The 246163-nt window shown below is 30.7% G+C and overlaps 10 protein-coding genes and 3 long non-coding RNA genes across 25 annotated transcripts; 8 read left to right on the top strand and 5 right to left on the bottom strand.

Annotated features, from left to right (window-relative positions):
* The first annotated feature begins 19758 nt into the window (after positions 1 to 19758).
* Positions 19759 to 20553, top strand: LOC121129742 (matrix metalloproteinase-9). Its single transcript, XM_040725461.2, has 4 exons — positions 19759 to 19919; positions 19976 to 20140; positions 20203 to 20226; positions 20283 to 20553. The coding sequence occupies exons 1-4, from the start codon at positions 19775 to 19777 to the stop codon at positions 20462 to 20464; spliced, it is 516 nt and encodes a 171-aa protein (XP_040581395.1). The 5' UTR covers positions 19759 to 19774; the 3' UTR covers positions 20465 to 20553.
* Positions 20554 to 27055: 6502 nt separating this feature from the next.
* LOC121129744 (epididymal sperm-binding protein 1-like) lies at positions 27056 to 27826 on the top strand. Its single transcript, XM_040725463.2, has 4 exons — positions 27056 to 27137; positions 27202 to 27372; positions 27432 to 27455; positions 27518 to 27826. Exons 1-4 carry the CDS (start codon positions 27083 to 27085, stop codon positions 27697 to 27699), a joined length of 432 nt encoding a protein of 143 aa, XP_040581397.1. The 5' UTR covers positions 27056 to 27082; the 3' UTR covers positions 27700 to 27826.
* Positions 27827 to 33625: 5799 nt separating this feature from the next.
* LOC121129743 (epididymal sperm-binding protein 1) lies at positions 33626 to 34349 on the bottom strand. Its single transcript, XM_040725462.2, has 4 exons — positions 34237 to 34349; positions 34014 to 34184; positions 33931 to 33954; positions 33626 to 33868 (listed from the first exon to the last, which is right to left on the bottom strand). The coding sequence occupies exons 1-4, from the start codon at positions 34340 to 34342 to the stop codon at positions 33687 to 33689; spliced, it is 483 nt and encodes a 160-aa protein (XP_040581396.1). The 5' UTR covers positions 34343 to 34349; the 3' UTR covers positions 33626 to 33686.
* A 5962-nt stretch (positions 34350 to 40311) lies between these two features.
* On the bottom strand, positions 40312 to 41153 carry LOC121129746 (epididymal sperm-binding protein 1-like). Its single transcript, XM_040725464.2, has 4 exons — positions 40996 to 41153; positions 40761 to 40931; positions 40678 to 40701; positions 40312 to 40615 (listed from the first exon to the last, which is right to left on the bottom strand). Exons 1-4 carry the CDS (start codon positions 41048 to 41050, stop codon positions 40434 to 40436), a joined length of 432 nt encoding a protein of 143 aa, XP_040581398.1. The 5' UTR covers positions 41051 to 41153; the 3' UTR covers positions 40312 to 40433.
* Positions 41154 to 48886: 7733 nt separating this feature from the next.
* Positions 48887 to 49663, top strand: LOC121129194 (epididymal sperm-binding protein 1). The gene is made up of 4 exons (XM_040724882.2): positions 48887 to 49043; positions 49108 to 49278; positions 49335 to 49358; positions 49421 to 49663. Exons 1-4 carry the CDS (start codon positions 48989 to 48991, stop codon positions 49600 to 49602), a joined length of 432 nt encoding a protein of 143 aa, XP_040580816.1. The 5' UTR covers positions 48887 to 48988; the 3' UTR covers positions 49603 to 49663.
* Positions 49664 to 56134: 6471 nt separating this feature from the next.
* LOC121129195 (epididymal sperm-binding protein 1-like) lies at positions 56135 to 56908 on the top strand. Its single transcript, XM_040724883.2, has 4 exons — positions 56135 to 56287; positions 56352 to 56522; positions 56580 to 56603; positions 56666 to 56908. Exons 1-4 carry the CDS (start codon positions 56233 to 56235, stop codon positions 56845 to 56847), a joined length of 432 nt encoding a protein of 143 aa, XP_040580817.1. The 5' UTR covers positions 56135 to 56232; the 3' UTR covers positions 56848 to 56908.
* A 3685-nt stretch (positions 56909 to 60593) lies between these two features.
* On the bottom strand, positions 60594 to 63202 carry LOC121129807 (uncharacterized). Its single transcript, XR_005868519.2, has 2 exons — positions 60961 to 63202; positions 60594 to 60898 (listed from the first exon to the last, which is right to left on the bottom strand). It is a non-coding gene; the product is annotated as an uncharacterized lncRNA (long non-coding RNA).
* Positions 63203 to 70887: 7685 nt separating this feature from the next.
* On the bottom strand, positions 70888 to 87163 carry LOC121129761 (uncharacterized). 10 transcript variants are annotated; one of them, XM_071893482.1, is made up of 12 exons: positions 87023 to 87163; positions 81419 to 81662; positions 81114 to 81346; positions 73317 to 73505; positions 73171 to 73250; positions 72884 to 73111; positions 72708 to 72829; positions 72408 to 72651; positions 72137 to 72351; positions 71651 to 72071; positions 71467 to 71562; positions 70888 to 71397 (listed from the first exon to the last, which is right to left on the bottom strand). In XM_071893482.1, the coding sequence occupies exons 5-12, from the start codon at positions 73208 to 73210 to the stop codon at positions 71108 to 71110; spliced, it is 1656 nt and encodes a 551-aa protein (XP_071749583.1). In that variant the 5' UTR covers positions 73211 to 73250; positions 73317 to 73505; positions 81114 to 81346; positions 81419 to 81662; positions 87023 to 87163; the 3' UTR covers positions 70888 to 71107. The 10 variants fall into 10 exon arrangements, with proteins under 10 accessions (XP_071749583.1, XP_071749579.1, XP_040581421.1 ...); XM_071893478.1 differs by having other exon boundaries at positions 73171 to 73505; XM_040725487.2 differs by lacking the exons at positions 81114 to 81346; positions 81419 to 81662.
* Positions 87124 to 136279, top strand: LOC121129763 (uncharacterized). Of its 3 annotated transcripts, none has more exons than XM_040725490.2 (6): positions 87124 to 87264; positions 112040 to 112134; positions 134517 to 134547; positions 134686 to 134924; positions 135396 to 135598; positions 135812 to 136279. In XM_040725490.2, exons 2-6 carry the CDS (start codon positions 112050 to 112052, stop codon positions 136013 to 136015), a joined length of 762 nt encoding a protein of 253 aa, XP_040581424.1. In that variant the 5' UTR covers positions 87124 to 87264; positions 112040 to 112049; the 3' UTR covers positions 136016 to 136279. The 3 variants fall into 3 exon arrangements, with proteins under 3 accessions (XP_040581424.1, XP_040581422.1, XP_040581423.1); XM_040725488.2 differs by lacking the exon at positions 87124 to 87264 and adding an exon at positions 93547 to 93806; XM_040725489.2 differs by lacking the exon at positions 87124 to 87264 and adding an exon at positions 110820 to 110916.
* On the top strand, positions 117142 to 128996 carry LOC139907220 (uncharacterized). The gene is made up of 3 exons (XR_011783676.1): positions 117142 to 117253; positions 123779 to 123798; positions 128905 to 128996. It is a non-coding gene; the product is annotated as an uncharacterized lncRNA (long non-coding RNA).
* Positions 136280 to 136281: 2 nt separating the features above from the next.
* Positions 136282 to 149067, bottom strand: LOC121129760 (small G protein signaling modulator 3). Of its 2 annotated transcripts, none has more exons than XM_040725482.2 (8): positions 148699 to 149067; positions 140187 to 140553; positions 139863 to 140018; positions 138472 to 138754; positions 138020 to 138391; positions 137482 to 137958; positions 137112 to 137424; positions 136282 to 137050 (listed from the first exon to the last, which is right to left on the bottom strand). In XM_040725482.2, the coding sequence occupies exons 2-8, from the start codon at positions 140534 to 140536 to the stop codon at positions 136548 to 136550; spliced, it is 2454 nt and encodes an 817-aa protein (XP_040581416.1). In that variant the 5' UTR covers positions 140537 to 140553; positions 148699 to 149067; the 3' UTR covers positions 136282 to 136547. The 2 variants fall into 2 exon arrangements, with proteins under 2 accessions (XP_040581416.1, XP_071749578.1); XM_071893477.1 differs by lacking the exon at positions 148699 to 149067 and adding an exon at positions 144739 to 145012.
* A 121-nt stretch (positions 149068 to 149188) lies between these two features.
* BBS1 (Bardet-Biedl syndrome 1) lies at positions 149189 to 190851 on the top strand. The gene is made up of 10 exons (XM_040725549.2): positions 149189 to 149335; positions 163745 to 163831; positions 163906 to 164017; positions 166263 to 166589; positions 180005 to 180328; positions 181481 to 181710; positions 184706 to 184880; positions 188156 to 188356; positions 188967 to 189079; positions 190545 to 190851. Exons 2-10 carry the CDS (start codon positions 163752 to 163754, stop codon positions 190729 to 190731), a joined length of 1749 nt encoding a protein of 582 aa, XP_040581483.1. The 5' UTR covers positions 149189 to 149335; positions 163745 to 163751; the 3' UTR covers positions 190732 to 190851.
* Positions 190852 to 221949: 31098 nt separating this feature from the next.
* Positions 221950 to 222489, top strand: LOC121129830 (uncharacterized). The gene is made up of 3 exons (XR_005868530.2): positions 221950 to 222037; positions 222178 to 222270; positions 222329 to 222489. It is a non-coding gene; the product is annotated as an uncharacterized lncRNA (long non-coding RNA).
* The last annotated feature ends 23674 nt before the right edge of the window (positions 222490 to 246163 follow it).

Genomic DNA, 246163 nt, shown 5'->3' with positions numbered 1-246163 from the left:
GGAAGAGTGTGAGCCAATGCCGTTTTAAATTATTTTTAATATTAAACTATTCTAATGATTCTTTCTGATTATCCCTTCGATATATTTTATTATAATTTACATTTTCTTAAAATTTTATTTTACATATATATGTCTCAATTTTTAAAAAATTTATATGGAAATTTTAATATTTTTTACAAGAACAGAATATGCAAAGGGAACCAAAAAAAAAAAAAAAATTAAAAGAACAAGGCCCTTTCCCAAAAAGGACAAAAAAATTCCCCCTAGCAGGTGAGGGGTACCCCATTCCGAAAAGAACAGAGGGTCTTGTTTCTACAAGTCCTTCCTTATTTAAATATATTGGAAAATTCAAATCAAATAATCGTAAAATGCTTAATACTATAGCTTTTAACTCTTTAATAAAGGACTGGGATTTTATGTACTGCAAATTTTATAAATTTGCTTCCAATCTGTTTAAAAAAAAGATACTCGGAAATACTCCTGAAACGTTTTTTCAGAGTAAATGCATCTTTTGATTATTACAAACATTCGATTTCTATACGAGGTTTAATGAATTTGTCGTTTTTAATTTATTTTTTGATTTTCCTCAAGATAAATTTTCATAGAATAAATTCATTACTGATTGACTTTGTCGATATGACATTACATAACACTTATTTAGTCTTATGGTTTTTTCCATCTTCAATTAAATACATGTTGTATCTCCTACCTTCAACTGCTGAGCATTTAACTTATGGCTTCGGTTAGAGTAATTGTAGTGATAACTATGAGCTCTTATGAATGAAATATTCTTCCAATATACATAATATGTATGTATTTTACGTCTTTAATTTGTATGCAAAAACATATCAATCATTCAAATGAAGGAATAATAATAACAGCTATAGAAAAAAAAATAAAAACTATGACGTGATGAGCCAAAGGTACTTTAGGATTTAAAACACTACCTGGCTGAGCTGTAACTACACATACTTGTTGATAATTCTCATCTACTCGTAAAGCCCAATTAATTATTTTATATAGAGGGTGATGACTCAAAAATTAGAAAATTTTAAAAGCTGTGTTCACCTCTTCATATTTTTATATTGTGGCATTTTTATGCCAAACTTTTGCAGGAATAGGTAATTCAACAATTTCCTACACTTTTTATTCAATAGGTCCCCCTCAATTCTGAATGATGGCTTCAGTCAGGGTACGAACAGAAGCACAGCTGGCCTTGACGAATTCCGAGGACAAGTTGTTCAATTCCTCCGTAATCACAGACTTCAGGGCATGAAAATTTGGGTAAGAAGTCTTGTTTGCCTAGCCTTCCAATATGCTCCAAATAGTGAAGTCCAGGAGCTGGATGTTTGACCCTGAAGGTTCCCTCTACCTGAACTCATAATTCAGCCAAGAAGCGATCCTTTTTTCTGTTCAGAACAGCGTCTACTGTGAAGATATTCTTGTCTTGTGCACGAAGGAGATTCCACCCCCACTGCTGTTTTGATTTTTGCTCTGACATTTTTGATCGCACAAAAAAACAAACCCAACATCAAATTGTAGCTTTTTGCCGTTTCTTTCGAATGACGCCAAGAACAACATTGTCGACTTTTAGAACTGAGGCTAGATGGCCTCGAAAAGGATTCTAGTTTTTGATTCCTCACCCTGCACGCTCGATGCTGCATGCAAAACACCTACAAGATTTCATTGATATGATAGTATTGTAAGTTGTACGGATTTTTTAAGTGGTTTTCTTTTTTAGTATAAGTAATCTAAAGAATGATTTTTTTATTCCTAAACTGTTGTCATTATTATTATTACTTATGTTCCTACAATATTCAAAACCCGATTGGGCATTCGTGGGTGATCCTAAAAGACCGAGAGTAACATTAAGGATTTATCATTGTAAGTCCTTATTGGACTCAGAGTAGAATTAAGGATCTTCATTGGAATAATTCTCTCCAAAGTCCTTGTTTATTTCCTTCTCCTCCCTTGTCACAGCAATTTTTAGTTGATCTAATGAGATGTCATGACAACTCATCAGCTCTCCACCCAAACATTCTTCAAATGTTAGGGTTACTATGTTGAATTTTTTTTTTTTTTAACATGTCCAAAATTGACACGAATTTCATCACCAAAATTGTGTCTGTTTTCTTGGATAAAAAATATCTATAAAGATAAATAAACATCACTGAATACTCAAATTGTATTTCAATTTCTACTTCTTCTAAATTTTTATTTAATGTGTGTACTAGGATGTCCAATATTTAGGCTGACCTCCTAATTTGATCTTCTGTTGCTTTTTAATTAAAAGGTTAGGTTTTGTAAAGTTTCAGTCTTCAATGGGTGTGTTTTGACCTCTAGAGCCTTTTAAAAATGACTTTTTTTTAAACGACATCCTCTATTTGTAAAGATTATTTATAGTATAAATACCCAAGAGTGTACGTTCATTTGTGCACTCAGATAAATATTATTTTAGGATACACATGTATATATAAGGTGTAGAAAAATGACATGCATTGTTAATGTTTTCCATTAATGGGTAGTCAAAACAGTGATTACATGACGGTCGGACCCGACGATTTCCATTATTTTAACCATATTTTCGACAATTGGTGGTGCATCCTTGACATCAAAATTCCCGAAACGGAATGGACAAGAACAAAATTTTACAAAATTGGGTGTTACAGTATCAGAATTATAAGCACAATTCCCATTCTCAGCTGCCGGGCTTGCATATTAACCTTGTTCGAAGAAAAACTGTGCAATATGGCGTATTTTTCTTTGTTGGGTCAATCTTTGACTACCGCTCAAACAATGCTGAATCACAAAACTGTCACAACTACAAAATCTTATCTTTCTAACGCCATCTAGTGTAGACCTATTGCACTAATACTATTACAATAAGATACAATTAAATACCAATACAATACGATTAGAATTATCCTTTTATATAATAGAATAATTATTCAGTTAACGAAATCAACAAAATAGTTCTCGTTCTAATATGAAATTGAAATTTATTTATGTAAATATATTCATTTTAAAACTTTTTTTTAGTTTTGGTCTATTTTTTTCTTTCGTTTGCTGTCGCGACGTCAAAAATTTTCCTGCACTCTTTGGAATGGATCAATTGATTTCATATTTATTCTTCTACGCATGAAAGTCGTAGATTTATATTTTCCAAAATTTTTGAAAAAATTTAATTTAGTCATTATTTGCTTTTCTTTACGGCCCCATTCTAGATTTAAAAAAAAATATTCGGATCCCGTTCGTAATTTTTTTTTACATTTTCTTGAAATTAATCATTTTTAATTCAGAGATTTTAAATATATGAATATATATTGAGCTTTGCCTAGTAGGGTCATTTTCAAATCTCTTTTTTCTCACAGACTGATGTCTTCACAAATGAGATGATAATACACTTCTACTGACATACAAGATTCGCATGAAACAATAGTTACAGATGGTTTTACTTTTGTCCACAACCTTTTTCCCCCTTTTGGAAATTTGAATTTTTTTTTTTTTTTTTTTGGGGGGGGGGCAGTATTTATTTACATAATACATGTTTATACAATAAATATTTAGGGTCTGTGGGGCTTGCCCCACTGGCTCTCTATAAAACTCCACCTATTGCTTAGAGTTGCGTAGGACCCTTGAAGTTGTCAATTTCAGATTTTTGTAAATAACTAGATCAGAGATCAATATCAAGTCTTTGAGGAGTCGAAACCTAAACCTTAATAAATGGCATCTGGACCAACAAGATCCGCATTAGTGAGACCAGTTGTAAGCATATCTTTACGTATTTATTTATAAATTTCATAAAGATCTTCGTAGTGGATTAAAGAAAAAAGATATTTGTTATTTGCTGTTCAGATATGGCCAATTGAGAGATCACTGTCCAAAGTTATATGTCTATATAGTGTTAAAATTCGCTAAAAACTCTGTGTGAATTTATCATCGGCATTATGTTTTTTTTTTTCACTTTTAATTTATCCATACATAACATATCTCTTCACATGTCTCTTTTTACTCTTTTCTTTACGAAGTGAATATAAATTCCTTTATGCACAAGTTCCATTAGGGTGTAATTGCCATTACCCAAAAATACACATACATACATAAAATAAGCAAACCTCGACAAAATATTAGCCTCTATAAATATAACTGTGGAGTATGAAAAGAAAAACTCTATTGCTTTATTGATTTTCCGTGGAAATGATAAAATGCATAGCACTTTGAACTTGTACATAACATAGAGCACACACACATTTCTATAACACTTTTTTTACTCTGAAAAGTAATTTACAGTTCACATTGGTTGCATGATGATGTTGAGACATAACTATTAGTTATTACCAAGTTACATAACAGAATGAACAAATTTGTTTGTAATAACTTTTGTTTTGCAAGTCTTTATGTGGTCTAATGATAATTGTATCTTCAATTGTGGGTAATGCAATATTGAAAAATATGGGTTGGATTATGTCATTTGTGTTTGCCTCAAAGGAACTGTTTATGTCATGAGTAAGTAACCATATAGCGATACTAATGACTATTAAAGTTCATTTCCTCTTTCTTCAAATTGATTGTAACGTATGTAGCCAGATGCAGTATGATATAGTTTTTTTTTAGTTATAATAAAATATCCGACGTTTGTACAATTTTTATATATTTTATGGGGGACTTTTAGCAATTTAGGAAGTAAACAGCAAATAGCGAGACGTAATCATGGTTTTGAAACTATAATAAGAAAACAACATTGCATGATCTTTGGATATTTTATAATATCTCTCTTTCAGAAATATGGAGTTTTCTGACCATAAAATATGTTTCGTTATAGTAAGGCTGCAGAGTCGGTACATAAAATGTCCGACTTCAACTCCAACACACCTTATTATTTTTTAATAATACGATCTTTAGCCAATATAAGTACTATTGAGTCATTTCAGTCTATATACTTAAAATATAGATTTAATTTATAGGTAGATTTTAATTATATGCAGTAAATAATTGTGCTATGTATAAAGAAAATATTTGAAAAATATAAGATATTTAACTAGATGAACAAGAAAGGAAATGGATCAAAATCTATCTATTGCTAATACATCCATTTATAAGTTTTGGATAATACAAAATAAAAACAACATCTAACTGCAATGTTACATAGTTTCTCTGATGATATTGACTATTCACGAGTCTAATTAATTAACTAGCACAGCTAGTGGCTATGCTCTACCTAATATAATAATTTAGACTTTGGAAGGGCTGGGGAACTGTGATTGTTTGGACTATAAAGTACTTTGGAAATTTGTGAAGTAGATTTATAAATTAGTTAACTTAATAAGTTTCATAAAATAATTATACGAATACTCAAAGTAAGACTTGGATTATAAATAAGTTCCGTTTACATACATTATAATCATTTTTTTAGCCGGATTCGGTACAAATTTTCCGACTTCTGACTCTGACCCAACCAAAAATGGCACGACTCCGCAGCCCTGGTTGGAAGAAATTCCTCATTTTTTTATGGATTTTTTTCTTTAATTTTTATCTCAATGGCAATCAAAACAGTGCTTATATGACGGTTGGACTCGACAATTTTCAATTATTTTATGAATACTTTCAACTTTGCCCTTCCAGAGCGTGATGCATCTTTAATTTCAAAATTACCGGAACGAAATTGAAGAAACAAAAATTGTGCGTGATTGGCTGTAAGAGTATCAGGGCCATAAACACTATTCACATTCTCAGCCGTTTGGCTTTGCAGTTAGTTCTTTATACAAAAAAAACCCTCTAAAATATGACGTATTTTCTTCTGGTTGCTATCTATCTTTGACTCACGCTTAAAGAATCACAACACTGTCAAAAAAGGTTTTTAAGTGCGAACTCTTATCTTTCTAATGCTATCTAGCGTACAGCGTTTACACTTATACAACACAAGATATACATTACTAAAGCCATCTATTAGAAAAATAAGTTTATTTTTTTTAACATATCATTAGGTTTGGGAAAAAGTAATGTCGTATTTTTAACTTTATTTCAATGCTGTATAAGAAGATTTACAATCATCCGGTTTAAACTAAGTATAACCTGTTCTTCTTAATAACTTGTTCTGATCGAGAATCCAACTTGATAATTCCCTTTTCGTTGAAGCCCTAGTCCCTATTGGGAAAAAACTTGGACAACCAATTTTCACAGGCTTCTAATGAAGACAAATTTGTACTCCCAAGCGCGTGGACCATAGACATGAACCGGTGGTAGTCACTTGGTGCCAGGATCAGACTGTAGGGTGGATGCATAAGCACTTTCCATCCGAGCTCCCGAAGCTTCTGATGCGTTATCAAATATGTTTTCGGGCTGGTGTTGTCTTGATGAAATACGATTCATCTCCTTTTCGAGTTTCTTTTTGGATCCAGCCTTCTGCAAATGGTTTTATAATCGATGTTCAGCTCCTTGGCGATGTTACGACTGCTAATATGAAGGTTTATCTTAATATTTTCAATTATTTTTTCTAAATTTTCGACGACAGGCCTGCCAGTGCGTGGTGCATCATTCATAACAGCAAAACTAGATAGCTGGAATCACTGTTTTGCAATACGAACCTAAAGATTATCGGCCCTCTATACATCACAAATTTTCTTGGTTGCGTTCAACGTGTTTTCCTTTTCAGATAGAAAAAGTGTAAAATATGGCGAATTTCTTCGTTTAAGACCTCTATACTTGACCCACGATAATTAACAAGTGAACCGGCCAAACGCAATACCCCAAAGTGTTTGTAGTATTAACTCACACATTTACAATATCTTATCATATGCTCCGATATGACCAATAATGAACAAGATATACTCATTAAAAGCGAAATGCGAAAAATCTGAAATTACTTTTTAATTCCATGTTTAGATTATTGTGTGAAAAACACAATAAGGACTGAAATGCTTCCAAAAATGAACTTGTTCTGATATTTTTATCATCACAATAATATATAAATTTGAATAATTTATCCATAAAATCATTGAACTAAAATGGAAGACCGTTTAATAGGATCAGTAAAAATGTCCGTATTAAAAAAAAAAAAAGAATTATAACTTGTAAAAACTCAAATTATAAACATTTTCCATCATTATGGAATACACTACAATTTTTGAGTCACAGATGAAACATTGTAAAATGGTGGTAAATGACTGATTGTCAGCTGAAAAAAAAAAGGATAATCACTAAGTAGAGGAATGAATTGTTTGGATTTAATTAAGTGTCAAAAAACTTGAGGGTCCTTGAAATCATTTGGGAAATAATACGTACACGTGTAATTCCAATAGTTATTAAATTAGATATGTTCATGAAAAATTATATATCTGTATAAAAAAAAATAAACTGATACTAATTATATAGGTCTATGCACTTGGAGACAGATGATGCTCATTCAATTTAATGAAATTATTGGTTTCATATGATTTTAATTGTCCATTGTTGGTTACCATATGGTTAAAAAAATATTTATTAATTCATTCTAAATATACAAAAGATAATAATGAATAATAATAACTATCAACTTTATGTTAATAACTCACTCGTACAGATGACTACGACTAGTCAAAAATGCTCCAAGTACAGATTATGTTTTTTTATTGAACAAGACTATATATTTACGATTTGTTTAAATAGAGATCATATTAATAAATAAATAATTATTTTGATACACAAATTTGAATTAGCTTTCTGACCGTAGATTTGCTTTTTCATATAGACATTTTTCGTTCAACAGTTGAATATTAAGTTGCAATGTGCACAGTTTTACTAATTGTTTTGAAGCAAAAATATATTACATATCAATGGAATTTTAACCAGAGATGCTGTCATGTACTCTTACTTTGCAGTACACAGTAACTAACTGACCTTTGCATGTCATTTAGTAGCTCATAGCGGGTCTTTTGCAATGTTTTAATAATTTCTATCCATGTCACGGTTCGAATTCGGTACTTAGAATATTATACTAATTGATAAACATAGTAATATATTGAGGTCTTTTCTAAAATGAGTTGCTTTTCATTTTTTACTTCAAAAGCATGTAAATTTTGTTACTTCACTATTCGATTTAAAAAAATAAAATAAAATACTCTGAATATCCTCAAACTTTATATATTTATACATACATATGTGGGGTATAAAAAAGATGGGGAATCAACCTGCCTTACATAATCACCACATGAAATCGTGTCATCTTTAGTAGTTTTTTCATAGGTATGTTATTATAAAAATAGGACGTAGTTTATACGTAAATGCCTATTTGGGGTATTCGGTCCAACCCGTGATATACCATATTTAACATTTTTTTAATCGTGCCATGATAATTTTGTTTATTTCCGGAAATCCTTCAATATTTAATTGCCAATGAGGTTATTTTTTCAAACAACTTTTTATTCAATGTCTAAATTAATTCATAAAACGTAAATAGAATCCGTTAAATTTCAATATCTTCAATTCAAATTGATTTTTTATCTTTTATTTTTTTTACAATTACAAATGATTTTATTCCCATATACCCTGATCTGTCATGGAAACTTTCGAGTGATATAATACAAGAAAATAAATTAATGCCATATTATTATTGAACAAGTGTTACATATTCATTCAAGGTGAAAATGATGCTGAAGTATCTTTTTAAATACTAAAAAAATCGGTTACAAGTGTTACAAGTTAATGTACTTGTCCTATGGAAAAATGTAGAAAATCAATAGCAGACAAAAATCGCAGGAGTTGTTCATTAGGGTGCCAGTTAAATCACTTAGTGTGAAAAAGTAAAAAAAAAAAAAAAAAAAAAATGATTCAAATGGGTTCCTTTTGATAAAAAAAAAAAAATACAAAAATACATCCCCCATAAGTTTTGAAATTGAAATGTGTGATTTTGTTTTTTTATCATCCGTATACTACATATTACAGCTTGTTAGTAAAATTAACAAATTTAGTTAAGTTAAACTTCTATTAATTTTAAAAAAATGTTGTTGATAAATCTTTTTTAAGAGTCTAAACGAACATTAATAATATTTAAATGAAATGTAGACTTTGGGCCTATCTGTCAGTTTATCAGCGTATCACAGCCAATGAGTGGCAATTTATATTTTTAGACCAAAAAATAAATAAAAGAATGGGGAATTATTAACAATGTCAAGGGAATGTGTTTTGACACTACAAGTTCAAACACTAGTAGGAATACTGGAGCCAGTATAATGCTCAAAAAATTACAAGGAAAAAAACTCTTTTCATTTGCATGAAGGCACCATATTAGGGAATTAATTGTTGGGACTGTTTTCCAAGAGTGTTTGGGTGTCACATCTTCTACTGAAGTTCAATTTATTAGAATATTCAAAGAAAATTGGCAATCGATCAATAATACACAATATGAATAAGAAATTGTAGATAAAGAGGTGGCTAGGCTTTTTGAATACATACTACCACGCGCCATTGACTTTGCTAACGAACACCTTGAAAATAAATTCCAAGTGACAAAAATAGGGAATTCTTGGAGCTATTAAAATATTTCTTGGTGGTGGGCCTCAGCGAGGAGTTAAATTGATGATACCCCGTGCAATGTACCATGCCCGTTGGAAATCAGAGTATAATATAGTCTTAAAATCTGTATGTTTATGTCTGAATTTAAATTAACTCCCAGAGAAGAACAGGAATCGCGAGATATATGTGTTTTATAGTAAAAGTTTGGATCAATTCATATAAGGCCTCAGATGCTCCATACAACGACCATAATTTAATGAAGTCATTAATAATAAAAATTCTACTATAAATAGTCAAATTTCTAAATTAACATCATGCAAACTTTCTAGACATTTATGGTAATTGTCGGAGGAAATTGTAGGAGTTTTACTTTTTGTGTCGGATGCTGAGCCCTTTAAAAGTAAATAATAAGGAGTAACATGAGTTCTATGGAAAATTATGGAGCTTCCTTATGGATTTTTAAAAGCGGATCCTACATCATGGAATGATAGGAATGATTTCAAGCCGGCATAAGGAATCATTGGATCTTTTAATGTTATTTAATGATCTTGCCGAAAGGGAAGTTGCACCTCATATCAGAATATAGCATCTTGTTAACGATAAATGCCTCAATTTCTTCTACAAGTATTTGAAGATCATAGAAGATTGAATCATCACTCAAAAAAGAAAACTTTAATGTATATACATTAGTTTTTTATAATTATGAAATCATTATATATATATAAATATTCTATTACACGAAATAAACAACTTTAAGAATTACAAATGAATACTTTTGATTTTTTATTAAATCATTAAATTTAAGAGAATGTGCTACATTGCAATATTACTATTATCTTAAAAATGTAAACTTCTATGGTATTCTTGTTCTCGCCTCAAATGATCTTGGAGGTCATTTTTTTATATTAAAATTAGCTCTTATTAAATTTTCATTTCAACATTTTTTTATTAAACCCATTTTTTTGATTTATTTTATAAAACATGGTATGATTTAAGTAGATAAATTTGACATCTGAATGGGAATGAAATCAATAGATGTCACCATACTGTAGGTCGACCATCCATAAACTACAAAAGTCTTATTATAAGAATAAAAACCCTTGCTTTATATCCATTAAAGAAAATACTGATTCCTTTTTAATCCAGTGGAATCTCTGTTTTTGTCATCTATCTCTTTTGTGTAATAATTATATTATATACTTAAATGTATTAAAATTTAAAAAAAAACAACTACATATGCAATTTAATTAGTATCATTACTACCTATTAATTTAATTATATTCAAATATTTCTCTTTTTCTTTGGCATTAAGTCCCCTCATATACAACAACAAAAACAGTTGTTTTTTCACTTTAGTAAAGTTTTATTAAGATTTGTTGTAGAAATTTTTCAATTTTGTTAAATAAAAATATAGGTTTATAACATATTTCTTAATCAGGCCGAGGGCAACTGAAATTGAGGCCAAAAGAAATGAGTTATGATGAGATGTCCCGCATCGTTTTCTGCTCAAAGGGTCTCATTACCAAGATTAAACAGGTTAACCACGACAACAAGAGACTTGAGAGGAAGTCTAGAAGTCACAAGGGCAAAAAGCTAAAATGTTGTGTGAAGACAAATTGGCGAATTTATGATTCTTGTCAATATGGCATCTGTCTTATCCATACTGCAAACCTCGTGACTATGGGATCTACGAATCCATTTAGAGTAAGGCCTGCTCTCATGTGAATGAGGATGCCCTAAAGTCTGCCGTGGAGAAGGAGGGGGCTGACATGTCAGAAAAATATGTGAAAAGACCTGGAAGGCCTTCAGGTCTAGGATCAAGATCATGGTGGAGGCCAAGGATTGTCACTTTGAGATTTAATTGTTTATACACCAGGTGGTCCATTGAACTCTGAATACTTACAAATTCAATAATTAATGAAGGTTGAGTGATTTAATTTTATGCATATTTCGATATATTAAAGCAATTAGTTACAAAAAAAGCAAAAAACTTGAGCACTCTAGCTTACATACAAGTCGAGATAATGACACTTGAACGTGATAGACGAATTTCCAATCTTGCACTCCAGGACCAGCAAGTCTAAAACGTTGAAGAGGAAAAAGGGCTCTGTCAAACAGCCCGAACTGGACCCAGAGGAGTGCCATTATTGCCGCTAAGGGCGGCTACATTAATTATTAAGAGAGCTCAGACACACATCCATTTATAGTATTAATTTTGTTGAAATTATATTGTCAATTGATAAAGGATTTCTTCTTGAAGTTTAAAATTCAAAGTGTTCAGATGTTAATGGACCACTCGGTATAGTAAAATAAATATATAAAGTCTGATTGTCTTACTCCTTGAACTTTTTGAGAATACAATAAAGTTTTAATATAGAAATATTCAATAAAGATTCATAGGCACACAAATGTAGTTACATCAACATATATGCCTACAATAGGGTGTAGCTCTCATTATATTATTTAACCTGTGATATTGTAAAAACTGTAAGAGGAGTCAATTAGTTTTGCAATATTTGGGCAAAACTTTGTACCTGAGTTAGTAAATATGAACTCAGTTTTTTATGTACGCCTTAATAAGGTCCATCAATCAAACCATTGATACGCTAATTAAATATTCGACGTAGTTATTTCAAAATCCCTTAAATTTTCTTTATTAAAGCCTCAAGCAACATCATTTTATTTACTAAAATTTTATTAAGATCCTCTAGTATATGTATAATTATTTTTTGAACCCTTGAATATCTAATTATGATTTATGCTTTTTTATTATTTGGCTGAGGCAATTGCTAATGTATGAATATGGTTCTAACATGTGTTGATATAATATTTATAGCGAAACGTTGTTAAATTTCTTTCATAAAAAGATTAAATAACATAGTTTAAGTTTTATTTCAACAGAGGAAGTGGGTAATAATAATCAAACAATTATTGCTACCCTTCAAATAGACATACAATTAGTACGGACACTTGTAAAATTAACTTTAACTTTTGGTGCCCTCGCAATAGTTTGCCAGATTAGGTATCCTACTGCAGTCCGTCCTGAACTTTTTCTAGGGATGGTGCATTGTTCAGCCAGCCCCCGATATCAGAATTCATTAAGAAACTTGAGAGACTGGAGACGGAATGTCCTTGAAAAGGTCGAATCTTGTTTAAAAGCTGTATCCGCTCAATCATAAATTTAGGTCATTCATAAACCAGATGAAGTAGTTCATCATCTCTTAAACCACACCCAAGACATAGTGAGTTAACTTCATGGTGCATGAGGTGATAGTATCAACGTAGGAGACAATGCCCAATGATAAACTGAACCAAGGAGTTCAATTTTCCTTTCTAAAAATCCAAGAGATGCTTCCACGTCCCCAGTCTAACTCAACTCTCGGGAGCACCACACGCCTTTGACGGCAATACTCAAGGTTCGACCAAAGTGTCAATGTAATGGCAGATACTTTTTCCCTAAAAGATGACTGAGGGATTCCAACAATTCGGCAAGGAGGTTGAGAGCTCCAGCTTTGCCTAGTATATCAGCCACCTCATTTCCAGTGACATTACTGTAACCTCTTACCCAGCAGGGGAGAGAAGGACTTCACTAGGTAACGACTTCAAAAGAGTTTTCGTGTCTCAGACGATGGAACTTTTTGTCCCTATCGACCGCAATGCTCCAATTGCTGCTTGAGAGTCTGACCAGATACAAAATCTTCTAGGACCCCATTTCTCACGATTGTTTTAAATCCAAGAAAGATCCTTTTTTATGGAAAGCATCTCGGCTTGGAAAAGAGTGTTTCGAGGAGTGAGGGTTATGGAGGATTCCCCCACTACTTGATAACCTTTACTGATTACAAATCCCGAACCAACGCCTCTTTCGCTTTTCAATTCATTTGAGAATATATGAGTTTGGTCTTCAGTCTCCTTATCAAGAAAGTTGCATTTCCATATTTTTGTTCGATTGATTTCGTCCTTTTGGATGTTAGGAAACATATTAGAGATAATTGTGTCCTGAGCAAAACTAGATGGAACCCTCTTCATTTTGAGATGAGCCATTTATTAATGCTCTCATGGTAGGTATTGACGATCTGCAGACGAGCCATCGTTGTAAGACAATTTGCCTCTAAGAAAAGGGGGAGGGGAATTCCAAAGAATACCTCTAAAACCCGTGGGGGTGTCGAACGCATAGGATGACAGAGACCGAACAATCCTAGTCTCCGGATTTTTTTTTGGGTAATGTACAATTAAAGGAATCAATTGTCTATGATATGAAAATGGCGTAAATATTAATTAGAATATTACATAACAGATTAAATGGAAAGAAGTTACCTTTTAATGAGCACATATGTACTTCTATTGTTGATGCAAATAATAATAACTATAATGATAGGTATACACCCAATTTAATTCCTCAATTTTGCAATAATGATGATACAATTTTTTTTCTAAAATGTTAAAAATCATTTATATTAATAAGAAGAGGATGACGAGACAAATTTCCATTTCTACTGTTTGTCAAAACACGATTGAAACATGAATAACTTCAGGGTCGTCCGAAGGATTATATATATATATATATACATACATTTTTTTTTTTTTTTTTTGGCTTTGTTTTTTGAATTTTTTAGAAAAAAATAAATAATCAATATTTTCTGACCATATTAAGTTCAGGGGTGTCCACAGGGGTTGGGGTAGGGGGTACTGTAGCCCCTCCCAAACTATGGAGGAGTTTTTTTTCTATTAGAATAATTTATCCTTGGAATTTATTTTTTTCAATATTTTTTTTCCAAAAAAATTTATTTTTGGTTGATAGCTTTGGATTTTTGAAATTTAATATTCGAAATTTTTTTTTAGAAAAATATTTCACTAATCAAATTAAATTTCAAATATTTTCTAGTACAAAGCAAAAATTCCTTAATTTTTTTTGGAGCTCCCGCCCCTCCAGCTAACCCCCTGCAGACGCCCCTGAAATTGATATGGTCAAAACATTTAACCAACAAAATCCTTCAACAAATATTAAAAATAAATCCGTCAACGCTTTATAAAGCTCCTGATGAAGTTATGAACTGCATTTCATTTCTTTCAACATTGGTGCAATAATTACTGAATGGTTCTTTATGCAATGCTTAATGTTCTTACGGAAGATTATCTTATAACACCAATCCCTTATTCTTATGACTCTTCAAATCCTCATAATATATACAATAGTCTAATTAAGGGATGAGGATGACACTCCTTGTCATCGATAAATATCCAAAACATTGTAACTCTCATAATTAGGACATTTGAACTATAACTGAGAAAAAAAAATTAAGAATTTGGATTAGAAGCATCCCGGATTCATACATAGGTTAGGATTTTCATCGTCTGTACGAGGGTCGTTTGACAAGTCCGTGCAAAGTCTGAGAGATTGGACTACTTTTCCAAATCTGGTTAGTAGCATCTATTGGAAGAACATACACTAACTTTCAGCCAGATCAGTCCATTTCTTTCTGTTTGGCATTTGTTTGAATCGAGGAATCCACCGGAATGATTATGGCGACTGTCTTTTGGATTTGCAAGGAATAATGGTGAAACTATTACAGGTGCCTATTATTCATCATTATTGGACCGTTTCAAAACCGAGTTGAAAGAAAAAAAGCCCACAGTTGTCCCACAAAAAAGTTGTTTTCCATCACGACAATGCACCAGCATTTGTGGTAGCAAAATTAATGGATATAGGGTTCCAACTCGAGATGCCCACAACACTAGCAATCTCACTCACCTTCACTCTTCTATCATCCATCACAATATTATGGATTTTATTAATTATTTTTTGAGTATTAACCTCAACAGGGCGTTCAGAACGTTCACCGTCATTTGTGTCCATATGGTCTCTCCGAAAATTTTTAAACCACTTATTAACTGTTTAAACGAAAGTTCCCATAATGTTTAATAAGCTTCATTTTATTCACTTGAGGGGTTTTGCCTTTGCACAGACTTTTTCAACATCCCTCGTATTTGGCGGGTTGCAGATATGGGAGCATCGCTGGGAGATGTGTGTAGAGTTAGTAGTATGATGAAAAATAAATAAATATCACCCCTTATTAAATACTTCAAAAATTCGTAAAAAATAATGAAAACTTCATAGAAGTTTTTTATCCATAATTAAACTAAAACGTTTTAACTATAATAGCTACAAATTTAATCTTGATATTAAGATTAATTTAAAATAAATATTTAAAAAGCATTTTCATTGATTTTTCCGGTTATATATTAAATTAAATAGTTCAAAAAGTATTACAAATTTAAAAAAAGTAATTTTAAGTTTTTGTCGATTGTGTATCTTCTTTTTTTATTGATAAAAAATCTATAGTTATTCACAAAAAAAATTAAATTTTTTGTAAAAAAAATTTATAAAGTAAATTTTGGGTGTAAATATTTTAAAAATGAAGTTTTTTAGAAAACAATTTTAAAAATGAAGGAGGTTTTTTAGAAAAAAAATTTTAAATAATAAATTTTTTAGAAAAATATTTCAATAATACATACCAATTTAGAAAATAATTCCAACATTCCTTAGCTATTCAGACAAAAATTGTTTTTTGGAAAACATTTCAAAATTAAATTTCAAATTTTTTTGAAAAAAATATGCAAAACTAAATTCTCTGGATTTATTTTCGTAAATTTCGATATGGGGGTGGGGGTTATAGCCCCTCCAGTCCACCTTTTGCAAACGCCCCTGTATTACTATTGAAAAAAGAAAAGAATTGGCCAACAGTTAAGAATAATTGGTTGAACTGATTTTGGACCTGGAGTCCTTTACTTTTTGTTGGAGGAAAGACTGAGATATACCTACAATAAAGATCAAATCGTCTTGAATAGGGTGCCCGGTGATTTTGCCTTAAAATATTTTGCTTTACAACATTTTGCCGCAAGGATATTTCGCCATAATTTATAAATAAATTTTATACGTTGTTTTTGTTTATTTTTGGTTCAGATTGATGCTCCCTTTGAATCTTTTAAATCAAAATATGCAATATATATTACTATAAAATACGTAAAATGTTTCTTTTCTGTTGGAATAATGATGGAATTACGCACTTGCCTCATCTTATACTTGTTCGTCAATCCACAAGTATTCTCTGGTATGAATAATCCATCACGTCTAATGATAATTTGTAACGGAGAAGTGATAATCAATTCTGCTATTCGAATTGTTGCCGTGTTAATTATTATTTTTTCTTATTATACTAATTTTATTTGCTACTTTGTCTTTAGTTCGAATGCATTACATAGTGAGAGTTTGTTGGTGTATGCATTGAAATTTTGGGGCGAGATTCCATCACTTTTCTAACTGAAAACAATCATTTATATGCGTTTAATACTAATACGTATTACATATTTGTTATTAAAAAATTACAAAGGAACATCAGTTTTAACCAAATATTAAAATGATTATATCTGAATGTTATTTATTTATATATATTAAGGCAAAATATCCTTGAGGTAAAATGGCTTTAAGGCGAAATGGTTTATGTAAAATGTGCCGTAGGTAAAGTTGTTTGATGCAAAATTACCTAGCGCCCATAAAAAAAGAGATTACATGAAAAAGTTACTTGTATTTTTTTGACAGTTGTCAATTATTCTACATAGATTTGTTTTGGGGTATGTTCATCCAGAGAGAAACAACATCCAAAATAACTTTAAAAAAAAGTTTCATAAGCCCATTCAATAAGGGGGAGGACTCTGATAACCTTTATTTGACTAGTTAATATCAATTCAATCTTGAAGAATAAAAATATATTTTTTTTTTAAAGAATAAATGAGCCTCGCTTGAATAATAATAATACCTGATTACCTTACTTATACTTTTATAATAACTGAATTATACCTTCTTCTACATACATACAAGTACTCTTCAACGTGACTTAAGGTGTGTTTTGTAAAAAAAATTATTATCGGTATATATATATATATAGAATAGATTTGATTCTTACATAATATCAATACTAGTAGTATGAACATCCAAACAATCAAATGGTTTTTTAATCTTCTTTAATGAAAATTAAGTTAATGCTTCTGCGTGCTTATTATTTGTTATTTTTGATAAAAACTTTACTTTCAAGGATTTGCTCTGTATGATACGCAAAACAATTAGTTTTATTTGTATTATTTGCATTTTTGGGGAGGTTCTTTTTTTAAATTAAAGAACCTATTCGTCTTGAAGCTATGAGCCTTTGAATAAAATTCACCTATTTTCCACTTTAAACAAAGATAACTCGAGTTATAATTATGATGCAGACATTTTAAAAAAGGTTTTAGAAGTTTCTAACATTCGGCTTTAAAATATATATATATGTGTAATATATCCATAATTTATCCCTATCTTCAACACCGAGGGTTTAAAACAGCTTTGAGCCTTAAAAATAGCCAAAAAATATATGGCCTTTTTCTGAAGGTCACGATATTCTGAGAGAAAAGTAAGACCATATTTGAAATTAGGGATCCAAAAACAGTATATGAAACAGTATATGCTCTATTAAATAGAGCATATACTGTTTTTGTACCGTTTTTCTGTTGAACAGTGTCATAAGAGCACATGCATCAAACGTTTTCCTTTTTCAATTTTTAAAAGTAGTTTTTTCTTTACATAGATCCCTTTTTTAACTATATTATAAGTTGTTACATAGGTAAAACTTTTGATTACAGGAGAAAAACCTTATGAAATATGTATAATCTACAAGATTTGTTTTTGGTTATATTTTTTTGGCTTATTTTTCAAAAAGTTCCTTTGCATATAAAAATTATTAAAGCATTGAAAAGTCTCATAATACTAAGAAATACTAGATTTCTTTATTAAGAGCACAAAAAAGTATTCGCCGACGCTGTATAGTGCCTCTGATTTTCTCGTCTCATTCTGGAAATCTAAAGAAAGAAAATAGTTTGTATCATTAAACATTTAATTACATAATCAACACATAGATAGGAAAATCTTTTGAATCACGCATTGTATCATTCTTATTTAATTCATTATTGTTAAGATAAATAGATCTGTTAAAGGGTGTAAATCAAAGCCTTATTATCGTCTAAACCTTACTTTATATATTTATATACATATATAAATGTTGTTTATATGCTTTGATGTACTCACAGTGGCTCTCAGTGGCCCTGCTCTTGTGGCCAAGAGTTAATTCGTATATTTTAAAACTCCCTAGTATGGTTAAAAAAGGAATAAAGCCCATATCTATCAAGCTATTAATGATAAGAATCTCCGCTACATCTAGAATTTATAAAAAAAAAAAAATTTGAACACATACATAATTGGCGAGGTATTCAGATTTTCTAAATCCCTAAATCGCTTCCTCCCAGAATTACTACATTTATGAAACTAAATGCAGAATATACACAATGGAGAAGCAAAAATGGGCGGTCAGGGGAATGTTGAACTAAGTTAGTGTAATTCTTGATATTATCTTCAGAGTAGTCTGTCCAATCCTAGTCAATATCAGCTTTGAGGGAGTCCAAATTGGTTGGGGGTCGCATTGGTCTTCTTCTTGATGGTGTCCCACCGGATATAATCGAGGGGGTTGAGGTCTGGATAACTGAGCGGATTTTCTTGCACCTTTACTGTCTCTTCTGCTTTACCTTTTTGCTGAAGTGCTCCCTTGGACATAGGAATTGAGGTCTAAACCTTCATGGAAAGCCACCCTGATGGTCCTCAGGTTACCGCTGAGGTCTTTGGCTAGCCTTTTCATGCGGTCACCTACCTTGGTGTATAGGAGATTGATGAAGGCCTCATCTCAATTTTGTTGTAGCCACCACTTCAGAAGACCTCTCCGTGCCCAAACTGGCGTTTCTAGCGTGTTGGATACGGCGGACTGTACTAACATTTACACTGACAATCTTAGCGATGCCCTTTTTCAATACTTGGGTATCATTTGACGTTTGCCTTATGGTTTGTACATTTTCGTCATATTTGTATAATACACAAAATAAAAACTGTTTGAACGGAGATCAATTTTTACAAAAACAAAATTCTTAACTTGATGAATCGTTTGAACACAAGATTAAAAAAAAGAAAAACCGCTCATTTTTGAATATCCACTCTGTATATTTCCAGAATGGTTATCTTCCAGATTAAAAATCGTATCAGCGCTCCTATGGGAGATTCTACTCTGTAGGAACTAATTATTTAATAAAAAAAGTAAATTGTATACTGCAGAACAATTCTTTCGTTTTTCAAAGGAACAAGTGCAAAATTGTCATATCCATAACCTATAATTTTCAAAATTTCCCCAACTCTCTACGATTTGCTGCAAAGATGCAGAGTTCTCCACCTATCGAAAAAATATATAAATTTATCTCAGAAAGAGGATTCATCAATCAGTTTGATATTCAATCAATCAACATGAAGACATTCCTCATTGCTACTCTCTTAGTTGCTCAATACGCTAGCTCTGTCTTAGGTAAGACGTTCTTTCACTAGTATGGATTCAAGTACAATTTGAGATATTTATCTTAGGCTGTCAAACAACGACTGGAGAGAACTGCATTTTCCCCTTCACTTATAGAGAAATGACATTTTCTAAATGTTCAAAGGCTGACTATGACAAATACTGGTGTGCTACTTCTGTGAATTCTGACGGATCCTTCAAAACATTTGGAGATTGCAATTCCAACTGCCCAAGTAAGTTTAAACATACCTTGAATACTTATACATCCTTCATTCGTTTTATTATTCATTTGCAGTGGAAGTTCACAGCCCAACTAAAGGTAAGCTTGTTTTTAGTCCATCTTTTACAGACTATATATAAATGTCTTATTTATAGAATGTTTGACGGTTGGAGGTATTCCTTGCAAATTTCCCTTCAGCTACAATGGTAATACTTACAGCAAATGTACTTCTGCTGACAATAATGGAGTGAAATGGTGTCCAATCAACAAATATCCTGGATCTTCGGAAGCTTTCCATTATGAAGAGTGTAATATGACTTCCCAGTGCGAGGCATAATTTTTTTTAATGTTTCGTACTCTTACTGAATCTGTAATAAAGGCATGATTTTGATGAATTTAAAGCAAATAAATATGTATTAGCTGATATATCTTTAATTGAGTTTGGTTCTACATACTTTATGAGTAATATATATATGGATATATAACAACTTAGTACTTTTGAAGCATCCTTCAAGATCCTTCTGGGATTTTATATGACTCCATACAGTGGTGCAGCAACCAGAAGAGCCAAGGGCTCCCAAATATATGAAGTGCAGGGCCCCAAAATCTAATAGTAGGTTAGAGAAAAAGTAATTTTGTATTTTTCGCTTTATTTTAATACTTTATAAGAAGTGTTACAATCATCCGATTTAAGCCAAGTTTTATTTGATAACTTGTTACCAACGATAATTCAACTTCATAATCCCCTTTTCAATGTTCAATGCAGATATTTACATTGAACTTCTGGATTAGAAAGGGATACCTTTGGCCAAAGAAAAGTTCAGGGACAACTTTGTTTTCAATCAAGACGGAGCTCTGTGTCATCACGCAGATAAGACCCATTTCTTCCTGAGATCCAACTTTCCGGACTTTTGGGACCTCAACATGCCGGTTCCCTCCTTTCAAGATGCAAACTCATTGGAATCAGTGTTTCCTTCGTCCAGCCTGACGAGACGAAACCATTTCGTCAACGAAGCTTTTTTTCATGACGAAGACAAAAATCTGACAAAAATCATGACGAAGACGAAACTCTGACGAAGAAAAGACAAAAATCTGACGAAGACGAGACAAGACAAAGATGAAACAAAGACGAGAAGGAGACGAAATAAAAGATAACTACGACGAAACAATGTCGATGTCTGACGAAACTCTGACAAAAACTTATGACTTAAGATTACGAAGACAAAAAATATCAATGCTATTACTGATGGTTACAACATCCCCAAATGGTCTCATACACAAAACTTTTCTTAAAGTGTATACAATTTAATTACTAATTAATTGTCTGTGCGTATAATGTGTATGTATGTATTTTATCAGCACACAAGTCGTGTAATATGTCAGTATTCCCTTGAGTAGGTTTATAACCGAATTCCAAATCATTGTAACTGAAAGAGGAACCCCCTATTGTGCAATATACCAGCAGGGCATGTAGTGGGCTCATAATCCAACGCCAATTTACTGTTTTTTTATATGACCTCTAGACTATAAATAAATTTTTATTTATATATGATCTATTTGAATTCCTACTGGATTTGCAAAGGCGGTCAGCATCCAGAATGGGCGTCTCAGGTTTAAAAACGTTTAAGAGCCATAATTATAAATGGCAAAATAGCATTTATTGAAGTTAAAAAGTGAAATATTCAAAATCATTTAAATATTAGTCCCTCATGAACCATTCTTGAATCTGCAAGAAAAAATGTTGATTTTTTTACTGACATTGTTTAATCACTTGTCTATATTTTCGGCTACAACCCTACCTGATTGCTCTGCTCTGACCAGCTAATAACTGCATACTGCATATCAAAGGTATACACTATACATATATTCGTACAGTTGTAATATTTTTACTTTGTAACACTTGTCTATTGTTTTCTTTTTGTACATACTTCAATTTTATATTTTGCATTGGCTATGGATGTTACATTTTTTAATTATTCATTATATTATTATTAGAGGTATTTATATTTTCTCAGAATATAATAAATGTCTAAAGCAATTTATGTATTCAGCTTTGTGTAACAGTATCATATGAATATACATATTATTGGCTAATATTTTGTATAAGGCGGCAAATTGAATCGGATAGACCCCGTTCGATTGCATGGTTGATCTCAATACCATGTATATCAAATTTAAGTAGAAGAAGTGAGAGTAGGGAGAAGTGTCAAACGTCACCCATTCGCCTTTTATTTGATTTTTGAACTGGCTTTGCCTGAGGCCCACAAATGAGTAACTAAATCTTACTAACTTAAAGATGAAGCTATAAAATCGACTAGAATTATATACTCTAAGACTCGCAACTTCGAATAATAGTTAAAGATAAATGATTTTATATTGCAATAATAAATCCTCCACGGCTTGTTTGGCCTATTCATCAAGCTGTGTATGCTACCGGGCCTTAAAAACATGTCTCTCTCTAAGTTTATTAAATAATTACTGTTAAGCAACTTCCCAAATATACGGTGGTTTAATTTCATAGTGTTTTGGAGCTTCAGTAAAATAATTATCTTTGGTTTATCAACGAATTTGTCACGCTGAAAAGAAAAGGGGAGTGTTTATTTTATATTTGGGTGTAAAGCCTACGCATTGTTGTTGCCAACCAGAACATTATATTTTTATTTTCTCAAGCTATATTAATTTTTTAATTTTTGAGTAGAGAACATCTATGTATTAAGTAACTACATGGGGGTGTGCTCATGAAAAATGGAGAGTAAGACTCAGGATTTGTGGAGTAGTTATCTTTTCTATCAATAAAGCAAAGTTTGACTCTTCATCGACTCATAATAACTACAAGAAATACCAGCTACTGCCGCTAGTAGCTTTATAAGTAAATAAAAAATATCAAAGTAATTGCATACTCCTTATCCCAATCAAGCTAATAATGTTTAATAACAAATTTTGAGTGCATACACAGGTAGGAAGATGTTTGTTGTTTTGGCAGTTGGCGTCAGGTTAAAAAATGCCATCAATCAACAAAATATTTATTCCACAATCGTGGACAAAGGACAGACTGTCCTTGTTGTAATCCGCAAGAAGGAGACAATTTTGAGATTGCCAACTTCTTAAGCATGGGCAAGTCCTTTATCTAGAGATTCAGTAATGAAGGGAAGAGTCTGGAGGTGATTATGAATCAACAGCAAAGTTTGCTGATTACAAGATAAGCTCAGACTACCTGAGAGAACAGGGTTTCAGTACAAATTTACAAAAAAAATAAAAAAAAATCAGTGATTATGAGCAATCCTAATCGATGAAAGCTATTGCCAGGGATCTTAGCTCTTCTGAAAGCGTAATCAAGAAGTTGCAATACAAATCATACAAGATGCGAAGAGCTCAATTTCGGACAGAAAAGTCTGAACTGGCTGTCAATTATTTTTGTTACATTGTTGGACCCAGTGTTTGGCCTCCAAGCTCAAAGGACCTCAACTACATGGAATTCTTTGTGTGGGGCGCAGTCGAGCGACAGACCAACAAATCCTCCTGCAACACAAAATCCAAGGTGATGTCCAGGATCCATAGGAATTCCGGATTTGTTAAAAGATAATTTCATGAAGACCTCCTCCCGTTCCCAAGGTCAATTCGAGGCTGTTATTGACGCCAAAGACGATTATAATGAAAATTTTAATATTTTTGGAATTCAGCTTTCATTAAACATTAGTTTTTATTAAAATCGGAATATTATTTCTTGGAGAAATTCCATTTTTTTAAAAATCGGTTGTTTCATAGAGGTCACACGCCGTATGTAAGTGTTTATAGCCTAAAAAATATGACAACAGAAAAATGGACTTTTTTTTTAATTGGAACATGAATAAGATTTTCATGTTTTCCAAAACTGTTAACATTATTTTTCTTTTTTGAATTGAGTAAATACCAGTTTAAAGTACTTACTAGTACATGTAAGACAAAGACTAACACTTATGGATTTGTTGTATGATAATCAATGTTTTTTTTAATGAAATTTGATCCAATTTTTTTTATAGAAAATTTTGATGTTTTAATCATTATTATTAAAATATTTAGTGTCCAAAAAGGGATTGAGTCAACATCCTTCCTTTTGGAGTAAATATTTTCAAATTCAAAAAAGGGATGATTTGATATAATATAACATATATTTACATACAATATAAATTATAAAATAGTTTTAGATGGATCAAGGATGAAATTTTTTGTTGAAATTGATCGACAATTCCCAATCCGTGTAAATAAAAGATAACTATATTTTTTGTTTGATGATGTTAAAAATGAACAATAATTATTAAAACATTAATATTGATTCAACAATCAGCTTTAAATATATTGTTGCGCACTATACGGGGTACATCAGTCGTTAATATCTTTTTTTAGAATAGGTAGGACTTATTTTTGAGGCAAAAAATGAACATGTTTCTGATAGATAATATGTGATCCTACAAACATACTTTCAAAAAGTCAATTTGGCTTCTAAGCATTTTATCAAAAAATTACGTTTTGACCAAATTAACTAATTTTAATAAAAAAAAAGATATGCAAAAATCTTAATGAATTTTACATTTTTTAAAAATCTTTATTCATATAATATATGTAGATAGGTGTACAGATATATACAAAACATAAAATAATATAAAATGAATTGCGAGAAGGAATTGCGTTGTATTAACATAAATAAGGATTTTAGCTTAAAATTATTACTCTTAGCCTATACAATTTAAAATCCTCATCTTTAAGTGCCAGGGCCCTGGATGTAAATGATGTTTTGCAGATTTTGTAAGGGTGTAATGTATTTCGTATTTCCTTCCCCCTTGTTCTTCTTCTTCTCTTCTCTTAATTTCTTGTATATATTTATATATAATTATTAAAGTACAGTGTTCTATCTAGTATAATTAGTCTTGTATTTATTATAGTAGGGTTTTGTATTATAAAGAATAACCATTTTCCGTTAAATAACCTTTGTCTTATTACTCCACGCCTTTCCTTTTCCTCACTTCTCTTGGTCGTCCTGGATCTCTCCACCTATAAATAGTTTGTGTCTCCTCAGCCTTGTCAAGACACAACAAAGGGGAAACTGATATTTTCCATTATTTAACAAGGAGTTTGTGGTAATTTTAGTATAGGGAAGTCATCAAGGACTGAACTTTGTAAGTTTTTAGGACTGATATTCAAGACAGAATAACGAATGATACAACACAATATATCAGTAGTGTCTTTATCTATACAAAGAATATTTATCAGCAATAATATTTTTTTTAAATCGTATGAAAAGCTTTATAAAGTCTCATTTGATTGATGGACCATGAACAACGTGAATTTTTATATTATGTTGAATATATTTTATGATCAAATTTTTAGAACCTTTCTCGATCCAAAACAAGCAAATTATTTACTTATCTGAACACTCAAATTTTATGCCAAATACTTATGTAATGACGTATTTTATCGTTATTTTATGCGTTAAATCTGTTTGTAAAAATTGTTATCAAACTAAAAATTATTTTTGATGACAAAATTGATTAATAACTTGATAAATAGGTAAGTATACTATAACGAAATAAAAAAATGCAACAAATTTAAAGACAATCTAAGAAAAAAGTAGTGTATTGTATTTAACATTATGCTATAAATCGAAATTCTTCAGTTGTAGTTTTTAATTTTATATAGAGAAGAAAACTTTTTGAAATCATTATTAGATGCCGAACAGTATTTTTATTACAGTAGCATAGATGCCATTTCTAAAGTGGTTCAAATGGTAAAATTTGTAAAATATCAAGAGTCACTAAGTCTTAAATTTATATATTTGCACCCTCAAAAAGGTATTTTTAATGAGAGTTAACTGAATTTTTGCTGTGAACATGAGATTAACAAAAAAATATATAGACAATTTGAAACATTAATTATGAGTTTCTTAATTTTTTTTTTCGGTGACTTATATAAATTTATACCACTTCATAATACGACAACAACGACAAAATAGTAGAGTGCTTTATTTAAAAAAAAATCATTTTAGTTTACAAACAAGAATTATCCTAAAAAATGTTATTTTTCACCATAATAGGTTTTGTTATTTAAGTAGTCCACTTTAAAAAAACTGATAGTCCAATATTAACTCTGTGATTAGTGAAAAGTTAAGATTAGTAAATTTTGGGTTTCTTAAATTAGTAATTGTCCTTAAAATTATTCAAACCTCTAATAATTTTTGTGATGAAAATAATGCATTTTTGTCAAGTTTGTTTATTTATTATACGTACCAACAAGTGAAAGAAGGAACTTTTGATTTCATGGGTATTCTAGTGATGGATAACCAAAAAATGTGAGACATGCCCGTTTTTAACTATTTATTAACTTATTGCAACGGCTATATGAATAATGCTTGACCCTTTCAAGAGCTACTGAACCTCAAACATTTGAAAACCTCGTTTTTTTAATTTTTATTTTTTTGGTTACACTCTTATAACTATTTATCACCATTCCAGATAAAAATCCTTTAAATTATAATTTTTTCTATGCATATGTCTGTCACCTTACCCTTACAACGAATCAAAAAAAGTTCAAATACACAAAATTTGAGGTGATGGCTTTCATGTAAGATTTTGCTATGTAGACTGTACCATGTGTTATCTGCTGAAATGGATGAGAAAATTTTTGTTTAATGCTTATAAAACTTTATTTTCTTCTTAAACAATGGCAAAGCAAATAATGGAAAAATTACTCACATAGCTGTTAGAAAAAGAAAAATATTATCTACAACTGACAAACAGCTTTTTAAATTGATATTATTTTTTTAATTATTTTTATGATTTTACTAAAAGTTATTCAGCTATGAGAAACAGGTGTACTTTCCCTTCTTAGTTTGAAATAATGAAATAAATTACTTTTCAAGGGACTATATATAATCATTTGATGGATTTTAATTCCATATCAGTTCCAGCAGCTTGTTCCAATCATGAATACATTTACTTCCCTTCTCCTCATCGCTCAAGTCGCATCATTGGCCTATGGTAAGTTTCCATGACTTTATATACTATTTTTTAAGGTTTTATTTAATACAAAATTTCTAATAAGGACAAGGATGTCAAACAACATCTGGGCAAAACTGTGTTTTCCCCTCAAAGTTTAGGGAGATGACACTTACTAAGTGTGTAAAAGCTGATTATGATAAGTATTGGTGTGCTACCTCCAACAAAGCTGATGGATCCGTTGATACCTACGGAGATTGCAATGCTGATTGCCCAAGTAAGATTTTCCTATTCTAATTCGTTTTTCATAACTAAATATTTGTCTTTAATTTTCAGTGGAAGTTCATGACCCTACAAAAGGTGAGACTTAGCTTTTTATATTAAGAAAAACATACAAATTTACTCTTTACTCTTTGATATAGAATGTATCACCACTGGAAATTATCAATGCGTTTTCCCATTTGAATATAATGGTGCAACCTACAACAAGTGCACAGATGCTGATAACGAAGGTAAGAAATGGTGTGCCATTAACAAATATCCAAACACTGAACAAGCCTACCATTTCGAAGAATGTAATATGAACTCCCAATGTCAGCAATAAGTAAAAATTTCATTCTTTTTAACTATAGTAAAATACATCAAGAGTATTATTTCTAATTTGTATAATGATGAGTATATCTATTTAATTTATATTTATTATAATAAATGAATATTCAATCTGTATCAAAGATTCCATAGTTTCTTTCATTGCTGGTGTCAGAAGTGGTCTTTACACCCGCACGAGTCTCTTCCCACCTAATTTTTTGATATCTCTCTGAACAGTCTGTTGTGAAACCCTGAGATATATTGCCCTCTTGAAGTTAAGGTGCCTGGGCTGTTTTCTTTAATTCCTTCGGGTCCAGTTTGGGCTTTTTGACTGAGCCCTCCTTCCTTTGTAATGTTTTAGAATTGCTACCGGCGTAGACGGTGGTCCTGGAGATACCCAACAGCTTGGAGTGAGCGAATGGAGATTAGTAGATCACGTTGAAGTATCATTTTCTCAACTTGTACGTAAGCTAGAGAGTCCAGGCTTGTTTTGTTGTGTAACTAATGGTTTATCCTGTAATATATCGAAATATGATTAATTCCAATCACTTAATTAATTATTGAATTAGTAAGTGTCCAGATTTCAATGGACCACCCGGTATATCAATATCTTGTTAAGTGCAGAAACAGTAGATCCATCATTGCAATTCCTTTCAGAGTATAGGGAGAAAATATGAATTGATTTGATTATTGAAATTTTTAGAAACTCCTGATATTGTTATATTATCTGACACGATGTGCAGTTTAGAGAACCACTTTTGCATTACAGAATGCAACTCTTTTTATTTTCTGCATTTGATAGGTTCCTCTTACATCTATAAATTTAATATCGTTGTTCTGATGGAAATCTATTCAAGGTCCGATGTAGAGTATCAAACTCTCCGTTTGTTGTAATTGGGGTATACAGGCCAAATTTTGACGATCCTATTTGTTTTAAGGAATAACTATCAGCTGTTATCTCAGATGTACCAACTATAATGAGTGGATATTTTCATATAAAATTTGAATATGGTTGAGATTCTATTCAGCGTAGAAGGAATCATCATCTTCGAGCTACAGCGTCCCTCTCTTCTATTTCAAAAACCCACGGATTTTATGACTGTGCTGACTTAGTAAAAGATTATAGTTATACTCTTTTTCCTATGGATACATTTTCCAGACCTGTGTCCTCAAGAATATATCTTTTTCTCTTTAAAAGTTATCAAAAGGACACATTAAAGTTGTACAAAGTGATAGAAACTAAAATATCTGACGATCCTAGTTTATTTATTGAAATGAGCCCCATTTCAAGTTAAACAAGAATTAAATGTTTTTGGAAGCTTAATTCTTTACTACTGAAGGAGATTGATGTGAATGATGGAATAATTGATAAAATTGAAAATGCAAAATTTCACTGAATTCCAAAAAATGTTTATTCAAATAAAAGGTGGTAGTCGACAAGCATGTGCAAGACTTGCCGAGAAAAGAAGCAGACTATTGAATGAAATAGAAAATGTAAACAAAAAATTAATCGAACAATTGTGTTGTAAAAAAGTTGACATTGAAGGAACCAACAGATGGTATGGAGTTGAGAAGCATAATTATTGCACCTTATATTTAAAATAAAATTTTTATTTGTTGTTTAGATTTTTAGCGTACTTTTGTAACTAAAGAGGCCTTTGTCTTTGGGAACTAATTTTAAACTTTATTTCTATTTTTACTAAATGTAATTTCCCAATTAATTCTGATGTATTTTTTGTAATATATATTGTAAAATAAAGAAAAAAAGAATACGATTCTTACAACAGAGGAGATGGGTTTCTTTCATTGCAGGTGTCAAAAGTGGCCTCTCCACTCTTTCAAAGCTATTTTCACCCACTTTTTTGATAGCTCTCTAGAGATCTCTTATAGGGGCCCTCCTGGATTTTAAAAGATTGGTAGGGGCCGTTCTCTTTAACTCCTCCGAGTCCAGTTTGGATTTTTTGACAAAACCTTTCTTCCTTTCCAACGTTTTGTACTTACGAACGGCGTAAACAGAAAATTCTAGAGACGCTGAAATACTTGAAATGTGCGAATTGCAATTCGTCAATCTCATTCAAGTGTCCTTTTCTCGACTTGTACGTAAGCTAGAAAAATGAAAAAAATGTCATTCTATCTTTGGTAGTAATCCTAGTTTTTTAAATAATAATTCTTTGACTATAATTTTCAAAGATCTTCATTCTATGTAAAACTATTTACAAATTATTTTGAAGAGTGTGAGTTAGGTCTGGAGTCTACGAACTCGAGTTTGAAGTTGCCCTTTAATTAGATTCGAGTACAACTCGAGTTTCAGTCGTCTGAAAGTATTCCCAACTCTAAAACAGTCAGCTTCACTCATCAATAATAACTTGGGGACTATGCGGATCTATTAATTCATATTTGTCCTATGCAAAGTATTCTATATAGGAAAAATATTGTTATATGAGAGAAAAATTGACTGTAATTGTATTTCTATTAAATCCGAATTTCTTAAATTGGGATTTGACTTTATAAAAGTAGCAGGCAGAAATAGGTATATCTAGTAATGATTATTTTGATAAATGATTTTGAGTAATGATACATTTTATTTTACTTAACACTCAAGTTGGTACAAAAGTAGATAATATTTATAACAAATGCCTACTTAGAGCCTGATAGAGTGAAATTTAAATACAGCATACAATTTATCCTTGAAAAAAATTTGTTACAACTTCTTGATTTTTTTGGGGCGTGTAAAATATAATTCACACTCCAGTACTAAAGTACTCCCTGCGTTAATAATGAATAATTATACCATTTAAAAAAAAATTGGTTAGATGGGGTTGCACTGATATTAAGTATAAGTTAACATTGTAGCATGGGTCAGCCACCTATGGCACGCGTGCTACTGCTTTCACGCGGAGGCATATTCACTGGCACACGCAAATAAGAACATATTCCTGTAGTTTGTATGTGTTTTTTACAATTATTGTTGATAGTGGTAGACTCATTGATTATAATTGTTGAAGTTGGCACTCCATGTCTCAAGGTTGACTACCCCTGCATTATAGTTTTACATTTACTCCATCTAAACTAGGAATGTTTTGATGAAATCCATAAAGTTTTTCTCTAGGAATCACCTGAGCGCGAATGTACACACATTGAATTTCAAGAGAGTCACTTCTCCCGAGCGCGTTGTCCATGAGTTACGGAGATTCCTACAACATACAAGATTTTTTTGGGTTTTTTTCTCTCCAAATTAATAATTTTTTTGCTTTTAACTGGAATTTATTTTGGACAAAAAATGTAACACAGAAGTAGGGTTGAAATTTATTTCCAAAAAAAGTAATTTTTGAATTTTTTCGTGGATAGCTATAAAATTTTTTTTTAAATTATATATTGAAAACTTTTTCCAAAAAATTTAATTTTCTGTGAATAGCTATGAATTTTTGAATTTTTAATATTTGAAACTTTTTTCGAAATAGTTTAATTTTTAATTAAAAAAAAAAAAGGAATGATCCTCGCCCACCATGATTCCGCTTTGCCCTTGTTCCTCTCAACGGACGCATCGCCTATTGGGCTTGGAGCCATCTTGTCCAATTCGGTAAATGGAGAGGACCGTCCTACTGACTATGTATCCCGGAGCTGAGTAGTTCTTCTCGGCACTATTCATAAATCGATAGAGAAGCCACTGGAATTATATTCCGCCTTGAACACCTTGAGTGCTACCTCCTCGGCCCGAACTTTCTCCATAAAAATAAACCACAGGCCTCTCCAGTTTATTCTTAACCCTCAAAAAGACCTTCCTACTACCGCCAAGGCCTGTCTCTCCCGTTGTGCCCTTCGCCTTGCTATGTTCGATTATAACATCATTCATCTCAAAGGAATTCACAACTTACACTCAGGCACTCTTTCCAGGGGTCCTCTAGTCCACCCTGAACCAATTATAAATCCTGACGCTACTGATGAGTCAATGTGCCTGGCCATTTATTCTGCTAGTTCAAGCGACAATGAACTCCCAGCAGCTGTAAAGGAGGATGCATCTCTTCACCTTGTGATTGAAGCAGCAAGAACAGGTGACGGGTCCAAGGTAACAGAAGATTCTTACAAAAAAAAGTAATGCCTTCTCATTGAAAAATGGACTGCTATTTTGGGGAATACTCAGAACAGATAGCAAGTGTTCTATCTGTAATGAGTAAAAAAAAGTATCTATATTAACAATGTAACTGTATTTTAGTAGATGTAAGATTTGAATTAAAGATAAACTCTCGTGTTGGGTCAGTCTAAACTGAATGAACCGGACCGACTATCCACCGGTCTAAACTGAGTTAGTCGATAGGCCGCAGTCTGGACCGATAAAATTATAAAAAGAAAACTTAAAACGTCACACACCTTTTTTTTTTACATAATATGTATAAATTATGATAATTCATTTCGTTGCTATTTCCATTAGGACATTCCTATGTCTCTGTAGGCCTATTGAATAATTTTAAAAGCTTTTTTTTATAACGTGATCGACTTAGATCGATAATGGACTGACCCAACAATATAAACCTTGAATAGAATGAATTTTGTGAGGTTTTTATTATTAAACGCTCTGAAGTACTCATCTGTCATCACAACATTTTTTCTTCTCAAACTCTTATAATTATTCTTTTATTCTTGAGGACAAAACACGTCATATGATGCTTGATATTATACAGGATCCTAAATAGAAAACATGAAAAAGGCAGGAGAAGAAGGGATTTTAAATTGCAAACACAAGCTTTAACAAGGTACTTTCATTATTTGCACCAAGGGGATGTTAGTTTTCATCAGCTTATCCCCAGAAATTCGTAACACTGTTATATAATTACTTATATAAATAGGTTTATTTTATATATATACTAGTAGATGATGCCTGCGTTGCAGGCCTAACTGAGTAGGGGGAATAGAAACAAAGAATGAATGTAGAAGAATAGAGGACAGATGGAGAAGAGAAGAGAAAGAGAGAGACAGAGAATAGGAAAAATGAGGTTTTATTTTGGTAAACAAACCAGCGTTTTAATGACCTCGGCAGCCAATAAAATATCATAGGAACATGCTTGGTTATTTTATACGTCTATTTGGTCCATTTTAGACTGATCCGTTCGACCATTTTGACTCTAATGCACGAGCCAACCGATAAATCAATATCCTCTGCAACTTTCAACAGTTCAGCTGTTTATATATATAAATTTTTTAGAAAAAAAATTCCTAAGTTTTTAGTTCTGCTGCATAATTAGCCCGAATTACTATTTTGTAAGAAAATAAATGAAAAAAAGGAAAAAAATTCCTCTATTTATGCGTAAATTTTTTTAATCCTGACAAAAAAACAAAAAAAAAAAACTCCCTTTATTTGGAGACCATTTAAAGTCCTATATAAAATTTGTTATTCTTTAAACTCTTATTTTAATTTTTACTAGTATAATCACTGTACATGACATGAGGTCTTAAAAACATTATACTTTTATATTATTTTATATAATCAATAACACTGCTACCTTAGAATTTTGTTAATTTGACTTTACAATCAAATCTTTATTCCTCTCACATCATCTTTCATGATATTACATGGAACAAATGAGAATGAGATCCCTCTATTGAAATGTATATCTCGAAAAAATCGTTAGAATTGCCTTTTTAAACAATTGAGTTTTTTTTTATTACGTTAACTTTAATTGAATATAAATTCAATTTGAAATGGAGCCTTCTCAAAACTATATATATAGGGTAAAAAAGTTAATAATATTCCAATGTTGATAAAATTTGATACGAAAAAAATAATTACAGATTCGTAACCAACGCATCAAGTACTAAAAGGTTTGAATATGGAATTCAGAAGATTTGTTAGATACATAAATTTTGTAGACTTGTGATCCTATACTTTCAAAATAAAAATATAACAAAATCCTTTGTTATGGAAAAAAAAAAAAAATAGATAAGGATTAAACAATAATTGTTTCTATATTTAAGTCTCCATTTTATGTAAAATTATTAAATTTATATTTATGGTTGACATTGAGAGCTCATGTTGCATTCTTCGAAATGGTAGGCTTGTTCAGTGTTTGGATATTTGTTAATGGCACACCATTTCTTACCTTCGTTATCAGCATCTGTGCACTTGTTGTAGGTTGCACCATTATATTCAAATGGGAAAACGCATTGATAATTTCCAGTGGTGATACATTCTATATCAAAGAGTAAAGAGTAAATTTGTATGTTTTTCTTAATATAAAAAGCTAAGTCTCACCTTTTGTAGGGTCATGAACTTCCACTGAAAATTAAAGATAAATATTTAGTTTTGAAAAACGACTTAGAATAGGAAAATCTTACTTGGGCAATCAGCATTGCAATCTCCGTAGGTATCAACGGATCCATCAGCTTTGTTGGAGGTTGCACACCAATACTTATCATAATCAGCTTTTACACACTTAGTAAGTGCCATCTCTCTAAACTTTGAGGGGAAAACACAGTCTTGCCCGGATGTTGTTTGACATCCTTGTCCTTATTATAAATTTTGTATTAAATAAAACATTAAAGAGTTATGGAAACTTACCATAGGCCAATGAAGCGACTTGAGCGATGAGAAGAAGGGAGACAATTGTCTTCATGATTGGAACAAGTTGTTGAAACTGATATGATAAATAACTCAATTCAATCATTATATATACATCCGATTAGATGTTAATAGACGCTCAAATAATTCTTAAAATTAAATGAACACCTGTGTTTCATATTGTATCCGTCATAAATTTTTTCCAATATATTAAATTCGTAAAAATATAATAATTATAAAATATATATTTAGTTTATTTATTGGAGGCAATTACTTGCGAGTAAGATATTAATCTGTTTTTCAGTTTAGACATATTTACAAAGCTCAAGTAAAATTTAATTCATTGAACTAAGATTAAATGTATTTCATTTCATAATCAAACCATAAGTATTCATCATTCAATCCCTTATTAAGAAATATTTTAATAATTTATTATCAATCACAGTCTTAACACGTCGCCTGAAGACCATAAAGGAGTTGATGATAAGCCCCTCTGACAAGTTGTCCCATGCAGCCACTATGGAGGACTTCAGGGAGACCAAATTTGGGTCTGAGGTCCTGTTGGGTTCCCTTGCCAAAGTAACCCATTTTGAAAAGTCAAGAATCTGGTGAGGAAGGGGGGGGGGTCATATCTCTTTGGACCAGAATCCAGCCATGTTATCTTAGTAGAACTTTTTGCACTTGGAGGACGTATGAGAGGGGGTTCACACGTAGATACCCTCCGGGTAGTTTGTTTTCATCCATGGCAAGATTGTATACTTAAGCATATCATAGAAAACCTCCTGGCCAATATTCTGTGCAGCCTTGAAAAATAACAAAGACTTCTTCTTTCCATCAGAGGCAAAACGCTGAGGAACATTGTTTGGGCCAGATATTTGGCGTAGTAAACTCCTTGGGTCTCTTCTTGTGTTTCCGTAAGCTAGAGGTCGTTCCGGTACTTGTGGAATTGATCAACTGTGAAAATCTTATTGTCTGAGAACATTTTCACAATTGACCCATTTTTTTTTATCTTGGCCAACTTAAAAACCAGGCTCCTACAACACTTAACAATGTCCGTATTCTTCATCACATCAAATCTAGGATTTAGGAGATCTTAGATGCCTCTTTGCTTGTTGTTCGCTCATGACGATGAAATTACTAGATAATTAGTATAATTTATTTATGTAAAAAGGACAGGGGAAACAGGGTATCAAAAAATAATCACTAAACCTTTTCATAGTAATGGGAAAATAAACATTAATTAACAGTCCACATTTTGCTGTCCTATCCTGTATATTGGCCATCTTATTATTTCTATGAAGATATTTTGTCTATCATATAGAAACACAAGTGTAAAGCTACACTTTTAATATAATATTACGAGGTATCATTATAATACATTATTGAATAAAATACTATGTAGGATTTTAATGTTAGGAAATATATAAATTTAATTCATTTTATAAATTGTGGATAAATAATATGAAAACGATAGTTTCTTTAGGAGGAAAGTTTGCGTGATACAATAAAGATAATAACATGAAATATGTAGTAACTCGCATTCACTCCTAAATAGCAATAGGAGGGAAGTTTCATTGATTATGAGCACTATATATTTTTATCCAATTTACTCAATACTAATTGAAACATTTTCACTATTTGAAAAATATTGTTGAGGTCTAACTAGTGATGAAAATATTTTGTACTATAGGTATAGTAAAAAAAATGGAAAATCAACATGGTAACCCTGACAATTTGAAGAATGTTTTGGAGGAGTGAAAGATTAATGCACGTGTCGTTTTATTAGATCAGCTACAATCAGCTGTGACAAGGGAAGAAGGAAAAAATAATGATATAAACAACGACATTTACTAGAATTATTCCGTCGTCGATCCCCAATTATGTGCGTGTCTCATTTCCGTTTATCCCACTTGGAAAAACAATAATAAATTTTCAAAGATGGAGACAAATACAGACTTTCGCCATAAAATAAAAGTTGATCAGAATTATGAGTTATGAATGTATTCCTAGGCTCTGAAGGGCAAGTTTGTTTTTTCGTTAATAAGTTGATTTTTTAAAATAATATTCTTCTTCTCTATTGATACGTCATGGCTATTTCATAATTTTTTCCCCATAAAATACACGAAGTAATGTTATTCTTATAGTTGATAATATTGTAGAGAAAAACGCGTGCAAGGAGAAGGGGGAAAAAAGACATATGGTATCATTGTTTAAAATACTGATGTGATTATCATCTGCCTGCTTTATTATGATTTTTAAGGGTATAACGAATGTATTTATTAGCAAAATGTTTAATGAATATATACTACGTATAATTGACTTCGACGTTTTTTATCCGTTACAATAGATTTGAAAACGTCACACTCCATGAAATTGTAATTCATTATGAACCATATTCTCAGAATAATAGCTAATGAAACGACAAAGCAGAGTATGTGAAATATATTTGAAGCTCAAAGTTTAAAAAAGAAGGCTTTAATTAAATATAATCTACATACTAAAAAATAAACCATTAAACATTTAAGTTAAATATACAAAATTAAACAATTAAAATCATATAACTATTAATAATAATAAATTATAAATACAGAATATTGAAATAATAGATTGATCCAGATAATTTTTTCTTGTTCTAACATCGGAATTCAGTTAAATATGTCATAACTTTAGGTTGCAATACACAAGCGAGACGTGGAGTTTATTCAAAAAGATAATCACCCCTCTTCTTCATGTGGAAGTTGCTATATACAATTGTGCACATGATAGATATATCTCTACCGATGAGATCTAACTAATTATTAATAATAACGTAAATGTCGAAATCATAAGATTAGACAATAAATATACTAATAAAAAAATGTTATAAATAAATTCATCGTAAAGATTTAGAGCAAAAGCTAATTATGTAGTAATGTCCGGCGATATTACTCCCTATTAAGAGCATCAAAAAGATTTTCCCCCGTTATTTAGGTATGCTTATATAACAACATACTATTATCATGATGGATATACACAATTGTTAATTATAATGCAACACCCAATGTAACTACCCTCGTTGTTGTGACCATTTAAACAGTTGTTTTTGCCTTTTATGAGTTTTCTGAACACCATTTCTTGGAGCCCATCAACCATAGCTAAGCCTTTAGTGATAAAAAAGTAATATTTATTGACTATGTAATATTGGAAAACCTAATTATCATACCCAAGTCTTAAAGCGAAGTAAGTAGTCTCAGACAAACTAGTTGCAAACCATCCAAAGCTACTACCCCCCGTTGTTGTGACCATTTAAGCAGTTGGTTTTTGCCCTTTACTGAGTTGTGTATCATAATTCTTGATATGTTTAGCTAAAATAGAATCATATTTTATGGTTAGATTTAAAAAAAAATTTACTACTTACTGTGAGATAGTACAAAATTCAGAGTTCCATTTCGATATTCGTAAATACTTTTTACTGATAACTTGATCGTCATTTGGTGTGGAGGACTCAAAACATTTTTATGTGTATTTCTATATATGACATCAGTACCAACATCCTCCATTAATTTAATGATGGTTCCTCAGGATGGGATATGTTTACCCTTGCATTTCTCCATAAATTTTTTGAACGTAGATGATTAGCAATGGATAAGGTTATATTACATGCAATAAGCATCGTTGTGAGATCAAAGTTAAAGTCTGACTTGATGTATTCATCGTCAAATTGATTTTATAGATGAATATCCATACTCTTGTTATGAGATGAGGATAATTAGTGGCGTGTAATTCTAGACAGGGGACTAAAGGCACATTTATATCGACAAATCCGACAAACCATATGTTTCTCATCCGGTAAGTATTTTCCAAATTCCTGGGCCTCCATTTTCATAAATCCAGACAGAAGGCGACGTCATTTTGGGGATTTTATTCAGTTCTCTATCGACTATCACCATCTCATATTATATTAATATTGAATAATAAAGGCGAGAATCATAACGTTCATTATTGATAGAAGAAGATGTATATTTAATCAATGATGCCATAAGTAATTCTTCTTTTCTCCTCGCACGCTTTTCTATTCTTACCGAAATTATCCCCTTAGTTATTCTATACTTATGTGCCGTTTCCGAAAGAACAGGAATACAATTTCTTGTTGATCCCTTGTCGTTTATATAATATATATATTTGACATTTTATTATTTATACGAAGAAATTTTGGCTATTTATTGGCTTATAGTAGGTCTCCTGTCGATTTTCTGTCCAGCCTTGTAAAATAACAAAGGTATCTTCTTTCCATCAGAGGTTACAACGCTGAGGACCAGTGTCGTTCCAGTACTTATCACATTGATCAACTGTGAAAATCTTCATGTACGAGATATTAATTAACAGTTCATGCCACAACACCAAGGACCATTGTCTTGGGGAGGATATTTGGTGTGGTATACACCTTGTACCTCTTATTTTCATAAAATAAGCTGGTTGAAAGTTTTAATGGTCATTTTCGTATTCTACGGCTTGACTAACAATACTAATTCTACGTTTCAGCCTGTGGGATTCCAAGACCTTCCTTTTGTTGCGTAGTGTATTTCATTTAAAATTTATATTTAAATGTCTAAATAGATATTGCAATAAAAGAAAAAGTAAAAAGAGGAATCGATTACTTATATTTAGCTAGATGTTATACAGTAGACATATTATGGATACAAATGATCATTATATTTTTCTCACATATAAATGGTGGATTTAATTACTAAAAGGTCGTGAAATGATAAGACCGATCAAATCCTTCCCACACTATAAATTCCTGTAAGTAGACTTTTCATTGGATAATTAATCACAAATGACAATTTTTTTTTTTTTTTTTAACCTTTATTTAGACAGAAAATAATTTATAAAAATTAGAATTATCTAAAATTTTCTGGTGAAGATGCATTTACAAAAATATCATTAAACATTATAGTTTAAAATTTCTTCACCAGATTCAGGCCTTCAAACATAAAATATTCATATATCTAAATTAAAAAATTAGCATCTAAAATCAATAAAATACAAACATAAAATATTGATAGCAAATTTACTCTTAAACCAACAAGTAGCTCATCTTTTTTTTGCTCTTTCTAAAAAGTTTGAGTATCTTCTGCAAAGCCAAAAATGTCTTGATCCGTTTGATGAATGATATCAGAGGCCCAGTCCCAAGTACCCTCGATTGCCCTAGGTACCTTTAACTCGAACGCTCCATATTTTGCCACCGCATAAATAGCACGAATATCCTCCACAACCACGGGTTCTCCTAAAGTTATATTCTCAGCTAGGTAACTCTTTACATTTAATAAAGCATTCCCATCGACCTAGCTTTAGAAGTAATTTCTTTCTTTTTTGATGACATGCCGAATAGAATTATCGCCGTTATTATATTAACTTTATTGTCCTCCAGAACCTTCAGCTTTAAACTAATAAATGATCTCAGAATATGTAATTGTGGACATTCCGAAAAAGTGTGTCCAATAGTATTGAATAATTTACCACAATCTTGACATGGAGTGTTGAAAAACAAAATATCTGTGGCTATCTGAATTTGAGCAGAGAATTTTCTTCCATCAGTAATTCGGGAAGTCGAGTACATATTCCTATATATCCAATTATGAGATAGATTCAGTTCCCTAATCCATCCATCACATCTTGACGACGCAGGCACCTCTTTTGAATTAGAAAAAATCATTTTCAAATGCTAAGGGACGGGCACATTGTGTAGCTTGGCATGTCTAATGAGAGGAAATTTAAACTTCTCAGTAAAAAAAAAAGCAAAGTGAACACCAATATCATATATTGTTACCTGATTTTTTTGTACGTGCCTCCCATTCCAAAGACACATAAAAATTTATAATTTAACACTGAAATATATCTACAACTTTTTAAAGATTCCAAATAGAAAAAGAATTAAAAATATCATTTTAATGGAGTAAATGGAAAGCAATATTGATTTTTTGAACTCTAGCTATCAGTTAAATGAAGTACCATTTGAACTAACTATTATCAATTATGTACTAAATAGGATATTGACATCATATTTCACCATTAACGAAATAATATCCTCTATGATTCAGATTAAAATTCTTTTATTATCATAAATATAAAATTGAATAGATATAATCATAATTATTCAAATTAGAAATAATACTCTTGATGTATTTTACTATAGTTAGAAAGAATGAAATTTCTACTTATTGCTGACATTGGGAGTTCATATTACATTCTTCGAAATGGTAGGCTTGTTCAGTGTTTGGATATTTGTTAATGGCACACCATTTCTTACCTTCGTTATCAGCATCTGTGCACTTGTTGTAGGTTGCACCATTATATTCAAATGGGAAAACGCATTGATAATTTCCAGTGGTGATACATTCTATATCAAAGAGTAAAGAGTAAATTTGTATGTTTTTCTTAATATAAAAAGCTAAGTCTCACCTTTTGTAGGGTCATGAACTTCCACTGAAAATTAAAGATAAATATTTAGTTATGAAAAACAAATTAGAATAGGAAAATCTTACTTGGGCAATCAGCATTGCAATCTCCGTAGGTATCAACGGATCCATCAGCATTGTTGGAGGTAGCACACCAATATTTATCATAATCAGCTTTTACACACTTAGTAAGTGTCATCTCCCTAAACTTTGAGGGGAAAACACAGTTTTGCCCAGATGTTGTTTGACATCCTTGTCCTTATTAGAAATTTTGTATTAAATAAAACCTTAAAAAATAGTATATAAAGTCATGGAAACTTACCATAGGCCAATGATGCGATTTGAGCGATAAGGAGAAGGGAGGCAAATGTATTCATGATTGGAACAAGTTGTTGGAACTGATATGAAATAATAATCCAGTAAATGATTATATATAGTCCTTTGAAAAGTAATTGAATCCAGTATTTCAAACTATTAAGAAAAAATACACCTGTTTCTCATATCTGAATAACTATTAGTCAAAATTAAATCTTAAAATAATGATAAAAGTAACTTAAATAATATGAAGCAATAATGGTGAATATAATTTTGATTAATTAATTTAAGTTATAAATAGATATATTTAATTGATGTTCATAAGCAATCATAATAAACTATATGATTAAAATATATTTGGGAATCGTATTTATTTCATTAAAGTTTCCTAACGATTATGTATTAAATTCTCTTTTGTCTTAAAGTGCTTTTTAAGCAGAAATATGTCAGAAAAAAAATATTCGGTAGTTATGTTTGTATTTAATGAATAAATACATAGTGTCAGTGATTCAGATGAAAAAAAAAAATCTCTATATTCAAAGGAATTACACAGATTTTTTTTAGTTTAACCAATTTTTTGTTTCATAAGTTAATATATGAGTCTACTCTAGAAGCATATATGTACACTTGTCATCAAAATTATTCATCAAGGTTGTGCCCTTATCTATGTAGCAGTTCATACGGTTCCCGTACTTGAACCACTGGAAACGGAACCGACAAAGTCGAACCGAAAATTCAATCTATTGCTTATCGGTCTCGGTTCTTGTGCTTTTTTTTCTACATAAAATATATAAAAAAAAAATTAAATCAGCTTTAATCAACAAGTCCATTTTCTTAGTTTTTTGTGTGCAATTGCATAGTTTTCCAATGATATTTTACGTCGTCGGGATGATACAGTTCCAAATAGCTCAAAGCTTTTTATGGATCTGGAAAAGGGTGTTTTGGCACCCGACGGTGTAAAAAAAAGAGGGAAAGGTAGATTATGCATCCAGGTCCGCTACTAAACTTGTCAGGGCCCTGGTATATGATAACTATAATATTTCTTATACCAGAGTGTACCTATACTTTACCTTACCAAGGCCCTCCTACACTAATACATTTTCTACTGAGGCCGCCCCCTTTATACGAAACATGTGTACTATGTATGTAAAGACTGATGAAATCACTCATCAATCATCCATCTTCCTACACCCCCCTGCTAGCCTTCCATCACGCCCCCACTTTAAAAAACCATTGTCTTAAGTAACCTTAGCATTCGGGGCGATTGCCGGAACTTGAGCACTACTCACTCTACGTCTGAGGTAGCCCGAATTTTCTAGTGAAGGCCCATTTTTAAGTACATATTAACAAACTGAGCCTGCATAAAAAAGAATCAATATTGAAGACTAGAATCGATAAAGCTGAACTGAGACCAAAACCGTTGAAATGAAAGAATCGAGACCGATAGAACCACTGAACCTGAACCGGGGACAACCTTGTTATCCATACCCTTTTTAATTTTTGTGACTATATATTTTTGTGATAAACTAATGTATTTTTGTTAAGGTTTTTTATTAGTTATATATGACTAACAAATGAACTCCATGTTGTTGTTTTTTTGGTTAAAGTATTTTATTTATATTCTACAATACAAACAGTGTAAATCTTAAATACACATAAAGATAGAAATAAATTTAATAGATTATGTAAATAAAAAGCAACAGGACAATTATGTTTAAAAAAAAAAACATAAATGAAGATTATAGTTCACATTTAATGTCTTGAAGTAAAATAAACTGATGTGATATTTTAGAAAAAGTATAAACATCAGCTAAAGTGAAAAAAACGACGAATTCTTATTATCATTGAATTTATTGGATTAAAATATTGCAGAGACCTCGAATGAACAAATTTGATGATATTTCCGTCCTATGCCCATGTCGAAGTTGATGACAGAGATATTCTAATAGAAAGTGATGAATATCAAGCAGCTGCGCTTATCATTATAGCTCTTAATTCTTCAACATATAATGGAGAGTCAATTATTAATTTTTTTAGCAATGAATGATTTAATATAGCAAACTCCACGGCTTTGTGACCAGGATAAGTATTTTTATTTCTCTGATAAGCTCCAAATAATATATTTACCTTTATTAAGTTTGAATAAATATATTCTGTCACACAAACGTTGAAAGGATACAAAAATTAGACTACTCTCAAAACTGGGCAATCAACAAAAGAGTGCAAGGTAGAGTTGCGTATAAAACTGCAGTCTTTGCACGGATAATAAAATTGGATATTGTCAGTGGAAATTTGAAATTGTGCCTTAAATTTGGTTCAGTCTCAAATTTCAAAAATTGATCGGTGAATTGTTTGTTCCCATGAAGGAAGAAGGTGGAGTAGTACCGTAAATTTAACTAACATAGACTTCATCTCCACTGACAAATTTTAGTAAATATCATTTTAAAAAACATGACTTCGAAGGAGTAAAATATTCAAGAGATCTCTCTCGAGGAAAACGGAATCTCCCTGCCCAAAAGATAGATTCAGAGATTAAGTCATGATAACTAAAAATTTTATGATGGAGAGCAGTCTTCTCTAATAAAAAAGGATTCCGAAACTTATTGACATAAGACATTTTAGTCTTATTTTCGTGAATTAAATCAATTGTTGAAATTGAATGATAAGTAGGCCTTCCTTTCTATAAATTCTCTGAATAGACACTAGAAGTGGTGAAAAAACTTGCAAATCCAAACTAATTAAAGATGTTCCCATTCGGATCCATTTATAATGGTTAGCGGACGTGAAATTCATCCTCAAATATCTCAACGGCTATACAACTAAATCAATTCTTGAAGATCTACCCCCACAACTTTAGAAAATATTATCTCATGGACAGAACTTTTTCGTCAAATCTACTAAATTAAACTTTTTTATAATTTCCCATTATATTGCAGCATTTGAATAGGAGCTCGCTGGCTTATCCAGATCTAAATTGAAATCTCCAATTAAAAGTATTGGAGAATTTCTGTAGTTTGAAAATCAATAATAGACTGAAAAAAAGTAAACGAATTTAAATTTGGCCCATATTCATTACGCATTGATGACTGAAAAAGAACAGTCAGATGTGGTAACAGTTATTTTATGGCAATGACTGTCTATAGTATACTCTTTTGCAGATAATGTATTTGGAACTCTTTGGGAAACGAAATTTTGCACTCCTCTATTTCTTAAACCAGAAAATAAACAAACAATGAAATAAAGATGGGAGATACAGGGGACAATTTCACCAGCAGGACGAGGGCACCTGAATCCCAACATCTTGTCGAGTTAGGATGTCGGATTTGAAACTCAATAAATGTTTCATTAGACTATGTTTAACTCGTCTATCTCCTCCTCCCCTTATATTCAACGATAAACTAGTAGAGAGTCCCATATTGATCTTTTGGTCATTAGATATGTTCGGAGGGGGAAAGTTGTTATTTTGTGCTGGGGCTTATTGGTCAGATACATTATTGTACATTTCATCTCATCTTGAGTGTTAGGTGTTAAATTCGTACGGTTCCTAACAACTGCTAAGTTCCGGACTATAGAATTACAAAATATTCACGAATGTACGATACAATACGTTAATATTTAAAAGGAATGTAACAATAAATCTAAGAGATTTCATAGATATTCCTAATCAACTTGTCAATTAATTCCAACAAAATTGTTAAAGTCCTGGCTCTAGCTATTCTCTAACTAACTGGAGGATTTCATCGATACAGGGTATATGTCTTTGGAGATTTGATGTGATCATACCTAACCAAAATAACTTCATTCATTTATTATATGATTTGTTTTATACAAATCATCATGAAATACAATTTCAAAAGCCTTTGATAGGAACTCTCTTAAATTTACAACTTTTTTTAAAACTATCTTACTCCTATACATTGAGAGTTGAATAATATAAATAAACTGGAACCAATAAATTATTCTGAATCCTGCCCTAAGTAATATATTTTATGAAATTGTTAAAATTGATCGATTAATTTATAAGGATTCAATACGGTTTCTTTTAATAGAGAAGTAAAAGTTAAATACAACACAATTTATTTTAATATAAAATGGCAAGAGGTTTCTGACTGTTGTTCTATATATTGTACACTTTTCCATATACTCATTTCATGCGATTTGGAGGTCAGTACAGGGTTTATAGTCGATTGAGTATCCAAAATAGTTCATTGAGCAACAATTTGTATTTCCTCAAAATGGAAATTGACGATTTTATTCTTCTGTATCTCTTGAGGAAAGAAACCTTGATGTAAGATGATACTGTCCGACAAAAGTGTATAAATTTGTGCCCATTAGAGGTATCTCTAGTTCTAACATGCCGTGAAGAAGATTTTCTAGATGTCTTAGGAAGAGTAGCGGACTAATTGCACGATTTGTTTAAGTTCCTTAGAATTTAATAGTCGCCGATGTTCCATGTCCCATCCTAGGCAGGTAATCTCTGAGTTTGAAATAGACTCAAATAATAATGATAGTTAGTTTTATATGTATTAGTAAATATTCCATCTTTAAACCTCAAACTGTGAAGATCCTAATCCTATAAACTCTGCAGCTCAATGAGGCTCATGACTTACTATTTATCAACCACTAAAAAGATGCTTAATTTCGGAATGGTCTTAAAACTTTACTTTTATGCAGCATTTGACCCTAAGCATACCCCTAAAGCAATGAAGAAATGGTTCAAGGACAATGATATTAACGTACTAGAATGGTCTAGACTGAGTTATAACCTGAATCCAATCAAGAACGTGTAGCGAGACTTGAAGACCAGAGTGATTGCTAGGAAACCAACCAACTTGGCTCCGTTTGAGGCATTTTCCATTAAGATTGGACCAATATTCATATTCCACAGTAGACTTGTATGAAACTTGGGAACACGTACAATAATTGTCTAGAAAAAGTAATAAAAACAAAGGCTATTGACTATTTAAGAGTATGGTGATAGGGCATGAATAATTTTGAACAAATAATTTTTCGTTTATTCTTCAGTAAAATACTCATGGAATTAAGAGATTCTTGAATTGAGTCTAGACTTTATTCTTTAATTGTTTTAGAAATGTATTGATAAGACATATGGACATATATTTTTGATATGTAAAGATGAAGTACTCAAATTTTCGTTGTTGTCTTCTACCTTATAATTACTCTATCAATGCTTTCAATCGTCGTACAAACTCCAATTTGCTTGTTCTGAATATGGAGTAAGCCCACAACCTTCCCTCTTGCAAAAGATTCCCAAATTTTTGAAAATCTTGGAGTAACTTTTTGTCCCAATTTCAAAAATATTACTTGAAGATCAGAAAGGGTGTTGAAAGCTTTCATCATTTGGGGCTTAGCCCCAAAATTATCAATACCCCAATATAATTTTACAGTGTAAATATGTTTATTTTATGTATATATTTATATAATAGCAAAGGGTTCATGCATTTCAGGGCTGAATAGAGGAGAACAGAAACAAAGAATGAAGGTAGAAAAAAGGGACAGGTATGTAGAAAGGTACATGAGAAGAAGAGAAGAGGGAGAAGCAGAGAGAGAGGGGGGAGGGGGCGGTTAGAGAAAGAAAGAAGGAAAAGAAGGTATATAATGACTTCAGAGGTCCAAAATATCATATTAAAATGCTTGGTAATTTTATACCTGTACTTACTAAATTTTAGAGTGATCTGTTCGACTTCTTTGGATTCCATGTGTGAAAACACCACAAACAGACTTATCAATACAAATATATATTTATATATAAAGGGGGTCCCTGCATAATGCAGTTTCAAAAACCGTGGATTTCGCATAACACGGTGTGTGGAATTATTCTGACTCCCCGTATAGTGCCGTATATTCCCCTTATTTCGAGGTTTTTTATATTATAATTTCTTATCACCCGGATTTTTTTTGTTCCTAATATAAAATATTATTTAAAAAAATGTGGCTCAAGCCCATTCCCCCAAAAAAAAAAGTCTACTGTGGAGTATGAATATTGGCCCAATCTTAATGGAAAAGGCCTCAAACGGAGCCACGGTGGTTGGTTTCCTAGCAATCACTCTGGTCTTCAAGTCTCGCTACACGTTCTTGATTGGATTCAGGTTATAACTCAGTCTAGACCATTCTAGTATGTTAATATCATTGTCCTTGAACCATTTCTTCATTTCTTTAGGGGTATGCTTAGGATCAACTGCTGCATAAAAGTAAAGTTTTAAGACCATTCCAAAATTTTTATCCAGGAAAGCCTAAAGCGAATGCAGATGCATTGCATTTATACGGAATAGGAAAGGCATTGATGCAAGAAGAAGTGATTGGAAGGAGCTTATCCAATGTACGGAATCAAGATACCCCACTCATGAATTGCTATCGTATGGGGTGTTTAAAAGTCAGAAGTTTAATTTACCCAAATAGGGCTTGGAATTTCGAAGTCATTACGGATAATAAAACATTAATTTAAATAATTAATGATAAAGATATTCCTGCTATTGATAACCTTAAGTTACAGAGATTTATGGAAAAATTAAATCCTCTTTACAATTTAAAATGATTGGATCAAAGGCAAGTCTTATTGCATTGCTCATACACTTATTAAAAAATGAGGCGCCCACTTGATGCAGCATTGTTATTTCTTAGAAATGAGAATATCACATTATTTATGTAAAATTGAATTCAAAATTATGATTGAGAAAACAACGTTTTCTTTTTGATAAGACCTCACGTGTGGGAGACTTTGCATATACAATTTTTATTGTTTACATGTGCAAGAGGAGTATTATAAACTCAGATTTAAATAAGTCTCAGATGAAGCAATACATACTATCTGAGCAACATTTGACAAATTATCTTTAAATAAGGAAGATGTTTCCTATCAATCTAGGAGGACGTTATTTTTGAGCTTTTGAACTGAGTGTAACTCCAGAGATACCTGTGTTCCAAGTTTGCCATCCTAATCTTTTAAGTTTTCTACTCGTATTTGCAAAAAAATTAGTTTTGGTGTCTCATTAAAAATTATTTTTTCTCTTCAACTAGGTCTTTATTTATTCACCTAGAAGACCTTGAGGGCAGTATTATCCATAGACACGTGACAAATCATTTAGTGCAAATCTGAGAATACTAACATTAGAGAGATGAGAAGGAGCACAATTAGTTATTGAGTTTCAGATGGAACTTCAAAATTGTCTATATATAACAATCATCCATTGATCGAGTTATCACTTTATCACATATGTATAAAGATCCATCCCATAAATCACTTCATCCTCCGTAATACATGGAACTATGGAAACTTTAAAGTTTCCAAAAGCAGCAATGATGACTTTTTCTTTTTCTGAAAGAATTGACTGGTAAGTATGAATACCAAACAGAAAAAGAGCCTTTGCAAATTTTGTTTCAAAACCATTTATGAAATTAGGAGTTAAGGAATATAGAATCCCGAACAACAGACAACTATGTGCAATCAAAAAAGGCGTGTATAACGTTATTGAATATTCGACCATAGTATTTGCACAATAGTATGAATTTGATATTCCCGACAGATATTCTTTAATAGAAGATATTCACATAAAATGTTTTCTTAATTATTCCTTTTCTTTATGTTGAAAAATTGAGCAAAATATGCATATGTAGTAGATTCATTCTGTATATAATTCTAAAGGGCTTAAATCAGGAAATTACTTGCTTCTTTGCTTAGTTTAAATACCTGAGTACTTTGAAACTTACAAAATAATCTTGAAAATAAGACACAAACACTCAATAAACATTCAATCCAAAAACACAATATACTTTATTCACTTATAATTAGAAAACCTTGTGGGCAGTATTATCCATAGGCACGTGTCAAACTAATTAGTGCAAATCTGAGAATACTGACATTGCAGAGATGAGAAGGAGCGCAATTAATTATAGAGTTTCAGATGGAACTTCAAAATTGTCTATATATAACAATCCTCCATTGATCGAGTTATCACTTTAGTATTCAGAAATCATTAAAAATGAATACATTTGCGTGCCTTCTCCTCATCGCTCAAGTCGCATCATTGGCCTATGGTAAGTTTCCATGACTCTATATACTATCCTTTAATGTTTTATTTAATACAAAAATTCTAATAAGGACAAGGATGTCAAACAACATCCGGGCAAAACTGTGTTTTCCCCTCAAAGTTTAGAGAGATGGCACTTACTAAGTGTGTAAAAGCTGATTATGATAAGTATTGGTGCGCTACCTCCAACAAAGCTGATGGATCCGTTAATACATATGGAGATTGCAATGATAATTGCCCAAGTAAGGTTTTTTATTCTAACTCGTTTTTCATAACTAATATTTTAATTTATTTTCAGAGGAAGTTCATAACCCAGCAACAGGTGAGACTCAGCTTTTTATATTAAGAAAAACATACAATTTTATTCTTTACTCTTTGATATAGAATGTATCACCACTGGAAATTATCAATGCGTTTTCCCATTTGAATATAATGGTGCAACCTACAACAAGTGCACAGATGCTGATAACGAAGGTAAGAAATGGTGTGCCATTAACAAATATCCAAACACTGAACAAGCCTACCATTTCGAAGAATGCAACATGAGCTCTCAATGTCAACCATAAATATAAATTTAATAATTTTACATAAAATGGAGACTTAAATATAGAAACAATTATTGTTTAATCCTTGTCTTCATTTCTTAGTAAGGAAAAGTATGAAAAGATAAATGTCACAACTCTTAAAGTTTAAAAGGATTATCTTTTCACATATTTTTATAAAAATTTAGTTTAATATATAAATTTGTTTGTGAAGATAAATACTTGTTATTATACGTTCCTAATTAATTGGCATCTAATGAAGGCTAAAGTATAAATTAGTAAAAACTAAAAAGAAAAATTCATAATTATATTCAATCTTAACAACTTGTAGCTCAAGTATTCATTGATTCAATGTTGTTGTGGTTTTTTTTTTTTTCATTTTTGCCAATCTTTTGAAAAATACTCAAGTTTTGTGACCAAGAAAGAAAGAAAATAGTGAATTTATTTCATTTTTTTCTTAAATTTTGAAGCTATAAGCTACACCTGCATGCCAGACGAATTAAATCCAAATGAATATGGAAACTATGTCTTGATAAGTACAAGTAATTCCTGTTATCACGAAGCATATACGCGTTTTGGAAGTGTTTTTTTCTCTTCGTATGTGTATAAATGTCCATTACAGTATTTACAGCGGTAGACGTACCCAGTCCGTTGCAACGTTAGATGGTGAAAAAAACAAAGAAATAACATATGTAAAAATGGGATATCAGTTGGATTTCTTTTATATTTTGTGCAACAGACAAATTTAAATCAAAAATTTAGAATGTTTCATAACAGGGAAAAAATATTGTTTTTATAAAGAATCTTATCCAAATAAAAGAAGCGTCCACATAATTATTCTTTTTTGAGGGGAACTTGGTTTTTGGAATTTTTTTGATTAAAACTCTAAAAATCCATAACTACTTAGATAGAATTCATTTTTTTGAAAAAAATTAAAAAAATCTTTAGTTTTTCAGAGATACGAAATTTTTTGGATTTTTTTTTTTTGAAAATTAATATTTCTTGGAAATCAAAAATCAAAAATACACACAGTTATTTTACGATAATAACTTTTTTGTCTTGAAATAGGAATTGGCTTTCAAAAATAATTATCAGAATTATTTGACTAATAACTTGTAAGAAACATTCCAATTCTAATATTGTGTGGCCTATTTGAGGTGTTTCTTTTCAGCTAGTAACTAAGCATCATATCTCGAGAAGGATTTACATCAGAGCTGACCATAGTCTTAAGCTCCTTAGATGCATTTGGACAACGGAACATATACTTTTTAAAGTATGCCACAAGGATTTATATATATATATACAGACATTAGCTGGAGTAATTAGGCTCCGGCTAAAATAACCATTTTTCTTTAATAATATAGAAGATAACAAATCCTCATTGTTTCTTTCCATTTTACATGAGCGCTCTCCTACGTAACTACTCAATAACGATTTAATAAAGCTTGCATTGGTAAGTTTTGTTGTTGGATTACTCTCACTCGGAATATTCGCTTAGTATAATATTTGCCAGGCAAAAGATTCACCTTCCTTTATTTAATGTAAAATTTAATCCCACTTATTTAATGACTAATGAGTTCGAACCAGAGACAAAATACTATTAATTAATAGTAAATATAACACAAAAGAAAATAAAAAAACGTCAGCAATTCGAATGGAAAAAGTGCTTATCACTTAATTAGACGTGACCAAAGAAAACTATCAAGCTCAATAAAGTTGGAGTAACAATTGTCTTCAAGGTTATATTCCCCATATGCAATAAAAATCTTTGGGAACTAATAGAGATCAGGGGCGTAAACAGAATTATATTATAGGGGGAGCTTGGTTTTTGGATTTAAAAAAAAAAGTAAAATAAAAAAATATTCTTTTAGAAAATTTCAATCCATAGTTAATCACAAATAATGGAATTTTTTTCAAAAAAAATAAAAAAATCTACAGTAGCTCACAAAAAATAAAAATTTAAGTAAAAATTAAATTTTTGGTAAATAAATTCAAAAGTCTACCACTGTTAATAAAAAATTTGAAAAACTAAACTTTTTGGAAAAAAAAATCAAAAATTAAATTTTAAAAATTCAAAAAACCATAGCTATTCACTTGAAATTGAATTTTTTTTTTAAATTTAAAAAATTAACAGTGATTTACAAAAATAAAAAAATTTAGTGACTAGTAAATTGTTTTGGAAAAAAAATTCATACAGCCTTTCACAAAAATTTGAAAAACTAAATTTTTTGGAAAAAAATTTCAAAAATTATTTTTTTTGAAAAATAAATTATAAATCGACAGCTATTCACAAAAAAATGAGTTTTTTGGTAAAAAAATTGAAGAATTAAATTTATTGAAAATTGGGGGAGGCTACAGCCCCTCCAGCCTACTCCCTTGGACGCCCCTGGACATTTATAATAGAAGAAAAATTTGGGTAAAAAGTGACATATAATGTGACGATGCTATCAATACCAATGAAAAGAATGAATAAAAATTGTGATGAAAGATTCCAACGAGTAATATAATCCCGATAAAAGTAAAATATTTTAAATACATATCTTTGAACTTGCATTCATTTGAAATATTTGAATGTATATATGTAAAAAAATAATTAGAAAAAAAAAAAAGTTCTAACTAATAATTTGGATCAAATCTAATTTAAGCGTCTCTTCAATTAAATTAAATATTTACAAATGGTTATGTTATGTAACTTTACAGTTAGATATATTTTTAATATGATCAGGATTTGTGGGAATTTTTTCTAAAAAGTATTGCAGGCATAAAATTAGGACAATTTAAAGTACAATAACCTAAATAAATTATATACAGGGCTTATATATCTTTAAAAAAAACATAAAAAGCTGTAACGTGAATTGTTTTACGATACTTGATGAATAAGTAATTTTTTTTTGAAAAAATTAGCAATTTTCAAAACTTTGAACCCGTTGAACTAGCTCTAAATATTTTTCATTTTAGCTGAAACATTGCCGATGTTATTTTTTTTATCAATAGGAACGGATTTTAAAGCAGACATTTCAACAAAATGAAAAATAAGTGACAAAAGTATCATATTATTCCATGGAAATCGTTTGGCTATAACTAAGAATAAGAATTTAAGATCCAACATTACATGAAGTGTCCACAGCAGTTATTAAGGAATGACTAGAACAGTGGAGATGATTCGATTTCTTTCCTATTGGCCAGGATTCCAAAATGAGATCAAGCAGGATGCCCAAGCATGTGAACAGTGTCAAAAGTATAGTTTAAGTCAAACCCGAGAATCAATAATATAGAAAGATGAGTGTCATCGTCTATACGGATCATCTTCGTCAGATCTTTTTGAAAATGATAACAATTTCCTTCGTGAATACGTTGATAGATATAGTGGTTGGGCATCGCTTATACCAGTGGTTCACAAATGGGGGTACACGTATCCCTGGGGTTCTTGGAGGAACTCCAGGGTGTACTTGAGATTTAGAAATAATATTTTATTAGTGGTATATAACTCAGGAGTGTCCACAGGGGAATCAGATGAAGGGTCGGATCGTGAAGCTCATGAATTGAGGAGAAGTCAGCTCAAGGCTCAGAAGCTTCATCGTTTTAGGACTTACAGTCTCCAAAGGGGAGTATTCCGTACAATTACTGTTACATCATGAGATATTTATTTTAATGAAATCAGTGGGACTTCGAGAGTCTTATTCGCATATTGTCCCGTCTTACTGATTTAACAGTATAGAATAAGAGTTTAAATCTTTGCAACGATATCCAATATCCTCTATGAATTACCCTAGAAGGATATGGACCTCTCTGTTTATTAATGTATCACATATGAAATGGGTAGGTCTCCGGGGACACTGTTTTATCCCCAGTCCATCCCTCCAAGAAGCTACTTTAGAAATAACAATATCACTGGATTCAACAACGATCGTAATAACATACAGGGATGATAATAATGTATTGATACTTCTACATCTTTAAATATATATTTACTATGTGAAAAAATATCATTATGAATTCTATTAATGGATGGGAATAATGACATTTTTTTACTTCATAGTTGGTATTGGAATATGCCACAGATTCTAATGGATCTTTTTAAAAAAATTAATGGATGGTACAGCATCAGGTTTTAGGCTCTTTTTTAATGGTTTTTGTAAAGTCAATTTATTTCTTCAATTTGAATTAGTAAAATTATCGTAGGTAAAATGCTATTTATAAATTCTTGATGCTTTTGGTTCACAAAACTATTTAAATTCTCACAAATCAATCCAAGTCTGTCTAAGGTGATGATTGCATGAAAATAAACGGTAGGAAGTATCAATTATATTTTGACAATTAAGGACGGTACAAGATCTTGTTGAGTAGTAAAGTCTTTTCGTAAATTCATCAAATTTAGAATAATGAATTGGAACTTCGGTCTCCAGGATATATTTTGATAAATTTGAGGAGCACATTCTCACAGTGCATACTATATAACTAAGAGCAACTCTGTATAAGTATTTATTACGTTCGTATATTATCATAACGAAGGAATACAATTTGCCAAGAGAAAAAACCAAAAGTAAAGGTTATTGTTTATGTTTATAAGATTTAGATGTTTTATATATATGACGTCACAGAATCGGGTGTGTTTATCAATAAATTTTTATAAAAGTAGCTTCTCTTACCTACCTTGTCTCTAATATCTTGCTTATTACTAAATTAGAAAAGGGAAAAACAATTTTTAAATGAAAAAGTTTAAAATCCACAAGAGTAAGGAGTATTCAAGCAATAAACAACTCTCCGTTTTCCCCCGATTGGCAAAATTTGTCTTGCAGCACATCACTAAAATAAAAGGTAAACACCCTTTATGACGTACAGAGGGACTGATTTTACTTTCTATAAGGACTAGACTAGACTTGAAAAAGGTCATAAGTTATAAATTTGGACAGCCACAACACTTCAGATCACCAGAAAGATATTAGTGGTCCTGCTCAGTATTTCTTCCTATTTTGAAAGAAATGTATCTCAATGGTACTAGAGAGCAAGTAGCAATAGGGTTTTAAAATGACAAAGTGGTCAACACGAACATTTCTTTTCAATTTACAACCATGAGGATATGGACAATTCTCACATCCCCACATATACTTGATTTTCTATTCTTTTTTAATATGAGGCGCCCACTTGATGCAGCATTGATATTTCTTAGAAATGAGAATATCACATTATTTAGGTAAAATTGAATTCAAAATTATGATTGAGAAAACAACGTTTTCTTTTTGATAAGACCTCGCGTCTGGGAAACTTTGCATATACAATTTTTATTGTGTACATGGGCAAGAGGAGTATTATAAACTCAGATTTAAATAAGTCTCAGATGAAGCAATACATACTATCTGAGCAACATTTGACAAATTATCTTTAAATAAGGAAGATGTTTCCTATCAATCTAGGAGGTCGTTATTTTTGAGCTTTTGAACTGAGTGTAACTCCAGAGATACCTGTGTTCCAAGTTTACCATCCTAATCTTTTAAGTTTTCTATTCGTATTTGCAAAAAAATTAGTTTTGGTGTCTCATTAAAAATTATTTTTTCTCTTCAACTAGGTATTTATTTATTCACACGTGCACACACACACATACTAAAAAAAATATGTACGCATGTGCAACTATCAAAAAGAATTATCACAACCCAGAAAAAAGTTGATTCCGAACCCTCATCTACTGAAAAGTTAAGCTTAAAAAAATCCCCACTTGTCTGACTACGATATTCTTTTGTACAGATTGATGATATTTTTTCTAAATTATCTTCGAAGAAGATGGGTAGTATTCAATATGATTCGGAGAGTAATTCAAGGAACTACCATACTTCAAAGAAAGAAAGCTACTTATCTGGCTGCAGCATATATATATATATATATGTGAAAAAAAGCCCAAAGATCCATCCCATAAATCACTTAATCCTCCGTAATACATGGAACTATGGAAACTTTAAAGTTTCCAAAAGCAGCAATGATGGCTTTTTCTTTTTCTGAAAGAATTGACTGGTAAGTATGAATACCAAACAGAAAAAGAGCCTTTGCAAATTTTGTTTCAAAACCATTTATGAAATTAGGAGTTAAGGAATATAGAATCCCGAACAACAGACAACTATGTGCAATCAAAAAAGGCGTGTATAACGTTATTGAATATTCGACCATAGTATTTGCACAATAGTATGAATTTGATATTCCCGACAGATATTCTTTAATAGAAGATATTCACATAAAATGTTTTCTTAATTATTCCTTTTCTTTATGTTGAAAAATTGAGCAAAATATGCATATGCAGTAGATTCATTCTGTATATAATTCTAAAGGGCTTAAATCAGGAAATGACTTGCTTCTGTGCTTAGTTTAAATACCTGAGTACTTTGAAACTTACAAAATAATCTTGAAAATAAGACACAAACACTCAATAAACATTCAATCCAAAAACACAATATACTTTATTCACTTATAATTAGAAAACCTTGTGGGCAGTATTATCCATAGGCACGTGTCAAACTAATTAGTGCAAATCTGAGAATACTGACATTGCAGAGATGAGAAGGAGCGCAATTAATTATAGAGTTTCAGATGGAACTTCAAAATTGTCTATATATAACAATCCTCCATTGATTGAGTTATCACTTTAGTATTCAGAAATCATTAAAAATGAATACATTTGCGTGCCTTCTCCTCATCGCTCAAGTCGCATCATTGGCCTATGGTAAGTTTCCATGACTCTATATACTATTCTTTAATATTTAATTTGATACAAAATTTATAATAAGGACAAGGATGTCAAACAACATCTGGGCAAAACTGTGTTTTCCCCTCAAAGTTTAGAGAGATGGCACTTACTAAGTGTGTAAAAGCTGATTATGATAAGTATTGGTGTGCTACCTCCAACAAAGCTGATGGATCCGTTAATACATATGGAGATTGCAATGATAATTGCCCAAGTAAGGTTTTTTTATTCTAACTCGTTTTTCATAACTAATATTTTAATTTATTTTCAGAGGAAGTTCATAACCCAGCAACAGGTGAGACTTAGCTTTTTATATTAAGAAAAACATACTATTTTATTCTTTACTCTTTGATATAGAATGTATCACCACTGGAAATTATCAATGCGTTTTCCCATTTGAATATAATGGTGCAACCTACAACAAGTGCACAGATGCTGATAACGAAGGTAAGAAATGGTGTGCCATTAACAAATATCCAAACACTGAACAAGCCTACCATTTCGAAGAATGCAACATGAGCTCTCAATGTCAACCATAAATATAAATTTAATAATTTTACATAAAATGGAGACTTAAATATAGAAACAATTATTGTTTAATCCTTGTCTTCATTTCTTAGTAAGGAAAAGTGTGAAGAGATAAATGTCACAACTCTTAAAGTTTAAAAGGATTATCTTTTCCGATCAGAGCCGACCATAGTCCTAAGCTCCTTAAGTGCCTGTGGACAACGGAACATATACTTTTTAAAGTATGCACAAGGATTTATATATATATATACAGACATTAGCTGGAGTAGTTAGTCGCCGGCTAAAATAACTATTTTTCTTTATAATATGAAAGAGAACAAATCCTCATTGTTTTTTTCCATTTTTCATGAGCGCTCTCCTACGTAACTACTCAATATTGATTTAAGATAGCTCACCTTGGCAAGTTTTGTTGTTCGATTACTCTCACTCGGAAAATTCGCTTAGTATAATATTCGCCAGGCAAAAGATTCACCTTCCTCTATTTAATGTAAAATTTAATCCCACTTATTTAATGACTAATGAGTTCGAACCAGAGACAAAATACTATTAATTAATAGTAAATATAACACAAAAGAAAATAAAAAAACGTCAGCAATTCGAATGGAAAAAGTGCTTATCACTTAATTAGACGTGACCAAAGAAAACTATCAAGCTCAATAAAGTTGGAGTAACAATTGTCTTCAAGGTTATATTCCCCATATGCAATAAAAATCTTTGGGAACTAATAGAGATCAGGGGCGCAAACAGAATTATATTATAGGGGGAGCTTGGTTTTTGGATTTAAAAAAAAAAGTAAAAATAAAAAAATATTCTTTTAGAAAATTTCTATCCATAGTTAATCACAAATAATGGAATTTTTTTCAAAAAAATTAAAAAAATCTACAGTAGCTCACAAAAAATAAAAATTTAAGTAAAAATTAAATTTTTGGTAAATAAATTCAAAAGTCTACCACTGTTAATAAAAAATTGAAAAACATAATTTTTTGGAAAAAAAAATCAAAAATTTATTTTTTAGAAAACTTGAACTTGAATTTTCCTCGAGACACCCTGTTTGGGAAACACAACAAAAGCAGCAACAATCAGTTGTGACAAGAGAGGAAAGAGAAAAGGATATAAACTCAAGACTAGATTAAAAACCTTCAGAAACCTGTCTTCAAGCTCAAGCTAATTATCATCCAGTTAAGCCTGATAACTAGCTTGCTTACAAAAATAAAGATTTATCTTCTAACGTAATCTCCACACACGAAAGAGCTTATGGTGTCTCTGAGGTAACTGATGTCTGAGTATTCTTAAATTGGCCAGCTACATGAGAGGTAAACTCCTTAACCGAAAAAAGCAGATAGCCTATAACAGACAGTATAGAAAAAATATTCTAGCTTATCTTGAGACATAACGTCAACCTTCTTTTCCTATAATCTTTTAAATTATTCAATCAGTAACAATTTTTTTCTCACATGAGGTAGAAACGGAAAAAGTAATAGATAGTTATATTAATAATTATCAAGCGATTTTTTCGCTCTTCTAAATTGGCAAGTGCACTTCCGCTGTTATTCGGTAATCAAAATAATAAGTGCTCTCCTACTCTCGCTCAAAAATTTTGAACGAAGCTCGGAGTGGCGCTCAATTGAGTGCCGCTCACTAATGCTTTTATTAATTATTCATACTTGTTTATATTCTTATAGTTATATTATTTTTTATGTGGGTTATGCAGATATTGAATGTTAAGAGATAAGACTTGTGAATTTGTGGGGAACAGCGATGCAAGTTTGATACGTGGTGCAGCTTACCGCTTTTCCAACTTTGGCACAAATCAGCGAGACTGCTGGTGGCGTCAGCGACGTTCTCAAAAACAAAGTTAACATCAAAAGGCTGCAGGGCGAGTTTCAGCACTGTTCCCAGACTTTAAAAGCGACAACCCCATATTGGAGTTCACAAGTGATCACTTTAGCTTTCAAGTTGACAACTTCCCGAAGGAAGCAGAAAATATCAAAGTCCAGTTTCTTGACTTGGTGCATGACTCCACAGCCAAGGCTTTTTTCGTAGAGAAAAACCTGAATTCTTGGTTCGTACACTTGCATTTCTGTAACGTCACTCACACTACTAATTGCATTTCCCTCCACGAACCCGTGGAATTCAGCGTTTTTCATCATGGTTGAGATCTAAATCAAATCTCAAAACCGTCTGATTGATCTTGAATCTAATTTGCGCTGCACCATGTCAAAAGTGGACTCGAACATTGAGGCACTTGTCAAGGCAAAAATGCAAAAACCACATGAATCTGTTATCATCTATTAGTCCATTTTTTCTATGTTTTTTTTATGATCAAAATAAATTGAAAAATAGCGTAACCAATCTTTTCATATTTATTAAAAATCTATGTGATAACTGTTAGTAAAAAATGTAATCTTTGTATGCAATAATTAAGTGCGGTAAAATGGCTCAAAGAAGATAAGCGTATATTTACACACTAAATACTACACTCGTTAAAATCAAATTTGCAAAAACTTACACTTGGTGGGAAATGAAGAGTTGGCTCACTAAAAAGTATGTAACTGCAGAAAGAAGGTTAAGAATTCATGATATAGATTATAATTTAATTATTTATTATTTTAAAGATATGAAGTATTTTTAAAATAAATATTTATAGCTATATTAATAAGAGTCAAGCTTCAATAATATGAACTACTGCTATACGTAGAAGAATCTTCTACATTTAAAATAGCCTTAGTATAGGGAAAATATTGTACTTATATTTAAGTTTATATATATTAGTTTTATTATGCATTTTTAACCAATTTACACTAAAGATAGACGATAATTCTTCTTATCGAGGGAGATGTTAACACACCACTGTTAGTTAAATAATAAAAAAAAAGAAGGAGAAAGAGCACTCGCATCAATTGTTTTCTAAGGCAATTTATAAGATGAATTGTTGATTGTTGAAAACTGAATATTCAATAACTTATTACTAATTAGTAAAAACAGTCAACTAGGTCATATGAGTGTTCAAAGTCGTCAAAATAAGCCTTATTGTTACTGTTCCATCGTGGGATGTAATAATGCTAATAGAAAAGAGCTTGAAAATTTTAAAATTGTTTTGTTTTCCACTTCGTAATATGAGAAAAAGATAAATCTGGATTTAGGCTATTAAAAAGCTGAATGAGTATGGGACTAAATGGAAGCTTCATGATTGGATTTACAAGCATTTTATTACAAAGATAAGGCACTTATGAATAAACGTTAGACCGATGAGAGTAGTCACCAAAGTCTTACGTTTTTACAATTATAGACTTCTAAATATCTAGGTATGCAGTAAAAATCTAAGATTTTGTGGACTACTCTCATTCCTCTCTACCCTTAATTCCCAAAAATCAACAGTTCAGTGTATACAGTGTCTTAGAAAAGGATTTCCTATTCTGAAGCACTGATTGTATATTGCTATTTTTCACCACCAAGAGAATAAACAAACACACATTGAGAGTTCTAATATTGTCTATATAACTAAAAAGAACTAGCATTCCCTTGGCAAACCTAGGCAAAAACGTAACAAGGCGAAAACGTCAACAGGGTAAGGCGTTGCAATGTGAATACGTACAAGGCGGACATCTTCAAGGCAAAAATTAACAAAATTCAGATAGTTTTTTTCGAAAAAAAAATTCGATATAAAAATTATTAAAGATTCATAATCAATGCATCAAGTACTAAGGCATTAAATATGGAATTAAAAAGATTTTTTAGATAGTGACATTTTCTTGACTTTTGTTATTTTACTTTCAAATTTAATATATATTATAATTCTTTGTAATGGAAAAAAAACTAGATCAGGATTAAATAATAATTGTTTAAGTCTCCATTTTATGTAAAATTATTAAATTTATATTTATGGTTGACATTGAGAGCTCATGTTGCATTCTTGAAAATGGTAGGCTTCTTCAGTGTTTTGATATTTGTTAATGGCGCACCATTTCTAACCTTGGAAATCAGTATCTGTGTACTTGTTGTAGGTTACACCACTATATTCAAATGGGAAAACGCATAGGAAATTTCCAGTGGTAATACATTCTGTATCAAAGAGTAAAGAATAAAATAGTATGTTTTTATTAATATAAAAAGCTGAGTCTCACCTTTTGTTGGGTCATGAACTTCCTCTGAAAATTAAATTAAAATATTAGTTATGAAAAACGAGTTAGAATAACAACTCAGTTTGAGGGAATGTAAAAGTGTATAAATCATGCTGGAGAATACTTTGAAAAACAATTTAATCATTTTTGATGGTAAATATTCGCATTTTCATTACTAGGGCAGAAATATATATAGCAGCTTACGTATGAGCACATACCAATGTTCAAACAGGTTTTGAACATAATGGATCTATTTAGGAAAGGATGTTCACTTCACAGGAATAAAATAATAATGACGACTGCTAAGGAAAACAAAATTCCTTCTTTATATTACCAATAACAAATTGACGGGCCTACAAAAAATACACCGGATTTACATCATTGTTGATAGAACTAATACTCTTACACAAACCAATTTTTCTTTTTCTTTCATTCCTTCTATCAACTTTTTTCCAACAAAAGTCGCAGCTCTACTAATATTCTAAGAAGTGTTCCATCTAGCCCTGCTCTCCTTTAGTTTATTTATTATATTTTGAGATGCCTTAAACTTGATGAACCACTATTTATCAATTACTTCTTAATGCTCCAGTAAGTTATTAAGAATTATATCAGAGAATAAATAATCAATAACCTATTTTTTTAGGAACCTTTGATTATGCATGTATTGTGCAATGTACGTAGTTCAGTGGTTTCGTGAGAGTACATGTAGATTTTATTTATAAAATTAATTATTATAAAAAATACAAATATGATAAAAAAATGATTAGTTAACTTCGTTTTTACTAAAGTTTCCTTACATTAAGGAAAAATGAAGCCTGAAGATCACAAGTAAAAAATATGTCCACACACGAAAACCAATCAGCTTCTTAATTAAGTTCAATGACGAGGGGTGAGCGTGTACTACCTTCTAGAACAATAAAATCTTAAAAATAAAATTAACGGATAGATCTAACCATTGGTGCTCATGATATCAGTCAATTCAAAATTAGTTTAAAGTTGTTAATCTAATTCTGGATTTATTTTAGGTGTTGATCCGTGTTACCCTTCAAGTAGCATAAATAAATTTGACGGAGAATCTTCAAATATAGCAATTAGTGTTAGATCGGTTAAAACACCCAAAAGGATAGCAGTCCAATCAGTCCAGGCCTAATAAAATGTGTCAGTCCTAAGACCCGTTCTTATCAGTCTTTTATGGTAACTGCAACAGCTAAAATGACGTAATTAGTAACCAAGTTCTTACAGCTGTTCAACAATACCTCTTTCCTAGTTATAAGTGAAGAAAACCATAAAGAAAGGACTGAAATATCGATCAATAGGATTGTTGAATGGTTAAGAAGATCGCACCGCTAAAAAAAAGACTTAAAAGGAGGGGAGACTGATTATGAAATCAATCCTAGGACCAATCCCACATTAATAGTAATCCATATTATATCTCTCAAACTTTCTTCCCAAAATGATATGTTGGTTAGCTGATTAATTACTCAGTATTTATGAGGGATATTTTCACGCTTTAATAAAAAATAATTCAAACTCAACAAGTCAGCTTTCAGGGTACTACAAAAGAAGAATAGAAGGCAATTGAATAGCTAGCATACAAATAACCTACTAAATTTTGATGTTGATCAAAAAGTCAATTATTAGAATAACACAAATTAGAGTCAAGAGCAGAGAAATCAACAACTGACAAAAAAATAACCAAGAGTTTTTTGTTTTTTTTCAACTGCATTATTTTTGTATTCCTGAACTCAAAAGAGAACTCAGAGGCGTCTGCCTGGATTATATATAGATATATATATATTTTTTGGGGGTAGGGGTGGCTTGGTTCATATATGTTCGGAAATTAATTAATTTTTTTGGAACCGAATTTGAAAAATCTACTATTATTCACAAAGAATTAATTTTTGGGGGGAAAAATTGCAGAAAACTATAGTTGTTTTTAGCAAAAATGAAATATCTTTAATTGAGACAAGAGCCCCTTAAGTCTCCCCCTTGCGGACACTCCTGGATGGAAATAGGTACAATTCTCAGCATAGACCAATGCCAATTGAACAAAAAAGAGAATAGACAGACAAATCTTCATCCTCATATTTTATGAACTAATGGAGATTTACGTAACATAATTACTATTATATAGAACCTACATAAAAAATAATCATTAAACAACAACAACAGCTGTTGTTCATTCAAAAATCTTTGTAAATATAAACAGTTTAATTTAATATAATAGAACATTTATTACGGAGTGAAACTCTGAGGGTCACAATGACGGTAATTCAACCCTTTTCAAGGAAATTATATCTTTTCATTCAATATCTAAATATATTTTTATTATGGAAATTCAAATGTTTTTCAAAATATTCAAGTAAGAAGTTGGGATGTGAAACAATATAATGTAGACTATTGCTCCTATCTTATTTATAATTGAAGTTCCTAGGCTTTTTATTTCAAATATATATTTTTTTAATAACACATACTCTCCATCTCTTCCATAATAACTTACAGATTTGAAAACGGCTTAATCTTGTCTAAATGTCATACAGAATATGGTAAAATCTGCTCACAGATATAACTATAATCGTCCTTTTTGCTTGCAGAGCCCGTTTGAATGTTCAAACTAAAGACGGAATAGTTAATAAGAGCATATCTATTTTGTAGGTTACACAGTAACAACATACAACCATTTGCAATTTTGTTAGTCATTATTATCTGTGTTCTCAGGTTTCAGAAATATCTGATATTATAGTAGTTTGGGATTATTATCGTTCAAAATTATTTTTCATCATTTAGACCAGGGATGAGCAATTCGCGGTCCGCAAATAGATCAACAATATTTTATATCAATTAAAAAAACTTGTTATTAATCTGTCGAGCGATAGAGGGCGCCATAAACAAACAATAGCGGGGCTCAGGCTACTTTTCTCAAAAGAGAAGAAAAAAGGCAGTGGCAAAAAGAGAAAACTTTTTCGATAAAATATTCCTTTTCAGCCAAAATGGAAGAAAAGGAGCTCTTCATCAATTTCAAAGTTATGTTTTTATGCTGATGCAATTAACATACAGATATAAAATGTGTTCTTATTGAGAATCCTTTGTAGCGTGTGTCATATCCGGTTATTTGAAGGGCGTGGTTATATGGCCTTGCACTGATAGTGCCGAAAAATATTTGGTCCTCCTTATCATGGAAATTGCTCATCCCTGATTTAGATAATCCCCAAATTGAAATACGATGAATGAAACTGAATATAAAGGGTTTTTTAGGATAAAAGAAAAGTTTTAATTGATTCTGTATCTTCTTCAAAACTCGATATATTTCCATTTTTAGGCTGAAAAAAGACATTCTTCTTTAGAATCTTACAAATATCCATGTAAATTCGCTCTGTTTTTTAGCTGGCCCGTTAATTTGTAATTGATAGTATAAAGAACGAATTTATTTTCCTTGGCAGTTGTCATTATTATTTAATTCCTGAGTAGTGAACATCCTTTCCTAAATAGATTGAATTATATTCAAAAACCTGTTTGAACGTTCGTGTTTGCTCATAAAAGACGAAACGTAACCCTGAAGATTTGTTGAGGAGTTAGGATTGTTAGTCCTTGTAGGTGTCGTGTCTTGACGAGGGAGAGGAGACACAAACTTATTGATAGGTGGAGAGATCCAGGACGACCGAGTGACAAATGAGAAGAAGGAATGGCGTGGAGGAATAAGACTATACTTATTTAAAGGAACATCTGTATTCTTTATAATACAAAAAAATAAATTTTGTGTTCCCTAGTGTAATTGCAGCAACTGACGTAGCAGCTTAAAACTTGTGCTAAGAAATATAAAAAAAACAGTAGAATTCGAATATATGTATATGCAGAAATAGGCAGAGTATGTGGGAAGATTAAGGGTCATATTGCCCGTGAACTTAAATATTTGTTAAAGGAACATATATATTTAATGTACTTAGTATTTAAATTTATAAGAATTGGGCTTCAATTTTTTTTAAAGAATATCCTTCATCGGTTTTTTTTTACCGGGCCAAGCAGACTTGACTTAAGCAAGATAAATTTAATCTTATTCATCACAGGGCTGCAATATATTAATATGTATTGCTAGTAATGAAAATCTTTATGTATAATGGGCTTGGTAAAAGAAAGAAACCAAAAACTCAACATGGTACCCCTAACAATTTAAAGAATGTTTTATAGGAGATCAGTTACAACAAGAGAAGTGGGAAAGAAAGAAATAAACCAGGAAATTGGCAAGAATGACTCTGATGTCGATCATTAGTTATAATCCGAGTCCAACAAGGACTTACAATTATAACTCTGCATCAATGAAAGACGGAGAGTAACAATAAGGATTTTCTGGGGAGTTTTAGGGATAAGTTTTTGTTGAACTTCGAGTAGAATTAAGGGTCGACATCGAAGTTATTCCTGTCTATATCATGACTAGATAAGGAGTGGGGTTTTTATTTATTTCCTTACTCTCATGGTTGCTTCCAGATGATCTAATAAAACGTCATGACAGCTAAGCTGCTCTCCTTTATTACATTCTTCAAATTGTCAGGGTGACTAGGTTAATTTACGGTTTCTTTTATTTTGACATAGCGGAGGCACATATATTATGAGCAAAGTTGAAAATCCAGTGTGTAATGGGCATTTAAAAAAAAAAAAGAGATCGAAAATCAACATGGATTTCAAGAATATTTTGGAGGAGAGAAGGAATAGTGATCATGACGTTTCATTAGATCAGCTACAATCCGCCGTGATAAGAGATGATAGAGAAAAGGATATAAACTTTATTATAACTCTGCAAAAAATCTTCAAGGGTACTTCCTGTTTTTTATGAGTACACATGAATTTTATATCAGGTTTTGAATATAACTTAATCTATTTATGAAATTCCTTCTTTACAAATTAACAAGCCAGCTAAAAAACACATTGGATTTACATAAATAATTATGAATCACTGTATATACTAGGGGTAGTACTCTGCATGCCCCTGAATTATTAGGCGTCGACAACAGACATACCTTGTCTTAAAAAAATTAATTTGCTTTATTAATAGTGAAGATAACTACCCAAGTAATCTTCAGTGTTATTTTACGTTTTTCATGAGCACATTCATAGGTATTTAGTTACTCAATAATTCAGATGTTCCCTCCTCATAAATGAAAACATAATATTAACAGCTTGAGAAAATCAAAAACATTATTAAGGTAGCTAATAAACAAAAAACAACAAAAAAACACACACATTAAAAAATCCTTAAGATTTACAACCAAATACCTATATATATTTACTCCATTTTTCCTTTCTTTTTCAAATAAACAATGACTAGAAATGTTTTTTTTTGTAAAACCTTGTGGATAAGACGGGAGTGAGAAATATGGTATCCAAGAATGAAGACCTTTGCTATTATCAGCTGTCTGTTTTTTGATTCTGGAGGAGAAAAGGAATAACTTCTATAAAAAGGGGATCCTTCCCCATTTAAAGCAAAATTAGTGCAGGGAAAATAATACAATTATATTTTAATTCCTATATACCGTTGAGCCCAAAATCCTTCCAATATTTTGCAATATCTATTTCGGGAATTTTTAACAATTGTTTTTAATTTCCTTTTCAGTAATGTTTTTTGATAATAATTACTATTTATTGACTAAAAATATCAACTTCTTATAGAAATTATTTTTTTATGCTTCGAAAATAGTTTTTGCTTGTTTCAAAAGTATTCATAAAGGTAAAAATAACAAACACACTTTCTGGTTTTTTTTTACCATGCTGAAGTCTGGAAAGATTAAGAGACTTCTACGAAGAACTTGAGAGATCAAAAGTTTCCTTCAAGTATTTTCTGATGTATAAAAGTAGAATGAGTCAATTTCTTACTTCAGTCTTATTCAATATTTAACATGGCCAAGACCAAGGTGTACAGTGAGTTAATCCACCAGCTTGTAGTCAATTGCCATAATTAATATGACAGCTATCAAGATATTTCTATCAAGTGTTCGGTTCCAAAATCCTCTATCCAATGCATCATCACCAAATTCAAAGGAACTGGCCATGTAAAAAAATTTCCTCGAGATTGTAGGAAGTCCAAGCTGAACACAACACAAGTAAGATATACAGTCCGAGAGGTTGCCAAGAATCCAACAAAACTCTCCAATTCATCAAGCAGGATTGAGACCAACACGAAATTTGGTGGGACGATCAACTGTACATAGGAGTTTGCACAAGAATTGGTTCCGAGGATGTGTGCCAAGAACGATTCCACTCCTCTGAAATAGGCACATAAAGGCCAGGCTTAAGTATACCAATGACCACAGAGATGATGAATTCATCATCTGCCGCACTGTGCTGTAGTCAGATGAAACAAAGGTGGAGTTGTTTGACCACAACCAGCATCAGCACATTTGGCAACAAAAGGGCAAACCTTCAACCCAAAAAAAAAACAGTTCAAAAGTGAAACACGGTTGTGGGAGCATCATGATTTGGGTTTGTTTTGTTGCCAATAAAACTGGAGAACTTCACAAAATTGATGGCATCATGAAAAAAAGAAGACTACATCGATATTTTTGAAAGGCATCTACATCAATCAGCAAAGATGCTTAAGCTTGGAAGACATTGGTGGTTCCAGCAAGACAATGCCCCAAAGTACACATCTAAAAAAGTTCAACAATGGCTTAATAGGCATAATGTTAGGGTCATAGACTGGCCAGCACAAAATCCTGAACTTAATTCTATTGAGAATCCATGAACTACATTGAAAAAGCAGTGTGGAAAATACATCCAATAAATCTCAATGACCTTTGAAGATTATGTCAAGAAGAGTGGGCCTTATTAAGAACTTATCCCAAGTATATTCGATATTTGAAGAGAGCCGAAGGCCATGTCACAAAGTATTATGTCATTTTTCACTTTCGGAATGAATACTTATGAAACGCCAAAAATAATATTTTGTTAATTTACTCGGACAAATGAATAAATTGTAAATTTTTTTAATTAATATACCTTTTCTCTGTAAAATTAGCTACTTTTCTGGAAATTATTTTTTTTAATTAAAATACAATGAAGTCAAATGGACATTTTGAAAAAAATAAGTTTTATTAGAACTACACATAATCTGTAAGCAATATGTATTTGTTATCCCTTGTGAGTTGTACTATCCTATTAAAAAGGATAACAATAAGGATTTGTTGGTAACAATTTTTTTTGCCAATTCCGGTTCCGATACCATCTTTATGGACGATTTCAATACTGATTCTTGTGCCGATTCCTTATTTTATATAAAGGAATTTCATGAAAAAATAACTTTTTTATATTCGGATGATTTTTGGAATTTAATCTGAAAACTGTACAAATATCCTTTGTTTTTTTAATACAACTCATAAAGTTTTCTAAATATGAAGAGTAGCTAACTAAAACATCCATGTAATTTCAACTAAGTTTTGTTCAAAAGGAAGAATCGATCGAGTGTGCACTTTCTGTTTATGGATTTTTGATCAAAATTTGAATGTATAAATGTTTGCCATTCATAAGAGTTCTTGAATTGTACTATTTCTGATTGTGATTGGATCATTTATTAAATGTTTGAATGTCAATCATTTCATCATGATTGATTGATGGGGGCTTTGAAGAAACCTTTCCGACTTTTATTGCATTGATTGGATAACAGAGAAAGCTTTAATATTTACGATTCTTAATCATTTTCATTTAATAATGGTTTAAATACTATAAAAACACAAAATTAAGTTCAAACTACAAATTAATATAAATTTATTACTTAATATAATCTTAAAAATCGTTTCATATACATATATTTGTTTCGAATAAGGCTTGGCAAGTTTGATCACTGCGCTATAAAACTAACCTGAAAATTAGATTCCATGTTTGAAATTACCTTTAAATTTCAATTTCCATGGATATTGAAGTTAGATTCTGTTCATTTTTATAAAATTTTATTACCCTCATTAAAAAACTGTCGCTTACTACAGCAATACAACGATGTCTCATAAATTGTTAATTGTATGTTACTAACTATTTTTAACGTGCTAGAGGTTTGCTCACATCTGAAGAAAAATAACTACAATTTAATTATTAGAAGTGCTGCGCTGTTCCAATCTATTCTGATTAAGTACACCTAATCTTCGATCAATACAAAACTAATACTTTGTTATTATTGGACAATATCAAGAAATTCATGTATCGATACACACAGAAAATTACAACTCCCAAGTAAAAGAAAATTGTTACCAATTCTAAAAAAACGGGCCAGTTAAAAAATACACCGGATTTTCATCACTGATTATAGTGATCCCTGTCATCAGATTTTATAACATTTTTAAGGCGGGGTTTCTACGCACAACAGGATTCAAGCAATTTTAATAAATCTACAAATAGGATGTTCTAAAAGGAGCAACTGAGACTCTTATTGCATTTCGTCTCAACTCTGTGAGCTTATGTGGAGAGAATAATTCATATAATTTATTAATGTCATGGTATTCAATCGCTGTGACGGACGTATCCCGTTGGAGGATCGTCTTTCCCTTCTGTTAACCTGTAGTTACACAAATAGTTGAAAAAGTATGCTAATTCTCGGATTATTATCGCTGTTACCATAAAATTTTGATTCATGGTCCATTTTTGACCTTTTTTATAATGTAAGTTGTTCTTTTTAGAAAAAGGCTTCACGGGACAATCTTTTTGGATTCTTTCTCAAAACTTTGCATACTTACATCGATTTAAAAATAGTCAATATTCATTCATAATATATTTCTTTAATAGAAGTTAGAATTTAAAGTATAACAAAAATATATATTTTTTTACTTTTATCCAATGTAGAATCCTTTTCGTCAATGCTGAGTTTCTAGATTTTTTACTTGTTTGAGTATCTAATTTTATCCGAATATTAGGGTCTAAGATTTGTTTTCTTACACTTTTTTTTGTCTTTTTTTATTCTTGAGAATTTTTGACGCTTTTCTTGATGATGTTGATAATTTATTGTAATATATATATATAAGCACAAGAACCTAAACCGATAAGCAGTATCGGGTTGACTTTGCCGGTTCCGGTTCTAGCGGTTCAAGAACCGGAACCGTTAGACTGGGTATAAAAATAAATTATTCGGTTAAAGGATGAATACATTTTAGAACAGGTATGTATATAATTCGAGTAAGTTAAGATCTTGAGAGATTTTTATGAGTCGCATAAATCCTTCAATATATGTCTCAACTAACAAAACTTCTTACTAGGCTCAGTAATTTTTCGTTTTGGCAGTGTCGAAAAACAGCAAGTTGTTCTCTACTAAAAATAGACTGGCTCAAAAGAATGTCAAAAAATGTGAGATAAATAAAGTCTACCAATCAAAACTATGTTTCATTCTATGATTATACAGCATCATACTTGGATTAATCAAAACGATTTAAAATTAGTTATAATCAATTTCTTCCGTTTAGAGTTAGATCCCGAAACGCTTCCCTCTCCTATATGATGTACTTGCTTATTGTTCATTTACGTAGCTATTGTAGCTAAGCTGACCAGATGAAGTGGCATCATTGTTTCTATAAATACATAAATACAAGTGCTTTTATCCTCTTAATTGAATATGTGGTGTATACAAATATATTTAAGTATCCAAAGTATTAGATTTAATTGACGTCAGACTAATACGAAAGTATATTAATTAATCAGCTAGGATATATGAAATTGAATTTAAAATAACATGATATACACATATTACTAATGTTCTTTTGTATAGGTGAGCTAATGATTATCTATAGTATCGCTTTTCTCTAGTGCCAATCACCTTGATACAAATGGAACCTAATTGATGATTTTAATCAATCATTAATATTAAAGATGTTGATATTAATGATCTGAGCCCAAGTATATCCATAAACATCGTAGCCCTGTTACACAAGACTAAATGAGTGATGAAGAAAAACCCATATAAAATTACCTAGATATATATAACTTTAATACAATCAATATGTATATAAAAATAGAAAAATAAAAAAATATATCTACATCAAACTAATAGTGTAGGACATTAGATTGGAATGTAAATCAAAGAAACACTATGGTTAAAATAAACCAATCGTTGCAATACAAAACTATTGATTTTGTAACCCAAGAAGAAAACAAATTAATCAATTAATTATATCAAAAATAAAACTCAAATTCTAATTTCATTATCTTTGCTTTCAGAAGATGCGGAAGAATACGAAGTAACAATAATCTGTGTCGGAGGTTCAGAAACACGATTGCTTGTACTGAAAGAAGACGCCCTGCGTTGGCTAGTGCCATGAGTTGTACCATTGGAAAACAATTTTGAGAAAGGCTCAAGGCCAGATGAAGCCATGGTGGATAGTTTTTTCATACCAGTATGAATTGAATTTTGTGGAGAATTTGCTGACGAAACATTTGGATCGTTGTGAACACTATTTCTAGGACTTGAAATAGAATCTGAAACAAAAAATATGTATATAACATAATTTATTATCAAAAAACTTGTCCATGAATATTAAATCTTACTCGCAGCCACAAAGAATTCCTCTAATGTCGTATTTTTTAAGAATTCGGAGAAACTCATGTCAGTGATAGATGGTTTAAAATCTGAACCATAGGTGCCTACAAAACAATTAAAAATAATTGATTAATTATCAAATTAATATTTATACTACATAAATGTACTTAAAAAAGAAGAAAAATAAATTACTTCGTGGACGTGACCTTTCATCGACATATGATGAAATCCTACGTTTCTTTTGAATTGAAATATTAGAACCAGAATTAGATATCATATCGGGAGGATGCTGCATGGACACAGCTCTTCTTTCCTTTCTTAGATTAAGAGATGAAGTACTAGTATTCCTTAATTTAGGGGAAGGGTGATCCATATTAAATTTCTTGTTATTTTCAAAAAAGTGTTGAAGTGATTTGATTGTATCTCTATTATGTTCGAACGGATCTTCGTTATCCTCTTCTTTATCTTCTACCAATTTATTTTTGAATTCTAAATGAGCTTTATCATCATCTTCCATATCATTTACACTAAGATACAAATCATTTTCCATCACTAAATCCTTATCGTGGTCTTCAAGTGTTAGACCATCCATAGATCCATTTTTTTCATACTCCTTCATTAGAATAACATTTAATAAAAATTTTTTAGTTACATTTATAAGATGATAGTGATAAGTACCTTATTCCGTTTATTAACAACTTCCTCAATTATTCTTTTGAGAAATGATCTTTCAATTTTTTTGACAGCTCTTCGAACTGGTTTACGAATGCCGTCAGTGATAATAGTGATGATCATGAATATGTATCCGAGTCCAAACATGATCCAGATCAAAATAAATGATTCATAAATTAGAGACCAAGAATCTAAACTACGAAGGATATCGTTATTTCTCCCTAGAAAAAACTGATGAATGTACACAACTAGACGTTAGAATTTAGTAAAAGTGTACCTGCAGCGAAATCTCCGAACCCGATCGTAGTTAAAGTTATATAAGCGTAATATACAGAATCGAGATATGACCACCCTTCAATATAATGAAATATCAATGCAGGAATAAGAACAAACACTGCAACTCCTGGTATGAGATAAATAATGATATTAAACATAATTGAGCAGAATTTGAAGAGTTCCCCTTTCTTTTTTAATTCATCATCACTATCGGAGTCATCTCCACTATCTTGAAAGGCTTCCAACTAAAACATGAATTATAATGTTAGATTCACATTTCCTAATTTGAGAAAATAATTACCTTAGCAGCAAAATAGCTTCCTAAAGATCCAATGAGTATACCATTAATGGGTATACCAATCAAGGAGTAGAATATGCATAGCAATTTACCTTGCGCTGTAACCGGAGAAAGTTGCCCATAGCCTTTGAAATTCAAAATAACAAAATAACATGATATTATAAATTATGAACTCGTACCTATGGTAGTCGACGCAGTAAAAGTAAAAACAAAGGAATTATAGAAGTCCCATTTCTCACAGTCCAAGTCGATTTCAGGAGTATTCTCTCCATTGTAATTTTTTCTTTGTTCGGAAATGTATGAAGTGAGATTTGTATTACCAATAGGCAACTCCTTTGTTCCTTTAACTGAGGAGCGATTTATAAAGAAATTATAAATCACATTTGAGTCTTCTCTGGATATGTTGGCTAGTAAAAACAGTAAGATCAAATTAGGAGTTCAATGGCACACAATCATTTCTATGTACCTTCTGACAAATAGCCAACAAAGAAAGAGCGATGGTTCATACTCCGAAAGCATTCATGAGGAGATTCAAGGGCTTGAAAGCTAAATCCTCCAATAAGAAGATATAAAATATATAGAAAAAGAATGAGAAACCAATTTCTAACTGACATGATGATCTAAGGAGGAATTAATGCGTCTTCTACGTCGACGCAGATTCGAAAAATATCTTTGAACTCGAGATTGAATAAGTATATTCATGTTCCAATTGAAAACTCCATCATCTTATTCGTTATAGCTGCAAAACGTCCAGGGAACAGACAGTCTATTTTTTAACAGAGAGATACCGTTGTATTGTATCTACAAAAAATATGTAAGAAATAAAATATAAGACAGAACGTGATTAGTATACGATTAGGAGTTGATGAATATTTTATGATTTTATATTAATATAAATTTGCAATCCAACTATTTACGAATTTTATATTATAAAATTTTATTAAGAACTATATATTTAATAAAAAGAATCTTAAGAACTCTTACGTCTACCAGTTACAAATATATATCTTGTTTCAATAAAAATGCAAAGTTTAATCCACTGAACATCCTATTAAAAAATTGTCAAATCTTATCTACAGAATATATGTAGATAATTGTGTTTTGAATAAATATTAAATTGGATAACGTAGCTTTATATAAACATATATATGTGGTTGCGTGATATTTAAACAAACAACTATTCCGAAAATTTCACCTATAATGTATTATTATTTTTATGTAAGTATTATATGGACATAATTCATGACTTAGTATGTCTACGCGTTGTAAATGACCTACAAATTATTATCATTTTCTATGAGATGAGATACTAGGTGGCTAGTTTTTAATGTTTGTTCAAGATTTAAAAACCTATTTATTTGCTGGATGATTTATCAATTAATGAACTCTCTGTTATTTTATCGAAAACACATTTCACCTAAAATACTTTGATTATGACTTATGAGTTATGCTATATATTAATATTCTAAGTGACATATGAGTCTGTATGACGGCTTTCAATGGGGAAGGGGGGTGTAAATAGAGCATGGATTGAGTACAAGTATTATTTTATTTTCTTTTAGAAAAAGGTGATGTTATGTAGGAATGATTATTCTAATTTTTTGTTTATTGTGTAAAAGGGGAAAAGTTATAATGAGCAATGACATACAATTTGAAGATAGCTTTTATATATTTTTGGCTCTCTTTTTCAAAGACTGCAATTGAAATTTCTAATGGAACTTTTATTTCATACTTGTTGAAAAAATCTATGATTAAATAAAGTCCCTATTTTTTATAAGTCCGAGTCAAGTATCGATCTTTTAACTTGACTCCAAGTTAAGTGACATTTTTTTTGGCATCGAATCCGAGTTGGGTTTGAAGTTTAATGCCACTTATAAGCAGAGATGGGAAAAATTCTTTATACTGCAAGTCAAAGTCTTTTTTTCTAAGTTCAAATCAATTAGAAGTCCTTGAATATTTTCATCGATTCTAGTTTGAGTCCTCAAATTTGATTCGAGATCATTTTAAGTCTATAATTATTATCCAATGATAAGGATTTCTTTGATTTGAGTATACTTAGTTATAATACTTCATAAGTAAGTGTGGAAATTTAATTTAATAATTTATATTGCAAAAAATGTATATACCTAACCAGGCGCGTTGTGCAATTTCATAATGGGGGGGGACTTAGCTCCAAAAATTATCAATAGCTTATAATTACTTATATATTATAGTTTATATTATATATATAGGTTTTATTTTTATATATAACCGATATTTTTTTGAGAGGGCCCCCAAAAGAAGCTAGCGACGCCAATGTAGCAAATAATTATTGAGGAGGGGGAAGGCAATTTTTTTGTAGATTATATTGACTTTTGGTTATTTTTTTAAATTCTATATAATTGATATTCATAATATCTTTAATTAATAAATACTATTTATTCATTTAGATATATATGACTCTATTTCGCCGCATTTAAGGAGTTATCCGACATTCCTCTCGGAGATATTCACTATAACATCACGTACATACTCTATCAAAGATCGATCTTTAAATTCATTATTCAAAATAACCTATAAAACTCATTATTTTGCCTAAGGGTTTATGTAAAAATATTTATTGCATAGGACTTTTTTTGTCTGAATTTTTCACATTAAATTAAATGTTATAATTTTTTACCCAAACATGAGTTTTACCAAATTGATTTTTTTAAAGTTTTAAACTTTGACGAAATAGCATACCTTTCAATTTTGCTATTTCTATATTTATACTTAGGGGGAGGGAGGGCTAAAAAGTAGGCTAGGTAGAAAAAACCAGTATAAGTATCTATTTTTTAATTTAAAAATATTCTTATTTTATACGCCGTTATATTTATTGTGTGATGCAAACTTTTAAACAAAAAAAAAAAAAAAAGGCCAAAAATCAGTTAGTAGTTAGCCAATTCTTCATAACTAGCTGAAAAGAAAATACAGTGCATCTTTGTATATTTAAAGAAGCGAGCCGTGACAATAGAATTCATTTTCTATATTATTTGTGAATAAATGCATTTTTTCTCTAATTTCTATGTTCTATTAAACAATTAAATACAACTGGATTCAAATTTTATGAGTTTATATCTGATACAAATATTCTCTCTAAACATTTCTTGCAAAAAGAAGAAAAAATGAGGATCAAAATTAACTAGAAGTCAGCCAATTACATTCTTCTAAGGCCAAGTTCTTTATTTACTCCACTTTTTAACAAGAAATAATTAGATTTTAGAAGATCAACATTTTTTATACAATTACTTATTTACAATAAAGGGAATTTAAAGATCAGCTATTTGAAATTTAAAAAAAATTATTATGTGTATTATCCTTTCAGCTATTTTCATATAACTTCATAAATGGACTCCTGCATGATTTAAGGCAACTGTTCTACCTATTATGAATTCAAATAAAGTTTTACATAGGATTTGGATTATAATATTGATCTATATAAACCAAAAATACGTATCATTTCAACTTATTATTACTTGATTACTAATTAAAGTTATAGAATAATTAATATTCATTCTCTTATTAATACTTAAACGTTGACATCAAGAATAATACAGAAGGCCATATGTTTTTTGTTTTTTTAAATTTTTCATTTCTCTGTCGATAGTTGAGTTAGAGAAGGTAGATAAAAAAGCTAGTCGTAAGAGAATATATAGAGCGACAATGTTTTTTGTTTTATTTGGAGGAGGTTGACTTGAGATGACATCAGTTGTTGGTGTGTTATTTATGCTATAAGTAGAGATGGGATTTTTTAAGAACATGATGAAAAGGCGGGAGCGAGACATATGGTATTACTGAATTAAGACCCTTGTTAATATCAGCTGCCTGTTAAATGATTTTTCCGGGAGAAAATGAATTACTAATATAGAGAAGAAAACCTTCTACATGTAAATTATTATAATTATATTTAAATTAATATTAATTTATTTCATATTGCATTTTTAAATCAATTTAAACCAAAGGGAGGCGAGAATTCTTCTTTTGAAGGGAGATGTTTAACTAAAAAGGCTGTTGTCCTACCAGTCAAGTCCTATTACAATTTGTTAGTCCTAGGACCGATCCCTATCGGGATTTTATGGAAACTACTGTAGCTGAAGTTTAATTAAAATGCTTTGTTATTACCAGTCTATCCCTACCAGTTTATATGTGTGTATTCTTTGTAATTTGTTGGTTGCATGCATGCAAGGTCAATAGAAATACAAGGTTATACCATAATTCATGTACAACTGATCTTTGACTTCCACCACGCTTTTAATATTGACGTCATAGACTATGAGTGGTCGCGTGTTTTTTTTCAAAATCTGCCTGTCTTGCCCAGCAGTACGTACGATACATCAGATTGAAAATTTTAGCAATCCCGATTACATGATGGTCTAACCTTGTATTTCTATTAACCTTGGTTGCACGTTAATAAAGAAACTGAATAAGCCTTTATACTCACTCGGTACTACGCAGGAGTGTCCGAAGGGGTGAGTTTGTAGCCCCTTTTCATGAAATTAATATAAAAAAATGAACCATATTTTTTTTAAAGAAAAAAAGGATATTGGGGTTTTTTTCTTTCTTATAATAAAAGTAAATTCGTTATGGAAAAAAAAAATCAAGCACCCAATATCTTATCGAATCTAGTAGTCGATCCTGGTGCCTAGTCCGGTTATTTATTTACTCATCATATTAAAAGGTATCTATACATAACATTCCTCTTTCAATGAGTAAAGATACCTGAAGTTAAAACTAGGAAGTATGTGACGAGACCGTACTATTATACGTTCTAACAATCGTTAATTATTTTCTTTATTCTTATGAAATAAAAAAATGCTAGGACTGATACAACGTGGGGTAAAAAGATCGGAAAGGGGGGGGGGAATAGACTGAAGAGGAAATCAGTCCTAGGACAGATCCAACTCTGCTTGTTCGTCGTTACCTTTATTGTATCACGCAGCCTTCATCCGAAAAGAACCAGAAAAAAGGTTAGAAATCATCTGTGAGTTAGCCAAATAAGTCAATCATACCAAATGGTATTTGTCTCTTATGTACTCCCAGAAAATCACTGTCTATATCTTATATTATCTTAATAAGGAAATACATATATGGACATATATATATCGTAATTTTAAAATGTTACGTTTGAAATTTTTTCCCCAAAAAATTGGTTTTTCTATCAATAGCTTTTGATTTTTGAGGTTTTTTTTTTGAAAAATTTAATATTCGAAATTTTTTTCCAAAAATTAAATTTTTGCGAACAACTGTAGATTTTCATATTTTTTTCGCCAAAAATTTAATATTTTGTCAATAGCTGTAGATGTTTAATTTTTTTCCCAAAAAATTTAGTATTAGAAATTTAATTTTTGAAATATTTTGTAAACAGCTGTGAATTTTTTCGCCAAAAAGTTTAATATTTTAAATTATTTCGAAAAAATTTAATTTTTGTTAATGGCTGTGCCTGATTTATTTTTATTTTTAATTTAATTTTTTAAGTTTAAATTTTATTGCTAATATATTACTTCGTATAGTGATCAAGAAGAATAAATTATGAAATAACCATTATGTATCAAGTGAGACAAGGGAATCTAACTCTGACAACACTGTGCTAACTAGTTAGGTAATTCAGAAATTAAAAAAAACAAAAACCAATCCTTGAATCCCCGAGAATCTACATGGAAGCTATTTTGTAGCAAGCATCATTTTCTTGTGATATAATATTAACATTGAGTTTAGATTTATCACATTTAATTATGTTTCTAGTCTGATTCATTTTTTCAAATCCTATGAAGTTTTGACACAATGGGCGTTTTGAGGGGGTTGATCGTGAGTCATCATAAATAATGCCAGCATCCAAACCACTAATTATGATTTTAACCTATTGATAAAATTTTTAATTTTATAACAAGTGAAAATGTACAGTGTACAAATGATTTTTAGAAGCTGTCGTTATCAGTCTTTGGGGCCAGTCCATAGTACCGTTGGTCCATTAGAACCAGAGGCGTCCGCAGAGGGTGGGAATGGAGGGGCTGTATCCCCCTCCCCAAATAAAGGAATTTTTCCAAAAAATTTAACGCGAATTTTTTTTTTTTTAAAGATTTTTTTTTATAAAAATAAAGGTCATTCGGTCAAATTATGCAGCAGAGCAAAAAATATACAATTTGAAATTTTTTTCCGAAAAATTTAGTTTTTTGTTATAGATGTAATTTTTTTTACATTTTTTGTGAATAGCTATGCATTTTTGAAATGTTTTTAAATATATGTAATATTTGAAATTTTACGAGTTCGCAGGTTTTATTCCTGCATATTTATGGGATTTGACAGAAACATCATAATATATTTAAAATAAAATTAATTATGTGATGTTTTTAATAATCCTTTTTTTCCATCAAGATTTGTTTACCTTGTATCCACTTAGATATTTAGATTCAAAAGAAATAAATTATTAATTTTTCGCCAATGAACTTAAAGAAAAACAAAGTAAGACAAATATTATATTGATTTTACAAGTTACTTGTAAATTTATCTAAATGTTCTACTTAAAGCTATAGTGATTTAAGGTACTTTTTTTTAATGTGCATTTGGCAAATGTTTAATCCTATCATTAGATTATGTTCTGAAACTTCTATGTTTAATGTAGTATAAATAATGGAGATGACGATAACAGAGGTAAAATTGCATTTTGCTATTCAACAAGTTTCTATTATTTTAGGGATTAAAGTTCTTCCTGTAATGACGAAATTCTTTTCACAATGGTCCAAAGCAGCGTCACAATTTTAACAGGGGAGGCCAAGTGTACATTTTATGCCTCTAAGCTATAGAATTACTAAAGTATATTTAATATTTTAAGCTCATTGTCAAGGGAATATCGGATTTTGTATGTGTTTTACAAAATAAAATTTTAGATCTTTTTCGATTTGGCGATATATTTTTTGACTTTTCTTTCTTTCTTTCCATATTTTAAATTTGCACTATATGTTATTTTGAAAGAGTAATGAGATTAATGACTGAAGCACAACGGGGGCCAGATCCAGATTTAAACTTGAAACTTGACAATGTATTAGAACGGAGGTTATGTTTTAGCCCGTATTTGTGCGTTTATTTGTTAACCACCAAGATTAGGACAGAAGTCACAGATCGATTTTGATCAAACTTTGTACCAAATTATATATTGTCACAGTAAAAGGCCATTAAATTTTGAGATACATTACTCAATTTAATTTCGGGGAGAGGTTTTGCTTCTATTATTATTAATGAGTGAAGATATCAGAGTTGTGACTCGAGTTGCACTTTAGTCTAATTAATTGCAACTTCTAACTCAAGTACAAAGACTCCAGACCTAACTCAAAATCTTTAAAAAAAATTGTAAACAGTTTTACATCGAATTGAGATAATTGAAAATTATACGCAAAGTGTAGATTCAATCTAAAGAACTGGCATTACTTGCAAAGATAGAGTGACATACGATTGGTTTGTAAAAAATGAAATCGAGGAGAAGTTGATCAAAAGTCAAGTAAGCACTAATGTTGTAAATAGAAACATTGAGTAAAGTTATAGTGCCAAAAATCATTTTCAAAAGATTGAGAATATATATCAGGCCAACCATTATCTTAACACACAAAGTATTGGAGTCCATGTTAGGGTTCTGGGTCAGTTAGGAATCAAGTTTATTAACTACTAATTATTAATTGAAATCCAAAGAACATGTTTTAGTCAATATATCTCTCAGTATATACTCAATATATATACTCTCAGAATTGATGGTGAGCTTCGGGTGATGGTGGAACAAATCAAAATTCAAGTCATCAATGAATGAATACACAGCTTACTAGATGCTACTAGACGTATGATAATAATCTTGAATAGTGTTTCAATCCAGTACATTTATTTAGCTAATAAAAGAAATTTAGACATTTAATATTACTTCTATATACGCCAATTATAGTCTTGATGAAAATATCCTCATGTAATTTTGAATAAAAATGATTTTATTTGTAATAATATTTAATTACTAAAGTCCTGAACAATAAAGTAAATCTTAATTAATTAATTACAACTGTGATTTAAAAATTTATGTGGATCAAAGTTTGCTTTGCGTTCACAAATTGTGTACTAAAACAAATATAACTTGATAAAGACAAATACTTATAGAATACAAAAAAATAAAAATACATTTTAAGTTGAAAAGAATATGTCATTTAAAGAATTTAATTACATTACTGTATAATTTGACATTTTTATGATCCTTGACCAAAAAAAATATTTATATCACCGGATGGTCCATTGAAATATGAACACTTACTAATTCAATTATTAATGAAGGTTGAGTGATATAAATTAATTTATATTTCGAAAAATTGAAGCATATAAAATTAATTAGAAAACAAAATAAACCTGAGCTCTCTAGCTTACGTAAAAGTCGAGAAAATTACATTTGAACATAATCGACAAATTTCCATTCACGCACTCCAAGCAGTTGGGCGTCTCCAAGACCACCGTCTACGCCGTCAGTAAGTCCGAAAAGTTGGAGAGGCTCTGTCAAAAAGACCACACTGGACCGGAGGAGTTAAAGAAAATAGACAGGGCAATCCTAACAAGTCCATGAGGGTCCATGCAAGAGTTTTTGGTGTTTCACACCAGACTTTCTAGCAAAAAGTGGATGGAAAGAGCCTTATGAGAGTGGAGAGACCACTTTTGACACCAGAAATGAAAAATACCTATCTCTCCTATTGCAAGACTCTTCTGAACTCTTTTTTTGCCACCTTTTGCGTCCCTAAAGCCCTAATGCCAACCCCCTCGATTACAATTTTTGCGTTCATGTCGAGGGGAAGACTTGCAGTGTCCGTCATCCAAACACTGAGACACTTTAAATCACTGTCAGCCAGTAGTGGGAAACCATGACAGAGTACTACATCCCCAGTGGGTGGCAACCCTTCCACCACCGCCTGGAAGCCATCATTCCTGCTAAGGGAGGCTAGATTAATGATTAAGATAGCTCAAACACACATCTATTTATAGTATTAATTTTGTTGAAGCTCTATTTTTAACTAATAAATTATATCTTGTTGAATTTTAAATTCAAAGTATTCAGATTTTAATGCACGACTCGGTAGTAATTGAGACTATTAACAAGGCATTAAAAATAGGCTATGTAGGGTTGTATATCTACTCTCAAGGATAAAAACTTGTCTGAGTTTGGAATAAAAACACTTTTAAATTATATGTTATTTAATCTGAATTAAAATTGAACTTATGTTTAAAGCACTACAGAATAATTGATTAAAATAAATTATTATTAACAGTGAGGTAACACGGCAATTATAAAAGTAATGTAAGCCTGAATGTAAGCAAAAATCCCTCAGTGGTCAACTGAAACACTATTCAAATATCTATATTAATAAGAAAATGAAATAAATGAACACGGAAAATTAATTTATCTGAATGTCTTTCTCCTCATACCATTTCAATAAGAGAACAAGAGCTTTAACATGAAAATGAAGTCCAATCACGTTTTACATTATTGCGGCTTATTCTACATTTGTTTGTTCTACATCTAGCATGTTAAAGAAAAAACCTCGAAACATAATCCATTCAGTGAGTTAAATATAGAGATTTTATCTCTGGTTAAATGTCAGAGGGATAAAGATTACTTCTAATATGTACTATCTATTTTTAAGTGTTTTAAATAACTAGGAAACCAGGGCTGTGGAGTGGATAAATAAAATGCCGGACTCCGACTCTATTATTTTGAATGTCAGAGATACCTACTCCAACATTTGAGTGTAGAGACTATAAATATATATTTAATTTATAGCTATAGGTAGTTAGTAGTTATATGCAGTAAATAATTGTGCCAGGTATTAAGACAATATTTGAAATATAATATATTTTACAAGATGAACAGCAAATGGAAGGGATCAAAATCTATCTATTGCTAATACATTCATAAGCTTCTGAACATTATTTATAGAATTGTAACCGAAGAACAACAACACAAACAACCTCTCAAAGTCACTGAGACGTTAATATTTATTCTGATGAGATGGACTATTCGCAATACAATGTAATGCACTAGCATGGCTAATGGATATGCTCTGCCCAAAATAATAATTTAGACTTTAGAGATGTTCTGGAATTGTGATTCTTTAGACTATGGAGCACGTTTGAAATTTGTGAAGTAAACTTATAAAGAAGTTAACTTCCAAGTTTCATAAATTAATAGTACTTAATACCTATAATTTATAACGATTTAGGAAAAAACTTCACAAACACTCAATTTAAACCTTAGATTATAAATATGTTTAATTTACATAAATTATAATTATTTTTGTAGGCAAAGATGGAGTTGGCATAAAAGGACACAACTTGCTTATGAAACTTCTAGAAATCAGTTTTTTCATGTTTCAGATCTAATTTTCTTTCAACAAATCTCTACGGCAGAGGTCTCCAATCATAAGGTCGCGAAGATTATTTGAATTTCCATGTTTTTATTTATTAGCCGTCGAAATATCTTTTACTTAAAAATGACATTCCAATTCTTTAAATCAAGTTTTTCTATTATATTTTTATGTTCATATCTTATTAGCAAGGAATTTTGCTCTAAAATTGACAATTTTGTACACAGAGAAAGTGTTAATTATTCATATTGCGAGCTAAAGTTCATATTTTATTTTGATGTTTGCAATTAAGAGGCGTTGGTATGAGAGAAATGAAGGGGCGTTTTCAACTTTTCTAATAAGAATATATAACATAAGTTTCAAAAAATATATTATCAAGAAAAAACACGGAAGGTTTTGGCCTCCCTACAACTCCAACAAGCCTACCCCCTCCCCGATGTAGTTGGTTCTACATTAATTTGTAATAATGAGAATCGTTTTTACTTTGGTCATTCTAAAAAAAAAATAAGAAACCCAAATGAACGTGGTAATCCTGACAAATGAAGAATGTTTTGCAGGAGAGAAAAATAAAGCTCATGACGTTTCCTTAGATTAGCAACAATCAGCTGTGACAAGAGACGAAGGAGAGAAGGAAATGAATAAGTACATAGGCAAGAGATACTCTGATGTCGATCTTCAATTCTACTCTGAGTCGTTCAAAAGGGGTTTACAATTATTACTCTGCAACAAAGCCTCAAGGTTCCTCTCCGTCTTTTATGAGCACACCCAAAAGTTCAATCAGGTATTGAACAAAATTGAATTTAGTAGAAAAGGAAGTTAACTATTCAGGAGTTAAATAATAGTGACAACTGCTCAGGAAAAGAAAATTCATTCTTCTGATTACCAAAAAAATAGCCATCACTATGAATTAGACCAATATAAATTCGTGCTAATCCGCAATTTTTTTCTATAATGAAAGTGATACGTGACACAAAAAAGTCGGAAACCCTTACTCTAAAACACAAAATAATATGTACGAGTATGTTGAGTATTGAAGCTTCATATTCAAAGTTTTTGAGCAGGGTTCCTCTGAATTATCACATTCTTAACATGGTTACCACTTTTTAATTTTTTTGAGTAAGTATAAGTTAAATAATAAAAGTTAACAGATATTTATAGGGCCTGATTGTACTGACAAGTATCGCAATAAACTATAATCCTTCTTACTTGCTGAATTATCTACTAATATTTTGCAGGTTATCAACATATATTTGAAATAGAAGTAACGCTTGCAAAGATTTCAACACTTTTTACATCTCTAATTACGGAGTATCAGGGAAGAAACATAGCCCACTTCCTCACAGACACCCCTCCAGAATAAAAATGTTATTCTTAAAAAAATGAAAAAAATGGATCATCTCTGACAATAATATTCTACTCCATCAATGGTTACGCCTCTCTCTCTTGTTGCTTATGATTGCAACTCTTTGTTTTACATGTTGTCACTATCAAAACCTTATTGAAACCAATTGATTCTAATCTTCGGATATCCTTATTTGTAAGAATACTAAAGGAAACAATTATTCAAACTATCCTATCTACCATCATATTTCTCTTATTTGGTTTGACTAATATTCATTATATAAAAAAATATTCATTTTGTTATCGTTCAAATATGTCTTGTTGACCGACATTGATTTATAATATTTGATGGCTTATTACAAAATATTTATATTATAAACTATTGGTCGATAATGTCAAAAAAGTAATGAGAAGCACTTAAGGTTGAATAAACTACTCTTATATTTAATAGGGACAGCCCATAAAATATATATCCTTGGGCAAACCAATTATAGAAATACATAGGTAAGAATATACATACTTGTATGGTAAGGTTTGAGCCTTTCTAAAGTTCAAACTTTTTGGTTGAATAAAAACGAATATTTCCCTATTTCTCAAGTTAATATCAATTTGGAAAAAAATAAGCCTTTACCAATTGTAAATGGTAAGCATGCTTCAAGCATCATGCGAGGGAAATTATAAATGTTTTCAAAATTTGGAAAAATCTATTTTAATCATAACCTAGAAAAATAATTACTTATAAAAAATAGTGAATTTCAAAATTTGGAACAATCTAATTCAATCATATCATATAAAAATAATTACTTTCTTTTAAAATAGGAATTTTCAAAATGGAGGAAATAAATGACACTCACTTTCTTTATGAATGATTTAATTGACGATTCTATACCAAGTCTCTCGATTTGAATTAAGCAGCACGTTAATATATATATTTGCTGTCAACTAATCTAAATTAAAGAGTTAAATTCTTAACAATAATGAACCAGATATACTTAGTTTTAAAAAAAGCCCGGAAAATACGAAATTGCTTTTTCTACAACCTAATATTTAGTATGTATTTGACTATAATACTTAACTAGATGTAAAAATAGATACCTATGTATGTCTAATTATATTCCATTTCTAGATGAAAAACAAAATTTTGTTTTGATAATAATGATTTTTCCGGAATTCCAAGAAAACACTCAATTTTTTAGATATTAAGAACCAAGCTAAATTGACAATCCCTACTCAGAAGGTTTCAGTTTTAGTAACCTTGGCATAGATTACAGATATACATATATATGTATCGTCCTTGATAAATAATTTCTTAATTAATATGAGAATGGTCTTCGGGCTCTAATGATAAAATTGTATCGGAAATTATAGTATAGAAATTAGTAATTGCATTCAAACAAGATAAAACAACGAAATATTTATTTTCAAAATTTCTTATTCCAAAAATCATTTGATATTTAGTTAGTATTTGCTCACAGGAGACAATTTGTATTCAATCAATCAAAATTTAGGCCACTTGTAATAAGAGGAAAAGAAGTAAAAAAATGGACAGCTGAGAAAAATTATATTGTAAATATACATAGTATTTGCTATATGTTTTTGACTGAGGATGGTTTAATAAAGAGGGTCCAAGAGAATTGACGCCTGGAAATGGTTTAATAATTTTTTTATTTATTGTTAAAATATTGTAACCAAATAAATTTTATTGAAAAAAAATTATTTTTTATGTTATATCGATGTCACCTTGACAATAAATAAGGACTCAGCATTTGTTTTTTTGCCTTAAGACCTGCTCACAGGGAAACGAGTCCTTTTAGGAATATTTAATCTTTTGTTTTATCTATGGGAACTTTTATATTATGGATCAAAAAAGAATGATTCAAAACTTTAAGCAAAAAATAATCTGCAAAATATTGATTTGATTTTTAAATTCAGTTAAGTATCACAGAGCCTCATATTACTCATCAATATCTATATGAAAAGTGTAAAGAGTAACTTACTCTGTACGACTTTTGAAGCAATAAGAAGGCGTTGAATGATTTCTGACAAAACAAGCTTACATTTGTAATTAAAGGATCAACACTTGTAATTTACATCAATCCATGATAACTCAACAATCATACTTGTTCATTCATAAGCATGTTCAAGACTACATACATAGATATATTCCTCATGTATATAGCTAAATCAATATTGCTTCCTATGGGGGATTTGATTAAGGGATGGAGTGTCAAACATGTCGTTTTTGGGACTTAGAAATGAGTGAGTGAGAACATTTATCAGGACATTTTTTAGTGTGTAAATCAATGAATGACTCTTGTTGTTATTATTTGGCAATGCTATTCAAGGTCATTGGACAGGAATATCTTCCTATATGTTATATAAAATTGACTTTTCAATTTTATATGATATGTGTTAGCGTATGGTGATTGTGATTGCAATAAAGAATAATAAAAATAACCCCCTAGTAGTTATCTTATGCACCATATTGGCTCATATTATGTTTCTATCATGTTGTGCACATGCCCCACACCACGTAAATGATAAATATTATATTAATACGTACGTAAGAAGTTGAAAACTCACGTCTTACTACCACGGTCCTACGTCTGTGTTTTTTTCTTCTTCTTTACAGTCGAAGAAGAAGCCTCCGCGGAATTTGAAAGGAATAAAATATATGTAGAAAAGACAACAGTTTCAAAATAGTGGTTTAACCATTAGCTTCTGTGCAGTCTGTATTATTTTAAGGTAAAAACAAAATACAACTTTATCAACTCACATTGACACAGCCATTAGAAAAATAGCAACGAATCACAGTAAGAAAGAAGGTAAGAACAATTGTAAAATAATATATCCTTTCCGTCTGTTCTTATTACACTACTGTTTTACTTCTAAAAGATATTTTAATTTGTTTTTTCCTCTAATAAGACGAATTTGTAAGAAAAATTCAAACTTAATAATGTTTCTAAAGAAGCTATGAGGCGTGCGTGCGTGTATAGGTGATCATGTTACATATTTATGTAGTATGTGCTACGTTGTACATTAAACGATTACATATCTTACAGACTAAAAAAAATGAGAATAATTTCTTTAAGAGTTAATTTCATATAACGGATTAGCAGGATTTTTAAAAGATTGCAATCCATTCGTTAATGACACATAATAAAAATAAAGAAACTATGGAATTTAAGAATTCGTTGTTTTGCGTTTTTTAAGCAGGATTTCCCTAAATGTTAAGTGATATTTACTGATAAACTATTATAAGTAGTATCAAAATTTCCAGAGTGGTCATATAGGCCCAAGTGACGCTGAACGTTCTGGACGCCTTGTTGAAGTTCGTACTCCAGAAATCATTGATAAAATCCATGATATGGCGATGAATGACAGAAGAGTGAATGTGCAAGAGATTGCAAGTGCTGTGGTTATCTCGAGTTGGAAACCTATTTCTATTAATTTTGCGACCACAACTACTGAGGTGTGAGCTGATGCATTATCGTGATGGAAAATGACTTTTTTGTCGGCCAATTGTGGGCTTTTTTTCTCGTAGCTCGGGTTTCAAACGGTCCAATAAAATAACATACACCTGTAATAGTTTCACTATTTTCTAGAGTGTCAATGAGTGTTATTCCTTGCAAATCCAAAAGACAGTCACTATAATCTTTCTGGCCGATTCAAATGTATGCCAAATGGAAAGAAATAGACCGGTATCCCTGATAATTGGTGTGTGTTCTTCCAAGAGATGTTACTAACTAAATATAATCTCGATACTCTCCAGCAGTGCCATCTCTCGGACTTTTCAAACGACCTTCGCACCTTCATATTTTCAATAATAGGTGTTGTGACATCTTCGTATATACTTTTAAAAGTCTTATGAAAAAGAATCAATATTCCATTGCAAAAATCCATTTCTTCTTGTATCAAACTATCTTTATACATAGTATGTAAAATGGACATAAAACAAGGAAATATTTAAATTATGATTATAATCTTTATTCATAAAGAATCTTTAGTTACAAAGACAAATCAAGGACTCTTAAGGAGTTTGTATTGAAAATATAAATCAAATTTCATTTAATGATTACATCATTAACTAGTTTGTTTGTTTAGCTCCTGGATACACCCTACCTCAATGGAACTCAATCTTGTATCAGCCGGTGGAGGTTCATCTATGAGTTTCTAATTATAATTACATAACATATTAAAAATCCTCGAAAGTTGATCCTCTAATGATATTTTCTTTTCCACTGACTCAGTAGCTTTGTACGGCCACAGTCTTGAATAAGATGAAAGATATTTTCCTCATCTTGTTGACTGAGTCGACAGATCGGGCTCAGGGTTTTACCCATTTTAAAAGTATGTCTATTAAGTTGTATGCGGCCACTCGCCATAGCCACTATATTTGAGATTTGATGTCCTTTGTATTTGTAAAATTTGGTTCCACATTAACTATTTATAAATATAGATATATTATATTGGTTTTATATATTTTTATTATATTAGTCATTAGTCTTTGTATGACGTATTTTCCTTTCTAGAGGAGTTGCATTTTCTGTGCAAAATAATGTTATCCCAAAAACAGCAATGATTCCTATGTAACTACTCTCGCCCAACTTTAAACGGTTCTTTTGGTTTGTTTTGAGGCCTTTATGACAGGGCTGGGTAGCTTCCTTTTGACAATTGGTAGTTCTATATCAGATATTTTGAACTGTTTTGATTGAGAATGCGTGAGTAATGCAATGCGTGGCGTAAAAAAAGGAGATTGATTGATTGGAAAAGTATAATACTTGAGATCCCTGCATTAATACATAAATACTGTAGATTAACTTATTGATGGGATTTATTTATTTCTAATCTCTGAATATCCCTAACGTTATATATATATAATATTTGCGGGAGAATGGCGGATCTATAGGCTCACTACCAATTAACATCCGACTCATTCTTTTTTCTCTTTGTGAATGAGAGGATAAGTGATGTAATCAAGATAGCATTGTCATTGGAATATGAAGCTGATATATTGCTCAAGAGTCTATGCCACTATCATGTCGTGAACTTTATTGATTCATGCAGTTTCTTCATAAAAAACCCGGAAAAAGGACAAATATAAGTTGGTAGTTACACAATTCTGGGCCATTTTCCCCCTTATCAAAATAAGGTATTACTCAATAGTAATAATAATAATAATAAATGAGGTATTACTCAATAATTATTGAGAAATGCACACACCTTAACAAGTGTAGTTCAAACGGGCCCGGATCTTGAACCGCTAAAACCGGAGCCTACAAAGTCGAAGCGAGACTGCAATATATTGCGTATTGGTCTCGGTTCTAGTGCTTTTGTTCCTATATAGAATATATAAATAAGTCAATTTAATGAGTTTTTAATTGTGCAGCATTTTCCAATGATTTTTTTACGTCACCAGGGTGATACAGTTGTGTCTGAGTTGGCACCAGGCGGGGTAAGAAAAAAAAGGGAAGAGGTGGTGGGTATATTATGGATCCAGGTCTACTACTAAACTTGTCGGGTGGGTCCCTATAATATGATAACTATAATATTTCTTAAGCTAAGTTTCTCAAAATTTACTATGCTCAGGCCCCCCTACACTTAGGCTAGGGCTCCTCATTATAGGAAACATTTTTACTATGTATGTGTAGACTAAAAACTATCTTCAATTCACCATCTTCCTGCGCCCTCTTACTTTCAGTCCCCTCACGGCCCCCACTTCGAAAACCATTGGCTTAAGTAACCTTAGTTTTGGGGGACCCAACTGGACCTTGGGGTACTACGCACACTCTGTATCACCACACAGTTTGTATCTAATATCATTTTCTAGCGACGCCCCTTGTTTTAAGTGCCTTTCACCAAACTTAGTCTATATAAAAAAGAACCGAGACGAAAGACTGGAACCGATACAGACTAAGTTGAACCAAGATCAAGACCGTTAGAACTGCTGAACCTGAAGCGGGTACATCCTTGGTTAATAGTGATGACATCAGGGGCGTAATGTCGCAAGACACGATAAACTAGCTAGATTTTTTCAAATTGCCCTATTTAATTGGAATTTATGAGATTAAATGCGTGTGTAATTCTTTTATTATATACTTATTTAGTCACCATGCATCCCATAGAAACTGTTATCGCACTTCCTTGCGTATAATTAACAATATTTGCTCATTGATTCAATAAATCCTTCGTCCAAAGACGTTTACTTATTCATGCATGAATCATATTGGATTATAATTAAATAACAAAGAAATGTGTGTAGACCAAAAAAAGTACTAAAGGTAATAAAAAAGTAATGGATCTTTTGTAATTGTCAAATGGCCGTATCTACTATATGGCAAAATATATCTGAATAAAGTGTGTATACAAGGATGATTTGATAAGGAGTATCATTTGCTTGTATGAGTCATGATTCAGTCCTTATTCATTAGAAATACATTATAACTTATAATGTTCACATTATTGCACTATCTAGATCATAATGGGGATTTGATGCATTATTACATGGGTTTAAATATATTATTGATAGAAAAATGAACCAGTCTTTTTCTTTAATGAATTAAACTGGAAAAATTTGTCAAATGTATTAAGGATTTTTTATCCTTGAGATTCTTTGCTTTTATCATCCAAAAGAACGCAATAAAGTTTATAAAACGCTTATAGGTATGTGCAAATAATACTCATCATTCCCCCACCTCAAATCATGACTATGCCATTAAAATCATGCCTAATTCATTTGTTACAATTTGTTGTATCTCCCAATCTTTCCTTTTTTTAAAAAGATAAATTGATTAAGTCTCTGAATAATTATTAGTCATTAACCAATTCTTCCCATCTATTAAATTAGGATAGACCTAATTTAATAGTGGCAAGGCTATTAGAAATATAAGGTTAGACCACCATGTAATTGGACTTGCTAGAATTTTCAATTGATGTATCGTACCGACTGCTGGGTAAGATAGGCAGATTTTGACAAAACACGCAATAACTCATAGTCTATGAGGTCACTATTGCTAGAATTTTCAGTTTAATTTATTGTACCGACTATTGGGCTAGAAAAACAGATTTTGAGGAAAAACGCAACCACTAATACACTATGACGTCACTAATGAAAGCGTGGTGGAAGTCAAATATCAGTCGTTCACGCGTTATAGTATAACCTTGTATTTCTATTAACATTGATAGAGGGGAGTTGTTTTAGAATCTGGTAATATGAGTGGTTTCGGTACAGGCGGGTGACATCCTCGATAGATGCCAGCACGTCAAATAAAACTGAACGCGGATTTTTTTTTTTCTGTAAAGAAGCAGTAGAATCTTCGTTCCACCTATTTAATTTCTGTGATCGAGTGAGGCCTCTATTGTTGATGTTGGATAGTATAATGCCCGATAGGTTTAACATAACTCTAAAGGCGTCAGACTGGCTCGTTGCTTTTAAATTGAGAGAAAAGAATGATTTTGCAATAGTTGCAAAGACACTCACTATTATTTACGCTTGTAGAACAAAAAGGACTCCACTTCCTGCTGGTCTAAAAAACAAAAAAAACAATCCAAAATATAATGGAACTTATAAACCGAACAAATTTTATATTTTAGTTTATTAAGGGGATTGTTACCCCCATCCTTTTAATATCATTGGAAGCTTTGATGCTTTTTTGAATTACTTGAGATCAGTCTGTTTTTTATAATTTAAATTATTGATCTATAGTGGGAATTTGGTACAAGTGAAAGGATTATTCAAATAAAAAAAAATCGAGTGGAGTTGTTTAAACTTTAACAACAGCTCATTCAACTAAACAACGTTCAGAATAGAGGGTAGGACAACAACAACAATAACAAAAATTACAAAATCGTGATACATATGTATATTGACATATGTCTAATCATAATATTAATATAATCCACACTGAGCGACAATATATACATGTAGCAAATCTGTTTTCATTTGATTGAATATACATAAGTTACAACTTATCGATAAGTGAATAAAGGTGTTTTGATTCTTTGGAATGTATGTAGATAGTAGTTTAGTGATAATATGTACATAGTAGTGGTAGTATTTTCATTATTGATGAAAATTGAGTGTATTTTGAGCATGTAAAAAAAAAACAAAAAAAACCGAAGATATGCATGTTATCCCTATCGATTTGAAGAATGTTTTGGAGGAGAGCAGCTTAACTGTTATGACATTTCATCGGATCCGCGTCAATCAGCTGTGACGAGGGATAAGGGGGGGAGGAGGAGGAAATGAACAAGGACATTGACAAGAATTACTCCAATGCCGATCCTTAATTATACACTGAGCCAAACACGGACTTACAATTTAACAACAAATCCTCAAGAATATAATCTGTCTTTTATGAGAAACCACAAATGTTCACTCAGGTTTTAAAAATATAATGGAATGTAGTAGGAAAGGAAGTTCATTACTCCGGCGAGGAATAATCATGGAGTTTTTGAAAAACAAATTTAAAATTTTCAGACGTTCACAAAAAATTATATTCTAAAAATACATAGCTATTCAGAAAAAATTTCAAAAAATAACTTTTTTTTGAAAAAAAATTCAAAATTCCATTGCTATTCACAAAAAATTATTATTATTTTTTTTTTTTTGAAGCATTACATTTTTTTGATGTTTGGATATTTGGAGGGTCCCCCTCCAAGGCCACCCCCTTCGGACGCCTCTGCTACTCCATTTTTATAATTACCAGTCCCTCCCTGACCCTCAAAGATTTATTATATCCATGAACATGTGTATTTAATATACTTAGTATGTAAATAAATACTATTTGTAAACGTTAAAACTCCACCTATTGACTACTCCGAGATTGACTGAAAGATTATGACGACAAAAAATAATTTAAATGCAGTAGGCATCAAATTCTCTCATCCTTTCTATCTAGATACAATTGCAAAGTAAATCATTTTCACCATGTTGTAAGATAGTTCTTTCATACATATTTCAATGAACGTAAATAAATCAAAGACATAATGAGAGTTCAAAGCTATAAAAAGAGGGCTTTAGTCGTTTAGACCCTTCCACTCAGTATTTAAATACATGTGTACTTATCTAGTGTATGTACATCCGGACAATGATGTCACTATTAATAACAGTTCAAACATTGTGTCATTTTGTTGATGTGTGTGTCTGTGTGGAACTTAAACTCCTCCATTATTCGTTTTTTGGATTGAAGAGTACATAACTAAGTGAGCCTACGAAGAAATCAAATAACATAGTATAAGCAATAAAAGACTCAAAAATGCCCAATAATTTTCGTCACAGTTTTTTGGCTACATTTTGGAGTAATTCATCTACCAAGTATAGTCCAGATGATAAGAAGCCTACATCCTCACCATCCATTCGTAGAAGGTGAACACTAATTATTGCAAATAAAAACCTATATTTTGGCTAGAATTTTAACAATTAATATATAAATATCACAGTATTTCTTTTAAGTAGACATATTTTTGACTCATAGGACTACTTAAAGGGGTTTTTAATAGAGACGCTTCAATTTTATTTATCTGTTTGGGGCAAAACGACAATATATATACTTTTTATCATTGAGTGTGATATGCACTTGATCAGCGATGGTCAGTTATCCAAATTTATTATCAATATACGCGTAATAAAAAATTCTGTGATGAAGCTCATTTTTGGCTCAATGGCTTTGTTAATAAGCAAAATATGCGTTATTGGTCTAGGCAAAAATCCACAAGTGCTTCACGAGACATCATTACATCCTGAAAAAATACTGATGGGTGTGAAATTCATGCTGGAGGGATCGTTTGGCCATATTTTTTTGTTGATGATGATAATCGCCACGTTTCTGTAAATGGAAATCGCTATTGCTATTTTTTTCTTTCTTTTTGCACGGTATGGACTTGGTAAACATGTGGTTTCAACAAGACAGTGCCTCTGGTCACACAGTAAACGTTACAATCGATTTATTCCATAGCAAATTTGTTTTGCGCGTTCTTTTGAGAAATGGACCAGTTGATTGGCCGCCTCGATCATACGATTTAAAGTCTCTAGATTATTTCTTTGTGGTCATGTGAAGTAATTGATCTACATCAATAAGACGGCGACGTTAGACGAGCTCAGAGAAAATATCGAACTCCAAATTGCTGCAATGTCGGTCAATTTATTGGAAAAAGTAGGGAAAAATTGGGTTCAGTGATTGGACTTCTGTAAACGTGCTCATGGTGGTCACACTAGAGAAATCAATTTTTATACATAAATTTATATTTTTATAATTTGTACAAGAAAAAATAAATTTGGCAAAATTTTTAACAGTTTGTGTTTTATTTATTAAAAAAGTTGAAGCGCTCTTAATGAAAAACCCTTTTGTTGCCGGTATTTTGTATTTTTGCTTCGAATTTCTTGCTTTGACTATGTCCCTCCTATCAACAAGTGCACTTACATAAATAAATGTAATGATGCCCCAGTCCTTATTTAGTTAGTTCAGTTCTGCATATCATTCCTAAAACTTATAAAGGTCGTTCTTTGTTGACGTCAATCAACATTATTTCTTTTTTTAAATCAATTCTAGAACTGACAGTCTTAAGGACCTGTCCTATGACTTGAGTTACCCGAATAAATCAGGCCTTACACAACACTAAATAAATGTATAAATGTACTCCTAAATAAGACTGCAATTTTCTAACGTCAACGTCAATTAATTTAACATTTTCTTTGTTAATATACACAGAAAACAAAATTATAGATGAGGAAAAAAATTATTACCTAATAATAAATTATTATTGATCTATGAAATACGGCTTAGCTTTGGACTTTTTAAGAGCCTTCTTAATACACCACTGCGAACATCTTTCAGAATTAACTTGTCCGATTTCGTAAATTCCTTTATTTATATATGTTGGAACATCTTTATTGTCGCTATTTAACATAAAAGTTTGCATTAATTTATAGATATTGGTCTCCTGTGAGTGAATATGTGTATATTAGTGATGGAACGATTTAAAAAAAAAATCCCGGTGCTGGTTCTAATGCAATGTTAGTTCGGATGCAATTCTAGAAAAAAAAAATTCCAATGACGATTCTTTAATATTTATATAATAATAAAAAGATACTACTTTATTGTAAATTTCTAAGAATTACAATTGATAAACTAAATCGACTCTTGGTGAGCTTTTTACATGGTTAATTTTCTCAGGGCGAGTAATCCCGTTGCAAACATTCCCAAGCAAAATTTTCCAAACGCAAGCTTTCCTATGAGACAACCTGCATTACATTTACAATATTAATTCCCCTTAAATAACAATTGTTGCACCAACCGCATGTGTTAAGGACACGTTTATTCACGTTAAGTTTGTGTTCAATGTGTTTCTTCTCAGTTTTTGAGCATTTTTTATCATAAATTATTTTATTTCGATATTTTATAAAATTAGAAGACTCAAGTCATAAATGGTCGTTTTTTGTATCTTGACGGATATATTTCATTTTTTTTTTTTTTCATAAGAAAAGTAATAAATAATAATACAAAAGAATTTGAGTCCGAAATTGAACATCTAGAAAAAGCCCCCAATTAATCGTCCCATCACTAGTAATTATAATCATTAAAAATAAGCCATTGTTAGAAAATAAGCCCTTTTTAAATTAACTTTTGATACTTTGTGACGTAATGTATTCACTTACATTATTTTCAATTTAATATGACGCTATGTGCTCATTTTAAAACCTAGCGCGCAATATGTGTCTAACTAATCCCAACGCTGATAAATTTAAGCGAATATTTCGGCTTAAGGATCGTTTTCTACATTTCAATCAATTTAAAATATCATTACGTCCATGAATGAGCTTCTTCAAGGGCCCTCTTGATTATGTCGTCGTGATTGAGATTTGAAGATATACAAGGATAGAGTTGGACCCACATCTCTATTTCAATCCAACTTTCCCGACTCCCCCTAGTTCTGAACCCTCCAATTATCAAGTTCAAGTCTATCAAAAAATGACTCAAGTCCTGACTCGAGTACTAAAGCTCTGCTGGAAACACTCATGATCTGAGAAGGAACTTTGAATTTTATTTCTTGGGATTTGACTAGATTACTCTTTCTTGAATATGGTTCAATTATTTAGGTTTCCCTCTCTGGAGAATAAGAGATAACATAACTCTAATAATACAAGGAAAAGGATCTTCTTTCCATCTTCAATTTTGTCCATTGAAGGGCAGGACCTCCTTGCGCTCTATTTCGCCCTTGTGTCTTTATTTTCATGATATACCGAGTGGTCCATTAAAATCTGAACACTTTGAATTTAAACTTAAACAAAATATAATTTTCTTAATTAACCGTGTCAAGTTTGACCTTTTTGACGAAGCCCTTCTTCCTCTCCAACGTTTTAGACTTGCTGACGGGGTAAACGGTTGTCCTAAAGACACCCCACTGCTTAGAGCTCTCGAATGTATATTCTTCAATAATGTTCAAGTGTCATTTTCTCGACTTGTACGTCACCGAGAGAGCTCAAGTTTGGTTTGTTTTGACACTAATTCTGTATGCTTTAATATATCCAAATATGAATTAATTTCAATCACTCAACCTTTTTGAATGATTGAATTAGTAAGTGTTCAAACTTCAATGAATTAGATTTTGATTAAAAAAAAAAAAGGTATTCGTCCTGCTTATCAATGGATATACAATTTTAGTTATGTTAGCCTGACTCTTTGTATCTCATCATGTTCGTGGAATTTGGAATTATTGTCGTCTTTCATTTCCATTACTTTCATATGTACATATTTTGTTCCTGCATCCATGTTGATATTAATATGTACTGAATCCAATTTCATGCAATTTCCTTTCCAAACGAAATCTTTACATAACACACATATATTTTTTAACACATATTATGTACCTATTTGCGTATAGCTTTAAAATTATAAACATAATAACTGTTGAGGAAAAAGTTCATTTGAAGATTAATAAATTAATAAATTATATACAACTTTTCATCGTAAAATAAAATTTAACGTAGTGCATTCAACTTTATAAAGCTCTCAGGAGAGGTTGCATTCATAAGAATCAATGCAGATTTCACCTTTCCGCGCTACATTTTAGTTCATTCTTAAGCATTCAGTTTACTCAATTCTATACTTTGTTTGTATATTCAACCATTTCAATCTGACACCAAACTATTTCTATGCAAAGATCTTTACGAGTCTTCTACTTTGAACAATAGCAAGGATATTCTTGGGAAGTAAACTCTGGTGTTAATGCAATTATTGTGAATTTCATTACACATATAGTCTTTTTTTGCATTTAAATGTATGTTGATATGTCATTGGTATAGACATCCAAATCTTGCCGTCTTTTTTCTTTCCATGAAGTAATGATGAAAATGTTGAAAAAATTTTATAAAACTATTTTTGAGTAATTTGTATACAAACATTTAGTAATTTATAATTATCTTAATTGTTTAAAATTTAGAAAATCTTTAAATAATTACAAAAATATCCAATTTAATATTTTAAATGTCCTCATAGTTTCTCTATAGTTCTTTAATTTCTATTTCATCATCTAAGTTTTGAAATCCACCGTAGATTCCGTTTGCTTCAAGAAAAGTATTCTTTATTTTAAAAACGACACAAAATGGAATATTTCAACGTATTTTTTTACCAAATTGGTCATTAATAACTTAGTAAATTGACGATACAAAAAATATCTAATTGATATCAAAAAAGTTATTTTCAAGTACATGACGGAAATTTTAGGACCTGTCTTTAATTTTAATATTGGAAAGAGTCAACTTATTGTTACGATCAAATTTGATTATAAATATACAAAACTTAAAAGCCAAACTCGTTCATCAGGGCTGGACATATTCGTTTATCAGATTAAACTAAAATAATTTAAGCGATATTGGAAGTTTTGCCGTGAAAACACATATACAATTTTGTTTCAAGATACTTTGCAATATCTCTACCAACTGGGGCGTTGCTAGCTTGCATTATTAAGGGAGGGGGGCTTTGCCCAAAAAATTATCAACACTGTCATATTATTATTTATATAAATTGGTTTATTTTATTTTACATCTTGCGTACAATTTGTACAACTTACAACCAAAAAATAAGATGAATAATTCTAAATGAAGGATTAACAGTACTTGGGATAAGAATAATGCAATCAATAAATATTCCATGGATGATCGAAATGGTACAATGATGTATTTTTTTAGTATTTAATACAAATTACTCAAATTTAAGTATTCTGTAGCACATTATAAAGGGCAAATACCCAGAGTTATATTACTCTCATAAATACGCTAAGCTATGTAGTTTTAATAAATCAAAATGGAATGATAGTATCAATTAATAGTTAGAATTACCAATGTTGTAATTAAATAATGCAGCTTATAGAAGTTGTAACTCGTACAAACATTGTAAATTGTACACAACATATATTTAAAACAGCAATACTATTTATGTTTCATCCCTGTTGATTGAGTTGATTTATAGTGTGTAGGCCGGTGTTATTTATATCATGGAGGCTGAGAGTGGCCCAAAATACTTATCGAATCATTTTGCATTAAAGTATTAAGAGCGTGAGCAAATATATATTTCCGAGTAACATTGAGGATTTGTTGGTGGGTTATAAGTGAAAGTCCTTTTTGTCCTCATTGTATAATTTTAAGGATTGTCATTAGAGTAATTCTTGTATATTTCCTTGCTACATACGAAGTGGGATTTTGTTTAATTCTTTCATCTAATAGATACCTACAGCAGACCTTATGAAACTTTATTACAGTTAATTTTTGAAATTGTCGGGATTACCATGTACTTTTCCATTTTGTTAGCATACCGGCTGGTCAGATTTTCTACAAATATATATTCTACTACCAGAAAAATTATTGCCCCTCACCACTCCTGTGATTACGGCAGTATTAATCGTAAATCCGAACATTCAAACAAGAATTTTTAATGTTCGCTCTTACTTTTATAAAAAAAATAGAAACATTTTTTAAAAGTAAAGGACTTATGGATCTTTGGAGAAAATAAATTTGAATCAGCACATTTTTCCGTAATGAGACTTCAATTTGAATAAATATTTTCCTTTAAAAACAAATATCTCAGCAATTATCGTTTTGTAAAGAAGTATCAAGTTTAAACTCTTTTTGATAAAATCCTGTTTTATCATTACTTCATACCTAGTATAAGTATGAAGTCGTAGACGATTGAAATATGAGAAAAACATAAAATTACCTTTAGCAATGTATATACATAAATATTCAATGAAAGGAATTTTTTGTTAGGGGCTTCTTGGAAACTGATTACAATTGTTACTCCAGGGTATAACATCAAGGACATGATTTATTTACATATAATGAATACATGGCTATACTTTTAATGTGATGAGTATGTTAAAAAAGGTTTGTATATATATATACATATTTGGACTCCACACGGAAGTGTTTGACAATCTCCTTTTTGAGGTAGTCAAAATATAACACTTTTTAAGGGCCTTTCTTATATAAAGGTAAATAATATATTTATTCTGATTAAGCAAAGTTAATTACGTAATGAATGAGTGTATCATATGACTACTTAGATACTTGATGCATATAATTAAAGAAGGGATCTGTGTAAAGAAAAAAACTTATTTTAGCTATAAAAAAAGGAAAAAAACCGATTGATGGTTGTGCTCTTTCTTCTATTTTTTTTTCACTATTTAATTAACAGTGGTGTGCTAACATCTCCCGTGAGAAGAAGAATTCTCGTCTATCTTTGGTGTAAATTGGTTCAAAATGCATAATAATAATAAAAAAATATATATAAACTTAAATATAATTACAATATTTTCCCTGTACTAATGTTATTTTTAATATAGGAGGTTCTCCTCTTTATAACAGTAATCCATTTTCTTCCTCAAAAATAATAAAAAAAGCAGCTGATATTAACAAAGGTCTTAATTTAGTAATACCATATGTCTCAGTCCCGCCTTCTTCTCTCACTCATACACAAAAACCATTTCTACATACGAGGGTGAATGGAAAAGTCCGTGCAAAGTCCGAGAGATGGCACTGCTGGAGAGTATCGAGTTTATATTTAGGTAGTAGCATCTCTTGGAAGAACATACATCAACAGTTAGATTGATCTATTTCTTTCTGTTTGGCTTTCGTTTGAATCGAGGAAGTGGAGTGATTTAAAAAAAAATTGACAATTTTTTTTTTTTGGTGTGTTGATTAAACATTACCTTATGAATGACAAACCCTCGTAGCGACTAAAAAGAACTTGATAAACATTATGTGGACTCTGTACTTTTGATTTCAACAGTATATAAATGGTTTAAAATTTTTTGGAATGCATATGGGCACTAGATACTCTGAAAGTTCTGGACGGGGCGTTCTGACAGGTTGAGGTTACTACTCCAGAAATCATTGATAAAATCTATGATATGGTGATGGATGACAGAAAAGTGAGGATGCGTAAGATTCCTAGTGCTGTGGGTATCTCGAGTTGGAACCCTATTTCCATTAATTTTGCGAACCACAACTGCTGAGGTGTGAGCTGGTACATTGGCTTGATGGTAAATGACTTTCTTCGGGATAATCGAAGGTGTTTTCCTTGTAGCTTGGGTTTCAAACGGTACAAAACCAATAAATAATATGAACCTGCAATAGTTTTACCCTTTCAAAGATAGTCGATGACGATTATTCTTTGTGAATCTAAAAACCAGTCGCCAGAATCTTTCTGGCCGATTCAATCGAATGCCAAACAGAAAGAAATCTGACTGAAAGTTGATGTGTGTTCTTATGAGAGATGTTACTAGCTAAGATTAACCTCAATACGCGCCAGTAGTGCTATTTCTCGGACTTTGCACGGACTTTTCCATTCACCTTCGTATCATACTAGAAATACTGTAATTCAAAATTAATGTTAAGAATAAATACTCTTCTCTATACACGGTATATACTAAATTATAGAGTGCTTTACTGACGTAATCAATTGCATCATAATTGACACGCTGAGTTAGAGCTACACACGCTCCTTGTTAAAAGTGAGTTCTCCTCAGACAATCAATTCTATATTAAAAACTTTGATTTATTAATATAGAATAAACATTTTAAAATTTTAAGATCGTATTGGTTCTTGATATTGGATTTAATATCTGCCTTGTTCTGTTATTCGTCTTTGAAAAACGTCTTAAATTGTAAAACACTCAGTACAAGTTATTATGTTTACAAATATTATGATAAAGTACTTCAGTTTACTAAGTGAATTCGTTCATTAAAACTTGAGTATCTCGATGTAAGTTAATAATAATTTGTCATAATGTTAAATATGACTCCTTTAAAATATTTGTTATCCTTATTACATTGGATGTTTATACCTATAATAAAAGTAAATTGGTAAATATTACTACCTTGAAGGGCTTCTGAGTTAAAATCGGATGATTCATCAAGATTTAGGACTGGATACTAAACTTTTGGGACTGATACATCTATATCAAATATATTTGATAAAAATAAGAACTTTATTAGGCTTCATATTAGATCCACAAATGTGTATTTTATTCAACTTTGGTAGTCTGATTAAACTGTTTCACATAGGGGTGGGGGGGACCTAAATAGACAAGATTTTCCACCCCTTGAAATATTCAACAGGGGTGGGGGTACGGCACAATTTTTATTTCATAATAGGTACATTCAAAGCTTAAAAAGATTTCGACCGAGTTCAGTAGTATATTATTCATATTATACCAATCAACAGCTGTCAAACAAATAAATTGTTAGGTAGATATGATACTTGAAAATAATTGAAGTCCGTTGTTTGGACTTTATTTTTGTTTCGGCCGTCTATGGCATATCCAAGTTTCATCTACAAAAATTAACCAGCGCCAAAACTTGGATTTATTGCGCCTAAACTTTGCAAAAAGAGCAACACTCGATTTTGTCTATTTTCACAAAAACAGTCACATCAACTTACTCAAACAACTGTGCATCTAGAATGGATGAAACTTTAGTGAGTAAATATCAACAGATGCTAGATAGATGTTACTAGCTTTTATTTATGAGTGCTGCCGGCTGCTATCTTGACGTTGAGGCCGTAAACTTTTAAGACTATTCTCGTCCATACCTACAATATTGATACCCGCTTTTGAAGTCTACAGAGTCCTTCATGTACATAGAGGCAAACAATGAATAATTCCTTTGTCATTAACTTATAATCATACATTTACAGTATTTCATCTTATTTTTATTGCTTTACCAAGGTGCAAATAATATATAAGTATATTCATATATGAACAAGTGAATTTGCTTTGTATGAAGTAATCAAATCCAAGATTCGACACAGTGTTATCAAGGTTTTTATGACTTGAATGTAAATTGTAAGTCTTAAATATCATTTTCCCTTCAATTCCTTTGTTACCATGGAATCGTGCTACATCAAATGGATTCCCGGACCACACCCAAGGAAATAATTGTTGGATAATTTTTAGTTTGATGTAGCAGGACCATTCTGTTGGAGAAATGTATAAAGGTACGAGTATTTATTCTCATATGCAAACCTTAGGGCGGTTTGTTTTCAACTTTTTCCAAATTTCGATTACGACTAGTGCAAAAAAGTTGTGATAGCGTATCCTTTGAGGTGATGTTTAGGTCGCACATCTCGATCATATTATGATTATTTACTTAGAAATATAGATAGAAAGAAGACGTTTTTTGTTATTTTGCATAAAAAAGGTTTTGATAAACATTTTTCTAAGCTATAAAAAGTATTTACTAGATTGTTTGTTGTAAATTGCCATATGGAGCAAAAAAAGATAGAAAAATTTGACAATCTGCGTATAGCGCGCATCATCTTTTTACATTTTTATAAGTTAAAGATCAAAATTTCCTGATGTTATTCTCTCTTTTGGCTCCATAAGGTCGCTTTAGAAAAGAAACTTTATTAATATTGTTGACAGGTTAGAAGAATGTCTACCGTAATTAATTATTACACAATAATGATTAATATTGTATTTTAATTTGTATTCAAGAAATATATAGAACTTTTTTCTCCTTTCAAACTTTGAATTAGAATTGTAGGACAATAAAATATTGTATAAGTTATTTTCTTACCAATTGACAACTCTTTCAAAATAGCTGAAATCGAAATTCGAAAAAAAGTGGAAAATGAAACCGGCCTAATATACGAACCTCACACCTCAGAAATGGATTAATATATATTACTTATATTGGCATTAGGCCTTGCATGTGATTTTTTTATGAAAAATACCCACAAATGCTGTGTTGTATGTCACTCTCTACAAATAAAATGTAGGTATTGCATAATTTTAATAAACTGGATGAAATAAGATCCATGACTTTTCCACTCCTCTTTTTTAGTGATCAACCATGAAGAACAAGCATCTTCGTTACATAGATATATACATTTTAGAGCCGAATGCTCTTGATAATCTAATCTACCCTTTACAAAGAAACTATGCTGATTCGGTCATAGTTGATTTATAATTTTTTATAGATAGGCAAAACTGCTTTGATAATGATTTTAAAGCCATTAACTGGAATATAATGTTGACTAGACTTTGCATTTATATACATATGTATATACAGTCTAATGCAAATCTTTGAATTTGATAACATGAAACTTTACTTATCTTAAAGTCGAGGGACAATTCCATACAAATCTTGAAGGAGTTAAAAGAAACAAAAACAAACTTAATTGTAGTGATATAAGACTTGACTTAAATACAGTGCACGTGAGCAAAGATAGAGGCCTTTTCGTAAAGGTCTAAAAATAATTTCATAAAACGGTTTTAGTCCGGCTTAAAATTAGTTTTAGAGAAATATATTACTTTTAAGAGTTGTAGATAATTTAGTTGGCTAAATATTATAATTAATAAGTGAAGACATTCATGCCTTTTCTAATAAGATTCTTATGCTCCAAAAAAAAATGTAATTCGACAACCTAGATGTTTTGTCGGAATTTGCCACAAGAGCAAAGATACCCAAAAGTGTCTCGCAAAGAATCTCCAGGATTTCTGGCCAGCGTCATTGTGGCCTCCATCATCACCATATTGTTTACCAATGGAATATGGAATATTGGGCTTCGTGGAGTGTAAGACCCGTGCTACTCACAGGAATGTAAACTACCTCAAAGCTGTTTTGGAGTGATAGTGAACTCAAACTGTTTATTTATATAAGCCCTTCATGACTCGTGTTGGTGGAGTATCACATTTGGAATAGAAAAGTGAATAGTTTGCTTAATAAATTTAAAAAAAAAGTATTAAAGTTACCAAACTTATTTTTCTCAAATTATGTGCTTTTCCTGGTTTCTTTGGTCAAGTTTAATACTTTTTTTCGGCACAATGTACAGATCCTTTCACTTGAAATGTATTACAGGAATACTCCATTTCAATCATTCGGATTTGATTAGTCTGTGTTTTGCTATGGCACGGGTTTTCATTTCAAGACCTTTTAAAATTTAAAAAAATCCTAACTATTACTTATGTAATTCGTTGAGGAGGATTGATGTGCACCTTACTCAACTACTCTAGTGTAGTGTAAATGAAATATTTTTTTAAGGATTATGGACAAAGTTAATTGAAATTCTACAGACTGCACCATTTTGATTTGATATTCATTTATATTTTTGTATATGATTCATTATGAATTCCTTTTACTTCATACTACATACTGGACATAATTCTAATTATTTTGTTTTTTTTAAATACATAAAGTTTATCGTGCTAAGCTCTAATTTCACCTAAAAGTAATGTTCATATACAACAACTTTTGTTTTTATAATTAATCTGTTTAGTTTCACCATTGAGTAGTAAGAGGACAAACTCAAAGTAGTGGCGGAACTGCTTGAGGGTGGGAACGATGCTAATACAATAATAAAAGTCACAAAATATGTGAGGAGCACTGTCTATGAAGTCTGCTAGAGACAGAAGACGAGTAAGGGACTTTCCCATTCCTCAAGTGGTTCACAAAAAGCTTACTGGTACTTCCTGGCTGGGCTCAAGAGGTCCATCAAAGCAAATCCTGGCATCTCAATGGTATCTCACGCTAGTATGAAGTCCATTAGTTGGAGGATAGTGGTCAGAACTATCAAGGACGACCTTGGCTTGAAGTCCAACATCAGGGGAAGGCATCATTTTTTTACCAAGAACATGAAGGACATCAGTTTATAAAAACTCAGCCAAATTTGTAATTCAAATCCAGGCATCATAAAGCTATTCAACAAGGAGGTACCTTTATCGGTCTAGTGGTTCTAACGGTTCAATCGGTTCCGGTTCTTGAACTTCTATAAGTGGAACCAGAACTGCACTATATTGTTTATCAGTCTCGGTTCTTGTGCCTATTTTCGTTTGTTGTCATTTTTGGTATATTTATAATATCCTTATAATATATTCCATCTGCAAAATCTTATGTAAATGAAACTAGTTGTTCGTGACCTTTATTGTATCATGCAACCCTCCATCCAAAAAGAAACTGAAAAAAGGCCCAAAATCATCTGGTAGTTAGCCAAATAACTAAGTCAGCCATCTTCCTAAGATATTCTCCCCTTAGCCTCCTCTGATGATCCCACTTTGAAAACCATTGTCTTAAGCAACCTTAGTTTTTGGGCCCACTACTGGAGTCTGAGTCACTACGCACTCTGCATATAAGGTAGCTGCGGCCCTGTTTGTATCTAATATCATTTTCTGGGCTTGAATTTTCTCGTAATGTCTCTTGTTTTAAGTGCTTGTTACCAAACTGAACCTGAATAAAAAAGAACCGAGACCCAAGACTGGAACAGAGACCTATAAAGCTATACCGAGATGGAAATGTTCACATGAAAGAACTGAGACCGGAACCAATAGAACCGCTGAATCTGACCCAGACACACCTTTGTTATTCAGTGATGTATAAAGCCTCGCCTTGGAGCTGACTAAAACCAAACAATGACACCTGGCTGGTAGAGGACAGAGGTAATGTTCCTCCTGTGATGAAGAACAAGTTTTTGTCCAAGATAATGGTATTTGACTTGATCACCAGTGACGGGAATGCCTGCCGGCTCACATTTTTGACAACAGTCACAAGTTCACCACCTCAGTTTACTTGGACCTGCTAAAGAATGTTGTGATGTCATGGCCGGAAGCCAGCCACATATCCTTCAGATTCAAGGTTCATGTGGATTCAAGACTCAGCGCCTGTCATGTTTCCAAAACTTTTCTGCATTACCTCGACAGCCAGTTCCACGTTGTTATCAAAGTTGATGAGTGACATTCCAACAGCCCTGACCTTAATCCGTGTGATTTCTAGTGATGGTGAGAGCTGAGAAGGAAAGTAAACAAACATCCCCATAGCTCCTTGAGATCCCTGAAACTCTGTATGAAGAGGAACATGTCCTGCTTCAATAACAAAGATGTAATAAAGGCTTGTTGGTCTTTATTGCATGTTTACAGTTGGTTATCAATGCTGAGGGGGATCATACTAAATGATACAATAGCTAATTATTTAGTTTAAATTTCACATGTAATAAATTTTGTCTTGAAATACCATATACTATTATTTTACCTTACTTGAAAATATTGCCCAGATACTTGTGCCCACCCCTCTATACATATAGGGCTCTCTCAAATGGACACTGCCAATTAAATACCATTGGATTATGACTAATATAAAAAATCAAAACATTTGTTATAATGTACGTAAGAGATATTTTTGAAGAACATATTTAAATAATAATAGCATTTTACCTATAAAACAAAGACATTATAGCAAACCAGTTTTTTCTTTTTCCATGATTCCCTAATGTGACTTTTTTGTACATTTCGTGCATACATTTAAAGTATGGATGTACATGTTTATGATAAGATCGACCTTATCTGAATTAATTACTCACAAAAGATGAGTGTTTACCTACATATAGGTAAATAATTATCTTGAATAAGAATATACTCATGGTTTAAAGGCTTACCTATCCCTTTTTCAAGATTCATATACATATGAATAAAAAATAATGTTTTATGAATCATATTGGCTCTCTGACAAAATACTTTGACTTCCAATTTATCATTTCTTGTTAAGCATACGAAAAATCAAACAAAAGAATCATTTATCCTCAAAACAAGAGGCCAATGTTTTTAGTCATCATTTAAAACTAGTTACGGAGATTTCATTCACTGTTATGCAAGAATGACTTGAAATGAAGATACCCATAATTACTTAATTTCTTAAATGATATTTATTTTTAAATAATATTTTGGCGCCTTTGAATTGTTTTTGGGGCTCATTGAAAAGTACAGGGTGTTAAGATCAAATCGGCGCATTTGTCAAAAATCTTTCAATTGTCCCTAACATCAAATTTTTCAGGGAATTAACTTCCAAATTGGATGGGATCTTGCATCCATACAGCACGGCCTGGATCTATGCCTGGTAGGAGGAGTAGGCGTTGACAAGGTAGTTCATTGGCATGTTGGTCATTGTCATTTGATGGAGGCAATCACAGAGTACTTGATGGTATTAGATGTTCGATTTGTTTCAACGTAGCCCCAGACAAAATAGTCCCTCAAATCAAGATCCAGACTGTTTAAGTTCCATATATCCTTCCCAATGAAGTGATAACAGTGTTTTTTCAACTACTTCAGCGACCAGTCTGAGATTTAAGTCACCAGAAGAGTTTTAGGAATCTTTTGCACAGTCCAGATTTCGACCTTAGTTAAATTTGAGACCTCTGATTTGAAATCTCCGTATTGTTGATGACAAAAATCATCGTCACAGTGAAACGCCGTTTCTCTTCTGTAAATTAAATCTTCTTTATATCTGGAGCAGCGGTCACCATGATGCCCAAAACTTCACTAGAGTTTGTTGATATAAAAACGTTTCTGCCGGCAAAAAAAGGGACACCATCACAGAGCTTCATCATAATAAAACGCATTACATGCAGAGATCAAAAGGATCAAATGTTTTAACGCGTATAAAATTTCATAGAGCCATAAGAGGAGGATCATAAGTTGGGAAGCTATTTATACATAGTTGAATACCATATCCCCAAACTATGAACTTTTTCTAAGTACATTATTATGATGAAGCTGTCTGATGGCGTCCCTGTTTTTGCCTGCAGAAACGTTTATATATACTGCTTCAATTAGCTGTCAAACTATTAACATCATCACTACTACTTAGATCACCATCTTGGAAGTGAAAACAAAAGCCATGTTTTTGAGTGCCGCTTTCGATAAACTCTTTTTTTTTCCTCAATAGTTTCTACTTTTATGTCACCGGAAAGGGATCCGATAAACCGTCCAATCTTGCTGAAAAAGCGTTCATCTTTGCACCGAGTGGAAGGAAATAGAAAATTTCCGAAAGAGTGAGTGAATTCTTGGAAAATCCTATTTCATGCCCTCCATCGCCGAGGTTCTGGAGGGTACACTTACTCTAGACCACATGCTGATTTCTGTGTCAATTGGGTGACTGTTGTAATTTTGATTGTTTTTGCATTGCTCATTAAAGTTTCTACAAACGGCGAGGGCCCAGGAGTTGCTGTTTCACTAACTCCGTCTTTGATTTCCAATATAGAGACTTTGTGACGAAAATTTTCCATGCCATCTTTTTTTCTTAAAATAGTTGTATCTTTATCTTTTTCTATATTAAGTAAAAAATAGCTCAATCGTAGGAGAGAATAACCTATTTGGCCACTTTGATTTATTATATTTTTGAAGAAAAGGTTGAGAGATATAAGCAAGATAACTAAGTAAATGTGACACAGGTCACAGGTATTATTTTTATTTTTACTTTGTTTTTTGATAAAAAAAGTTTCGAGATACAACAAGTACTCGTATCTTTTGAAATCTTTCAATGAGTGTCTCAATCATTGCTATTGTTGGACCGTGTTTAACATTCAACAGTCCTAAGCATCGATTAGTCAGTACTTCCGTTCTACAGTCCTAGCCATCTTTTCATTTCTTCACTTATAGCTAGGATTAAAGTTAAATTACTTTCAAAGTCTAATTGATCATCGTTCGTTTGGTAATTTAAGTATCTATGAGAATATAGTTGAGTTAAAACTTAGACACACCTCTCTCAAAACTTCTTAAAACAAATTACGAACATAATGATGCTTCAAAACTCAAGAACTAAGACAATAATGAATGATGGCTAGAGCGTAATATACTTGAGAATTATAAGTTCTAGTCGCATATCTCCTATTTTAAACTTCATGTATGTTGTCCCTTTGAAAAAGGATATGATAAAAGTTTAAGAGCTGAAATGACGTAGTGAGTAATACCGTTATCTCTCCTGCTGTAATTACAATTTAAGACCAATAAAGACCGGTCCTAGAACTGACATATTTTATTAGGACCGGACTGATAGGACTATAGGTTTTTTAATTTTTTTTAGACCGATCGTACACTAATCATTTTTGTTTTAGTCTCAAATATTTTTTTACAAAACTGTAAAACTATTATGAAGAAGTGTATCTGATTGTTGAGCTGGTGAAAGATAGAAAGTTTAATTGTCATTTTAGCTCTTTTAATGGATGTACATTGTATTATGAACATTTAATGTATGCTTTTCAATAATGCCATTGAAAGGCTCATAGTAAAATGTGAAAAAAATTCGAACTTTTCCAGGAAAACAGAGCAGATACTCTTTCGCTACGTCTTGCACAACAGTGGTCCGATGGATTTTCCCCGCTCAATTCTGCCCTCTTCTCTGAACAACTCAACCATTTGAAGCTGGCGATCGAACAGAAATGGTCTGCATTGGTGACTAGGAGACTTAATACAACATCAAGGCAACACCAGGCCGCACACATCTTTGATGTCGCCGAAGAACCTATGAGAGATCGGATGTTAAACTCTTATACATCCACCCTAAAGTCCGAATCTGGCGACAAGTGACTACAACACGTTCCTGCCTATGACCAACGCGCTTGTGGTTACAAATTTACCCTCGTTAGATGCCTGTTGGTTTTTCAGAGTTTTTTGCCAATAGGGACATAGGGCTTCTACAAGAAGGACATTATGAAGTTGGATTCTTGTTTGGGAACAGAACTGGGAATACTTAAATCAAATGGGCATAACACTTCTTATAAAGCAAAAATACGAAAATATTTATTCCCCAAGCTATTATAAGAAATAAATCCCTGGAGTTGTTTGTAATTTGTTTTAAGAAGCTTCGAGAGAGCTGTCGCAAAGTTTTTACTTAAGTAATATATATCCACCTGAATAATTGAATTACCTAACGAATGATGATCAATTAGGGATTGATAGTAATTTTGAGAATACATTTACAGCGTGGTATGGGTTTATTCCTCTTGATTGCTCAGTGCTCACGTTGATGATGGGCAGATAAATTAGGTATTTGCAATAAGAGGAAGAAAAAAAAATACTTTTTACCAATGAGTAATAATAAGGCAAGTAAAAAAAAGTGCCTTTGTCTACGAAGCAGTAGTACATAGATTTAAACAGTTGTGTACAGTGTAAGTTCGAATTGTGCTCTTTTAAATGTTGAAAATCAACAATATAAGGTTAATACAATTATATTACTATGTGTTATTACGTATGATGTACATTTGTTACTGGTTAAGTATGTATCAGAGAGTAGGGGTTTGTGTCTCAAGTGTTTCATATATAATATATGCATATCATATATTTGGGGGTGGGGGCTTGGTTTTTGATTTCTTTGAAAACAAATCAAAAAATTTAATTTTTTTTGAATTTTTTTTTTTTGAAAAAAACAAAACAAAAATATATAGGTATTTACAAAAAGTTATATTTTTTTGAAATTTTTTTTGAAAATCTATAGCTATTCTCAAAAAGTTTCAAAAATCTACAATTCTTTACAAAAAATTTAACTTTATCAACAAAATTCAAAAATTGAATTTCCATTATTAAATTTTTTTGGAAAAAATTTCAAAATTCCTAAGTTAAACACAAAAAATATCAAATATTAACTTTTTTGGGAAAAAAATTTCAAAATTCATTGCTTTTCTCAAGAAATATAATTCTTCGAAAAAAAAAGAAAATCCAAAAATTGGAATTCAAATGTTAAATTTTTTGGGGAAAAAAATCAGTTATTCGTAAAAAATATCAAATTTTTTGAAAAAAAAATTCAAAAATTCATAGCTATTTATATAAATACAATTCTTTGAAAAAATAATCCAAAATCCATAATTGTTTATAAAAACTTCTAAAAATTAATTTTTTTGGAAAGAAACGGAAAAATTCGGAAAAATTCAAAAAATATCAAATATTTTTTTTTTTTTGCAAAAAAAACAAAATCAAAGAGTCATATTTTTTTTCAAAAAATTAAATCCTTTGTAAAAAAATATAAACAATCCACAACTGTTTATACAAAATTAAATTTTGGGAAATAAATCAAATATTAAATATCCTAGTAAAAATGCAAAAATCCTTAATTTGAGGGGCTACATACCCTCCAGCTAACCCCTTGCGGACGCTCCTGATATATGTATATGTATAAGCCATAAATGGAATGATTTTTTTCCTCTTTTATATATTTGTTCTTCATTCTTTATTTAACATTATTCAACGTCAATTAATTTATTATAATTAGATGAAAAGTGCATTTTGAAAATAAAAGTTTGTTTTCTTATTCATTATGACTCATGAATCCTTATCTTGTTTTAGAACAAAATGCATGAAGGTGGGAAGTCGATACAGCCTCCCTGTTGGACTCAGCTCCGTTACTCTAAAGTCATATTCCTCTAATACAGAAATGAATGGTAAGCAATGTTTAATTTCTTTATGGATTTAAAACGTTTTTGATAATCTTATTATGTTAAGGAAACTTATTAGTAATTATACGTTATCATATTGACATTCGCTCATTTTAGAGAAGACAGGGTTTATGCTCTTGCGTATATAATGTTTTAGTTTATTAATTCATTGTTCAAACCATTACATAAAGTTTCCAAAAGGTTTTTGTTGGAAATTTAAAAAGCGGTTTTTATATTTTTTGTTTGTTTGTGCTTTTAAATGTATTTTGTTCATACAAACAAATCCAAAGCTACCATTATAAGGACATTAGTGTTGAATTGGTGTTAGAACTAATGGCATAATCAGTCTTTTTTTAACGTTCCAATCTTTTTTACCATTCAACAGTCCTAAGGAATAATACATTGGCCTTTCAGTCCTAGATATTTTTATTGATATTCTTCACTCATAGCTAGGATTGAATCATATAAAAACGAAGAAAATAATAAATGATAGCTACAGGAATGATAGCTATAATAATAAGTTTTACCCATACATCTCCTACATTAAACTTTAGGTATCTTGTCCTTTGAAATAACTTAAGTTGAACAACTGAAACGACATAGTAAGTAACTACTTCATTTGAGCTGTTGTAGGTACCATAAAAGACCTATAAGGACCGCTCCTCAGACTGACAAATTTTATTATGACTGTACTGATAAAAATGCAGTTTTTTAGTTGTTTTTTTTTTAGACCGATTCATCAATAAAAAACATGTTTGAGACAAGGAAGATTTTTTTTAACGAAAAAAATACCGATTTGCACAAAGTTAACCTGGTAATATCAATATTCTATAAATTTTTTGTCTTTTTTGCTCTTAATTATAATGGATTATTATTGATTATAAATAGCCTATTGATTTTTTAAAATTTAATATAGATCTGTTGCAGCTGTAAACATATTCTGCTATATAAGGAATAGTTTTAACAGTTGAAGAGTTTGAATGCCTTGGTGAACAACTAGTAAGTTTCTGGGCATTTTCTCTTTCTTTTTTAAAAAGAAAAGATTGTTATTTTTATCTGCCAGAAACATTGATTACACAAGAGTAGGAAAGGAACAAGAAAAAATATATTTCGGGGGTCCTTACATTAGTCGTATAACGTTCCCATCTTTTTTCTAGCACATAATATACTTACACCATTGAATACTATAAATAATATGTTAATTGTGATGTGAGTGTATTACGCTCAGCCAGTTGATTAATGAATTATCGAGGGTCAAGTATGGAGGTCTCAATGGAAGGAACTCGACATATTTTTTTTTTTTTATTACCTGAAAAGGAAAAACGTGTCTAAAGCGACCAAGAAAATTTACAATGTATTCGGGGGTGATATTCTTTTGGTTTGAGTAGTACAACAGTGGTTCAAGGGATTTTTCCCCGCTCAATTCTGCCCTCTACTGTGAATATCTCGACCGCTTGAAGGTGGCGATCGAACAGAAGCGAATAGGAGACAACAAGACATCATCAAGACAACACCAGGCCGTACATATCTTTGACGACGCGCCAGAAGTCCCGGAAGCTCGGATGAGAAATTCTTATGCATCCACCCTACACTTTACTGTCCAGTCCTGGCACCAAGTGACTACCACCTGTTCTTGTATATTGTCAACGCGCTTAGGGCTACAAATTGGCTTCAATAGAGTCTTTTAAAAATTAGTTGTCCTATTTTTTTTGCAAATAGGGACAAGGTCTTCTTCGAGAAGGGGATTATGAAGTGGAATGATTGTTTACCAATAAGTTATCGAACAGAACGTGGCGTACTTGGCTTAAATAACATCATTGTAGCACTTCTTATAAAGCATTGAAATAAAGCGAAAAATACAAATATATTTTTTGCCCCGACCTAAGGAAAGTCCTAAGGACTGACAGTCTTAAGAACCAGGCCCAAGGATTGATAGGAGCCGTCTTAGGACTTTACTTTACTGGACCGAATAAATAAAGACTGGCACAACACTATTTGAACGTCATGAAAAAAGTTAAGGCGATTGCTCAATTCCTTTTTTGTGAGTTATTTTTATGAAGACATTCAGAAAAACCATATCCTCTGAAAATGAAATAAAAATTCAGATAATAATCAATCTTTATTTGCTGCTGCAAATTGAGTTTGAAGACTGAATAAATATACTCTCAAGGAAGGATGCAGATTTGGTAACAGTTTCTCGGATAAAAGAAGCGAACTTTGCTAGGAAATTGCTCTCTATATTCATAATTGGGTTTGTTGTGGAAAAGGGAGACCATGTTAAGCAAAGTAATATGTGGACAAACATTGTTAAGAAACATTTTCACAGCTGACAAAAGAAAAATGTCAAAATTGAATTGTGCATTGTACACATTTATTAGAATAGTAAATATATATAAGATAACTGTAATACTTTTTTTTTTCAATATTGGTATACATTTTTTTCTGTCATTTAAGTTCGTTTATCTGTTATAAATAGTTATTGACCTTATTATGGATCTCATTTACCGAAAAGCTTTCAAAATTCCCCATAATAATATTATTTATATAGTGTGCAATGTGCTTCGTATTATGATGACTAATGTAATTTTTTGGAAAAAATTTGAAAAAGCAAATGTTTTGAATTGAAATTGAATTTCGAATATTACACTTTTTCGAAAAAAAATTCAAAAATCCTCAGCGATTAAAAACATTTCAAAATTTATGTGTTCAGAAAAAATTAACGAAATTTTAAATATTAAATTTTTGGAGAAAGATTTCAAAATATATAACTTTCAACAGAATATAAAGTATTTGCAAAAAAAAAAAAATTATATATGTAATTTTTCGAAGAAAAATTTCAAAAAAATATAGGTATTCACAACAAATAAAATTTTTGGAAAAAAATTAAAAAAAACTAAATTTCAAATATTACATTTTTTTAAGAACCATTTCAAAAATATATAATTTTTAACGAAAAATTAAATCTTTGCAAAAAAAATTCAATCAATAATAATCAATAGCTATTCTCAAAAAATTAAATTTTTCGGAAGAAAATTTCAACTATAAAATTTTTTGAAAAAAAAAAAAAATCAAATATAATTAACTTCCTTGACAAGTTTTCCAATACATCCACTATGGAGGACTTAAGTGAGTCTATATAAAGGTGTTAGGTCCTGTTGGTTTCCCTCTCCAATATAGAAAAGTCCAGTGGGTTCAAATCTAGCGAGGAAGGGGTCATATCTCGTTGGATCAGAATTGAGCCATGATATCTGCACAGAACTTTCAGGATGTGTGAGAGGGAGCGCCTTAATGAGCCCACCCGGAGTTACTCTCCGAGTGGTTGGTCTTCAGCCATGGCAAGATGGTGTACCTAAGCATCTTATTGTAGGCCTCCTGACCAATTTTTTGTCCTTCTTCAGAAGGAACTGTGTCATCTTCTTTCCATCAGAGGACACCATTTTTTGGGCCGGATATTTGGTTTAATAAACCCCTTGGACCTCTTCTTTTGTTTCCGCAAGCCAGCAGTTGTTCGGATGGTTGAGGAATTGATAAACTGTGAAAATCTTCTTGTCCGAGAAAATTTTCACAATTGACCAATTTGCAATTGATCCGTGTGATAATTTAATTGTACCTTCTGAGCCTCCTGGCTTCCTTGCCCTCTGTCAGAAGGTGGTGTGGGGTCCTTGTGAAAGAAACAAATCCCAATTTGTGCTTTATAGCCTCCTGATGGTCCTACGAGCCATAGAGAAGTCGTTGGTGAGGCGATTCATCCACTTTGTGGGATTTTCTTTTATATTCTTCTGCAAACATAACAAGAACTTCGTATCTTTCTTTAAATTAGGCCCTCCACTTTGTGACCTCCTGGAGAAGTCTTCTCCATTTATTTTAATCTTGGCCAACTTAAAATCCAGACTCATACAACACTTAGAAATGTCCGTAATGTCAATCACATCAATTTCAGTCTGTACGAGATCTGAGATGCGCTGTTTTTTTGCTTGCTGCTTGCTCATGATGATGAAAAGACTAACTGATTAGTATAGTTTGTTTATGTAAAAAAGAACAACGGAAAGAGAATATTAAAAAAATCACTAAACCTTTTCACAGTAATGAGAAAATAAACAATAATCTAGTCAACATTTTGCTGCCCTACCCTGTATATGTACCTATACTCATAACATATTGTGTGTATATTTATGAAAATATTACCTCTTATCAAAAAATAAAATCATGACGTCCTACAAAGTTTTTTTTTTTTTTCAATGATACAAACCAAATTCTATTTTTAAGTGTATTTGTTCTCAACATATCCACTTATGCATTACGTAGGGGAGTGCAAAAATTTTAAACACGACCTTCAGACGACTGCATACATACAAAATAAAAAAAATAAAAAATCTTGCAATGTATCTACAAATATTCCTGAAAATTGTTTCTTCTAGGATCCTAAATTAAAGTTTGTTGTTATTTCACTAATAGATTTAATGATTTGTCTAATGTTTGTATCACACGGTCTATTACATTGAAAAAACACATTTCAAATTATAAACAATTTATTAGCTGATCTCTACTTAAATGATATTTAAAGGTTCTACGTTTAATTATATCAGTATTTGACACGCTAATAGCACATTTGCTATTAGCTTTTTGTTTGCATCAGTTTAGCAGTATCCATTTTTGTAATGATCATGTTTCTATTTTTTTATCGATTTAAAGTAGTTTTATGAAACTTTATCGAGGCACTTTAAATGTTAACCTTTTCCAATTATAACTTTAAGGCTAATTTTCAACATAATTATACGTTAAAATCATCAGAAAATTATAACATATAGAAGACTATAGTCAGGTCCATTTCAGTCATGGTACGGTACAGTTCAGTGCTGTATATTTATTTTAATCAGTTGTAGTACGGAAAATCCGAAGGACCGAACGTCTTAAGGCCGGGTCCCAAGAACTCATAGGACTGGTGCTAAAACTGGACTGGACAGAATAAATATGGACTTATGTATACGACACTACTCCTTAGTATATACATATGTTGTAAGGGCAATGTATAAAATACTCGCTAGAGCGGACAATGAGCCAAATCCCCGGGCAATCCATAAAATATCTAATAGAGTGGTCCTTGTACGTTGATTTATATTGTCAGGTAAAATTATTCTTTGTAATTTGATAAATATAGATTTGATTATGATACCATTTCATTGCAACCAATTTGATAATCGTGTGCACTTTCATTGAAATTCATATATTGTACTCCGACAATCAAACTATTTATGTTAAGAAATTGTCGAGAGCGAGTGCATTTTATTTTGCAGAATATACTTCGGCCAACAGGATGTGCAAGTGGACAGCTGGTCCCTAAGTTGGATCAAAACCTATTTCTATCCTGAGTATCGAGGGCCCCTTCCAATATCTATAAATATACCAGCCCACAGGTTATGCAAGTGAACCCTTTTTTCCCGCTAGGTGTGTCATTACCCTCCACCATTCCTTCCACGATCATTCAGAACCCATTATAATATTTTATTGGCTTGTGCAAGTGAAGTGCTGGTTCAAAAGTTGGGTCAACCCCCACTGCAGCCTTTTTTTTAGCATCAAGGACACCTTTAAAGATCCTATAGTACATTCAGGCCCACAGGCTGTGCAAGTGAGCTGCAAGTCTAAACGGTGGGTCATTACAAATTTGTTTTTTTGGAGATATGTAGAAATATATAACAAGAAATAACCGAATTGGGGGCATTGAGAGAAAACGGTATGGTGACAAGAACTTTCTATTTGATAGATTTTCCAAATTGCCCTTAATGTATACTCTGGGTGATTTAAAAAAAATATAATCACATTTTAATCGCCATAAGCTGGCTTTAATATCAACTTTAGATTTCAATAATGTATTAGATTAAATATAAGAGTCTATAACTTTTGTTTGTATATTTTTCGCAGTATAACATTTGTACTATTTAGAAAATACAAACGTGTTATCTGAAAAAAATATAAAAACTTAACTTCTGTAATTAGAAAACATAGTGCAGAAACATTTCAATACATTTGCAATTAGTAAAAAGTTCGATATTTTTTGTAAAAAAGGAATCTAGAAGGAAGTGCCGAAGTGGAAAACTAAAATCTCATAATTTCAAGGCTATTCGAAGACTTCAAGGAAGAGGTAAACCAAAAATTCAAAGATATAAATTAAAAAGTTGTCAATGAGCATAATGTGAGCAAAATCATAATGATTTAAATAATAAAATAGGGCATTGGGATCAAAACCTAAAACGACATAATACCTATAATTTCTATCTGAACCAACTAGAGAAAAGAGGAGAAAAAGAAACATATTACTGCTTCAGTAGGATACAATGCATAAAGATATCACCTTTCCCTACTATGATGGTATTATTTATTCCTCATTACCCATAAATTAATAATTCAGAATGATATAATCACGCAAATAGAAGAAATTTAATATATTTAAAGATAGACTACCAAAATGCTGAAATCAACGTTAATAGTGGTTTGGTTTGTAGTCATCTCAAACGCTAATAAAATAAAATAAGTTTTTAGGACTCCGTAGGTTGTCAAAATCAGAATTTTGCTCCTTGGACCGAAACACCATTTATATTAGAAGAAATATGCTTTACACTTGATTCTGCTCGAAATCGGAGAGACAAGATTTTTCAAAAGTGATGTTAAGAAAACATGCATTTTAGTATCTCAATATGATCTGAACAACATGTACAATACCATATAGAGAATAATAAAGAAGAAGTTCATTTTACTCCATGAAGAAGTTAATGAATATATTGACCACTCTGTATATAATAGTACGTGCCAGTAAAACGTTTTTGTACTAGATATTAAATGCCATAAAAAGAATTTGAGACGACCAAATTATATCTTTTTTTTCCCTCAATATTTTAGACTAGTTACTTAGGCGTATGTTAATTATGAATAAAATTAGCCAAATGATCATTAAAACATTGCTAAATTTCTAAAGACAAATTTAAAAAAGCTAAAACACACTTTCCTTCGATAAAAGGAAAAAGGGGTTCAAAATCAAAATCATTTAGCTGAGTTAAACAAATCTACATTTAGAACAATAATAAGAGATTTGAGTAGACTAATTGAGAGCTGACAATTTAATTTTAGTGGAATAACGCCGTGCCTTTTGTTTAACAAGGGGTGTATATAGAGGGGACATATCCCCTTCTCTAAAGGATTTCATTGGGGAAATTGGTAAATATAATTTTCCGTATAGACTTCATAGTTACCGGGTGTCCCGAATGTCTTGACCGGTACCTTCGATGGCTTTTTTTGAGGTTTCAGAGACTTTTTACGTAAATGTTGCGTAAATAAAAGTTAAAGACCGTTTTCAGATTAACAAGTTTTGTTTCGATAACATTTCGAAATTCATAATTGTAAAAGACATGAAGTAGCTGCTTTGCTTCGTGCAGGAATCAGCCACAAGGAGATCTCTGAGGCCACCAGCACCATTGGCAGGATCAAGAGGGCTTGGACAAGGGGTAAGACCTTGAAGACACGCCTAGAAGTAGGAGACCTGTCTTAAAGGCCACCAAGGCCACTAAGAAGAAATCAGGGCCCAGATCAAGATAAACTTTCTTCTGAGCATTAGAACAATTGCCAAGAAGAACAACATCGGTACGACTACTGCTGCCAACATTGTCAAGGACATTGGGGGCAAGTCCTTGGTCCGCACCACCCGTCCCATGTTGTCTATGGGCAATATGGAGGCCAGATATATCCGATGCAAGAAGATTTTGAACAACATGAAAAGCAATGGGGACAGAATTCTCATTTTTTTCCGATGAGAAAACTTTTACAGTGGATCCAGTCTTCAACCGCAAAAATGATCGCTACATTAGCCTTAATGGTTATGTGGGATCTGAGAAATATGTGTCCATGACCAAGCACCCAGCCAGCATCATGATGCTTGGAGTTGTTGGCTCAGATGGTAAAGCCATGCCTCCAGTCTTCTTCCGAGAGGGCTACAGGCTCACCTCGGAGGACTACATCAAGGTGCTCAAGATCAAGGTGGTCCCATGGATCAGGAAGGAATATCCTGGCAAGAGGGTGTGTTTCCAGCAGGATGGGGCACCCGCACACACAGCCAAGAACACCCAGAAGTGGTTGAAGGAGAATATGGAATTCTGGCCTAAGGACTTCTGGCCCCCTCCTCCTCCGACCTGAACCCCTTGGATTTCAGCATCTGGGCGTACATTGAGAGACAGGCTTGCAAAAAACGCCACAGCAGTACCAAAGCTCTCAAGGCCAGTATCACCAAGGCCTGGGCCAAGATGTGCCCCACCTACATGAAGAACACCTGATCCTCCTTCCGTCCCCGTGTTGTGGCTGTTATGGAAGCTAAAGGCCAAATGGTTAAAAACATATTATAGATTACAACCAAGCAAAGTTTTTTTATTAAAAACATTTCTCTGTATCTCTACTTTTAGTCCTTGTAGATCTTAATGACGTTGGAAGTTAGAAATCAGTCAGGACTTTCCGGACACCCGGTATATCGAGTAAAACCATATGAACAAATGTTTATTTATTAAATATAACCGTATTGCTACAATTTCATCAATTTAATTCACGTTTTATAACGTAAAGTGAAACATTTTCCTTCCAATTAAACCATTTTTCCAGCCAACCTGTTTTGAAAAGAGAAACTGGAGTTTTAGTTATATATTAGGCTTGAAAAGTAAGAACTTAACACATTTGTACATTCACAATCAGTGGAAATTAGATAAACACAACTGACAAAGGCCTTTCTCCTTTCAATTTTTGAAGAAAATGTTACGAGATAAAATAAAATAGCTTTGTCTATATCATCTGAATTATCCATAGGATACATTAACAAGGTATGGAACAACAAAAATAAACAAATACATTTGTCGTCATATCAAATATGCACTACATCAATCAATGCGCAATTGTAAGGTCGATAATGATTAATAACAACAGATAAACGAATATAAATGGCAGAAAAACTGGGTAAACAACTTGAATAGAAAATATTTTATTACTTCACATAAATATACTAAGTATTCTAATAAATATTACTAATACACCATTTAATTCGGTATATTTATTTAGTCAGTGGTTCATCAGAAAACTTTATCATTTATAACTCTACCGAACAAAATCCCTCTTTCCTTGAACAAAATGTATCATGAATACAAAGAATATTTTCTCAGCGATGATTCTTTCTTATGGAAACAACGACCAAATCTGCACTCTTCTTTGACATTATATTTAATAAGTTTCCCACCTCCAATTGCTGAATAATCAGTTGCAAAAACAAATTAAAATTGATTGTTTTTGAATTTATAACAAATTTTCGGAGAATGTGATTTTTCTAAATGTCTTCATAGAAATTGCTTAAAAATGAAACAAATATAACTAACATTTATGAGGGTGTAGAGCAAGGCTGATGGAAATACAAGGTTAGACTATCATGTTATCAGGTTTGCTATAATTTTCAATTTGATGTATCGTACTGATTGCTGGGCAAGACACATAGATTTTGACATGCAACCAATCAAAGTCTATGACATCACTATTGATATAATTTTAAATTCGATGCATACCTACGACTGGGCAAGATAGACAGATTTTGAAAAAACATGCAACCACTCATCCACTATGACGTCAATATCATAAAGCTTGGGGGAAGTCAAACATAAGTCGTACACACGTTATGGTATAAACTTGTATTTCTATTAACATTGGGTGTAGAGAGGCATTATATTACATATATACAAGAATTAAACATTATAGTTTTTTTGTATATAGATGATAATTCTAGAAGGCCCAACCTTTTTTGATGGTCTTCATTTATTTCTCTCTTCTTCCCATTCGCGGGGAACTTAGAAAATCATAATATATATTCTCAACTTTGTTATAATCCAAATGATTTATTTTACTTCCCGGGGGTAATACTCACAAACAATTAAAATTTAAAGTTAAATACAATTTAAGAGTGAAACAGTTTTTCAAATAATATCTTAACTTATCCATTTAAGACAACTTAATATCCACTTGAGATGGGATTTATGTAAGTGCAAGGAGAAGGGGAGAGCAGGACAGATGGTACACCTGAATTAAGGCCTATGTTAATGTCAACTTACTGTTATGTAATTATTATTATTTTTTTTTGGGGGGGGGGTAGGAAGAAAATGAATAACTGCTATAAAGTGGAGAGCCTTCTGCATTTAAAATAGCATTAGTTCATTAAAAACATCTATATATTAAATGTGAATATCTGTGTGTGTGTTTGTCCTTCAATCACGGCTAAACCAATGGATGGATTTTGGGATATTAAGAGGTGCAATTGTGCTCAGGGAAGGGGCGGCGGATAAATTTAATTTGACTCAGGCCCAGCAGTTCACCAGCACAACCCTTGGACTGGGGTATGTTATAGCATATGAGAATGGTTCTTAGTGTCTAGAAACACAGTGGTGGTACAGTTTAAACTCTATTTTGAACCAGAACTTCAGAGAGACGGGGTATTTTGGGATATTAGGAGGGTTCCTTGATGCTCAGGGAAGCGGCTGCAAGACTACTAGTTCATCTTCAGATCCAGAATAAAGCAACTACTTCTTCATCCTTTGAAAGAAGAGTGCCTATATAATGCCCTCATATTAGTATACTTATACTCATAAAACCAACATGAGAATCATTCTTAAAATTTTACGACCTTTATTTTTTATTTTATATTAAGCAGAAGAGTTCTTAATTAAATTTAAATTCTGAATGTCTCAGGCAAGAATATGCGGGAATTTTTCTTTTAGAAGTAGATGTTAACACACAACTACTTATTAAATAATGAAAAATAAAGAAGAACGAGCCCACACATCATTTGTATTTCCTTTTCTAATAGCAAAACTAAGTTTTTCCTTTTCACAGTTTAGTCGTTCTTCAGTTAGGACGACTTATGTATAGCACAAAGCAAAATGTTTGATCTTGTTACTATCCTTTTCTAGCGTAATACATGTTTATACGATCTGAATCCCGAATAGGTAACTATCTCCTTCTCTGAAATTCTCACTGGCCATTGAGTAAACCCAATTATACGTTTGTATATATAACATTGAAACACTCATTCCTGAGAGATCCCATGATGTTCTTATTTATTCCACCTTAAAGTATGAATTCATATATGGTAAAAAATATGTTTTCGTACCTACTATAACTGAAAATAGGTGTTTAAGCGTATTATTTCGTTGTTAGTATGTAGGTATATGTGTGATAATTTGTTCTCTTGAGTTGGTAAGGCGTGACTTTGTTTGGCAAGATATTCCACTAAAAAAGGATTACAATCTTTGTGTTTGTGTGTATGTAATGTACACTATAAAGGGCAATTAGGATCCCTCTTTTGATGACGTGTTTCTACACGTCATCACTATGTTGACATGAACATATATAACTCTTTTGGATATATTTTAAAAGTTAAAAAGAGTACTTACATGCACGAGTACGCTGTCTCTATACGAATTTAATGAGTTTTTAATACTTTTGAAATAGCAACAAAAGGATAGCATCTCATGCTATGGTTGATATTAAAATACATAATTGAATCTTTATCTTTGTCAAAACGCGGACTTGCATTAGATATTTTGTCACGAATCCAATTAAATTATATTTTTTATTATTATAGCACATTGGCAGGGCTTCGAAGTAAGTAATAAATGAAGATTTGTTGAAAGATGCATCACGCGTTTGATTACCAAGTGGTCCATTAAAATTTGAATTCTTTGAGTTTTAAACTTTAACAAGATATATTTTATTAATTAACAATAGAATTTAATCAAAATTAATACTATAAATAGATGTGTGTCTGAGATCTCTTAATAATTAATGTAGCTGTCCTTAGCGGCAATGATGGCTTCCAGGCTGTGAAAGACCTAGCACACGCTGCGGATGTAATCCTCTGTCATGGCGTCCCAGTGCTTGCTGATAGTGACTTTATGGGTTTTTGTGATTTGATGATAGACCTTCCCCTCGACATCCACCCAAAAGTTGTAGTCAAGGGGTTTGGCATCGAGGATGTAGGGGTCCAAAAGTGTCAAAAAAGAGTTCTAAAGACTCATTCAAACGAGTTTTGCAAAGGAGGAGATGGGTTAATTACATTGTTGCTGTCAAAAATAGTTTCTACACCCTCACAAGGCTCTTTCTACCCACTTTTTTGATATCTCTCTGTACTGTCTGATGTGAAACCCCGAGATCTCTTGCACTTGACATCATGGACTGTAGGGATTATCCTGGGCTGTTTTATTTAACTACTTCATATCCAGTTTGGCCTTTTTGATAGAGCCCTTTTTTTTCTCCAACGTTTCGGACTTGCTGACGGCGTAGACGGTGGTTTTGGGGACGCCCAACGGTTTGAAGTGCGCGAATGGAAATTTGTCTATCACGTTCAAGTGTCCTTTTCTCGACTTGCACGTAAGCTTGTGAGGTCAGATTTGTTTTGTTTTGTAACTAACTCTTTAGTCTTTAATATGTACATAGAAATATGAATTAATTTTAATTACTCAATTTTAATTAATTATTGAGTTAGTAAATGATCAGATTTCAATGGACTACTTGGTATATCAAACTTGACACTTATAGCTGAGAGCTACATCCGTAAATTATAATGTGTTGATATAGCTTTTCTTGACAATTGAATTTTTGTTGTTGTAATATTTACATATTTATTGGTACAACAAGTTATGTTTTTTAGAATAGAAAAATCAGACTCTCAATCTTAATCAATACTCTTTATTGTAAGATTTTGTTTTTAATTTTTGGAGATAGATACATTGAGGAAATGATTATTTAAAAAATAATAACTATCATTATTCTCTGCCCAAGGTCGTATTTGTCTATTATGGCTTGGTTCATATAAAGATATAAAATAATAATTGTAAGCTCTATCTATTCTATCTTTGCCATCAATCTTTAAAACATGAAAAACTCTTATATTTAACTCAATCACAACTTACTTAACAGACAATGATGTTCCCTCCTTGAAAATAAAGCATTCTTTTGTGTTGGATCACCAAGGTATTTATGACATCATTGTGATTTGAACGAAGTAATATATAAAGGTTAATCCATATTTACAATTTGCTAGGCATTTGATTTTCGAATGTTTTGAAGTTGTAACTTAAGTGATTGTTTTCAATCTGGATGATTAGTGATGGAGTTATGGATACCAACTTTGAAAGGTCTGAAACACTTTAAATTTTGATATTTTTCTTTTAAAATCTTGGTCTCAATTTCCCAAAGAATTGGTCTCAATTCCCCATATTCTTGTCCATGGTCTCAGTTAAGGTGCTTTAGTTCTAGGACAATTCGATGAGAACAATTTCGCCGAATTACAATTTGCTTTACAAGCATTTTGCTTAAGGTAGTGTTGGCTTATCCCTTATTTATTTGATCCAGTCAAGCCTTAGGACCGTTCCTTAGGATTTTCAGTCCATAGGACCGTCGGTCCTTGGGACCATTCCTTAAATATTGTTCCTTAGAATTTTTCATAAACATGTCCATGGTTTATTAAGACAAATAAGATATATTAAATATGCATTAAGATTATTGCATATATCTTGCAAAAAATATGATTTTTTTCATTATAATACGAACATATTCTATAGTTACATAGTTATATAAATAAATGTTTTATTATTCAATAGAATAATTAAAAAATGGAAAATCAGCATCATTGACGTTAGGAAGGATCGATTTTTTCTTCCGTAATGGCCAACAAATGGGACTGAACTGTACCACTGTCCTCGGTTCTAAAAAAGGACTGACACATCACTAGCCGAAGGAAAAATTGCCGAATGGACATTTCGTCAAAGGGGCATTTGGGACAGTTAGCCGAAAAATGATTTTTAATTAATTGATGTAACCGATTGTATATTTTAAATTAATTTGAAATGATTGTATGATAAATAGGTATTGTTTAAATGCTATATATATCATGAAGGTAAACTAATGAGTGTTCTTTTGTAGAAAAATACTTTTATACTCATTAATGATCATTATAAAAACACAATGAAGTGCTTCAAATATTTACCGTTGTAATAAATTACATAATAAACATCAGCAATTCCAAATGGAAGAAGTGCAAATAGCTTCTCTGTGATCAATTAATTATCATCCAGGGGCGACAAGATGATTATATATTTTTGGGGGCATGGACATAGTTTTTTGATTTTTTTTTTAAATCCATAGCAATTTACAGAAAATTATTTTTTTTGAAAAAAATTACAAAAATCCATAATTATTACCGAAAAATTTAATTTTTTTTGTAAATCCATCGTTATTCACAGAAAATTAAATTTTTCATGAAAAAAATTTGGAAAAATAAAATTCCTTACTTGGGGGAGGGGAGTTACAGTCCCTCCAGCCCACCCTTTTCATCGGAAATGATGGATTATTGTAAAATACTCCCGGATTAACGAACAACCCCAATATCTTGCTAGACCAATTGCCTTCTTATATAGTAGGCCATATTGTACTGCAATTAACCAAATTAGGTGATTACATACATGAAGTGTCTAATACATTTTTGTAGCTGTTTCTTTAGTCATAAAATATGCATATATATTTATTCAATAAATAAATTGATTGAAGGAATTAAACACTGACAAAGAAATTAAATGAATATTAGTTTAACAAAATTAATGAAGTTGTGCCCGGTTCTCATTTAAAATAGTATATTGGATATAATTTTATATAGAGAATGGTAATGTTTATATTCTTTGATAAATACCACTTAAAAAATTGATACAAACGAAATTACGTATTCAAATGTCATGGGGTCATATTAGAAAAATAAACTTAAAACTTAAATAATTTCAGCAAGAAAACACTGAGTACGAAGTATCTGTTTGACAAATTGCCCTTCGGCAAATTGTCTTTTGGCAAAAATGTTTTTAGCCAAATGTCCGCTCACGCTTTTATACAACACTACTAAAGAGTGACTAAATAATTTTAATTAGTTATAAAAATCCTGTTGATGATGGGCATGTTACAAATAAAAGAAAACCGAAAATCAACATGCCAACCCTAACAATTTCAAGAATATTTTGGAGGAGAGAAAGAATAATGCTCATGACGTTTCGTTAGATCAGCTACAATCAGCCGTGATAAGAGAGGAAAGAGAAAAGGATATAAGCTTTATTATAACTCTGCAAAAAATTCTCAAGGATATTTCCTGTCTTCTATGAACACAAACGAAAATTCAATCAGGTTTCGAATATAATTTAATATATTTAGGAATTAAATAATAATGACATCTACTAAAGAAAAGAAAATTCATTCTTCAGATTACATATTGAAAAAAAAAAAAAAAAAAAAGAGGGGCAATAAAAAAGTTTCAGGATTTACATCACTGATAATGATCATAAAATAATTGTCAATTTGCACTTTGAAAGTTTGCTTTTGTTATACGAGTATTTTTCACACAATCACGAATGTTTATTGTAATTCAAGGGTGTCTGTATAACCTAAGTAGATTCATAAAAAAGTAGACTAGCATTAGTTAAAAAGTAAAGCATTAAAAATGTTTTATTTTTTACCTGAGTATTTTTATAATACAGTTTTTTATTATGTTTTCCTTAATTCTAAAAATAAAGTCTTCAATCATAATTTGATTCGTTTTACTCAGAGTAAGAATCCAAAAACATATTCTTTCTTGGACTAATCATAGACCTTGAAATCTAAACACATACTTTCATTTATCCATAAAACTCTTTATTGGATCAAAATTGGTTGAATCTCAATCTAAAAATCAAATAATAAATCCTATGAAATTATATTTTTTCGTCAAATTAAATTTAATAATTAGCAAAATGAAAAAAAGAATATGTATTTGCCTCATTTTAGCATTCATGTATTTAAAATCATGACCTTCAACTTAATTACAGTCTTATATCATATTTTCCTATTTACTGAGGACACCTATAATGAAGTAGTTTTAAGTATATGGGCATATACCGGGTGCTCCATTTAAATCATAAAAGCATAAGTAATTATTTACAAAACAAAACAAATCTGAGCTCTCTAGCTTAAGTACAAATTGAGAAAATGGCACTTGGACGTGTATGTCGAGTTTCCATTCGTGCATTCCAAGCAGTTGGGTGTCTCCAGGACCTCTGTCGACACTTTCATCAAGTCTGAAACGTTGGAGGAGAAGAAGAGCTCTGTCAAGAAGGCCAAATTGTACCTGGAGAAGTTAAAGAAAAAACACCAGGTCAATCCCCTCAAGTCCATGAGAGCCCATGCAAGAGATCTTGGAGTTTCACACCAGAGTGTCCGGAGAGCTAACAAAAAAGTGTGTGGAAAGAGCCTTGTGAGGGTGGAGATGCCATTTTTTACACCAGCAATAAAAGAAACCTTTCTTTTCAGTTATAAAACTCTTTTGTGACACTTTTGGCCCCCTACAGCCCTGATGACAACCCCCTTTGACTACACCTTTTAGATACATGTCTAGGGCAAGCCCTGCCGTGTCCGTCATCCAAACTTCGACCACCTCAAAGCCACTTTCAGCGAGATTGAGTGTCAGGCCTTCCGCCGCCATCTGGAAGCCATCATTGCTACTAAGGGTGGCTACATTAATGATTAAGAGAGCAGTGACACACATCTATTTATCGTAAACATTTTGTTGAAATTCTATTGTTCATGAATAAATTATACCTTAAAATTCAAAGTGTTCAGATTTTAATGGACCACTCCTTACTAATGGAATAAATGTTACAGAAATGTGTAGTTTAAGTATCCATTTTGCTTTTTTAGATTTAAAAGTTAGGTTTGAATTAACTTTTATAAATTACGATGGGCCCATGGATTCAATTGATAAAGATAAGCAGTCAAAATTGCATAGAGAGGCATATTGATATAGGTAAGTATTTATATGATATAAGAATCAATCATAACTCATAAGTGTCAATTTGAAGCATAGATATATGATATAACACTTCATTTGTTGAACATGGTTGAAGGACTAGTGTCAAAACAAAATTTACATGAGTCTTAATCTTTTTAATTTATACTAGTAAGTTCATAAACAGAGTTTCCGAACTTTTGAATTTGGAGTTAGTATATTTTTGTTTGTATGGAAATATATTAATAGAGCTAATTCACACTTGTTTTCAATCTTAAAATATGAAAACAAGTCATTTTTCGATATGTATAAATGTCAATTTTATCTCTAAACCTTTCTTGAAAAATAAAAATAAATATTGATAGAAATTAATAGCTAATTACGTCATTTTTCCTAACCGTAAGGCCAGGTTTTTTATTTAGTCCACTCTTTAACAAGAAATAATCAGATTTCAGAAGATCAACATTTTATGGAGGTATATGCTTTATGAATATAAAACAGAGAGGTTATTGTATCAGGAGTAATTACTCGATCAGCTTTTAAAAATAAACAAAGATGCTGAGAGTATTCTCAGATTCAGCTGTTTTAAATAATGTTCATGAGTTAACTCTTGTATGATTTAGAGCATCTGACTTTAAGTATTATGAACTCAAAAAGAGTATAACATAGGATTAGAATTATCATATAAATTTATATAAATCAAGAATTCGGATAATTTCATACTTAGTCATTGATATGATTACCCATTCAATGTGTTTAATAGTAAATAACTATTCTCTAAATAATAATGAACAGTTGGCACCTTTAAATATACCAAAAACAGAGGGTTAGCTACTATCAAGGGTGTAGAAGGTGGGCTGGAAGGGCTGTAGCCCCCTCAAATTAAGGAATTTTAGCTGTTTACTAGAAAATTTAATATTTGAAATATTTTTCCAAAATATGTAATATTCTGTAAATATCTAAAGATTATTGAAATTTTTCTCCAAAAAATTAATATTTGATTTTTTTTTTAAATTTTTTTTTGTCAACAGCGTTGGATTTTTGAATTATTTTCCAAAAAAGTTTAATACTTAAAATTTAACTGACATTTTTTTACAAAATTATACATTTATTATGAATAGCTGTGGATTTTGGAATTTAGAAAAAAAAAAAAATTTTTTTGCGGATATTGGTGGATTTTGGAATTTTTTTCCACAAAAAATTAAATTTGAAGTGAACAGTTGAAAATTTTTGAAATTAAAAAAAAAAAGTTAAATTTTTCGACAATTCTCTATTAGAAATGGATAATTATAGTAGCACTTGATGTAAGTCATTTGTAGTAATTTCAATAATTGTAGGCTGTTGAGAATTGTTCACAGCTTCAAAATAGCTAATTCTAATTCAACAAATCAACGTTTCAGATGAGTCAATTCAAATTTAACCAATCAAAGCTGACTAATGTTTTTTATATATCTGACTTTAATATGATATTTATATTGTTAAAAAATCTCAAAAGATCCGTGGGAACCCGTTAGGAGCTGGTTAATTAATTAATATCTCCCCAGTATCAGTAGTATTTATATATAAGTACAAATATTTTATTTAGATCCATATTCTTTATTAAATTATCGGATTCAATCTTAAAAAAAACAAACATATTCATTCATTTTGTATTTAGAAGTATTAAAATTTAAAGAAAACATATCATAAATACAAGTATAATTTCTATTATTTTTGATAATTATATAAACAATGTGGATGCTGGCCAATATTGTGTCCTTCACAAGACACCTTCTCCTGGAAGTCATAATTTTTGTTTGAAAACACTTTCTAATCGAGCCAAACTCATAAGTGATGATGTGCCCCAGTAAATAATGTATACCTTCATTTTTTAAAATATAATATTTAGTAAAGTAATCCAGGTGATTTCGACCGTTTTGGGTTCCATATTGTATGACAACACGAAAAACATATTTTTCAGAAATACTTAATTATTATACTTTTATTTAACAGATACAACTTTTCTCAATATTTTTCTCTTAGGGAAGAGGGACACCTTAATGTCCCCCTTTTCCCCATTACAGATGAACATGTAGATTGAAAAATTCGTAATTATATGTAGTGATAAAATAATTAACCTATCATTTTAAATAATTTAATATATAAATTGTTGCATAAGAGGTTGCGTGTGTTTATATACGCAACTTTATCTTATTATTTGTCATATTTCCTATGTAGATGAAAATAATTTAAAAGAACTTATAATTTGTGTTTCACGTATTGTTCATATTAGTATTATTTATGCATCTTTTTTTTCCTTGGTTTGTTTGATGTTACTTATAACTATCCATGCTGCATACTCAATAACATTATATTATAGTCTTTTTAACGTAAATAATGTTTTGTCATATATGATTATAAATCAGATTAAAAAATATTAAATGCTTATTTATACATTCTTATTTGCATTTGTTTGTCCGATTAGTAACATGATTGAAATTATTATATAATCTCAGGTTCCAATTTTTTTTAAATAAGTACAATATAAATTTCTCAGTATCTCGGAAAAGTCATTGACTTGAAATCCTGGATGAGTTATTATCATTTATCTATCACATTTTAAATATTATAAATATAAATAGAAAAATGCAGTGCACACAAATATTCGCCCCCTATTAAAATAATAATAACAATATTAATTAATAATAAATTGCAAAAAAATCAAAAACCCATAGCTATTGACATAAAAAAAAAATTATGCATAAAAAATTAATATTTTCTGAAAAAAATTCAAAAATCCAGTTATTAACAAAAATTAATTTTTTATTAAAAAAAATTAAATTTCAAATATGAATTTTTTTTTGAATTTTTTTTTTCAAAAGTTCATTGGAACTTTCAATGAAAGTTAATTTTTTTTTTAAATTGAATAAATATTAATTGTTATGAAGAAAAAAATGCTAATATTTATTTTTTGGGAAAAAAATTCACATCCATCCACAAAAATTTAAGTTCTTTGGGATAAAAATTCTAAAATACAATTTCAAGTATTAAATTTTTTGAAAATAAAATTCAAATATTTTATTTTTAAAGAAATTTCAATTGCAATTCACAAAAAACTACTAAAATCTATAGCTATTTAAAAAAGAATGAGAAGAATTAATTTTTTATTTGAATTGGGATATTTAGGAGGGCTACAGTCTCTCTAGGCGACCCCCTGTGGACGCCCCTGTATTATAACAAGGTTATTCAGCAACGAGTTTTAGTTTTAAATGAAAATATACTAGCTTAACGGATTACGTTATTATAACCCCCAAATACAGGAATATAACGATAGAAAATAATTGAAACCCCTAAATATGGCATAGCATTAACACATAAAGAATCAATCGATAAGCAAATGGCTACATTTTTATTTATTATGTATTAAATTCACCCAAACAAATGTGCCCAATAATGCAACTATAAAGAGAGAGTTATTTAATAAATCTGCTCTAATAACATTGCTTTCATTGCATGCAAGATCTTATTTGAAAATATGTTATTCTGGGATTAATAAGCCATTATCAAATATGGGAATCTTAGAGAACCTCCGAGATACCTGGGATAACTAAAAAATGGTCTATAAAGCATAGGTGGAAATTTGTTCTTGGAGATGTCGCAATTTTTAAACATCTATATTCTAGTTATATACTGCATAAGACTGTAAATCCTAAGTCATTTTTAAAGTACGATTTTTGTTTGTTTGTTGGCAACCTGAACACTGATTTTATCTTTTTAAGCTATTACCATTATTGTTTTATTCCTGTAGAAATAATAAATATGTATTAAGTGTAACCACGAGTGTGTGTCCCCGTGAATGACGGAGAGTAACGCTGACAAGTTATAGTTCCCTGTTGAACTCAGATTAGAATTGAGGATCCATATGGAAGCAATTTCTGCTAATGTCCTTGCTTAATATGATGTGACACTTGTGTTTATTTTCTTCATCTCACAGCTACTAGCAGTGATTAAAAAAAAACGTATGCCAGCTAATGTTACTAGAACAATGTTAGGTAACAAGAAAATGGCAGGTCATACCTAGCAGATTTATTAAATAAATATCTCTCTTCTTCTATTTCTGATGAATTCATTGGAACTAGTCTTGGTTATGATTATCATAGAAGTGGTCACTCAACGTTTCTTAAGCGATATTTTACTAAATATTATGCCAAAAGTAAGTTTTTAAAGGTAATAATATATCAAACACTAAGAATTAAAATGATGAGCATAAATTCTGGCTTCATCAGTATTTAATTCGTTTTTTCTTCAACAAGCCAATATGCAAACCTTCCCTCCAGCAAGGTCTTTCAGGAATTGGTGGTATGAAACGCTTCTTGGGTTTTACAAATAACCACTGCACATACTCTTTTAGTTTTATTTACCTATTTAAATTAAATGTATGAAAAATCAAAAATATGAAAACATTATTTATTAACATGTTTATATCTTAATATTGTATGAAATTTAAAAACTTACTTTTGGCATTATATTTAGTAAAATATCACTTAATGACGTCACCAGAAATAGTGAGAGAAGGATTTATTTAATAAATCCTTGTCCTTGTCCAGCCATTTTCTTGTTGCCTAAACATGTTCTGGTAACATTGATGACAGCTACACTGCTCTTCTCTACAACCTTCCTTAAAGTGTCAGGGTTACCATATTAATTTCAGGATTTTTTTCTAATAGAAAATACTTAGGATTCAAGACCCTAATAATATATATACATGCTTATTTTATTCAATTTTGAAGGTCGGGGAGGACAACCTCTGTCTATTGAAATGGTTGTAATAAAAAACTACCTTTAAAAAGCAAAAAAAAAACAAAAAAACCGGTTGTTGCGTGTGTATAAAGTTATAAAGATAGATAAATAACGAATTTAAATATAATAATATTATTTTCCCTGCACTAATGCTATTTTAAATGTAGAAGAATCTCTTTTTTGTGTCGATCCCTCTATTTTTTCCTTACAAAGATGGCAACTCTACTTATAACTTATATATTCATAATCATGTGCTCCTCTTTTTGAACTAATAATTATATGTCTTAAAATATAACTGAACTTCTCATTAGTAGGATTTAAAAAATAAATGAATTGATGCTCTTTTTGTATTTTAAGTATTATCAGGTCAATTTTTTCTCTTAAAATTAAAACAAAATAATATCAATATTGTAAAAACATAGGAACCAGTTTTTCCTGAAAAAAAATTATTATTAACTTCATTAGAGTTATGATGCATTCTCCTGTTTTTCTTCCATCTTTTTTTTTTTTTTTTTTTTTGGCTTTGTTCTTCTGATTATTATGCAAATCTATCATTTTATTTGTTTGAAAATTACATACTAATTAAAATAGTGACTCTTAAAAAAAAACAAAAAAAAACTTCTCCCTGAAAATCATCACGATATACCTAAATCACTCATTCATGTAATGAATATTTTATACATATGATTACTCCTATAACTTTAAATAAACATATACTTTAATGCATTTATTTTTTTTATTTTAGATCCAAATGCAAAGACTCGGCCCTGGTACATGTGAGTATTTTCAACCGGCTTTTTGAAATATGTCTGTAGAACATAGTCTGTATTTAAACTAAAGTAGATACATATATATTTTAAAGTTCCAACTTTTCTTTTAAAAAAAGAGGTGTAAATAATGATTTTTTTTCATAGATTATGGAAGGGCCGAGCCATTATTTCCCCCAAAAAGGATAAGGAACCCTCACCACCAAGTAAAAAGGCCTCCACTACGAGTCTAAAGAAAAAAACACTAGAGCGACAAAAATCCAAGAAGGAAGAGACTGACAAAGCAGAGAATGAGGATGGAAAAAACTCCATAAAGAGAAAGGACACATTCCGACGGCGATTTTCACTTCGAATGAGGAAAACAGCTTTAAAGCACTCACTTTCATGTAAGTTCCAATCATTTTCTTTACTCATAGGTTGAGGAATAAAATATGACCATAATGGGTGTGATATTTTTTATAGTTGAACATTTGAATAATGTTTTCCATTTGAGCTGTTACCGTAATTGTTAATGATAATATCTAATATAAAGTAATCACTAGTGCGTGTACTCATAAAAGACGGAAAGTAAGACTGAGAATTTCAAGAGTAGTTCTACGTGCAAGTCCTCGTTGGACTCAGAGTAGAATTGAGGATAAAGTATAGGATTAGTCTTTATTCCCTTCCTCGCAATGTTCCTTGCAGCTGATATAATAAAACGTCATGAAAGCTAAGCTGCTCTCCACCCAAACATGATTTAAATGGTCAGAATAACCATGCCATTTTTGAGTTTCTTTCCTTTCAGCATATTTTATACAAATAATGATGAGGGACGACTCACTGTTTACTAATTTTTTTTTTTTTTTTTTCATATCTAGCTGCAACAACTTCAACTGCAACAAGCAGCGAATATCAATCCGATGATGGAGGAGAGTCTGATGACTATTCCGACGACGACGACGATGATGATGATGAGGACACTCTCGTAAATAGTATCAAACTCAGCTCACAGACTTTATCCCTTGGGGGAGCAGATGATCACTTTTCTGATAAGGATGGCTCAGCGCATCGACTCACAGAAGTATGTAAATCATAGGCGCAGATGGGACATGTTCCCCTCAAATTTTCTGTGACCCCATTTGATTTCCTTCAAATTTACTAAATATATTTCACCATAATCCTATATATTTTCAAAATAGTCTCCCTCCTTCTCAATTAAAAAAATATATTTGCGCCCCTGATATAACTCAATTATTTATATGTTCTAAAATCAAATAACTTTAATCCATTCCAGCTCTTCATCAACGACATCAATCTTATTGTGGATAAAACTCTTGCTCTTCCTAATGGCCCAGATAAAATTAAGATGATCCATTCTGTTTTAGAATCCATTAAACCCTTGTACAACATGGCGACACTCAATCTTCACTTTGTAATCTTGTCTAGTCATGTAACTGAGGAACCAAATAGTGCTCAAGACGCTTCAAAAGTGAACTAGTTGATTAAACGGAATATAAAGTCTTTCATTTCCAAAGGATGTGATACATTTGTGTTTGCACTGCTTTCGATATTTATTGATTTATCACTGAGTTGTAGCTTAGATTGCACCATAGTGATTTCATTAATCATATATAAAGTGATATTTCTTTTATTGTGAGGTTTTACTTTTTATTAAGAAATAATAATAATAGAGATATTTTTATGTAAAAATACATAATATATATTGTTTTTTAGAAGAATAAACATATAAGTTGCCAATGAATGTGAAGATAAATTTTTTATTTATATTTATTCATTGATTCGATAATATTGCATTAAAACAATTGTGTAGTATACAAACGTGTGATTAATTCATTGTTGTTCCAATTACTTTTGTAATTAATAACTCGAAAGCAAACGAAGGAACCAAATGATAGAAATACATCCAAAAATATTCATGAGAGATTATTAAATAATTGTCAATCAATGGTAGGTCAATACTTATAATACAACTGTATGAATCTCATCTCTGTATTTTTTTCCACTTCCCCTTACAAGTCCCAAGAAAACAAATGGTGCTTGACTAGCATGTCTCTTACTCCATCCTTGAGAGGTCTGGCATCCAAGGTTTTATTTTTGGGATCAGAAAGTTCCCAATCTGGGTTTAATGTGAAGGAAAACTGAGCCAATATCCGTAGTTCACATTTGACTTGTACCCATCCAGGTGAATTCATAAAACTCCGATCTTGATACCATTTTTTAACTATTTCTTCATTTGAGGCAAGCGCCTCTAGCCAAAGGTGTAGAACTTGTTCATTTAACCCTAAACAGACGAGACTCCTGAGTTTGACATCCATTTGTGCATGCATGGGATCATGTGTATAATTTATGAGCTCTACACAACGGAATAGAAGCTCCTCGGGACTCAAGACTTTGCCGTCTTCATTTAAACGAAATGTTTTGCAAAGAATCAAACGGCTATAAACAGAGTTAAAATCCTTTTCAACTTCTTTACTTGCTGCTTCTTGAATAAATAACCAAGGATGGCATGGACCTATGTTAAATATAAATAAATCATGTCTAGCTTAGATTTAAAGTTACTAATAAATATATACCCAGAAGTAAGGATGATTTTTTAAGGCCATGGTCAAGAATGTTTTTGAGTGCTGGGCAGAATATACCACGTACTAGATCTGTAATCATTTGATTGACGGAGTCATCACCTGCAAATGAATACTTTTTGGATCGTTCGTCTAGGACCTCAACAAATTTAGCTGGAAACCATCCAGTGTGTTCATTGACTTCCCCCATCCAACAATGTTCGTCTTTCTGATTGATGATGGTAATAATATCATTTTTTAGAAATCCTAGTTCGTCATCATCGTTGCGTTCGAAATCTACAATGGCTCTCGCTCTTTTTAATTTTGACTGAAACTCATAATTTTTGACATTTAATGTATTCATTATACGTGATATATACTCTACCTGTGAAATTGCCATGTACACTTCGATATCTTTTTTGTGTGCCTCTGCGGAATAATCTGTATTTAAATCGAAATCAACATTGGGCTCCGCAACCTCAAAATATCTTGCAATCCGTAGAATTGCTTCTCTCAAAAGAACTAAGCATTCAGTCTGACGTATGTTTTTATTCTTGCGATCCTCCCCATGTAGTAATAGAGAGCCATCATCATTACCAAATGGTAATAGATTCTCCACAAACGATTTTGAACGCTTAAACGATCTTCGATTTGGTGGTCCAACTGATGATGGCTCTATTCCTGTTTTCCAAGAGCCTTGTTCGCTTAAAATAACTGCTAAATGCCTACGTCGATGTGTTTCAATAATCACATCTGAAATACTTGATAAATCATCATTCACAATTCTGAGTAACTCATCGGCATCATCAATCGTGCTAGGGATCATTGACAAAATGTTGAATACATCTGCACAGTTCTCTGCCTATAAAATATAGGTAATAATAATATATTTCTTACATACAAAGGCATTTACTTATAAGTACCTTTAATAACTTATCCATGTTCATTTTGAGCATAGCAATACTCACTTGAAAGAGTATTTTAGATCCATCAAAAAGGAGGACATCCCAAATTCTTAAAATGATTTTAACATGAAGAACACTTGAAAATAGCGTTAAGAACCAATTCAATGTTATTAGTGCTAATTCAATATCATGGCGGCTTAATATTTCCTCTAGTTCAGGTAAGATACTCGCAATAAGCGTTCGAAGAACCAACTGATCTGCTTGTACTCCTATAAGAGATGGAGAGAAGTAAGAGGATGGAAGAAGATTCTCAATGACCGTCGTCATAATCCAAAATGTATCTTCTTCTTCCATTATGAGTAAAAACATGGCTACAATCATTCCCATACCCTAAAATGGAGAATATATTCTAGGTTGTTTCCCATTTCTCTAAAAGTAAGACCATCTCTACGATATCAAAATCGAGATACCTGACAGTAACCAATTTCTGGAAATAACCAAGCGAGACCTCGCAAAATTCTACGAAGTCTTGGAATACCAATCGACTTTGGATTAGAGAAACAGATGTTTGTTGGAATTGTTCGTAAAAGATCCTTTTCAATTTGCTTTGATGTCATTAAGTGATCGATTGAAGATGAGCGTACAATTTGTTTGTAGGAAATTTGAGATGTATTTTTTTTCTCCATGGAAGATGCGAGGCGTTTCCATACTTCAGCACGACAGGAATGAGGAATTCCTTCAAGGACCATATTTCTAAAAAAAAAAAAAATATATATATATATTTTTAACCAAAGGAATTTTCTGACTAGAATATTTCCACACGAACAATTTATTTTCATTACTTTAAAGGAAAAAAAAATCGTTTGATTTATGTCTGTTGACATAACCATGATTGTAATTGCATGCATCTTTTATAGTTAGTTTATAGCATAATTTGTCAAGTCATATACATAAATAATAGTGTTGAGACTCGTTCTAGCACGGATTTTTTTTTCGGTTCGGTTTTAAGTAATTTTTTCTAGATGGATTTGGACCGATTTTTTTTTCGGTCTCACTTTGTGGACCGATTTTTTTGGTTTAACTATTTTTTCAGTCTTACCCGATGGACCGATTTTTTTGGGTCATATATATTATGAGAGACCAAATTTCTTTTTTTTGTAAATCAACCATCATTGATTTTTTCAAAAAAATCTCAAAAATACAAGCTATTTTTTAGAACAAATACTGTATACATATAATATATATTTATATATTTGATTATTCAAGCAAATCAGGTGAGTTATCGCACATTACTTAGCTAATTTATTTTATTATTAAGTTGACTTCTATGTTAGAGGAAATCGAAAGAAGATACTTTTAACTTAATCATCCATTCCAAGAGATGCTCGAATTTCGAAATCCATATTCCATCGAACGACGGTATTAAAATTCATTTGAGCTGTCTCTGTTTAAACTTTGTATGACGTTATTGTAGTTGAAAATACATATGTTATAAACAATTTATCTATAAAATAGGTCTAGACCGATTATTTTTGTGACCAAACTAAACCAAATTTTTCCTTCGGACCGATCTAGACCGAACTTTTCCTTTAAACCGGCATAGACCGAATTTTTCATTTGCACCGATGTAGACCGAGTTTTTCTATGAGACCGGTCCAGAACCAGCTTTTTTGTTGGACCGAATTAGTTCGGTCCAACAAAAAATTTAACGGTCTTGGACTGGTCTAGAATTTCCAAACCAAAACCCAACACTAATAGATACCTACATCACATGTACCTAGTAGGTAACTTAAGACATACAAAATTAAAGTAAAAAATAATTTCTGACATAATCTACGTTATAAATCCAATCAACTATGACCTTAATGTTTCTGTTTTGTTAATATTTTGTACAACAGAGTCCCAGCAGAGGGAAGCGCCTGACTCTGGATCCGAACTGGAAAATTCTAAATGTGCAATCCATTTTAATCTTTGTTTTTCCTCATGATCGAAAAATACTTTGGAGGATCGGAGACGACTGAAAGGTAAAATGATGAATAGATATATAAAATGGTTTTAAAAATGTTTACCCCCCCCTCCCCCCATTATTTTTTTATCATCAAAAGTTATAAAAAGAGTGGGATATACGGAATTACTTTTTCCCCAAAATAATATGTTATATGAAACTATGAAAGCAAATACTTACTTGGATATATCCTCTGGTCCATCCTCTTCATCTATACGGAATCCAAACTCATCATAATCAATTTCCGTCTTGTCCTCCTCTCCATCACGACCTCCCTTAATCTCTTCATCCCTTTTTTTCTTCAAGAGACTCACAGGCCACATAGAAGGAGTGAGTGCGGAGAAAGGACCTCCGACTTCACCTCCTGTTGACCAACCCTCTGGATACTCATTTTCAACCTCTTCTCGACTCAAATAGCTTTTAAGCTCATCCTCATTCACATCAAATTCTGCATTCTTTTCCATGGAGCGGAGTGTTTGAGGGTCCATGTAGCCTTCATACTTACGTCGTGATTCGGATCCTAGTGGCATCTTGAATAATAATCAATCTAAAAAGAACATGATTGAAACTTTTTTAAAGGATACTTGAGTAGAATGTTCATTTTTTAAATATTTAACATTTTTTACAGCTTCTTAAGTAATATATAATATCTTAAGAATAAGAAGAAGGAATTTTCTTTGAATGACACAATGAATAACTTACATTTTTAAGTCCCTTAAATTAAAATAGCAAAAGTTGACACGTATTGAAAATGAATAATAGAATTTGTGTGTATACCCTTTATCGGTGCCCTTGATCTAGGAAGCCGAACTTTACATGAGTGCGTCTTATGACCCTAGTCAGGCTAATACTAGGGTATTTTCGGGGGTATTCTATCAAAAAAAAAAAAATTGGTGCTCAAGGAGACTAGATAGGGAGTTGAGTTATAAATCATAAAGTGAGTGGCGTCTCAAAAAATAACTAAACGAAAAATGACATTATCAAAGTCAAAAAAGTTATGGACAAAAAAAAAAGAAATCGGTGAAAATTGACTTTTTTTTTTAAGTACAATAAAAAGGGATTTCCAAGATAAAATAAAGTTTTCAAAAATTTGTGTGGAGATTCGTTTGTATACAAATTTGCCACATAAAATCTGATGTTTAACTGATATATGTACCTTTCTTTTTCCCAATAAATATTTTCTATCAACCGTTAATATTTTTGTCTTTAGTATAAATGCCACAAAACGATGCAGTTTGGACCTAAAATTATTAGCTTTAAAATTGATATAATATTTCCAATTTCCAAAACATTTTATTTCATAATTTTTGAAATACTTAATTATTGATGTATTTGTGTTCTTCTTTACAATGCCAATAAATGCTATTTTCTACTTTGTTTTGCAAAATTAGTGCTAAACATTTCTATGTGTTTTTTTTCATGAATTTAGATTTGTAAATTTTTACACAAAAATAAAAGATGGACTTCTAATCTAGACAGTTTTTTTTTAATCATTTATGTTGGTACAACAATTTGTATTTGAAGTTTATAGTTTAAAATCCTAATAATGCATACATTACATAATAATACATAATACATAGAGGCGGTTTATTATAGTGCTTGCCCTCACTGAAGGAGTATAAACATTAAGAAGAAATGACTTCGCTTCCTCCTTGGGCGAGCAACCCCGGGTGATAAATTGCTAGTTAGCTATATTTATAGATTGTGTATATATTACAAAGGTATTCATTCATCCACACGGTTTTATATTGAATTTGTCAACATTTTTTTTCAACAAGAGAAAGAAAATAGCCACAAAACTGTATAGGGGTTAGCCAACTACTTCTTTTCCTCCTGTTAAATTATTTTCATGATATAGTTGGAACAGACCCAGTACTTCAGAAAATTAAATTATAACAACAGGATCAGTAATACGAATCAACAGTTGAAAAAGGCACGAGTACTAGTTATTTCTTGAGCAAAGTAACCCACCAGAAAATGCTCAGAAATCTATTAATAATTGATGCAATAAAGTTTGCTCCTGTGCATACGTAATATTATAAACTGGAAATTTAGAATTTCATTATATGGCTAAATGTACTACACAGTGTAAAGTAATAAGAAAATCCAAATTTTTCTGTTTCTTTGTTCCTTTTTAATTTCATCATTCTTTATATTAGTAATCAAAAAGTGTGTGTTTTTGATTAAGCCTGAAACCTCTTTGAAGTTTTAGAAAATATAAAGAAATATTCTACAGCAAAACGCTAAAAGATTAATCATTTCTAATTTTAGGGGTAAATAATTTTAATGAGCTCAACTTTTTTAGGTTTACTTCAGCATTTATTTATAAAATATTTGGCTTAACAAATCACATAGTAACCTAAACTGTATCTCTAAACCTATTTTAAAAAAGAACACATATGTTGTGGTTACGTAGTCAATGGCTTTGTTCATCCCAAACTATTCTACTAATATACTTACAGCTTATTCACGAATAATTTGAGTTCTTCATATCAACATTCAGAACACGAAAATGAAAGTATAAAGCTCTACAGTCACCAAAATGAATAAGGAAATGTTAATGATGTGTCTTATGAACATCAAAGGATTCAGAGGCATCTGTCTACTCATTTGATTTCAAAAACCTTAAATATTATGTAGCTTAAAACATATTTTTGAAAAACAATCATATATTAGGAAATTTTTTAGTATATCTTCTCAGAGACGAAGCTTGTACGGAATAATGATGAAAATCCAGTATAGAATGGGCATTAAAAAAAAAACCCCGAAAATCAAAATGATAACCATTACTACTTGAAGAATAATGCTCATGACGTTTCATTAAATCAGCTACAATCGGCTGTGAGAAGGGAGGACGGAGAAAAGGATATAAACAAGGGTATTTGCTAAAATTAAAATAGTGTCGATTCCCAATTATACTCTGAGTCAAACAAGGACTTACAACTTTAATTCGGCAACAAACCCCCAGGGTTTTACTCTGTCTTTATGAGTGGACACGAATGTTCAATCAGGTTTTGAATATAATTGAATCTATCTAGTAAAGGATTATCACTACCCAGGAATAAAATAATAATGACAACTGCTAAAGAAGAGAAAATTTATTCTTCAGATTACCAATTCCAAAATAAACGGGTCAGCTAAAAAAACACCGGATTTTCATCATTAGGTAGTGATATATATATATATGTATATATATCTTCTATCTTAATATAAAAAAAACCACACATAATGCCATCAACAATTCTTCAATAAAATCTTTCGAGCCCTATTATAAAAGAGTCCGATACAGACCAAATTTTTCTTTGAGACAGGACCATACTTCTTTAAAGTATTGAATTAGTTTTAATCCACTAAAAATCATAATGATCTCAGAATAGTCTGGAATTTTTACAAAAAAAAATAATTTTCTTTGAGTAGCTGTAGCTTTTTGTAAATTTTTTTCATAAAATTTAATATTTCTATTTGTTTTTCTAAAAACATGAATTTTCTAGAGTAGCTAAGGTTTTTGGAATTTTTTGTGAATATGGTATGGATTTTGAAAAAAAAATTCAAAACCAAGTGCCTTCCCCCCAAAAAAAAATATAGGTATGTAATCCTGCGGACGCCTTTGCTTATTTTCATAAGTAATTTAAAAAAGGTGGTTGTTATATATATTTCGGATATAATCAACTTTTTATGTTAAAAATAGCAATTTCCTTTATCCGGATATGACTATATATAAAATAAAAATCATCAAATCATGATTATATCTATTAGTTATTTTTTGTATATAAAACTAAAGATTTAAAGGGATCATAAAAATTCCGTCATAGGGCGACACAAAAGACTTTGTTCTGTGTGCGGGTTCTCAATATTCTCTAAAGACTTGTTTTCGCTTATTTAATCGTAGTGTTGTAGATCTTAGTATCTATTTAAGTTGCATAATTTAAGTATTATTTATATTTTTATATATAAAATCTTCATTTCAAACTATAGGAGGTTTTGTGAGAACTTTAATATCCAAAAAATGTCAAGTTTCATATCCAATTACTTTATCATTAGCGTAGTAAATAATGATTTTTTTAAAATAAATATATCTTAGTTTTTGGAAATGGATCCGTTCATCAAAGTTCACATTTTTTATAGGGACTTTAAAAAAATTAATTTTTTATTCTTAGTGAATTAAAATTTAGTTAGCAAATTAGATATTTCATGTACGACAATTAAAGTCTGTATACTCATCAATCTCCTAATATACAATTTTTTTAAATGAAAACGTATTTATTTTATTTAAATAAAAATGAACACATATTTGTTTTCCTTGCAAAATATACAATCCAAAAACGAAAATTATAATTATAAATGAATTGTTTGAGTTTCTTTAGATATTAAATATACGAGGTTGCGTTTAATAACAAATTATTCCGAACAAATAAATACAGATGTATAAAGAAGGAAAATTATTTCATTGATATTTAAATCGGTAAACGGGGAAATCATTTTATATCCATTAGCAAGAGGACAATTCCCTTGCCAAAATATTTAATGGGAAAAACATACGAAGTATAATAAAAGTATAACAATAAGGAAAATGGTCGAAATCAAGAATAAAATAATCAATAATCCAAATGGCAAAATCTAAGTGAGTTTGTACAATTGTCTCTTTCTTTGTCAGTTCAAATCACAGACGACATGGATAATTAATAGTTAGACTTAGACTAAAATTGGATATCTAAATCGGAGTAATTCTTACCAATATCATTGTTTATTTCCTACTCCCCCTTCCTCCCTTATCACAGGTGATTATTGCTCATCTCCTCCAAAACATTTCTGAAATTGTCAGGGGTATCACGTTGATATATGTTCTTTTTTTAACATGTCGATTATAAACACGATTTTCATCATAATATGTAATGTTATATCTATGTAAAAAAAGCAACCCCAAGTTAGTGTATTATTTATGTAGTAGCCAACAGCTGAAAAACGAGGAGATCTTCCACGGTGTTATCTTGCCAACACAAGCGTACACTTATGTATTTGTTTTCAGCTGTCGATTCCCTATTCTCCCTTAATACTAAGCGGCTATTTCATAATTTATCATTTTCCATAAATACACAAAGTAATCAGTTATTCTATAATTATGCTACGTTTCCAAAAGAACAGGAATACATTTTATTGTTGATCCCTTGACGTTTACATTATATGTATATTATATATTTTATTAGTTTTATGAAGAAATTTTGGCTATTTTTTCATAGATATAATATAGTAACTAATACTAACTACTCTTTTAATCAAATATTATCAAGCAATATTATAACACACTATCGAATAAAATACTATGTAGATTTTAATAATATGTAATTCATTTTAAAAATGGTGAAGAAATAGTCTGCAAGTATATAAAATATAAATAGCGGAGGTATGATTGATTTATTTGACTAAATACCAGATGATTTTGGGCCTTTACCTGTTTCTTTTAGGAGAAAAGATTGTGTGATACTATAAAGATAACGATGTCTTATTTGTATTCAATAGGTTGTGCATCCAGTTCTTATATAGCTCGGTGATTTAAACCCAATGAACTTTTGTCATTTAGATTTTAAGCGGAAAAAATACATTTCTCCTTTAATGAGGTTAAGTGACTGAGCTTTGTTGCACTCCAAATATTAGTGGAAGTGATTAATTATGTCTACAGGTATGACATTATAAGCTTATGAATGGGGTAGGAACTTCACCCTAACATCATCTAAACTATTATTAATGTTACTTTGATGGGTGTGATATACAAATATATACTTATAATTATTGATTTGCACAATTAAATCCACATTTTCAAACTGTTTAAAAGAAGAAAAAAAACTCTGGCCTGCAAAAAACCTATCTTAAAAGTATATGCACAAAAAATTAAGTCAAATGTACACAGACCATGATTAATTTAGAGATTACATATTTAGATATATCTATATTTCTATTTACCAGACGTCAAAAACCCTTATCTTTTATCCTGTAGAAAAAATCACTCTAAATCACTCCCTTATACATATTCTGAACTTCCTCCTTTTGTTGAAATGAATTAAATTTGTTTCTTGTCATGTATAAAAAAATTATCTTTCATTTATAAAGGATTTCTACTTAGTTAAATGAGATATTTGTTATCATATTGAAGTACAATAAAACAAGCCGAGAGGGAGTAAAGCACTTATCTCAGCAACTTAAGTTCAAAAACTTTTTTTCTAGTATTACTTTGTTTTTGAAACTACGGAAACAAAGTACACAGATTTAATTAGAACTTTCTTTTAATGAAAGTGAGGACTGACGTCGACTTTTTTATCAAATCGCAACCTCGACTGAAAAAAAGGAAAGGAAACATTTGAAGAAAAAAACAACATATGGTAGCTAGCCTTCTGTATTTTTCTTACTCCGAATTATTAATAATTATGCGATGATTTATTATTTAGATATTGTCATAGAGATATAAATTTTATCATATCTATGGATATAATATATATATTTAATTGATAGCGTTGATTTATATAGATTAATATATAATCAAAATCCTAAATCCTTTTTGAGTTCATAATATGCAGAATTGAAAGGAAAATACATTGCAATCATATTTCATTTCAAAAAGGTGACGTGACTATAGAATATATCTATGTACATATATTGATTGTAAATTATCCCTTCGAATTTCTATTAAACTATCAGAAGAAATGAATACAAATTTTCAGGCTTTTCATCTCATACAAATATATTTTTAGGGAAAAAGTAATTTCATATTTCCCACCCTTTTTTAAAAAAAAAACTAAGTATATTTTGCTTGTTATTGGATACATCAGATTATACAATAAATCATTTTAAAGGTTGTAAACAATAGTAGAGCGTTTGGCGGGTTCAGTCGTGAATTATCATGCATCTATTACTATGCAGGTAGTATCTAATTCTCTGACAAATCATTAGAGACTAATGAAAGAAAATAAAATTATTCCCCTCAGTTAATTAAACTGCATAAATTGAAAACAGTGCAGTGACAAATACAATTTAAAGCTAATACAAATTTGAATCTAATGTATTAATTTATATCTCAGATAAAATATAGCCATCTCAGTGGGTGGGATGAAGGGAATGTAGCCCCCTCCCAGAATTAAAAAATAAGGTTACAAATTTTCTTAAAAAATGGTCGTTCGGTCAAATTATGCAGCAGAGTAAAAAATTGTTTTTTTTGTTAATAGCTATAGATTTTTAAATTTTATTCCAACAAATTTAAAATTTAATTTTTGAATTTTTTTCCCCAAAAAATTTAATTTTTTTACCAAGCAGAGCAAATTTTATATTTTTTGAAATTTTGTTTAAAAATATTTATTTGCTTTTTAATAACTATTGTTTTTTTGTTACCACTCATACGAGATGAGGAAGGGTCGGATCTTGGAAAAAAAGACAAATGAAAAGCGGTTAAAGCACTCCCAAAGACACCTCAAGAACCCATTTCATCGAGACATGTTCTGGTTTTTCTGTTTCGAGAAAAACTTTATCCTGAACCAGAAGCTCAACAACCACACCAACAGGTGGTTGGCCTTTTGCCCCAAGTATGTGCCCATTGTTATGTAGACAAAGTTCCCAGCCCACATTATGGTACTTGGGGTGGTTAGCTCCGTGACAACGTGATGGATCCTCATGTGTTTCCCTAAGGTCTCAAGGTCAACACTTATGTCTACCTTGACGTACTAGAGGCCAAGATGAAGGCCTGCACGCGCTTTTGGCCTCCTATAGAGACTGCCATTGAGGCTGGAGGTGATTTTATTGAATAAAATTAATTAGAATCTGTCAATCTTTCAGAATTGTGTTTTATTTTATGAATCTGACAACTAATTGAAGACAAAATTGAAAAAAACAAAACAAATTCTTTTCGCAGCACAGATAGCTTGCACACCCATATGCAGATATAACAATGTATCCCGCATACAACTATTATATAGTATAAATCAGTTTATACCTCTATAACATGTATACACATTTAAAGACACTTTCTGCTGAGGAAACTCAGAAGGAAACAAAAATAGACTTATGTATTTACATAACAATTATTCCAAGCTAAACATTTACATATATCAAAATGTCAATAGTACAATATTCAGGTCATGTTAGAGAATTAATGAATAACATACCTACACTTATTTCAATATTTAGGCTCATACCTTTGGTACTTTTTTGAAAGCATTATAATTGAATTGATACACAGAAAAAGTATATCGAAATAAAATGAAAATGTCAAATAAATATGACTTTTGATTGTGGGATGGAATATAATACCTCATTTATTCAAATAGAAACAGGACTAATTAGACGTATGTATAATTGCAAAGATAATTTCATAGCAGCTTAAAAACCTACCCTCATATTTAAAATCAATATTGATAAGGCAAAGGATTATTCTGAGTCCTACGTATAAAAATTATAACTGAATTTTTCTAAGTAGAAATAATGAGTAAAAATAATATAGAAATGAAAGTGAGTTTTTCAATATATTACCACCCACTTTAAAGGAAATATTAGGAATCTTAGCTAGAGAGTAGAAAAGCTGTATATTATGACGTCATGTATGAAAATATACGTCATAATGATCAATTTAATAGAGCATTCAATACTAAGTACAGATATAAAAAACACATCCTGGAGAAGAATGTATAATTTTAATATATTAAAAACTTACAAGACTTTTTTGTTGGGTAGTTTGAATATTCTGAAGACGTTTTGGAGGCTCTTTAATCCATCAATAATGTGTCTTCCTCCTCATTTTGACTGTTACACACTGGATCTACACACAGCAAGAAATGAAGTATAGCTTTAAGCTGTTTATTATATGTGAAAGAAGTGTGCTATTTATGATGAAAATGTAGGAGCTTCCTGAAGGATAAATGATAACGTGGACTTTTTTGTAACAGATGTTTTCATTTACAGATATATGTTTGTGTGGGAAGGGGAATAAAAAAGGAATCGAGGGATCGTGTGTACAGAATGTAATATTATTTACTTAGACGGAGAGTCCCTTTCTCTCTCTTTTTCCCTTTTTAATTTGACTAGCGACATCTAGGAAAACTTTCTTTCTTTATAATCTTCATTACGTTTTTTTTACCATATAAGTACATTTTATTTCCTTTCAATATGAATAATCAAGGAATATCGTACCTGCTTTTTACCTTGAGACCTTAAATAAAAATCAGATAATATTTACATTAAAAAGAGTCTTGAGTCCATTTATTATATTGTAAAAAATCCATTGAATTGTGAGTACGTTCATCTGGCTTTTGGCGAGTTCTCTACTCTTCGTGTATTACATCATCCATTGCGTAAGAACATATCTGTATAATTTCCAGCTTTTGTTGTTATTTTCATGATATTGTAGAAAATAGATAACAACAAATAAGGATTGGGGTTTCGTTTATTTGAATTATTAAAAAGCATAACAAGAAAGGTTACGTGATATATATTTAGATTGTTCAATAATATGCCGGTATCTATAGTAAGGGATCATCCTTCCCTATTTTTTAATTCTAAGATTATATATTCTGTCTATACCTTATACAGGGTGCGCAAGCTATCTGTGTCGTGAAAATGGTTCTTTTTTTCAAAACATTTTTATCTCGAACCATTTTGTCAAATTATAAAAATACAACCAGATTTTGAAACCTTTGATAAATTGGGATTGATTTTATAGAATAAAATCAATCCCAATAGGTGCTAGTTTGAACAAGCTATCTAACAAAAAAGCACCAGCCTTCTTGCCCATGTTTTCTCAAGAGAGCGCAACAAAACATAGAGTTTAATGATTTAGTAAGTCTCATGGAATTTAAAAATCAGTATAAAGACCGTATTTTATCTTTGCCATTTTCGTCGTTAAAAAAAACAGAGTGAGCATCAAAAATGAAATGTTTATATGTTATTAACCAATGGTCAACTCTACACTAATAAAAAATCTATAGACAAAGCAAATGTGCTTGATTACATCAAATTTAATGTACTCACTTCTTTAATAATCTTGTTGTCGAGTTATTATCTAATATAGGTGCAGACGCATGGCTTAGCCCTCTATGTTAGCCACAACATATGAAAATTTCTCGAAAGTATAATCTGTATGGAATTCAATGTAATTTGACTCTACTTTTTATTAAAAGAAAAAAGATAAAAGCGAACTTTTATTATGATATACAATCGTTTGTATTGTATCTTTAAATTTGCATTAAATCTAAATCTGCTCGTTAAAAGGTGTTAATTATTATTAATTTCAAAATTTTCTTTACCCATAATAGGGTGTCTGCAGGGAGTTGGCTGGAGGGGTAATAGATCCCCCCTCTACCAAATTAAGGTATTTTTGCTTTTTATTAGAATCTTTTTTGGTCAGGACGAAAAATATTTACACAAACATTGTGTGAATTTTTTTTTAATTTTGCTTTTTGAAAGAAAAGATCATTGAGGCAAATTATGCAGCAGAGCCGAAATAAATATTTTTGAAATTTATTTCTAAAAAAATTAATATTTGAAATTCAAATATGGATTTGTGAAATTTTTCCCAAAAAATTAGTTTTTTTGTAAAAAGGTATGGATTTTTGAAGTTTTTTTTTTCATAACATTTTTTTTTTTGTGAATAAGATTGGGTTATTGTAAAAAAAAAAAAATTCTATTTTTTTTTTCATGAAAAATGTCTAAGCCCAAAAATTCCAAATATTCTACGGACATCCCTGTATTAATTCAAATTTGGTTTGAGTAGAAGGATAAGCAACATGTTTTTAGTTTTTTTTTTCAAAATGCAAAAAAAAAAACAAATGGCTTTTCATATTTCCAGTCATTTGTTTACAAAAATAATGAAATAAATTTGTTGTTAGCTCTCGGAAGTCCTGTACATATCATATATGTTTTTCTAAATTATGATAATAGTTTGAGTGTGGAATGACGTAGTTCAATGTATAAGTTCGATACTTGGTCGTTCGTAGACACGGAACTATACTTATTATTGTTGTTTCCCAATTTTAATTATTCAATGCGATTGTGGAAAAATTATAAAAGAAAAAGAGGAAGAGTCACAAAGTGGAAAAAATGGCACAAATCATTTTAGCTGATAAATATATGTAGGTTATAAGGCTATTAATTGACACCGATATCAAACATTACGGGTTCATATTAAGATTCTTACCTATGATGTACATTTTTATTTTTTTGACCATAAATAAAACAAGGTAAGTTGGGAGATTTTGTTCATTTACATTATCAGTTACAGTTATCCTTTAATACCGGTAGTTTTTCGACAATACATCAGTTATCTCATCCACAGATAATTTCCCTGGAGAAAATTTAGAGTGGAAAATAGCGATGAAGATCATTCCCATCCAGAAAACTGCAATTTAGAAAATTTCCCCTCATTTACTAACAAATCAGAATAACTAGGTCCAAAACAACTTTTGTCTTATGGCAGGGCTACCAGTATTTGGAGGGTATTACATACTTTGTGATGTGTTTGGCCGTGGGTTTTAACCTGCTTGGTCTCCTTGCAGTAGTTTAAATCAACACATGGACGTTTATTTTGAGCATTTGGAATATGCTTTGTGAAGTGGGAGCAGTATTTTTTACCTGTATGGTGTTTCTGCCGTGTCTTGAACGATCCATGGGCTCGAGGTTCACTCGGAAGAATTCGGGGGGGGGTTAAATGCTTTGTGAAGTGGCATCAGTGGTTTTTAACTTGTTTGGTGGCCTTGCCATGACAAAACAAGTTTTGGGCCGCGGTTTTTTTTCCTTTTTTGATGTTCCTTTCATTGTTTAGATAGAGTTGCACTGATTAAGTATAAGTAAAATAAGACTTATATTACTTTTACTCCATCTAACCTACGAATGTTTTGGTATCACCTAGGCACGAACGTACACACATTGAATTCAAGAGAATAACTCCTCCAGAGTCCATGAGCTACAGGATTCCATTTGAGATATTCTGATTTAGTTATTAAATGAAGGGAAGTTTTCTAATCGGTAATTTTCCACATTTGGAATTGATCTAGGGCAATTATCCAAAATGGCAACTTTCTCAATGGCAATTTTATCCTGGGGAATTTTCCTAGAACCCAGGTATCTTGTAATGAATTAAAGCTCATATGATTATTTCTTGCCAGACTTAATATTTTTAATATCAATTTAAATTTACTATACAAAATTTCCGAAATTATTTTTTACTCTTTCAACTCACTTTGATCCATCCTGGACACATCTTATTTAAGAGATGACACAAGATAGTAGAACGGAGGCTGGTAACTTCATTACTGCTTTCTTTTCTAAAAAAAAAAAGAAGTATACTGAGGTCAAAATAAATCAACCACATCCGCTTTTGTTATTTTGTAGGATTTTCATAAGGTGTCGATAAAATATATTTTTTCTGATAACATGCGTCAGCTTAAAAGATTTGTACCATTTTTTCCAATTAGTCACTTGTCCTTTTTTTTTCATAGTCCTCTTTTTCCTGACACATAATATAATGATAATGTATTATCTAAATCATTATAAGGATTGATATTTAAAACAAAAGTTTAAATACAATAGGTGAAGTAAAAGTTCTGAGCGTTTTTTCACCATATTTTGACAATAATATTAATATAACTATGATTACCCGATTTAGATGGTTCTAAACGGATTTTTGGAAGCCAATTAATATTGGCGTCGAAAATGTTGAAAAATGAACGGAATTGTTGGAACCACTGATTTGCTGTTACATTCGATACTATATTAGGTCCATAAACAGCGCAATTTTTTTTTGGCCACCTGCTCAGCCTTTTCACCTTTGTCGTAGTGATACTGAAGAATATATCGAGTTTCCTTCATTTTTCAGTTCTTTTTTAGAACTGAAGTAACCCACAACTGACTTCACCAAACAAAAAACTGTATATGAACTTTTTTAAAAGGGTATACTTAACCTTTCAGCATAATTTTAGTTTTTTTTTTGTCACATGTATCAATCGTGAGATATAGCTCACTAAAGACATTTACCAAAAAAACACCACATCTCCTATGGGGTATAATGACGGCTTTGATAATTTTAAATCTTTTCTCTTCTTTGTTGTAATAAGTTGAGAAGATACAAATTCATTGTTCTCACATTTCTTCCCATATATCAATTTTCCCAAATGTATCAACCGGGTGGTCCATTGAAATCTAAACACTTACTAATTCGATAATTAATGAAGGTTGAGTGAATAAAATTAATTCATATTTCGATCTATTAAAGCTTAAACAATTATTTACAAAAATCAACAAACTTGAGCTCTCTAGCTTATGTACAAGTCGAGAAAATGACACTTGAACGTGATTGATGAATTTCCATCCGCGCAGTCGAAGCAGTTGGGCGTGACCAGTACCACCTTTTACGCCGTCAGCAAGTCCAAAACGTTGGAGAGAAAGAAGGGCTCTTTCATAAGTGTCAAACTGGACCAGGATAAGCTATAGAAAATAGCCCAGACCTATCCCCTTAATCCCGTGAGGCCCTTGCAAGAAATTTCAGAGTTTCACATTAGACTGTCTAGAGAGCTATCACAAAAGTGGGTGGAAAGACCACTTTTGACATCTGCAATGAAAGAAATCCATCTCTTCTGTTGCAAGAATCTTTTGAATGAGTCCTTTGAGTTCTTTTGGACTCTTTTTTTGACATTTTAGCCCCCTACAGCCCTGATACCAATCCCCTCGACTACAAATTTTGAATACATGTAGAGAATAAGGCCTGAAGTGTCCGTTATCCAAACACCGAGGCCTTTAATGCCACAGGAACGCCATGACAGAGGAATACATCTGAAGCAAGTACCAGGTTCACTGTCGCCTGGAAGCCATCATTGCCACTAAAGAAGGCTGTATTAATAATTAATAGAGCTATGACACACATCTATTGATATAGTACGGTTCAGCAAACCGTGTACAAATGACTGATTTAAACGTTTTATGTGAGGATTAGAAGGGATTTTTTTATTTATTAAATTAAGTATATAATTTTTTAAATTAAATTTCAAAAGGATCCTCATTGAATTAAACCATAGCCTACCCCCTTGGTCTTAATCTGGATCATACCCTGGCTCCATACTCCTTCGACTTGTTAGTCACACATCTTCAACCCGATGCCTTTAGAACTTCAACACTTGCATGATGAGTATGGCAAGCCTTTCTCTCCACATTGTACTAGATCCCATAGTCGAAAGTCGAACAATCTGGAGAAGAAGGCAGCTACATTGACCAAGCCCAAAAATCGTCTAAATTCATCTCACACCACTTTTGAGTTTTAGCAGCCGTGTGGGCTGGTGCTGAATATTGTCATAGGCTTGGTCCCGCCAACGCTTTACGACCTCGTTCATGACCTTCAGATACTCCTTTGTGTTGATTTTAAGACCGTTTGGGAACCAGTGTGGAGGCATTGCCTTGCCATCAGATGCCACCATACCCAGCATCATTACACCGGGCGGTTACTTTGCCCTATTGATAGGGGGAACCAGTTTAGGACTTGTAGCCAAATAATAATAGTTTTATGATTTTCTGGGTTGGTCAACAGTCCTGAAATTCTCATCACAGAAGATGCACACAATGTTATAATTTTTCTTTTTCAAGTTCACAAGTATTTTTCTTTTGGTCACTCTTATTGCCATGATGACCTCGGTAATGAGCTGCCGATGCCTTCTCTTGTAGCTTTTGAGTCCTAGGTCCCTTACCCCATCAATTGTAGTCATCTTGGACAGCCCTGTGGCCTTCCCTAGGTTGGCTATTGATATTTCAGGGTTATCATATATTATAGTCTTGATCTCGGCCAACTTAAGTTCTGTCCGCTTCTTATTGTGTCCACCACTACTTTTTTTCCTGTGAAGGTCTTTACTTTAAAAATAAAAGTTCTGGAGCTTTGAGATTGACAAATTGGGTCCTAGAAGGGCTACAACTCTTTCCCTCATTTTCTCCATATCTCTAGACTGAAACTAGATATCAATAAAATCATAAAAAAACAAAATCATAGAGGAGTACTTTTCATCCAAAAAGGCATAACTGACACAAAAAAAGTAGACTGTTAATGAGGAACTCCTGTCCAAAGTCAAAGCATTCCACTTAAGCTTCAAGATAATATTTTAAAGGCTACTTTTATTTTCAGTTAAAAACATATAAACGTTAAAATTGTAATTCTTGTGGTTCTTGCACATCCGTCAAGTATACATTTGTATACGATTTTCTCGACCGCGCTGTGACATTAATTTTGTTGAAATTCTATCTTTAATTAATAAATTATTTTTTGTTGAAGCTCAAAGTATTTAGATTTTAATGATATATCACGGCTTAAACCTGAATACTAACACACAAATTTACCCTGTTTTTTTCACCTGTCGAGGTATCTTTTTTTTTTCTTAATCATTTTTTTTTAACATTGTTTGATTAAATTAGAATTAGCTCCTGTTAAACTGTGAACAATTCTCAACGATTATTGAAAAATAGTTGGGAAGAATACCAACAGATTTTCTTCTTGTATGTGAGGTTGCGTGAAACAATAAAAATAACTATGAGATCCATGCACACATGAAATAATTCTATGTTATAACATTGCTATTATTTAGGCACTTGATTAATATTTACGAGTACAGTGGCCATCTATAAAATATGCAGATTTATATTCCATAATTTCCTACTTATAACAATCCTTATTCAAATTCCTAGTCAAATTTAAAGTAAAAATAAGTCAATTCCATGTATAGTTTCAAGTCTTTTGAAATTTGTGAAGATCAAATCTATAAGTCCTCATATTACAAACTAATCTTGCAGCCCATGTCATGAGACTTAAGTTTACAATTATTCAACCGAGGGATCAATTATGATAACCAGAAATGAATTGTCGAAAATTGAGAATTTAGATGCTGATATTTATAGTTGTTAAGGATATTACCTGTTAAGAAAAATAAACTAAAAATATTTGAAGAAGGTTCGGAAGGATAGCAGCTTAGCTGTCATGGCGTTTGATTAGATTTGCTGCAAGCAGCTTCGACAGAAAGCAAATAAGTACAAATTCAACTCGATATTGAGTCAAGCGTATGGTAGAAATGATTACTCTGACTCCAAACAAGGACTTACACTTATAATTCGACAACAAATCATCCGTGTTACTCTTGGTCCTTCATACGATTCATTGATTATTTTATACTAGTTTCTTATTTTCTCCTCAAGAATAGCATAATAATGATAATAGCTTTGGAAAATTAAAAATATTCTTCTTTTTGCAACTACAAAAATTATCATATATGTCCAATGTCATATTTTTAACAGCTATATTCATAATGATCCCTTTGTAATTCTCTTTAACATTAGCCCAAGATGAACAAATATGTATAGATGACTTATTGCTGTGACTATTTTATGTTTATATTGAGATGGGTCAAGGCTTAATCTCAGTCTTGTTCTTGCAGGGCTGACACAGCTCCCTTTTCACCTGCGGAAGCCTCAAATATGGACTTTTGCACACGTCGAGTTTATGAATATAAATAAAGTATCTTCTCTCTCTACTCTAAAATTATTTGTGGTAGCCCTGTCTTGTACTATCTCTTAACCCTTTATTTCTTGGTCTTCCTATAAATATATTGATTTTTTCTCAAAGTCTTGATTCCTTACAATGTGGGCCTCAAATAAAGTGGCCTTCAGTACAATACCAGCTGTGACCCAGAAAAATATTTTCAAGCTAATAAGCATAAGTGTAATTGAGACGTGAATAACAATATATTTGTCATATGTGTATTCAAATATAATCAAACACTGCCTTTAACAACTTAATAGCTTTTTTTATTGACTTAAAAATAAACATAAAATATGGAGCCTTGATAACATATATATGGATGACTATTGATTAATAGTTTTTCTCATAAATTGATTAGTTAGCAGATAAACTATTATTATCAATATATGTATTTGAAAAAATATAATGATATTACTTTCTTAAATTATAAATATAAATGAACAATAAAATAGACAAATCGAATATATATATATTTTCCACCATAATAAACTTTCTTTATTAATAAATTTTGATTAACAGTTTCTTCTCCTATATCGATATAATATATAAGATATCCGGTGATGATCCTTGGTATATTTCGTAAGCTTATATTCATATGTATAATGTGAAAAGAAATTAAAGAAACTTCACCCTTACATCAACTTTATTATTTGATACGCAATGCATTGTAATTATGTTTTAGCAAAAAATATAAATATAAATTCACTTATTGTATAGTTACAGACACGATTTATTTTTTACAAATAAAGATAAATAATTAGTAATACTTCAGATTATTAATTATTTTTGGCAAATAGTGGCAAAAGATTGACTTTTTATCTAGAAAAAAGAACGAAAATGTTTTAACTTTGAACTCTGCTCACAAAAGTGGGAAAGTTTCAGATGAACAAAAAAGGTTAACAGAATCAATTCAGTATTATAATGAAACTAAGTGTGGAGTTGATATTTCAGATCAAATTGCAAGACTTTATTCAACCATAATGTCTTGCAGCTTATGAACTTTACGAGTTTTTTTATAATAATTTGGGTTTTGCTGGTATAAATGCTGTTATCTTGTACAGAAAAGTGACTGGTAACATTTAACTTTAAATTTTAATGACCACTAACAGTAAAAAATAAATGGGTATCATTTTGGATACCCACCGTCATGTTTGGATGTTCGGGTATCATGTAGCGACTGTTCTGCTTATTCACAGTGGCATCAATTGTGAAAATCTTTTCATCATGAAAAGAGCAAATCTTTGCCCGAATTTTTTGTTGGTGTTGAGAAAATTTAGAATCTTCTTTTGTCTTTCCAACCATTTTAGCTTGCTCTTTTCTGAAATAAGATGTCATGTTGTCCGCCTCCGTGAATTCGCACCAATGTCATTTGGGATTGAAAATAATAAAAGGTGTACCACTACAAAAGATGCAAAGAGTACAGTTTTTAAAAATATCACAAATTGGATTGGAGTAATACTTTCTTCATTTAATAAAAGTAATCATAAAAGAGCGAGAAGGCATTTATTGTCTTCGATTATACGATTTCGACTTGATATAGTACGATGTCAGCATGATCTCCTTACACTATCTTCCGTTGGTGTTGTGATTTTTTGTTATATATTATTATTAAGATTATTTTTTATGCCTAATCGATATGTGGATGATATTTCTATTTATCAATAATATTTAGTTGTAAAGTAGGTACTTAAAAAGAAATAAAAAGAAAAAAAGATAAGGCCCTACTATTGTTTTTGTTATCTTGTTATAGCAAATATTTATTTGATGAAAAAAAAAAATAATAATAACCCTTATATGCTTTATTTATTTTTTGCTCAGTGAAAAACATGTCAAAGGAGTAATATAAAGTAGAAAAAAGGATTTTTGGAAAAAAATTATATAATAATTGAACAAAAATAAATGATATTGTAAATATGCAACAAATGGCATATTTCCTACTAAATATTTATTTATATAAAATATAAAAAAATACGACATTGATTCACTTATACCATAAAGTACAAACATAAACAAACAAAACTATATTTTACTATGCATGCACGCAAAGAAAACACCTTATTGTTCGTATAATATCAGAATATCACTGTAGAAACAGGTGTTTCACCAGTCAGAGATGAGAGCAACAATACAACATTATTATAATATTATTGTAAGCAAGATAGCTTGTAACCATTTCGGTAAAAAACCTTTTTTATGTCATTTTATATCTTTTAAGTTTTTAATTTGCAGTTTGCCAACCAATTAAGCCTAACCATGCCAAGTGAAAATATACTTTAGTTAGGAACCCACACTATACAATTCAATGAAGTAAAATTATTGTCAAAGTAAAATTTATATACAACATTTCTTGGAATCTTTCAAATCAACCGCACCACAATATTAGAGGATGCTCTTAAATCTCGTTCGTTGCCTTTTATTCCCAAAGGATTTCTTTCTTTCCAAGTATACACCTCGAAATTATTCGAATATCCTGAGGCAATACATAAGAGAAAAAGTTTTATGTCCCATTTGTGAGGTTTTGCTAGCATATGCTGTTTGAAGAATCATTTACATTTTCTGGCGCACATCTGCTTATCAATACTAACGCTCTCTTCAAATGGAGTCTGAGACTAAGTTTCTCTAAAATGTTCAACGACTTGGCAGATTTTATATTCTCTTTAATGATTCTTATCAAAAGGATAGGTGTAATTTTGATTTCTTTCGAAGTGAAGATAACGCCTTATTTTTATAAATGTATGTGGTTAACATGCTTACATGAATTTCTTTCATATTTGAAACAAAAAAGAGAATTGTTGCATTTGTGCAACAAATTTCAAGCTTACCAAAAATTCCTCTAATTGATTTTGTTGCACATTTGTTACAAAAAGGGCCTTTAAATATTACATATACATAGGCTGCTATATATATTTCTGGCCTAATAATGAAAATGCGAATAGTATCATCAAAAATAGTTTTATTGTTTTTCAAAGTATTCTCCAGCATGATTTATACACTTTTGTATGCGCTCAAACCAATTGTCGAAGCTTTTTTTCAACTCCGATTGAGACACCTCCAAAACAGGGTTTTTAAACGCTTCAACAGCATCTTCTAGCGACGAAAATCGTTGAATTACGCATTTTTTCTTGATTTGTGGGAATAAAAAGAAGTTATTGGGTGCCAAGTTAGGGCTATACGGCGGATGACACATCAATTTGACGTTTTGGCCGGTCAAAAAGGAGCTGGTTAGAGCCGATGTGTGAGAGCTCGCATTGTCATTTGAACAATGATTCGTCTTCTCTTGTTCGTATTTCGAATTTCTCCGAAGACTTCAGGCAAAAAAATTGTAATGTACTATAATAAATCATCTAAAAACTCTACTGTTAATATTTTTGGATGCCATTTTTTAAACTTTAATAGGAATAAGAATACATCATTACAAGCCAATAATTTATCGAAATTTATATTTTATTTATCTTTTCTTGCAGAATACACATATTTTATTTGTGTTTGTTGTATAGCTTCTCTCCTTTTTGTTGCGTTTAGTTTAGTTCATCATTTTTTTATTATAAATAAATAGCTCCATTTTAGTAATTATTTCGATGTCTTTAATAGAAAGATTGCATTTTCATTGATATCAACTTGGATGGATCAAGGATTACGAGATGGATGTATAAAATGAGCAGTGCTGCTCTTGCTTCATTTGATCAGCTAATTTCACCTCTAATCATGTTTCGAAATAATGCGAATGTTTACCTTATGACATAAAAGCCAAAGATATCTTTGACGTAGGGCTTTTTGGCTCACACTGTTTTCTTTAGTTGCATTCAAAACATAGTAGTGAAGTGAAGAAAATATTATTCTGTTTATGCGGTCATCAATTAATTATAATTATAACTAGCTAATCTGAATTGAAGACTCAGAAACGGGTTGTACTTAACTCTTATTAAATTGGTTCTTCAAGCTCTACATGGACTCGATTGGGACTTTAAAAAAACATTGGATTTGACTAGGACTTAATGTGGAAGACTCGTAACTTTCAAATTCGTCGTCAGATCGACAAAGGGTTAGATTTTGATAAGACTCAAGGCTTGAGCTCACTAACTCACGTACACAAAAGCTTGCGACTTTACTTGTACTAGTATTTGGAGATGTTGGACTTTAATTTTGAGACTTCATACAAGCTAATCTCTCAATAATTGAGATTCTACTAGTGGTCTTAAAAATTACTTGTGAACAGCTCTGTTTGCAAATATTTAGGTATAGATATACTCGTAATATTGAATTTGTATTTCATATATGTCGAAGGAATTATACTACAGAATTATCCTCATCGCATACAATTGATAATATGTAATGGAACTCTGTTTGTTGATGAATTTGACATCTTCGAATAATCCCATTGTTTCAATATCGGTCATAATTTCCATAATTTTTTTTACAGTGAAGACACAAGATAAATGAATTATACTAAAAGGTAAAACTAATCAACTTCTATTATAAAGGTTTTATGAGTTTTCTTTTAAATGGTTGAGCTTTATAAACTTGGCACATCATTGGATAAATAAAAAAAAGGGTATTAGTTTATAATATTCTTGGCATTTTGTGACTTTTATAATGGACCTTGCAATATATCCTGATATGTAAAAGACAACTCTTTAATAGTGTCATTGATCTCTATATTGGGAAGCGATTGATTTCCCTATTTGTGCAAATTCATAAGCATCTTTTTAAATGCACAATTACACATTTAGATATTATAAGATGGCCAAATTACAGTATGACAACCATAATTTAATTATCATACAATTTTATTAATACAACAGCTAACTATACTCCAAAAATTAAAAAAATATACACTTGTCGTAGATGAAGATATTAGACGTCGAAGATAATAATTTAAACATGCTATTATAATATTATGCTAATAGATTTATTTTGTGTAACTCTGAATAGATAAAATAAATATTATTAAGTAATAATCATATTTATACTAATTTACTTGATGTGTTTTGAAGTAACTGATACTACGAGTAGATTATCTAGCGCTTAATTTCTTGGAATTACTCCTTCAAATTTATTGTTCATTATTTGTCTATAGAAACCATCCTCAGAATGTTTTTAATATTTAGAAAATACTAACTAAAAATTTTACGACCATGAAATTAATCTTTAATTGATCCACACAAAATTGTGGTATAAAAACAGTGAATTTATAATGACGATAATTAATGAATAGAATAGATATACATTCAGTATTAAGTAATGTATATTATATATTAATTGTAATAGTAACTATTAATAAGAAAATAAATAGCACATAGTACTTGTAAAATACACATACTCATTTTTAGCATTCAAGTCATGTTGTAAAAGATGTCTTTGGTTAAAAGCGAATTGAAGAAAGTATTTTTTTTTTGTTTGAATCTCTTTGCCTACAATAAACCGTATCTGAATCATTTATTAATATTAATTATTAATATATTCTTCGTCTCACTATCCAGTTTAGTAAATTTAATTCAGCTAAATGTATTTAATAATGCTGCAGCATAACAAAGAATTTACACAGAAGAGAACTAATATACAGAATTTTTGTGTTAACGAGGTAACACCGAGAGATGCAAAAAAGATACGAAAATGATTGAGAAAAGGTATCAACTTACAAATCAGCTATAATATGACGTCACATATTCACGTCACGTTACATTAATTTTTGAACTAAAGAAATGATATTTATCTTCGATTGACTCTGATGATGTAATTATATGTTAAAAAAATTGTACACCTTTATACCTAGAGATAAAAAAGCATACCTTTATTACCTTTACATACGAGTTTAATTCGTTCCTTAAAAATGGATATGTTGTTGAACTCGAATCTCAATGTATTATTTCTATTTTTATTTATACCCTTTATCATATCTGACGTTCATTTTTGAAGATTGAAAACATAACCTAATACAACATTACTATAAGAACCAATCAAAATCCATTTGTCGTCCCTATGTGATTTTTTTCTTCTATGAGTGCTCTATTTAATATTATTTTTGCAAACGGAGATTTATGGGAACAGTAATAATATTTATATACATATGGTATTTTGAATTGTAATGTTTTTTGGCACGATATATATTATTAAATTATTGATATATCTTAGTGAGGTTGAAAGTCATATCGACTTCTTAGGTTTTTTTATTAAATAATACAATATATGTAATGCACAGAATTTGATATTTTATGAATTCTTCAATTTTGAAAACAATATTAAAATAAAACACAAATAAATCAATTAATCTGGAGTACAATATGTAGAAATTGCAGGCCAATGTTAAACTGAATCTTGCATAAAATAGCATTTACCGGATGGTCCATTGAAATCTGTACACTTACTAATTCAAGAATTAATGAAAGTTAAGGGATTTAAATTTTCATATTTCAAAATATTAAAGCATAAAAATGAGCTCTCCAGCTTATGTACAGCTCTACAATATGACACTTGAACGTAATAGACGAATTTCTATTCGCTACTTTAAGTAGTTAGGCGTCTCCAGGACCACCATTTACGTCACAAGCAAGTCCAAAACGTTGGAGAGGAAAAAGGGTACTGCCATAAAGGTCAAACTGGACCTGGAGCAGTTAAAGAAAATAGCCAAATCTAATCCCCTCAAGTCGATAAGGGGTTCACATCTGGTTTCACACCAGACTGTCCAGATAGCTATTAAAAAGTGGGTAGAAATTTTTGTGAGGGTGGAAAGACCACTTTTGAAAAGAGCAATGAAAGAAACACATTTTTTCCTTTGCAAGACAAGTTTTGAGTTTATTTTAACTATTTTTTGATACTTTTGCCCCCTTACAGTCCTAATGCTCACCCCTTCTACTACACATTTGGGATGCATGTCGAGGGGAAAATCTGTAGGGTCTACCATCCAAACCCCTACGCCCTCAAAGCCACTAAGGGTGGCTACTTTAATGATTCAGAGAGCTCAGACACAGATATATTTATAATATTAATTTTGTTGAAATTCTATTGTTCATTTATAAATTATATTTTGTTGAAGTTTTAAAATTCAAAGTGTTCAGATTTTAATGGACCACTCTGTATATGATGTCCTGTTTAGAATCTCACAACTTCAATAAATCTACAGATATATGTAATATGTTGGAAATGATGTATGTGTTACACATTTCTCAATAATTATTTTTACTTTCGGAACATTTTGCTTTAGGAACACGATGGATAATTTACAGACTGCTGCAAATAGATGGCTTACAGCTCATGACGACAATAAAGCAGGGATTTATACCTTTTCAAGGTAACACATACTTAAATAAATCTCATGAAATAAAATTATAATATAATTTTCATTTGTATTTGTGTTTCTTTTAGTTGTATCACATTGTCTGATATCACAGGGGATGGAGACACAAAGCTCATTGTTGCAGATCTTGGATCCGGAACATTTAATATGAAATTAAGGGTTTATAAAGGAACTCAATTGGTAAGTACCTTAATATACATGGTGCAGCAATTTAACTTCCTTTTTTTCTAAAGGCAATATAACAAGTTTTATCAAAAAAAAAAAAAGTTTTTTACAATTTCATAATGATAGCACACATTTATAGTTTTGCTGTACACAGTTTTGAAAATCATAACAGTTTGGTGACCCCCCATTCTTCATACACTGGACTTCGTAACCCGATTATGTTTTTTCTGTATAAGTTTTCATCAAGAGGTTTTAGAGACAAATTATGTTGTATTAAAGGATGCAAAGTTTAATTATTACAATATATTATGTTATAACTGTGGATGATTAGCTAATTGAATAAGGAGCAATAAGAAGTTCTGCAAAGGTATTATAAATAACATTTTTTTCCAAAACAAATCCGGATTTGAAATACCTTATTATAACAAATTCGCATGCATGTAAAATCATTGCATAACATCAAATATGGTCAAGGTTAACAGAAATACAAAGTTATATCATAACACTTTTCTGGCTTATGTTTGATTTCCATTAGACTTTTTAATAGAGACGTCACAAAGTATAACTGTTAGCAAAAGTAGTATATATTGCCTTTGACTATTACTGTTAGATCACCGTTGTTATATTCTAAGACGTCAAAATCTGTCTGTCTTCTTCACAGTCTGTACGATGCATCAAATGGAAAATTCTGACAAGTTCTATTACATGATGGTATGACCTTGTATATCTAATACTTTAAAATCCAATCTTTTTCTTCCTTTGTTGTAGTCATTAACCTAACTTTTTAATTTACTCTGTTTTCAATATACGTTCTCCTTTTTCCGATGGTACGAAAATTCGTTTTTGAATATTTAATTTTTTTTTCGAATCGACATCCCATACCTTAAAAAACTTTTAGACACGGATAATTGTCCTGGTTTAAAAAAAAATTAAATTATCAGCGAAAAAAAACTTTCCCTACAGAGCCCAGGAATCGGGTCCAATCAGAATTTAACATAGCCTTAGCTACGTAACTTAAAATTTTGACTTTTATTTTATGTCTAAAGTCTGTATCTGTCACTCTGATTGAAATAATTATCCTATGCGTTTTTATTAAGGAACAATTCATAGATACCCCATGTTCAAAAAAAAAAGTTAACACTTATAAATAATGACATACTTTTCCCCGGAACTATTTCATGATGTAAGAAATAATTATATTTATTTTTTTCCAATTATTTTACATGAGTGTAAAATAATTGGATTACTCGATATGACCACTCTCAGCATTAATGATGTCCTCCAACTTCCTTCTGAAACCTTGGGGCACCTGGATGATATATTCTTCCGGCATTGGCTGACATGATGGATACCTCCAGAGATGCTGGTGATCTGGGTGATTTGTTCCAGGCAACTCACTCAACTAAAACCAAAATGTAGTAGTCCATTGCGTTCAGGTCGTGGGAGGTGGGAGGTCACATGCCCTTGAACTAAAAAGGAGTAGTCCTGATCTCGTGAACCTTCTTGCTTTTGTTGAGTCATTGATAAGGTGCTTCTTTCTTCTTGCCTTTGACTTCATCATCAGATCCTCGTAAACGATCCTAAAGCATGATCTTTGCCATGCCACTATGGTTCGGATTGGATTTCTCTTGATCTTAAAACTTTTGCCTTTGTCTGAACTGACCTATTCCTTCTAGATCCTTTGTTCCTTTGGACAGTCCCACGCTCCTCAAATCGTTTTTTGATTGCATAGATTGCCTGTCGGACCATCCTCACAGCCTTACAGTTCTCAGTTACCGTCATTCCGTGCGAGGACATGTCGACCACAATTTGGAGTTCCATGTTCATATCGTCCATAATAATTTTTTCAAAGTGAAAAGTAAACAAATATGACCGATTCTGCATTATAAATCACTCAACCTTGTTAACACTGCCGTCATCATTTTTTATTTATTCCAAATCATTTATATAAGTGTTACTTTTTTTTTTAAAGAAATGGGGTACATCATTCAAGTATAATAGTATAATTTATTTTATTAATATATTATGTCAAACTATTTTCGACATCATATGTAAGTTCTTCTCTACCACAATGCATGATAGCAACTGACTGTATTTCCAAGAAAACTTAAGAATCCTACCTCTATAATGAAACTCCCCTATTCAGGCTATTACTTCTAGAACTTGATTGCCATGTATTATAAAAAAGGAAAATAAGTTATCGTACCCTGTATTTAGTTTTTACCTTGTGATATGGATAATAATATAATTATAATTTCAGCTGTCTGAAAACACAATGATTGATCTCCCTACCGGTGTTGTAGACTTTAACATGGACTCAACACAGCCTCGAATACCTGCTATAGCCGTTGCATCAGGACCCAATATATATGTATACAAAAACATGAGGCCTTATTTTAAGTTTACTCTTCCTTCCTTGGAAATTTGTCCCAGGGAAAAGGAGCTTTGGGATAAATATGGGGATAATAGAATTGAAATTAGTGAGCTTCGAGATGGACTTTTGGCTTTAAAGGATGAAATTGGAGAAGGCATGATGACACCACCTTCTCAAAAGCTCTTTACTTTAATGGATATGACTCAAATGAAGGTACCTACCCATTTTTAATTGACGTTAATATTTGTTTCAACTTATTCCATATTGGATTATATAAAAGGACAAATTTTTGAGTAATTATTAACCAAAATACATACGTACGAAAATGATGTGGAATTCACGGTTTGAAGGAGTTTACTCATAACATTAATAATTAATATCAATTTTTGTCTAAGATATACTTAATGATTTGCAGTTTCCAAATTCTAAAGCAGGATATTTTTTGTCCAAAAACTATTACTTGAACTAGAATTAAATGTTGGTGTATTATTTTTGATAAAACAGGAAAATTGGACAACTTAGGCACCTTAAAACAATGCATGAATTAAAATGGTCTGAGTGTTTTTCGCTTTACTTTGACTAAAATTTAAAAAAAAAAAATACAATAAATAAATAAAATTAAAAAGTCTGATTTTGGAGGCGCTATTTTTTTCGTAACTTAGAAAAGTAATAGATAATAAATAAGAATCGGAATCTTGAATAAAATATTATTTTCCTGATTTCGATCATAGTTCTAAAATATCAGGTCACAAAGTTATAATAGATGTGATTTTCTAGAAGAATTGATTATATAAAGAAATATTAAAATAAGAAAATTCGAATAAGAACAATATTATTTTAAAAATTGATAGGTTTAATTAATTATTGATTAAATAATCCATTTGTGGCATACATCAACTATTTTTTTTTTAAAAACTAGTTTGATTGTGGAAATTATAACCATATTAATTTCTTAATAGGTTTTCCTAATAAAATAATATTCTTACATCAAAATTCTTCGAAACAGATGTAGGTATGCAAGAAATCCCTTTAAGATGTCTCATAAAATATTTTCTTTGTTTTAAATTATATCATAATATGGCTGAAATAGTAATTATTTACATAATCCCAGCCACGAAACAGAATCTAATTTTTAGTTAAGACTTTTCATAAAAAAATAGACATACACACATTTATTTAAGCTCTTATATGTAGGGGTGAGAAACTGTTCCCATTAGCTAGTGTTACAATAAAAGAAATATATTAGGTATACGCTATAAATATGTATAATGCAATGGTAGCTTCATTCTATCTCATCATTTTCAGGGGTGTGTGCGGGATTATATTTTGGGAGGGCTAGTGTTTGGAATTTTTTTATTAATTAAATTTTTTGGAATTTTTATAAAAATCTACCGCTATTTACAAAAAAGGATTTTTTTTGTAACAAATTCAATTTTAAATATGTAATTTTTTTCAAAAAAATTTAAAAAATCCAAATCTATTTCTAAAAATTTATTAAATCAAATATAAAATTTACAAAAAAAATATTTAAAATATTAATTTTTGGAAAAAATTTTTATTAAATCAAAATATAAATTTTTTCCAAAAAATTCAATATTTGAAATCTTTTTTGGAAAAAATCCCTATTTATGCATGAAAAATTAATTTTTTAGACTGTTTTTTTCTAAAAAAACCATCTATCTATTCACAAAAAATTAAATTTTATGGAAAAAAATTTCAAAAATTATATTTCATAGGTAAAACTTTTCGAAACAAAATTTCATATATTAAATTTTTTGAAAAAAAAATTCAAAAATCTACAACTGTTTAGAAATAATTAAATTTTTTTACAAAAAATTTCACAGATTAAATTGTTTTACAAAAAAATTCACAAAATAAATTTTTTACAAAAAATGTATTTTATCAATTATTAAGTTTTAATTAACAGCTGGTCATAAATAGTTACAAAAATTGCGAATATTAAATTTTGTAGTAACAAGCAAAAATTCCCTAAATTTTCCAACCCACCCTCTGCAGACACCTTTGAACTTTCCTGGGAAAAGAAATGAAAAAAGAAGACCTAAATTAAGAGTTAGTTTGTCAATGAGTAGAAATAGATTTGTGTAAGAGCGTGAGGAAAAGGTGGGAGCGAGACGTATGATATTACTAAATTAAGAAGCTTGTTAATATCACAGCTTATATGATTTAGAAAGAAAATTTTCACTTTAAAAATGGTATTTAAATAATTTTTCAACTTAAATATCTCAAATATTTGAAGAAAACATATCGACAAAATGATTTTAAGCCTATTTAAGTGTAATATGTTCATTCTCATAAATGATCATTTTTAGTATTTTTTTTTTTTTTCCTTATATAATTTGGAATTTTCATAAATAAAAATAGTTTAGTTAAACTATTAATTTTGAATAAGAAATAAATTCTATCAATGACCTTTTTTAGCAAGGTTGTTAATTTAAATTAGATTTAAAATAATGGGGATTATTGAGTAACGATAACGTAGATACTTAGTACTCATCATAATTATAATTAATCAATAATTTAATATTTTAAACTCATGACTATTTCGATTAAGGAACTATCAGAAAATTCATTGCTGAGACTTTCATGATAAAATCATGTACGTACTCATCCAAAAATTGATCCTTGTGTAAATTATCCAAATAAAACTCATTATTTTGACAATTTATTCTAAGGAGATTAAGTAAAAAACTTTATTAAGGATGATATAATACGTATTTCAAATTACGGAGTGTTTGCTTCTACTACATGGAAAATTTAATATTTGAAAATTAATTTAATTTAATGAATTTTTCTAAATAAAAATGATATTTGATTTTTTTTTCAAACAATTTTACATTCGAAATTTAAAGCTTTTTTTGAAATCAGCTGGAGATTTTGGAAATTGTTATCAAAGAAAAATTAATTTTTGTGAGTGGTTCTGGACTTTTGACAACAATTTTAAACATCAAAATGTATGTTTGAAAAAAAAATGTTATACATAAAATATAATTTTTCAAATTTTTTTCCAAAAAATAAAATTAATTCACTGATTTTAATTCAAAAAATTACCAAAAACCATGCCCCCCCCCCTACAAAAATGTATATACATAAAAAGAAATATAATCGTGTGGATACCCCTGATAGCAAAATGTTATTTTTTAACATTCAGTTAAAGTCTTAAAAAATCGGCACAGGGAATTTTTACTAGAACTGCAATGGGATTTATTCATTCATTACTATTTAACTTCAAAAACAAACTCAAATTTTGTTAAAAGTCTAGCCTTCCTTTCTTTCTTTAAACATGAAGTATCTCTACTATTTAGTTTGGTTTTTCCATTTTAAATTCTTCCAGCTATATATGTACATATATAAATTGGACCTTGTATCGGATTTCTATGTAAGAAGATTGATGATAAAAAAAGATTCTTTTTAGATTTATGTACTCTTTATTGATAAGAGGCTACATATGTATTACCTTGATACACAATTAAATAAATATTTAGAGCTCTTTGATATAAATGTATTTCCTCTTGTTCCATATTTTGAAGGGTCTCTCAAATACTTTTTCCCTGTGTCACATGAGTACATTTTCTATTTAAAAAATACTTACACCGTCATTACTGAACATGGAGAGTCTGTTCCCCACATTTTACAACATTGCTTCAAATATGTATATTTAGAGTAGATTTGATCCCTGAAAATTTATAGTATGCGTTTGAAACATCCTTCAGAAATATGCAACTATTTTTTGTTGTAAAAATGTATTTTCTTTGAAATATTCGCAAGATTTGCAATTATTTATCAATTAGATTGAACGGTAAAAGTTTTTTTTTTCAATATAGTCAGTTTTAAAATGTTTTTTCTACAATGAAAATCAATCAATTTTTTGAATCTTTTGTTTTTAATTGGTACTGGTATTGTTTTAAAAATTGTTTTTAGAAAATTTCCATTTTAAGGCCGCCATGACTTTGAAGGCCATTTTTTTTTATCAGAACCATCTCTTGAGCCTTAAGAATCTACTTGAAAATTTTCAGGAAAGCCCATCTTTTGTTTTGGCTGTGATTCAAGGAAAAACATACATACACACACAGATATTTTTATTTATTTGTAGATAATTTATTCAAATCTGAAACTCATAAATGGACAATAAATTTGAGATATTGTACCGTTCGGTACAAAAAGTTCAGTTGCAAAAAAAGTTCATTCTTTGTTATTAATTTATAAATGTACGCTTTATTAAACTAAGTACTCGTATAACCAAATCTATTAATGAAGGGGTGAAACGAAGACAACGATATCAATATTCGTTCAAATATAGTTGATTACTCAAGAACATTTTTGTCCGCAAGGGGACACCGAGTATACTTGATTATTATTCCATAACTAGCGATACAATCTCCATAAATTCTCTTGTTTCGCGACATTATAAAGGTGAGTCCTACGAATGGATAGGAAGTGCATGGACGCTATTGGATTTTTGTTCCAAATCGTTGACAAATACGCAACAAAAGTACTTGGCATTTGATAAGGAGCTGCTTGAAATCAAGGAGGCCCATGGAACATTTCCTCTGGTTACTGGAACGTGTTAACTTCACAATATTCTCCGACCACAAGCCCTTGAGTTTGGCATTGGAATCGAAAGCCATCGTGGACAGCAAGATAGTTTGGATGTTTCTCCTTTATATCTAAGTTTCATTGTCAGACTAAACCGAGTCGGGGAAAGAGAACGTCGTGGCCGGCATCTTGTTGGAACTGATAGCTCCAGTCAGATCAGAAATGTTTCCCCTTCTTGACAAGGTTACCAGTCTTCAAACAACCCACGTGGCCGGGATTTTAAAGCAAGGAAATTAGTTATTAGGTTATAAGGAAGCTTGGAAGTGGTGTTCTGATCGGTTTTAGGACAGAAATACATTTCGGAGCTATAGTGTCATCAAAAAAGTTGCGAAAAAAAATATTTTATTTAGCTCACGGTCTTTCACACCCAGGCTTTAAAGCTACTATATGTGAGGTATCCAAGTCATTCATGTGGCCTAATTTGAGAAAACCTGTCAAAAAGATGGGCCCAGGAGTGCCTATCTTGTCAGAAAAACAAAGTGCTAACTCGCCCAAGGCAGACTGGTCCTACTCCGTTTTCTTCTGATCTTCCAAGATTTTGTAAACTTGATATAGGTATTGTTAGGCCCTTACCTCCGTAAAATGGTTTCAGGTATCTTTTAATAGTTTTGGATATGGCCACAAGATGACCTGAGGTTATTCCTATGAGTGATATTAAGGCTGAGACGTTTGTGGATTCTTTCTTTTCGGGGTGGATATCAAGATTCAGTGTGCCGGTTTCTGTTCACTCCAACAGAGGAGTTCCATTTACAGGATGACTTTGGTGGAGAAAGGAAACAGTGCTCGGGTCAAATAGTTTGTTCACTACGGCTTATCATCCCGAGTCGAATGGAATACTGACAAGATTTCACAGAACTCTTAAGGTAGCCTTGGCTGCAAGGAGGGACCAAGAGGGCAAGTTGTGGTTTAAGGCGCTTCCATTTGTGCTCATAGAGATTAAGGCATACATCCCATCTTTACCGGGAGTCTCATTTTCGCCAATGCACCATTTGTTTGGATCAGCTCCCCACTTACTGATGTCGTTGAAACATTTATCTGATGCTTCGAAGGAGAAGGACCTTTTCATTAAAGTGAGAAATATGAAGCATATTCAGCAGATAACTATTTCTCAGCCTTAAAGCCGAGGCCAGTCTTCTCTAGATGCGCTCATGTGTTTATTAAAAACAGGCCAATTAAGCAAGCTTTGTCTCCTACGTATCTTGATCCATTCAAAGTATTGTCTAAATCTGACAGGACTTTCAAAATAAGCCTGTATTGTACTGCCGTTTGAAGCGTGCTTTTGATGTTCAGGACGTTCTCCCTCCTTTTAAAAACTTATTTTAGATTCTCCAGCAAGGATTTTAGCATTCATTTTAAAAACAACTACTTCATTTTACGCTTTTATTTCAATTTTCTCATTTTACGTATTTATTCAAGTTTTCTAATTTTACATTTTAATTTGCATATTCTCATGTATTAATGTTTTTAATTGATTGGTTTTTATAAGCTTGGCGTAGAATCTACAGGGAGCAATGAAGGACCTCTTAGATCTCTTCTTGTGTATACAGTGATAATATGTGTCATAGAAGGGCTGTAATAAAGATTAGTTGAAGTAAGATAACCATCTTGTCTAAAATTCTTCAAATACACTTTTGCATACGTTTGAAGCATTTTTTTATATTCTGATTGAATTAACTCCAAAACATAGGTTTTAAATGCATTAATGGATTCGACACAGTCAAATTTTTATGTGATATCCTGTAGATGTTGGTCATACTGATCTCTAAAGATGACTCCATCTCTCAGAAAGTTACATGCCGATCTTTTTTTATTAGGTCATGCACAGCATCTGGCACAACAAACGATTTTGAAGACCTTCACAACATTCCACGTGAAGCGAACTTCAACTTCGTTAGAATTTGTAATACCAGTTTTTTGTATTGTAGGATGGCGCATGGTCGCCACATAAGGAATTAATTTCATTGATGCACTGTTGTCTTGATAACCTACGTCGAATATTATGAAAAATGATTGGACGAAAGTGTTCAAGAGTCAATTCCATATTTTTTACTTGAAATAATATTTCAAATCACTATTAAATAATCACTTTTAAATAACAAACGTTAGTATAAAGTTGATACCTGTAAATGCCAAGCTACCAACTGGATACACCAGATGTAGCTTGCAACACATAGTTTCTTTGAGGCTAAAGTTATAAGTAGTAACCTACGTATTGAGTGAATGATTGCTGCCACAGTTAGTTAGTTTTTTTGTTTTTTTTTGTATTATTTTCTGAACAAGTCCTTATAAATACGTTTTTAAAGTATTCCGAATTTATCTAATCGACTCTGTAATTTGAGAACTGCAAAATGAAATCCATTCAAAAAGTCCAAACTTATATAAAATTTTATTATATTTTCCTCCATTTCATAAAGGAGAAAAGATTAAAATAATGTTTATCTTGGTTAAAAAAATGTACGTATAATAAAGTTGAATTTTTAAAAATATTTGAGAAATATCTTATTTTTGTGCTATATAATAATTTTTTCACCTTGAGGTTTTAATTAAATCCTTTAGATACAATTGCAAAAGGACAGACTTATAACAAGCTGTTTGTGTCTTTTATGTATGAATTCTTTCAAAATAGGATTTTATTCTATTTAAAAAAGATTAAATCGAATATAAACCAACATAGTATATATTCAATGAAGGATATTTGTGCATAGTTTCACACAAATATACACCTGTATACTATATATCTTATGTATACATATTTAAGATAAGTGAAATTATTTTAAGTTTTTTCATTCAAATATGTAATGCAAATTAAAGAAATGAAAAGTGCATTTGAAAGAATTAATCTTTCTCTAAAGGAATGGGGGGAAATTAATTTTTGTAGGTATTTACCGCTTTATTTCAATTCTTTATAAGTAGTGTTTCAATTATGCGATTTAAGCCAGGTTTGATTTGTTTTATAGTAGTAAACAAAATATGTTTTGATTAAAAAATTCCAAGGGAAATGAATTTTAATCAAAAATGGACAAAAATAAAGTATAAATCTCATTAATTTTAAATTTAGTGGAAATATTCTTGATCCAAAATGTCCTGATACGAAATTTATGGCAAAATTAGTCAGTGCCATCTCGTACAATTGATTTCTATCCCCTTGATTCAAATTTGTCTTATACATATATTATTCAATAGTTGAGGATAATTACTTAATTGTCTAAGTTCTACTTGATTTGGGATCTTTATCTTTAGGGAGGAAAGGTTACGAGATGCAAGGAAGTTATATTTTTTAGTTACTTAAACAAATCATTTTCTTACTTATTTCATTACGTAAATTTAAATATATTATATCTACATAGTAGGATAATACCTAATAAGTTATTCCGAAATGATTGAGGCTATCTCTGTCCCAATAAGAAATAACATTCAAAAGTTCAAAAAAGTATTCAAACATGTCACATAGTGTCCTCGGGCTCGGATAACACCGCGACAATGGTTATCCAACTCCCAAAACTGCATGTAGAATGAATTTTCCTTTCCTCAGCTGTTTTAATTATATTTTAACTTCTGAGGAGTGAACTTCCTTTCCTAAATGGATTCAATTATATTCAAAACAAACCTGATTGAACACTCGTGTATGCTCTTAAAAGATGGCGAGTAACCTTGGGGATTTGTTGGGGAGTTATTATTATAAGTATAATTGAGGATAAACATCTGAGTAACTCTGTTGTAATACAGTTGATTGTAGTTGATGTAATGAAATGTCATGACAGTTCTCATCCAAAACATTATTCAAATTGTCTGGGTTACCATGTTGATTTTCGGTTTCTCTTGTTCAACTTGCCCAAAATTCACACTATTTTCATCACTAGCCAAGGCAATATTCCATAGGCGTCTCTATTTTTATAATCGCCAATTATGTAGGTGCTTTCATTATAAGATAACAAGTATACGCCTTTCAGAACATGCTATCACCCTAATTAAATACAATATTTAAAAAAAAAAAAAAAACAAACTTAAAAGAGAGTTAATTAATGCAGGCGTATGTGTTAATCCATTATAATCTTAATATCAATAGCATTATTATTAATATGGAAAATAGGATATGATCTATCTTTGCATGATTATCAGAAGATGAGGTTATTCCTATTATATTTATGTATATATATCCCTGATGTTACATATATATGAAGACAGATGAATAGTGTAAAATTAATTAATTTTCTCTCCAATGTACATTGTACACTTCGTCAGTCACATGCATAATAGTTTGGATTTTTTCATAATGATCTTTTTTATTCTCTTAGGTACGTATATATTTGACTTTTGACCATGATATACTATGCATACACCTAAGGACATGGTGTGCTACAAAATATATTGTGTAGGCATATGAATGTTATTCAGTTTGTGTTTTTGAAACATGATTGAATACATCTGTTGGATTAGTTATGCAACTCCATCAAAACGGGAATTGTAAAACTTTGAAGTGATTTTATTTTACTTTTTTGTGAGATTCATACAGATTAATGATGAATGAAATTATTTTTTGTCATCTCGGGAAATTTTACGAATTTATTAAGTGTTGAAATACACATTTAAGTCATTGTTCACTTGTAAATGGGTGAGTTATTTGGAGGGTAATATTTGTAGTAATAAAATCCTGTTGAATTTGGGCATGGTGAAGAAAAAGAAACTGAAAATCAACATCTTTAAGAATTGTTTTGTAATTACCCACTTCTAATTTATTAGTATCAATCTTCATTGTCCAACAAGCCACTGCCCGTTTTATCCTTGTGGTACCATATGGTACCACATAAACTGTCGATGATGAACAGTTAATAAGTATGAATCTACTTGTCGAAATTAGTTAAATTAGTTTTCTTACGGAAGACAAAAACTTTTTTGTGCGTACCAGTTCATAGGAAAAACGTCCAAAGACTTCAACTACTAATAGACAAATAAATGAGCAATTCACGTGAACCAAAAACTATACTAATGAAAATTCTAAAAAAAATTTATGTGCAATGCCTCTCATTTTCGAAATTTATCTCCTGTGAAATTTTTTGAATTGTTTTTTAGTAAATATATTCTCAAACATATGAAAATTGAAAATCCTCAAGATACGATGAAGACGGACGTAGTAGTTGAAATATCTCCACTTAAAGTTTCCATTGCTATGTTGATACTGAGCAGTTATAATCATCTTTCAAGATGATGTTCTGGCTTAAGTCTTTAGGTGTTTTTAATAAAGCTACTCCTTATGGGAGGAGCCGTGACAGATTTAATACTATAAAAAATCCATACCTTTCAAACAAAGTGATCTAGATATTTCTCACCGATACACCAAATTTCGACCTCTTATCTACCACCTACAAAAAAAGTCTATGGTTTATTTTGTACCAACAAATACTATTTCCCACGATGAAGTGATGGTGGATTATTTTGGTAAGCACGGATTGAAACAAACTAACAGGCCTCTTCGATTTGGTTATAAGGTTTTGCGCCAGAATACTTCTTACGGTTATTTATGTATTTTTGATTTTTATCAAGGCAAATTTTATCTACGAGCTACAGAATTGGAAAAAAACAAAAAAGCATCGAAAATGTCCTCTGGCTATCTTTCATTTATTGGCATTTTATTGTAATGAGAAGAGAGCTTTAGCTTTAATATTACAATTTATTTATGTGTCTGTAGAGTATATTAGGAAGAAATATTAATTTTTATATATGTATCTATATTATCCTGGTGGTACATATGGTAATATCTTATTTCTCAAGAAATGAATGAAAAATAACTTTTTTCTCCATAATTGCATTTATTACATACCAATTAATGTTATCAAATTTTAGTAACTTTTCTTTTCTCGTATAAAACGGATTAAGGGTAAACTATATAATAAATAATTTATGTGAATATATTAATTAAATTTTAGCGTACAGTTTTGCAAAATTTGGGGTCCTGATGAATATTATATTATTTAATTTTATAGTTTCATAAAAAAATGCTTTTATTAATATCAGCCCTAACCATTTCTTCTCCCTTGGCTCCTACTTAGGTGTAATCCATATAATATATGGAACTTCAAAAAACAAACATTATATAAATGTAGATTATTATTAATTACTATGCTCAGTGTTAGAGCAGAGGTTGCAAACTTTTCAGCCTTCAACCCCCAAAATAATGGTGCCAGATACTGGCGAACCCCAACGACACTAGAGGTGGTTTATAATGTTGTGTACATCCACAAACATGAACTATGTGTGCGTGTTTATGTGAGTGTCTGTTTTTCCAGACAGAAAGTGCACACACAGGCCAAGGGGCCCCGCTCACTCGACCAACATTCACTGTTAGATCAGAGCTTGTTCACATGAAGCAGCTGATAAGTGACTGACTGCTTCTTAACAGTTGAAACAGTGAAAACAGATAGATTCTATGGTCACAGCTGCTCAGAAATCAGTGCCGCAGTTTCTTGAAAAGATTAAAAGCTACTGGTGGTTTGTAGCGAGTTTCTGGGTCCGTCTACATTCCGACCTACTTTCATTATTTTGTTTTTAAATTTCGTCAACTAAAATATATCTTTTTAAGCTATTAGGATACAGCTATATAATATTATTTATTTCAAGATAGAGTACTTCTAGCTTGATAAATTTCATACATATATGGGGAAAACTCAAATTGGCACATAGTTCTGTTTTTAATTTATTTCAAAGTAGGCTTATACTTGCGCCTGTATTTTTTTCTCATCTTCAGACAAGTTTTGGGGTTTCCTTTGTAGTCACAGGTAAAAAATGCTACAAAAATGTCAGCAGTTTTATTTATTGTGATTCTATACTTTAATAAATGCAACAAACTATAGTTTTATAGTATAACAATAAATGAATCTTTATAATCTGTGTTATCAAATATTTTTTGCAACTCCAGACAAATTTAATTTGGAGTAAGAAGGAGTAAAATGGCTCTTTCGAAAGTAAAGGTTGCCTACCCCTGACCTATGCAAAACAGGATTAACACAACACAAAATAAAATAACAACAGCCTATTTCATTAGAGAGATGAAATTATTTTATAGTGATTTGAGAAATAAAATACAACCAGAATACAGATAACCTTTAAACAGCAGGGCTGAGTGAACATACATTATAAACAAGTGCGCAGGTAAGTCTTGTCTGACAAACACAGGGTATGTGCACTTACAACGTGCAAAAAACACCTTTTTGCTGCATTTTACCTTATTACTTACATATCTTAAACACGGTGTACGGTAACTTCGTATAAAACATATTCTTATAAGGACAATTCGTATAAAACCATTTCGTATAAATGTATGAGAAAACGGAGCGAAGAAATGTCATTTTCTAGCCCGAATGTAGGGGGTGTTTTGGGGTACCGCCGACACTTAAGTAACTACTAGGAGTCACTTACAAGCCCACAATTGTACCCAAAATGTTAGAGTGTTTTCGAGGTTTATGAGTTCTCAATTCTTATCGGTTTAAAATTATAATCTGCGTTAAGTTCCTCCTATATGTTCGGGGTATAATTGGGGGGTCGTGAGGGGGTCTTAGGAGTTATTTCAAGTATCTAAGGTGGGTTGCATCCCATTTTGATACCCAACGGTACCAGAAATCCCCCCAACATTCGAGGTACAATTGGGGGATGATAGAGGGCTCTTAGTAGTTTCTTCAAGTATAGGTGGTGGGTTGCATTCTGTTTTGGGACTGGAGGCTCCCGAAAACACACCTAACATTCGGGGTACCATTGGGGACTGACTGCCCTTCTCTTTGTATTATGAATGAATTTATTTCCCTTAACGTATCTGGACTACGGGATAAGTTAGAAACTCCTCTGTTATTAATCGGGGGCACATCAAATATAGCTAATACTCCAACAAAGGCACGTGTCTTGGAGTTCGTTCTCTCGAGTTGAAAAATTAGAATAAGTGGGATGTTAACTGAAGGAATTTTTTTCTATTGGGACCACTGCAAGGTATTCAACATTCACCATCAAAATCCCTGATGGTCTATTGTTGAAATAAGCGGGCTATTCGCTACTACCCTTCAAGTTCGTCACCTGATGCATACGCATCCATCGACAGTTTAAGAAGTTCTGCACCTCAAAAGTTCAATAGTTATCCTTTTTTTTATTGCCATGGAAAGTTTAGCTTTTCTTTCTCTTTTTTTATTGTTAATATTTTAATATGAATTCTTAAGATAATTTTAATGTTTATTTTAAAGCTATGGACATATTATATCAATATTTTAGAGAAAATGCATGTAATATACGTAATGTTTATTATCTTTTTACCATGTTTATAGTAATCATGTCTTTTTAATTTAGGGATTTAATTATAAACTATAATGTTTATTTATATATTTTTTGCGTTTGCAACTTTCCTAGACCAATAAAGAGTGAGAAAAAATCAATTGTATTTGTTTTTTGCAATACATTCGGGGCGGGGCGTCCAGGGACTGGATGAAAAAAGAGGTATATCCGGGGAATATTATTATTCTTCAAGATACCTCTCTATCACTAAAATATTCTAAAGTATTTTGTTGTCAGCTGTCGATTCCCTCATATTATACTAGAAACCTGTAAATGAAAGCTCAAGCACGCCCGCTACAAATGGGATAGTAGAACGGAGAAATTACAAAAATGACATAACATAAGTTCATATGACCATTTGTAGACCATTTGCATATTTTTTTGGAAAAAAGTATTTTTAGATTTATATAAAAAACATGTACCTATACTTAAAAAAATGGCCTTATAAAAGTTATGCTGTGAGATTGTTGTAATTTTTCAGTTCTTCTACCCAATTTGTAGTAAGTGCGTATGATCCATTGCTTACAAGTATCTAGTATTATATGAGTGAGACGAGGGAATCGGTAGCTGATAACAAATACATATGGTATTAGTTATGTAATTCCGTATTGGAGCATAATGAATCAGAAAATAGTTTCTTCTTATGTTTTTGTTTTTAAAATCTACTTTTATAAACAGTCTAATTAACTTCTTTTTTCTTTCAGAACTTCCTGGATATTCATAAAGGATTTCCACTCAAACGCTCCTCTGTCATCACTTGTATATCTGTTCTGAATAAATCCCATGCTGAAGAAGGATCTGTTAGCTGTTTAGTTCTTGGAACAGAAGCTAATCTTGTTTATATATTAGATCCAGAAGCATTTACAATCATGGAATCAATGACGCTACCTGCTGCACCAACTCAATTATCAGTCACTGGACTCTACGATGTAGACTATAGGATCGTGATATCGTGTCGTAATGGATCCTTGGTGTGTTTGAAAAGGGGATGGCAGAGAGCCAAGAGTATCGCCTTATTGGGAAATCAAGTAAAATTATCTTTTTTTCAAAAAGCTATCTTATTTAAATGTGAATATTTGTTTCTTTATTGGTGAGTCCGGGAATCACGCCCAAACCAATGAATGGATTTAGCTGAATTTTTTCATGTTGGTTTTTAAGGCTCACAAGGTAGTTTTAGTAATAATTTGTTTGGCCTTCAAGGCAATGGCGGTCTTCAAATAGCATTTTTCTAAAAAAGAACTTTTTGACAAGCAAAGGACTACTTCATATTTAAAAAAAAATAAAGACAGTAAATTTCTAAGTTTAGATGAGGTAAACAAAAAAGCTTACTTACTTTTAAATAAGGAACTTAGAACTTATGTTCGTGTGAAAAAATACTTATGTTCTATGTTTGTCCGAGTATTGAAGCTGTCATTCAGATTGGAGGGAGACATATTGAATAAAAAGTGTAGAAAAAATTTAAATTACCAAATTTTGCTTCAAAACCTTGCTATAAAAATGGTCCAAAATTAAAATGTAGAAGCTTTTAAGATTTTGTAATTCCACGAACTCCGCCTATGCTAAGCTGCTCCCGCACAAACTGACTCCGTAGGTAAATTAAAAAAATCCGTTGCCTCTTTAGTCTAGACATTATCTCTGTCCTTTTGCATACTCGTTCTAAAATTGATACAGTAAGTATTTTTACTAAGCCATCTGAAAGAGATGAAATGGAATGACGTAGCTCAATGTATAACGCGTTGAACTCAATAAAAGTAGGTTCGGTAATCGATTGTTCCTATAGAAGAAAATATACTTAATATAAATTGACTGCAAGGACACTTCCTAGGTCAGATGGAATAATTTTAATACAACAATGATGACTTAAACTTAAATAATGTGACTATATCCAACCAATTAAATCAACGTTAAAAATTAAGGGATCAATGTCAGATTATCTTGGTCTGTTGTTAATCAGTTCAGATTTTTTTGGCATAAGATTGAAACATACATAGAATGTATTTATGAACCTGAGATTAGGGAAAATTTATAACTGTAATTATATTGACATAAAAATAATCATAAATATATATTTTTTTAAATACATTAAGTTAAAAATCATAAGCTAATTACTTTTATTTTTCAATTTCTATAAGTGCATTGTACTCATTCACAAAATTATCTTATTTTAACCGCTTTCATAGTCCATAGGTGTTATTCACCGTGATAAAACCATACTTGTAGCAACCATGGATGACAAAATCAGCTCATATTCAAGTAAAGGAAGGCTTCATTGGAGTCAAAAGCTTCCCAGTTCTATTCTATGTATTTGTCCCGTAGAAATTACAGAAAAGTCCGTTTTCTATGTTGCTGTGGCACTCTCAAACAATCAAGTTCATATGTACCACAATAAACATTTGATTGATATCATGACGTAAGTTGTTAATTTTGTTTTTGAAATCTTATATTTGAAATGTACTTTGAAAATAATGTCACAATACTTTTTTAATCAAAAAACCTTTTTTTTTTTTTTAAAGCCTAAAGTTGTCTGAAGTGTTTTGTTCATATGTATGTTTCTATTAATTTCTTCATATCTCAAGATATTTGAACAATAAATATTGGATTTTTTAATAATTTCAAGTCTTTAAAATAGTCCTTACGATGATGATTCATAAAGAAGCTACAACAAATTCTCGATTTGAAAAAAAAAATTGATTATTTGAAATATATTTAGCATCTTAAGGATATTGAAAAACTAATAATTGACATAAATTTTAGGAATGTAAAATAATAATAATAAGACATTCATTAATATAAAAAGTTGAAATTCGTATAAGAAAAGAAACACAGTGTTGAAATCTCAATAATGGAACTTCATTCTTTCTAGATTAATGTTCAAATATTAAAAGTTCGACAATTTAGACTAGAAAACTTTAATTCAATCCTGTGGAATACTAAATTTAAGGTTGTACTAATTTCAAGTGAAGGCTAATTTTATATATATATTATGTATAAAAAGAGCTAATTCTACGAGCACAAACCAACTTCTGTAATAATGTCTAGGAATTCGTCTTTTACTGTGTTTTTTTATAAACTCACTTCATAGAGGAGGAGTTCTGCTAACACGTAGTTTGCGACTGAACATATTTTGAAAGTGTTCGGCGATCAATAAAAAAGTAAACTGGGATTTCCTACACCCCAAATTTGATTAAAATTGCTTCAAATTTGTAGTATGCTCCTGAAATAACATCAAGAAAAAGACTACTTTTTTTTATTGTAAAAATGTATTTTCTTAAAATTATTCGCAAATTTTGCATTTTTAATCAAAGTTTAGTGAATTTGAATAATTTGTTAGCTTTTAAGTAGTTCTTCTTCTTTTTCATTTTCCTTTTTTTCAATTTAAGTTATACTTGTTGTTATAATTGTAATACCAGGTGATATTCTGTACAGGGAAGCGCTGCAAACAGTGGGCTATTAATTAATTTATATTTACTATGAAAAGGTTTAGTGATTATTTTTTGATATTCTGTTCCCACCGTCTTTTTTACATAAAGAAGTTGTACTAATATCATTTAGTCATTTCATCCTCATAAGCGAGTAACAAGCCAAAGGGAGTGCATCTCAGATTTCCTTGATGCTGGAGTTGATGTGATGAAAATTACGGATGTTGTAAAGTGTTCTAGGAGCCTGGTTTTTTATGTTGGCTAATATGAAAACAAAACGAAGAAGATTTCTCCAGTATGTCAGGAAGTGAAGGGTATAATTTAAAGAGGAATACAAAGTTCTTCTTAAGTTTGGAGAATAATATTAATGATGATCCAACTATTTCGATGAATCGACTCGCCAACAACTTCTTTATGTCTCCTAGGCCATCATGAGGGCTATAAATCAAGACTTGGGATTAGATTCTTTTACATGGACCCCACACCACCTTCTGATAGAGAGAATGAAAGTCTGGAGGCTCGAGAGGTGCAAGAAAATCCTCACATGGATCAAAGTAAATGCTGAAAATTTTCTTGGACAAGAAGATTTTCACAGTTAATCAATTCCACAGCTGCCAGAACAACTTCTGGCTTGCAGAAACAAATATAAAGGTCCAAGGGGTTAACTATACCAAATATTCAGCCCAAACAATGGTCCTCGGCGTTGTGGCCTCTGATGGAAAGAAGATGCCTCTGTTCTTTTTCAAGGCTGACATAAAAATTGGGGAGGAGGCCTACTATAAGGTGCTTAGATACACCATCTTGCCATGGCTGAAGCCGAACTACACGTCTGCTAAGTTCCCAAAGTTCTGCACATATATAAAATGACTTTATCCTGGCCGTAAGAAATATGGTTCATCCCTCACCAGATTTGAACCTGCAGGACTTTTCTAAATAGGGCACTTTGGAGAGGGAAACCAACAGGACCTCACACCCAAATGTGGACTCACACATCATGACTGCATGGGACAACTTGTCAGAGGACCTTGTCATCAATTATTGTATGGCCTTCATGTGACGTGTAAAGGTTGTGATTGATAATGAATTTGGCTATGCAAAGTGAAAAAAGGTTTTTAAAAACCATGTCTATATGTTTTATTAACATAACTTTTTTGCCTATTATTGAAAATATAAAATTATTGATGAATTTCTAAATCGGTATTTCGGGTCCACGTTTTGTTACCCTACCCTGTATATATGACAATCAACCTCTTCAAAACTAATGAGTACATTTTTGGCTCTAAATATTTTTTTAAAGTTAATAATAATTCCTTGATGATTGTTTAAAAAATAAAATTATAATGTTGTTACAATAATAATAACGACAAATAATATCTTGTTGGAGCCGAAATCAAACTTTGTTAAGATTAATTAGCATTTTTTAATGTTTAACCACAGTTCATATACTATATCAAAAACTAATGTTCACCAACGGAGGTTTAAATACTTGGATGTTGTTTTCACAATCCTTGACAGACTCTGGAGCAATTCTTTGTTTACAAATACCAAAGTTTCAGAACGGATTCAAATACCAGCATTATGTTGGTGTTCCAATTCGAACTCTTAAGTTCAAGTGTGGAAAAGTTTGACTTTTGAGGGGTTAATTATTTAAATTCCTATGTAAATGTTTAAGTATAAAATCTAAAAAGAATATACACCTTTCTGAATCACATAAATGACCGAAATGTTTCCGAAATATTCTTTTGGGAAAGATCATTTATCTGACAGTTGATTTTTGTTCAAACAAAATTACCAACTTTTAACGAAATATGAATGTTGTATATTTAGTTTTTAAAATTTTGTCCACAAAAATCATTCAATAACTTACAACCCCACTCTTAAATAGGAGAAAAAGAACCTTGGAATTGAAAAATAACATTAATATTATGCAACCAAAGTAATAAAAGAGTTTTTATGAATAATTTTTGTTTTTGTTTTATAATCCAGATTTTCAGACTCAATATCTGCAATGAAATTTGGGCGCTTTGGTCGTGAGAATTCAGCACTTGTTTGTGTGACTTTATCAGGTGGAATCATCATTAAAATTTTGAAAAGAACTGCAATGTTTGATGCAAATGAAAGTCTTCAATCCACATCTACTTCAATAGTTTCTTCACAACCAGTAATTTATTTTATTTTTTACTCAATAAATCTCCTTATTTAGAAACCTAATAGGTATACGTCTCATTTTTTACCTTAGCCTTAATTGGAAGTATAATCAAATTTAAGTATTCTTTAAAAAATAACGAGTCTTTTGTACGTTTATTGTTATCAGTACATATAAATCAATATTTTAGTGGGTTCAACATAACAAATGGAAATTTATTTGACAAAGTTGTTTCCTCTGTGTATTTGTACAAAATTGATTTTTGTGTAAATCATGGAAACACCCAACTGCTTGGATCACACGAATGAAAATTCGTCGCTCACGTTCAAGTGTCATTTTCTCGACCCTTACGAAAGCTAGAGAGCTCATGTTTGCTCTGTTTTGTACTTAATTGTTTATGCTTTAATAAATAGAAATATGAACTAATTTTAATCATTCCACCTTCATTGATTATTAAATTAGTAAATAGTCAGATTTGAATGGATCAACCCATAATTTATTGACAATAAATTATCGAAAGTGATGAAATATTTTCCTTATTTTTATAATAAAAAAACAACACAAAATATGAGAGAAGATACAAATAGCCTCTTTGGTAAAGCTTGGGGTTTCAAAAGCTATTAATTTCCCAACTTTAGATCTCATCGAAATAAAAAATATGTCCAATATATTTTATTTGGAAAAAAATAAACAAATAATTTGGCTTATATTTTGGTGAATTATTTGGTAATTATTCTCAAATAATCAATTTCTTTTGATGAAGCTCTAATTTTAATCTTCACCATGTAATATTTCAATTGTCAACAAAAGGTGTTGAAATTTCATACACAATTCAACTAAATATTCCTGATAAGTTGATTCTGATCCTCAATTTCATTTCATTTAATATCTGGTGTGCCTATTTTCAAATTAAATATGGATTATATAGATTCTAATTTTATAATTTTGGAGATAGAAATCACATAACGTTAAGTGCTAAATTGAAAATTAGTCCTTGAAAGAGAAAAATTACCTTTTATAAATACAATGAGGTCTTTTTAACTTTATTTATAGAGTTAACAATGTATATAATATCTAGTTATTTACCATAAATATTGGAAATTTAGAGCATACCTTTCTCAAAGCGATTATATTTTCAATCAATTTGCCGTCATAACGTAGACCTTCAAGATGAAAGGTCTATTTATTTCCAATAAAGTAATAATAATATATTAAAAAGCCAAAATTTAAACGAAAAGAAACAGTTTTATTTTTTAAGGGCGGAACTTTTCATCTAATGTGTCATAATTGTTTTAAACAAATTCAATGATACTGACTTCCTGTATAGTGGGGTATATTCTCTGGTCCTGTTTTTTTATATTATTATAATAAATTATAAAAAAATTTATATTGAGGCAAACAAGAATTTTTGTAATTGTTCATGAGTTCGTTCCCATTATGTATGTCCAGATGTGCTTCTTTATTGGGGGTGGGGGTGAGGGAGACTGCTCTATAAGTATAAATTTGATACCTGGACTTAAACATTTAGCTTATTATTTATTACGCAAACTTGTAAGCAAAAAGGTTGCTGATGAAATATTGCTTATGCTCCGATTATTTTTATTGTACAGTAATGAATTAAACAGATTGAAAATCAAGTTAATACCCAATTGAGATTAAATTTTACAGGTATTTTATCTGGCATATATTATTTTAAATAATATATGATGAATAATAATTTTTTTTGTCCTAACCATACTAAAAAACTAAAGAAAAAATTAAAAAGTAGAGTTTGTAAAGTATTTTCTCCCATTTTATGGGCTTTATTACTAAAAAAGTCCTTGTTTATTAAAAGGTATGGAGAAAGAAAAAATATCTAAGTAGAAGATAGTATCTTAGCAAAAGTTACGCTTTAAAAATTTGTCATTAAAAAAAAGTTCAAATAAACATTTAGAAAGATTTTTCATTAAAAAAACCGTTTGAAAATTTAAGTTATAAATATATTAAATCAATGAAAAAATATAATTTTTTTTTTTTTTTTTTTTTTTTTTTTGTTTAACACATTTTATCATATTTGTAGGAGGTTATTGTAATAATCTGCCTTATTTTAGATGATTTGATGTGGAGTTACGTCAGTTTTTTCTAGTGGTTTTTGAATAATCTTTTTTTTTTTTTTTTTTTGAATTCCTGAGATTTGGAGTCTTTCATTTTTTTATATCTAAAAAATAAAAAGCCAATTTCAAACAACCATATCTTCTTAAATTTAGCGGAGATCGAAAGCCAGGATACAAATTTGTATTTAACATACCGTCTCTTTCTTGTCCTTTTGTTCATTATAGTGCAATGGGGAAAATTACAGAGTTGATCTTATCTTGTGGTAAACATTTTATTATTTTGAATTTTTCAGTTGTATAATTTCAACTATGTGTTTGGTTAGGACATTTATTTGACAAAATAATCTGAAATTAGTTTTAGGGACAGTTTTATTCAATATGTGAGTTCTCAGTTCTAATCATTGCATCAAACTGAGGCCTAAATCCTTTGCAGACCTTGACTATTTAGTCGAACTCGAGCTTGGTCCACTTCTTCTCGAGGGAACCCTCAAGATACTGGACACGACAGTAAGGAGTAGCACACAAGTTATTGTCCAGGCACGCCTACATAATTTAGTCTAAGAGGTTACCTCACATGTTGAGGTACCGAAAATGTAGAAAGTTGTCTTTGAGGAAGGCATGGATCATAGCGGCTCGATGATACAGAGCTCCGTCATGAGCGAAAAAAACTTTCCCCATAACTTTTCTCTGTCCCAAACTAGCACTTTCTTATCTATAAGTTAGATGTATGCATCCTTCCTCACCAAAAAAAATAGGATGGCCGACTTCCCCTTGCTGGTCACAGGATTTTTATTCTGAAGGCATGTCTCTCTGAAGCTGAGCCATGGTCTGGATGTTTGGTGGTGATGTAGTTGTTGTTCAGTTTATTCACAGTACATCAACGTTGAAACCATTTTCATCAGAAAAGAGGAAAACTCTGTCCAATTTTTTTTTGGACTTGAGGAAATTTAGAATCTTCTTTACTTTTCCAACCGTCTCAGCTTGTTCTGTTCAGATATACAATGTCTTCTGGTCATCCTTCTTGATTTTGCATCAATATCATTCTGGATTGAAAATAATAAAACGTGTAACACTAGATAAGATCAACTCTATAGATATTTGTTGAATAATTTTTGGACCCTTAAGGAAGAATTAATTTTGACATATTCACAAGGTGATTAAATTAAATTTACTTATATTTCCATATATTTATTTCAGCTAAACATACCCAAAAAAACTAAATTATTCGTCGATCAAACCGTACGTGAAAGGGAAAACTCAAAAGATATGCACGAAATCTTTCAACACGATATCTACAAACTCCGTCTAAGAACTGCTCGTGCCTATGTTAAATCCATGCAAATTAGTGACAATCCCATCTCTGTGGATCAAAATGAACCCATTAAACTATCAGCTCAAGTAAGGATATGTTTAAAAATTCTTTATTATAGTTAATCTTAATATAAAATGAATCAAAACCTATTGATGAAAGGGAAGAAGAAAATTTATATGGCATAAAATTTATGTAGCATATGAGTAATTAAGGACCATGACATAATAAACAATTGAAAAGGTATCGTATATCTATATTAATTGCCAAAGAGATGTATTTGTCTGTAATTTGTAGGAGTATCCTCCTAAATCATTTGAAAAATTTACGCTAAAAATACTAAAAAAAAATAAAATTGTAAGAATAGGGAAATTAATCATAAAAAAAGTAATCAATCAAATACTCGTGTTATAGGTTATTTAAGTAACTAAATAGCATGTAAAATAGTAAAATGCCCTAAATTAGAAGTTTATCTATTTGAACCATATATTCTTAAAAGTCTGTTTTGCAGATAAAATCAAATTTACTGCATTATTTAATAGTCTTTTGAGCACTTACAATATATATTATTAGTATTCTTTCTAAATTTAGAAACAAGCTAAATTTATATTTGTAAAGTCAACTTTTTCTAAGCCTTAATTGTATTCATTTTGTTTCTTTCATTACTAGGATGCTTTATGTTAATGAATTTACTTTCAGGTCCTTGGACTAGGTCCTACCTACAAAATCATAATTGGGCTTTCAAATACCTCTGTGGACAAGCTTTCAAAGAATTTAGAGCTAGTTTTTCATAACGATGACAGAGTTTATGTGTAAGTTTTTAAAAATTTGAGTCGCCCTCAAACATATTTTGAAATATTCTAGATTCATTTAATACGTAGGCTGCTATATATATTTTTTGGCCAGGCTAAACTAAGTGTTGCCAGGTGCAATTTGACATTTCCTTTGGTAAGTTTGATATTATTATAGCATAATCGTACTCAGAATGTTTTGACGGACGTCCATCATTTGTGTTGTTGGAAGTGACTTGAAAAAATTAATTTGGCAAAAAAATTGAATTAAGTCGTGAACATTTTCGTGCAATCATTTTTCACAACTTTTGACGTGGATTATCACGACAAGAGTGCATTGATGAACTTAAATCTTTGTATGGCGATGAAGCACCATCCTATACCACTGTGAGAAGCTGGTTTAATGAATTCAATCGTGGCCGGCGCTCGTTTAAAGTCGAATTCCGTGAAGGTCGTCCAAAAAGACCGTTGTGCCAGAGAATATTGATGCCGTGCGTGAAGTGATAATGCAAGATCGTCATATGACATAGCGTGAGATAGAGGTATCCTTGGGCATTTATTTCACAAGCATACCTTCGATATTGCATGTACATCTGGCCGAAAAAATAGTTTGTTCTCGTTGGATCCCGCACAATTTGACAATCTCTTAAAAGAAGGCTCGTGTCGATTGGTGCAAAGAAATGTTGAAAAAATACGCTCACGGTACTTCAAAAGACGCTTATAACGTATGCAAAAGTGTATAAATCATGTTGGAATACTTTGAAAAACATAAAACCATTTTTGACCATAAATATTTGCATTTTCATTATTAGGCCAGAAATATATATAGGAGCCTACGTATGAATGCCATTGACATTTTGATATATTTTACTAGAAGTAGTATATAAATGTTACTTTTATTAAATAGATTTTATACAAGATGCACAAAGATAAAAAATGGAAAAATGATTTGTTTTAGAAATTATTACAAAGTATCTGTATATAGTTAAAGTGCAACGAGAGCTCAAGGCGTCCGCAGTGGAAAGGGGGGGCTGAAAAGGCTGTAGCCCCCCCCCCCATTAAAGAATATTTGATTCTTCTAGAAAAATTTATATCTGAAATTTTTTTTCAAAAATTAAATTTTTGATCTTTATTGTAATTTCTAAAATTTTTACCAAAAAAATTTAATAAATCTGTGAATAACTTTAGATTTTCGTAAATTTTCTCCGAATACTTCTATATTTGAAATGACTTTTCAATAAATTTTATATTTAAAACCTAATGATATAAATTTTTTTACAAAAAATTCAATTTTTATACGAAAAAATTCAATTTTTTGAGAAGAGCTTTTTTTGAAATTTTTGATAAATTTTTTCAAAAAATTCCCCAAACCAAAAAAAAAGATATATATATACATAATCCTGCGGACACCCTTGCAGTTTTTATATTTTTACATTACAAATCTATTGTAATTACTTCATTAATTATAGCTTTCTTCATTTTTCAGTATGGAAAAGGATGTTATTGAAATACCGTTTCTTATTCCTGGTGTGGATTATACTTTTGCTACACTTGTTGAATGCGTTTCAGATCTTGGGATTGCGGATGTGATACGGGTATTTCTCCTTAAAGAGTCATCTCCGAAGCCTATACTCTCTGCTGTTATTAATATGCCAATAACAGAAATTATATAATTGAAAAAAAAAGGAGAAGTTTTTCTATGTAAATGTGATCGAAAATAAAAGTTAATTCAAGTTGATAAATATTTAATGTTAGATTCTATGAGTTTTTAATATAAGCATAAGATAAGTCTATCCAAAGCATTGTTTGATTGATTCTGCTTATATGTACCAAGGTTATTAGAAATATAAGTTTATACCATTACTCGTGTACGACTGATGTTTGACTTCCAACACGCTTTAAAAATAGACGTCATAGTGTAATAGTAATAGTGACGTCATTGACCATGAGTGGTTTCGTGTTTTGTCAAAATCTGCATATCTTGCCCAGCAGTCGGTACGATACATTAAATTGAAAATTCAACCAAGCCCGATTACATAATGGTCTAACATTGTATTTCTATTAACCCTGAAATGCACATTCAAGGTTGAGTAGAAAACGTCGACACTTGAACCTTCTTGCCTTTATGTGATCCATCAGAAGAAACGGTGTGGTCCTCGTGTATAAATACAATCCCAACTCACCCTTCATATCCTTTTTGATGGTTCAAAAGATGGTTGAACCAGAAAACAAAAAAAACAAAAAATAATCACTAAGCCTTCGTATATTAATGTGGTAATTAACATAGACAGTCTGTGTTTTAATGCAAACCAAGCGGGGATACGGTAAACATTTCCAATAATTTCTACTTGTCTTTCAACTATTTGGAGATGGTTGGACTTAAAGTAGCCAAGTTTAACATAGCATACCAACGTATGTCTCTTATAATTTTTCATTTTTTATTTATTCAACCTTTATTTGTACCTCCAATAATTTATAAAAAATTAAAATTTTTTGTTGAAGATCCATTTACAAAAATATAATTAAACGTTATAGTTTAAAATTTCTTGACCAGATTAAGGCTTACAGACATAAAATATTAATATATCCAATTTAAAAACATTAGCATCTAAAATCAATAAAATAAAAATATGTAACATTAAGAGAAAATTTGCTTTTAAACTATCAACTAGCTCATTTTTTTTATATCTAAAAATTTTGAGTATTTTCTGCAAAGTAGAAAAATGCTTTGATACATTGGTAGATTCTCATGCACCCTCCATTGCCATAGGGATCTTCATTTCGAACGCTCCGTATCTTGCAACCGCTGAAATTAAAATAGCACGAATATTCTCCGCAACTACGGTTTCTCTTATTGTTATATTCTTTGCTAGGTAAATCTTAACATTTAATAAAACATTTCTGACCTATCTTTAGGAGTAATTTCTTTATTTTTTGATGACATTCCGAAGAGAATTCTTGTTATAATTATATTAACGTTATTGTCCCCCACACCCCTCAGGTTTAAGCTAATAAATAACCTCAGAATATGTAGTGTATCTAATAGTTTTGAATAATTTACCACAATCTTTACATGAAGAAAAATTCCTGTTGCTATTTGGAATTGAGCTATGAATTATCTTCCATCAGCTTTTTGAGAAGTCGATGACATAATCCTATGCATCCAATTACTAGATAGATTTCATTCTCTAATCCATCCACCACATCTTGATAACACAGAGTTATGGTATAACCTTGTATTTTTATTTAGCTTTCCAGGTAGTAGCTTTTTTACAAATTGAATTGAGTTGATTACAACCAATCAAATGGGGAAAATGTATGTTTAGCCTGGGGCAGTAGTAACAGTAAGAAAATTAACTTTAAGTTAGAAAAGATGCAAAATAGGCTGAAGTATATTTTTTGACAAATAAATAACTAAGACTTTCAAGGTGTAGAATGATTAACTTTCAATGACCTATGGTCATTGTTGTGCCCAGTTCAGGATAGGTAGTTCTAAAAAAAAATATAGGAAACAAAAATACGCAAATAACCGAGACCAATATTGAATATATTGCTTTCTCAGTTCTGGTCTTGGTTCGCCCTTGTTGGTTCCAGTTCTATCGTTTTAAGAACCGGAACTACTAAAACTGTTTGACTCATAAGAGCACAACCTTGACTATTGCAGATTATGATCAAATAAGACTTTTATTATAAATCACATGTAAGTATTATAGGAAAAGTGATACATTCCCTTTTACATCTCTCGTGTAAACCCTATTGTTTTTAAAGCTATGTATGAACATAATAAAGCCTAATAAACAATACGAGGAAAGATACAACACTTGCTCTATTCATATTTGAAAAATCTATCATAAAATAAGGACGTTATAATTATGCTCCACACTTCACAAAGATAAGTAATGAGGTATGAGCAAACTAAATAAAAAATATTTTCACAAAGGAGTGGGAAAGTATGTAATTGGGAGCCAGAGGATAAATATAATTTTCTTGGGCCTAAATATATTTGAATCTGAGCTTACAATGTGAATATATTAAATAATTCAAGGAGTTGTGTTATTTTGCCGTACTTTTGATCGTTTTCTAAACAATATAATCTAATAAAACAATACCCTCCTCGCCCATTAAACACACATTAGTAGGATGTTTATATGTAAACAGCAATGAGTAAAAAGTGTACTCCTAATTATATTAATTATTTTTCACATATGTGGTCGTGTTAACATAGAAACAATATGAACAATGAAGAAAAGGAGAAAATCCCATTTAATATTGTACATTGACCTCAATAGTTTATAAAAACATTTGAAATAACTGTAGGGAGTGTATTCAAATTTGTGGGATAAGTTAAGATACTACAGAATTTTAGCTAATTATAGTATATAACTTTTATTTACTTTAGGAGACTTATATTAGCCTCCATAATAGCTTTTCAAATAAAATCTATCATATATCTTACTTTTGTTGTGCCAATCAATTTTGTCTACTTTAATTTAATTTGTAGCACACACAAAGGGTTAATAAAGATAACTTTACGATAAAAATTGACCATTTTTGGTCAAAAAATAAAAAAGTAATCCGTATTTAATTTTGAGAGAAATCTTGTGAATTTTTTCATATGTTGACAAGCTACAGATGTACAGGGTGAGGAATCAAAAATTGGAACATTTTAAAAGCCATTTTCGATTCTACATATTGTTATTTTGAGACATTTTAATTTCTCCCTGTAGAAACGCTGCATTTTTTGAATGTGTGTACCAGGCACTGTCTTGGGTAAATGCATAGTCGTCCCTGGGAACGTGCTCTACAAGACATGGTATCTGAGGACCTTATAGTAGACGTCCATGTTTACTTTTTCGTTGGCCTTGAAGAAGCAGGGACGCATATTGCTGCCGTCCGACGCCACCATGCCGAGTACCATGACCTGAGTGGAATGTTTGGTCCTGAAAGTTCCCTTGACCTGAGCTCTTTATTCAGCCAAGAAGCTATCATTTCTCCAGTTCAAAACAGCGTCCAATTTGAAGATATTTTTGTCGGAGATCGACTTGTGCGGGGAAGAGATAACACAGCCAATGCCATTTGCTTGTTACTCAAAACAAAACAAACACTAAATTGTAGCTTTTTAACAGCTCTTTCGAATGGTTTCAAGTAAAAAAATTTAAACTTTTAAAACTGAGGGTAGACGACTTAGAAAAGGAATCTAATTTCTAAATCCTCACCCTGTAGTAGTCAATTTTTAGTTCTCCTTTTTTTAAGAGAAATATTGACTTCAATTCTATTAACACGGTTATATATATTAAAAAAGACATACCTAACTGTTTTCCATTTCTAATTGCAAAATTACTTTACAAAAGTTTTTATTTATACTAACAAGTATCACCTAGTGATGTGAAAAAGCTCCAGCTATTAAAGAGCCAAACTTTATAAAAAATAGTTTATAATGGTAATCTGCAAGATTAGTATTTTTATAATAAAAACTATTACATTTTTTCATGATTGTGATCGGAACACAAAATTTAACGACGTTACATGGAATGTACGTTCAATGAATGAACGGAATTTCTTTTGAATACTGAACGTTGAAAACTTAGAAATAGATTTTAGCTTTCCGTTCCTATAAATTAAGTCATTCGTACAAAAACCTGTTATATAATACAGAGATATTTTTACAGAAATAAAATATGTATATTCCTTAAAATTATGGACAAGGACGGGAATGCCCCCTCCCTAAGGCTCTCACTGATTTCAAACGATCTGTTGTTAGGGGGGAGTGGGGGGGGGGAGTTGATGTTAAAATCAAATTCAATTTTAGCACAGATTATCCAGTTAGCATGTTACACTAAAAATTGAACACACTAGTACACACACTAAAATAAAATTTAGAAGAAGTTGACATTTTATGTAACCTTTAACCTTTTAAATGACTTTAAAACTCTACTTTATCGTCTTAAAATATTATGTAACTATTGCAATAAGCATAAAAAGGCTTTAATAATATTGAAATTCGCGAGTTTTTTATTATTACTGGGAAAATAGATTAAAAAATACGTATTCACGTTTGAAAAAGTCCTTTTGGGGGTAGGAGGAGAAGGTTTTGGGAGGATTTTTTTCTTCTCCAGAATTCTTTAAAGTTGGGCTAAAATTTTAATGCTCATTTTCATAAATTAAATCCCCCCCCCCCCTTCCTACTGATATAAGATTAAAAAACATTTTCGGGCTTCCAATTTTGAAGATTGCTTGTCACGTTTATCATACGTAAGCTAAAATTGCTTTAAAACTTAAATACATTCCAGACAAATTAACGTTGGTCAATAAAAATACTTTCTTTTGAAAGAACAGTATTGATGACTTCTTTTCGATGTCATTCAGTTTTTTTTTTAAACTAAGTCAGTTTCGTGATGTCGTCGATAAAACTTATAGTGCTTAATTTGCTCAAGCGGGAGTAATTTTATGTTTCAGGAGTTAATGACTTAAAAAATTTATCTCTATAAGACCTTTTAAAATTCATCCGCTTATAATTATACTAAATTATGGTGGAAATATTTTTGCTTCATGATATATTATCTCCTCCGGCCTCATTGCTCAGTCCACAGATAGACTTCAAGTCCTTCCTCCCGCCCGGAATACTTTATCAGAGACATCCTTCTCCATATAATAAGATCTTCCATTTACTTTCATGATCTTCCAAAGTCTTAATTGTCCAAACTTAGTGTCCATAGACACCTCAAAGAGAAACTCACATCTGAATATGCTGAGGGGTAATATATGACTGACTCTAAGATACAATTATAGAGAGTACAAAAAATAGAAAAGTAGAACAGATTAGAAACACAAGAAACAACCCTGACTGATATTAATATAATATACATATATTCCCGTCACTACCCAAGTACCTCGGAGAAGTGGAGATCCCTCTTCCAGTCCAATAATATATTCTTCACTTTGCGAAATTATTTCCTTATAGTTAAAAGGGTGCAATATTTTGAATTTCAACGATCTGCTGTCGCTGTATCTAACTTCCAGATAGAAAGAGAAAGTATGACTTGAGATCAAACTTATACAATGTACCCCTCTGTTTATTTGTTGACCTATAGACATGTAAAAAAGGTCAAAATCCCGGTAATATCTACTCACAAAAATTTGATTGTTTAAAATATACAGGTTTGTAAACTTACTACTATTACAAGTCGCGACTTTCACTTTGATAGTTTTAGGAAGGCCTCATTGGAGAGATAGGTTTTAAGATTTTTAACACAATACTCTGGTGAATATTAGCGTTTAAATGAGCTATTGACTTTATTGTATTGTTGAGATGGAGGCTAAAAGGGAAAGTAAAGGTAGTTTGATTCGTGCACAGCACATCAGCATACCAAGAAAAAATTAACCGTGGATCTGTCGAGAAACTCTAAGAACTACCGCTACCTAGTATTTACGGTCAATGAGGTTCTGTCAGTCGACTTGAATAAGTTCCAACCATCCACGATGATGCTGAGAATCGTGGCATCAGACGGGAAGAGGATGCCCCCGTATTGGTTCCCGAAAGGCCTGAAAGTCGAGACCAAGGAGTACTAGGACGTCTTTAAAGACGTAGTCTTTCCTGGGGTGAGGTCCAACTACACAAAGGGAAACTATGTGTTTCAGCAGGACTCTACCCTGGAGCACAAGACCAGGATTACGTAGTAATCGCTCGAGGAGATTTTTTTTATTTCTTTGATGACTCTCTCCCCGTCCGATATGAAACCTCTCGACTAGTGTATATGATGCTATGTCGTAATTAGGGCATGTGTCGCACCCCATCCCAGTGTCTACGTGCTAAAGACCTCAGCCGAGAGGCAGTAGGTGGCCATGTCTGAGAGTCACTACAAAATAGTTCTCCCAGGCGTTCGTCTTTACTTTATCAGCCCTTTAAATCATATGTAAAAAAGTAAAAATAATATAAGCTTTTATTTCTTGAATTTTTTGCATGTACTTTCCTTTTCTTATTGATGAATTGAATATCTATCTAACCATTGAACACGATTGTTGTAATATTTTCCATAAAAATATTTCATAAATGAAATAAACTGTAATTTATAGTATTCCTGACCTTCTATCAGAAAAAGTTTAGAATTGATTTGTTTCATGAAAGAATCACATTATCAAGTTGCTTAATTGACTACAGTAATCACATATTCATAAATAAACTATGTATGTAGTCAATCCTCGTTCTAATCTACTTATGTCTTTAAAAAAAATATAAGATTATTTGACATGAAAAAATTGTATTGATATACTTACGACGCAAAAGAAAGTATTGATATTATTAGGAGCTCACATATGATTTCAATATTGATATATTTTTATGATTTAGATTCTTTATTGCCATTCATAAATATACTATGATCCAATTGGATTGATATTATCGGTAAGATTAATGCTCAGCATAGTTGAAATAATATCAAATTAAAAATATTTTTACTTGAATAGAGTAAAATTTTTATTCTTATTAATTTTTTTTAGCATTGATTTCAAAAAGGTATTGTATAATTATGTATTGTGTAAAATGATAGTAAATTTCTGTAAATTCTATAATTTTGATTTCAAGTCATACTTTCTCTTTCAATCTCGAAATTGGGGATAAGGACTGCAAATTCGCAGTGTAAATCACTTTTGCCTAATATTTTCATTAATTGTAATTTATTAATAAAAACAAACAAGTTGCTAAACTGGTTTATAAATAACTTAATTCAATAACTTCTTGTCGTAATTTTACGTCTTTAGTCTCACAAAATATGTAAAATAATATCAAAGATGTATCATTGTGCTATTTGAATTAGTGTTAGAAAAACTATTTTTTTAATAAGAAATTGACGTAAGTGTAAAATCTTTCGAAAATATTAATAGGCTTTTTTTTTTTTCAAAAAATGGCTAAATATAAGAGAAAATAATATTAACACATAGAGTTTATAATTTTAGTACTGCAGTCCGCGTACCTGGACAATCTTGGTACTCAGATAATAAAACATGTAAAAAGTATTATTTAAAAATGGTTGTATTTTAGTTTAATGTATATTTCACCTCTCAATGTTTTTAGATAACAAGTACAAGAGTGAGCCCAACAAAAGTCTTAGAAGGATTTTAGAAAAGTTGACAACATATTCGGAAAGGATTAAAAGACTTTCAAAGGGTGTCGTTGATATCTTTTAAGAAGTCCTTAGGTGGGAAATTCCTACCAGAGGTTCTTTCAGTGATATGAAGATCTGGACAAGGGGAGTCGATCATGAAGGCGAAACAGCCAATTCAGATGAACAGATAAATAAAATAGCCTTCGAACAGTACAAGTTAGCTTTTCATGGTTATGTACCAGTTCCAAGACCTGCCGATACGTCTTTGATTTTTTTTTTTAGTACGTCAGATCTTAGAAAATCTAGTCAAACTCCGGCATGGGACCCTTTTGCTGAATACCTGGCAATTTATTAGCCTGTAAAGAAAAGCATAACCGTTATAAAAAATTACAACCTATCCTCATCAGAAAAATAGCTTCAGTATAGAATACTATCAGGTACCCTAGAAGTAAGAGCAAAGTTTTTTTACGGAGATATAAGAATAGGTGGTTTTTGTCGGACCAAGGACGAGACGAGCGACCATTTTCTATTTGAATGCAAGACGCTTCTTCCAATTTATAACACCATCGGCAAACTTTTAGAGGAATATTTTGATTTATATAATATGAAGAAGGATAATTTTTTACCCTTTTACTCCGGTAAAATGAAAAAGATTATTAATGGAACTATTACAAGGGGCCAGCATATCTTGTATGAAAAACGTGCATCCTCGAACTATGAAATATCCAGTGTTTTATCCGTTATGAAACTTCACCTTCGTGTTTAGAACGGATAGTCCTTTTATAAACAAACTCTACAGTTCAGTGTTTTCTTTTCAAGTTTTTGTCTTTATCTTTGCGTGATATGTTAATTTTTGTTTTTATTCTATGTCTTTGATAAAATTTTAGTGCCTTTTTGTTTTAGTAGGCGTGAGTATGTTTATGCATATCTATAATTTATTATTATAGATTGTCGGTTTTTTTAATAGTCCTACTATTAAATTGAATTATAGAAAAACCTTGTTTTCCAAGAGAGAGAGAGAAAAAAAAGTATTTTTTTGGCATTCAATGGTGTGTTTTATTTATACTTTTTGTCCAAAAACTATGCAAAATAATCAAAACCGGCATTTTGGAAAAAACTTTCAGGGCAATGAATCAGACAGGGTATAGGACATACTTAGATCTCTAAAAAAATGATTTACGAGCTACTCACATCTTAAAGAATGGGGGGGAAATACGAAAAAATATCAAAATTCAAAAAAGTATATTTTTGAATAGGTAACGTAAATGAAAGTGTTCTCGTTTGTCTACATTAAATCTAATTTAGCAGTCTCATTTGGAGTATCCGACTATTTTATACCTCAAAAACAATACAGCTTCATTTAAAGAGTGCGCTAGTGTATGTAAGTATACAATACAAGCCTGGTATATGATCGGAACGCCGCACGAAAAAAAAAAAATGAATGGAACGCTTACCAGCATGCTTATATGTGTATTCGGTATATTTTAACACAAAAAGGGGCAGTTTAGCTTTATTATTTCTTCCTTCCTTTCTTCTTTTCCTTTTTTATTTTATTTAAGGTAACTTTACAAAGCGTTACCTCGCTAACACAAAAATTCCCTATGTATTTTGTTGCAAGCTGTCATTTCCCTCCTCTCGCTTGATACGTCATGGCTATTTCATTATGAATTATTTTTGATAAATAAACAAAGTAATAAGTTATTCTACATATTATTATACTCCGTTTTCAAAAGAAAAACAATCTAATTTCTTGTTGATCCCTTATATATAAGAGGTGTTATTTTTGATATTCAAAGAAAAATGACATTTTTTGAGATAAATGATCGGATGTTTATTTCAATGTAAAGAGGAAGGTAGGCAATTAATAATATGAAGCCATATAAGGCAAATGACTCCCACAGCCACGCTTACAAACCGCATCCTTTTTATGACATTTACCATCACCAAATTAAAAAGTGGATATTGTATGCTCTCAATAAATTCACAGAATCCATCTTTGAGGTCTTGAATTGACGCTGGGCTGTTGGCGTAGCTCTTTCACGTGGCTCCAAAGGAAGAAGTTGCAAACTGTTAAATCACAAGATTTCGATGGCTAATTGGGATCAACTCTTTGAGAAATAACACGGTATGAAAACTTTTCCCCTAAAAGAGCGATGTTTTCGTTGCTTGTGTGGTACGTAGCGCCATCTTTTTTTGAAAGTATGGGTTGTCTAGATCAATACCATCCAATTTCCAATAAAAATCATTAATTATCTTTCAATATCGCAATAAAAGTTAACGGATTTAAAAGGATACGGTCCTGTAAGCGTAGCTGTGCAGTCATTTGGCTGATATTGGTTTCCATTATTAATGGCTTAACTTTCTCTTCACATTGAAATACACATCCGATTATTTATCACAAAAAATGTAAATTTTTTTTCAATATCAAAATAACACCTTTCATTGAAAAACCCAACATTATAACTAGATATATTGGCCATTTTTATTATTTATATGAATAAAATTTGGCTATTATATAGAAATAAAAATATATAGATAAGCTTTAAATAGAATATTACTAAGAAATATTATAATACAGTATCGAATAAGATACTATGCAAATTTTAATATTACGAAATATATATATGCAATTCGTTTTAAAAATGGTGAAGAAATAATATGATGGTGATGGTCTGGGAGTACATAAGATATATATAGAAGTTGGCCCGATTGACTTATTGGACTAATTACCAGAGGATTATGGCACTTTTTTTTTTTTTTTTTCTTTTCGGAGGAAAGGTTGCGTGATACTATAAAGGTAATAAATATTTGTAACTCTTTGCTTCTTAAAATTCTTGGATATTGTAAAGTACAATAAAAGACTATAAAAGGTCGGATCGATAGGAATTAAAAACACAAAAAGAAATATATTCTCATAATTCTGCAAGTACTAGTTTTTATTTACAACCCTTGTTCTATTTGGTACTACAATTGTATCTATGTGAACACTTTGATGGTTATAGAACAGTACTCTATTTATTTTTTTTCTACTTTTTACATAGTATAATCAAATTCAGCACTTCTCAAAGTGAATGCCTCCGAAAAAGTATGTGCTTTTATGTTAATTTAAAAAAAAAATGTCATTTCAATCATAGATATATATTATTTGAAAACAGGTGCATCCGAAGTGGCTGGGCTAGAGGTGGTGTAGCTCCCCAAAAAAAAAAAAAAATTATTGAATTTTTGTTTTTATAAATAGCTTTCCCTTATTGAATTTTTTATTTATAAAATTTATTATTTAAAATTTAATTTTTTTTCGAAGAAGTTTAATTTATCAAATTTTTTTTACACAAAATTTAATTTTCTTTCAATAACCAAGGATTTTTGAATTGTTTTTCGGAAAAAATTTAATATTTTTATTTTTGAAATTTTTTTCCCGAATTGTACAAATATAGGCAACGAACACGACCATATAACGGGGTATTTATGCTACTACAGCTGATTCTAAAACCTAGTTTACATTAAAAAAAATTCCAATAATATTTATTTATTTTTTTACATTTAGAAATTTTAAAATACGAATGTCTTCGTTTTCCTTATTCATGACTTGATATCTTTCATAAATAGGGCGATCCATTTATTGATGAGATGGTCTGTTTTTGCAATTCTTCCATGCAGACATTTTACATTGAGCTTATGTCCTTCCAATTGCTTATGTGGGCTAGAAAAGGTCCATGTCCAGTGTAGGCTTGTACAATGGGTCTCAATTTTTCTCTTCTGAGGTCGATACATTTCGACTTCGGCTTATTAAGCATAGTATGTGTATGTTTCATACTTTGATCTTTTCTATATCGGTCACACCAATATTAATTGAAGGGGGCCCAATAATTTTGAGGAATAACTATAAATTTTGTTATTTTTTTTTTTTTTTTTTTTTAAATCCATAAAATGTAATTTTTGTGAATATCTATGGATTTTAACTAAGAACTCACCAAAATATAATTCAGTGGACGCCCCTAAAAAACATAAATACATTCTATTTAATTGTGAAACAATAAAATTCCTTTTTGTTAAATAAATATGTAAAATGTACTGTTAAAATATGTTTCAAGTGATCTACTCTCAACCAAAATGGCACTCGGTAAAGAGCAAAGCCCTACCTATGGGGGTTTTCCCTTCATATGTTGCAAAGTTATGGTTGATTATGCATTTTTAATTAACGTTTTGTGTTATTTTGACCTCTCAAAATTTAATGGACTATTACTGTTTGATTAAAATCGATTTATAACTTTTGCCGTAATCCTGGTTACTAACAAAGAAACAAATAGAGGAAAATACATAATTTTCATACAAGTGCAAGTATGAGGTAATAAAATTTCATTTCATTAGCCCACTAGGGTCAGAAGGACTCCAAAGAGGATCATATGGTTTTATCATTTAACTGCAAAAATAATTTGATTTCTCAAGGAACAAGCAAATATATATAGAGACCGTTTTCTAAACAGAAAACACCGCAAAAACTGGGATGATTGACTGTAAAATATATCCTCAGCCTACTTCATGCTCTTAATTTGAGTTATCCTAGTCTTATTGGTGTGCTTAGGCTATCAAGCAAGATTCTGAAGCACTTTGTAAACGTGTACATTTAAAGGTTAAAGTTATTATTATTCAGAGTTCTTACTATGCTTTATTGATTACTGTTTCGTCTATATAACATTACATTTGTATCTAGCATATCCAGTGTCATCTTAAATCATATTTTCCATTGCTCTGCTCTAGGCCACACTGACAGTCAATTTAAAAAAAATATGATTGTACTCTTCTAATAATAAAAAAAAAACAAGATTAAAATTTTCAATTATGATCCCTTCATCCCATAGTCTTGGCCTCTTTTATGCCTTAATTTTAAAAGTTTTGTTACCAAATTATCAATCATTATTACAATTACATTAAGTATAAAATATAGATATATTGATCATTAAAAAAAAGTTAAGACAAAAAGATTAATTAAATTGTAATTTTATGTGAGGAAAATCAATTAAACTAGATTTAGAAATACATTTATTTATACAATCAAATATAATGTGTTATTTTTTTTTTTTTTTGTATTTTTACAACACCTTGTACGAGAATAAGTAGGGAAGCGTTTAAATCAAATACAATTTTAGCCATAATTTTTGGATGCAAGAACATATTTTCGACACTCTAGAAATAATAATTTATAATTTCTGGCCAAATTTCACCCTCCCCTACCATTTTGTCATATATGTTAATTTAATTAAATTTGACTTTGATTTTCTTTTTGCTTTTTCGACATATTTATCAAATATTTAAAGCGTCGATGATAAATTATATACATTCAATAATACAGGGCCCACCTCACCAGTATGGACATGGGGCGGGGGGGGGTATGCCCTCTCACTTCTTTGAAATTTATGTAGTAACGTCAATATTTTTGGAAATAGCTAATATTAGTACATAAATTATATTTTGGCTATGAACATAGACTCAAAAAAAAAAAAAAAATGACAACCGCCATGAGCCAACACTATAGCAGAAAAAAAACCACTTGAACTATGTAACGCCATTATTTTATTGTGGATTTGAACTATAAATCATGGAATCCGTTCATATAAGTTTGTACAGAATTTAGTGCAGGCGTTTACCCTAATACCGCAATTATGTATCAATTTTATGTTTATCTTAATATTTGATCATTTTACTCAAAATATTGGTGTGGTACAAAAAGTTTGATTGCATTGTTATTTAAGGAATCGATTTCATATATATTTATCTAATATTAGCACATGTATTGTTATATGTCCATTTATTATAATCTTTCCTAGATTAACAACATCCACAAATACATAATATTTAAAATGAAAGGAACTTTATTTTGATTTGAAAACAATAAATCCTTGAGATTTCATAGATATTCCCCAACCAGTTTTTCAAATTAATTCAGAAATATTTGTAAAAGTCATTATTGCTATTCTCAAAAAAGCTTAAAGATGATTTCATTAAAAGAGGATATATGTCTTTGGATTTGGAGACTTATGTCATCAAAAGATTTTGGTTTGACGGCCGATTTTAATATTTCTTTCACCTAAATACTACTAAGATATGTTTTCAAAGTTTTAAAAAGTTGGGGTAAAATATAATTTTCTATTTTTTTTTAACCCCCCCCCCCACACCTTGTATAAGAGACGTAATTTCAATAAGAGCCCAGGAGTCTAGTCTGATCAGAATTAAACATAGCTTTACGTATGTAACTCAAAATTCTTAATCATTTTCATTTATATTTATTGTTTTTGAAAGAAATGCATTCTTATCATTGCTTTCTAAACGGGACGTACATCACCCACACACACATTAATTGTTTTAATACCATGTAAGATTATCAATAACATTAATTGATATTTTTTTTTATTTTTTTTTGAATAAATACATATATTACATAAGTTAACAAATCAATATTTGCTACCTAGTTTTAGTTAAATTCGATGTATTAAGAAAGAATCTGCAAAAAAAAATTATTCCATGTGCAATTTGAGAAAAAAAAACATCATTAAAAGGTTAAAAGATTATTTACTATATAATTCAAAGTAAGTATGAGCGTAAAAACTATTTACTTAGTTATTGAAAAAGTAAATTCTCAAAAAACATCAATCTTATTCTCCATTTTTCATGAGCATACGTAAGTTACTTGCTCAATGCTTAGACGTTCTCCCTTTATGATGAGCCCAGGATTACTCTTGTCTAGATACTAAAATATTAAATTTTTTTATTTTTTTTCGAGTATGAGTTGATATGAACACCAACAAATATAATTCATTTCTACAACCCGTTTTTATTAAATTATATACATATACTCAAAGATGTATAAAATATATTTTAGAAAGTGGAAGGGGCTTTTTCGAGTTGCCAATCTCAAGAGGCTTTCTTATTTCCCAAAGCTGCTATCATAATCATCTAATTTTTGAAGACTGGGTATCTAGGTATAGTATGTTTTATGTAAGACGGAGAATAACAAGGAGGATTTGCTCAGAAGTGATAAGAACAAGTCCTCCTTGGACTCTGAGTAGAATTGAGGATCGACATTGGAATAATTCAAACCTATATATATATCCTTCCTTGATCAGCTACTTGTAAATCATCCAATAAAGCGTCTTGACATTTAAGCTGATCTTCTCCCAAACATTTCTCTATTGTTCAGATTACAAGGTTAATTTTCCTTTATTTTATTTTTAAATGTCGTCGTTTTATAATAATGCATCGAGTTTAAATGTTTCTAATGAAAAACTTATTAAAATAATAAAACCTTCTATTAAAATGTATAGCTATATCATTTTTTTAGTTGTTTTAAAAAAAAAATCAAATTTATCCATACAACTTACTATCAGAATATCTAAAAAATGTTAACTATTAACTATTTCAATGTAACAATAAAGGCGTCATACTTCGTAGAAAATGATTTTATTTAATATCACAATATAATACCGCGCTTTGTACCAATTCAAATAAAGTAATTAATAATTATAATTGAAGTTCCTTACGCATCGTGAATGGATCTATTCATTGTTGCAATCTTGGAATTTTTTCTTCTTTGCAAGGAAGAAGTTGAATCTGCTCTCTTATGAAGCCTAGTAGTTTTCTTCGGATGAATTTTCCTTCTTTCGTCCCGCGTGGAATAAGAAGTTCCGAATAAAAGACATCTCTTGAGATGGATGATGAATTTAAAAGTATCTGACTTCCATTTCCTCTACCTGGTTTTTGTTCTAACTGTTGGAGAACATATCTGAAGAGTTTTGCGGATTTTCCTAGTCATAAAAACTGACCCTGATTTTTGCAGTTGTATGTAAAGTTAAGTTGTATGGATTTAAGAATAAACTTAAACGTCATATTGTATATCCAAATATCGGTCCAGCAACGAGACCCATCCCTCATTCTGATGAAATTCGGTACCAACAATTAAAAGACTACTTTTTCAAATTGAGGATTAACATATTGCAATATGTTCATAATCTCCGATATATGGTGTTAGAAAAGTACAATAAAATGTCAAGAACAACTTCTTGAATTGTCTCAAATGGGGTTTCAGCTTAAAATGGTGGACAATGTGTTTGTGGACCATCACTTTCTTCGGTTATAGACTTGTGTATGCTCCATGGGTTGAAACATGTTGATTTTAAGATAAGTATAAGTTGTATTTAGTTAATTTAAAATTCTTTTTTAGTTTTACAAATAACTTACAATGATGATTCTACATGGATAAAAATGTCAAATTAAATTTTGTGTCTACCTATATAATTTACATTTGTGACTAATAATTTGTTGAATCCTTTTGTAATATTTAATATCAATAACTTCTCTATCGTACCGGGTGGTCCACTGAAACCTGGATAATTCAATAATTATTGAAGTTTGAGTGACTGAATTTGATTCATACATCGAGATAATAAAGGATTAACAATTAGTTACAAAACAGAACAAACCTGAGCTTACGTAAAAGTCGAGAAAATAACTCTTGAAAAATATCACCTAATTATCATTCGCGAGTTCCAAGTAGTTTGGCGTCTACAGGACCACCGTCTACGCTGTTAGGAAGTCTGAAATTTTGGAGAAGAATAAATGCTCTATCAAAAAGCCCAAACTAAACCCGGAGGAGTTAAAAAAAAACCAGCCCCGGTCAATCCCCTTAAGTCGATGAGGGCTTATCTAAGAGACTACGGGGCTCATAAATTCTGTTCTGAAATCTTAATATCACATTAAACCTTTTTGGGGACACTTGTAGATATTAAGGCTCAAAAATTTAAAGAAATGCAAGAAAAGATTTCGATAATCCCATTAATATATTAAGCTTGATAGACATAGGACTCAAATTTATCGTTGTCCCAGAAATGACCTTCAAAACTAAAGCTTGAACTTGCAATGATATAAAGGGAAGACTTAATTAAATTTTTACATTCAATCGAATAGCTAGTTGAATTCCATGCATATCGAACTATATATCAGATCACTGTCCCATCTTAGTCTTTTAAAAATCCTCTAATCCCACACAATGTTTATTGAAAGCTAAATATTTCTATGTAAACTCTGCCGTGGCATGTGGGGAGATATCCAATATAATCTATGCAGAGCTAAAGTGATCGATGCCAGTTTTTCTTTGCGAGATTATCTTTAACAGACTGAATCAAAAGCAAGAGAGGTTTTTTTAACGAGATTCTAAAGAAAAGGTCAAAATGTAGAAATAAATGAAAAAATAAAATTATGATGTTGAATAATGATTGAGTTAATTGGATATTATTGAATACGAGAGGAAGGAGCAATGCTTCTTTCTAAAATAAATTTGGTTTAGAAAATGTGAGGTGAAAATCCTCATGGAAATGCTTAGAGGCCATAACAAAATCTACAAAACTTTCAAATATACGTTTAGCAACAGGGGAAATAAGTGATAACACCCCTAAAATATACAAAGAAGTTATAAATGTGCCTTGGCAATACTCCCAAAAAGGTATGTGAATTTTGCTATCCTTGGCACCTCAATAATGACCAGTCTCGAGGAGATCAATGAGATTGAAGGACAATAAGTAAGTTTTGAATACCGAAGTTAAGATCTCTTAAAGAGTTGTACTCACAGATTTCGTAAAAATAAATTGTAAATTTCATTGGGGGTTATGACAAGAAGTAGAAAACCCCTGGTCCCTCAGAGCTTCCATTTGAAATTGATAAGGGACTCGACCCACAACTAACCCCTGTGATTGAGATGGTTTTTGAGCAAATATTCAAAATAGGTTTTTTGCTCCAGATTTTTGATAGGACGGTGATGATATCTTTAATACTAAAAAAATCAAAGTCTCAGTATTACAAATGAAATTATACTGGGAAGTTTACTGGGAGTTGAAGTTTCCACTTGTGCATCACATGCATTAAAAAGAAACAACTTGACAAAATTAAATATAAATTGAGAATCAAAAGGTACATTTTGTAAAACTACACCATAAATATCCTCCCTAAAACATTCCACTTGATCAAGGCTTGTTCCTTTCACAAATAGTGTTTGTGAACATATTTACAAAATAAAAGAAGACTGGATATGGGGCCAATCCCGCCTTTACGTTTTTTGGATCAGTATGGACTTATTAATTCGTAAATGGGCTCTCGGTGCACTAAGGATTGACACGGTGTGGAGATCTCTCAATTTTTCTTGGTTTAAAAGATTTAAGAATAAGTTCTGATTTCTTTGTTGAGATATTCAACCAGCTATTTTTAAAAGTAACCGGCTTCTCCTTCAATATGAGATTTTGTAGACCGTAGGAGGAACTAAAAGTTGTGAAAAGGCTGGGAAATACTGGAAGTGATGAGCTTGTTGTGGGAGTATATTATAAATGGAGTTCTCCGTCTTTTATAATTTACAAACCTTTTAGTTTTAATGGAAGAATCAATAGCAGTGATAAATTTTATACCAGCACAGTTCTGACCTAGCCTGGGCAGCTACTATCAAGAGAGGAAACAATATCAGATAATTTCATTAGATCAATAAGGACAACAACGTTGTTATGTACTTACAATAGGTCATTTTGTCATGGTCTTACCACATCATTCTTCATGATTTTTTCAAGTTATGAAATCAAAACGGCAATGATTATTTGCTCCAATGTTGAGGACCCATCACTTATAGTCAAGAAGAACATAAGAAGATAAAATCTGAACCACAGTGTTGAGTCCATTGGCCCATGAATTATTTTGAAAAACCATTTCACAGACTCTCACAAAAAATGGTTTTGTTAGAGAATGGTAACTTCCTCTTTGTTCACCAATAATACCACTGACGATTTTGAAGATAGACTGTGTTCTTGAAGAGAAGTTGAGACCTCCTTCTATCTATTTTATAATTTTCATTAAGTTACTCCAGTAAAAGAAATGGTACAGAGTTTAATAGAGAATATGGCCCAAAACTTACTCGCTTGGATTAGCTCATAACAACTTCCCCAAGATACGTAGAGTTGGGCAAGATTGAGGGCCTCATATTTGAAGAACAAGGGATCCTTGATGCTGCAAGTGTAAAACATAGTCCTGTTCTGTGTAGTCTACAAAAGTATGTTTCCGAGGTCTATCGAAACATACAATCCAATAAGCTGATGATGGGCCCAGCAGTGCATGAAAATGTGAAGTTGGATTGCATAATAGCAGATTCACTACCATCAATTTATCGGCATAAACAGAGTTGTAGTACTCCCACGCCTTCCTTAGTAAAAACATTGGAAAATTAGATTAACATTATGAGCGTTCTCTGACGCACATCGTTTGTCTTCTTTTATTGTCTGATTAATTATATATAGTTTTTTTATATTGCACCTAGGAGTCTTTGAAGTTTAAAATTTTGTATTGATGTATTGAATTATTATTGCTTGGTCCAAATCAAATTTTAAAAAATCCTCTCACAAATAATCAAAACGTGAGATGTATGATATTTATCGTCATAGTTTTCAATTTAAAAATAAATAAATAAATCGTTTCCTTGGAAATGAATAACATCTACCTAATTTGATATGGAATATGGTATCAAGACTAATCATTTCGAAAAGTAATAATTCATTGATTTATGCCATTAGTTTTAAAATGTCAATATTCAATTTATTTCTAAGGCTTAATAATTTTATTACGATATTAATGGAAGAGTTTAATAACTTATAGAGTATCAAATATTAAATAATAGATAAGTGATAAAGTAATTTCGTATTTTTCACTTTATTACAATGGTTTATAAGAAGAGTTACATACTTACAAGCATCCGATTGAAGCCAAGTATACCCCCTTCTCTTCGATAACTTGTTGCCAACGAGAATCCATGTTCATAATACATTCTTGTAGAAACCATTTTCCCGATGCCAAAAAAAAATGGAACAATACATTTTCACAGGCCTTTGTCGAGGCCAAATTTCTACCCCTAAACGCATAAGCCATAGACATGAGCAGTTGGAAGTCACTTGTTGCCATGTCTGGGCTATAGGATGGATGGATAAGAACTTCACATCCGAGCTCCTGGAACTTTTGACGCGTCATCAAAGATGTGTGCGGTCTGGAGTTGTCTTGATGATGCCTTGTTGTCTCCTATTCACCAATGTAAATCCCTTCTGTTTGATCGCCAGCTTTAAAGGGTCGAGTTATTTGTAGTAGAAGGCAGAATTAAGCAGGAGAAATAACTCGAATCACTGTTGAACAACACAAAACTAAAGAGTGTCGGTTCCATATACCTACATTGCAAGTTTTCTTGGTCACTTTCGACACGTTTTTCCCTTTCAGATAGTAAAAATGTAAAATATGGCAAATTTCTTCTTTTAAGACCTCCATACTTTACGCACGATAATTCACGACTGAACTGGTAGAGTGCAATATTATCCGTAAAGCGTTAGTATACATTCACATCTTTACAATGCCATATCGTTTGATTCGGTGTGACCAATAATGAACAAGAGTAAATAAATAAGGGCAGAAATGAAAAATTACTTTTCTCTCAGCCTAATATAATATTTCATCTGTCTTATTCCATTAAATACCTTCGTATTTAATTGTTTAACTAACAAATAAAGAAGAGTCTATTCTTTTGCAAATAAAAATAATTAAATTAATTATCTAAGAATATTGGAAAAACGCGGTAATAATAAGCTATTTCATTAATCACATCTATTTATTTCTATTAAATGTACATATTTTCTACTTACCCTATACAACCAGTAATAAAACTATATAAAACAAAAAAATGAATTCATCAGCAGATTACTTATGATAAAAGTTATGTATTATAGAAAAAGGCCACGAAAATGTACAAATCACTTATTCAATCCTTTCTGATAAAATCCCTTTTTCATTGATTTTGAGGAATGACGTATGCTTGAGCCATCAATACCAAAGATATTTATCTAGCAATTTTCATGAATATAGTTTAAAAATACATTATAAATATATATATATACTAATCCAATTCCTTCATTATCTTTATAAAAAAAGTACTCTAAATTATTCATCTTATTTTTATGTTCCACCTTGTTCACGACATAGCACATGGGATGAAAAGCCCGGGGCTTCACGCCTAAATGACATTTTTTTAAATTCCCCTCAATTTCAGTTCGTATTAATCTTAAAAGACAGATGTCGAAATTGAAGGAAAAAAGTATCGTTGAAACTAAGTAATGTTTTGAAAAGTGTTATGGGGGCTCTTCTCTATAAATCAAATATTGTCGAAGAATATAATTCAGTGGTTCGTTTGAACCTTTCTACCGAATCAATTCCTATAAAAAGGGTTAAGGGGGACCTTGAAGTGGAAATTTAGTAGCACGAGTCAAAGAAGTATTTTCACCTGATGATGTTTGGTTATGTTCTGTATAATATTGATTGACAGTTCGAAGACAGAGGTTATAGTTGTGTGGTCGATCAGGACCTAAGACAGTGATTATACCAACGATTGAACTTTCCCAAAAACCGATATTTTATACTAAAGCTTACCCAAGCCTTTTATTAATTGAAAAACTGTATTTGGCTCGAAAAATATTAAATGTGAGCCAATTGAGCTTTGGTACACGAATTTTTTTCTATTTAACATCTTCGTTTTCCATGAATCTTTTTAGCCATCTAAAGTTTAGATTCTTCCAAAAGGAAGGACTGAACCCAATTCTCAGCTGGTTAGTGAGGTAATAATATGGCTGTTGGAGATATATTGTCGTTTATCGTAAAAATTTCCCATTTAATTATCGAATAATAATAATTTCTTCAAAGAAATGGAACAATAAAATGAATACTATTAAATCATTTCTTACTTTTATATTTCCATTTATTTTTAATGTACATTGGTCATGATTTATGTGTTAGTCTTAATCTTATGCATTATAATACAAGTGTGTTCGTTTAAAACAAGAAACTAGGTTTTATGCTAGATAAAAGATAATAACTTCAAAAGACACTGCTATCTAATTTCTTTCTTTCAGTACATCTAATCTAAATTAACACAGACAACTCAATCAATCTGCTGTTGTTGGCAACAATCTGTGCCCCGTTGCCCTATAACTTTTTACGGCTGTTCTTGATGCTGGTCTTGTCCAAGTTGTCCCAAGTGTCAACCACGGTGGCCTTCAACCAGTCCTTGTTCCTGAATTGGATGACACTGAGAGTGCTCTTCAAATGTCCAAATATGGTGTAGTACACTGGTGCGGCATCAGGTGAGTGGGGAGGCAAACACTCCTTCAGAAGAAGCGGGGAGCTTTCTTCATCAACATCTCTTCCATAACTTTGGAGGTGTGACAGCTGGCCACATCCTGTTGCAGCCCCCAGTCCTCTACATAGGACTTCCTGGCCAGGTTAATATTTCCTTTCTCAAATCATTAATATAGGTTGCGGAATCCCAGCTCTCACAAGGTTCATTGATAGAATTTATGGTATTTTTGGTCTCATCTGGCTTTTCGGGACGTAGCCTAACTCTCTCAGGAGCCTTATCAGTTCTTATCAGTTATAAATATTTCCTAGATGTCAATGGACTCACCGGTTAGCTAATAAGAGCAAATCACAATACTTCATCGTTTTTAAGAGCAAATTTAAAAGTGTATCGTCCAAAGAGGATACACTTTTATCATATGGTACTCAAGGAACCCATGACATAATGTTTCCGTAATAGTATGATAAATAAATTTGAGACAGAGCTCTACTTTTATTTTTCAAACTACTCTATAAGAAATCAGAAAAAATTGGTTGTATAAATACATAGATAAAACAATACCTATAGTTTATATAAATATTAAACTTTTTTTGTCTTCCGAAATAAAGAGAAAATGGAAAGTAAAATAAGGATGAATATAAAAATTACAGTTTTTTTTTCCTATCAATAAAACTTCTATTTTATTTTCATTATGTTAATCCCAGTACTTGTGCATATGGTGAGCCTAGAGAAAGAGAATTATAGGAAATAAAGAATAAAAAGACAAAGACAAATAAGATGGATATCAAATTATTTCTTCAATAAATCTTTTAAATGTGAATAAATTTTTAATAACATTTTCAAAGTGTAAGGAAACAGAATACTTATAATGTAATTTATTCAATTCAATAATTGATTAGATAAAAATCGACAAGGTTAGGATTTTTATCTCCATAGTTATTTTTTTTTTCCTTGGACAACAAGGCTTATCATATTTCAATTTAAACAAAACAAAACAAACATTAAAATTTAATGAAAGAGATAAATTACACAACATTAAAGTATTATGCAAAAATAAAATAAGAACTTGTCGAAAATACTGAATGGTAGAGTTTGATTACGAAATGACTACCCGTTTCACAACAGATAAAACAGCAGATATATCATAGTCAAATAAAGGACGTTTTGCAACCAAAATAGGACTAGCCATTTTAATAGCCACCTTAATAATCTTGTTCTTTCTTCCAGAGTAAAAGGCGAAGAAATCATCAATCTTCAAGTTTTAAACAAAAAAATCCTCATTTTTCAAGTTTTAAACAAAAAAATCCTCATTCTTCAAGTTTTAAATAAAAAATCATCATCTAAAAGTTCGCTAACGGCATTATATATTGGACATAGCGTCTCGCAGCATTCAAAGATAAAATGCTTACTTAGTTCATTTTCTAATGAAGAAAGTAAGGAATTTTTTTAAAAACTCAAGCTCTTCCGTGCAGGATAATTTCATTCTCTTCTCTCTAGGTATTTAAAAACAGTGTATTTAGTTGGAATTTGATCAGATTTTCTAAGATGCTCAGTAAATATAATTTTAGACGTTTGGTAATGTAGGTATTAGAACTAATTTAATTTGGATGGTTGATGATCATTTTGTTTTCTGCTATTTATTAATCCTTTAACAGAGTGTTGCTCAAAGTATTAAAAGTATTAAGTCAAATAGCCTCACTCTTCATTGTAAAAAAATAATTACAAAAATTTGATTTTTTAGACGGATAATTTCAAACTTTTTGACTTTTAAATAAATTTTTTTGTTAATTTTTGGAATATACATTCTGGTTACTTTATCCAAGATCAAACCATAAATAAAGATTAAGATAACAAAATAATTTTAATCACAATGGCCATGACCTTCAAAAGTTTTTTAAAATCAATATTACTTTTATATTTTTGCAAATATTATAACTGAATATTTTTCTATATTTATAATGTTATTTAACTTATAAAGGTAATTTCCTACATTTCGAAACTATATAGAATTGTTTTATAACTTTAGCTTTATAAATTTGTATAGTGAGCAAGGATTTTATACAGCCCATAATATTTATATAAAGTGCCTATTACTCCTCAGAATCTACATTTTATCGTCAATAACTTTATTTATGCTTCTCAAACATTAAATTTTATTATGTGTAATTATTATTATTTATTTTTTTGTACCTTGGTACAACTATATTTTAGCTTATTATTTTATATAATCAATAGTTTCAATTTTTTAATATATTAAATACAATATTATTCAATAATACAGTGAAATCCTTAGGCAATGGTGTTCTTGTGCATCTAAATTTATATAGCAAAACTTGTACTTTTGCAGTTATGTAATTAATTTCCACTTGATATGGACCGGTTTAAAAATAAAAAAATCTTTATGTACAAGATGTAACTTAAAATTGAAAAAACAAACACTCAATCACTTGGTCCATTATATTAATTAAATACGTACTCTCGAATAAAAAATGTTGGGATATCTCCAGGGATTGCTTACAGAAGAAACATGTTCTGTTTTCCGATATTTTACCATATATGTAAACTACCCAAAGTTAGTAAGTTGGTAACTTCTCTATACTTCATCCAAAATAATGCAAAAGTCTGTCATCCTATTAAGGCCTGTGATTATCTCTCAGACCGAGGGATTAAAGGCAGCCCTATCTTTATTCTTCTTTATTTGATTTTGTCTTAATTATGTGCAATTATTTATTTTGATAATGCCTTATTTCTTATTTATTCGTACAATTTGCAATTTTTTAAACGAGGTTTAGTGAATTTAATCAACTATTTGGCTGGCATGTCATTCCTTTGTTTTTCGTTTGTTTCAATTTGAGGCTTGAGCATGGCGTTACGAACCCAACACAAAAATACCCAATGAATTGTGCTCAATTTTCCTCTCTTGACACGTAATTGTTATTTCATAATGTATTCTCTTTGATAAATAAACAAAGTAATACGCTATACTATATTTATGCTCCGTTTTTAAAATGACAGGAATACAATTTTTGTTGATCCTTCGTCGTTATACAGAGTGCGATAGAGAAATTTTCCACTTCTTTAAAATTATTTTTATAACTAAGGTTTCAAGTGGCATCTCAAGCAATGTTCCGATATATGCGCTGTTTTTTGCACATTGTTTTGATCAGATGAAAGGGTTTCGGATCTTTTCGACGCGTATGTTGATCCAAAAAGAATTTCAGAAATTGTCGGTGTGACCAAAAGGACAGCTTGGAACATCAGGATAGCGAAGGAGAATGTTAAAGGAGTCAAAAGGAAGGCAGGAAGTGCAGGAAATGGTTTGAAGTGAGATGAAACATTTTTCAAGTCCCTGGAGGCCAGATCAAGGAAGATCCAACAGCATCAATTCACCGCTTGGCTGACGAGTTCAACATGGATAATATCACCATCAGGAGGGCAGTTCATTTTGATCGCGTCTTAAGAGCTTTGTCCGGACTCCAAGATATATTTTCACCGCCAGGATGTACATCTTAAGGGTTTTAGAGATGCAAAAAAGTCATTAATTATTTGATAATCATCCGTATATTGTTAAAATATTTTCAGACCAGAAGATTTTTACAATCGACCAAGTTTTGAACCACTGAAACGATAGATTTATAGTAGCATTGCCTGTGGAAGTTCAGGTCACCTTCAGGACAAAACATCTGGCCCAAACAATGTGCTTGGGAGGCGTGGCCTATGATGAGAAGAAAATTGATTCTTTTTTCTTCAAGCCCAATGAGAAAATTGGGGCTGAGGCTCACCATAACGTACTGATGTGGAAAATCTTGCTCTGGCTGAAGGCTAACTATCCTTAGAACAACTTTGCCTGGCTCCATGACGGTACCCCTAGCTATACTCCCTTGATGACACAGAACTTCTGCAGGGAGAACTTTGCTGACTTCCAGGACAAGACCTTCTGGTCCTTTTCCAGTCCTGATCTCCATCCCTTCTACTTCAGTGTGTGGAGCGTCTTTTAGAGCAAGGTAGGGAAGACATTCGACAGAAATGGTCAGGAGCTCAAGGCCAGTATGAGGAAGCAATTAGCCATCATGTCCGCCGATCATATTTTTGCAACCTGTGCAAGTTCCAAACTCGCATGGAGGCTATAAAAAAGGCTGAAGGCGGCCATATTGAATCATTCTTACCAAGATTGATTGCTAAAAGTTTTTCAATATCATTTTTCATTTTACTTCTCTAATACAAAATTATTAAGGTTTTGGTTTTGCTTCGTGAACGTGGGAAATTTCACTGTCGTATTCTGTATATATATGTATATACGAGTGCATTGGTAATCTTATAATTTCTATGAAGAAATTTTGGTTATTGTATAAAAATACAAATGTATAGCTATGCTCATAATATAACATGACCAACTAATGAATAAAATACTATTTAAGATTTTAATATTATGAAATGTTTATATATTAGACTGTACTGAAATGACAAAAGTTGGGAATTTGGTATCGCCAGATATATTTATTTTGCATTTTATTCCTTTAAACAAGAAAATAGCCATGAAATGTCCAAAAAAAATGGGATTGATTGCTTGAATGCGTTTTGATTTGAAAATCTGTAAAATGTCGAAAAAAGAAAATTTTAGCGTCGTTTCATTAAATTTATCGATTTGAATCGAGTTACAGAATTTTTAGAGAATTAAGTATTATAGACAAAACATATATTTTGGAAAAATATTTTTACAAAGTTTCTCTTATTGGCCTCATGATATAAGTTTTTTAGTTCCAAACATGAATATGAATATTTATTCTCTTTTGGTACCGCGTATTACGCGCATGCATTTTGAATTATTTTTTTTTACTCCAATCTTATTTTTTGATACAATGTGTGTAACATGTTGTTATTAACTCCACTTTTGTTGTACATTATTTATGCTTAATAAGACAACCTATTTAACCAATTTATAATTTTGGACTACAACACTGTCAATTAAACTCTTAAAACTACAACCTTTTATTTATTATTCTTTACTTTCTAAGGTTGATTTGTTTTTATTTAAGCATACTTATACTTTTATATTCTAAAAGTTTATTTATTATGCATATTTAATTCCTTTATTCTTTCGATTACCTTTCAATAAAGAAACTATAGATCAATAATTGTTTCTAATTATTTTTTTATTTCATAAATATGGAAAATTAAACATAATCTTAATATTGCTTTGATATAGTCTCTAGTTCACAAATTTAAGTTGAATCATTGGTTACTTCTTTTACTGCATGTTCACAATGTGTGGCATGGTATTTTGAGAATTCGAAGCGGTGAAGAGACGAAACTAATCAATTGACGTTGAAGACTGACTTCTGTGATAAAAGGTCCAGAGGCGTTGTTCCAATCCGGAATATTAGTAATTGAAGTAGCATCCCAATTGAGGTTAGTTGAACAGTATGGCCGTACACTGATATCTACCAGATCACTTCCATCTCTTATTTTTGATATCCTGAATTCTTCTTGCTTAGAACTTGAGTGTAAATATAGTAGAACATGTTCAGAGTGAGTATCCCACACAATTTTCTCCACAAATATCATGGCTATACTTTTTACTTTTTTTGAAAGTGCATCTTTTTTTTTTCATATTATGAATTAATTGTATATGATGGACCGGTTAAAATATTTAAATCTACTTTAATTTCGAACTTTATATGGAAGTCAAATTCACAATGAACTCGACTCTAAGGCGCAACTTATTTTTTTGTCTCCAGCCAACCAATACTTTGGTATGAAGTGTCGCACGAAACGACTTCCCGATATCAGCCATTTTTAATGTGAAACAATATTGATTTTTATTTTAAGAAGTTATTCGTATGCAATTCCTAAGATAATCATTCTTGTAATGCCATAAGCATAACGTTGATCATTAGACAAATCATCAACCACACTTTCTGACTTTTCACGCAAGGGGAAACTTGTGCTTATTTTTCTGAATTTATAATAAAATTCGAAGTCGTGAACGTTACTACAAATAATTTCCCAAGTTTCTCTCATCATTCAAAATCGAAACAGTTATTGGCAAAACAAGTAATCTGTGTAAATTCAATTTCGTTTTTGTAAGGGGAAAAAAAAAAAAATTCTAACGAAATATTGAATTTCTTAATTATATAAAGTTTGTAGAAATTTGTCTGAAAATTCGTTTGCATATAAATTTGACAAATAAAAATGAATGTTTAATTGAAATATTTGTCATTTTCTGAATAATTTTCTCATTTTTTCATCAAATGTCAATTTTTATAGAAGAAATGTCACAAAGGATAAAATTTTATACTTTAATTCTACATTAGAGTATTTTCAATTTTTGAAACAATTTATTAAATAATTTTAGTAATATTTGCAAGTTATTTTTTCGAAAACTTTTTATTCTTTCTAATTTTTTGGCATGGAAGGTACGAAAAAATTTGTTTTTTTTCAATTTTCTTAACCAATTTCGATTTTGACAAAAATAAAAGATGAACTCGTTAAATTCTTTACATGAGCTTTTAAATTGGTATTAGTAGAACAGAACAGGCACAGTTTTTCTTCTTGCGTTCTTTCTCAATTTATCAAGGACGATGTTGCAATTCAGTACCAAAACAACCACTCCTTAAGATTTATGATGAAGTTTCTCATAATGGCATTGGGACTATTTGTGTGGAAGCTAGAACTTTTGATAGAATTTCTCGCTAAAATATTAGTAGATGATAATGTTGAAGTCTTGTCAACTCTATGAAATCATCTGTATAAAAGAGAGATTGTGTGTGTGTGTAGATGTCCTTCATACGTTCCCACACCATTGAACCTAGAAGGCTGAAATTTTGCATGGGACCCTCTTTTGAGCTTTGACAGGGTCAAACGGGGTTGTCGATTTTTGGGGAGGTCATATAAGGTTGTTTTTTTCCATACCCAAAACCCAAAAACCGTTTTTTGCAGCTCAAGCAGACTAGATACGGGGTTGAGTTATTTAGCAATAAGTGATTGGCGTTTCGAGTACAACAATATGAAAGATTAAGTTTTCTAAATTTAATCAAAATCAAAAAAGTAATCGGTAAAAATTGCGATTTCGTTTATTTCAAGTGCAAAAAAAAGAAAAAAAAAGAACTTGCAATGGAATATTGGATTAGTAAAATTAATAAAGTTTGTCGAAATTTGTCAGTAAATTGGTTTGTATTTAATAAGGTTGGGGTGATGGAGTTTCTATATACCTTACTTAATCCTATTGATATAGTGTGAAGAATACAAGAGAATTATAATTATCAGGATCTTTTTCGATAACAACGAAACATTCATATAATAATTATTAGTATATTTAGTACATAGAAGTATTTTCTGAATATTTTTTAATTTTCTCAATTAATTTGACCATTTTCAATTGATTTATCTCCTCTCTCCTTTGATAAGTATACATAAATCATAGTGTATATTTGTTTCTATAGGAGCAACCGTAAATCGAATCTACGCACATTGAGTTCAAGAGAATAATTACTCCCAAGAGCGTTATACCTTCAGCTACCTCTTCCATTATAAATTAATTAGGTAACACAGGGGTACCCAAACTTATTAAGATAGTTATTTTTGTGTTCTACAGCTTAAATAGCAATAATTAATGTGGGTTTCAGAACATGGATGAAAATGCTGTGACATAGTGTAATTAACTAATGTACAACATATCTAATTAAAACTAATTAGCACTTAAATACTAAAAAGATAAAGATCAAATGAATGATGACATTAATCATTTTTATTTGATACATCTGGCCAGTGAAGACAAAATAAACTTAGTATGATTTATCTTAATATTAAGTGTGGATTGTTTTTTTACATTCCTTTTGAGTGTGTCGCAAACGGCACTTAAAATTATTTATAAATAAAATTTTGATAAATTGACAGATTTTTATTTGAAAAGTCATATTGGAGTCAATATAAGGATATTTAATCAAACAAAGAGTTTCACTCGTCGTTTGTAAAATGGATATAATACAAACCAACATCTAGTAAAAAGCCTTTTAATCTACATTTTATCAACAATACTTCTCAGTGTGCTCCTAAAACATTAAATCTATTATTCATCTGTTTTGATAATGCTTTGTGTATGATTTATTAGGATATTTAACCAATTAAATGGAGGTTTAATGAATTTAATCGCAGATTCTGCCTTTAAAAGTTCATTCTTATTTATCTTTTCTATCAATTTTATATAACAAAATCCTTTATTCAATTATGTTTGTACAATTGATATAATAACATGTTATTTCTAAATTTAAGGACAAATGTATTCTCATTGAGCTCATCGAATAAATGAGAAAATAGAAACACAAATAAAACACAAAACGCAAATACTAAATGCACTCACACACATACCAACACATAAATATAATCAGAAATTAATATTATATGTCCTAACAAACCTTTATTTTTAATGCTTGAGGTGAAAACATATCATAATCATTAATCAGAATAAGTTAACTAAGTAAAGTATAACTACATATGTATTATTTTAATATGTTTTAAAATATTGTAAAGTTGTATTGTGATGAAGTTCGAGATAAAGTTTTGACTATTGATATTAAATCCTAGATCGCTGATCATAGTGGTAAAAGTTTGTGGAGTTATGAAGAGGATTTAAGGTTTTTTTTGTATGACGTCTTTATAATACTGAAACTATCGTCCTGAAGAAGTTCAAAGTAGAACAACACAGTAAAGTTTAAATTCATGAAAATAATTTGGTATTTTATAGAAGTTACATAATTCATTACACGATTACAAGTGTACATACAAAATGTAAAACACTTTTTTCCGATTTTAAAGGCAAAAGACTGACGGTTTTCATTATTGATGGAGCACCATATTGAATTAAATGAACGGAAAACCTAAAACAACATTATCCAATGTGAATTGGTAAGTTAATGGTATGAAAAGAATAGGAAAGTCTAGAGAATCTTTTTAACTCATTATATATTGACCTAAATTAAAGCTTAAAGAATACTCGTTTATAATAAACTTATGTACTCTTTAAAGAGCTATTATATAAATATACAATATTAACGAATTTTGAAATTAAAATAATATTAATTATTTTTACATGTATTTTATTCAAAATAAATCATACTTTCTTGTATAGAAAAATGACTCAAATTGGAGTTGTCAGTACAATGAGAAATGTCTTGGAATAAACACAAAAGAAAAAAAAAGAAGTGAATTATATAAAAACATTTAATTTTATTTTTACATAATTATAAACTATCACATTACATAAGATATATTCTTTACTAATACAGTAAACAATTTAATTTAAATATAATTATCAAACTCTGGTAAATATGTAACATGAAAATAAATTTAAATATCATGTTAAGAATTTTGTTGGTCTCAACGACACATTAACTAACATACAATAATTAATATACATTAATTATTGTTTTTTAACATACAACCGGGACATATAATATTCATCACTGAATATAATATATACACAAACACAACTGAGCAAACTTGATAATATAAAAACAATAAAATAGAAACCTTGGAAAAATAAAAATAAAAACAATAAAATAAAAACCTTGGAAAAATAAAAATAAAAACAAATAACAAGAAAATTATAGTTGACGTTCATAAAATTGAGATTACCAGTTGTTTGTATAATTTAAACTCCCTAAGAGCTACATTGACTATTTTAAGAGAAGGGTAATTATTCTTATATTGTACCTTGGAGATCAATGCTTGGAGTCGAATATTTTTTTAGAGGCCACTCAAAGTGTTTCCCGTTAAACCCGTATAGGAGTTTATGTGAATAGGGACTAATTACAATCTTCTCCTTTTTCCAGTTTTCGACGGGTTCCATGATTTTATTCCCTGGCTTGCAGTCTTGGAATACGTGTGGAAATATTTTGTTTTGTTGCATTCTGCACAAATAAAAGGTGAGTATTTAAAGTTTTTCCTTATAAAGAAGACTTTCGACGATAATTTATATTTTAGATTCATTTGACTTGGACTAAAAATAGGATCCCAGATGGTAACTCCTCATTCTCAAATTAGAAATACCTTTACATTTTTTGGACTGTTCTTTTCTTCAATTAAAAGAAATGTAATATTGCTGTAATTATTTTATATACATAATACATGCCACCTCATCATCACTGATATATCTTAATTTATTTTCCAAAATTTGCGTAAAGCTTGAATATTTAATAGTAATTTTTATCATATATTAAAATTTAAGTTTTTACTAAAAGAACAACATACTCATAATGTTAAGATTTTATTAGAATTAAATATAATTTTTCTGGATGTCTTATACTCATACAAATTATTTTTAGCATTATAATTGATATGTACGAGTGTACAATCGATGGAATATCTTTAAAAAATGATACAAAATTTAAATGAAGTAAATAATAGAATCGTTCAAATGTTGATTATGTACAAGGTGAGGATTTAAAATCTGGAAGAAGTCTAGAACTTAATATCTTGGCAGCCTTCATATCTTTGTTATGAAAGTATTCTCATCAGATTTACTTGACAAAGCTATATAAGAAAAAATATAAAATTCTTGTAATGTTCTCCGAATACAAACACTGTGCAGGTATTATTGTGTGCCTCAGCACCGGGTAAACGCCTAAGGATGCAAATATCCCCATAGATAATGAAGTTAGAAAGTTTAAATGGATGTTAACAGATGCAATAATTTTAAACTGGTACGGGTTTTCCAAATCAGGTAATTATATCAATTAAAACGATATCAGGGGCGTTTTGGAGAGAGAGTCCAATAAACATACAGACACTGTTGAGTTGTTCCGGGTTTATATTCTTAAATCAGTGGTCGACATGGACAAAGAGTTTATCATCAAGACTTATGCCAGGTTGAAGCGAGAGAGCGTTCTTTTAGTGATTATCTTAACGTTAAAGGGTCCCGTTATGTAAGAGAAAAATATTTGTAATGGCTGAATTAATTTTGGGATATAAATTTTAATATACATTATCCTTAACTTTTCCATATTTAAAATCCATACGCTATAATAAAATGCGTGTTTTTTTTGTGTACCCAATTCAGTAAACATCTTATAAAATGCATGTTTACCAACGGAGGGCTAGACTATAGCTAAAATTCTTATAAATTTTATCTTATCCCACAAATTCATATACTAAGCATTTAATTGAGTTCAATATGTCCATAAAATATAGTGTTATTTGTTCACATATGTAAATTATAAAAAAGTATTGGGATTTTCTCTTTTTTTTTATATTTTTTATATAAAAATTATAAGAGAAAGAGAGGTGACAAAGTATTCGTTGAATAATGATGTAAAAAATGACATGAGAAATAAGTAAAAGTGTAATATTTTTGTAATTGATTATTTTTCATGTACGTAAGATACATATGATATTATTGTTCTTTTTTTCCTATAAAAATATATTTCAAGAAAATTAACAACATGTTTATCTGAGCTCTCTGAATCATTAGTTTAAGCACTCTTAGTCGAAATGATGGATTCCAGGCGACTTCAAAGGGCTTGGCACCAGGTGTTGATGTAGTCATCTTTCATGGCATCCCAGTACTGTATGGCAATCTGTTTAAGGTCTTCAGTGTTTGGATGAGGGGCACAGCAGTTCAAAAGACTCATTCAAAAGATTATTGTATTGGAGGAGATGGGTTTCTTTCATTGATGTTGTCAAAAGTGGCCTTTCCACCCTCGCCAGGCTTTTTCCACACATTTTTTTGGTAGTTCTCTGTACAGTCTAGTATAAAACCCAGAGATCTATTACATCATGGACTTGATTGGATTGCCTGTGCTGTTTTCTTTAACTCCTCTGGGTCCAGTTTGTCTTTTGATAGAGCCCTTCTTCCTTTCTAACGTTTAGGACTTGCTGACGTTGTAGATGGTGGTCTTGGAGACGCCCAACTACTTGGAGTGCTTCAATGGAAATTTGTCGATTAATTTAAAATATCATTTTCTCAACATTTATGTAAGTTACAGCAATCAAATTTGTTTTGTTTTGTTTTCTAACTAATCCGTTATACTTTAATATATGGAAATATTAATTAATTTCAATCATTCAACTTGCATTTATTATTGAATTAGTAAGTGTTCAGATTTCAATGGACAAACTAGCAAATGTATCCTTAGTTTTTGTTTCCATTAAAACATTAATTAGTAGTTTAAAACGGAAGTAACTTTTTTTTGTAATACAATTTAAGACATTATGAAAAATTTTAGTCAGACGGGGGAGGGTTGTTCTACTGATGTTTTATTAATGTAATGACATAATGGAGGCATAGCTTAATGTAATGACATAATGGACATAGCTTAAGAACCGCAGAAAATTAAAATACCTATCCACCATTGTCTTAAATTAAATATATATATTAATGAAAACAGTTTATATATAAAACAAAGTTTCGGTAGTCTCGAATGCCTTATAGTGTCAATGCCAAATAGAATCATCAATAGAGCTTAATATTTCATACCTACAATAGAATGTGAATTACAAACTGTGACCACATCACACTCACTGAGCTGCAGGAGCTTCTCTTCGATTCATGTGACTCACAAGGATGTCCTAACTTCACTGTTGGTGAGCTTAAGGAGTGAGTGAGCAAACATTCTGGTTTGTCAATGGATCAGGAAAAGGTCGAACTAGCTTATCGAGCTATTGCGATAGTAAGAGATCAAGCTGGACAGGAAAAGGTCCAAATAAAGTCCTTACCTTTTAAATACGGGAACCTACAAGCCAAGTTCTACCTTTTAGTTAGCTGCCTGATAACAAACTAGAAGATAACTCACCATCTAGACTACAAGATCCTGTGAAAATTAGACGCACGAAATGGACGATGTAAAGCAACAAGCTAAGAGGTAGCGCATCTCAGATCTGCTAGATGCTGAAGTTGATGTGATGATGATTAAGGACATTATTAAGTGTTCTAGGAGCCTAGTTTTAAAGTTGGTTAACATGGAAAAAATAGAAAAGACCTTTCAGGATATCAGGAAGTGAAGGACATAATTTAAAGAGGGGCACAAAGTTCTTGTTAAGTTTGGAGAAGAAAATAAAGGAGGATCTCACTAAGTCGATAAATTGTCTCACCAACGTCTTCTCTGTGGCTCCAAGGTATTGTGGGCTCTGATGAAAGATGATGTTTCCGTTCTTTTTCAAGGCTGGACAGAAAATCAGCCAGATGGCCTACTCACGACCGCCAAATACCAAAAGTTATGCACAGATAACATTGCTCGATTTTTGTCCAAAGAGATATGGCCCCTTCCTCACCATATTTGAACCCATTGGACTTTTCTATATGAGGCGCTTATGAGAGGCTAACAAACAGGGCCTCACCCCCAAATTTGGATTCACTGAAGGCATCCATAGTGGCTGAATGGCACAACTTGTCAGAGGAGTTTTTCCTCAACTTTGTGTGGCCAACAGGCGATGTGTAAAGGCTGTGATTGATTATGAAGGTGGCCATATTGAGTGAAAAAAGTTTTGCAAAAACCGTGTCTACATGTTTTATTAACATTATTTTTTTATCTATGAATGAAAACATAAAATTATTGATGTATTTCTAAATCAATCTCTCGAGTCCACGTTTAGAAACAAAGGTCCTGCAGAATAAGAATAAAGTCCCGCAATACTATGGAAAAAATAGAAGAACATTCCTTGATGCAGTTCAGAAAATCTTTCATAAAGTCAGTTCTACTCACTATTTTCGGATGTAATTTTCTGGATATAATGCACAAGCCATTTATCTACATATTAAATAAAGTATCCTTAACCATTTTGGGATGTAGATTCCACAGCTAATAAAAATATATTGTATATATTGCGATGGATCATAAAACAATTTAAAGTTATTGTACAGATTGAAGATAAATATTGAATAAAAATTAATACTATGAAGATAGTCCCCATTGTCAATTGTTTGTGAAAATTTATTATTACTAGGAAATATTAATAAAATAATGAAACTAAATGTTCTTTTATATTTCGAACAAAATTGAATTCAATCGAGTGTGAAAAATAACAGACTTATCTGTTCAATTTGAATTATAATTATTTGTAAAAAAATAAAATCAGTTTGTTAACAAATGATTTTTGTCATGTATTACCGGATCTTTACTTTTTTGAACTTTTGTAGAATATTGAAACTACATATACATTTTATTATTCAAAATATCATATTAAATTTGTCAAAAAGTACTCAAAATATATTAATATATTTTTTTTTAAATAGTATAGATTTTGATATATATCTACATATGTTTTTATTAAAGTAATAATATATTTATAGATTACGATACCAGGGAGTTTCCTCGCTAGCACAAATATAATCCATGTATTTTGTTGTCAAATGTCAATTTTCTCCTCTAACTTTATATCTCATAGCTATTTCATAACGTATTCTTTTTGATATTTAAACAAAAACAGAGAATGGGATGTTGAAAAGAACAGAAATACCAATTCTTGTTGATCCCTCGTCGTTAATATAATCTATATATGGGCCATTGAATTACTTATTGGAATAATTTTTGGCTATCATACAAAATTAAAAAGAGATAGCTACACTTTTAATATTACAAAACATGTACTTCCTTTCAAAAATGGTGGATATATAGTATGAAGGTGAAGACTTGGCAGTACATAAGATATATATAGCAGTAGTATGATTAACGTATTTGGGTAACTACCAAATTATTTTAGACCTTTTTCAGTTTCTTTTTTGGAGGAAAGGTTGCATGATAAAATAAAGGTAACCACGTATTACATCCGAATAAATAATATAATTTTAAAATCATGTAAACTCTCTATTATAACCATTACTGTTTTGATTATATAAGTTTTATTTTATCAACAATAAGTTACAAATAAATATATAATCTGCATAGAGGTAATTATTCCTCCTGACATGAAATATGCTTTCCGCTTGTGTGGTTCTTGTTTCCATCCCGGAAAATCATCAGGTCAAAAGCTCAAAGATAAGAAATTAAGAACTTCTTCCCATAAATTTCCTCTTTCAAATAGAAATTCTTAATAAATAGAAATCAGCTATACTATTTTATTCGATATCTAGTAAAAATACTACATATATATATATATTTATTCTAGTAATATCTAATGAGTGTTTATATGTATATGTACAATTATTATTGTTTACATAGATGCTTAATCCGTTGATAGCTCTAAATAATTTGTTTGCTTTCTTAATTTTACACATAAAGATTTTGAAATAGAAACTAATTGTACAATTGGAGAACTAAAAAGACGGATCTCAAGAAAAAAGGCTATTACCTCTTTTGGATTAAAAACAGAAGCGACATTTAGACAAAGGACTATTATAATGTCAATGGTTATGGTTAGGTATAAATGAAAAGTAATGAAATTGAATTCATGCTGCAAATTTTTTTTGAGACAAAATGAGAGTTCAATTTCCTAAAAGCTCAAACAAAAGTAAAGGTTAAATTGTGTACCTACAAAAATAAGAATAGATCGGGTGGAAGATGAAGGTTGTATTAAGCCTCTGAATGCAGGATATTTGTGGGCAAATATCCTGCATTCAAAATATTATTAAATTATCCACGTACTCAACGCCTTTTTTGTAAGTCTCTTAACAGAGTTATTATGTCGAAAAATGTTTATTGAACCCGTAGGTCAAAGCATTAACTGAAATAAGTTTTTAATGCTCTATATCTGGCCAAATATTTTCAATGTCCTCAAAAATCAATTCATTTATTATTTTTTGTCTATAAATGGAAATAATTTTTTTCAATATCATGATTCAAAACTTAGTTTTAAATTTATTTCTATTAAATATGATCATTGACTACTCAATACTGATGTTGAGTAATCCATAATAGGATTATCAAATAAATAAAAATTCTAAAATTGGAAATAATTTATAAATTTATGCAAACTTGTTATTCAATAGGTAAATTAGTCTATAGTGAGTGATCATTGTAATTATTAGTAATTCCGTTTGTAGAAGATTTATTAGCAGTCATATATAAATATAATTTAATAGATAAATATCCGGAAGTAAAAGTTGAACTTGCTATCACCGACATTTTCCGACAAAATCTTTCACAGACGATCAACAATTCCAGGATCAATTACTTAGATCACAAATGAGGGCTTTCAATGGGCGATTGGTGAATCTATTTGTCTTCATGATTAATCACTTTTTAACAAGAATTATTAATTATTTTCGTTTACGATTGTTATTTAATTGAATAATTATTTATTCTATCGACTATCGAGGATGCTGCGTGGCTAGTATCTATCCAAATGTGCCATTATCTATGATTAAATATGTTTTTCAAGAAAGTCACTTATTGAAGTTATATAATATATTAGTAAGATCATTTTTCTAGAAAATATATAAAAGAATAAAAAATTACAATTAAAAGTATGATTTCTTCGAATAAAGTTTTCAAATAAGTTTTATTATCAAGATAGACATAAAAATATTAATTTTTAGTTTTTTCAAAATACAAAACGTGAAATGAAATATAAATTTATGATTTAGTACCTTTTTGTTAAATTCTAAGAGTTCACAAATCATACTTTTCCATACAAATAAAATGCTTATTTTATATAATCTAATTTACTATTGATGATTTAGTACTAACTAGGTTGTGTCTCTCTGGGATTTATTAAAAAATATGAGAGAAAACTTGCATTTCATTTTTTCAAAATATACGCTTCATTTAATCATATAATTCATTAAATTAAACGTTAAGTAAATAAATATAGTTTACATAATAATATTACGTAGTTTAATGATGCAGTATACATATGTATTAATAACAAATGGATATTGAAGTTTGTTACCGTTTATATTTGTAACAATCTATGACTGTCTTAAAAAAACAAATAAATCAAAAAGATATTGAAACCATTTTTGAATAAATTCAAATTCCCAAAAGACATCCAAATAAAATATATGTAGGTAGATAATTGTAAAGTCGTTAATATATTATCTTTAACTCTGGAATAAATGTTTAAATTTGAAAAACATGGTTTTATACTAAACATCATCAATTGATATTAATTATAATTTGATCAATAGTTTCAAACAGAGCTATTAAAAAAAAAGAGATTGCCCCATTTCTAAGAATGGAGATAAAAAGTAAAAGATAGTTTTAAAAATGAATAAAAATTACGTTCAAAATGTTAATATTTATAAACAAATGAGTCATTATTGTAATAAATATTATTTTAAGAGTACTATTGTGAAAATATATTGTTATAGAAGGGGAGTATTTAGATCGATTTGCACTATAGATGGTAAATGTACAACGTAAGCAAAGTTAGGGAATTTTCTAGGGGTATAATAGCATATATTAATGACAGATTATGTGTAGTTTGAAAAACTATTTTTTTCAAAAAGATCATTTCACTTTTCTTTTTTCTTTTTTTTGAAAAAAAAAATACAATTAACAAAAATTGATAATGATAAAATGTAAATTACATTATCTTAATATTGGAGGATTTCATATAAAATATAAACAATGATTAAAAACATAAAAACATTTTGCAAGGAATGAACGTATTTTTATGTGCGTTACTGATTTTTTTCTTAAACAAAGGTTGCCTCAAACTTTTGAAATGGGTAAAAAAAACTATTCTCCTGAACATCTTTTATCGAAATACAAAACTACAAAATAGCGTTGTGGTATAGGGAGGGATACTAGTACAGCGTGTCAAAACGGTCCTATCCTAAATTGGTATCAGAAACACTACACTCGTTACGCTATAGATTTATTGGTCTTCCGATGATGTAACAATAGTCAGAATATAATTGGTATTTTTTTAATTATATATATATGCTAAGTTCTGTTTAGCCACATGTCATATTTTTCTTTCTATCTTGAAATTGAAGACGACTTAATTGAAAGTTGAAATTCAATCATTGTAACCTTTTAATAATAAAGAGATAACTTTACTCATTGAAGCGAAGCAAAGAACATATTATTGGAGTAGAAGGAAGGGAATCTCAACTATTTTCAGACATTTGAAAAATCATCACATTGGATGATCTGGAAATACCGTATTGTTCTAAACAATTACTCATTCAAAAATAAATGAAGATTGAGTGATTGAAATTGATTAATATTGAAATATATTAAATCATAAACAATTAGTTATAAAACTAAACAAGCCTGAACTCTCTACCTTACATACATACAAGTCGAAAAAAGGACACTTGAACGTGATTCACGAATTTCCATTCCTGCATTCCTAGCAGTGTGGTGTCTCTAAGACCACTGTCTACGCTGTCAGCAACTCCAAAACGTTAGAGAATAAGTAGGGTTCCGTCAAAAAGGACAAACTGGACCTGGAAGAGTTAAAAAAACAGCCCAGACCAATCCCCTCAAGTCAAAAAGAGCCCATGCAAGAGATTTTGGGGTTTCGCATCAGGCTTTAGAGAGCTATCAAAAAAAGAGGTAGCTAACAGCCTCGAAGAGAGGCCACTTTTGACACTTGCAATGAAAAACCCCATCTCCACCATTACAAGACTCTTTTGAATTTTTTTTCACACTTTTGCCCCCCCTATAGCCCTGATGCTAACTCCCTTGACTACACCCTTTCAATGCATGTCAAGAAAAAGCCCTTCAGTGTCCGTCATCCAAACATCGAGGCCCTCAAAGTCACTGTCTGCCAGCACTACATCCGTAGTGGGTACAATGCCTTCAACCGTCACCTGGAAGCCTTCTTTGCAGCTAAGGACGGCTACATTAATTATTGATAGAGTTTAGAAACATAGTGTTATATATATTCTATTGCTAATTAATAAATTATATCTTGCTGATGTTTAAAGTTCAAAGTTTTCAGATCTTAATGGACCACTCGTTAGATGGAAGGGCTTACTACGTGGTTGCAATTGTGAGTTTGTCTTTTATGGAGAATTCAAGTGCACACTATTAAGTTTGTCCGTAGACTGAGTGGATCGCTTCTCATTAAATTGTACTACTAAATGTAATATTGTATCACGACTTTATTTTGTATCTATTACGAATCATGGTAATCCTGTACTGGAGGCATACTGAGAAAATCCATTTCTTTATTTTTATACTAGTATATTGATGAATTTTTTATATCTTAACGCTTAGTTTTAGTATATAATCATGTCCCTTGATCAATGCTAATTATTTTTTACTTAATACATTAAAAGAAGTATTAATATATTATAAATGTAATTAAGTATCACTTGATATGTATCTATTGATTTTATCGATCACAATTGCTCCAATAAATTTCTACGTAGGGTTAGACAATCATTGGAGTTTGTATTGTATATTTCTTTTCATGTATCTTAAAGTAATTGGAAGTTTAGAAGACCATACTTTAATTCAATATAGAGAAGCATCATTTAATTATATACACATTTTAATTAAATTAAAAGCATTGAGTTCAATTATCAATATATGTATATATATATATATAAATTTACTAACCAACGATTTTACCATTTACAAAAATGTTTAGGAAACAAATCTTTAACAAGTGAATCAACATGTAAAAATTTAAACAAAAAAACCAAACAACTTTAGAACTTATAAGAAACAATTGATATAATCACATATAGAGTAGTTTAAATTTTCAATTCACTTAATTTGTTAGGCTTCCCAAGGATAAGGTTTAATTTCAGAGATATACTTAGGTTGAACTGGCCGATTATGCAGGAAATATTTTAGAAATATATTTTCACATGTTCTATAATCTACATTATTATTAATTGACTGGATGAACGACGTAATATATATAGAACTTGAATGATATCAAATCCATTAATTCATAAAACAGAAAATGAAATACAGTGTGAAATAACTTAAAAAATTAAATACTTTTTAAAAAAGTACCTTCAATTGAATATTGATCCACAGAGTAATCAATAATTTTATAAAATTGACTTATATTCCTAACAAACTTTTTCCGCGAATAACCATTGAAAAGTGTCTCAAAAAAAAAAAAAGCCTCTAGGTGTTCATTACTCCTAGCTGTTTGAACAGGACAATCGTGTGAGTGTGAGCTCCAGTTATTGGATCCACAAAGTTACTCAGAAATAAAATATACAATATCTAACTCATTCTCTAGGTTACGATAGGCTGCTCAATCGTCAGAAATGAAAGTTGTTCCGGATAGAACATGCTCAAGACAATGTTACTTATGAAAGATCTTCCACTTCAACTTGGAAGCTTCCCACTGTTTCTATCGACACCTACAAAGAACCAATGGTACTACCTGGTACCTTTCTCTATTATATTTATATTTCCTAATTTGGATTTGTCTATTGCTATAAACTTACAAGGATCCCAATTTTTACGGATTTGCACAAGTTAGGATTCATGAGAGAAACAAGAAATAGCCAAGATATATTATATGATTAGTAAAAGTTAATGAGAAGCAATCCTTAGGGTTCTTCTCTCATTCCACGGCTCGACTCCACGTCTCTCGCCCCTCACAAATATTCTAGGAGATACATACAAACAATCTCCTCTTAATAATGAGACCTTCCTTCTGCTTTCAAAATCCTCTAAAGTGCTAATTGTCTGAATATCTCGAACAAGTTGAAATCCCATTCCTCCTACTTTAATGTTATATTCTTTGCTTTGTTTCAATTAGCGAAGTTATATTTTTATTATTAAAAGGTTGCACTAATTGAATTTCAACTTTCCACTAACGCTGTCTCCAATTTTGAGATAAAAAGTGAACAGTTGACGTGCCATACCCAATATATGTGATTTTTGGTGTTTGCAGTTTTGTACAAGTTGCAATCAAAAAAGGAAATGTATTTAAAGTGTCAAATTTACGGTATTCTTCATATTCATTATATATCTAGTATTAATTTTTATTATTTAGTAATGAAATTGATATATGATAAGTATTATCTTGCTCTGTATAAAATTTATGTACTCACGGTTCTCTCATTTATAAATAAGTAATACGTGAGTAATATTAATAGATCAAAATTGAATAAACGAAACCATCAATTATAGTTTGCTATTAAAAGAGCTATATTATAATTAAATAAGCCTTTTTGAAATAAACAAATTGTTTCTGGTCAATCTGTTTGTACATGTTTTAACGTGTACAAGAAGATGTACATATTTTGAATGGTATAAAATCTAATAATAATAAATATACTTTTTAAATTTTGGATTTAGTAAAATTATACAATTTAAGCATTATTTAGATTATACGTCAGCTATATACTGTTTGCCCAATAAGAACAATAACCCACAGTTATTTTTGGTAATTCGTATTGTCCTGATAAAACAAGAGTAGCGTTAAGCAGCACTATGTCACTAGCTTATAATCACAAAACATCTTAATAAATTAAGAGTTTATACTATAATAATAAATTTACAAAAAATATTTTTATCTATATTATTTAAAGCAAGTCAATGCTCTTAATTCCAATTATATCTATTTATATCATAAAAAAGATACTAAAGGATAAATATCCATGTTTTCTTAAAAAATATGTTCATATTTGTAACAAATAATTTTGGAGGAGCATTAAGAAAGTTTCATTAATTTCTCTACTTTCTATATAGATCTTTACAAACTGTCCTATTTTTGCTGAATTGATGAACAAAAACGTATAGCTTATATAAATATTTCATCATTTTCAGGCTTAAGGCATAAGCGTCTATTTCCTAAATAAACAGATTTGAGTTTTTTCTTTCTCAATGATATTTAATATGTCGATACAAGAAAGTATTTACTATAAATCTACTAATAACATTCTTATTTAAAAATATAGGGATCCAAAGAACTTTAGCCCTATATCTATAAAAGGAATACTCTATGTATAAATGGAACAATAATCAATTTTTTCTGCTTCTTTTTAGGACCCAATACGGCCATTTTTGCATTGATTCATATTAGTAAAATAGTATAAATACAATCGTATAAAGAATTTCTAAAGGAATTATAATATAAATTATATATTTCTTTTATTTACTTTTCGACCAGCAGTAATAATCCAAGCCTTTAAAGGTTGACATATATTTAGTGTATATAAAATAAATAAGTTATCATTTTCAGTAAAAGTAATGCATTTAAGATAAGAACAATTTTTTTTTTCTATATTTCATTCAATGTCCAGCTACAATGTAAAATTTAACAAATAAATAGAAAAAAACAATTATAAAAAAACAACAACAAAACAAGCAGCACTGACATAAATTGAGATGTTAACACTTCCTCGATTAGGATCACTAAAAAATACAATTGGTTCCCTACCACCAATCTTAATGGTGTCTATAGGTGTTCTCTAAAAGTTGATTTCTCAAAAGTTTCCAAAGTCCTGACGTCCTGATTCTCTACTACCATTAAATGTATAGTTAAAAGATATTTTAAGCTATCCATACTTCTAATAAATTTTTCCTTCCTGCAAATCAACCAATCAATGCAAAATGTAAATAATATACATCTAAATGAGTCACGCAAAAAAAGGATGAACTAAAAATTGCTTGAGATCAGCCTCACTTCCCAGATAAAGCATAATTACACAGACTAGCCTTTAAATAATAACAATTATATTTGACAATCTCTTTATATTTTGTTTTGGGAGGTAAATAGTGATGTCAACAGAGAGTCTCACATTCGTGAAAGCCTCTGTTTAGTATCCAGGGTAAGGAAGATAGGTTTATATTTTTACTTAAAATTAGGTGCAGCGTTATAGCACATTTACTAGGACGTCTATGATACAGAGTGATGAGGCCAAGTCTTTTGATTTTGCATTGATAGTTGTCGTTATCTCCTAATGAAGGAAGAAACGACACAAACCTAGCTTGCTCCTTTTTTTAAGGACTTCATCAAGTAGCTTCTGAGGGCATTTCAGATCTTAAATCTGTGCAATAAGATTGAGAGGACATAAAGTTTATAAAAATTTTACCATAAACGAAGGGTTACGAATTTGGAAACTTCTTTGAATAATTCCCAAGATTTGATGAACCTTCCTTATAATGAGTTGTATATACTTCTTTAATCTTATATTGCGAGAGATTCCTAAGTTTAAGTAATCATCTACCACCCTAAGACTTGCGAGTATGAACTCTTTTTTGGAGAAATGAAACAGGACACATTTATAAGTATTCCCCAGGTAATACTCCAGTTAAGAAATTTGATACAAATATTTTTGTAGCATCTACGTATAAAAATATATCTTTTGGAAAATTATATATTTAATCCTTAATCTAAATGTCAAAGAGCTTGGGTATAAGAACACTTCCTTGGAGAACAGATGAAGTAACGTCTCAAGGCTATAAGACAGTGGAATGGATCACTACAATCTGTTTCCTATTCGTAAACCAGGAACATAACCACTGGAACAACCGACCTATTTTACAAATTTAAAGATCTTATGACATAAAATACCTTTTACAAGGAAAGAATTAGGTAAAGAAACGTATACAACCCGCCCGGTATTTCGACTTTAGAACAACATTCGAAAAAGTCTCCAATAGCTTTTTCGAAGACAAACTAAAGAATTTTGGAGTCAATCGATCAATACTAAAAATATATCTTCTTGGTTAACGTGAAAGAATCAAAGGGTATCATCCTTCATTGGTATTGAATTGACAAAACCAAAGTCCTTTCTTCTTGGTACAACTTTATTTACTGTGTACACTAGTTACATATGTACTTGTACACGTATATTAGTACGGCAAACATGACAACACTATTTCAAAATGTTTGAAAAACAACAGCTGGTAACATATTTAAATCTACGTATAACGAGAGTCATATGTCAGGGACATGACCAAAATAGTTTATATCACTTGATACTTGTTCAATATTTGATTTTAAAAGACTTGGGATACAATTAATTCATGTCTCGAAATACCTACCTATCTGTCTCCAATATCAAAGGATTTTAATTTTTTGTCATTGGCAATGTTAATATTTGCAAGTTTGCCAAGTATTAAGAAATAATTTATCTATTCGCAGGGTCTCTTCTACAAATTTCGTAAAGTAAAATTTTCTCAAAATTCAAGCAAATTATATTTATTTGATTCGAATGTTTATGCATACTTTTTTCAGTTTATACACTAATGTTTATAGGAAATATATCACGGTGTTACGTCGCTAACATTAAAAATAACTATTTATTTTTTTGTCGGGTGTCGATTTACTCAACTCACTTGATACGTCATGGCTTTTTCATAATTTATTCTTTTTGATAAATAAACGAAGTAAAGAGTTATTTAGTACTTATACTCCGTTTCCAAAAGAACAAGAATAAAATTTCTTATTGATCCCTCGTCTTTTATAATATGTATTGCCCATTTTATTATTTCTATGAATAAATTTTGACTATCATATAGAAACAAAAATGTATAGCTACACTTTTTATACAATTTGATTTTGGGTATTTTTTCTGTTTCTTTTCGGAGAAAAGATTGTATGATACTAAAGGTAACGACTTGATATATGTTATTCCTAGTTTAATTGTGCTTCTGTTATCAGAAAAAGAATCCATTTTCAAAGAAATTTAAGTTGATCACGTTACTGCAAAATATGGTTCAGATGTTAAGATTACATAAACTGTCTAAATACATCTAATTAGAATTTTAGAAATAAGGACGCTCATTTGGGATGAGTGATGTATCATTGGGAAATAAGATCAAAATAATCCAATAACACTCTATATTATGTATTTAAACAAATCTGATTACATAAAACAACATTTTAAAGTGACCAATAATCTAAGTATTAAATTACGATATGTCAATATTTTAGTAATTTAATATTAGTTTCTACCAAATAGTTTGATTAACTAGACATTTTATTTACACTATTTGAAGTATCAAAACATAATACTCAATGCAATTGTAATAGTAAATGATAATTGGAAAAAAATAATATAAATTATTTGCACAAAAACTAATTATCCCCAAGCCACATTGAACAGGTTAAGGCTACTGGGTGGTCCATTGAGATCTGAAAACTTACTAATACAATAATTAATTAAGGTTGAATGGTTAAAGTTAATTTGTATTTCGATATATTAAAATTTTTACCAATAAAATGTGCCAAGAATATAATTTATCTTTCAGTACATGTACTAATTCTTTGTTGTTAGTTGATTTATGATTCCCCAGGAAGTTATTCACATAATTGAAAATATTAAACCCAAGCATTTCTTTCCAGACTTGTCATTTTATTTACCAACTCTTTATCTCTGACGAGTTTTCGTATTTTTTGCCCATCAGAGACATCTTATGCCAGGAAATTACTTTTTTTCCCAAATGTATGAGACATTATCTTGGAGATTAAGCAATTTTTTCTCATTCAACTGTGAAGCTAGGAGTCTATATATTTTTTCCCCTAATCTCTAATCAAGTATGAAATCATAAGACAAGATCTACCTTCTAAAATTTTAAAGTCTACATAGTTTTTTTCTTCAACGTCAACTTGATTTTCTGGAGGAAGTTAATATGTTGATACCACCATTTCATCAAAATGATAAATGGGTCTTCTTGTTGCTGAATACATACTTGAATACACAATATGACATTTATTTTTATTCGTATTTCCAGATACAACTTAAGTTAACTTACAACTACAACAATCACAACCAGTGTTTTTTATGAGACGAAAATACGACAACTCCTCAGATATGTTCTCCAATAGATGGGACCAAAGACAGGTGGAGATAATTGAAGATAGATACTTCTAACTTGATTATCCAACTCAAGAGATGCTCTTATTTGGAACTCCATATTCCACAAGAGACAAGGGAATTATAATACGCTACGAAGATATGTTAAGTTTCAAAATAAAAACTGTTGATATTTCACCCATTGTTACCTCGCTAACACCAAAATATATAAAGCGTATGTTGTTGTCAGCTGTCAATGTTTCTTCTTCTTCCCCTCTTATCCGTGTTCTGAACGTGAATTGGTTTGATTTTAATTGCATATTACTAAGCTTTGAATCATTCCGACATTCACTATAATGCCATAATTGGAAGTATTGACGGACTAAAATCTTCTTCTTTTTTTTTTTTTTTTTTTTTTTTTTGCCTTGTTTAGTTTCTTTAGGAATAAAAAGTTGCGACATAATCCCTTTTATGAAGGTCATAATAATGAAATTACTATACTAATGATCAGAAATAACTTTAGATATTACATTCATCTAAACATACAATCTTCAAAAAAAAAAATATTTTATTGGATTTGGGTAAAGCCCCAAATAATTAATTATTGCTTACGTTCTTCTTAGGAGGCATGTCTCTATATCTGGAGAAACTTTAATAAATAGTCATACAGTATATTTAATAGCCTTCTAATAGCAAAATTGTTAACTTGATTACTCAACGTACTTGTAAAATCTTACTTTTTCGACAAAGTTTTAAAAAGATATATAATTTTTTGTGTTATTTGAAACTTTAATCATGATTTTTTTTTTTCGTGTCAGGAATCTTCTGCAAAAATCATTTTAATTTCTAACATGGGTACATATTTGTGTGAGATCGTTTAATCAAAAAAAAAAATTGTAGTTGCTTAAAAAAAGTATTAAACCACTAAAAATGTTACCTAGATTGTAATTTTTTAAAGTAAAAAGTGAAATTAAAATGAATGATAACTCACGTTAAAAAAGTAAAAGTGTGTATTATACATTGGTTAATATAAAAATATTGTTGAATCCAATATATTAAGCAAATTATTTTCCAATCTAATATTTCGCACCGATATTTTACAAATGATTAGATGTACTTGTATGCCTGCAAGCTTTTGTTTTGTTTAGTAACAATCAGTTTGTTTCTTTTGCTAAAAGATTCATATCTTAAGGATACAATATTTTTTTTAAAACAACATAAATTATCATTTTTTAGTAGCTTTTCAAACAAAAGATATAACCTGCTGAAGAGATATATATGTATGTTGTGGGCAATGTTAAAATGCTTGTTAGAACAAGCAATCTATAAAATTTCCAATATTGTGGTAATTTTACTTTCATTTGCATTGTCAGGTAAAATGATTGTGGGTAATTTGAAATTTGAATAATTTATTTTAATCAATTTGATTGGATTTGAATTTGAGTTTGAATAATTTATCTATTGTATGATTAAAAATTGTTACAAGGGACTCCATTTTATTTTGCAAAATATACCTTGGCCAGTAGGTTGTGTATGTGGAAAGATGGCCCTAATGGATCAAAACCTAGCGCCACTGCTATCCTGAGTATCAAGGGCCCATTGTAATATCCTTTAATACAACTTGGCCCACGGGTTGTAAAAATGAACAGCCGGTTCAAAAGTTGGGTCAAACCCACCAGTTACTTGAGTATCAAGTTCCATCATTATTATTCAGAAGTCAAGGTTTTGAACTATTTTTGGTATCATACTTAGAGGGCTCACTAAAAGTATGTGAAACTTTGATTAATGATTATCATACCACAGCCGGAAGTTTATGGCGTTTTTTTAATATTAAAATGTATACCAAACAGCTTAACAATTTAAATGAACCTGATAAAACGTAGGTTTATCAGGATGAAAATAGCAAGAAGTAATGATCTAATAGAAATTTACATTATAATCGTTGATCCTGTTAATATAATAATATTTGAACTTCACGGTTTTATATTTCAAATCAATTTTATTAGTTTCTTCAAAATACAATAAAACAAAAAAGAACTTACTTAAAAATATTTTTTCACATGAAATGTAATAATTTCAAAAAATTATCTTTTTGAATATGTTTTTTTTTTACCGTAATACTTTTACATATATATATTTTGCACGATTTTCCGCATGGCCTGTAACAAATATATTCAACCATGAGTGTATATAATATATCAATTAACTGATATGTTGTGAACCCTCTGACAGCCTTTAATTGATCAAAAAGTCTGACTCGTGAGAAATAAATTTATTTGAATAACAAATATTCGACGGATAAAGTATGGATTTATCAATTTGATCCCGGTTTAGTACTGCTAACAAGATTATTTTTTTAAATAAGAAAGCGACTTTTATGGAAGATCAAATGGACAAGCCTTGATAATAAATAAGTTTTATTTTGGAATATTAACTAAATATAATCACCAGGTAGTATATTATTCATAAAAAATGCATTCATTAATCTAAAGGAGCGTACTCTGTGTATTTATCATTCCCAGGCTACAAAAATTAAACAATAATTTTATTCTATTTTTTTTTTTATTACATTATATAGAAAAAACGTTCCAGATATTGGATATTTTGCCCAATATATTGATTTTTCGATATCAATAAGATATATGAGCCATTTTTAGTGTTAATAAGTATAAGAAAGAGTTATATTGAATTAATATATAATATCTTGTCCTCCTCGAATAATTTTTGTAGTAAATTAAATAGTAATTAATTTACTTAACTTTAATAATTTATTGATTACAACAGGAATGTCTTACCTTTTAACATTATGGGCCACATTGCCACTTCAACTTTTAATGACCCACAAAACCTATTAAATTAAATTTAATGAAAAATGGTCTCATAAAACAAAACTATTAAATACATATTTATTTGAAATTTAGGCCAAAATATAAAAATAGGTCAAATCTAATTTTTCAAGGCTTAACTGTTTCAAAAAAGAACAATCTGCCAACCTGTTATACTGGTCAGGGGCGTCCGTACAATTATGAATTACCTTTTATTTAGAAAAGCCATCCTATGTATTTTTTTTCAAAAATTATTTTACTTCAGAAATATTTTCAATGTTTCCCCATATTGTGTCCGTTCTACCAGTTTTGATGATATTGTAATAGTTTAGCTAATACTAATACTACTTGAAGTGAGAATAAATAGTGGGTCACAATTAAACAATGCAACTCTCGGGTAGGACATACTGGATTAAAAAAGTCAATATGAACTATCTATTTTTTCCTTATTATTAATTTTCAACAAAATGAAGAAAAGTTTTTATTTTATGCTTGAGGAAAATTGTGTTTTATCAACGATATATTATTTGATTTAATATTTATAGGATTTTATTAATATCTTTTGTTGATGATTTTTCTTGGATAATGCTATGTTGATTTGAAAAGGGAAAATCAACAATGGAAAGAGTTTGCTTTCACATACGAGTACATCTGGAAGTATCTACAAACTAATGCATAATAAAGAGGAAAAAATCGTTTTGCTTTAAGAACATCTTTTGTAAAGCATATGTTTTTTCCATACTTAGCCTATGCATAAGAATTTATTTTAAACCAAAAAAAATATTAATATGGTTTTATGTAGGTAAAAAACCTTCAATAAAAGATAATAAACAAGGGGCGTCTGCAGGGGGTGTTATACCCATAGTTAGTTAGTTAAATATTTATTACTGCCTGCCATACATACATAAAATAAAATTTTACAAATATAAGGCAAGGAACACGACCATACAACGGGGTATTTGTGCTACTATAGCAAATTATAAAACCTAGTTTATATTAAAGTTTTGTTAAATAATACATTTTTATTTTTTTATATTTAATAAATCTTGAAATATGAAATTCTTCGTTTTCCTCATCCATAGCTTGATGTCTCTCGTAAGATAGGGTGGGGCATCTATAGATGAGATGGCCTACACTTTGCAGTTCTTCCATACAGACATTGCACGTTGAGCTTATGTCTTTCCACTTGTTTATGTGGGCTAGGAAAGGTCCATGTCCAGTGTAGGCTTGTAAAATGAGTCTCACTTTTTCTCTTCCGAGCTTGATATTTTTTTTAAATATATTTTTTTTAATACACGGAAAGCCTTAATATATTACTTCTTTTTTTTAAATATTTTTTTTTAATACATGGAGAGCCTTAATATATTACTTCTTTTTTTAATTATTATTCAGACACAACTTTAACTTGATACAGAACAATTCTAATAACATAAAAATGAAGTTAAAAGAGGAAAACACGATGATAATCCAATACACCATTACATTCTAAAACTTCAAGAACTCTCATGTGAAATATTAAAAGAAAATAAATAAGAGCAAGAAGTAAAATGCCACAAATCCAGCTTGTGTGTGTAACATAAATAACATAAAATTAGTCAGATTTTTTTATTTTCAATTATGGTCATTAAAATATCTTTTTTTTAAAGTACCCGTTCAAACATTATGTAATATATTGTTAAAAAAACAAAAAGCAATAAACACTAAACAATCCCGATCACCACATTCTTGTCGCATTAAATGAAAGAAAAGTCCGGATTTATTCCCGTTAATTTAAACTCGTCGAGAGCGAACTTCGCTATTCTTGGTGAAGTATGAAATATTAAATTTTTCATAAATAGCTGTGGATTTTGGAAATTTTTTTATAAAAATTATTTTTGTGTTCATCTGTGCATCTTGAATTTTATTTCCAAAAAAAAAATCAACTTTTGTAAATAGACATGAATTTTTAAAAAAAGTTCCAAAAAATTTAAAATTTGATTTTTTGAATTATTTCCCCAAAAATTAATATTTAATGAAAAGTAAGGTGAAGCTTATTTTTTTAATTTGAGAAATATTGTGTTGCAAGGCTCGCAAATTTTACTTTTTTTGACGAAAGACATCGTATATAAATTTTGAATGTTATTGAAAAACATTTAGAGGTAGCTCAACCGCTCCAAAGTTTTGACATTTTACGACTTTTTTTTTTCAAAATAAAAGTGTTTTGACCTTAATATGAAATACACCTTTCATGTTACAACAAACTTATATAAAACAAGAAATTTATTCGAATAAATTTACAATCGAAAATATAATCTTTTTTTTTTTTTTTGCTAATGTTTGGTTCTAATTGGTCAAAAAGAGCAATGATTCCCATAACTTGCATTTTTTGCTATACCTATCTCTAACTGTCTGCTCGTAAAATAAATATTATCCATATTTACAATATATGTATCCAAAATCATATAAAATGTGTAAATTTATTACTGGAAGTAGACATATCAGTTTAAATTGCCGTAAATTTGACCCATTACTGACTTTTTTGGCGATAAAAAAGTCTTTATAACTAAAATTCATCTTATATATCCTAAATCTTTTTTCAATGATACGACTTCATACATTTTCCTAATTTATTATTAATCCAAATTTTGAATATAACTTAATAAAGTTTCTACTGCGCATATGGTTTTTAAATTAAAATTTTGAAAGAGTATTTTTCCTAGAATCAAGGACATATAAGCTTCCATGATCTTCAACCAGTATGATGAGGAATGGAGCTGCGGTTCATCAAATGTTAGTAGAACAATATATTCTTTAATTTGACCGACTTCATGCTTAAAAGGATTATCAATAATTTCTAAATGAATGATAGGTAAAGAGCTTGTTGGTAGTCAATTCGATTCAAGGTACTGTATTATAAAGGTGTGTCGCTCACGACTTTTATAATTTGAAAGAAGTAAGCATTCCATTTTAATGACGTAACATATGTGTGGAAAACGCTATCCTGTACTTGTATTTTGATCTAAGATTACAAGGAATCTAACTCAAAAAGTAAGACTTTTTACTTACAAACGGAGCCTGGCACTATATAAAGGGTATTATTACATTTTATTTTCATACTATATCCTTGTAGCTATGAAAAAAAAAATAAAAAAATAAGAGAACATCTATCTACGTTTATGAATATAACACGGTGGACAACTATTTCTAATAGTTGCCTTTTAGTTGTAAGTTTGAACAACTGCATCTAACCATTTGTGAATATTCTTTTATTTTCTTTGGATAGGGGATATACACCATTATCTTAATATCAGGTATAGTTTTATAATTAAAAAAAACAATCATTATATCTTAGAAATCAATAAGATATTAAAAATAAGTCGATATTATTTTTTCTTAACATGAAACGTTCATTTGAAAAAAAAAACCAAATTACAACTAGATTTTTATTTGTTTTTATGTTGATATAGAGTTTATCTTTCTAACAGAAACGAAAAAGATGCATTGAATAAGCCTCTTTTGCCTTGTGATTTTTACTTATTTCTCTGGATATATATTATAGTAAAAATTTGAATAATACTCGGGAAATCAAATTTTCTAAAGATTTGCCATTTTTATATTGCTTGCAATAGTTTGTAATACAGACCAATAATATTTCTACAACTAATAATTGGAAGGATTTTGAAATTTCTAATCGCTTGACAACAATTACAATAACAAAATAGCATTTGCATGTCCGAAATAAAACCGAATTAATCAATAAAATGAAAAAATAAAATAACGGAGAACTCATAAATAGCAAATGTAAATTTTGAAAAATATCATTGACACTTTATTTTTCTTTCAATCAAAACTAAAACAATCGTATTATTATATTGTTACATTTTAACTATTGTTTTCAGTAAAACAACTTATAATTATCTAGACTAAAAGCATTTAATAATATATTTATTCGTGTTGAGATCCTAGATCTTTGGAAGAGTAATATTCCAATAAGGTGACAAGCAATATGGGTGTTTAGAGAAGAATTCCCGACTCGATAAGTTTGGGAATTTCAATTAAATTCAGATATTTCATCATAAGTCTACAGAAGTTAAGAGGTTTGTTATATATTTTGTAAAACACATAATCACTTAACAGCTCCGAATAACTATTTATATGTAATAGCAGAATAGAATATGTATTGCAGACCAAAATATCGAAAAAAGAGAAGCAAATTATCTTTACCATTCTATAATAATGTTCTACTTATTTTCCAATGCTAAGTGACTCAGTAGTAATAAAGCAATCAGGCGTGAGCTTGAAGTGTCCATCTTATATAATTATCCGTATTATCTGCGTTATATACATGAAAAAACTGAAGGACAGTTATTAATGGAATAGTTTTTTTAGAGTAGGAGACCAAGCAGAGTTGAATTTCAAAAAAAATTCAAAGAAAGAGCTGTGGGTAGTGGATGAGAACTCTCTCTGTTCCTCACTGGGTATCTCAGCCGATTATTCTGTCTTTTTATGGAACTCCTTAGTTCTTATATGTAGAAGTGTACGATGATTCCGTGGAAGATCTGAAGGAATTTATGTAAAGAGACAATTATTAACGAGATCAGATGTTGTTGTAATCTTACCTAGGCTTGGGGTTAAGGTCAGCAAAAGGCAAGAAATAGTAAGATTCAATAAGAGGGAGTGTGAGAAAATGAAATCCCTTTCATACAATTATTGCAACATTCATGTTTGATATTTTCATTTTTAAAACATATTAAAATTGAATTAAATGCTCATTTTACAGGAATCATTGCAAAAATGCATTACAAATGACTTCAAGTGGGCGGAGACTCATTTTACACCTCAAATTATATTTAAAAGATACATTTATGTTATAATATATATGTATAAGGGTGAAACTTCTGAAGGGCGAAACTTACTAGGGATAAACTGCCTTGTGAGTAACATCCTAGAACCATCTAAATTAATGGGAGAATATTTCAGGCGGGATTTTATTATATTCAAGTAATTATTAGGTGCACTTAAGGCATGTGGAGCAGACTTCCAGCTCGAAGATACACTTTCACTATAAGCAAACAAATATTGTGGAACCCTCGATCCTCTATGTCTGTCAGTTTGAATTGAGATTAAAATATTCAAATTTTTAGGATGTATAAAACTTTTGAAAGCAATCAACTTTATGTCACCTGGTTACTATACACCACGTATAGTAACCAGGTGACATAAATTTTACACCTTGGGGATACACATCACCAAGGAATTTAATTACGAGGCTAAGGAATTCTTAATAGTCGTGTCAAGAAGGAAGATTTGTTTTCATACATTTCTCAAGGGTTAATCAAGGGGTTATGGCCACACATCCTCTATATGTCTAGCTATTTCCCAACCTTCAATTACCGTATCATACTT

Source organism: Lepeophtheirus salmonis, chromosome 14 (assembly GCF_016086655.4).
Source record: "Lepeophtheirus salmonis chromosome 14, UVic_Lsal_1.4, whole genome shotgun sequence".
NCBI lineage: Eukaryota > Metazoa > Arthropoda > Copepoda > Siphonostomatoida > Caligidae > Lepeophtheirus > Lepeophtheirus salmonis.
This window is presented reverse-complemented; position numbering and strand designations above follow the sequence as displayed.

Coding starts and splice junctions, on each gene's coding strand:
- LOC121129742 (XM_040725461.2), top strand. CDS start 19,775: ATGCAGAGTTCTCCACCTATCGAAAAAATATATAAATTTATCTCAGAA. Junction 20,141..20,202: donor TTGCAATTCCAACTGCCCAA/GTAAGTTTAAAC, acceptor ATTCATTTGCAG/TGGAAGTTCACAGCCCAACT. Junction 20,227..20,282: donor AGTTCACAGCCCAACTAAAG/GTAAGCTTGTTT, acceptor TCTTATTTATAG/AATGTTTGACGGTTGGAGGT.
- LOC121129744 (XM_040725463.2), top strand. CDS start 27,083: ATGAATACATTTACTTCCCTTCTCCTCATCGCTCAAGTCGCATCATTG. Junction 27,138..27,201: donor AGTCGCATCATTGGCCTATG/GTAAGTTTCCAT, acceptor ATTTCTAATAAG/GACAAGGATGTCAAACAACA. Junction 27,456..27,517: donor AGTTCATGACCCTACAAAAG/GTGAGACTTAGC, acceptor TCTTTGATATAG/AATGTATCACCACTGGAAAT.
- LOC121129743 (XM_040725462.2), bottom strand. CDS start 34,342: ATGATTGAATTGAGTTATTTATCATATCAGTTTCAACAACTTGTTCCA. Junction 34,185..34,236: donor AGTCGCTTCATTGGCCTATG/GTAAGTTTCCAT, acceptor ATTTATAATAAG/GACAAGGATGTCAAACAACA. Junction 33,955..34,013: donor TTGCAATGCTGATTGCCCAA/GTAAGATTTTCC, acceptor TTTAATTTTCAG/TGGAAGTTCATGACCCTACA.
- LOC121129746 (XM_040725464.2), bottom strand. CDS start 41,050: ATGAATACATTTGCCTCCCTTCTCCTTATCGCTCAAATCGCATCATTG. Junction 40,702..40,760: donor TTGCAATGCTGATTGCCCAA/GTAAGATTTTCC, acceptor TTTAATTTTCAG/TGGAAGTTCATGACCCTACA. Junction 40,616..40,677: donor AGTTCATGACCCTACAAAAG/GTGAGACTTAGC, acceptor TCTTTGATATAG/AATGTATCACCACTGGAAAT.
- LOC121129194 (XM_040724882.2), top strand. CDS start 48,989: ATGAATACATTTGCGTGCCTTCTCCTCATCGCTCAAGTCGCATCATTG. Junction 49,279..49,334: donor TTGCAATGATAATTGCCCAA/GTAAGGTTTTTT, acceptor ATTTATTTTCAG/AGGAAGTTCATAACCCAGCA. Junction 49,359..49,420: donor AGTTCATAACCCAGCAACAG/GTGAGACTCAGC, acceptor TCTTTGATATAG/AATGTATCACCACTGGAAAT.
- LOC121129195 (XM_040724883.2), top strand. CDS start 56,233: ATGAATACATTTGCGTGCCTTCTCCTCATCGCTCAAGTCGCATCATTG. Junction 56,523..56,579: donor TTGCAATGATAATTGCCCAA/GTAAGGTTTTTT, acceptor ATTTATTTTCAG/AGGAAGTTCATAACCCAGCA. Junction 56,604..56,665: donor AGTTCATAACCCAGCAACAG/GTGAGACTTAGC, acceptor TCTTTGATATAG/AATGTATCACCACTGGAAAT.
- LOC121129761 (XM_071893478.1), bottom strand. CDS start 73,318: ATGTCAGTTAGAAATTGGTTTCTCATTCTTTTTCTATATATTTTATAT. Junction 72,652..72,707: donor GAAGCTATTTTGCTGCTAAG/GTAATTATTTTC, acceptor TTCATGTTTTAG/TTGGAAGCCTTTCAAGATAG. Junction 72,072..72,136: donor TTGTTAATAAACGGAATAAG/GTACTTATCACT, acceptor ATTCTAATGAAG/GAGTATGAAAAAAATGGATC.
- LOC121129763 (XM_040725488.2), top strand. CDS start 93,697: ATGCCCAATAATTTTCGTCACAGTTTTTTGGCTACATTTTGGAGTAAT. Junction 112,135..134,516: donor CTCTAATACAGAAATGAATG/GTAAGCAATGTT, acceptor TTTTTATTTTAG/ATCCAAATGCAAAGACTCGG. Junction 134,548..134,685: donor AAGACTCGGCCCTGGTACAT/GTGAGTATTTTC, acceptor TTTTTTTCATAG/ATTATGGAAGGGCCGAGCCA.
- LOC121129760 (XM_040725482.2), bottom strand. CDS start 140,536: ATGCCACTAGGATCCGAATCACGACGTAAGTATGAAGGCTACATGGAC. Junction 138,392..138,471: donor CAGAAATTGGTTACTGTCAG/GTATCTCGATTT, acceptor TCTCCATTTTAG/GGTATGGGAATGATTGTAGC. Junction 137,051..137,111: donor AAAATCATCCTTACTTCTGG/GTATATATTTAT, acceptor TATTTAACATAG/GTCCATGCCATCCTTGGTTA.
- BBS1 (XM_040725549.2), top strand. CDS start 163,752: ATGGATAATTTACAGACTGCTGCAAATAGATGGCTTACAGCTCATGAC. Junction 180,329..181,480: donor TCGCCTTATTGGGAAATCAA/GTAAAATTATCT, acceptor CCGCTTTCATAG/TCCATAGGTGTTATTCACCG. Junction 189,080..190,544: donor AACGATGACAGAGTTTATGT/GTAAGTTTTTAA, acceptor TTCATTTTTCAG/TATGGAAAAGGATGTTATTG.